This window comes from Lepisosteus oculatus, chromosome 10, assembly GCF_040954835.1.
Source record: "Lepisosteus oculatus isolate fLepOcu1 chromosome 10, fLepOcu1.hap2, whole genome shotgun sequence".
In the NCBI taxonomy this organism is placed as follows: Eukaryota; Metazoa; Chordata; class Actinopteri; order Semionotiformes; family Lepisosteidae; genus Lepisosteus; species Lepisosteus oculatus.
Window position 1 is genome coordinate 43,086,507 of NC_090705.1, and position 209,041 is coordinate 43,295,547.

The 209,041-nt window shown below is 37.4% G+C and overlaps 4 protein-coding genes across 15 annotated transcripts; 2 read left to right on the forward strand and 2 right to left on the reverse strand.

The window, feature by feature from the left end:
* Positions 1–6,515: 6,515 nt before the first annotated feature.
* grb10b (growth factor receptor-bound protein 10b) lies at positions 6,516–96,743 on the reverse strand. 2 transcript variants are annotated; one of them, XM_015356982.2, is made up of 17 exons: positions 96,667–96,743; positions 66,699–66,813; positions 56,818–56,911; positions 42,184–42,403; positions 41,184–41,325; positions 21,771–21,927; positions 16,564–16,679; positions 15,807–15,881; positions 15,162–15,299; positions 14,626–14,736; positions 13,859–13,957; positions 13,191–13,268; positions 12,139–12,255; positions 11,413–11,479; positions 11,017–11,104; positions 10,829–10,922; positions 6,516–10,296 (listed from the first exon to the last, which is right to left on the reverse strand). In XM_015356982.2, exons 2-17 carry the CDS (start codon positions 66,747–66,749, stop codon positions 10,150–10,152), a joined length of 1,794 nt encoding a protein of 597 aa, XP_015212468.1. In that variant the 5' UTR covers positions 66,750–66,813; positions 96,667–96,743; the 3' UTR covers positions 6,516–10,149. The 2 variants fall into 2 exon arrangements, with proteins under 2 accessions (XP_015212468.1, XP_006635583.1); XM_006635520.3 differs by lacking the exon at positions 96,667–96,743 and adding an exon at positions 96,069–96,298.
* Positions 96,744–103,803: 7,060 nt separating this feature from the next.
* Positions 103,804–187,448, reverse strand: cobl (cordon-bleu WH2 repeat protein). 8 transcript variants are annotated; one of them, XM_015357011.2, is made up of 18 exons: positions 187,153–187,448; positions 186,407–186,614; positions 166,706–166,906; positions 163,927–164,134; positions 159,670–159,717; positions 159,489–159,576; positions 158,336–158,380; positions 157,143–157,231; positions 156,250–156,324; positions 147,854–148,042; positions 129,573–129,834; positions 124,927–125,106; positions 116,609–116,948; positions 114,291–114,415; positions 111,987–113,848; positions 110,316–110,435; positions 108,934–109,170; positions 103,804–107,408 (listed from the first exon to the last, which is right to left on the reverse strand). In XM_015357011.2, exons 2-18 carry the CDS (start codon positions 186,445–186,447, stop codon positions 107,331–107,333), a joined length of 4,188 nt encoding a protein of 1,395 aa, XP_015212497.2. In that variant the 5' UTR covers positions 186,448–186,614; positions 187,153–187,448; the 3' UTR covers positions 103,804–107,330. The 8 variants fall into 8 exon arrangements, with proteins under 8 accessions (XP_015212497.2, XP_015212493.2, XP_015212496.2 ...); XM_069195258.1 differs by having other exon boundaries at positions 103,805–107,408; positions 159,489–159,717; positions 186,407–186,460; positions 187,153–187,446; XM_015357005.2 differs by having other exon boundaries at positions 103,805–107,408; positions 159,489–159,717; positions 187,153–187,445.
* A 5,461-nt stretch (positions 187,449–192,909) lies between these two features.
* LOC102692695 (C-C chemokine receptor type 4-like) lies at positions 192,910–197,943 on the forward strand. 2 transcript variants are annotated; one of them, XM_015357014.2, is made up of 3 exons: positions 192,910–192,983; positions 193,105–193,208; positions 194,505–197,943. In XM_015357014.2, exon 3 carries the CDS (start codon positions 194,514–194,516, stop codon positions 195,603–195,605), a length of 1,092 nt encoding a protein of 363 aa, XP_015212500.1. In that variant the 5' UTR covers positions 192,910–192,983; positions 193,105–193,208; positions 194,505–194,513; the 3' UTR covers positions 195,606–197,943. The 2 variants fall into 2 exon arrangements, with proteins under 2 accessions (XP_015212500.1, XP_015212499.1); XM_015357013.2 differs by having other exon boundaries at positions 192,948–193,208.
* A 2,479-nt stretch (positions 197,944–200,422) lies between these two features.
* Positions 200,423–206,656, forward strand: LOC102692492 (C-C chemokine receptor type 4-like). Of its 3 annotated transcripts, XM_015356839.2 has the most exons (4): positions 200,423–200,637; positions 201,001–201,031; positions 201,278–201,358; positions 203,431–206,656. In XM_015356839.2, the coding sequence occupies exon 4, from the start codon at positions 203,442–203,444 to the stop codon at positions 204,498–204,500; it is 1,059 nt and encodes a 352-aa protein (XP_015212325.2). In that variant the 5' UTR covers positions 200,423–200,637; positions 201,001–201,031; positions 201,278–201,358; positions 203,431–203,441; the 3' UTR covers positions 204,501–206,656. The 3 variants fall into 3 exon arrangements, with proteins under 3 accessions (XP_015212325.2, XP_015212326.2, XP_069051361.1); XM_015356840.2 differs by lacking the exon at positions 201,001–201,031; XM_069195260.1 differs by lacking the exons at positions 200,423–200,637; positions 201,001–201,031 and having other exon boundaries at positions 201,220–201,358.
* Positions 206,657–209,041: the final 2,385 nt, after the last annotated feature.

Consider the following 209,041-nt stretch of genomic DNA (forward strand, 5'->3'; position numbering starts at 1 on the left):
AATAATAACCTATGAACGAATTCTGGCCTTTAATCATTCTTTTACTTTAAATATTGCTCACAATTTGTCAAGAGGTAACACACAGGTCCGGACATACTGTACAAGACAAAGTATATTGAACAATTGAACATGCAGCATTCAGTATCACGACAAATGTACAAGAAACATGCTCCCCAGATCATAGGAACAGCTATGTCTTTAGTGACTTTTGAAAGAGTTTTGTCAACAGCTTTATATAAATCCCCTCTTATTTTTCTTAAGTGCAATTGTTGAATACGATCAGGTCCTGGAGACTTGTTGGTATTAATCTATATTAATCTATGTTGTCATAGTGGACACTCTGGCTTCCTTCAAGAAACTGGAGGAGATCCTCTGCTCTCCGAGCTAACAGCCAAAGGCACTAGCTGTGCTGAAAGGCCCCCTATCATTTAATATGTGAAATCAAGACTCAAGGAGCCTCAGTTGTCCATGACAACAAGGGTAAGTGCTTCCTTTCTCTTAGGCTCTTATTTGTATTGGGATCTTAAACAGAACAAGCACATGGGGGGGATCTGTCGTTCCCCCCAGTACACAGTAAGGGTCTTTACATATATATAGTACATTCCATCTAAAAATATTCATTTCAGTATGAAAAGGTAATTATATGATGCGAACCACTTAGTCTGTTGGGACTGATGTTATGAGAAGGTGAGCTGTGCCTGTAAAAAATAAAACTCAACCTTATTGCCTCCTGGGTACAAAATGATGAAAAATAAGACAACTTTTCCGATTTCCCTTTAAAATGTATACATTTTCAAGCAGAATGGCAATGTCATTGAGTTACCCGTTCTATTTCAGTATCTCATCTGGCAATGGCTGAACGTGCATATACTGGATCAACCCATAAAGAAGTCCTTGAGGTTTGGGTGAGAGAGCAACAGCTTTTCGATATCAGCAGGGAAATGGTGTGGAGTGACTGATTTCAGCTTTAGGAGTCAGTTGTCCGCTCATCTTGTATACATGTTGGACACTTTTAGAGGAGTGATCAAACCACTGTTACAGACAGGCCAGTGCAAGAATAATTTCTTAAACTTTCAGCCTGATACTAGACTAGTGCTATTTCTGAGACTTAAGCCTAGTTTAGAAGTGGTCAGCTAACGATGTTAGCTATGATCAGAAAGATGTTTCTAAAGGATTTGGACATGTAGAATCCTATTTTTGAGCATGACGCGTGAAATTCTTTGTAGTTTTCGAGTTCTGATTAAATGTTCAAAATGGCTGCCACACTGAAATACAAATGCAGATTATACCGAAAGCGAACCTTTTCTTAACGCAAGAACCAATCGTATTCTCATGTTCCATACTGAAAATTGTTCTTTGAATTAACTGTACGGTTAGGGTCTCTAAACTAAAGAACTTTTACATTTCTTATTTTTTTAAAAAAGAACACCCCCACAAGTAACTGTACATGCAAAATAAAAACGAGGCAAATTATGCAAACTGAGTAACAAGATGCACATTGTGCAATGGGTGTGTGTGTGTGTTTTGCATCGTGTACTGCTGTAGTTATACAGTTACAAAGTTGCAAACAATCTGAAGTAGCAATACAGTATGACACAGCAGTCTTACTGACGTTTTAAATGTTTCTGCACATTTCATCATCTGTGTCGCATTTGCAAGCAGATGTGCAAGGCCTCTGACTTCCTGCATTTACAGTGGGCACTTGTGCACTGCTTCTTGCAGGTCTAGCTAATTATCTCCAAACAGGTGTCAGGTAGTGATGGCAGTAACATCAACACATGAACAAGCACATTGTTCCCAGTGCCTCAGGAAATGGCAGCAAAGGATATTGCACATCAGCCCGTCGCCACACTGCTGCCTGGAAGTGTGCATGCTCGATGTGAAGTGACCGGGCGCGGCCTGTTGGAGAGAGGGATTCTGGAGTGCAAGCCTGACCAAACAGAACTGATCGAGCCTTGTCCACAGATGAGTCAGCTGCACATTGTGCACTTCGCAGATAAATGCTTCTGCATCACTGGCTGCTTGGTCACGGACGCTGCCTACACCAAGATTTACCAGGAGCTTGTGATTGCCTCTGAAGCAGGACCTCTTGGTGTGACCAGCCAAACATGAGGTTGTGTCTGACCCCGTCAGAGCGGGAAAGGCAGGCAGGCAGGCATTGCTGAAGGCTCCTGATACAACGAGGACCATGCTGTGTGGCGCTTGCGCAATCAACTGCTGTGATCTTGCAAGGTCAGCCTTGTTTTCTGCTAGAGCAAGAAAATTGTCCCACTTCTTAAGAACTGGGGTATCTCTGCCCTCTATCTCCCTTCTTACAGGGACTGCACCCTCCTCTTCTTCCTGTTCCACTCTTGATCAACTGGTCATATCTGTCAAAGATGATGTCGATGCACCCGAATGCAGCAGGGACAGAAATCATTCTATATTTGCTGACAACAAATCTTCTACAGACTGGATGAGCAAGGATATCAGATCTCAGGTTTAAAGCCACATGCACCATCTCAAGAAAGCTTCCTTCTGGGTGATATGCTGGAATATGCCAAGTTTCTTGTTCTTCAGACATCAATGCAAAAAAAATGGCACATTTGCAAACTGTACTGGAATAAACATTCTTCCCTGTCTGGGAGTGTTATGCAGTGGTAGATACCAAGGCCATGAGACTGAAGCTCCTCCTTGAATGTAGTTCTCCTGCTTTTGAATGACTGGGGTATACCTCTTGTGTCTTTCTGTGTCAAATGGATACCTGCAGCACAAACTGGGTAGATACCTCTGTCAGCCACTGCCAAATAAATCACTTCACTGTAAACTGAACAAGGTGTCTGCGGTTCATACAGTATATATCGTCTCTGATCATTTCGAGTCCTGTCCATTGCACGGTTGTATTCCAATCGGCAGTGAACACATTAACTGGTAGGCTTTCTGATCTCACTGAGAAGTAATCGGGCCAAGTCTAAAACACAAATTTACCACACCATTTTCATATACAGGAAACCAGTAATATACGTAATTATCTTGTTTATCTGTATGGTTTCTACTTCGAACATGCAGTATATACAGTATGTGCAAAAAAACACTTCACATTAGGCACAATTTCAGACTGCAATTAGACAAAAAGTAAACAGATGGTTTTTAGATTGACATATTTTATGTGCTTGAGTCTGACTAGAAAGCAGAAAGCAAGGAAGGCAGTAAATGCTGCAATATTACAATCCTCAAGAGGGCAGATTTGTTACACTTTATAACTTCATATTGGTAGATTTGTTCCCCCCCCAGTGATTAATCAAAAACAGGCTGAACAACCTCCATACCTCCATATACTATTATGCAGACTAGCAACAATTCTTCAAGACCCCTGCTTTTATCTGTACTATAAAGTTCTTAGGTTACGGACACTGCAATTTCTCATTCACATCAACCATCCCCGTTTTGCAGTTTAAAAGAAAATGTCCCACAAATTTTAAGCATTGTAAAGAATAGGATTGGTATGCGAATAAGCACATAATATTATATATATATATGCAACTTAGAGCTCGGATCTTGAAACCTGGTATTTAAATGAACAGTCCACTAAAAAACAATGCATGAACTTCAACAAAAACAAGTTAAATAATGGTACTATATTGGACATCTACCATAAGATGCTTTATTCTGCGCATAAAAATACAGTTGATGATATATATAAACAGAGGCGGGCTGAATAAGTTAAATTGAACAGACTGAACCAGAAACCCGTCGACCTCTTTTCTGGTTTCACAGTGCCCTCTAGTGACCGAGAGTGAGCCTGGTTCTCTCCCGTCCAGTATTGCAGATACCGGTACCTAACTCTACACACAGTGTTTTGGGAAAGAGCCGTCATGTATCAATATACTCATGTCAATTTGTCTTCATGAGTCTTCACTTGTAGTAAAAAGCAGGTAGAGCATGCGGTATAGATTATTCTAAATCCGGGTACACGAGCTCCCTCGCCGAGCACAAAAACGACTTCTTTGCCTAGAGATCTTTCCAAGGCATCGAGGATTTCTTTGATTTTGCTAAATATAGCATTTGCTTTGGTACCTAGCAAATATGTTGCAACTATTTTAAAATCAAAACATTTAGGAATTTATTTTTTTCTAATTGAGGTGCTGGTCCAGAACAAATGCGTCGCTGTAAGACATTGGTTCATTAAAGTCTTAAATTCACCCAAGTACGTGAAAATATGTGAATTGAAAGTCAATGAAGCGGAAGACGTGCCCTAGAGTGAGTATTAACCGTTTGAGGTGTGTGCCGAAAGGTGTCGTTTGGCTCAGGTCAGGGGTCCCCATCCGTGGTGCTGCCCTGAAAGCCCATTCCAGCAGGGTTTGAAGGACCCAAACATCCTTGTCTCAAGACTTGTAACAACTTAACTGGTAAAACAGGTGGTTTGTTTAGTGATGCAACAGATCTGGAAAAAAAAAATCAAAGTACCATTCTATCTTCTGGGAACATGGGTCCCTAAATTCAGGACCGACTATGGCAGTGTAGCGGACCCCTCAGTTAGGGGTGCACTTCCTCACAGTTTACTTCCTCACATCCGAAACCTTCTTGTGAAATCGAGACGGCTGCGAGGAGGGGGAGCCGTGACTTCCGTCTCATTTATCATGCTTGGATACACAGCAGTATCACGAGTCCTACCTCACTTCCACAGAGCTGCTGCTTCCCGGCAATAGTGATTAGTTCAAGGACTAGATTGTCAGTGATTTGTCAGGTGAAATTCTGAGAAACTATTCAGGTCACATGAATGTGTTGCACACAAGGGATCTATATAGGCATCATGAGTCAAGGCTCTAGATATACAATGGAGTGGTACCAGGCTGACATTTTTCCATTGTTTTTCTTATGCTCCGTCATCTTGAACGATTACGATAATGGTGGAATGAGGCAATTCTGACTGCAGTGCTGTCACCCCTGCTGGTCTTATGTTTCCTCAGCTTTCGTACACACCAGTATGAAATCCTTGGCTGTTAATATAACTGTGAGACATCTTGTCAAAAAATAAATTTAGAAGGTTTTTTCCTGCTAATACAGTATGTCTTTAAGTATTTGCTCCAGCTTCAAAACAAAATGTCAAACAATAATTTATCAAATCTCTTAAGATAGTGGCAACAGTACCAGTGTTCCTCTTGCAGAGATATGAAAATGCTAACACAGAACGTTTTAAAGGAAAAGCACAAGATTGGGATCATTACAACTTACCAGTTACACTATCTAATGGTTATGTGAGGTGATAAATTCCTCTTCCTCCTTTAAGTAAGAAGGTGGATGGCCTCAGTGTTCTTTTGGAGAATGTTTAGGTGCCCAAAGTGCAGTTTCAGACCACAAACGATACTGCATTACCATAAAAACTTAAAGTACCGCCAGTGGCTTTACCATCACAGACACTCTCCTCCATGACCTGTTTTTAAGACAGCCTGTAGTTTGATACTGCAGTCGCCTCGCTCTTTAGAACCAATGTTCAAAACTACTATTTGTGCAATGTGACAGTTTTTTTATGCAACAGGTACTAAGGGAGATCAAGTTAGAGCTCAACACTGAGCTCAATGAAGAACGCAATGGAAGGCAGGAGGTGCGCAGCTGAAGAGAGCAAATCAGAGGCTACAGAGCAGTGGCCCAGTGGTTTAATACATCAGAAAGGAAGCACTGGAAACAGAGTACAATATACTGCAAGTGAAAGAAAAAAATAAACAAACCCAAGGATATCAGACAAACCCCCAAAAAAATAGACAAGCATATTGCAAAGGAGGCAAAAGTGAAACTATCTTAGCATCACAACAGCAAAAGATGACAAGATGTTCCCATAATGATAATGGGAAGCCTCTAGATGGGAAATGGCTAAGATCTGAATATTTCGCTCAGATGCTTACCAAGCTGAGAAAATGAAACATGGAGCTCAGTAAAGTCAGCCCCATATTAAGCAGTATTATAGAACAGACTTCCATGACTGTTACATACAAGATCAAACAAAGATTTAAAACTGCACTTCTTTGGGAAGTTATGGGATCTAGAAGACAAACATGCCTGCCAAACAAGGTCCAATATCAAAATGAAATAAACTGCATTGACTCTACCCATCCAATTACATTCTATTGCTTATTTCTGATGCACAATATAATGTAAGCTGGGGCCCTGGTTCAGGTTCAGGGGTGTTTGGAGCTGAAATCAGCATGGGGCTTGGATGTTCACTCTGTGTTTGTGTGGGTTTCCACCCACAGCCCAAAGACATACAGGTAGGTTTGTGTGTCTGTCTGCCTGGGATGGACTGGCGTCCCCTCCAAGACATACCCTGCTTTGTGCCCATCGCAGGCCGGGTGAGGCTCTGGTTCCTTGTGACCCTGCACTGGATAAAGTGGTTAGAAAATCGAAAGACAGATTTAAATTATACAATAAAAAAGATTCTGATATAAATCTAAAGTGGCAAATTAGAGGAGAAAGCAATTTAGAGTACTGGTATCCTTTAAGAAATAAATGGTCACTCCAAAAAGTCATACCAGAACAGATTTAAATGTATATCAATGTATTAATGTTTTATTCTAATTACAATAAACAGAATATATCAGTCCCTTATTTGTACAAAAATACCTGAAAAGGTTACAATTAAGATTCATAAGCCATTCAACTATTTACAGAATGAAGCAAAGCACATTATGAATACAGGATTCTCTTAAAAAAAGATAAAAACTTAAATCTTTTTTGCATTCCCTGAAATATTTTACTTTACTCCTTTTTACAGTTACTAAATCTTGCATTGTGACAATATATGCAAAGCACAAGAGTCATCACTGAAAAAGGCTCAATGATTGGTCAATTGCTCAGGTATGTGTTAGTGCAGAGAGAAAGGATTTCTAAACTGAGGCACCTGCTGCTTATTTAAAAAGAAAATGAAAAAAGTACTGTTGCATTTGACAACTAATATAATACAACCTTAAAGCAAACTATTAACCAAAAACTGTTTGGTGTCTCCTCCTCAACTCATTCAACATTACTACATTAATTATTGGTAAAAAATAAAATCTCACTGGTCTGAAAGACCAGTTATCAACAGGCTCCAATTCAACCCTGAGCAACCCAGATACATTCATGTCACTTAAATAGAAAAAGTACATTTCCTTCAGTCACTTATTTTTCAATGTGTTACCAGCTCAGAATTAGGTGATGATGCACTGTTAACTATAGAAAGACAACATTAAGTGAGAACATGTCATTCCCTACTATTATGTTAGACAGAAGATAGTTAGTATTTCACTATAGTTAAGCCAAACAAAAATAACTTTTAACCAGTGAGTTTATGAATTGCATTTTACTTAGCTTAAAATGTTCTTAACTTGTAAAGATGCATGCCAAGAGTCAAGTTTAAGATCTTAAAATTAGCTTAATTTAAACATAAAACATATAATCTTAAAGGGTCATTTTATGTGACAACAATGAAAAACAAATATGATAAACAATATATACACTTGTCAAATAAAAAACACACTAAAATCAAGTTTCTTCATTTTATATGCAGTTATGATAAAAACAAATGCAGTAAATAGTGATCTGTAACCTAAAATACAGTGTTGCATCTACATGTGTTCTGTAGTTCCATATACTTATTAGATACATATATATAGTACATGATTCTAATGAATTTTTCCTCAAATATAATTAAGCCATGGAAGCAACCCAAGCAGAAAAACACCACTGCTTCTCCTTGAAGGATGTCAGATCGCAGGGGTGAGGAGGGAATCGTGCCCTCTAACAGCAAACAGCGGGAAGACTAACAACTAAAATGAAAAACAACAAAACATGCTCAAGATGTAACACCTGTTTCATGCCGACGACACTTGACAGTGTTTTGCAGAGATTTGCTTAAAACAGTTTTCAAATTCTTGCTCTCACATCTGCACTCTCTAAATCAAATCAAAGTTATGCGCTTGGGTTTTTTCCCCCACTTAGAACACGAATACCCCAAATGTGAAAGGTTATTGTTCTTAGTGTTGCGTAACAGTCTAATCAATTTTGCATCTTCAGGAAGATCTATGAATAAGTCCTATGCTACACCTGACTGTGAGCAGTCCAATAGAAGCCACCTTTGGAAAGTCTTGCTGCAACTAATTCAGGCAGATGAAAAATAAGTCGAAGAAACGTCAGAGTGGCACCACGCTGTTCAAGCGAGTATTCTGGGAGGAGTTTATTTCCTACTTCTAGAAAACCGAAAAACAGCAGGATAACACAAGAAAAAACGGTTATACTATTTTCTATATTGGATGTTTACTAAATGAGATTGACGAAGAGAAGAAAATAACTTTTGAAAAACCTGTATTGTAACCTTTTGAAAGTGTTTAAGAGCTGTAGAATATATAATAGCTGTTCAAGGGATGTGGATAACAAAAATGGACAATTTCCATGGTTTCCTTACACACAGAAAATACTTAAACCTGCATAACTGTTACTTAACTACAACATTAATCAGCATGTCATTTCAAACAGAAAAATGCTTCCTAATTTCCAAACATTCAAGTCAACTTTAAACACAAGCTTCAACATATTTTTGGAAAACCAGTGATGCTATGGTGGTATCGACAGCCCTGATACTGAAAGAGCAAATTCAAGTCTTTTTAATTCTTAAAAAATAAATATAATGTGTATTGAGCTTAAATGAAATATTTGGAGTTGTTTTGTGTGGCTATTTCCCAAGTCTTCTATTGTATATCATGCTTAGACCTATAAAAAGTCTAAATGTTTTCCTTTATGTAAAAAGGATAATATAAAGCTTTGAAGATTCCTACTCGTTCAATAGGTAAGGCTGAAAAAACAAACTGGGGCTTCACAGTGCACTCTTAATTCAAAATATAGTAAGGGAATAATACACTCACAATTCAATCAAGTCAAGACTGAATTTTGCAGCAGAAAGACTAAGATTTCCAGTTACACCATACTGACAGGCAGATGACTGCAATACAATGACAGTTTGCAAATCCAATTAATGCAGCTTTGTTAAAGAAGCTGCCATTAATCAGTGGTTATAAAATTAAGCTGCAAAACAGATAAGTCAAAATGCATATCTATTGAAAACTTCTCCATCCTAAAATACATTTTCTATGTCATGTGAAAAAAACTACAAAATGTCCTGTCTTGTACCGCAGTGTCAGCAGGTTTTAGAACGTGCTGACCACTGTCCTGCATTTGCGTTGGGAAAATCAAGGAATGATGCTGAAATTGATCGATGATCCTTACTTTGCTCAAAGGAAACAGCATATAGGATATAAAATGTCAAGCAAACTGCGGTGATAAATATTCCATACGAAAAACACAAAAGGTTATGAAATGACCTGCAAAACAGCCTACAAACTGATGCCAAGCAATCCTCCCAAATGCATAAATGTTGTACTCCTTGAGTTGCATGAGAAAAGAAAATCCTGCAAACTGTTTTATATGGCATTTATAGATTCCTTGTTTTTCTCGAGCTCCGTCTTGTGACTCCAGTTGCTTTAGGGAACAATTCTTAAGATGGCTACATGGTAATAGGTGTTTGGAAAAAAATGTCCCAGAGATTAGTCTCAGCTGTGACTTTTTCCATGGTCAGCTCTTTTATAATCCAATTATCTCAGAAGGATTTCTCACGGAAGATTTCGGTTTAGAGAAAATAATAATGTTGCATTTGCAATGCCATGTCAGTTCATGGTAAAGGTTGTTTTCAGTTCAGGAGTGCAAAAATAAAATAAAATACTAAAAAAAGTCACTTAGTAAACAATCAGCTTTATCTAGGTTGTCAAGAATATTCCAGGGAAAAGAGTTCTCTCCAAACCAATTACCTTCATTTTTTTTTTTAAAGTGGCCAAGCCTGATAATCGTTTCCAGTTGATTGTACACAAAAATGTAGCCTTAAAAAAAGCATGTGAAAGACACTCAGGCTCTCGTGTCTTTAGATATACTTTCAAATTGCGATCATTCAACTGTGCTGTTTGCCAGTAAATCAGGGATTGTTGGCAAATAATGAAGAATTGTTCTTAAAACCGTCTTTTTCTTAATCACATCCGTCTCGGCTTTTCAATCACAGAATGCCGAAGAGCTCAGATTAGCTGCTGAGCCAAAGCCATCAGCGACATATTACACAAAAAATCCAGTTTTTAGGCAAAATTGAGTTCAAGGTCATAAGGCCACTATTGTGCAGGGGTGCTTCAGCTTGCAGGGCAGGACTCCTCTGTTCAGCTGGTAAAACTCCACGAGCTGGATTAAGTCAGTGAATTTGGTATTTCCGTCATCAAGGGTAAAGAACGTCTGTCCATCTTCTTCACACTGGAGACAGATGGGTTATAAGAGAGAATAAAGTTTAAATTAAAACACGAAGGTCAGACAACAAGGCTGCACTGTATATACAAATCTTTCCTCTTGTTAACAGTGCACAAAGCCTAACTGCAAACGTTAAACCAAACTTTGCAATTGATTTAATGATTTTAGGATTACAGATTTCTTCTAGCTTCTCTAAAATGGGACTGTGTAATAGTTTACATAATGCAGCTCTGAGGAGAACACTTCATGACATCTCTTGAAGATCAGATTCAGGAAATTAAAGAAAAGGGGAAAAAGTACATGGTCTTAAATCTAAAATGTCTTTTTTCTCCATCTTCACATTTAGAGAGACTAAAACTGCATATAGTACATTTACTTATGTGCTTAACAGAAATTGCAAAAAAGGGGAAAATTGTTTTCATTGTGACCTAAAATGTTGTTTGACAAATATTTATTAAATCGGTTAAGCTACTCTTGAAAGAGGGTACAGAGGTCTTTGACATCATCACAGATGAAGAGATGATGAAGCAATACTCACAGGCAAGATCTGGAAATGCTTTATTTTCTGATGATGGCACAATGTGAGAACAAATGCCTTTGGATTGCTCTGACTATCTCTCAGAAGGAATAACCTGGAACAGAGATACAAAGTGATGAGTAAACATTAAAAGTGACGAAAGTCCTTTCTTCTTTAGGCTGGGTGGTTTGCTGTTTGTGAAGTCTTACCCATCAACTTGCCCTTGTTGAATTATCATTTTATGGGACTCTTCCCGGGTGATTCGCCCATGAAACCACAGCTGTGTTTTGTGAATGACTGAAAGGAAGCAAAAACATTTCATTAAAACAAATCCTGCTATTTAAAGGTTCGTTGATATGCGTTTACCTGTTCTGAATTTTTTTCTCTGCAGCTACAGTGTGTCTCAGTGTCCCTTAAATGACAAGTGTGTACTTTGATAAAACACAGAGCTGAGACCCATTACAATGTCTGAATCTCCATGTTCACAGGCGTGTGTTCTGCAAGCCATACTCACAATAGCTATCCTCCTTACACAGTTTACAAGTGAATCACATTTGTGAAAGCACAGAACAAGCAAACCATTGAAACGTCCTGGTTAAAATCACCTGTGCTGAGGGAAGAAGAATGGAGAGGACTAGGACTCCCCAGGATGTTCATTCGCTGGCTTCGTTTCTGCAAAAGCAAACAAAGCTTGTTCACCTGGGTTTGTGCACAACATGTTATCAGCAGTTTTGTCATAGTGAGTGAGTGTCAACCTTGTGAGTGTCTCACCTACAAAACATTCTTTAGTTAGAGAAAAAAAACAAAACTTTAGTCCATTCTTGCTGAAAGTTGTTTTTGCAGAGATAAGGTGCTGGGAATTGCTTTTCTCTTTTTGAAATCAGTAAAGTAATATCAACAGTGAAATCCACTAAGGTGAGATTGACAACTATACATTAACAGTGAACAGGCTTTCAGACAACTTCATACACAGCATTGAAAATAATTTTTTTAAAATGTGAAACCAGTATTTATTGAGTGATTAAAAAGTAAGCTTCTCCGCACAAACTGAGAAACACCAGTGTTCTACAGCACCTTCCTACAATGTACAAAGAAATCCAAAGCAAATAATAGGCTCAACATAACTCATCACCACTGTAATCCTGAGACAATGCTCTTGTCACACATTACTAGACACCTTGGCACTGGAAGATGAAGAAGGATGGGTGGCATAAGCACCTCCTGACCTGTAACAGGCACACAACTCAGACGTGTGCACCTTTCCTGCCCGAGCGATCAAACGCAGACCCGGGTGCACAAAGCAGAGATCCAGCCCGGTTGGCAGCTCTTACCCTCCAGGCGTGGCCCTCCTCCATAGCCGCACTCTGGGCTTCAACGGGGTTGTCTATCACCCTTCCTATTCTTCCTGAGAAATCCATGGCTACCAGAGAGTTTTCCGAGACGCTCCTCTACAAAAGAAAAGAGCGAACGCGCATATACAGGCTTGGGTTTTCAAACAAAGCTTAAGCATGATTCTTATTCCTAACCATGCATTGCATGTGACATGGAACATTGTTCGGGTTCGCTTGCAACAATTGCAAAGATATTCAGCTTTAAAGAGGTACAGTTTTAAACTTTCCTCTGTCAGGTTTCACGGTGAATAATGGCACATCAGTGAAAAGAATCCCATTTTAAATACACAACTAGCATTTCCCAAATCTGCTTTCATTCTTGACTAGTGACAGGCATTTTGCACAACCAGTACAGAAAGGTGCTCTGTCATCAGGTATAACCGCTCTTTATTTACTCAGCTGCTCCCACCACACAGTACTGAAGGTAAAAAAAAAGAAGAGCCATTCACTCAGCAGCTCTGTACCAGCACTACAGACGTGACTTATTGTAACTCGGCAGTACAGCGATACAACAAGGAATGTGTACTAGAAAAACCAGAAGCAAACTGACTTTTACACCAAAGTTTTGTTTTCAATGAAGCCTTCCGTACAGTTAATGTACTGTATGTACTATTTAATTGCATGTTTACTATCCAATGTCAAACACCAATAACGCATTTTTAGTAACATGGTTTTGAAGCACTGTACATAGACTATATAATATATCCATTGAACAATGTATAGTCATTTAAAAATGAACAAGTAATAGGTTTATTCCATGCTAAAAAAGAAGAAAGAAAACATTTCGGCCAGGGAGCCTTCTTCAGGTGTGGTCATTTAATACACTGAATGCACTATACTTTAACAGCTACCAATTCTTGCTGAGAGTCATATAAAGTGAAACCATTTCTGCTGCCTTTAACACAATGGCTGGGCTATACTTATGTAAGTAAACAGTTACCAAAACTTTGCTTCATAATACACAAACATAGGACTGAAGTACAAAAACTTACCACTGGTGTTGAAAAGTGTGAAAGTAAAGTTTTCCTCTGTTGGGGTATCTTATAGTTCTGATAAAGCAAAATTCCATACTGTGAAGGAAATCAAAAGCAATATCTCAAAAAACTAATTCTGGAAATTCTTAATTTACATCAGACAAATGTTTTCACTGAAGAGGGATTTTCTGTGACCTATTAAAATGTAACTACCAGTATCCAAGAAATCTATTTATCAAGGGCAAAGAGCTTTTTGTCTCACATTCATATTTTAGTAGTTACAAAAATAAACTTCACCACCATATACTCGGGACACAGTATGCAAGTAAACCCTCTGTACAAAGGTAACGATTCAACATACCAATTAAGTTTACAGGAGGGTAGCCAGCAAAACGGAGTATAACATGATCACTGATATTACAAAAACTCAGAGCAGCTTCTCTCATCATGACAGCAGAACGCCTTAGCAATCATTAACTTTATTATAGCCTTTAGTTGTGAATGCTCAGCTTCATCATGAGGAAAACTGCAGCGACCTTCTATACTGAAAGGACTGCGTAAGGACATTAAAGGATGTTACTCAAGTATGCCTTTACCTTTTCTTTTCTCAATACTTCAGAACTAAATCCCTACAACTGCAGAACCGTGAATAGCTCATTTTGTTGAAGATGCCATTAGTGCTGTACCTTAAAGAGTCGGAAGGCAGTCAGCCAGCAGCTCCTGCTGTGCTCATCTTCAGCACACAACATTCTTAGCTCCTTCGATTCATTTCTCACCTTATTGGGCTGACCAGACAACACATTACATAATTAAATTAATAGAACAGGAAAGTATTCCAAACATCACTAAATGGTTGCATTAGATGTTCAAAACTTTAATATTGTATATGAAGGTGCTCATGGGAGCTACAGTGGCTGATATGTTCTTCACTGAGGATGGGAGTCAGATGATGAGTCTGGTTTACAATGAGCACCGAGAGTGCAGGTCTCTGAACTACAGCAGCCAAAACCTTTCAGCTCATTTGGGATGATGACTTTGGCAAGAAGGGAAAATAAATTTCTATACATTTATTCTATACAATTCTATACATTTTGACTTCCACATTTCCAGAACAGAGCAGCTACTAAAAAACATGTAATCCATCAGACATCCCAAGTACAATGTTACTAATCCAATTACTGCCATTAGCCAAAGACCATCTAGAGGAGAATACATATTAACACTTGCATCTCTAATTCAAATCTCTTGATATGAAAAGTCATTGACTTCCTTCTACCTATAAGACCCAGAAAATAATGACAAGCTACTGAAAAATAAGATAAAAAAGTGGACTATTTTCTTTAACATGGCACATAGACCATACAAAAAGGCTGAAGTAATGGAATCATCTAATACAACTGAAGAAAAGTGCCAGACGCATTCGTTTAACTCTAGTAGTAAAACATGACCATACCTTTATACAGAATTCATAGTCTGTTGGTGCATTATACAGCTTCTTGCCTGCTATAACTGAGAATATATTGCTGTCCTCAAGGTCTGCTAGGAACTGTAAATGCCTTGGCTCCTACAAGAAATCAATTAATAGTTCATGTAATTTTATTGCAAGAACAGAAAAAGATAACCCTGAGTGATGGGCCATAATACCATGAACAATGACAATCCATCAGTGACGGATTAAGCAGACTTCACAGAATAAGCAATTTGCTGATGTATAGTGTAAGTGAATACTGGCAAGAATGCCACCGTAATAATTTCAGGAACAGAATTAGGTTATTTTTATTGCAAATCAAATCACACCACCCCAGCATGGGACTGCTCCACACACATTTCATATTACTGTACTTCTCTAAGTAAAGTAAAGCTCTTGTACTTTGTGGGCATTTTGTGGGAGATTTTGGAAAAGAAAAAATGCAATAGAATGATCAAAAATACTTTGCTCAGTAACAATTTTAAACAGAAAGGTCAAAAGATGCCTTTTTAATTCCTTACCTTGGATGTTCCTTTTGTTGAGCAGTAAAGGCCCGATCGTCTCAAAAACACATACAGCTTCTTCCAAGACTTCCTTCCCATCTCCTTCACATACAAAAACCCCTGAATCTCGGGACAGCTGCTAGGACTTAAAAAGTTCTGAAGAGAGAAAAAAGGACACTATTTGTGAATTAAAATATTTGTGGCATCTCAGTTTAATTCTAAGTTCCAGTTAAATGTGAAGGCTCTAGCAAACTAACTCACAAGCTGCAGGCATTATTTTATAAAGGCCATCATAGAAATAACGGGTGCACTGTTAATAAATCACTGTTAATAAATAGTCGGATAAATCAGACTAATGCGCTACGAGATAGACACCTTTCCTGCTACATACAGTAAATGCAAGTTCTGTCACAACAGGCTTTCACATTTTGAGTTGGACCAACCAAAACCTCAGAGTAATAAAGCCCCTGTATAAAAAACATTGTAAAAGACTTTCTGAATCTGGAATCTCTGCTGATCCTGCACAGTGCCGTGTTCAATGAAGCTTGTGAAATTGAGTACTTTCGTCGCATATGCATCGGTCATTAAATTTCCGGTTCCTAAACAAGACAAACAACAGGAAGCTGTCCAAACAGCCTGTCACAGTGCTATCACGGATCTTACCTGCAAGAGCTGTGACTGAGGAATGGTACCATTGGTTTCCTGGCACCACGCGACCATCTGCTCTGGGAAGAAATTCTGTTGCAGAAAAGACACAAAAGGATTAAGAATAAGAGGCTGCCATTGGACCAATTTAGCTAGTCTGGTAGTTCGCAGCATCTCACTTAACTCTTCCAGCAGTTTGCTGAAATAAGTCAGCATATCGGCTTCAGTGAAATGACTGGGCAGTTTCATTCATCAACTTAAGACATTCACATCGCAAACTCTGATTAAGCATTTATCAAGAAAATTATATAATACTTTATAAACAGATCTTGCATGACCTTTATTCAAAGAAGGAACACAAATGAGCCTTTAGAAGGCTTTCAGCATGCTGGCGTTGTATATTCTATATGTAATACTGCCCTTTAAAAAGATTTGTTACTACTGAAACATTATCTTCTCAAGTCACCGCTGAATTTAAAATATTCCTGTCCTTCTTTAGGGCCTTTTGATCCACCTGTTCTAACAGCGAGCATAATGCAGTATCCTCACTGTCTGAGGCAGAAGTAAGTCAACCTGAGATGAGGTCTGTTCCAGGCAGACAGTGGAGTAATGAAGACTCAACAAGAAGGAAAGCATTTCTCACGCTGCTCAGGAAGTTCACCTCACCCAAACAATAGCACCCGTCTCACACAATGTAGGTGAGCTGTAACAAAGGCTGCATAAAAACTCAATATAAATTTCTTCAATATGTAGAAAATTGAATGTAGAAACTCACCAGAGGATTTTTAAAAAATTCATATTTGGCATAGTTCTTCCTGAAGAGAAATTTACTCTCACTTGTCATTGATGTTTGAACTTGAGCCACAAGTTCATGGTCCTCCAAGCACCTCTCTATTGGAAAGGAAACGCACTGTTAGAACTAACAGAATGCCAAACAATAAATGCTACTTTTTTATTTATGAAATTATATTTCAAAACAATTTAAAAATATGATCAGATATGATATGAATATGATAAAAATATGATAAGAAAGTCAAACAACATCTTTTTTGAATGAAGGAAATCAAAATAAAAGTTAATATTGCATATATAAATCAATTGAATACAGAAAATTACAATTTCCATTCATTGCATCATACTGAACAAAATAGCAAAGAACGATCAGTATTACAAGCGACTAGGAGGTGTTCTTAATCACTCAATAATGAACACTGAACTTAAACAGGAATTGAAGAAAAAGTAAAGTGCAATTAAAAGCTCAAGAAAATTACTAGACTCAAACAAGCAGAAATCAGTAACATGCAAACAATCTAAAGAACTACTCCACATTTCCACTGCTAATTGCTCAAATATATACATTCTCTCTATATTTCCCTTCTTCTAAACACAGAAACCAAATGTCTCAGTTAAGTGACCCTGTACTACAGCAACATGTTTGACCTCCCACCACGAAGTTAAACTTGTAAATAAATGTTGGAAAGAGGGAAGGAAGCGAAAGACTGGCCTGTGGGACAGAAAACCTATGCTGTGTAAAAAAGGGTTCACACAGTAACTGCAAGGAGAACCCACACGTATACAGAGCCTTGTAAAAGTATTCAGACTCTTCCTACAATCTTTGGTACTTCCACATGCTGTCCCATGTCAGCAAAAAGTAATGAAAAAAAGAAAACTGATTACATAAGTATTCCAAAAGCTCTGTGATTCCAATATTTGAAGAAACAACTTTGGTAGCAATTACAGTTGCATTACGTTTTGAGTACCAACTTTGTACACTGGCTGGGTTCAATTTCTGCTCATTCTTCTGCCCGATTTACACAAGCTCTATCAAGTTGCTTGGAGATCACTTATGGACAGCAGTTTTCAAGACAGTCCAAAGACTCACAATAGGATGCAAGTCAGGACTTCCACTTTTATATTCTTAAGACACTCTGCTGTAGTTGTGAATTTGTGTCCAGGTTTTAGTTTTTGGTCTGAAGCAGCCTTTCCTCACACTTAACTGTACATTGCTCTATACATGTTCCCATTAGTCTTGACAAGCTGAACAGTCCCTGCTGATAAAAAGCAGACCTACAACGTAATGCAGACACCATCGTGTTCAACAGCAGGGGTCGTGCTGACTTTGCACTGAGACTAAAATGTTCCCATCGTCTCTGACCACAACGATTGTTCTTACATTTCTGCAGGATCACCCAAGTGCCCTGAAGCATGCTCAAGGCAAGACTTGGGATGGGTTTCCCCTCCACTGACAGCTTTGCGGAGGGTTATTGTCGATTTCTCCTTCCTCTGCCATCTCGAGCTCATCAGAACTCTGTGGCCTCATGGTGGTGTCCCTAACCCGTTTCCTCTTACCCAGCTGCTCATTGTGGAGTGAGTACTGAATGCAAGGCATTGTATATGCCTGCACTATAAAACCCCTTATGGTAAACTAATTCTAGAGGTTAATCTTTCTAGAATTATTACCCTATGGCTGTACAAGACTCAAGTCCTGTCATTCACTGAGCAGTTACTCACTCCCTTACGTATACATATTCTCCCATTAAGTCCGTACGCATCTTGTCCCAACTAGACTGCCTCTACTGTTGCGAGTAAAATGATGTTTGCAATTGACAAGTCAGTTCTGTTTGACAGCTCTTAACCCTGCTGATGTTTTTATGAATCACTGATTTGACATCAACTATGTAATTACAATATGATAACCACAAAGGTACTTGGTCTGTACTTTGCAAAATGGAACGGTAGGATCCATATCCTAAGGAGTGGACAAGAGCCGACTGTCCTGAGATTTGACTGTCTGCTCATATTTCACAAGCCTCTGTGATGACACTGCCTCTGAGAAAACAGCAACAGTTGAAGATCTAATCAATACCAATACAAATTGAGATAACATACACTGTAATCTTCTAAACAATGCTGAAATGGGACTCCACCTTAGCCCTGTGGGATGAGAGAGTGCTTTTTGAAGATGTAATCAACATTTCTCAAACTAATAGCTTTAGCCTACCCTGTAGAACCTTAGTCTCAAAACTCTTCAGGGGGCTGACACAAATGCAGGCAACCCACACGCTGGTTTATCTGACAAAAATAAATGTTGCAAGACTAAATGTCCTGAAGATTGGTTGTGTAATAGATAATAGATATATACCTTCAATGCCATTTTAATTACGCCAATTTAGACCCAATTTGGAATATTACAATATTTACTTACATAGTCACACGGTACCCAACCTTTATATTTAAAAGCAAAGAGTGGAGAAACTGTCTCAAACATTATAAACGTTTCAAGTTCTTCAAAAATGTTAAACTGCAATACTTTTTATTAATCTTCAAAACACTTTTCCATAGGTTGACTTCTTATGGAGTTTTATGTTTATTCTTTTATGATTAATTTAAAAACCCCAACAAGATCATGCGTTATTCATGAACAAAATGTTTTGAAAATTACATTGTTCATTTGCACAAGTAACAAAAATTATGTATGCATGACTGCGCCCAGTTAAGTTTTCTCATCTTTAAACAAGGGCATTGCAAAAGATTTGGTCAAGGCTACCTCAGAAGATAAGAGCATCTTACATGTCATTAACTGCATTTTAAAAATTCCTCTCTGTGTCTGAGACTGGTCTGAAAATGTCACTGTTTACCACATGCACAAATCCTAGGCCTCTGACATTTTCCAAGACTGCACTGTGGCAATCCATTCAAATTATTTTGGCCACAAACCAACAAAACATGGAATTGCAATTATTCTATAAAAGGTGTTACGATAACATTTTCCAATTACTTCAACAATTTCTAATACAACTGTAGTCTTCAAGGTTTAATTATCCTAATGGAAAAGAGTGTCATGTCTTGTTCTAGCACATAGGTACTTTGTGTGAACAGAATTAAGAAAACTACCGGCGGGACAAAAATAGGACCTAGAAATTTTTTAAAGATGATGTCATTTCTTAGCTTGACTGCATTATGCAAGAGTCTGCAACAGGCTGATTAAATAAAAATAAGGTCACTTTAGGGCAACCATTTAACTATATATTTAACAATCAGACTAAGCAACCAAATCTTTAAAAATGTATACTATGTTTAACAAAAAGAGAAAATATGACATCAGATTAATTATTTTTATCTACCTTACCTCAGAACTGAAATACTTATTTTAATTTCAGGCTTGCAAAGAGCTTGTAAAACAGCAGGTCAGGCAGCTCGCATATCAGGTAGCTAACACCATAAGACACACCTTTGCTTTAGGTGGGTGCACCTTTAATTGCCTTTATTTAATTTGTATGATTATACATATATGGTGTATCTTTACCTTTTTGTGCTCATTAACTTTTTTTTTGTGCTGACATTTTCCTGGAAATGCCAGCGGCTAAAGAAATATTCAACCTACAGAAAGTGAAGCTGTTACTATAGTTACAGCATGGAATCTTCAAAAAAATCCACGTCGTCTATATTATTTGCTATGCAACACGAGCCCTAGATCTGCACTCCTGTCTATTTCATTTCTGTGACGGTGCCTAGCTACTGCTGAAAAGCATTCATAAAGAATCCCAGACAATTACAGAAAGCTTACATAGACTTAGCCTTAACTAGTTGAGTCACTTAGTTCATTTCTTTATGAGCATGAAAATGCATGCCTTGAAACAGCTGAGTGCACCGAACCGATCACTCACCCTCCCCCACAAGAAAATACAGGCCTTACTCTACCAGCTTTCCAATAAGCTCATCTGCAGTGCTGTATTCCTCCTCCATTACAAAATGTTATTTTGCCATCCAAAAGTCACCGGTGACAAATGGCGATCATACTAGTGCTCTCCGATACTAGTATGAAAAATCCAGAGCTCCGTTTTGTACTGCTGGATGACATATTGAAATACAGTCGAAATCAACACGCCTTTCCGCTGTTGTTTGGGTCTTATTAAAATGTATACTGCGCAGGGGCCCACTGTGATAATATCTGAGTGCTACAGGGGAGGCAGAACTTTCAGGTTTTCTGGCCGCATGAGTGTGAAGCAGGCTGGACACTGTGCTCCAGGCACGTTTACACCACCCTGCTCTGCACCTCGCAGCTCAACCCCTGCGTGACCAGTGGCTCATTTCTACAAGGCCAGAAATCTACAACATTTTTACTGCCTTGTTTGTTTTCTGTCCCACGAGCTGCAACACTAAAATGAGGTCCTTTGCCAAGCTGCACCAGTGGCAACACAAGCGGATTCCTGCCGGTGCTGGGAAGCCCGTACGCTCCCCAGCGCAACTTCTCACTCAGTTCATCACGGAGCAGAGTGTGTGACTCGCTGATGCTTGCCATAAGCCGAACGAAACTAGGAGATCCACATGTCTTAATTGATTGCTGGGGGGGATTAACTGTTAATTCCAGAGATGAAGCGCCGCCAACAAGTCAGAGTTCCTGGAATGTACAGGACTGCAGTGCATCCAAGTAAATCTCCAGCATTAATACTCAACCAGCAGATTAATAATAAAATGCAAAACTACACTGCCCTATACGCTGTACGATGAAATGAGCCATCTCCCATTTTACTGAGACCACCAGGCAGACCTCACAGCTCCAAGACGGTCTTGCCAGCTCCCACCTTGTTCAGTTCGTTGGCTTAGACTTCTGTCCATGCTTGGAAGGATCTTAAAAGGTATAACATCCACTTTCAATCATCCATAAGCTTTTTTGCCAGATGCAGGAATTCCACACCATCCCTTGGCTTGATACCTAGTGCTCTTGTAACTCTCAATAACCACAGGTAACACCACAAAACAAGTCACCCACAAGGCTTTGCATCCAATCTCTTGTGGAGAAAGCCAGTGCAGAGCAGTTTTTACTTTCCTCATAAAAGTCTTTCAGCACTGCATGATTTGAAAAAAAATTCACCCAAGTGCAGAGGAATTGAAGTATGCATCAACACATTCCCAAAGGAACAGAAATTTCTAGCTTCTATATTCTTGAAAAAACGGTTGCTGTATCCTGCTGCCACTTACCTAGTCCGAGATGAGGGTGGTGCTCGACAAGGGACCAACTGTTGTCATCCAAACAATGGCTCTTGTACACCAACAGCTGGCAGAGGTCTCTAGCCGTCATGTCTGCTGGTATCTCCACTACTTTGCCTGTCCCATCCTCACTAAAAATTTTAACGATCTGTAACAGACAAAGCCATTTGATGACATAACATAAGGAACAGTAGAAAGACAGAAAAAAAATCAGAAAACAGCTACGCATAAAAATGTGGACATCCAAGACAAAAATTCACTAAAAGTGATGGATTATTGCTGCTCTTACTTTAGCTATAGGAAGACTTAACATATGCAAAGGGACTCAATGTGGCTTTTAAAACTTCCTCTGATTTGCCAAATAAAATCCTGGTTTTAAGTATAGAGCTCTCAGTCGCGTTTCAAGTTCAAACAGTACAGGTCAGATTCCAAAGTCCTCTTAAGACCACCTGTTCCCCTCCCCCACACCGAAACCCAGTCCATAGAAACCGAAGCTTAAAAATTTTAATTTAAAAAAAAAATCTCTTCCACCTCGACGTCCTCTTGGCAGAGACTTCAACTTCCTTTAGAATCCCCCAAAAATCATTTCTCATGACTCACTCATGTGCTCAGTTTCCACATAAATTCCCCAAAAGACACTAAACATTTCCAAAGCTATCTTCCTCTACCTCACTCCTTTTCGTACCGGATACAACATTTCTTTTAAAGATCAGAGAGACGACAAATTAAAATGAGGAAAACCTTACCTCTGTAGCCCGTAATAGGCAGCAGTCAGGGGAACACGAAGGCATTTTAAAATTAATCTTTTCTCTACAGAGAGCTGTTTCTCTGCTGCCTTCAAACTCTTGCTAGCAAAGACGCTGCACAACCGTACAGTATCAATGGATTACTATACTCTACCTGTCACGTAGTCTATACCCTGCCTAGCATAGCTGCAGAATAGAGCAAGCAGATGGCACTGTTTCTATCAAGGCAGACAACTTCCACTGATCTACTCACAAAGGGTTACAAGCACAGGCTTTTAGGTAGTGAATCAAACCACACTCCCCTAACCAATCACAGGCCTTGCTCAAGCTGATGTAATCATTTCCCACACAGACACACACACACCGACACGCAGTCATACGCACACGTTTCCAACTTCTCCTGGCTTCAACAGAGCTGCAGTTGAATGTCACGATCTAGTCCAAACCAAGCCTTTTCGTATATTACAAAAAAAAAGTTTTATAGTTCTCTGTGCTCTCAACTTTCCTGATGTCTGAATCCAGTTGTGAATCAGAGCTCTTTGGTGGGGAGGGAGAGGAATCAGCTTTGACTCTATGCCAAAAATGTCTCAACAGGGCAAGTTTCATTGCAGCTGAAACAAAATGGACAAGAAACAGGACTCGAACTTTTGATTTGCCTCCTTGTGAGCCCTATTTTAAAGTAACTTGTGTTCCTGAGAAAACAGATTGCTGACCAAGTATGTTAGTTCATTCTTTTTTTTTGTCTATCAAGAATGTACTCCTGGATTCACTAGGGTTTTAATGACAGCCTTTTAAAACAGTACACTTCTAGTATACAAAAACTGACCAAATGTGGTCTCACCTGCCTTCAGGTAGTTTCATGAAAGTGCCTTCAAAAGGCACTCCTCCTTTTCCTTCATTTAACAACTCAAAAAATAATATACAAAGATGCACGTTTCTGCCTTAGCAGAGAACAGTTCAAGCTTAGCCTAACAAACACAGGACTGCGTGCAGATCGTAAACAGCTTTATTCAGCACAGGGGATGGCTCGAGTCTTTCAGCTCTTCTGAGAGAAAGGAAGCCCTGTTACTATAGATGAGTAAGAGGTATGCATTCAATATAATGTTACAGCTGTGACCCAGTGGCTCTCTGAGCTAGGGAAAGCCCAGCAAGAGGAACCATGGACACTGTACAGCCACACAAAACAGATTCACTGCCTGACTGGGCACAGTTTGACAAATCAATAGTGTGTGTCTGGCAGAGCATGCTGTGTGAGTGTACACACGTGTGTGTGTGTGTGTGTGCGGGGTCTAGAAAGAGATGAACAAAAAGACTTGGCAAACAGCACAGCTCTGCATTCCTAAATGCTGTTAAAAACTTCAGAAAAGTAATCTGATTCGAACGAGATTGTTATTAAATGACTGCAAACACACATTTCAAGAATACTTTGGAGATGCCTCTGAGCATTTTTGAGCTTCTGATCTTTCTAAAAAAAACTAATTTCTCAAAAATATACTCTGCTACCAATTCCATACATATAAATTAACATTTCATGTGTACAACTGGGTCTCGTTGTAAATATGACACACACACACACTTTCAGCACCTTAAAATTAAATATTAACCTTCCATAAGATGCACATCACACAAAGTCCAAAACAAAAACACATGGCATAGTCCCTCAAGCCCTTTCCTCTACAGAGTCCTCACCTCGTTCCTTTACAAGAGTGGTCATTTACAGGTTCATAAGATTAAAGAGCTGTTCAGTTTGTATCATGGAACTCAGAACGTAACAAATGGTTTTACTGTATCAATACTGTATTAATGCTATTTAATTCCAGTCTAAAACATTTCTCTGAATGAAGGATTACTCGAGAGAAGGTGTAATCTCAACATTAAGCTCATTCATAATGAACTGCATTTAAAATGGTTAGTAAGACCTGTTAATGTACATGTTTCAGATATTTGTTTATAAGTCTTACAAACTCATTGTTCTTGTAGGAATTTATAATAAACATTCATAAAAATCAAGAAAATTCAAGAAAATAATCTGCCACAGTCCAATATGAATCACTTCAGCTGTTGTGTAAACAATTCTTAATGGAAAAAAAATTGGTAAACACTTGTGAATTGTATATAAAACATCTGTCAAGAACTGCAAACGGCACAATTCCACAGTGACCAAGAATAAAATTAGCTATAAGTGAACATATGTAAAGTTTAAAGTAAAATGTACATTTCAAAGAGTTTTTTTTTGCATAAAAATAAAGTCTGGGTGGGAAGTACAACTATGATACTTCATTCTTTCAGAAAGAGGGGTTTAGGTAGTACTTTTCCACAGGTTTATTTTATTATGAGGTATGACTCTTACTCCCTTGAATGTTTCTGGAACTGACAGAGGCATGAGCGGATTAAACGTGCCCCTCACCGTACTGCTGTCAGCTTCCTGCCACCGATTTTCTTCTGAACCATCTTAAAAGGACCACCAGAGTGGCACATCTTAATTAGTACCTTAACTGTAACAACTGATCAGAAAAACGGACAGAAGCTGGGATACCAGGCATAAGTTCACAAAGGGAAATGCCAAAACAAAGCGATTCCACTTGACCCCGGGCCTTGTCAGACTGAAATGGGAAGGAAGGTTCACAGAAGGCTGGCCTGTTTTATCACAGTGAACGCTAGCCTCTCCCCCACTTCCCGCTCCACATTCCAGTACAAGTCCCACACCAGTGACTCAGGAGATTTATGCAAACGCTCTGTTTTACGATGCAATCCAGAGAACAGATTAAAGGTGCTACAGGAGTTCATCCGCTACTGTGAATACTCTAAAAAAATAAAGGAACAACTTTGCAGACAGTTCGCACAAGACAGGCTTTTGTTATGCCCTGGCAAAGATTTAATTAAGCCCAATACATGCTTATATCTCAATTGTTTATAGACCTACTGGCTTTTAACATAATGGTGCGAGTTGAGTAAATCCACAGGTACGCTTTCAGTTTATTGAACACAATAAATCATGAACATTTTTCACATTTCTGGCAGGAGTAGAATTAGAAAACCCCAACAATGTATTTTAAAAGTTTTCCAAACAGGCTCAACAGAACAGAATTGCTGTCAATGTTACAATTCACAAAAAAAAGAGGAAAAAAACAGATTCATTAAAAATCACACTACAGCAGCAGTGTAGAAACCTGCGACTGAGGTCTGGATCTTCCTTTCCTGGGCATCTGCTCCCCGTAGGCAAACACTCCTCTCTTACTCAAAGAAAAGCCTCTTTAAAGATTAATAACTGCAAACACACGTGTAAAGTGCTCATCACGAGCAGAGTTTAAATCAATAGGCCTGATGTTATTTTTAAACAATCCCTGTAATTAAAAGGAGGGAAACAAGTTGTGTCACTGACAGTGGTTTTGAAGATAAGAAAGATCAAAGAGATCTTGAACCCAAAGATACCCTCACATGAGGTTTGACAACAGAAGATTGTGTTTTATACATTAAGATTACTATGGTAAGTAATTTACTTTATTCTTAAGCTATCTAACACTAGGCTACCCTGCCACAGAATAAAGAAACAAAATGAGAAATGAAATTACAATGATCAATGCATTTTAAACTACTAACACAAAATACACCGCTCCATATCAATGATCACTTTTAGGCCGAGTGATCATTTCCTCTTATCTTGTGATTAGTTTTTGGCTAGTTTTGGCAACTTATATTGTATATTTAATCAATTAAGTAATTGTATTCAACAACCAACGTGGATCAAAAGTTTAAGAAAACCTTTTCTGTTGGGTTAACTCTTAATTAAGTTTAATTTAATTTTTAAAGTGCAACTAGAAGTATAACTGCAGTCAACATTTAATCATTATTGTAACCCTAACCATACCCTGGCCTAAAATGAATGCTCATTTAAATACCATTTTAACAGCGGTTTTCAGCTGATTGAAGACAATTTCCAAGAGCTTTTATCAATGGTTTTGATTGCTTTAGACTCATTTTACGGTTTGAGGAACACTTCAATTCTGATGACTGGAGGGCTTAAGACAGATTGCAGAGCTGCTCATTTGAAACCCCAGCTAGGGTTAGGTTTTTTTACACTCAGTGCTGTATTTCGGGGACCAAGTGAATTTCGGAGACTTTTGGCTGCTTATATTGCATTTTGCACTGTTCAGTAATTGTATTCCCAAACCGAGTCAGATCAAACATTGTAAGAAATCCTGTTCTGTTGGGTAAAATCTCTTCATTTTGGTTTCAGGAAACTCATAAAAAAGAGTAACAAAATATTTGCTGTTTAGTCAGCTGACAATACTCATGCTAGAGGCGCAAGACGCAGACATGCCCGTAGGTGTAATACCTGGTGGGGGAGTCAATCTCCACTCCCCTGACTCCTCAGCCAAGCACAGATACCAACTGCCTGAACCTCCGTCAGTCTGAAGCTTCATACACACCGATTTTGCTTTTGCTAGGACCTGCTTTTAGACTCCGAGTTGTTTTTTCTCACGGCAGCCTTACGTTAAAATATTTCAATACATTTTAAACTGGAGACACTCATCCCAAAGAAACCAATCTTTTAGGACTGGAACCACATTCTGAGAAAATTAAATTATCTATTGATAAATCCTGTTTCTAAGCAATTCTAATATATTTTTGTTTTTACAATTCTAATACACCCCCCCTACCCACCCAAGAGACTTATTTTGAAATAAAACCGTAAAAAGAAGAGCAGTTATTAAAAATCGCATACATGTCATGTGCTTTTGTTTTTCTTCTCTTAAAGATTTTGAAAGCAAAAGTTACAAAACTTTGTTGGCTTGTGTTCACCTGGTCCACAGGGGTCATGTGAAATGCTGTTTAGTCTGAATCATCTAAATAGCCAAGCAAAACCTTTTCACAAAAAATATCCAAATTAATATGTTGTGAACTTCTAAGCATAGGAAATGTGGTTTAAGAATAAAGCAGATGGTCAGTGCTTACATGTGATCCTTTGACAGCTAATATTCTCAGCTTTATCCAGAGTTACGTAGAGGCTGCAGAACCAGTGGCTTAAACTGCATGTGTCATAGCCCTCTTCAGACACTACTGGATTTTTAAAATGCTTTCTTACTTTTTTTGCTTACCAGTTTCCCTGATTTAAAAGTTTCATTCCTTCTCCTGCAACTTTGGGAAAAAAACTCCTTTCTTTTCATGAAATTGTTTTGTCAACATCTTCCACACCCAAGAGGACGTTAAGTCAACCTTGTCATTTCCGTTAGAAGAGCTAGTTTGAATTAGTAATGCAATACCAGTTATTACAGATAATGTACTTGAAGAAAACAGGGCACATCATTCTCACACGAAAAGGTTAGGGATCACTGGCTGAACACATCAAGTTCCCAGACCACAGAATTACCTCATGGATGTGTTCCTTGCAAATTAAACAAATGTCATTTCCTGAATAAAAAGCCATTGATTAACAGGAATGCATTTCTCCCTACCACTTATAAGTACTTCTTTAATTAATTTAACTAACCCCTTGTACTGCTTTCAATCTATTAAGCTTTCACATTGACTAATGAGATTGTGAACCAAAACCCCAATGTGGACAAATGAGTTTCAAAACGACATTCAAAGTTCCACTGAATGCAGACACTTCTATTCAAATTTTAATTGTTTTAAAGACAGCATTGTAGGATCTTTGCTGACTCATTAATTGCAAATCCTAACCGTTCCATGTTGTCCAACTGTCTTGTCAAATTAAGTTTTCCAGTAAGCTTACAGAGTGACAATTGAAAAATGAATAATTAGGAGAACCCGGAACAGATTCGTAACTCAAAGGTCACCAAAGGTCAAGCCCAATCAATGACTGCATTTTTAAAATATATTCTGCAAGTTTAAGACTTCCTAGTGCTTTTGTTAATGCTTCATGCTCTATTAATCAAGATATTTTTATCCTTACGTATAGACCAAAATATAAATCATCTCTAGTAAAACGACCCTCCTATTTCAGTTAAAAGGGGGATGCACAAGGAATTCATAACAGAGTAATTTTATCGGCTTTCAGGAACTAAACCTTATATCACACAGCAGGAAGAATCCAGCAGTTAGGCAAAGCTAAATGCCAAAAGACGCCAAATGCTACATGAGACCTGTACACATCTGGATGGGTCATGAGCAAATGAAATAGTGCTTGTGGACATGCAGAGGGCAGAGAGCCCCCTAGAGGAGAAATCACAGAGATGTGCCTGATGGTGAGAACAGAACATGGTGTTAAAGGCTTTTGGATGAGATTTTACTCCTGAACCTTAACATTCCCATGACAGTTTTAGAGAGAAATTTGTTTAAATTTCAGACGTTTTAACCCAATTCCTTAAATCCTTCCATGTATTGTATTCCATATATACATTTTCATCATAGCCAGTTATGGATCAGTTTGTTTACTATTCTCATATGACGGTTACAGTTTGGGGAAAAATAATTCCAGTTTAGGCATGACAAACTACCAACATTTTTTATATAACCATGCCAAGATCATTTATTCCAACAACTTTCACTGATATCAGGAATTTGGCAAAAAAAGCAAAATCCCCCTCATTATGAGCCCACTGTAACAGCACGTAACCAAAGTAAAAAACTAGGAGGAGAATTTGAAAAGAGGAAATGACTTCTGGAGGCACAATTTAGTCATATTAATTACACCTTGAGACTAGGAAAAAACTTGTCTTTTTCTCTAAAACTTTCATTCAATCCCCAAAGAGGATAGCTGACTTTGATACCTCTGGAGATACAGCCACCTAAAATTCAAAGTAGACGCTTACATTCCTGGTTATCCTTAATAAGGAAAAAGAAAAACTTACCAAAACATTCACCTCCTGCACTTCAAGATTATTCCCAATCCATTGTCTAAATCACTTAGTCATCCCATATCCAGAACCATACAATATACTACCAGCATGACCATACATAAGGCTGCACTGAAAAACCTTGGTACTGTACCAAAGGAACAATGGCTGAGCACTTGAAAAGAGGTTACGAGGAAAATACTAGTTTTTCAGCAATTTGTCTTCAGTACTGCTTGTTAAAAGTGATAAGTAAAATATAACTTTTTATGAAGCACATTCATAATCACAAATTTGAAAACAAAAACACTACACTGAAGATGGCTGGGTTTAGGCAGGAAAATGTTTTAAATAGGTTATGTAAAGCACACACTAGGATGAAACTGCAACTCTTTATACATGCCATTTTTAAGCTTGCAACTACATGACAGGTATCTTACTTTTCATTAGCAGATGGTCCATCAATAAATAAAGCTCATTTGTCTTCCATGAAATACAGTACGCTTCATATTTGGGAAAGAGTCTATCCTTTTTCAACACAGCCTCCTTGAACATTTGCCTGATACCTCGCAAGGCTATCCATAAAATCGTAAGAAAATTATGTTGATTGGTCCTTGAGCCATTACTGCTCTGCCAACTGAACCCAGGGGTTTCTGACAAGTGAGAGCAGCGGATGCCACAAAAGCTCATTGCTTAAGAGACATTAGGGAACAAGAAAGATAATGAGGATGCAACATATTCATTTTAAAATTATCAGCTACTCTTAAAGCATTCTGAAAATCAAAGTTAAAATGTCAGATCTGCTCAACAAAATGTCATTGCAGTTGCTACAAAAGGATGTTGCTGATAATCAGTTTAGGATTAGGAAAGAGTAATTCAGAGCTATTGAATTAATATGAAAATGATCTACATGCTTGGTTGGAAGTAAATGTGAAATGTTGACAGCATTATCTATTTGTTAATTCCAAACTAAGTCAAAGAACAGATAAATCTTTTTTACTTAATATGAAACAAATGTACTGTAGTAAAATTAAACCTTAAGAAAAGCCCTTAGGAAGAAGTGCAACATCACAGATCAAGTCACTTTATCAAAGTGCAAGTAAAGCTGCAATTTATCAACGCTAACACTGCATCTTCAAACTTATTTTTGATGCCAAAAAAGTCAATTACTGCAATTTTAAGGCAGCCATTTAAGTCTAAGCATGTCCTTGCCAATACATCTCACTGTATTTTTTACAAGTATCATATTTCATGTCATGACTTCTGCCCTTCTGTGTATGGAATAATACAATTATAATGTTCCAGGCCTTCTGTGCTCTCACATGGATAATTACCATTTTCACAGTCCTAAACCTGTTTTTCAAGCACAGTCAGTTTGGTTATGTCTTGACTGAATGAAAAATAAAAAGGTGGCACACACAAAAAAATACTAACCTTAAAATTGTATGCTCTGCCAATGAAACTGTTCTGGGAACATCTTAAGTATTTTATAATTACATACTGTCACAAACTTAAGACGTTAAAAATACAGAGCTGTCACTGCAGGTGCATTCTCTGTGTGCTCTCACTCCATAGGTAGTACTTTCTTCAACGTTGTGTAAACAAGATTAAGACAATGTGCAGCATCTCCATCATTTTACTGATAAATATTGTCCTAAATCAAGGAGGGAAAACTGACAAAGGGAAAGGCAATAATTCCTAAAAATACTGAAAATGACTTACACTGCTTTGCAGTTGTGTTTTTAGAATATATTAAAATATATAAGATTGCATATTTAAGTGATTACTGAAGCTTACTGCATATGATCATAACGTATTAAACATTTCCTTATGCTATCAATAGCAATTTGCACAACACTAAAAGGACTGCACTTTTTCAGTACCACAGACATACAGTATCTGATGGTAAGAATACGATTTACAAAAATATATTAAAAATTCAAACAGATGACGCATTGAATTCCGTGCGAATACTTCAATAGAAAAAACAAACAGCTTTCTATATGCAGATCAATCTGACCCATCTTCAGAGGTCTCCAGGTGTTTGGGGCCAGAGCCATTGCAGAGAGACTCTAAAAGACATTAAGACTCTACAAACCACAACCCTGATTCATCAGGAGTAAACTCCCACACACTACAAAGCAGTTCCTTCAAATTTTCATGACTTGACTTGGCATTGATTCCTGGGAATTTTCATCTTAGAGGATCAGAATTACAATATCATTATAGGAGCTCTGTGAGGCTTTACTGTGCAGAAAACTTGGTTTAACTCGTTGGCAGTCTCTGCTTCTTTACTTAAATGTCCGCATTACAGGACACCGGAATACACAAAAAAAAAACCCACAAACCTACTTCAAACATGGAATTATCATTTGCAAATTAACTTCCTGTTGCTAGTCACTTATGAAAGATGAATACTGATTTCTACATCTGTACAAAAATCTGCTTTTAATCATTTCTTAACTTATATAAAATACAAGCAAGGTCATATTGCCTTTCTAGGTTTCTCGCTACAATTTCCAATAAACTGTTTCACAGTTCAAGTTGTCTTTATTATTTGAATTATAGCTAAGAAATTTGTAAAGATCGGATAACCTAATTTCTGACCTAAAAACCCATCAAGGCTTCACACCTGAAGGTGGCACAACCATTCGACTAGTCTTTGTTTCAAGTTTTCCTATCCATAAATGGACTGACTACTTCACAAGCACATGCAAAAAAGAACCCTGAATGACTGCAATCGAAAGAAAACCAATGATTTAGTGCAGCTGTTGAGTCAAGATACAGAAGGTGCCTTCTGCCAAGTATGCATTTGAAAAATGAATGCTGATATTGTCTGCATTTGTACATTTTATGGAAAATGAAATTTGCTTTGCAAATTTTTGTACATGGCTCATCTGAGCAAATGTGCCAAAAAACAACAACGAGCTTTTACTCTCTACAGTAGCTAAAAAGTGACCCATGCCTTACTAATGTGAAATAAGACACTGGTAGACTAAAAGGACATATTCCTCAATGTAACCGTTTTTTGTTCAGCCAGAACAAAAATCCTGATTAAACAACTGTGTATGCATTTTTTGTACCATGTCTTTGGACGTATCTGAAATACCTATCAAACTAAGTGTTCTGATTTTATTTTTCCATTTTTTAATCTCTGAACATTTCACATTTCTGCCAGATAAAGACATAATACTGAATTAGGCATGTTAACAGGAAAAACATTGTGAAAATAGGAACTTCTGGAACACTCAATTTTAACAAAAGCCCATTCTAAATGCGATTCCTAGGTGCTGTCAATATTAATTCTATTAATAATACCTTAAATTTGAGAAATCTTTACTTACATTTTCCAGAAAAATAAAAAACAAGGTGCAACCTTTTTTGCAAGGGATCTCCAAAATTAAGGGGGACAACTAAAGATACATGGCAAAAAACTTACTGTCAGCACAGCACAATCTCTGACCTGCTTATGATGACCGTGTTCATCTGCTCCTGGAAATCCATTTGGCTAAAAGACATACTGGCATACACTGAAACCAAAACCGTTTTTCTATCCAAAATGTTATTTTCAAATATACCTGTGTCTGTACTAGTTTGAGGTAGATCACAACCCCCATCTAGAAATTGCAACCCCTTTAAACTACAAAGTTTAATTCACTACAGAAGACAATACCACTAATAATAATAATAATAATGTTTCTTTATTAGCCCTATACAATTTCTTGCATTAGGAATTCGTCTTTTCACATACCTTTTGCAAAACATTTCGTATGCTCCGCTACCCAGTAACGCTACAAAATCTATATCTTGTTGCAGAGAAGACTCCAGTATTCAAACTAGATCTATTACTACACAGCAAATCTAAACAAACAGTACAGTGCAAAGGAACAAGTAATAGGTTTATTCCATGCTGAAAAAAAGAAGAAAGAGAACACAACGTTTCGGCCGCGGAGCCTTCTTCAGGTGTGAGAGAGACAGGGCAGTAGGCAAAGGTAAAGTAGCGGGAGAACAAAGGTTGGGAGGGAGGAACAGTACAGTGTACACTTTGCTATAGATGATTGCCCATGTGAAGTCTGTCCACCTACAAACTCGTTGTACAAGTGATCAGTCAACTCACATTAAGAAGCAAAAAAAAAGAACAAATGTATTAGGTGAATAAATGGCAAAGGGAAAGCATTTGATTGTACTAGATTGGAAGAGCCAACTAAATACAGATGTGAATGAGTTCTCGGAAAAATTATTTATAGATAGACAAATAAGAATTCTCCCTGTACCACACATTATATACTTCTACACCAAATATATCTGTTTTCTACCACATGATCCCACGAAGAGCTAAAAACTACACTATACATCCTACAAAGTTCTGTAGAAGCTTCACAGTACCCATTGAAAAAAGTGCAGATAATCGTCTATTTTGAGAAGGGAAGTGGACGGTAACAAAGAATTACATCATCATGTTGTGACTAGACAATTAACAGAGCACAAGCTTTACTGTACTCGCACTGTACTCAAATGACTAGCATCCCATTTCTTTTGGGGCTCAATTTGGCTAGCAGGTGCTGTAATGAGCACATGGAGACTACACATGCATTAAGGTTATTCCTCAAAGAAACCCCCCAGCTGTTTTAGAAATGTTACTTCACCCAGACATGGTGAATGCTAAGAAATTGAATGTCTGACAGTGAAGCATTTTTATAAACATTGTCCTTTGACCACTTCCTATCACAGTGACTAATAGGCATGAGCGGAGAACTGAAGAAAGCTGTAAAAATTAAGGAGTTGAAAAGAATAAAAAGCAGACGTCCCAATATGCCGGCTGTTTCTAAAGTTAGTTACTAAGCAGTTTCAATGCACATCAGGAGGTACAGTAAGGTTTTACATTGTGCTTTGTGCTTCAATAATGAGGTTCTGTTGGGGAGCAGCCAGGAAATCTTTTCATGCCTCAGCTTTTCTCTTCTGATTCTACTCTTTAATTATTTTCAGACAAATTAGGTCAGCTGCCCTTCTTAATTTTCCTTGTTTCACAGGTTCTACTACTTTAAGTGGAGAACTAAAAAACAACTAGGTTTTCCGTCTGGAAGACAGCCCGATCTCCAGGCAGTCTGATATGAGAAAACCAGCGGTGGCCACAGTGCTGTCACAGATGGAAGGATAGTTTACTTCCTCCAGAAAGCTATGGATTGAAATGTCTTGTCGTCTCGATGACCTACATGCAGCCCAATTCTGTACTAAAATGACCTGTTCAGCTGTAGATCTTATTGCTACAAGCTCTGCAGCTATCAATAGTCCTCTGAAAAGCAAAAAGATTTAAGGATTTCTAGGATGCCAGTGAGTTCTTCCCGACTAAAGCAAATTCAAGAAGAAAATGTAGTGGAAAAAGTTGCAAGCAAGAACATTAAGGTATCTGCAAGCTGCTGTAGTGCTCTGTAACAAGGAAGTGCATTTAAAACTGAGGAACAGAAGTCAAGTTCTTTACACAAATGTTTGTGGAGTGCGGAGCAAGCTAACCAGGAATGTTTAACAATTATCAGTTACTAACTACCAAACAGCATGTTCTCATCTGTGAAACTTGCGTTTTCTGCAAAACAATGTAGAACAATGATCAGTAAAACCTACCATTTTCCCCGGTGGTGGAACAAGCTGGCATCACACACCAGGGCTGGACAGGAGCATTGTAGGCCAAGTTCTTGCACCTCCTCACCCTATGACTTTTGACTGGCTAATGCTTTTATCCATAGAGACTTGTGTACCCACTTGTACAGCTGGACATTCCCGAAGCAAGCCGCGTCAAGCACCTGGCTTGAGTGCACAACAGCTGTGACTTTCAGGATATTAAGCCACCTCTTCCAGTGATGAGTCCATTGTTTTATCCAAAAGCATTCCACGCTGTGCTGTTTAAATTATTTCACATTATATTAGTTAAGCCACTTCTTATATTTCTAGTTAAATAGGAACAGTAAAATAAAAAGGGGACAATTTGCCCCTTTTAGCCCAGCTGATAGCAGCTAATTGGTCCAGGTATCTCAACTACAGTAGCTATTCCTTTAAAAAAAGTCAAGGTGTCTGTACTGTAAACCAATCTGGTAGCTTGTTCCATCCGCCAAAACCCTTTGGGTAAAGGGTTTCCTGTCCCGGGCGCATTGATGTCAGAGCTTACAGAGCTGGAGCAAAACCTACAGAATTAAGAACAGCTTTAACTGCATTGGAATATTCTTCTGCTAGAGAAAAAATCTTTAGTTTAAAACTAATGCATCAATTGCATTAAGAGACCAATTGATAAGAATCTGAATGCAGTTGCTTTGATACAGCTGAATTGGTATATTTAACACTGAAAGAAATCTAACCTCTAACGCATTAACAAAAAACATGGCTAATATGTGAAATACTACTTTATATAAATTAACAAAAGGTTATGAACGCATTCTTTTCAGTACAGTGTAATTGTGATTTCAATACATGGGGATGCTGGTGCATTGCTAATGGGTAACATGGTTGTTACCATTGATGCCCCAAAAGCTCAGGGTGCTGGGTTTAACTGCAGAGTTGACTATCGCCCTGTGTTGTTGTGAGTCATGGGCAGGTGCTTTGCTTTTCTTCTGTCGCCCATTTCACCAAAGACAGGGGCTAGACTGACTGCTTGCATGACAGTACATCACTGTTTTGGTAGAATCTAGATTTTTTAATACACTGGGAAAACTTGTCATTCTATTTACAAACAACAGCAGCTGCTATGATACGGGTTGTCACAAAATAAATACTCCCACAGCAGGTCCAAACCTACAAAGATGACATGAATGTTCACTAATGTTTAGTCACTCAGCTTAAAGAAAGAGAATGGGGACCGTAGCCCAGAGACGAGCATACAGTGTCTGTGCATTTCAGTAAAAATTAGTTTCCTTGCCGTACAGAATAAGCCATTTTTAGAAAAACAAGTGTTTCATGTTTATAAATTTTTCTAAAATAACACATTAATCTTGACTGTTAACGTGGTTAATAAACAGGGTGGACCGATGACAGACAAATTTGAAGGACAACATTTAATGATACTGATCATAAAACATTTAAGCGCAATCTCTTATGGAACAGAGTAATATATGAAAATGCAGTTCAGTAATTCAGTGAACTTGCAGAAAGCCAAGAATAACACGCATGGAAAATATGGAGCACTTGAGCAATAAAATGTTATCACAACCTCGCAGTTCATGTCCCTTTCCAGGCTGGGTGTTTGGAGGCGCAGTGGACGGAGTGAGCTGGCGCTGGTGGAAGGGCAGGCCAGCGGACTGGAACTGATGCTATCGGGTTTGTGGGCGATGAGGAAAAACACTATGTGCTGTAGCCGCTGTAGAGAGGAATTTTATCTTTCAGCACAGACGGGATACTGCCTAAGAGGAGGACACGCTGCTTTCATAACATTCATTTCTCACCCATTAGAAAGATTCATTATTAAACAAAGAACCAGGAGAAGCAGAGCTTATGGGCTCCTAAGCCTCACCAGAGAGTCTTTCTTCCTCACTGGAAAGCTGGCTTTACGGGTGTGAGCGGGACAAGAGGCTTCTCTCAAATCTTTTCTTTAGGCAGCAATAAAAATAAGCTGTGTATTTTCTGAAGACAGCATTTCTTTAGAGATTTAATAGGGGAATTACATTTCCTTTTAAATTAACCAGCAAGCTTTTGTTAAAGATCCGGCATAGTAGTTTTATATGATATGATATTAGTTCAGTTGTACGTGTGGAAAAATCTAGTAATTAGACGACGAGACTTTTCGTCAGTTGTAATTTGTTTTAAGCTGAACTGTGGATTTATCAACAACCAAGCAATACCTTAAATTCAAAGGCATTTACAAAGCCCCGATACATTTGTAGGTTAACATGCAAATACTGCAGTAAGTTACAAACAAGAGGCCACTGGACCCAAACAGATTTAGAGTTTAAAATGACAGAATTTATTGAAGTTTTGTCATTTGCATATATTATGCCAGTCCTAGGTTGATACACTACAGACCAGAAATCTGTTTTAGTAAGGAATGGTAAGAAATTAGGAAATTGCTTGCTGCAAAATGATTCTGAGCAGATTAGATAATAAAACACACCCTCTGACTTTCTCATTATTGTTTATGTTTTGAACAATTAAAACCACTTCTTAATAGCTTATGGTGGTAATGATGCACAGGTAGGGGAGCTCTGAAGTGACTAGCTGTTCACATCCCTTAAGATTCAGCATTAAATTGATACTTTACATCAGTATGACTCCTATTACTGATCTACTGTAAATATGAAGACAAAAAGGTACCAGTTTAAACCAGATTCCTCTCATGATAGAATCAAGTGTGAAGTGACAGATTCACCCTTTTCAGCAACAGCAGCACCACACAGCAGGACAGTCAGCCACAGAAACTGCCATTCTGCAGTTAACATGTTCATGGGGTGCTTAACACATCTTTACTCGCTTAAAAACCCTTGAAGACTGAAATGGAAATCATGCCCAAAAATCTGTTTGATTAGGAAACTATCGTTGGGCACTTGCTAACACTGCTTAATTTGGTACTTTCATAATGTAAGTCAAACTGCACTGCACTCTCTACAAGAAAAATTATTTTTAATGTTTTTCTCTGCACAAGTTCTTTCCCCCATGTCTGGAACACAAATCAACCAACAACCTATGCTCCTGGAGTTTGGTGCATAAACAAAATCTTGCAAAATGTTTAAGGTTTAGTTCCTCAATTTATTCAATTCGACGTACTACAAGTGCAAAATAACAGATGAAACAACCTGTACAAAGGTAAAATGAAAATACTTCATGTATTTGAAATCTGAAAACTTATTAGATCCTTACAAAAGTCAAAAACAAGTCTTGTCAGAAAGAAACCACCATCAAGGTAACTGCTGTTTTGGAGTTAAAAAAACAAAAGACAACAGATTCGGAAAAGCTAATTTTTTATTACTTTGCGATTTGATAACATTAGGTAATTGCTCTTCCACTGGTAACTGTTTTAAATAAAAATATCTGAAAAAACAATTGTAACTTATTGTTTAATAAATTGTACCCTTGTTCTTGAGGGAATTAATTTTAATTAGCATTTAAGTAAAAAAGTTAAGTAAGAACAATTAAGCTTCTAATGTACTATAATTGCAATGTACTGTATCTAATGTAATGTATGCATGGCCTGTGATTTACATTTCCAAACACTATGCAAGATTCCCTATAGTTTCCTTTTTTTACTCTTCTGTACTAGTACCCAATATTTAAAGTAAAAGATCAAAGACAGGATCACACTGATAAAGAACAGACATGCAACCACAGTCTGAATGTTGTAAGGCGCTAAAAAGCTGTCAAAACCAGAGTTTTGAAGAACATGACCGTGTCCCTGCAATGCTGTGGGTTCAATGACAGAAACCCAAAAGCAGTCATGCACAGACAAATGCTACATCTGTTTTGCATTTGACTCCCAGGATGGGGGAAGAAGCACTGCAAAACAATATAAGGAGACACAGCAAATCTTGCTACAGCAATTAAGTGTCAATTGTGCATAATCATTCTTCTTGGCTTTATGCAGCATTCTGTATTGTGTTCATCAAACTATATTTGCTTCTGATCACTTTTTAGATATTTCTGTCCATCCAACAGGGAAAAAAGAAAATCATCCAATAACAGCTGCTATGTTTGTCACGTGTGCTAAAAAGAGCAGGATTTCTCACAGAAGGCAGAGTTATAGGAAAGTGACTGTCCTCTATCATTTATTTGGCACATTACAGTGAATTTAATGATTTATCATAGCACAATATGGAAAAAAGATCAGTGAGATAAGTGTAAACAGGTTAAAGATCTGTATACAGACTATGTTCTGCTGAAGAAGCATCTGTTCACTACACAAAGCCATTTGTTACATATTGTAGCCAAGTTATCTGAACAGCTAAGAGAATAAAACTGTCAGTCACTTACAGCTGCAACTAAAACAGTTATCAGGAAAAAGGAGGGTTTACTGCAGCAGTTGCATTGAGATTGAACATACGTGATATAGGTACACTGATGACGCAGATTCACACTTGTCAGTTACAGGCATGAATTCATTTTTGTCCCTACTGTGTGAAAATACAGTGAGGTTAATATGATTTTCCTGGGGTGGGAAAAAAACACAAGATACGATCAGGTGCAGGAAGGAAGGGCTTGGTTTTGTATGTTTTGTTCTTGCAGAAATCTTGCGAAAGGGAAGCAGTTGTCTTCTTTGGGTGTTTGTGGGAAAGCTGTGTCCAGTGTGATGACTTGAGTTTAGCAGGATGCTGAAGGTTAATGAGGTTCCAGGCAAGCAAAGAGTGGTGAAGGGTTTCGGTACAAACAGGGAGAAAAGGGTGGGGAAACCAAGTTTCCTGAAGAGGAAACATTTTGAGAAATGACTCTTTCCAAAGAATTAACTGTGTGAAAGGAGATGGATCTTAACCGTGGTTACATTCTGTATTCCCTTGTCTAGTATGTTGCAGTCCCAGTACCAGGCACCTCAGCAGTGGCCTGATTTTGAGACATGCTGTCTGTCACATTGCACAGCATGTGGGAAATTAAGGGAGCAACTGCATTTGATATCCACTTAAGAAATTCAACCCAAGATTTTATCCAAACAAAACTGATTTTGAAATTGTTCATTATCATATGATCATTAGTATGACTGAAGAATAAACCTGAAATACCTATATTTAACCTAAAAACCCTTTAGAAAAGGACACATACCTGGTTTTTAGAGTGTGAGGTATTGCTGAAATTCAAAATACCAATATCATTCACATTTTTGAATGCTTAAATCAACTGAGGAAACCAAGTGAGCCAAATCTTACAGACATGCAGCGAAAATATATCTGGTACATAACAGGAACTAGATATTCATTCCACGTATCTACAAGGAAAACAAGACAGAACAGTCCTCTGAAGCCAAAAAGTGACTCATGTGAAAAAACGGTGCCTCAAACAGAAAGCAGAACAGTTGAGGATATTGCTGATTTATTATTCTAGATGACATGATTACCATGAACCATTTAACAAAGCTGCAGACAGCTCAACTCGGTTAATAAGTCACTTTAGGTTTCACTTGGACCAAAAGGAAAAGGAAATGCCAGCTCTGTCAAAGTGACTACTTCAATTTTACAATCTTAAGCCAGTTTTGATCCCCTTGAATGCTGCCAATTGTCATCCTTAAGTTACTGAAAGGAACTAGTATAAATTCTGAATATCACCCACCAGCAGTACTGATAGGATGGTACTGTGCAAGTAAGCAAGTAACTTATTTACAGCTGTTGTTATGCATCAGTATAACACTAGTCTGACAGTGTTTACTAGTGAAAAAACAGTCAGCCCTGCAATGAATGGACAGCTATCCTAACTGTTCTAGTCTTTCGCACCATCCAGTGAATGAGAAGAATCACCCCGAAGGACGTTTCTGATGCGTCCCAGAACAGAACATCACGAAAATGCACTGAAATGCAGAGTAAGTCAACTTAATACAGTCCACAGTATTGTACCGAGTTCATGATAACGTGTTCTAAAAAACATCACTGTGGGAAGCTGGATTTTCTGTGCATTTCAAGACAAACTGCAGCTGTGGGAAATTACCTGCTCGCTGTTGTAAGAGTGGGACCCAAAAGCCCCTACTAGTATTCTGTGCTCTAGTGCCCTTCCTGTTCCTACTGCCTGCTAGTCTTAACATTTAACTGAATGCTAAACGTCCTAAAAATATTACTGTAAGTAAGCGAATGTAATCTCTTTATCTAGCAATAACTATATGTTAATAACTAAAGGAACTATATACCCAAGTGAGTGACTGATTGCTCTCTGCCTTCCTACCCACTACCTAAACAGAGAAGGACAGGACTTACATATTGGCCAGAAGGCTGACACTGAGGTAAGGAGCCAGGACTGAGGACAGGAGAGCTGGCTGGGCTGCACAGTTCAGGAAAGGGATTTGGGATGGCTGGCAGAGATGATGTCCGAAGCTGCTGCTCCTCTTCTTGAAGTCTCCTGTGCAAATGGGAAGAGAAGTCATGTCCAGAATTCCAGAAGCTTTTTCCCCCCCCATGTTCAAACTCGGATAAAAACTTACTCGGCAGGACTGTGGCATTCAAAATCTTGAACTTTGAAAGAAGGTACAAAAACGACAGTTACAGAGAAGAATTCTGACATTACTAAAATGTTAAAAGCACCTGGATCTGAACACAGGTTCACAGGCAATAATTAAAAGAAATAGCAGAAAAGTCCCAAAATACCTCAAGTGCCTAATGTCCCAGAAGCTGATATAGCCTACTAATCTACTAATTTACTTATTCTCACATGCACAGCAGCAGCTCTTTCAAACTGACATGTTATTTCAATTTCTAACACATTTGTAGTTGAAAGTGTTTGCAGAACTGAAGTGTTGCACGTGGGTGGATCACCTAACAGGACAAAAATGCTTTCCTCAACCTCTTCACAGATAACTGACTGAAATTCAACAGACCACTTAGGCTTACGTAATACTTAACTGCTAAAAAAAAGTATTTCCAGGTGGTTCATTGTATATGAAGGGTAAACCCTAAAGAATTAAGGCTACTTGTCCACATTCAGGTTATACCACAAACTGTGACCATGAGCTCGTAGCTGGCTGGTGGTCACTGGGAGTTCGGCATCAGCCCATGACTGCTCTGTGCGAGCAACACCAGACCTGTCCATGACAGAAGGGAATAATTCTGACCTTTGAAAATGCAATTAGGAACAAATGTAGGCCAACTTCACAATGTTCCGTGGAGGGAGAAAGATTTAAATTTTGACATTTCGGTAGTAGCTTTCAACTGGTTAAATGTCTGCAAAGAAGGGCTGAGAAATTGAAAATTTGTATTATACCTTACAGCATGAATATGCATTGGCTGAGACCTCCTCACTTTCTGCTGTGGGGATGTGGGCTGTGCAGGGGGATTTATTCCTGAGGTCTGGAGGGGTGCACGGTGGAACTGGCCATTTTGAAGCAGAGGGGCTGACTCGGACTGCACACTGCATGTAGAATAGAGGCTCTCGAAAGAAGAGTTCATATCATTTACCAAAGCTTCCAGGTCAACGTCATCATCTGCAGAAAACAAAATCACATTTAAAAGCAAAGAAATAACTATACATTATAGAAACAAGTAATGGGGTTATTCCATGCTGAAAAGAGAAAAGACAACGCTTCAGCTGTGAAGCCTTCTTCAGGTGTTTGGTGGAAGCACCTCTGGCATCAATTGCAGCCACTGTTCTGCACTACAGCATGTTGCATTTAGACTGAAATACTCAAGATTTTGTCTCATCTAAGCACAAAAACCTTGCCTCATTTGCAGTATTACTTGTATGCTTTGATGCAAGTCCAGTTCCAGGACGTGGATGGTTTTTCAGTCATGACTGTACAGCCAATCTCCCATACAGACCAGCTCTGTCATTGAACCCTGGAGCTTTTCCAAAGTCACTGTTAGCCTCACTAGTCAGACTGGTCAGGGATGTCCGTTCTTAACACACGTGGACCTATGAAATACACTTCACTGCAAGACTTTCCAAAAGTCCAAAAGAGAGGCTTAGACAAGTCTCAATTTTAATGACTAACTCTAAGAAAATATTTGTAAACTGAAAAATTGTCTATATGAAAGACTTGGTATCAAATAGATGTAGATTTGTTTAGTTTTACTGATTACCAGCACCACTACTTGTATACTGGTTTTCAGAAATAAAATTAATATCATATCTAATCAAGAGAAGTTTATCGCAACCGCAACTTAAGGGGAATGGCACAGGGTCAGATTAGATACTTGGATTGATTATTTTCAGGAAATATATTTAATAACCTTCTTTCTGCTGTTTTCTATAACTCATAAACAAAGTGAAAGCTCTATCTGAAGTGATCAATAATTCAGACAGTGTACTATCAGTCAACAATTGATATTTTCTATGCTCTTCTAATGCTTTGATGGGGTACTCGTTGGCATTCTTTAGTGTTTGAAGAGAGTTCAGAAACCAACAACTACACTTGCCATCATTGTCCACCCCTTTTGTCTCCGGCCTGTTTCACCCCCTTAATGATTTGGATTTATAAAAGAAGACGGGACGCCAAGCATTTCTTCTCTATACTCTGTCACTGCCAGATTCAAGGCAAAGTTCAAAGAGATTCTTTGGTGTGAAACAAATGAAAGCAGCTGTAAACAATTTGCCTTAGACAAACTTTTGCAATCACAGCACTTGAGGCAGAATATCTATAATTAACATAAGCAAAGCTATAATAAGTTAACTCCCTTCTAGAAAATAAGTAACACAAATTGCCATCTATGCATCATGGATGAGCTTAAGAGTTCGTATAAAACTTGCATTTGCAAGTTTATAGGGAAAGCACCACAAACTTATGAACCTTACATGAATACGGTAAAATAAGTTGGGTAGTGGAAAAAAACCTTCACTAGACCCATAGAAGGACCCAGATTATATCAAAACGGATCCACTTGGCACTCGCAAATTATAATTTGTTCTTGATGGTAAATTTCCACTCTGAAGACACAAGAGACCTCTTGGAATCAAAGAGCCATCAACCAAGACGCAAGTTTCAAATCTGAGATGAACATGTTCCGATTAACAATGTAATGATTAAACATTTCTCAGAACCCTACATTGCAAATGGTGCCAAGATAAACAATGTCTATTGTAAACCAATATCTTCTGAATCAGTTTAGCTAAAGCATTAATCACAATCTGGCTGCAGCATCCTGACCGATTTCCTGGATCATCGGTTTTAGAGTCTAATCATCACTGATTAAGATAAAACAAAAATCACAGAGCAGGAATTCGAATGTACTGTGGAAGTCTGTACAAGGTTTCTGCACCTGGCAAACTGTTAGGGTTGGTTCACAAGAACTCTGAATGTAACCCGAAGAAGGCTCTATGCTTGAAATGCAGAAAAAAGAAGAAACATTGTCTCAACCAAGAATAAACTTCTTAATTATTTATGTATTATGTATTGTTAACAGGATGATGTCTTTGAGCATGTAATGGTGAGTTACAGCTTTGCTAATATCACTAGCTGGAAAAGGGTAAGCAAAGTTTTCATATGATGAGAACACACTTTTCTTCTGCCCCATGGTCTTTGTCTTCTCTGTTTAATAGGCAAATACCATGATAAACAGTCTAGGGAATTGAGTAAAATGCTCTACCATGACCCAAGTGTATAATTGACCCTTAATGGTTTTTAACAATCCCTGAAACAGCTGCTTTATACACCCTGACAAAAAAGTACACCGCTGTAAACAGTCTAATTAAAACAATAAGGTTAGATGAATTTATCAATGTATTAGGTGTTCAAGAAGTTTTAACAGCAGTAGCAATGCAGAACAAATATCAACGCTGAACAGTGGTTTTTCGGAAAGACAGAAGTTAAACCTAATTCCCAATAGAGGTACACAAAGACTGGACTCGAACCCTGGTGGAGTGGAAAGAGAAGGCCTGAAACCTCCTGGCGATGGGCCCAGTCAGCAGAAACCAAAAACTTACATGTCGATTGTCGAAGTATTCTCTTTGATATGCTCAGACATTCTTTTGAACTTGTTTTCAGTTCATGGCTCAATTTATTCTGCTTAACTTTAATCTTCAAACAGTACAATACATTTTCTTGCTGACGTTATAATCTTAAGGGTCTTGCCGACATCAACAAAACACAGAAGCTGTATTAAAAAGATAATAAAATATACTCCTAGGTTAGAAACTATCACAATTCAACGGAGGTGTATGGACAAGTTCAGCACTCAGGTGCAATGACAAACACAAACTGACCCCATGAGAATGTCCTGTCTTGCATGTCCTGTCTCTATGCACAATTTCTATATAGCTTTCCATGTCTACCCTACAGACATTTGGACACAATGTCACAAGACGTATCAATCAGAAATACGGGAGGCTGGATACTTTCTTTACTCATGGAAGTCAATTATGAAACATTAACATGGAATATCAATGCCTTAAAACAAAAACATCTTATAAAATATTGTTTAGGCCACTTATACAGTTTTAGGAATTTGGATGACAAGAAAAGGCAGAGCAACTTTTCAGTGAAGAAAAACACTGCGAAACCCATCCTTTAAGAGTGGTGCTGTTATCTCACTTAAACATCTGCAGTCTAAACTGTGTGGGCTCTTTGTTCATGAGAAAAACAAAGATACAGTATCTTTAATCCTGTTTACGGTTTATTCTGCAATATTCAAGGTTCAGCAAGTTCATCATCTTGTTTAATAAAAGCAGAGTAATGCACACAACAAAAAGTGACAAACAGCTCCCTCTAGTGAGTGCAAGAAAATCTAATAACTGTAACAAGTGAGCAGTCACCATGGAAATTTCAGGTCCCATGTCATCAATAAATTGTATGCTGCAATCAAACCTGAATCAAGTGTAACCATGGTTTTCACTAAGATGTTGTCCAAGGTTTTAAGTAGATTTATACAAACAGTGATCAACTTATTCATCCTTTTCATCTTTGCCATTTCATCATACAATGAAATTATTTCAAATCAGACTGGAGTATTTAATAACATGATTACACTGCTGTAAAATGAAAACTATATACAACAGCAATGTGTTCTACAGCGTCAAAGTCCTTAAATAAACTACAAACCCTTATGATTTAAATATGGCAATGATTTTCACCATAGGGTGTTTCTGGACTTCATTAAAAATGCTGTTTGTTATCCCTAGTCTTTGAACTTCAGATAAGACAACAGATTTCCTAAGATATTCAAACACAATAGAAATTGCAAGTGGGATAAATTTGTTGGCACTTTTAAAACAAACTTTTTTTAGGAAAGGAAAATTCAGAGTGAAACAAGCTTTTACACATTTGACTGTGTTAAAGGAAATAAAAACAAATAAATGAATATTAACAGATACATTCACAGATTTTGTGAAGAGACTATTGATCATCAGATTATCGATCAAGGAATTCAAGTAGAAGCAGTATCTCCAATAAGACATGTGTGATTACTCAGCTCATAAAGCAAACATTTTGGCAGTTAGAACTTTGTATGCCAAAAAAATTACTACAGCCAATAAAACGTGTTATGTGTGTGTATTAGAATATCATTTTTAGAATGCATCTAGTATGTATAATGTCATGTATTAAAGGGTTTATACCCCCCTTTTATTTCATTTCCAAGACAAATCTTCATGGAAGAAATATTGACACCGCAATAACATATTACGCCACAAGATGCTACCAGAAACCTTTTTCTGTAAGCCGCCCTCCTACCATTTGTGTAAACTTTGATACAATCCTATGCCAAAATTTAATGTAACTGCTCATTATAATACAATTCATGAATTCAGATGTGATGAAAACTGATGGAATCTTTATTCTTTAGCTCTTAAAACACATGCCTAATACCGGTCTTCACCACATCTTCAGTAAATTCATCTACCTAATCTAATTCCAAGATTTTCTGCAGTCTAAAGCAACTGTAGACTCACAATGGATTCCTGGATGCATTGCACATTGTTTTGAAAGGGTGAACATGCACGTCACCAGCATGACAGAAGTTATGAATGTAAAAAACGACATTTAAGCCCCTGGAAGCAAGAAAACACAGCAGCACCGATTCCAAGTGAGTCTACCCATCCCATCTGCTAGACAACATACAAAAACAGCTTTTTTGTCATGTTTTCATCTGACTGAACTCCTCCTAAGAAACCTGACCCTCTGCTGCTCTGCAGTCATACTGTATCTCCTTGACTTACATCGCAGCTCATTTCTGGAATTGATGATTTCTTGACAAACGCGTCCAATTTTACCCAGACTCAAATGCCAGTCTCCGATACTCAGTCATAGTTAGAATTATCGTGTAAACAGGCCTGTTAAATAACGTGTAACCCACACGCTGGAGAGAGCTTAGCAGTCTGATCAATAAAACTTGCCCCCAAAAGGGAGCAAAGAAAACTAAAAATCAATATCCCAAATGGTTTTCTAAAATATCAGGAATAAAATGGGGGGAAAAGAAAGAACTTCAGAAAATGATTAAACAGGTCGTAGTTAAAAGGAGAATGAAATGAAAAATTAGAAAGCCCAGGAGACTGAAATGTTGGGATGCAGAATATTTTTTTAGTATTACAACAGCAAACAATGTAAAGGATGAAGCAAATGTCCAGACAAAGTCTAAAAAAAAACAGAAAATGTCTAGATGAAATGTCTCAAAGAAGTGGTATTTCACTCAGGTGTTCACTACGGAAGAATAATTCTGCATGAACACAGAAGAGGCAGGATGGACTTGAGTACCAGAAGCCCTCGGGTTCAATAACTGCCCAGGGCCTGACTGGACCTTACCAAGTGTCGTTAAGGAAACAATGTTATTCGCAAGTCACTGCTGCAACTCCTCCCACAGTCGTTCAATAGAGGGGTAGTAACTGCAACGTTCAATCAAGAGTGACACAACTGACCCAAGTCACTCTAGTAGACCAATAGGTCTGACCTACAGCATGTCACAAGGTTAAAACAAGAGTATTACCACGTCCAGTGCCTTGCAAATCTACTCACCCCCTTCCAGTGTAGTTTCACAAGTTAAATGTCAGCAAAAAACGCAAATAAAAATCAAAATTTAGATTGCTTAAGTTTTTGCCCCCATGGTCCATACTTGCTTGAAAGCACACTTGGCAGCAATTATAGCTGCAAATCGATCTAGATAAGTCTCTATCTTTGAACACTTGGAAGGTGGAATTTTCTATCCTTCTTTACACACCTGTTCAAGCTCTATCAAGCTGCTTTAGGATCACCGACTATTTTTCGATGTTACACACAAATTCGTTCTTCAGGTCGGGAATTTGACTGGGCCGCTCAAAGGCATTCATGTTGCTCTTGACATTCAGAGCGCGCTGTCTGGGTAATGTGCACTTACGACTTGAGCCTGACAACTGCAAAAATGTCAAGAAGCTGAAAGAACAATAAGAAAAGGGCAGTGTGGCACGATCGGCACTGCTGTCTTGCAGCTCACCGGCTTCAGGGTTTGATTCTGGACGAGGACACATTCTGTGTGGAGTCCTGATGTCCTCTCTGCTTGCCTGGGATTTCTTCTGTACATTCCAGTCACAACCAAGCTGTGTTATCTGGCTTTGCTAAACTGTTCCTGTGTGCACCCTGCGAGGGGCTGGTCACCCATCTAGGGTGACAAGCTGCACCTTGTACTTCTGGGAAAGGCTCTGGGATGCCATGATCCTTACCAGGAATAAGGATCTGACACTATAAAGAAGCAGAGAAAACTCTGAATGCTGGAAATGTTATTCTAATTTGAAGGCTGTATCAATACACATCCCAATGGTGCGCCATAACCCTAAGCAAAGCCGGACAATTACAAAGCCGGGATCTTATATCATTCACAGATAAGTGTTGTATTATCACACACTGACGACTGTGAGCTAATCCTTCTTTAGCCTGTCAAATATGACTAGAGAAGACAGGCAAGATTTAACCTCCATTAAATCTTAGGGAGGTTACCAACCGACGGGTGTAACCACCTAGCAAAGAATATCTGGTTTTAAGCCAGGCATGTTTGGAATATAAATATATCCCTACCTGTGTGATTCTTATCAAATGTCCAGCTTCTTCACTGTAACCCTTAATAATCTCTTCTCCACACGGTTGTATGGATTGGCATTATTGACAATGTACGTAGTAGTCTGAACTGCAGAACCTCTTCTCCACCGACTAGAGAGGGTGGACCTTAAAAGACCATTCCAGCAGGCAAGTCAGTTTTCTGCGGCTTGCATTTGCACAACAGGGAAAAAGAGTTCAAATGTGAGCTGACTGATTTAGCAGGTCTTTGCTTCCAAAGAAAAGGTAAATGGCTTAACTTGAAAGACAAGCTTGAGAGGTGAAATGTCTGTGCCAGGAACAGAATATGAACTTTTTTAAAAAGTGGCTGATTCCCAAAGGCTGAAAATGTATTTAAAAGTTATATGTACTCATCAGCAATAAAAAAAAAATCAAAATCCACAACAGAAAAACATAAGCAGGGTTGTGCATTCTAAACGATAAAGTACAATGTTGGTATGGCCTATAAAAAAGTTTTACAATACAAATTTGTTTTCACCTATTTATCCATTTCCCCCAAAACTTCAGTATTATTGAGCATTTATATTGGTTAAAATGTTGCATCTAGACCTTTGCTGAAGTGTTTACCTAAAGCCAACAACAAAAAAAGAGAACCTGTTTCCTTGGATTTATTTTATCAGTACATCAATGTTTCAGTATGGCTGAACTGTAGCAGATAAGCAATACTAACAAATGTCCCCATGAAATAATACTGCCTCCAACAGTAATGGTCTCATGTCCAATTCAGCAGAAAACAAATCAGAACATGTGAGGCGAAGTACTGACAGTCATTTTACCTTTAAGAGTAAGTAGTGTTTTCAAAAGTCCTATTGAAAAAAAAAAAGCTTTTTTAAATGGTCTAATTTACCATGAAAAAATTTCCAGAGTTCCTGTCCAACTTGCTAAACTTAAGACAATGCTAGGCTGTTGTTATTCATAGTGGATTTTTTTATATCAGTTTCCACAAAATACAGTAACAAACTGCAGTATTAAGATGCATCTAAATAGACAATTAAAGTTAAACAATACAAAGGATAACAAAAGCACAATTGGCCTTCAAAAACGGAGTTGTAAAAATTTGTAGCAGTTAAGAAAGACACGGTGGCATCCAAATATCAAAGTGGATATTTGCCCCCCTGCGTTCTTTCTGAAAAATTCAGCACATTTCGAAAGCACAAACTGACTATTCTAAAAAGTACCGGGGAGGAAGGGGGAGGGGATTCTCACATAAATAAATGTAGGTCAAAACAAGCTGAGGACCCATGTTGATGCCATGGTGGATTGTCTGCCCTGCAGAATGGATTTCACTTTGACCAGACAGTGGCAGTCCAGGTGCAGTGGAGACAGGAGCACATACTGTACACCTTGCAGGAAAAATACAAATAAAGAATGTTACAAAGCCTGTTTTAATATACAGTAAAACTAAAATGAAAAAAATAGGAGTGAAGCTTTCCATCTTAACTGCCATGTTTAAATGTTAATTGTCTTAAAGGCATGGGAATAGAGTCCTTCACTAAAGGGATATCTACCGATTTGTGCCTTGGGTAGATCTCTTCCGCAAACAAGTTGCTCAGTTCACTAAACAGTTGGTTTTTCACCAGGACCATGGATTCTCTGATGCAAAAACAGGAGGAAGGCATCTCAGCAAAGGTCTCTCTTTAGACAGTTAGGTGAGTTGGCTTTTCTGTTTTCTTGTTGCTTATGTACACTTGTACTTTAATCTGGATCTAGAAATCTTAGGCTGGAAATGGTCCATTCAGGTTTAAAGAATCTTTTAGAAAATGTATAAAGGGAACAGTAGGAGATGAATATCAAAGGTTACAGTTCACTGAACATTTGTAGAATCAAAATACAACATTTTGCTTAGAGAAAGTTAGACATTCAACCACTACTGTTTAGCCTCACAATCTTAACCTCAGGCTTTAGAAAAGATAGTATGACTTGGGTTTTCAAATTATATTCTCTGTGAAAATGTTGGAACGTTGCCTAATGAGGCAGTGCACTTAAATCTCCTCCACACAAACTGCTCTTTGTGTGACATTTGTATCAAGTGCTGTTCTGCTCCTAATGCAATGAAAACTAAAAAAAAATAGACATGCAGAAAGGCAGAAAAAGCTACAAAAAACTTGGAGACTGCTTGCTTTCTGAAAGTGAAATGTTCCATGCTAATTGGCATATTTTTGTTAAAAGTGTCACATGTAGCACAAAAACGTCAGAGAGCCTATCCAAAAGCAGACATTAAGTAGCTTAGAGGCAACAAAAGCACTGCAAGGTCTCAAGAAATGTTGGGTTTCTGTCGAAGTGTCTAAACGCCATCTATAAACATTCCCGACTATCTGATCCCCTCTCGGAGACATGCCCTCCAGCCTGCCAAGCACAATTCTGTGGTTTGGGCAACACCAGGAATGATGACCACAATTCTGTAGACATCTTGAGTACTTAATCTTCATAATTTTATCCCTCAACCCTACCGAGAATGAAGGTGAACACTGCAGCAGTCCCAACAGGGTATTTTAAATTGTGTATTTCAAATAAACCTGTTTCACGCTGACTTTCACACTTGTTACTTGTTTGAGACACCTACTTGCTTCATTTAGTTAAATCGTGACATCTACTGTATCAAAGCCGTAACAGTCACAGATAAGTGGGGTTTTTAGCTTTCCAGCAGTTTGAACCTTCAAACTTCAAATACTTCCATCTTGATGTACTGGACAGAAAACCAGGTTGGATGAATGATCAGATCTACTCATGAATTTCAGTTGTTACATTAAAACATCTCATGATCATGTTGAAATAAAGTATGAGCAATAGTGCAATAGGTTAAATTTATCGCACAACCATATTAATATTGATCACTAGAACACTTTAAAAGCTTTGCTGTATAATTAAACCACAAAAGAAAAATGTTTTGCCTTAGACACTTACCTACAAATCTTCTGGTACATCGCTTACCATGCAGAGCAGTTGAGAAGTTAAATTCTAGCTATGCCTATCAGTTTTAGATTCTAACTTCCAATCTTTAAGACTTATTCTATGCGCTTAAATAATTAAATTCTCTGCAGTAAGTGAATGAAGAGGCCGATTTAGGACCTCTGTACCTCCCAAAGGGTTCACAGACGTGTGTATCTGGTTTTACAAACCAAAAAGAATTAGATCATCCTTGTGTGCTGCCTATAGCCCACTGTCTGCCTTTCAATCATTACATCTTGTTAGTACCTAACCCAAGATATGTTCCATATGTTTACAGTAATTGACTTCAAGGCTGCAGAGCACAATACTTTAACACTGTCGGCCCTCCTTGGATATCATGTAATTTTCCCATCAGTTGATCGCAGGGGTTTATCAGAGTCAGCATGGAGGATATGCACAGGATCAAAGCCTTTCTTCACAATAAAAGCCACACTTTAGCTGTTCTTGATAAGAGTTCTAGAATCAGGGATCAACAAGAGGGTCACAAATCTATATCTTATATACCTTAATTATTCCAATAGTGCTTTTAAAACAGGTTGTTTCTGACGGACAGAACTACACAAATAAAAAAGTCTAAACCAGTAAGCGGATCAAGTCAGTCATCTATCAGCACTGAATATTTAGAGCTCAGCTGCAATGAAAACAGCAGTCTTCTTCCAGACCCATGGCTGGAAACCACTTATCTAACCTGCCAGGCTGCACAGCGGGAGAGCCTATCCCACTTACAGTACAGGACAAAGCAGGAATATTAACCATGCACATCAGCACATCAGAACCTAGTCCATCAATGTTGTGGAAGAACTAAATCTTCAATTGGAGATAATATAGCGGATGACAAAAGGAAAGACGGAATGATAAAGGTGAAGTTCTTAATCTTGCTTTTTAACAAAAGTAGCGCTGCCCCTACTCGTGTTTAGTTCAACACCCTGGGGCGCAGCAAGCAACAAGCATCTTGGTGGAGTGTGCCCACCTTGTTGCTTAGGCAGGAGACAAGGCAGAGGGGAAATCGTGGTCTCTGTGTTCTTTGAGCTACTTTGCCAGGAGCCATGTCACCCTGCAACACACATCTGGCAACCCACTGGACCTCAGCAGGTGTGAGCCTGATTAGTACCTGGCTGGGAGAACTAAGGTTGCTGCTGGAAGAGGTGTTAGTGGGGTCAGCAGGGGGCGCTCACCCTGTGGTCTGTGTGGGTCCTAATGCCCCAGTATAGTGACGGGGACACTATACTGTAAAAGGGCATCGTCCTTCGGATGAGACATAAAACTGAGGTCCTGACTCTGTGGTCATTATAAATCCCAGGATGTTTCTCAAAAGGAGTAAGGGTGTAACCCCGGCATCCTGGCCAAATTTCCCATTGGCCTTTACCCATCATGGCCTCCTAATAATCCCCATCTCTGAACTGTCTTCATTACTCTGCTCTCCTCCCCACTGATAGCTGGTGTGTGGGGAGAGTTCTGGCGCACTATGCCTGCCGTTGCATCATCCAGGTGGGGCTGCAGATTGGTGGTGGTGGTGGAGGGGAGTCCCCATGACCTGGAAAGCGCGTTGAGTGGAGTGTCCAGAAAAGCGCTATACAAGTGTATGGAATTACTGTTCATCTCATTCTTAAAAAAAAAACGACATAAAATTGTTGACTACGAATCAGCTCCAAATCTAAATAAGGAAACAATGATTACAATGATTTGTAATTTTACTTTTAAGTTTTTAAAATGGCATTTAAAAGGATCAGAGTACAAGACCGCATGCAGCCATGGGTACATCACGCATGCATTTTCCACACTGCTCACCACCCACTTCTAACAGTCTTTCCTTCATATTTTACATGAAATTCAAACATTTAGATTCAAAATGACTTGGTACAAATGCTATTTGTATGTTATTCATGAACTAAGAACTAAATTCTTCATATATTTTTATTTGTGGGGCATTATTCAGGAACACCCGTAAATTGAGACCACAGACCTGCTACAGACCACAAAAAACATCAACACTTTAAGCAATTAAGTGCATTCCACATTACCTTTAAGAGACATTGTGAAGCCTCTCTGCAAAGTATACTTCCAGTCTTCACATTATGATAGTCATTTCATAGTCACGGAAATTTTAACAAAAGAAATGAATGTAGCAGAGTTAAAAATATCCGAGACAAAGCAAAAAAAAAAAACGAACTATGTGCTATTTTCCTTGATTTATTTCTCTTGAACACGAGTTGCTAAGTAATACATTTCCAACAGTGGAGTTTAAAAAAGTGAGGTCAGCCACAATCAAAACAAAGCACTCTGCACTTTCAATGATCCCATTCCTTCCTGTACTCCTTGTTGATGTAAAGGGCCTATAAAGTTGTCCTTCCCCATACACAATCACAGCCCAGAGTGATTTGCCAAAGAAAGTTTAAATCATCAGTAACGAAGCTGCTTGGGAACTTTGCTAAAAGTTTCAAGCAGTATTCAGATTGTTTGCTACAAGACAAGAGATACTACTGGAATTTCTACTAAACAAAGCACAACCTATACCATACATTTTCTGCAGCAGTGCAATACACTGAACTGAAAGGGTTCTGCGTGGCTTGCTTCAGGAAACAAAAGGGGATAAAGAATTAATTAAAAAACGATACTGAAACACTCACATTAAACATCCTAGACTGCAATGAATGCTGGCCCTCAAAGTGAACACACCTACTGACTAGAACACCAAGCAGGGTCACTCATACTCAGGAAGTGATTCACTGGGCTGTACTTGGGTTTTCCAAACATTTGTGTTCAATATGCAAACTGTTATTCTAGCGGCAAAGACTTCAGAGGGAAAAAATAGTTTCTGCTTTATTTTATTTGATTAGAAACACTTTCTATTGTCTAAAGTCTGACTCAGGAACACAAGAAAACTTTCCACTTACTCAATGGAGCACATCAAATGCATTATAACAAAAGAAAAGAGCACTAGAGCACTTCATATGGAAAGTTCTGATTTAAACCAAAGATATATTAAATGACTGGAAGCATAGAAGGTCATGCAGTGTGTCCCCATGTGAGGACTACAGATACCACAAAAAACCTATAGGTAAGCATACACAGTGGCTGGACAAAACAGTTAGAAAATGAATGGAACAACAATTCCTGGAATTAATGTACTGAACTCAAAGTAACAGCAAAGACAAGGCATGGCTACTAATCTCCATTATTCTTAATGTGAAGATGTAACAACACTAGTTTCCCACAAATAAGATTCACTGTCGCTACTAGAACTATTGGATGTCATTATACAAGTGTTTCAATTGTTTTCACTTAAAGCAGTCAACCTACAGTATAATTAAAACTATGGACATAAGATAAAAACTAAGTAACAAATGTCCATGAATGCACTGGGAATTATTCTGAAAGCACTGAGATGATTCCTTTTAAAAACTCTATATTACGATTCAGTATATGAAATTGAAAGTGAAAAAGGTTTAATCACAGTATTTAACAAGTGGATGGGATTTTGTTAAAAGGGAAATCAAATGAGAAATTATCTTTAGACAGATTGTTTATTTAGTAAAGTATCCTTAAAAGGTCTCTAACAAAATTAAATAATAATAGTACAAAGCTAGTATCTCAAACCACTGTGTTTCCCATCTGGTAACCAGAAAGGCACATGACGGCAATATGGCACCCAGATTTACACCTCTGTGTCGGCAGCTCCATAAACACATGTTGTACATCACAAACCACAGCATGCCTGCAAGCCCTCAAGACAGTGGGCACATGTTATCTTCTACAACAGGAGGACACTTTTTAATTGACATTAAGGATCGCACAGAGACGAGTACAGAATATTTATTAATACATGCATTCTGCAGAGTGTGGCATTTTAGCTATACTATTTATCACAAATGCACCTAACAATGACTAACTCTCTGTGGAACTTCTAGTTAATATCTGATAACTAGGACTTTCGCTGCTCCCGTAATTTAAATAGTAGGCACCGCCGTGAAGCGTTTCATATTGCTCCTTCAAAAAATTGAAAAATTAAAATGTAATTTCTGCTCCATTAATTTCCATGACAGCCCCAAGCTTTCTCATACATTTCCAGACATCTCAGAAAACTTTAAGCCTTACCTCCCATGCTGGGGCAATATTGTATTAAAATCTCATGCTCCGATTATTATGGATGGATGCTTTATGGTACAATTAGATTGAAAGCTTAATTATAATGGCACCCTGTGTCTTTACAAAATCAATCCTTTGAACTGCAGAAATGTTTACTGTGGAAGAGCACTGTATATTCCAGTTGGCACTTAATGAGCAAGTCTACCGCTTTAAAACCCTCCCCATACCCATTCATTTCCTCTACCCTTCTTGATCAGCACAGAACAAACAAATTAGTTATCTCGGACTTGCATACACACTGCACATTTCACACAGCAGGAAGGTAATCCATAACTTAATTCGTTAAAAAAAAATGTTACCATAGTTACGACACAGGCGACAATTTATACAGTTCAGTACTGCTTCTGAACACCAATGTAAGATGAAAATTGAATCAATATAACCGAGATCAATTCTGCTTAAGTTGCTGACAACTACAAAATGCATTATACAGACATTTTGGGAGTTATTTTTGGGAGAAACTGCAGAAGTCATGTTCCTCACTAAATTACATCATGTGATGTTACAGAATTTGGCCGGCAATTATAAGCCTATTTTTCTCCGTTGTGGCTATAGTAAAAGCTGTAAAAAAACTTTCATTCCCTCTATTCTGTACCAAAGATATCTCCCTACACCCTGAAAATTGAATAAAAATGTGTATTCTTGTGGTATGAGAATAGATTTTACACTAAAAGAGTTGGACCTTTAAGAGAAAAAACACATTGTTAAAGTAAACAACAAGTTGAATCTATTTAAAACACTAAACAAAATTAAGGTAACAAAACCTAGAGTGCAGTGTTCGAGATTCTCACCTTGATTGTTAGGAGAGTTCCGATTAGGCGATTGCTGGAAACTTGGTCCAATCAGTTCTGCTGGCCTGTGAGTAGCAGCCCGATCTACATTATCCTACAAGAACAAAAGACAACAGAACAAGAACGTAAATAATCACAAAAACCCAAAGATCTGTTAAGTAGCCTTCAGGTATTTTATAAAGTTTTAATGGATCATGAGTTCCTAAGAGCAAGAACCAGCTGGAAACTAGTTATGTACGGTAAGCTGAGCAGTTCACTCCTCTCTGCTTAAACATCTGCCACTTGTCAAGTACATGCAAGTACCTTTTGAATCAGGACTGTCAATATCCTCCGCCTGACAAGAAGGCACAGCTATGTCCTTTGTAACAGCCAAAATGAGATGACCCAAAGATGTGGATCTTTGAGGGTAGATATTACTTAGTAGCTTCACTCTTTCAAATCACTGTCTGGGTAAAAAGAAAAATGTTGATTCCATAGTTTAAACCAGTTTTAATGGAAAAAAATTGTTAATATACTAATGTAAAGAGTGTATTAAGTATAGACTTATAGGAAGCCTTTAAAAACTGCATTTTTCACTTTAAGTATTTAATTTTTTTGTTGAACTTCAATTTAAAATGTTGTCCTCAATATCTGGTATAAGGACAATAGCGTAAGCTCTTTTTAGTTCTTTACAGGGGCTTATAGCACTAAATTTGATATCTTGTCTTTGTTTTAGTTTTCCTTTGTCATATGTATTTAAATTTGAATTAATTGTATAAAATTAAGAATTCCAAAATATTAAAAGTCTGAAATGTATATCAAGGACTTTATTCGCTGCAAGTGTACATATTTAAGAGCATTACAGTTAACCTTCCATAACTAAGCTCTGCTCACCTGACCAGAGGTATTACTAGATTTCAAGCAGAAAAAGGTTTTTGGGTTATACTTGTCTGATCATTTATGCATATAAAACGATCAATGAGGGTAAAATTACAACTTCTCTAAATTACTTTTCTAAAAAAAAAAAAGGATACTGTTTCAGGTTCTGATGTAGTGTTTCCAAAATCTATAAAGTTTTAATACCATAATTAAACCAGGTCATTCCAATTAAGAAATGACAATGAAGAGCTCTAGCAACAGTCCAGGATCAAACCTCTCTCAGATGCAGAAGGGAGATAAAATCTGAAAACAAGAACGGACATCCAGAGTGTTGGGAGGGGACATGCAGTGAAGAAATAAGGACTGGCTGGCGGCTTTCCTACAGATTGATAGTGCTTGATCAGCTGACTCGCTTTCAGAAGAAATGGAGCCTCACGCATGTAAATCCATGAGCGCATCATTAAATAGTTCTCTCGTCCTCATTTGCCCCTCCGGTTATGGGGAGGGAGGGAGTGGGGGGTCAAGTGTTTTTCAGACAAACGCGAAGCTGCTCATAAAAGCGCAGACAAATTAAATCATATCTGAAATGCTTATCTTTGTTTGGGGACAAAGTACAAAGTAAAATCAACATAATTGTGTCACACCGCGATGCACGCACTCTCCAGACATGATTGACGAGAGCTTAATTGAACAACTACAAATGAACGTTTGAAGGAATTTTCAGCAGCATTCCTCGAAAGCTTTTCCATGTCGCTGCTATTTTCATATTCGAAGGCTCTTTACAAACGGTTCACCCAAAACAAATGAGCACCATCAAGCCTAAGCCAAAAAAAGTGCACCTCAGTTTTAAAGAATTGATTTTAAAGACTGAATGGACAAAAGGGAGAGGGGAAATCTAAAGCACTACATTTTTCATGCAGTTCTGCATGTTATTTAAAATATTTATTCCAAAGCATAGGATTAGGGTTCTCCCATTTCTAGAAAGCAAAATGTGATTTAGGAAAATACAGCATCATGAATTTATTTTAGATTTTTCTTTGTATGATGACTGCTAGCATCAGTACGTAAAAACAAGGAGACGGCAGTGAAGTAAAGGGAGATGCGCTCTGGAGAAGGGTAAACATAACAAGTATAGGCAAATCTACACCTTTCTCCAATCTGAAGACAAATCAGGTGATCTAAAAAAAAACATTGCACTGTACTTCATCCTGAGTCAGTGAAAGACTGACAGAATCCCAGCAGAGCTCTTCACCACAAACTGCACCACCTCCCAGCTTCAGCAATCTCCCCCGCGCCAGTCGTTTGCCCCTCTAGGTTTCGGGGAGGTGAAGTGAAATCTGCTGCGGGCCCTGTACCCCAACATTGCTCTCGTATTCTTTAGATTCCAACCCACCGACCAGCACTCGCACTCCTCAACCTAGAATCTCAATGATTCAAAGATGACCACCACCAGAGAAGGCATAGACACTAAAGAGCAGATCTGTAGCATTAATGCAGAGATGAACACAAACACAACATGGAAACACGAGACAATACAACCCATTGTACCTGCCATTAAGCACAGACAATCTTTTGAAATGGCAAATCTGCCTTATAACCAATACGTGCGTTTGAGCTAATACAGTGGTTTGAGAGACGTTATTGTCCACAAAGCATGAAAAACAGGAATGAAAAGGCCCACGCAAAGCATTGCATCTTTGAAATGTTGTTTCAGATCATTTGTAGATGCGTCATTTTCAAAGTCATGATGCACCATAATGTGCATCTATATGCATATTTGCGATTTACATTCTCATATAAACTAAACCAGAGAGCACATTTACAGACAAATTAGATTGGTGGGAATGAGAAGTTCCAGGAATACCATCTGCTCATCTCTTTCTATTATTTTATCAAATATAGATGTATAGCAGACAAAAATAGAAATGATTCACATTACCAGAAAAGAATTACATAGCACTTTGTCTAGGAAAAATGCCCATCAAAGTGATGGTTCATATTGTAGTTATAACCTTGACAGATAAAAGGTACTGTATGTTATCAACTTGTATTGAAGCACTTTATAGCAACAATCTACAAATATAAATTAATTTATTAATTTTGATATCCATCTAAATATGTAAAAAATTAGCAAATAAAATGTATTTTTCTTATGGATGGCTTTGGTGCCACCAGCACATGATGGAGAATCCCAGTCCTCCAGAAAAGGAACCAACACAATCCAATCCACTCCAGCAGAGCTCAAGTGTATTGCTCATGAATTTCCAGACAAATTAAAAGTTCCCCCATTTTAGCTCCGAGATGACTTTGTTTATGGCCCTCTTTGTGCTTGAATACTGTTTTTCTGCAATCTTCCTTTCCACCTCTTTCTAAAGCACTTCTGCCCCAAGCTACTAGTTAATTATGCTTAACCCTATTCTTTAACACTTTATATAGTGCTTCCTTTCTCCTTATATTCTTAATTTATTGAATCATTTAAGTCACTGTCTACTGATCTACTTACATGTGGGCTTCAATCAGAATTTTCTTATCCCGGCACCGTTCATCTTTGAATTTAGAACACGAGTGGGGAGCTCTCCCTACCCTGGGGAGCTGGAGTGTCTAAAAGCTTCCTAGGTATTGTTAAAGCAACTGCAGTTATAGAGGTGAGAGAAGCTGTTCAATGGGTTCAGTTAAGTCAGTAACCAGCTAATTCAGCTCGTTCTCAGAATGGGAATGTGCAGACACCAGACCTTCGAGACCAGAACTTGACACAGGAAATCTCGCTTACACATACTCATGAAAAGAATCATCACATCAATTAAAGTCAATACATATTGCTTCTGACACAGAATGTATATTGCAGAGAAAAACAAACGTTATTTTAATCATCACAAACATTTTCACAATTTCTTCTGTTCCAAACGTAAGTGAAACTCTGGGACCGATTTCCACTAATGCCTCAAAGCTGTCATTCAATTACTACTCCCTGAGCACTGAGGAAAATCACCTAATTGCATAAATCAGGATGACTTCCCCAACAATGAAAAAGAAAGCTCTGTTGTATATTAACCTGACCATCATCTCTGGCCCCAACTACAACTGTAATTTAATCCAAACCAAAGTCGCCATAAGACGATAACTTCTTGTGCAAACCGAAAATGTAAGTAACAGTTTTTCATGAGGACTCCTTAATTATACTGAGCTTATGCTCATCATATTTTAAAATTCCACAAAACAAAAAGCGAAACATTGCTATTTAAGAAAATTAAATTAACTACCTTGGCCAAACCATTCCCACAGCTAATGCAATGAATTATCTAAAAGTCAAACAGTGCACAGCATACTGCATAGTTTTACATAATATTATACTGCCCCTATAGAAAATTAATAAATGTAAAACTGATTAAAGAGCAAATATGCACTATGAAGTATCAGATTCCCCCACTTAATCACTTATTTTTTTTAATCAACAGACTATTTGAATCAACGGCTTTGAGGAGAAATATGCCGTGCATTCATCAAAAATGAATGCCTCAAAGAAATCTGCACACATTGTTCTGATTTCGTCCCCTACACTCACTTCATTATTAAAAATATGGGATGAACATTATAAGGGCTGTGCTTACCTGTTTTAAGGTTTAAAAAGCTGAAAGGAAGAACACAATGCACAATAAGAAAGAAATTGGCAACACTTTTATACCCAAAATTTCTTCCCTGCTGTTGTACATTTAAAATCAGACAGGCACTGTCCTTTTATACACAACACATTTGACTCAGCACTCGAAATGCTTCTAATTTAAAGCACTTATTCCAAACTTGTCACATGGCTGCAAAAGAATCAAACCACATTTTCAATTTCTCATTTCTCAGAAATCCTAGAACACAGACCTGAACTTCCAGGAACAGGAACCACATGCTGCCAGAACTCACCACTTGATTCACTCCGAAAACATCTATAAAACCGAACACTAAAATTTACAACCTTGGGAATACTGATCTGTTTCATAGCACATGAAGTAATGGTTATCACAGCGCAGAATCAACACAAGTGTTTCTAATGATAAACCCACATTTCTACAAGTGTTGCATTAATGAACAGTATATAAGTAGTCCAAAATGCAACGAACAGGAAATGTAATAAGCACTTTAGCTCTATTAAATAGTGAAATGCTGTATTTACAATGTTTAAAACTACGGCAATCTAGACTAAAAATACAATAGAATGGGAAGAAAATTAGCAAGAATTCTGTTAATCACCCCCCTGAATTCCCAGTTCTTGTGTTTGGCTGAGTGAGCAGAACCGGAACCAGGAAAGAAACCCTGGGGGAACACGACAGAGTATCCCATCGATCCCACCCTTCATGTCAGTGCACCCTGGGAGGAAGCCGGAGCACCCAGAGAAAACCCACATGAACACAGGAAGGGGGGGCATGACAAGACCATGCTTATTCGCTTGACAACAGCTCACTGATATAGGGACTACAGCTAGCCACTTATTGAAGGATCAATAAGTATGAACAACACAGGGTCAAATTGAGAAACACAGGAAACTGAAATAGGGCCATGCAGTAATGCACTCGTATTAAAGAAACTTCGTTCCTTAGCTGGAGGTCATGTGACCAACAGTGGTCCATGATTAAAATGCCTGTTACTGGCCCCCCTATTCATTAAAATATTTAAATATTATTGCCCAGCATCATTTATATTTTGATAATCTAATAATACTCAGTCTGTGGCTTAAGAAAAGCTGGAAGAACCAGATCCCACTGTTGCTCATCTAAGAAGCAGCAAACAATCCGATTCTCCTGAACAGGGTAAGGAGACTGATCTGAGAGAGCAAATCCAGCATGTAAAAAAAATGCTGACCTTTCAACTTGCAGCAATGCTCAATATCTTTAATGTTTAGATGCTAAAAATTGAGGAAATAGCTTCTAAACCGTACTTTTTCAAGGTAAGAAAATGGACACAAAGATCTGTATAGTTACACAAACCTCGACAACTTTAGGCACAAAGTAATTGAGCCAGAAGAGAGCTCAAAACTAAAATTAGAAGACCTTCCTAATCTCCATAACCACAAACGTCTAACAGGCAGCTTGCTTTTATCTTTTCCAATGTTGCAATGACAACCTGATTCACAACCTATTAGATACGTCATTAACATAGGGGTCACTTGTTCTGCCAATTTGCAAATGGTTTCTTGTTTTGACTTGCAAGATTTCCCTACAGACATGGAGATTTCTTTCCAGTTGCTATTACATGCAATAAAATGCAGTGGAGAATGGTAATGCTACACAACCAGTCTGTATGTTGTGAATGAATAGCCTTGGGAAGATGATCCACAGGGGTTGCCAGTCTGAGGCAGCACAGGCGCACCGACTGGGACACTAGAAGAATTGACTGAGTGTTTCGCTATTCCATGACCGTTTATTCATGCACTGCATGAAAGCCCGGGGCTGTGGATTTTAAAACAAAGCATCTTTATTCTTAGATCTCTCTCTCTCTCATCTCATCACATACTTGAGAACAAGCTACAACTGGAAAGATGGAACATAAATGAGTAATTCAGGCATCAATCACTCGCTTGGTCAACGGTGTTAAGGTTTCAGTTTTACTGCAGTGTAATTCATTTACATACTGCAATATAAATTTCTGACAAGTCCATAAATCTAGGGAACTCAAGTTTTTATAAAAGGCAGCACGTCCAGCAGCCCAGTGAAGACGGTCAGGAGCTGGTGAGCTTCCCTTGGTGTGCCATGGCAACGGTCCATGGCACACACTCCAAGGCTACTCTGGACACAGGCCCAGAGTCCCCATAACATTTGCTAAAGTTATATAACTCAACAAAGGGGGTGGTTTTTATTGAAATTCCAAAAAAGAAAAACTTCAGAATCTTTAATTCCTGGTTTAGGATTCACAAGAACTTGGTGGGTTTCTACTGCAGGAAATGGAAGCAAGACCTCTCGCCAAATCGACCACACTGCTCCCTGGGACAGGCAGGACGACCAGTCCTAACCCACAGGGCATTCCTCGGCACAGCGAGACACTGAGGTCTGAAGCATGACAGGAGTGATTGATATTTCTCTTTTTGCACGATTACATGTGGAAACAAACTTGGAAAAAAAAAATGAATCCTTTAGTTTAGTCCAGCATTTTCCCAATCCTAGTCCTGCAGCACCACTCTTCTGGTTTTCATTTCTACATTTCAACTTCAGCTCTCAAAATAAATGTATTGAGCCTGAATCAACCGACTGATTTTAAAGCATTTTCTGCACTAAGTTTCAACCCGTTTTAAAAGTTGCTGTCCGATAGCTTTCACAGCAACTCGCAGTTTACCAATTAATGTACATATACAGACAGGAACGGCATGCTCACATGCGCTCATAAGGATTCTGGTGCTGAATGCACTCAATTGGTTGAATTAAACCAAGCCATGGGAAGTCTGAACCCCAGCATCTGGCACCTTGATCTACCACAAGCAACAGTGGTAGAGGTTACCGAGTTAAATTAAGACAAGAGCACCACGTAGACAGGCTTGAGATTGGGGGACTGCAGAACCAGGAATACAATGTATTTTATTGGTGTAGGCTTTGGCTTAAGAGCTTATAGGTCAGGCCACAACCTACACTCATGAGGTATACAACTCACTTGACATTCAAATAAAATAAAAAAATAAAATTCATGTCACTTACAGTTCCATTGATGCTGAATTTTAAAATGTTTTGATCAACAATCTACAGCCCAAGAAGGAAATAAGTGTACACTGGGTGTGCATCCTTTCTAAACCTTCTATGAATTGTGTATTGCCTGATTAAATTTTTCCATAGATACATTTTGACTGCAAATGTCTTTATAACCAGTTTTGTGGCATTGTGTACGACCTGAAGAAGGTAATTTTACGACATAAATATACAACAGTACAGTAAGTTAAATTCTCATATAGTTCTCCACTTCTCCAAAACTTCAGCCTTTTAAAAAGTACTGCAAATCTTTAAGATATTTCTTCATGATATAAAATGGTAACAATCTATAAATTTACACACATTCAGAGTCACAAATCTTGAATACCATGTCAAATCAGAAGCAGTCTTACCCATAAGTTACTAGACATTATAGACATGAAGGAAACAATTCTATCAAATCTGCACTGCCTTATCTATAATCTTTCAAGCATGTTTTTGGTGCACCAAGAAGTATGCGTATAAGATGCAAAAGTTGACTAAAGTGTCAGAAACAAAACAGAAAAGTCCAATTAAAAGCCTTGCAAGACTCAGTGCACACAGACATAAACCTCAGTGCTCTAACTGGCAGTGCTGTCTCAGCTGGCGCATTCATAACAAAAAGCCTCTATTAGTGAAATGTTTAGACTGCACAAGATGTAATTTCAAAAACCGTGAACAACTCTTATATGTAAATTCCACAGAAATCAGATTTCTTGTTCGTAAACTATAATCAAGTATGCTGAATTTACAGTCATCTGACATTTTGAACTCTAAACTGAAAATGTTTTCATAGAGCTTTTCAAACCATCTCTCCACAGACTTACAATTACAACCCAATTTTGCAAAAAAAATTGAGCATACAGAAATAAAAGTTACATTTTAACAAGGCATCATTCAATTTCCATCTAAGTTACAATTAAATGTGCATAGTTTACAAAAGCTAAAACTCTTAACCAGGATGACCAATATCAAAGCTCTCAGACTATATTCCACAAAACAGAAGTGTAAAATGTAAAAGGTGAGGTAGTTTGTGTCATGCTGCCTTAATTATGAGAAGAAAGAAAAACTCCAAAGCTTTATAAACTCACATGGTACACACTCAAATGAGCAATAGCCAATTTTCCAGCTACATTCCAGGCTCTGACACAGAAGCAACTGACAAGTAAGATAGGAAAAACTGCTATAAAAAAGATTAAAAAACTGTTGCATTCCATTTCATCACTGAAAGCCACTATAAATAAATATTATATAGGACTACCATCTACTATATGGTTACTATATCCCACACCGTTTGGGATAACCAACAGTCGTTCTAAAGCTCCCAAGTGGTTCAGAAAGTAAAGGCATTGCTTAAGACCTCAGGCCAAGCCCTGCAAAGTCCATTCATCACAAGCCTGATTTACAGCTATTTCTTTGGCCAAAGGTGTTCGGTAACCCCCAAGCAGAGGTGCACAAATAGTGGGGTGCTGCCAGGGCTGAGTGGCCCCTGGTTAGTCAGGGGACCTTTGACTTCCCACACAGCACCAAACCCCAGTTCACTAGAGGACAGAGGCTGGACCTGGAAATGTGCTGCCAGGCTCCCAGCGTAAGAGACAGAGGCTCTCTGCAGAAAACCGGAGCCCATAGCAGAGAGGTGTACCGATCAGCAACTATCTCCTGCAAAGCTAGGGGAACATTAAACTTTAATGGAGAAGCATTTCTAACATCAGCATTTTTGTTATCTATTAATCTCTAAAGAGCATAGCAGTTGATCCACTCTTGATCTAAAATTTGGATTGTTGACCATGTGGTTAACAATAGTTACTCTTCATAATGTAATAATAATATATATAATGATGTTTCTTTATTAGCCCTATACAATTTCTTGCATTAGGAATTCGTCTTTTCACATACCCCAGCTTTTCTCCATGGAGACACAGACGCATAGAAAGGAAGAGAAGCTTGGGGTCAGAGCGCAGGGTCTGCCATTGTACGGCGCCCCTGGAGCAGCTGGGGTTAAGGGCCTTGCTCGGGGACCCGACAGAGTAGGATTCCTCTGCCGGCCGCAGGATTTGAACCGGCAACCTTCCAGTCACAGGTGCAGATCCTGAGCCACAGAGCCACCGCTCCGCCCTAAGTGTAATTGTCAGTGTAATTCAGTGTAATTGTTCAATGCATTAAAATACTAAAAGTCTACACATTAAGGACAAAAGCTTTTTAAACATGTTGGAAGATTTAGTTAGGATAGTGGCAATAGAGTTCCTTTAAGAAAATCGCTGCAAAAAAGATTGTTTTACACATTTTAAAAATCAGCCAAACTACTGACGAAGAGGTGGGAATTACCTGATAATTTGGATGGTGCAGGAAATAGTCCGGGCAGCCAGCCAAAGCCATGTTATCTTCCTGTTGATCCTGTTGTCTGGTTATCACATCCACTTCTGAGAGAGGTAACAAGAAGCTGCAAAGAAAAGAACTCATTTAATAAGCATTGCGATTCCTTGTGTAACTGCCACGTTTCAGTACCACAGCTGTTTCATGAGCAAGTCAGAAATTAAAATAAGACCACCATTCATTCACAACAGCATTCTGCAAGCAGTTTTATATCTATGCGACCTCCTTAAGAAAAATTACAAAAAGCTTAGCTGTAAAGCTGGAATAAAATGTAACTGAATATTCTAAAATAATGATGCATTGGCCAGTTAAGTTCAAGACCAATTATGAAATGTTCTTTTCATCTGAAGAATTAGTGTAATGCGCATTTTTAACTAGACAATTTATCTCAATATCTGTGTGAGGGGCAGGGAACACTCATCACATCATACTAAGTACTTGGATACAACACAAAATGTATATTATATGGCTGGAGAAAAAAAAAAGGATTTTGTTTTGCATTAAATATTTCAGGAATAATCCTGAAATGAAAGTACCTAATAACCCAGTCTTCCAGCACCTATTAGAATAAGCACAACAATATCCCACTGCTGCCAATTCTTTTTTGTAAAAAGTGCCCCCTGTTTCGAGTCTTAAATGCACTTCCCTGTAGCAAGGACTTTAAGATCTTGAATACTTGAATTAGGTACTCTGTCCAGTACTAAAAAGGTTTGGCTCTCTTAGCCTGGTCAGTGTAGGAAATTCCTTTAAGCTCAGCTGAACTCTGGACTGATTTCAAGGCAACACCTTGTGACATGAAGACCAGAACCGTAAACAATGAATGAGATCATATTAGCGCGCTCTACAGTTTCGACACAGCATTCCCAGATTTAAACTGTGTTGGGTGATTTTATTGCCTCCCACATCCTAAGACACATAGAACTTGCATTAACCGCTTCAAGCTCAGTATATCCCCATCTCATACGCATTTCTGCATGTCGTGTCACACTTAACATGCCGCATTACACTTCCAGAGGTTCCGCCCTCTTGAATTCAATCTACACCTTTTGAACACAGACTGTAACAAACATGGGAATACTCTGCATTGCATGCCGTTGAACTACAGTTGTACTCTACCCTTCTCTTCATATCTTCTACACTACAAGTCCTGGCCTCCCCACCCAACACACACTTGAGGTAACAGACCCACATCTCCATTGTGTCTACTTGTGGCAGCCCCTGTGCTGCAGTAGCTCACTAAACAGAAGATAAGGGAGAAAAGGGAGGACATTTACTGTGACTACAGAAAAACTCATTATGAAGAACTCAGGCTCCCAAGGTTCACCTCTTTCCTTTTCAAATAGTCCTTTTAAAGACTCTTCCTTTAGCAGTGTCCCTTCCTGCAATCCTGTATTGTCTTTCCCTGGTACATGGACTGGCAGCAGTGGGACCACCACCTGCAGGAACCACAGATCTCCCATAACAGCAGGACAACCCCCTGCCTCTCACTAGAGCACATCTGACTTAACGGTGGCGTAACAGTTACCCAGGCAACTGGCAGCTCTGAACGATCTGCGGCTGGGATTAAATAAAAATCCAAACCCAATTAACCATGCACATCACAAACAGAACTTGAACATTTCCATTGTTAAGAAGCACTGCTGCACATCTCCCTTAAAAATACATTTACTTACAATTTTTACATTAAAGATACAAGTGTTAAACTCGATATCACAATAACTTTGATATAATGTACAATTTTCCCTTTTAGGTGTGAGGCAATGCTACAAAATCATTAAAGCAATCTCACTCTTCCCCTCAAATAAATGCAAAAATGCACAGTAGTTTCCTTTTGAAAGCTAGAGGCCTCTTTATACTTATCTGGGCCATTTGCAAAACCTCTCAGGCTTTTCCAAGCTCTGTCGTTTTTATAGATTCTTATTCTAGTCAAGATTACATAACTAAGAAAGATCTACAAGTTTCACGGCAACAATCTTTCCTGTTCACTCCCCGACGCTGGAGCAACAAAAGAGAAGGCAGCCATGGAGATGATGTCACTGCCATCAATTATGTGACCATCTTCAGTGACACACTGGAGACAGCACTCCTTTTGTTAGCAGGTATTGCCTGTTAATTTATCAAAAAATACAGTAGCGCTTCATTTTCATTCAGCCCACACATTTCCCCCTGAGCAAGCCAAGCCTGCTTTATTGAATGAACCCAAATGGGTTTTCTTACAATAAAGTTAAGAACAGTCAGTCATGGGGTGACTTATTACCTCAAAGGTGACACTGCTAGGTTGGTCTTACTTTCACACCAAAGTAACAGAGGGGTAACCAATAAAGAAATCCAGCATCAAACTCGCATGCTTCCACACGTGCTAAACAGAATATAAAAAAACATTGCACATCAAGCAGTAACAGTGCTAATACTGAAGAGAAAATACTATGAATTGTCGAAAATAAAACCTGAAAAACACTTATGCAAAGTTTCTTGCGCATGCCATTTTAAACATTCTTATCCTATAATATTTTGAGGCTAAAAGAGAAGGGTTTTTAAAATTATGTTAGTGCCTTAATCCGGCATGTCAAATGATAATGTAGGGGCATTCTGACTCTTGTCTTCTTTCCAAACCACGCAAAGGCACCACACCTAAAAAGATACTATTTACATAAAAGTAGATAAAAACAGGAAAAAAACTACCAAACATAAGCAGTTTTCAAAAAAGTGGTATAACATTTTACAATTAACCCCCTCTACCAAATTCCTAGCTGCAATTAAAAACAAAATGTTTCTTTATCAAAATAAACTGAAGGAAAACTGGCAACAAAGCCACCAATGAAGTTTTAACAGTCTCATTCTGGGACCTGCCTTTACTAGTTTTAAAACTTTGAGATTTTGTCATTCAAATGCGGCACAGAGTGTGTCTGTTCAATTCTGCAATTTCCCTCACGGGATCAATAAAGTATCTATCTAGGCTGGAAAATAATGGTAACATCAAGATTGTAGCCAAAACAAGAAGCCTCTCTCAGTGATTAACAGACTGAAAAGGTTTTCTGGTAACAAGCTCTGCATGAGATACAGACCAGTGCTTTCAAAGTGGGTGATCTGGAGTCCTATAAATAATCCTTTGTTTACATAGAGCCCTGTTGCATTTTATGCCATAATACTGTACTAAATACAGTGTGATCTTAACAGCATCACATATTCTTGCACAATTGTAGAGAACTTTCTTCTTAGAAATCAAGTTAAAATACCTCACTTGCAAATAAAGTTCCATAATGCCTTTCGGTGTCTCTTTTCTAATTCTTGATTTAGTTGTTTCAAACATTAAGACTAAGTGAAAATTGTTCAAATCTTGCACTTGACCAGAACATCAAAACAATGTTACAAAGGAAACGGATAATTTATTCTGTCTTCACAAGAGGCCTGCTGGTAATAAAAAGGATTCATAGTTTTAAAAAAGATTAAATATATAACCCTGTCAAAAGAATTCAGGTAATAACGCTGACTCAGGTGTCCTCTACTCAATATGGCCAACACAAACTTGGACACAACGAAGTGAAAAGAGTTAAAGTCATGGGAGAGTAGGATACAATTACACCAAGCATCTGTCAGATCATTTTTGCATTATTGGTCACCATGTTTTAAAAAAAGATGTGGTTGCCAGGACAGAACTTCAAAGAAGAGTAACTAAATTAATTCCTAGTCTGAAAGGCATGGGATAGCCAGTCAGGCTAACGGAATTTAAACCCCTGCACTCTCACACCAAAGAGATTACACACGCATGTTGGACAAACATGCAAAATCCCAAAATTAATACTCGTGGATCGACGATGACAAGGGCCCAAGGACACGGATGGGGAGCCTCAATGAGAGGCAGTAGAGTGTAGCTCAGGAGTGAGAACAGGTGTCAGTTTTTCCTCACAAAGGGATGGAGATTATATGTAGTCAGCGGCCCCGACCGTGTTGAAACTGAGTCCATAACATTATGTTGGCTATCAAGTATTACCAGCACATCCTTACCAAGAAACCAAACATTAGCACCTAAAGTGTCACCAACGTTCCAGGATTTAAAAGCACATAGAGCACTACAGCAAAAGGGTCTACTTCTGTGAGGTTGATCGCTCATTTAAAAAAAAAAAACCTGTGAAAGATGCAGCTTTCCAAGGATCCAGAAAAAGACTGTGAAAGAAAACATTCTGTCAAGGTCACCAAGTCTTGAAATTATCAATATTTCGATTTAAATAAAACGCACACATACGGATACCGCAGCTCATCACCATGTGCTTGTTTTCTCCAAGCAATATCAACTTATACTGGCAAGTGACACTCCTGCATCCTCCCCAGTGAATTAAAACGGGGGGTATCCCTCCACAATATCATCATCATCATCATCATCATCCAGATGTGGCTGCACACCGGCGGTACTGCAGACGAGTCAGTCCCCTCCAAAGCACGTTGAGTGGAGTGCCCAGAGAGCGCTATACAAGTGTAAACATAGTTATTATTAATATACATCAATGTCCTCTGCAGTACAGGCTGTCCAAGACCCCAGTGATGTTGGCAAAACACACACAACATCTCATATGCTGACTGGCATCACTTTATATAGCACCGCCCTGTGAATTGTTTTCTTGGAACACTCCTTATACAAAGTCTGCAAGCACCTGATAAATATAACATTTGGCACATTTGCAAACCTATAAAACCACAGTGGCCAAACATGGAAAAAAAAAAGAGAAACATGCCATCAAGGATTTGCCTAATCTTAGAAACACATTCGTTTTGAATTGATCAGCAGCAAAGAATGGCTTTTAACCACTGCAAACTAAAATACACTGCAAAAAGAAAAATTCTAAAACAGTACCAGCTGAAGCACTTCTCCACTGTTCTGTAGGTGCTTGATTCAAATGAAAGTCAAACAAGTTTACACAAGAACGGAGTTCCCTGTAAAATAGGGCATGAAAGTCAAACAATAAGCAATTTAGATTTAGTGAGGTATTGCAGGAAACAATACAGATTATTGGGAATGTAAAAAAAAAAGTGGGGTTTGGTTTTTATCCATCTACCTGACTAATATTCTTTGGAGGTTTTAGGAGGAAAGAAAGGAAGCATTAACTTAATGTTCATGAAGTCTGGATATTCAGCTTCTTACCTCAAATCTGAAAAAACAAACAAAATGAACCAGAAGTCAGAGGATAAATGATAGATAGAAAAATAATTACACCACAGTACATATGCAAAATGAATATACGCTTTAAAACTATTATTGGTCATATCTCAGTGAACACCTAATTTGTTTCTAGGAAATATTAAGTACATTTTTTAATGAAATCCAAAACAATCCAGTCTGCCGTGTTGATTGTTAAATCTACAAATACTGAAAGGGGACATTGACCTCTCACTTGTGACGAAGGCCAAAAATCCTCCAATTCTTTTAGATACTAGGTAATTACTTCTATACATGACAATCAAAAATAAGCATTGTAAGCAGTCTTGTGGTTATTTGGTTAGTCTTGTGAAAGGTTGCAAATCAGTCAATGCTAAGAAGCAGTCATTTATCTTGGGGAGGAAGCTGCTTGTCACATAAAATGCTCATTTTCGTTTAAATACAAAAAAGGTGAGCAGCACTATGCCTGCTTTAAACCAAAATATTTCAGCAACTTCTTCCATAAGCATTTCAAAACATTCAGATTAGAAGCTGAAATTTACCAAAGCAAACATTTAACTCGTATCTCAGCTCTATCCTGCACTAAAACTCAAAAGGAATCCCTGGTAATGCAGCAAAAGATTACATCAATACAAGCAGACAGTGTCTGTAGTCCCTGTCAGCAATCTCGGCTTTGTTTTGCAAACTAACAAGTACTTAAGTGAAAAAAGTACACATTCCCACAAGAGAACCTGTTGTGTAAAAAAGGTAGAGTACAAACTAGAGCTTAAATGTTTTTATTTATTCACTGAGATAAGGATCTTTAATACAAATGAAAAAAATGCAAACAAATGCATTCTTCTTGGCATAAGTGTCCTTTTATCTGGAGGTATTCAGACTGAAGCAGTGCACAGGCAGGAATCATGGCAGGCTGCCTATTATAAAGACTCAAGTGCCAACATTTGCAGGATTCTCTAAAAGCTCTTCGTGTACTAGATCAGGGTCTCTTCCTGGCTTGCAAGTCCCTACCTTACTACCCATTATGATGAGATCCGATACGTCACCCTGTCATTTGCAAATCAAAAACCTTTATACAAGTTTAACTTAAAAACAAGAAGTTACAGCACTGAGCAAAAACAGTTTCCAAAGTACAATAATTCTAGCTGAAGAGAGTTTCCCACCACAGAAAAGATTAATCATCCAATTTGATCCCCAGTAATGTTTTAACCCGACATCCCTGTTCTGCCTCTGACCTTAGTCTAGCAATTAGCCCTGCCAGCAGGTACATCTAGAAAGGGAACTGAAGAACATGATTTGATGCTGCTGAACTAATTACAGAGAAAGTTTTGGCTAAAGCTTGAACCAGCACGTTTGTAACTGAAGATTCTGAACAATGAAGCATTTCTAAACACTTAATCACAGCCTCAGTAAAAATTACCTGACGAACATACAGTCGCTTATGGTACATTTTCAGATCTAAAGGAGATCTTCCCCATACATGGGATAGCTGTAAAAACAAGGTTTAGAGACCCACAAAAGCATAATGATACAACTAAAAAAAAAAAAATTGGCTATTCCACTGTCCGGTTTCCATTGTCTGAACTATGATGGAACACATATTGGAATAAGTAGAGTTTAACACCACACTGAAAAAGAGAGAGGAAAAAAAACTTTCAGCTGTGGTTCCTTCATCTGACAAGTACCAGCCTGCAATGTAGAGGATGATTTTGACTAAGCCTAATACAGTTATTTTATGTAAATTACCGTTAAATAGTGGATTCATATGGCATTGCAAATAGTTGGAAGTAGTCCTCCTCTATGCTTTATCCAACTCTGAGTGACTAAAAATCTCAAATACAAAGTGTCAGATAAAACGGAACAAATCAGTTTATCAATCACTGCCTTTAAATATTTCCTACAGGTCAAAAAACATTTTCAGCTCAGGAAACGTGGAGTCAAAACAGTCCTCTGAATGAAATGCACTGCATCAAGAAAGTGTTTCAAAGACCTTGTGAATCATTGTGCACAGCAAGCTGTTAATCCATCACTAATTCAGCCTTTCTGTAAAGGTTTCTTCACAGATTCATGACAGAACCCACAGCTCAAATATTTTCCCCCCATAACACTGTATTCACAATGTACAGTTTAATCCCAAGTAAAAGTACATTGGGTTTTCAAATGCCAGTTTTGGAAGATTTCCTATTTTATCTGCATGAAACAATTCATTTTTCTAACATCGTAAATATAGTTTTAAATGCTTGTCATGATTGGATAAATGAAAAGTTAACATAAAACAGAACCATAACTACTGTACCAACACTACAGATCAGAAGTACACGGGCATTTTATTTTTATAAGTCTTTATTTTGCTCGGATTCTGCTCAGATTGCTTCATTTTGCACAGATTCAAATTCTAGTATATATGAAGAGATGGAAAAGGTTAACAACAGAATTATTTTTAAAATAACTCCTAAGTAAAATCAATGTAAAGGTGATTTTATGATCTGTAAAATACCAGTTTACCAACAGAGGCCCTTTCAAATTTAATCAAGACAGCTGTGTGGTGGATACAACACCAAACGTAGCCACAGACTGCTTAGCTGAAGTTCTGCAAAACCATCGAATGCCTCAGAAACCTACATTTCTTCAGACTGATATGAACAATTCTGTCTTTGCATTCCTTGAGGTCTTCTGAGGTTTCTTTTTCATCTCCTCATGATTAGAAACAAGAGTCAAAGGGATGAACAGGGATGGAAGTAAGCACAAGAAGTTTCAAGCAGGCGACTTTTTATCCGGTTTTCCCTTGAAATCCATCCATATTAAAACTGGACACTTTCAGACTGATTTTTCCCCCCCAAATGCTTGTAAAAGATTAAATGATTTCATGTGGTTAGGGATTCAGCTTGCGTTGGGTCGGACTGTAAGCAGACCCATCCACATTCAAAGTACTAAGTAAACTAGAACTAATGCCTCAACCTTTTCTCCCTAAATTTGCATACAGACCTGCAACATTTGTAAATGTGTGATACAAGGTTACGTTTGCGAAAGAGTGGGCTATGGTTTGTAAAGGAATGATAATTAATTGAAATCAGTAAAAGACTTATGAAAAACTTAAGCTAACAACATGCGCTGCTCAACAGGTCAAGAACATGTCATATGCATTATGTCAAATGGCTTGTTGCAGGAGAGAAATGTAAGTCATTTAACCAGATAAACCAATTAAGAACACATACAATCATGACCTGCAAGGTTACCCATATATACAGCAGGGCAAATCCTACAGCTATCTGAGCAAAGTACCTGGTATAAGTTCACAACTGCTGATTGCCACCTGGATCTGAACCTACAGCTCGAGGGTCCACAGCCCTAACCACAACTCCACACAGCTGCAAGCCTATCAGCCACAAGCAAACTCTTACAGTGGTATCTTCACCCAAAATGACCTGGATAACCGATTTTTCCTAGCACCACAACCGATATAAAGCCACGATGGACTGTGGAAAGCTCTGCTGGGCCTGAAACAAGACCATCTATCTGTTGCTTCATTCTGCTGGGTGGAATTTCTGCTCAGCATTCCAGTGCCTCTGGAGGGAAGCGATTGGCATGTCATGACATTTCCTGACGTATCAGGTGGCGAGCCGTTAGTGCCACATGTACAGTGCAGCAATGTAAACAATATGCTCCACACATAGCTCAGCGTATCACTGACAGCATGTGACTTGCTGGCCCTCACAGCCTGTCAATCACCGCAAGATGTTTGCAAAGGATAGCTTTACCTTTGACAGTCAGCACTGGCTACTTTATACAACAAACTCCTGACTGGCCAGCTAAAGCATTTTTCCTTCATGCTCCACTTTACTGGCCAAAGGCAATGAACACACCGCATGCTTCCTTCTCTCTTATGTCCTCCCAGAGCACAACCATTAACCCAATGAGACCTCGGTCAATTTCCACCTGGAATGATGTCCCCTCATCCTTTTGGAATACCTTTGGAAGTTTATAAAGTCGAAGCCTGGTTTATGGCTTAAATTAAAGGTTCCATTGGAAATTCAGCCAAAGGATCAATGACGTTTCATTTCAGCCATAGGGAGTGGCATGACTTTAATTCCAATTCAATAGAAGGTTCTCCTACACTTATGCAGGAAACCCACATGCATAACGTACTTCCAAGATTGTTTCTCAAGTATTAGCAGTAATATTTAGTGGCCCCACTGAATAAAGAATTTATTCAAGAAAGGTGCACAATAGATGTTCCTACATCAGTTACTCAGCTGCCTTACAGGAAGTGGTAATAACCATCTTTTATTCATTCCAGATCTTAACAAATCCCACGATGCAGTTATCTTCAGGTTATAACTTTTCCATACATGTTTTCATTCACTTCTATAAAAAAAGAGTCTCGAGGTTTCATTCAAAAACAACAAAGAGGTTCTTTCCAATTAAGAGGCTAATTTGCCACAGGACAAATTAAAGGAATTATTTTACCATTTCTGCCAGTGAATGTAGCTACTAACTCAGCCTTTTCCTTTTTTAAAAAAAATGCCCGATTATTCCGTTAATTTGAGAGAGATGCAACGAGCGAGATCTAACGGGTCTTTGATTTCTCCAACATGCTGAACTCCCTGTGCTATGGGACTGGTCTTTTAAAGAAGTGGAGTCACAGTTTGAATTGAAAGTTTTGGATGCATGTATCAGACACACAGATGCATATGATACAAAAATCTGAATTTTAGGAACCAACCATCAAGATCATTAAACAAGTGAAAAGATCTTGCTAAAGAGAATCCTGATAAGACAACTGGACCTACTGGAGACAGGTATTCTAGGGTTACCTCCTTAAACACATCCATCAATTTTAAATTGATTTCATTTGGATTTTCAAAAGTTTAATCCCCAAAGTTCATGGTGAGCAAGTGCCTAACCTGGCAGGTACAGTGCAGGACTATACTCTATGTTACGACCCCAGGTGTCTAGGGGTAAAGGGGTGTAACATTTAGGATGGTTTTGGATGCAGGTGGGTTTCTGGTGAGTGACTTGGGAAGCGTGACAAGTTTTGGTGCAAAAGTGATTTTAAAATGAATGAGTGACTGGTGCGTAAATAGGACACGATAACACACAGGGAAAGGGAAGTAGAGCGGTGCCAAAGAAAAAACAAAAAACAAAATGGGGCTGGCTAATAAAGTGAGGGAAAAACTGACCTAAGTACCGAAACACTCGGTTTTCTGCGCCTAACGTCATAGCTTACCTTCACTAACTACCCAAAACCATACAAGAAAAGGCACGCACCCGTCCTAAACTAGTGTTACTAATACAGAGATCAACTACGTGTGCAGAATGTACCGACAACCTAAACTAAACCTATACACAAAAGTTCACAAAAATACACAAGTGAACTATGCATACAAATAAGGGAAAACGAGAGTAGACGCAAGGAATGGGTTACAAAAGAGCACAGAGATTGATATGACGCATTTGGGCAAGGTAATGGCAAAAATACGGGATAATACAAACAAACGGAAGTACAAGGAGACTTACACAAACCAAAGCCGAAGCTATATGGAAACAAAGCAAAACGGAATGAAAACGAAAAGAAACTAAGCCGTAGCAAAACGAAAGCAAAACTAAGCCAAGCAGAACCGAAGTCAAGCGAAAGGCACCTTCATTCTGAAAACCTCCAAGTTAAATAATAAATAAGCTGAGTTCTGATTGGTTAAGAGTTGATTGAAGTTGATGTCACAATGGCAAAGATGGATGTATTAATGAACCAATGGGTAGGGAGAACAACCAAAGTCAGGAAGTGTTTTGGTGTTACACAAACACACATGGACCACACTGGGACATAACACCCTAGATCAAACAAAAGTGCATCAGAAAGCACAAGTCCATATGGTGTTACCAGACTAATTCAGCTGGCACGTCCTTGGACTGTGAAAGGAAGCAGCCATCCAAGAAAACCCGAGTAGACATACTGCAGGCAGAACCTGGAAACTCCACACAAAGCGCACCCAAAGGTCATGGAGGCTCCTTCCATTATGGAATTAAGGAACCTTAAACAGATCACAACAGTTCACACAGTGTCATATGCAAATTTTTCAAATGAAATGCAAATATCCCCGCAACCAACCCAAAACATGCAAATACTTAAATGAAAATTCCCAGTACATTTCAAAACACTTTTCATACAGTAATTTCAGACAAATGCTATGCTTTATTTAAAATATCCAAACATGCTAACTTTTCTCTACATATGCATGCAGTCCTCTTCATGACAAAGTTTCTCTCAACTCGGTCAGCTGTTCTCCAGGTTTCCATCTTTTACTAGAAAATCATAAAGTGGACTTGCCCAGACTGGTCAAATTCAATTCCTGCATTAAATTCAAAATCAGAGATCCACTTGTGTTTATGCCTCACTGTCCCCCCCCCAACCCCATCTATTTCAAGACAATCACTTTGATTTCTCAATATGACCAAAGAACTTCTCCTCACTTAATATGAACTTGAACTTTATTGCCATATGTCACCAGTACATGTACTGGTACAATGGTATTCTTACTTACGGAAAGTCTCTCGATTGTTAAAACAAGTGTAAAAACACAAAGTGCAGACAGTGCATCAAAACAATATACAAACAAACAGTAGACAATGTACAAGTAAACAGTTTGAATGTAAACAATACAGACGTGTAAAAAATGACTGGAGATGTGCAATACATAAGAAATCATAATGAGGGAGAGGGTGTAGGTGTGGTCCGAGGGGCATGGCTAAATGTGTTCGCCAATCGCACTGCTTGTGGATAGAAACTATTGAAGAATCTAGTGGTCAGTGTCCACATGCTCTTGTATCTCTTGCCTGAGGGCAGTGGGGTGAAGAGCTCATGCCCGGGGTGGTAACTGTCCTCTGTGATGGTCAGAATTCTACCACGACAGCGGTCCACATAGAGCTGTTTAATCTTGGTGAGACTATAGCCTATGATCTTCTGGACCATATTGGCCATTCTCTGCAGTGCCTTTCTTTCTCGAGAAGAGGTGTTGCCATACCACACGGATATCCCGTTGGTGAGGGTGCTCTCGATGGTGCTATGAATCAGAATCACTATTCATATCAGATATGATCAACCACTGACCTCTGCCCACGTGCTACAGCATTCTCATCACTTTGCTGTTCATGGAACATATTTCTAACTTCTGAAGCATTCATCAGCAGTTTACGATCTACTTTTTCTTACGATTAAGCATTAAGCATCTAATAAATCTCAAGAGTACAAGTGAAATGACTACCCTTGGATTGCTGAACTGTCACTCCTTTATACTTCATCAGAGGTATGTTGTAGAAATCCTACAACCTGATCAATCAACAAGGCTAACTAGGCCCTTCAGTTTCACACTGCTAGCCTGGCTTCATCATTGTATTGAAAGCATTAGAGAATAATATGTTCTAGGTCAAGGAGCCTCACTGTGCATAAATTGATTCTGCTGAAAGTGAAGTGTTTGAGAACTCTGTTTAAATTTCAATTTATTGGGTTTACAGAATTTAAGAACTCAAAGCTTACTCAACTGCTCTATTGTCTAGAGACACAGAGTAACAGGTGAAAAAATGTCCACTGACAATGAAGGAGTTTCATCTTGATAAATATGGATTTGGCACAAAATTAAATACAAACGCAGACATTCATAGTTCACATTTAAAGACAAGTGCATCTCCTACAGAGTCAGCCTTATACACTTCTTAGAAAAAAACTCAAAAGCAAAACTCAAAACTTCTGAAAGAGGAGAAGGCTATAAAAAGCAACTGCTGAGATCAAGTTTGTTGAGGGGTTTTTTTTCTGGTTCCCTAAAATAAGAAACAGTAATTTGGCTGTTAACACTGCAAGGATGGCTGAATATTGACAGCTGTAAAAATGGTGACTATATAATAGCCTGGCTCCAGTGGAGGAGTTTGTGTCAGTAAAGAGCTGAAGTTAATATCATAATTTAAGTGTTGTGAGAAATCTGATCGAGCGACAAGGGAAACTAGGCTCTTCAGTTTCAGCTTATGAAATGCTGCACATAGCTAGTCTGGCTACAGCTGTCTATAGAAACCATTCCGAGTATTTTATGTTCCAGGTCAAAAATTAAACATGCTGAAATTGAAGTGGTGAAGAACACTAAACATCAGCTTGATTTTACAGAGCTTAAGATGACTCAATGCTTTTTCAACTGCTTTCTAATGAAGCCCGGAGTCCATTTAACAGTTAAAGACAAGGAGGAATCCCAGATGTCTGGGGGGGGGGAAGTCAGGTTAGGAAGAAAAATGGTGCACACTGGATGACTTTAGACGTGACAAACCAGAATTCTTTGTCAGTATTCTTTTGCCCATGTTATTCACAAGAATATTTTAGTCTTCCTGGACAACGGTGAAACGTCAAAAGCTTTTTCTTCTGGCCTTAAATAACGGCAAAAGCTGTGACATTTTATCCACAGTAATTTTTACTGCTTAGCACCTTCACACTGCTAGTACAATCCCAAAGCAGAATATAATTGCAAATATCCTTCATGATAGTCATTTACCTGCAGCAGTGCCCTTGAGGCACCCAAAGGGCTTCTTCTCTAACACGAAGGTGTACAATCCACTGAACATTGCTCACTTGAGGATGGTCTCAAGGTAACATTGGATTGATACTCATTTCTTTCCAATGAATTAAAACTCCACTCACAATGAAGTTCAGACCAAGGTGTTACCACGCACATTTCACGATTTCATAGTAGCTATACAATACAGCCCATCACCAATTCCCACTGGTACAGCAGGTCCGAAGACGACGGTAGCTTGAAATTTAACATAATGGGGAGGTTATGTTAAATTTCTTTTACCGAGTGCTCCCTGAGTGATCTTTTACCGAGTGCTCCCTGAAAAGGTGCCCACTCCCGGGTGCCAGCAACAGGCATCACAAAAGGTCTAAGAAGTCACACACCAACTGGTGCTCTGGTGTTCAAAAGGCCACATCAATCATACTATAGATAGAATTCACACACTTGATGTCAATGAGGAAAACGGAGATCAGGCCACCTAGAAAAAACAAGGGGATGACGACCAGACAGATTTATCATTCGGCTGTTTTCATAAAGCTTCATCGTTATAATTTTAGTATTCTTCCATCAAGCACCCTATTTTGACCAGATATGAACTACTCAAACCCTAGTTTAAATTGAGCACAATAGAAGAGAAAACCAGTAGTACAGTTGTCATTTTTTATGGTTACGGGGTGCAATATGAATTAAAAAAACAGTTCCAAGCACAGTAAAGATTACCCACCTTTTCACAGTGCAATTTACAGGATTTGTCACACAGTCACCTCCAAAAAGGTATTAATGCTCAAGTTATTACATGGGAGGGATAAAAGGATGGAAAAGAACTGGAAAAAGGGACATTTTCATTTGCATTCTAAACATGCACTTGGTACAACTTACTAGAGAAATCAATTTAAGCACCAATGTCCGTAAATAACATTTACTAAGAACACAATTGCCAAAGGATTTCTAGATAAAGTTCTCACTTACTGAAACACAGACATAAGATATTTGCAATACCTGCTGAACTTGGACATCACAAACAGTGACCATTAACCACCTCATCTTGACATTGAGAGGTCACTGACCTGTTTTTTTAGATCAGTGATAGATTGTGTCCATGAAATACTCTTTTGATAGAATTCCACCGACAGATGGCAAACTTCCACTTATGTTAGTACCACGTGTGTAGTGTGTTAATTGCAAAAATTTATGGCTTCTCCATCCTCAGCACTACAGTGAATGCACACATGCAAACACATCCAAGTTAGCAGCTAGACCAGTCCTAAGACACAGCAGGACTGCAACAACATCCAAGCTCCCCAGTTTTACAATACTGTTTTTCATTAAAAGACATTTGAGGTGGAGCAATTAATTCATCATCATCTAGTATTGCTATTATTCATTAATCTTAAATGGACTGTTATACCTTTTTATAATCACCTATTTAATCAATCTTGGAAAAAGAGGACTACTTGGAGCATCTTAGTGTAACCCAGATGATAATTACAAAAAGCATTCAACAGCTGAGCTATCCCTTGTTCTCCCTGTAGATTCTTGTGCATCATACCAGATTGCAGTGCAGCCTCCAGAGGGCTATAAATTTTCTTCTCTTCCTAATTGGACCGTTCTCTGAAATAGCACAGTTATTTATAGCTTTGAACATCAAGTATCAAAACAGCAACCTGTACAGAGAAAGCCAGCACGTCACATGACACTGAAAGTTCATTTTACGCAAGGCTTCAAAGCATTATGTCAAACGCACAAGGGCAACTAAGTCGAGGTTAACCAGAAACTGACTTCACACACATTTCTCCATCAGTGAGGGATCCCTTGCAAACACAGAACAGCACAAAGTAACAGAACAACACTGTATGCGTTTACAGGTTTGACCGGTGGAGGCTGGCAATGAGTGGACTCTTTGCAGCTGTGAAGGTGCAAAACCGAAATATCAAAGTGTCTCCGAAATACATTTCTTTCTTCACTTCCATTAAGAAAATCATTGTATTGGTTTGCAATTCTATAATCTGAACATTCACCAACTGTCAGTGGCACCTCCTCCAGCTGAACTTCCATTCTTCAGACTAGCAAGACATCAAATATTACTACAGTTCTGACAGCTTATCTAGTTAGCATCTTCCTTTACACCTGGCACCTGACGGCTTCATAAACACAGCCAGGGGTCCGTCTTCATCACCACATTTAACACCGACAGCACTGCCAGTGCCCAGTTGCATAAAGCTGCAATAACACCACTCAGTTTCCAAGGCAACTTCTCAGGGGATCTTTCTTTTAATACTTGCTCTAGATAAATTTAGGGAGCACTAAATGCTCAAATGCTATACCTCACCTGTAACTCTTGTAAAACACAAGGGAATTGAATATGAAGCATCTTTGTTACGTAAAAGCTTGGCAACAATAAAACACTTTCATATAGTCAGTAACAACTGCATCAGTGAAAAACAGCTATGTACCTCATCCAAGTCAGAAGAAGGCCAAGGGTCAATATGTTTACAACCGTAATGAATGCAAAACAAACACAACATATTAACAATCCCCATACAACTGACGTCAATGTCATTTAACTGCAGAAAGCTTCTTTGCATTGTTTTGTCAACTGTAAGAGAGTGGCAAATCCCAAAAACCCAAGACCCTTAATCTGTAAGAAAAGAACACGAGCTTATCAAGAGGAAATCAGTTTTCTATTCTAGAGCAGAATCTAGGTGGCACAGCAGACTACTATATTCAAGTACGAAGACCTTTTGTACTAATGTCATGGTTTCTTTACTATCAGTATTTTGACTTGTGGTTCTCAATTTTGGCTACTTGTCACATACCACTGTCAGTCACTCAAGATGGGGTTGATACTCCTTGAGCATAAAATTGCTAATTTAGCTCCCAACCATAAAAGGGTAAGAAAATCATACCATTATTGACAAGTCTTACTTGCTGGCAGTCAAGCAAACTAGACACCCCTTCTAGTTTTCAACCTCTAATATATTGGTAGAGAAACACTCAAGACACTGGAGTCACACCAAGTTGTAAGCATAAAGAAAGGAATCAAGGGAACGTAACAGGAGATTTATGGAAAAGAGGGAAAACAAGAAGAAACAGCTGGCTAAAAATAACAGTGATGGATACTGGCAACCTGTACAGAAGGCCACTATCCTACATGCATAAATTAACCACACGTTTGGTAAAGAAAACACAATTGAGCTGAATTCAAGATGTCGTGCTGAAAGCACAGTTTGGACACAGGGGGACTGATGGTGGTTAAGGAAGTACCATGAAGTCAGTATCCTCGCTTAACAGAAATAAACATTTCCCTCATAAGGACAATTATTCAAGGCACTTCTTTGCCATGGGAACAGGAAATAATTTGTAAAATCCCACCTTTCACCTCATCCTTGGAACAAATGGATTGTTCAAGGAAAGTCCCCAACACTCCTGTCTCCTTTTTTCCCCCCCAAACCACCCCTTTGACCTCTACAATCCAATTTTCCATTATTTTGATTGCCAATGAACGATTGATTAGTAAACTTGCAGCAGCATTAGTAAACTTTTGTCTGGTCAGGGTTTAACTTACTTTGTCCTCAGGTACAGTTTGCGAGCACCGACAACTACACCAGCTCGAAGGCTCTTATATACATCCGAGAATAAAAAAATAAATCCATAAGAATTAATTTCAAAATGTTTCAACCATGTTACCCAGGTAACAATTTTCAAGTCTTTCAACATTTTTTAACTGACCATTGTTCTGTTTTTATCCTAATAACAGCCAGGCAGTCGAAACACTCAAGTGTTGTCTAATTCATCAGTGGATTATGGGCAAAATGCAACAGTTTCTTCAGGAATGCTGTCAGTGAATACTTTCCACATGGGGCACCAACTGAAAAATGAATGCAGCTCATTTACTTGCAGCAGAAGTGCTGATCAGAAAAGGCTTTTTGGCAGGAACTGTCGGTACTGGAATGTGTGATCTCTCCAGCTGTGGAGCACTAAAAGGACTGCCAAAGAGCTAGTTTGGAGCACAGAGAAGAAAATACATGAGAAATGTTTGTGTACATCTTTTTCAAAGCCTTTACTTTGTGATAATTCAGATTATACGGTGCTTTGCCAAGTTCTTTCGGGTGCTTTAAAGAGATAATGTAATCTACACTGTTTGGTACCTAAATGTCTAAATAACATCCATTTAATTCACATCACGAGAGTGAACAGGTCTTGTGTAAAGTGTCTGGGGTGATTTTTCCTCATTCCACCTATAACACCACTATCTATCGATGTGCTCCACTTCGAGACATGATGTGAACGTGCTTCACGCGCCCTCACAGATGCTCAACTAAGCAGAGGTCAGAGAACTATACAGCCCATGATAGAAACAACACTTGACAGCTTACAGATGTCTGTGCAGTGAGAGGCAATGTTGCTCTGTTGAAAGTGCATCAGGTTATGCTAAAAAAAAAAAAGACTCCAAATTTATGGAAAAAGTGCACAGCTCAAAGCTGCAAGTAAGGGTGCAAAAATGTCACTGATATTCCAAAAAGGGGTTTTCATCTTCATCCCAACAGCAATGAGTTAAGGTGTGACCATTGTTCATTATTGTATGGATTAATTCCAGGTGTTTTCACTTATGTGACATCTAAACTGTTCCACCCATTGCTTCCCAGAGACCTACACGTGAGCGGACAAGGACAGTGGGAAACATACCAGCTGCACATCATTAAGAACTTAGCACACTATACCTGTAGGTTAAGCATATAGGAATGATAATCCACTTCCCCTGTATATTTGCTTAGAGTTCTTAGCAGTTAATTTAGAGTTTTAACAGAATGCTGACAGGATAGGAAATTGCAAACATAATAAAGTCAGCAGACCTCCATCCAGGATTTTAATTTAAGCACTATTGCTTAATATAATTATAGTGATTAAAAGCTCAATTTACATGCATTTTGAAAGAGTTACCTCAATATATAATGCTATGGTCCCTGCCAAAATCTTTTCCTGAGGCTAGTAGTTACCTATATGAAGAGTAACTTCTTGGATATCAAACTTAATTTTTCAGAAGAAATGCCACTGGTACCATTCCTGAAAGAAGGCATATGTCACGCCCTCGGCAGCCAGAGGGCGCTCCTTCTCCGTCCTGTCTCTCATTTCCGGTACTTTGCTGTCCTTCCGGTGTTACTCTCTCTCTGGGGCTATATATTTCCGGGTCTTTCATTCTGCCTTCGCTCAGCATTGACGTTCGGATGTCCTGAGACCCGCCTAGCACCAGGTCGCCCCACGTCCATTACCCGAGGGCACAGGTGTCTATACGGCATTCCCTGAACAGCTGAGCCCGGGCTAACCCCCGTCTCGCAGCTACGCATAGGGTCTTTACGCTCTCCTGCTATTCTTCGGTTCGTCCTTTCCGACATCCGTGACCGCATACTGCAGTAATACAAGATTACCCCAAAAAGATTGTAAAACAGATTAAACAGTCAGAGACCATTTGCAATGAAAAGCCTCTCGTTTTCCCTTTCATTCAAAAACACACAAACCCACCACTCCTTCACTCCTCAGAGGCTCTGCACCACTCAAAAGCAAGCAAAGCATAACTTTTCAATCACCAAGAGTATTTTATGGCTCCTGAAGCCGAGTCTTGAGCACAAAACTGACACAAACCCCCCCTTCCCCCCCAACTCGCCTTTTCTAAGTATTCACAACGCAAAACAACAAAGTTGAAGTGTTGCCACATGAGCTCTGCTGAGAACTCAGTCCTTTCATTGACCAGCTAGAACACTTCAACTCCATTAGTGCATTATGCAGACTAAATGAATCATGGGGGACATGAAAAAAAGCAAGCACATTTTAAGAACTTCACTCTAGTCCAAGAGCAGAATGGAATGTAAATGGTGGGGTCACAAGGTGCAGTAGAAAGCAACACAGATTTATAAATAAAAGAGTCTATCAGAAAATCCGCACACACGTCCAAAAATACAAAAGGTGAGACACACTGTAATGTATAGAATTTGAAGTGGAGGGGCTTGTTTGACCTACACAGAACATATACACTTCTTCACCGCACTGTCTCACTGGAATGTTTTTTGAGCATGGATCTGCTGCACAAAAGTAAGGTAAACTTCAAGCCTAAACATTACTCCTTATGGGCCCAGACAGTTGTAAGGTTAATCTTGCCAAAGCTGAGTGAGCTCAGTGTATTTAGCATATTTAGTGTAATGGACAAAGAAAGTGGACACATGCAGCTTCGTCATGTAATCAAAGCATCGAGAAACACTTCAGTAATCACCTGAAAGAATATGTAAAGAGGATGTGGTCAGTAGATGGAATATTCTGAACAAAAACTGGCCACACTAGAGCAGAACTGGCTCATGAAACAGGTGTGGTCAAAGGTCCTTTTACACCAAAGGAATTTCAAATCTATCAACATGCTCAACAGGAGCTAGAGGGAATTAAGGTGCACCAAAGGCTTGCACACACCTTTAGTACTCATACTGGTAATTCACCACCATTTCATGCCTATAAGTACTGGTACAGGACCAAATCACCATAACAGATGACCTCCAAGTTAAGTACACACTAGGTTTTGTTCACGACACCCGTCTTAAAGGTAGCAGAGGCTCATCAGATGGATTCCTACAGCTTTCACCAGCAATAGGCAAGTTGCCAATAATGAAAAATTAAAACATGTTAAAATAAATTCACTGATGTGCTGCAGTTGTGCTATAGCTTCAACAGAGACTATGCAATAAGGAATCTCTAATACAGCAGGAGGAAAGATGGAATTCTCAAAACACCGTGGTTCTTAATATTTTTATATAAGGAAACAACCCAAGTTTGATACTTATGGTGCCCATTCTCGTTCAGTGTGACAGAAAAAAACCCCCTACAACAGGTTTTAGTGACTACTTCATCTCCTTGCTGAAGGCTCAGTACTTATTAAAACCTGAGGTAGGGGTTTTTAAAGCTAAACATAAAAAAAGGCTTATAAAATAATTTAAAGAGCACCAGTAAAGATCAGTTTCTCAGCAAATGAAGAGTTACCTAATCTGTGTATGATGCCTACAGGATTCACAGTAATATTTGTCTTCAAGGAGCATGTCTTAACAAGACACTTGACCTGTGCTCTCATCCAGTTCAACCTGGAGTTCCAAGTGGTGCAACCGAAGGGTTAACAGGTTATTTTAGGAAATCAATCGTCTCCCTGGACAAATTGACAAGACACTGGCAGATTCTCTGCAGGGAGGCTAATTATGTGAATCATACTTAAAAGGACTCCAAAAAGAAAGAGATGGGACTAAATGAGACCAAATAAGCACATGAGAACTTCTCATTTATTAAAACAAATACTCTAAAGAAATAAGCTAATTACAGCATTTCTCCTGGAGTCCAAAGTTAAAGATGGCAGAGCATTTTCTTGCAAATTCAAATACTGAAGATCTCACCAGACAATTCATAACTGTTCTGAAACACCCAGGTTGCATTACAATTTATGCTTGAGAGCACTTTAGGCTACAAAATATAGTACCTTTGTTGACACTTTTCATAGTTGATGTCATTCTCAGGATAAATCACTGCCGTCTTCTTTAAGGAAAAGGATTAAGAAAACCATCTTCATAAAATAATGCTTTCTCAAAAATCGCTTAAGAAACATAACTGATTCTAAGTGTAAAACACTGCCAACACACAAATAAAGAATAGTGTGAAATGGATAAGACAAAACACATAAAACGTATATTTTCCCCAAACTAAAGAGGAGAGTTCTGCTGACAGTGACCACCTTTACTGGAAAGTTTTATTATGGCATCGTCAAGCGCAGGAGACCCTTACAGACTCAGTACTGTACGCAGCTTCCTGCTGCTCCGTTCTTCCCAGGTTTTTTTTTTACTGGGCAAGGGTTAATCCTGTGTGGAAGGAAAACAAAACTTTTCCCGAAGATCTAGCTTTTCAAACCGCAGACCCACCCCCAATCCTAGAAATTAAAGCTTCACTGTCCAAGTGGCTCATGTGCCAGACAATGGGTTAAAAACACAGTGCAAGATTCGGTCTTGCACTGTGAAAGTTACAGCAGCATAGAACTTTCAATGACCTTTCCAGAAAACGTTTCCAAAAATATGCTTTCTAGTCAACTAAAACCACAAAATGTGTTTAAGAGTTTCTTGGTTTTAATTATGTTATTTGGTTTTCACCTGCAGACCATAGCTAATATTTTAAGAGGCCCCTACCTCTTCAAAACTGAAAGGCCTTAAATATCACCGTACACTGAACAGATAAAACAAAGTAACAATTTTAGATTTCTAAAATGGCACAACTCACAGAAACACCCTAATCGCTTAAACATACTCTAGAGCTTCATTGTAATCTGCTGACAAAAACTATATAGCACTAATGCCCAATATATTTTTATATATGGAACTGCATACAGTATTAGATTTATTAAAAATGTAAATAAGTGTAAATGCATTTGTACTTAACTGGTTCTATTAAAATGCTACTACCACTAATTTGTCTATTTTTCAATTTAAAATGTCACCTACGATTTGCCATAAAGTATTGACCAAAATGGACAACATGCTCATATCAGCAGTACTACACTACCAGCTTCCCAATTTCAATTTCTACCTTGAAGCCTTTAATTTCTAGTTTGCAACTAAGACTTGAATTAGTTGGAGCATAAACCATTCCATGACAGTGATACTTAGAGTTTCAACAGTCATATATATCCTAAAAATAATTTAGCTCAAAACTTGCAATTTAATACTGTACTATTAAATGAAGTTCGATGACCAACGTCTAAAGGAGTAACTCCACCAGAGGCTTTGGGAAAATCAAGTCATTACATTACTTCTTGTCTGTTTTACTATCTTGGGCCTATTCTTCAGAACTTGCACAGTATTTGTAAAAAACAATCCATGGAAATCTTGTCCAAAGCACCAATTACATTAAACCCTCCAAAATAAAGTTCTATATTTTCAGGAAAGCAGAATTTGAACGTGCAATACAGAGATTACAAGAAGCAGAACAGGTTAAGATATGGGACCAGTAGAAAATGGATGGTAAACAGTTTATAGATATTCTGCCTGAAACAGAACAAATTCTACCATCAAGTAAACCAACAGTAAGTTAGGAACCAGCTTTATAGATGAGGATTATTAGGATTGGTAAGGGCCAATGGGAAATTTAGCCAGGACGCCAGGGTTACACCCCTACTCTTTTTGAGAAACGCCCTGGGATTTTTAATGACCACAGAGAGTCAGGACCTCGGTTTTACGTCTCATCCGAAGGACGGCGCCTGTTCACAGTTTAGTGTCCCCATCACTATACTGGGGCATTAGGACCCACATGAACCATGGGGTGAGCGCCCCCTGCTGGTCCCACTAACACCTCTTCCAGCAGCAACCTGGAAGAGTTTTTCCCAGGAGGTCTCTCATCCAGGTACTGACCAGGCTCACACCTGCTTAGCTTCAGTGGGTTGCCAGTTGTGAATGCTTCGCATTGAAGTGTGTACTCAATTTGAGTACACAAATCCCTTTGATAAAGTGTAAGTGACCCATTTAACTTGAACCACACACTATTATAGACACAGTAATATAAAAATTAACATAATCTTCTAAAATTACCCACAAGAGGGTAATTTAATAATTTAGCTCACCACTGGCATCTGAAGCAGCGGAACAGCAGAGCCCAACTAAACTGAATACACAGGCCATGTGCAAACTTACACACATCGCTCTATAGCTACCAAGCTCACAGTAAAAAAACTAGCTCCTGTACTCCACTACCAGGAACATATTGCTTCATCTTTGTATTCATGATAACATGACTATTTCAAGTGGTGCTTTCCAAGAAATACTGATTGTAGAGCTATGCATTTGCCAAACTGAACTTTCAATGACTCTCCCCCACAAGAGATTTAACAATACTGCATCACAGTGTTAAAAATCAGTTATCTTAAAAAAAAGATTTCTGAAAATACTGTAGCTTACATCTGCTAAAAAACTGCAGAAGAAAAAGAAATATCCTTAAGTATCATTAAGTATTTTTAAACTTTAAATCACTAGGACTCCACTGAAGATGGCTCATCTGTTTCTCAGAGGTTAAATAAAAAGGTAAGAAAGGATTCACACTCAGCTATGAACAGGCTGACAGAAAACAAAATGGAAAGAATTTGGAAAAAACTAATTGTCACCAATTATACGTGTGATTTTGGTAAATTCAAGAATTTGGGACCAGAATAAACAGAACTTCAGTGCTTAAGGACCAGAGGTCTCTTAACTGATCAGTACAAAAACTCTCAAGTCATAGCAGGTACATATTATACACCACCTAATGCAGGCATTGGCACTAGTAGCTTACTGTATGTTGAGATCAGAAAAGTGCATAGCAAAGCAAATGTTATACTGCTGGGGATTTTACTTGCACCACAAATTGTGTGGAATATAAAAGCTTATAATGATATGGCTGAAATAGTTAATGATTTGTTCTTAATGCAGTCTGTAAAAGCACAAACTATGAAAGTCTTATTGACCAAATCTTTTTAAACAACCAGAAAATAAATTTAGAGAATAGTCACGACAGAACCGCCAGGGAACTTCAAACATAACGTGCTATCTGTTAATGTATACATTCAATCTCTAAAACAGGAAGAATATTCTGCTAATACAGAAAAGCAGGCTGAAGGAATGAGGCAGAGCTTACAAGTGGGTAACTGGGAACAGATGGACAGCATCAAAACAATCCAATGTCTACCAAGTCCAGCGAAACGCGGTTTAAATGTTTTAATGAAAATACAATGGAATAAGAACTCCAAATGACCAAGGAGGTTCAAGATTCAGACTACAGCTTCTGGTGCAACAGACAAACATTATAAGTGAACTATTATGAATGTAAAGAAAACTGCATTTTGATTTTGAAATGTAAAGTGAAATTATTTTTCACTTTACAACAGTATAAGAGGGAGCAAACAGTTGGAGAAAAGAAGGAATTACTAAGGATAGAGTAAAAAAGATAAACAAATACATCATAGGTTTTTCCAAGACAAGACAATAATGCTACATTATACAACAGGTTTTATCGGTACTGGATATTTTAACAACAAACTCTGAGGTTATACTGAAGCTAAGCTGCCAAAAAATTAGTAGACGGTCAAATTTTCCCCAATCATTCTGAAGGGAGTGAGGGATGTTATGCATAGACTCCTAGCTATCTCTCACTATAAAACTGGAGCAGTTACTACTGTTTGGAAAAATGCAGATATAATGAAAATTTATATAAAGGGAGAATTGAGCCAGGAAAAAAAAATACCACTTACTCTCACTTCTGTGATGCATAATGACTGTGTTAAATAGGATGAATACTCAGGGAGAAAAAGTGCAGTTTAACAGTCAACAGATTTAGAAAAGGAGCATCCTATCAAACCTGCAAGAATTCTTGAAACAAGCTGCAAGGGACACACTTCCCATATTCGGCATATTATTGAATTTTACATACGCTCATGCATACTCAAAAGGAATGTAAAGTAATGCACACTGATCTAGAGCTGGTTAACTAACAGGAAACCGAGTGTCATCTTAAGGGGCACAAGTTCTAACCAGGCAGACCTTAAGCAGGGATGAGCAGCAGAGAGCCTGCATCAGCCCAGTGCTCTTCGCAATTTGTTGGACAGAGAAATAGAAACATCTGGGTAAAATGATGGGCAATAAGTAGATTGGAAGGAAGAACATCTGCACAGATGTGGCTCAGGCATTAATAACATCTCAGCATGTTTAGGGTCTCACAAAAATGGTGGACAGGCCTGGGGTGCCTAAATTATGGCTCGTATGACTGCACGATGCAAGATGCAGGGGGCTGAAGCTTCTGTCACAAACGCAGCTTGGCTTGCTGACGTTTCATGAGCAACAGTATCCAAAGGAAAGACCTCAGCAAAGGACAACAGCGAATAAAAGCACACACACCATGACTGCGATAATCATGCAACGCAGGACTGCAAGTCCACTGGAGCAAAGATCTACTGAGCAGTGTAAAGGTGCGATATGGTCAGGCAAATCATCCTTCACTAGGTTCTTAACTAATAAATGTGTGCACATGGTGCCTAAAGAACTTCACAGATCCGAGCGCTTGGTTCCATCATGTTGTGGAGTGCATGTTCACTCATTCCCTTTGAAGACAAGGTTAATCCTAACAGCAACTGAATGGCACTAAGCCTCAGCGGTTAGCCAACAGTTTGACGAACATGGCACTACTGTTATCCGTACATCATGGCCTTTCCAGTCAGCACAACTGACCCCAGTGAAATATTTATGGGATATTCTGGTGCAGAGGCTTTGTCTGTTCCTCAGCCAGGCTCTTGGAAGAATGGTATTCTTTCGGATGCAGGGGGACTCTTCATACAGGGTTTATGTGGTGGTTACTTTTTAATTCTTCAATGTTAAGAGAGCATAAGTGGCAAACAAAGTGGGTGAAGGTAATTGCAGAGAGATAATCGTTTTGGGAAGACATGACAATCAAATTTAACATCAGTAAGTGCAAAGTGACCAACACAAAGTGAACATACACTATACATGTCTCATGTCTGATTCAGAGCTGCTGAAAGCTACACACAAAAGGGATCTGGGCATTTATGTAGATTCTTCTATGCCATGATCAACAATGTGAAGAAACATGTCAAAAGCAGGCCAACAGAACTGAATATACTATATATAGTAGACAGCAAAAGGTTAAAACTCAGACAAGTTACACTTAAGCATTACCAACAACAAACTTAGAAAACCATGTTCAATTTGGTAACCGTACCACAAAGAAAAATAACCTTAGAAGGAGCTCAAAGAAGAACAAGAAGAACGAGTCCTGGTCTCAGGAGACTGTCACGTCTAGACAGGTTGAGGAAAGTAAATCTCTTCAGTCTAGAACGGATGTTTCCATCCCTACTCTTTGAGAACCCTAATGGTGTTAGTCGTGGTGTCACTTGTTTTTAAAGATTGGCGACGCCTGTAAAATAGATTAATAAAGCATGTAATATTTGAAAAGAAGAGACCTCTGGCCCTTAAGTGCTAAAGAATACTTAAGATTTCAGAAGTAAATGCTTTGTACTTAAATCATGTTTAATTTATTACAATGGAACTGTTCAATTTCTTCAACAACTGGTGATTTAACAGCAACCCATAAAACCTGCTAGTTTGGGGTCTCCACGATCCATGGTCTAGGACAAAAAAGACTGTCCTGAGATTGTATTCAAGTACATAAGATGCCAGGAGTTACACCTAGGATTCACACCAGTAGAGAAAGAGGACACAGGGTCAAACAGGGGAAAACAAAACTAAAAGGCATTTCATTCTGGATGGAGGAGAGGAAATGTTTCTTTACTTTGCGAGTCTTTGGAACAGGCTTCCCAGCCAGGTGGTTGAAGGCCAAACTCTGGGCACTCTTAATAAAAACAGCTGGAGGAAATTTTATTTTCACTTAGCAACTAGAACTACCCAACGAGCACAGTGGAACAAACAGCCTCCCCCAGCCTTAATGCTCTAATTGCTCGTAGGTGCTGCCAATCCGTGGAATGGGGAGACAAAAGGTGACCTACACGAGAGACTGGAATGGGGTTCTCCAGATCCCTGTTGGAGGGACCCTGCAGTACATCAACCCACCATCTACAGAAGGCACTAAAAACAAAACTATATTGTGCACATTTTTTCCTGAATCTACTAAAAGGAAAGAACATTCAGATTCTACAAATAGGCTTCTGTGCAGATTCCCGAGACGTAGGTAAGGCTTCATGCCTGGAGTGACAGACCTGGTATGTAAAGGGAACTCTTGTAACAACCAGAACCCATTTGTCCGTCTTTGTCCACACATCACCCTATACTGACTCTTTCGATACAGATGCCATAACGCAATTCCTAAAAAGGACCAATCCAAAACAGAAGGGCCATCCAAAGGATCAGGATACAAAAATTAGCTAGATCACCACTTCACAAAGCCTATAAAAGCACAAAATATCCTCTTCATGGGAAACACACATTTAAAGCCTTATTATCTGCTGCTCAAGTGTGAAATGATGACATTTGAAGTATAGCACCCTTAGCAAACCCCTTTATCTTTCAGGACTGCGTCTGAAGGGTTTAGGTATTAGCCCCAAGTTACCTCATACACTGTACAGTAGTTTCACATTTGTGGTTCTAACTGCAACTTCTTTCAAACAAACACCACTAGATAAACAATTAGGACCATTCCCAACCCCAAAACACAATCGCTAATATTTCAATGTTTAAACCTGTTTATTTTAACTTTGTTCTAGCACTGCCCAAAATAACATCGATTGCACCTTAAGAAGTGCTGGAATATAATGCATAGTTAAATTGAAATCGTGTGAACCTTTACCAATTGAGCATTTAGTAAAACCAATATTTTACTAAATACGGAAATCAATATAATTATAAAGTCTAAAAGGAACAAAATGGCAGCATTAAAGTGAATGCAGTCTGTGTAGCCTGCATTATGCGCGCTTTAACTTCAGAATCCAGTTATTATCCAAGACCTCGTTGGTATTTACACAGGAGTGTAATACAGTCTTGTGTAAACTGAAACCGACAGTCTCTATGCCTTTGTCCACTTCTGCAGTGCCAGCTGCGAGATGTGTCAGAACACGCTTTGCTTTAAAAAATCTTAACGGTGGATGTTTTTCACTACATTAACATAATGCCCTCGGTGGGGATGAGGTCGATGTTGCAACTACAGTCGTGATTACCGCTGTACTACTGCAGAGTGCACGTAGAATTCTGCTGATTCAGCAACGCCAAAGTAAACATCACTTTTCGCCAAATAATACAAGTGCCTTATAGGAAATGTAAAAGCGGAATTATTTACTCCTTCGACGATACAAATTAAGTTTATTTTGTAAATGTTTCAAATACGCCTTTGAATGCGCAAAGCTATAGAACGTAGCGCAGTAACAAAACGCAATCCATGTGTTAAAAGACTTTGGCTTGCCCGTTTCAATAATGCAAAGCTCTGAAAAGCGTCTTACCCCACCCCCAAACTCAACGCTAAACGAAGATCTGCTTAAAAGTTACCGAACCACTCCAAAAATATTGTATTTAAAGTCTTGAACCAAACTTGGTATTAAACTCGACTGGGGATTCGTTTAAACGCCACACTTACTACGTGCTATATATTGTCGCACGCCGATTTTTCTTTCCGCAAAGGGATTTGAAATGTGTATATAAACCCGCTTGACGCGACCATGGCTTCCAAGTCTCCAAAACAGCGCGGACAAATCTTGGATTCTTTAGCTTTCTCAATTCGACGTTAACATTTGCAACCCAACTCATCCAGAAGCTCGATTTAACAACTCAGACCACTTGGTGCAAATCCTGATTTTCTGTGCCACACCGCAAAAGCGAGGACACTCCTGCTTTAAACTTAGGCTGGAAACTGTCGCGACTGACATTAATACAGTGTTGGGGGGGACAGCTGACTTCTCCCTTTACCGAGTAGCGACCGGAGCAGCTCGCACCCCAGCGCACCCACCCACCCAGCCTCGCATCTCCGGGCACTCAGCTCTTCACAAACTTTGTTCGCTACACAGCGGGGGAGTCGCTGCAGCGCACCGGAGCAACAAAAATACCACAAGCTGCTTAATCTCAAGAGACCTACCTTCAAGCCAGAGCCCTCCCAAAGAAAATAACGGCTGCGAGCCAGGGAAGGGTCGACTTTTAACGCAACTTCAGCCGCAGAGCTCACCAACGCGAAGTCGCTGCTCAGCGGAGCTCTCCTCTCTCGGTCTCCCCAGCGCACAACATCCCCCGTCCAAAACGGGCAGTTTTTCACGGGCTGCAGGCTCAGCTGACTCCCCCAGCACACGCGAGAAAACCCCACCCACCTGCCCCGCAGACACCTCCCCCTCCTCCACGCACAGCCGCCGGCGAAGCGCAGGCACCACCTTCGGGGGGGACTCGGGCTGCTTAACCCGTTAACCGTGCGCAACCGATCTGCGCACCGGGCGCCCCAAACCGTGTACCCCCACCCTCCCCGCTGCTTCTCGCCTTCCTGTTGGTCTTCCCGGCCCTTCACTGCGATGACTCGGGATACAGAAATCTTCCTCCTCCCCAGAGTGTGGAAAATAAAGTGCGTCTTTTGTGTTTTCTATTCTGTAGAAGACCTACACTTTTTTTGAAAAAAAAAAATACTTCTGCCCCGGCATCTTTGCGCAGACAAGTTAAATCTATACCCCGCCTACTAAAGGGGTACACACCCGTGCTTTTAACTGCCTAGGTACCCTCCCGGCTCCTGACGAATCCATACAGCAACATGGGAAAGGATCGTGAAAGACAGGAGCTCTTTAAATGTGTACTGTTTTTTTTTTCAGTCAGGTATTGCAACACCATCCCGGACTCCTTGCGTTGACGTAATTTATGAGCCGCTCACTCCCACACTTTCAGGGGTAGAGGCATCCACGTGATATTTATCCCTTGTATCGTCCATTTGTTGAAAAGCTAAGGAAGGTGCTTTAGAAATCATAAAACTGTTTTGTTATATTCTACTACATCGAATTGCATGGAAAAAAACATGCTGTTTCTGATTGCAATAATTTGCCCCGTTACACCAAATATTTCCTCCAAAGTTAATTCACACACATATACAGTACATATACTTTGCATTTGACTCTAGAGAAGCCCTTTCGTCTAAGGCGGTTTTAAAACCTTACTTTAAACGGTTGCACCTGAAATAAGCCACTCATACAAAAATAATAAAAAGATACGGCACTGTTTATGTGTTTGCCTTAGCTGCACCCAAATGTACTCAAATATACCTCTGTTATGTACAGTAACAGCTAGAACAAGCAGCAGATTTAAAGTGCAGGTGTAAACGACTAAATAATCAAAATGTGCTAAAATTTATGAAAACCTACTGAATACTGCATATCAGTAGCATAAATGTAAAAATAATACCTTTCTACATATACAATGTTCAAATCTATTCATATCATAGCCAGGGAATATGTTGAACTGCTGTAAATGCAGTCCTCTGTTATTGTAGTCTTCTGTCAGGTTCACAAAGCCTTGCAAAGTTTACACAAGTTCCTGGAAGACTTCTTGATTGCCTCTGTTTATTAGTGAGAGTTACAAAACTTCAGTTACAAAAAAACATCTGGAAGACATCTCAGTTTCAGCTGTGGTGTCTATCTCCAAGATGTTCAAGCCTAATGGCAGCTTCCTCACAAGGAACAGGACATGAGAAAGTGCTGCCCAAATGTACAGTACCTTCAGAGATGGTATTTGGAAATATAACTCCCTCCAAAGGCCAGCAAATGGGAATCTTCAAAATACTCTGGAAACTCTTCAAGACTTCCATTCGGGGCTGACCTCATGAATTCGTTGTCTGCGGTTGAGTTCCATGGTAACATGGTTCCATGGAACAAAAAGGAAAGAAATGAATTTGCCAAGCAGCAAACGTGTGAATTGGAAATGAAGTGACTGCACAGAACAGTTTTTGGACAGTCCCACCAGGAGTATGATTAGCAGAGAAAAGTGAAACCCATGTTGAGAAAGAATCATTCCCCTGTGGTGAACCAAATTGATTTTTCTTCTTAGCTTTAGGGTTGTTTGAGTCCTGGAGTTCTAGCTGACAAAGATGAATAGACAGACAGTAAACTCTACCAGCATATATTGTATGAGCCAAATACTAGTGCCTACTATTAGCTCATGCTTGGTCATCAAATAGGGTTCCATCAGAAAAATAAATAAATAAGGGGAGATTTTAGGACTGAGGAGGCCATTTTGCATTCTACAGTAGGTGTAGGAAAGTACCGGAAATTCAGTCTTTAATAAATCCATCCATCTATTTACCAGAATGAACACCTTTCTAGGAGTCAAGAGCAGTTAGCTTTACGTACAGGAAAAAGAATTAGAAGTCACTGAACAATTCCAATTCTGCTGCAGTGTTGTTATTGGACAAACAGTTACTTCATACACATACCTGCAATTCACTGCATTTATTTCTCACGTTAACAGGTGCTCAAGACCAAAAAGGATGTATACAGAAATAGTGTTGCAACTATGTGATAACAACAAAAAAAACAAACAATTACCTGCAGGAATGTAAAACCCTAACAAAGCACAATTCCTCTCAATCAGCCTGGAGAAATCAGACATATTTATAAACGTAAGAAAATGTAAGCAGGTTAATTGAATGCAGATCATAAGAGGTACTGTTTAAACTGAGATTTATAGCCAGTTATGCATTTCATCTTTGTAAACCAACAGCAAGAGCAGGTACTTTTTTTCCTAAAGTGGTAATCTGTAATTTTCTTCTTTTCCAATAGAGAGATTTCATTATTAAGAATTATTAACTCTACAAACTGTCATGCTTTGATCATTCATTTTCTTTGTTTGGTCGTAGTTTTCCATGGTTTATCTTTATGTTTCACCGTGGTTTTACTGCGGTTTTAACACACTTTAGTTTGGTTTTACCACGGTATACAGTAAAATCTGATTGGTTGAATGTGACCAATGGAATTATTTCTATAGATGTGTTTACATTTACCTTTTTGATATAGTTTTTTTTCAATTACAGTATATATGAAATTGTTTTTCACATCTGGTCGCCTTTCATCCCTGCATGTGAGAAATTAGAAACTAGTCGGAGGAATAATGCAAAAACAACCAGAGATCTGTGTATCTGGCCAACATGGGAAGAACCAATCATGGCTCATGATTCTTCAGTGTAGAAGGTTAATTGCCTGAAACTTTTCCCAGCTGAGCAGAAAGTGGCACTGCCATATGGGCTCATATTTATAGGAAATCTTCTGCACATGGTTATAGGGTATTATACATTTTTTCGTACATACTTTATACGAGTATGATGATTTACCAGATTAGTTATAATCTCTGTACAGTATATAAACAGTACCTAAGTGTGCATTTGGCATATACATAGATAGATAACACATGCTGTTTACTTTCTGAAAATGAAAGTTATAGATAATATCCTGACTGACCCAAAAGACCCCTTGCATGTCATAAAAAGAAAGTCAACCTTCAGCATAATCAAAATACATTCTAAGAATATATATAATTTCATATTTCTTTTTGATCATTAGAATGAGATGCAGAGAGAGGTGGCCTTGTGAGAACGCCACCATCTTGGTTCAGATCTCAGGCCCTGTGTTGTGGCCTTGAGCCAAGATGGCCACCTGTTACTTCTGGAGAAACTGCAGAACAAGGCATACCATTTGATATGTTAATGTGTTAATTTCCTCTTTGTATACTCCCTCCTCTGATTAATTTGAGTAAAATTGTGCCTGGTGTGAGATGAATACAGTATGTGAGCTTTTTGCAACCTAACCACAAGAAAAAAGGGCTAACCTTCATCAGTCCTCTCATTAGAATACAGCATCCATCCTAATACAGACTGTAGACTGTAAATTCACGCACAGCCTGATGTGTGCCAGACAGGGCTAATTTATGTTAGTCCGTATTCATCTGAGCATGTCCAGAGATTACAGCTCACAGGAGCAAGCCTTCATAATGATTTTTCAGCACTGCAGGTGCTCCACGGGCCCTCAGTGAGCACATTCAATGGTGGAGCTGATTGGGGTCCATCTGTAAGAAAGTTTAAAGCATGAGAAAAACCTGTTGATGACCCGGGACATCAATGGCAGTTTTAATTCTTGATTTTTAATTGTTTTATTGACTTTCATAGAGAGATTTTGCTTTGTTGCATCCTTTTTTTATATTCACTACTTTGCACGTTGTTAAAATTCATGTGTGCTGTACTGTCCCTTGTAATAAAGATATGATTTTATGCATTATCTCTTTCAGCAGCATTCCCTTCACTTCACTCACCATCATTGTCAGTGAGCAATAAAATATATAGAGCTCTGAAACATACAGATATATGCATAAATGTTTGGCAGTGAGGGTGGTAATTCAGTCTATAGTCTATTTTCTACAAAATATTGAGTTCATTTTAAGCGTTTTATATGTCAAAGGATATATTGAAAATTTGCTATGTTTTATGTGTTAACTAAACTCACAGTGGCATGTCTTTAGTCCTACATGGAGGATTATTTTTTAGTTTTGAAATTGTGAAATGTCTAGCCCCTGATATTACAAATGAAGTATGTATGGTACAAGTATGTAGACAATGCTAAACGAAAAAAGTAAAATGAAAATTATAAAGGGACATTATGTGCTTGTGTGCAGTGGTGTGTGCCAACTCTTTGTCATTCACATTGTGGTGCTGCTCACCGGTATTTAAAAGGCTGAGTGCAATATCAAAGCTGGGATCAATTACTGAATTTCTCCATCAATGTCCCACTCCACCCTGTAGGCCTGAGACTGAAAAATGACAGGCTAGAGATGGCCTTTCCTGAGGAGATACTGTACAGTATGTGAGCAGAGAAGGAGGGACACAGCTAATCACAATATTGAAAGTGATCATTGTGGTGGAGATCCAGAGCAATTAAAACACCCTAATGCTTTAGTGAAAAAGATTTCTATTATTTTCATACTGACATGAACAAAGCGTTTTTTCTTATTTTGTTATCATGACTGTGACAGGTACTGTATATATAATAGTCTAATGCAGAGAGCCTTCAGGCCTCAAAGAAAAATATTTATTTTTCTAAAACCTTTCTTTCAATTACAAGTTACTTGGCCAGTACTGGGGAAGAGTCCATTTTAATGGCTGTAGCCAGTTTTCAGCAGTTTGACCAGTGATGATTCATCAGTGACAGTCAAGCCTCAATCTGTAATCAGGAAGCTACCAGGAAGTGGCCTATAACTAATGATAATGATAGCAGCACTGTCGGGAAATGTCTGTGTCACTATTTGTATCAACAGTGATGATCAATATTTTTTTTTAAAAAGCTGGTTTAAAGCATAAGCAAAAAATGACTTTTGAAATGTAACAGCAAAACAACATTTTAGTGCACATCCACTTGGCAGCAGGCTATGATAGCAATGAATTGCATTACAAATTTGATACTGCAATGTATCCAATTAACTCAAGATGGATCCACAAAGACACAATTGGACATAGGTGCCTGCATTAACCCCTTAAACCTGGTTTAAAAACTTGCACAAAAATGAATCTCTTGACAAAAAAACAGAAAAGGGGTTAAATAAGTGTTGACTGTGCCAGGAAACTTTAAATAAATGAATACTGCATTGGCTAATGAGAAATATAAATAATACTGATCAAGAAAATGACTGTGTGTATATATAGCCAATTTCACCTCCTTCATGTGGTATAACTCAAACCTACGTTCAGCGATAAAATGTCTGCATTCAGTTTACTGCTCTCTGTAACAGATGTAATGCCATAAGAAACCTTCACCTAGCAAGAATGTGCTGGCAGTCCACAGAAAGAATTCCAAGTGTGGTAGACCATCTAATTTTGAAAAGGTGCAGTAGGATCCAAAGTAATCTTGAAGTGATGGCATGCCTCCAGCCTGACAAGCTTTGGAAAATAAAAGTTGTATTTGTGGCTGTCCGAAACATATGTCGGAAACTTCTTATTGAAGAATACTGCAATGTGAATGAGAAAATTTCTTCTTCAAAAATCTTCTTGGTTTTGTGCAGGTTGGCCAGGCTGTTAAAAGGAAGCCAGACCCTGAAGTCTGAAGACATTGCAGAACATTTAGCATATTAAATATCTTGAGGGCTTTAAGGAGTTGCAAGACAGATATCCTATGCACACAGCATTAAGAGTTTCTTTGATCAAAAGGATTGAGATGTTTACTCAAAAGAAAAAAAAAAGCACTTTACAAAAATAATAAAAAGTTTCTGAACAAAAATAGTACTGCTTGAATTAAACATTAAATTCAAATGATTTTTAGAATATACTGTAAATACCATCAAATAGAATCTCATAAATAACCTCAGTTAATTGTGCATTTTACCATTTATTTAGGAACAAGAAAATGAGTCTGTTTTCCCTTTGCAGTCATGTTTTCCCAAAAATGGATGGTTTCAGTTGGCTCTCTACCAAACACCTACTGTAATTCCATAATTAAGATCGGAAAGCCCTTGGAGAAGCAGAATTTCCAACAAGCAGAAGGCTTGTGGGTCAACCGCAGAGGACAATGACACCAGATGAAGAATGGCTCCTTTGGTACAGTAAAAACAGCAACTGCAGCTCACCAAACCAATGGCAGATGTACCAGTACCAAGTACTGGATGTAACCACTGGCAAAACCACATTAAACACCCAGATCAACTCAACTAACTTGAAAAGAGTGACAAACACTTCAAAAATGCTCAGCTTAATGTCATACTAATATAACAACCAAAAGACAACAAGAAATGCATAGCACACATCACTTTCGGCAACTTTAGTAAAACCATTTTCCAAACATAATTAGCATTTGCACCTTAAAAGTAATCAAATTAAAACAGTTGACAAAAGTCTTGCACTTTTGACCTGCAACCAATTTGTAAATCAGCTTCCATACAGCTTTAAGTTTCCACTGTTTGAACAATCAACACAGAACCCAAGAAGATATTGCCAGATTAATGCCTGAATCATGTGACATTGTAGTACATATAGTATACAGTAGTATAAGAAATTTGTAGTACTGCAAATATCTCTCTCTGCGTAAAACATCTTGCTAGAGTGCCGGTCTATCTATACATAATGAAAGGGCCCTCACTATACAAGAATTCATAACAATATGAACAGATTAAACATTTTAAAGCAGTCTGGTATTTCAGGGAATCCTCTACAATTTCTACTGAGCTTTATATTGGTGTGTTACAGTATATTTATTTATAGTGGCTGTATATTGATTTATTATTTATTTTTATAGTTGCATTTTACTGTAATGGACAGAATGCAAACATGTTGCTGCTTAATTTTAAAAGCTAAACTTTTAAAATTTAAAAAGCTAAACTGACAGCAGTTCTAGAAACATCATACTCATTTCATACAAAATAATACAGTAATAATCAGCAACTTGAATGAAAAATCAGAAAGAAGGAGGTAAAATCTAGGACAATTTATAGTGAAGTTCGGTAAATACATGCTATCTGGATACTTTTTCACAAAAACAAAATTACATATCTTTATAAAAACTTGTGAAGAATTTTGATATTGTTTATTATGTTCTGTATTGAGGATCATGTACTGTACTCTAACTGTTGAGCTGAACTAGTCCAGTTGAGCTTTGGTGCTTGAACTTAAGCCACTCACCACCTCCTGCTACCCAAGGAAACAGCTGTGTACTATGCAAACAGAAACCAACCATCTGGAATGCCAAGACTAATTGGCTTTCTACATTCATTCTGCTAAGAACGTGCAAACAACAGGCAGCACGATGCAGTGCACTCTGGACCAGAATGAAACACCCCAGGGCTCAGTAAACATTGCCTGTCACCACACTGGAAGGGAGAGCTTGACGTATTTTTCCCAAGAGAAATGTCTTAAGAGAGTTGACCTGTAGGCAGCAGGACTAAATCAATCTCACTTGACACAATCCGATGCTTTCCTGTAGGGCTCAGCTCCAGAACGATGTTAAAAGACCTGTTGTTACACCCTCTACAGCTAGAGGGCGATCCTACTCTGTCCTGTTCCTAGTTTCCCTGTGCTTTTCTTGTCCTTCCGGTGTGTCTTTGTGTGGGGCTATATATTTCCAGGTCAACCTTTCCTCCCGGCTCAGCATTGAGGGTTCGGATGTCTGGAGACCTGCCATGCACCAGTTCGTCTCCTCCACGGCCCAAGGGCATACCTGTAGGTTTCTACCTGACATCGTCCGACCTCCTGAGCCCGGGCTAACCTCCGCGTTGCCCATTTTGCCACTACGCATTGGGTCTTCATTGCTCTCCTGGCCATTTCACGGCATGCCTTTCCGACATCTGTGACACCTGTTGCTTACAGGGGTAGATATAAAAGGATTTGCTAGATCCCAGTTGGTCCATTAGTTATGTCCAAGTCATGAACATACATTCAGGATGTGAAGAAAAACCTGACCAAGACATAAAGGTGTTCTTCGTTGTTGTACCAGTATTGGGCTTAACAGTTTTCAATTGGTTGATTTTTAGCCACACATACAATTGATTGTAAAGAAACTCTTTCAGTTTATTCTTAGTTTTGCATGTACAGTAATGACACTTGAAATTATATATTGAAACCAATACAAACGCAGCAGAAGACATTTGATTTATATAATAAAGAAAGCTGATATTTTAATTCAATAAACTTTTAATCTGTGGCACTTATAACATTTAAAGTATATGTAGCTACACAGCAACTCTTGGCTTAATGTTCAAATATACATAAATAATGATCCTTTTGAAGCTACTGTAGCTTGTAGGAAAAACTAAATTAAAAGCATTTGTATGATATAAAAGACAAGCAAGATTATTACATTATCATATAATTTAACACAAGTAGAGTGGTTTACAAAGCATATTGCTCCATAGCAAAATTTGCTCTCTATTCTGTGGAAGTCATGTGAAATGTTTAAAGATAACAAGAGGCAACAAAGGCAGGGACAAGAGAATTATTGTAAAGATTTTGATCAGCTAAATTTTCTTTCAGAATTTTCACTGTTTTTATTTAAATATGTAATAAATAGAGCATATTTTGCACTAAGCAACATCCTTAAAATTGTTTCTACTATCAGTTACATTTTGTAATACCTACTGAACATGTTCTGTACAGTACATCAATGCAAGCATAATTTCAACTAACTTACACAACACACTTCTTTCTTTCCTAACATGGGTAATTGCACATGAACAAATACTGAACTCTAACTGTTATTACAAATTTCTATACAACATTTACCTGCATATTAAAGGAAAATTAAGAACAAACAATCCAAAGACACATTCCTAACCAAAGGGTTTTTCATTTAGCCTTTAGTTTTTACCAATAAACAGTTAATATTCTTACTGTAAAGTAATAGACGTCAACTGAAAACACAATTCTTTCATTTCAAGAATGACTGTTAAATGTATTGTATTATACAAACTATCATTATAAAGGCCAATACATGTTATTAACACATATAAAATCATCTAACACTGTAATAGTGAATTTAAGTCATCTCAGTCAAGATATTGTTTGGGGAGTCACTTTTACAGAAAAAAAACAACAAATGTTAAAGAGCAAAACTAATGAAAAGGTTTCACTAGGCTAACATGTACAGATATGTTGAAATGACAACATCATCTGATCAATACATTTTGTTAAAAGTGTGTATCACAATTTCAATCAATATAGAGTGTGATCTGTAATTCTATTTCTTACAAAATCACCCAGATTAATTGCATGTGTAAAATACACTGTAGACAGTTTTAGAATCTAAACGGTTTTTCTAAACTGCAATTTACTGTATGTTATTTTCAACACCTGTTATGCCAAGGGACATTTATTTGTCTTTTATGTAAAAATACATCATGTACTATGAAAAGGCAGCAGCATTTTATAATATTTAAATAGAGAAATATGGTGCATTGGAAGTAAATTTATGTTTATATATGATGTTACATTTATAAATTATCGTATAATGTTAAGACACTTTGCTTATCATACTTTTTCCTGACTTAATTGATTAGTTTATAACACGTAAATTTCACATGAACAGAAAGGGCCATTATAGCAGTATTTCACTGAATATATTCAAGACATCTAAGCTTCAAAGCATGGAACTACATGCTTTATCAAGATAAATTGCTGACATAGTTTAGATAGACATTTTTAGATTTTATCATAAATTGTCTTACGGAAAATACAATCCCACTATGCTTGCTATATACTCAAATTTGTAACAAATTAGAAAAAAGTATTGTTTCAGTTAAGGCTCCAAACATCAAACTATACATTCTCGCTTTACATAACAATGAATGCAAGATACGCATGCCTTTAAAAGAAACACAATTGTTTTTTTAAGAATGTCAAATCGAAATCAAATTTAAATGAAAATCAAAATTCAGATCAACAAAAAGGATTTCAGTCATTTCTTATTACTCTATACAAAGAATGGGGTTGATACATGATGTCAGTTCAATTTTGACTCCGGTTTTGTGGGTTGTTTTACTTCAAGACGATACAAACAATGGAAACTCATACAGAGGCTAATAATGATCAAACGTGAAACTTGAAGTCTTCTATAAAATGCGATAAATTAAAACATATAACCTTCATAGCTAAAAATGTAGGCAACCAATTCTGTAGCATCAGAATTCTAAGAAACTCTATAGTCAGATTTTCTAAAAACAGGTTTACATGTTTATCCAACATCAAATGTCATATTATACATTGGTAAGAGTTTAGTTCAATGCAGGGGGTTTGTCACCTCCACAGATGTCCACATCATGAGTAATGGCAGCACTTGGTCTGATCAGTACAAAACTTAACAGGATTTAAAAAGTCTCTTGTGTTCTATAGACATGTCGTGAACCATATCAGGCACTACAGAAAATACATTACAGTTCTGATGAGCTTTTAGCCTACTTTAAATGCATGAAGAAGTCCTATACTTCATATTATTAGAAGATTCTTTATCCCATTGTCAAAACATGGTACTAAATACATGAAAACTCATCTTCACATTTTAAACAATTTTGTCTCATTTTCATATGTTTTGTGGGGGGAAGGGCATATTGCGAATTCCCTTTAAAGTAGTATGTAAAATCTCTAAACAGAAGCTACAGAAATAAAGTGGTATATCTGAGGACTGAACAGAATCTTCACATTAATTTTCGATTCATCTGTTTTTAGGGATAAGTAGCAGCAACAATTGTTGGCACACGATCTAAACAAGACTCATCTGACCAACTAACATCAGTTACCGGTAAATAAAATCAAAACATGAATGTAAGTGGAAAATCACATTTGGCATGCAGTGTTATCAAAGATGGCTGCTGACAGACTCTAGACACTGAAATGAAGATGGCTCAAGAAAAACCTCTAGTCCTTGTGAACCAATTGAGCCTGTACTTTTCCTAGTCTTGCATTCACAAGTACAGTTTTTGAAAGAACAGGGACCTGAAACATAAAATAAAGAAAAGCAACATTAATAACAACTATCTCTGTAAGTCAGTAAATACTATACTATATTAACAGATAAAGGCTTCGATCTGTGCAGAAAACAAAATTTTACAGTGTGTATTAGTGCAGCATTTTTACTTTACCAAACATGATGATATGACACTGTATGTTTGCTGTGCTATTTAAGTGGTATTCATTTAAAATTATAAAAAGATATTTGGGTCAAATTAGCACCGCAAATTTAATCAGGGCGTGTGGGCGTTTATTAATTAGGAGCTATACTATGAAACTACTGTATGTTCACCAGTTTCACTTGACAGTGATTCAGCATAGTTTCTTTCTGTAAAGTATACAGTTTTAAGTTGAAATATTTCTTGAATGATGTAGTATATTTCATAAAGATTTTACTGCCCAGCTACTACAGACAGATAGCAGATAACAGATGGATTTCTGGAATCAGGATGAAAGTCAATCAAAATGGAAAACAACACTAAAACATATTGAACTATGAATTTTGTCTGTTTCTTGGTACAAACTATTCTTATTGTGCCATTGTAGCTCGTATACTGCAATTGATCAAATAAAACCTAATGTTAATTGAGAGAAAGCATATAAAACTAACAAGCTGCTAAGCGCACAAGTACAGGGTGTCCCAAGTATAGGAAAAGGTGCACTTATTATAGCCACCCTGAAACAGTCACGTCTGGATTGCATCAGGCAGTCAATGAGAAACAAGCAGCTGTGTTATGAGGGATAAAATAATAATCTTCCATTACTGAGCCAAGTCCTTACATGCCTTCAAAAGCTGTACCACTGAATTATATATAAAATGGATGATCTTTCTGAGATACAGCTAAAAAGAACCATAGCACATAGTAGTAATTCCCTCAAATGCATTATACTTTATATCAAGTGAAAACACAGTGTTTGCCGATTTTTATCATGAAAAATACTGTATCTATGACACATAATACACATAAAATCCAGGCCTTCTATCACACAATTATCACACAATGCTAGTAGAGTATTGCTATTACCAACTAAGTTCTCATTATTAGTGTTGCTTGCCCTTTATTTTTTAAAAATTATTCAATTTTCAATTGCCCATATCCTATAATTGCCCATAACCCTAAACGGGTTAGAGATCAGTGGATTTGCCAAACCAGCACATGAATATCAAATCCAACTGTTTTTCTACCTCTAGCAATGTCTGCCCCACTCACCTGTGTCGTCAGGGCCATTATCATTCTGAAAAACAGCTTTATTACAATTCGCCTTCCTGACCCTGTGATATACCTCTGTAGAATAGACTCTATTTGGATACAGTATAAGATTTAATAAGTTTAATTATCTCTGCAGCGTACATGGTCTTAACTCTGAAGCTCCAGCTGTATTCACGCCCACTACGTGTGTTTTCATGTGGCCTATCATCTTCATCTTAAACCATATTTGGTATTTGTTGCCATTTTCACCCCGTGAACCCCGAGTCGAGAGGATGTGAGGCGGCACAAATGTCTCGCACCTTTTTCAGGTGTGCGGCTCCAGAGCCGCTGCGGATGGCCTCCAGCAAGGCAGCCCGCGCCTGCTCTGGGCTCCCACGAGATCTCAGAACGGAGCCGGAGGGCCTCGCTTTTAACATGCCAGCTGGAGGAGGAGGAGGAGCGTGCGGTGGACGAAGAACGGCTTCAGTGCTGGGGCCACCATTTCCCTCCTCGGCCTTTCGGATATTCCCGAGCTCCTCTGCAGCTGTAGATTTAGTCTGCAGATCAAGGAAATATCAATGGTGAGTCTCTGTCAAACAAACTGGAGTCTTTTCTATTTTTATTTTTTGACAATTTCTTCAGGTGAAGAAGGATCCACGGCCAAAACGTTGTGTTCTCTTTCTTCTTTTTTTCAGCATGGAATAAACCTATTACTTGTTCCTTTGCAGCCTACGCATGCTGACGCAGCTACCCACCTGAAATAAAATAAAATACTGTTTTTGTATGAGACTTGAATGACAATTATGGGAAAATTAGAGATCTGATTACCTCATTACAAAAGTATTAAAATCTGAAGCCTTTACATTCACAATTTTTTGTAAAGGAAATAAACTAGGAAATTAAAAGCCCTTGAGAATTATTTAGATTTTCCTTTTCCAAATCTGATATTTCTAAGCTTTAAATCTGTGGTGCTGCTCCCTCAAGAAGCCAATTGAAGCCAATTACAAGATCAAGATTCTGGAATTCAATTAATCCTGGAAACACGATCCTTATTTACTGAAAGCCACAAATTCCATTCATTCTTTATGGTAAGTTGGGCAGAGAACATAGCCCTTAAAATCAACATTGTTTTGGTGTACACCACATCATCTCACTAAAAAAATATACATTTTATACAAACATTTGTTTTGGCTCCAGAGCAAAAAATGCTCCACCTTCAGACTTGGCATTGAGAAGCTTTGGAAATAACATTTGGAGTAATATAATCATCTTGAAAAACTTTTAAATTTAAAGGGCTTTTTAAAGCCTTATTTCTTATTATTCACCTGCAAGCAATTTCCTTTTGCTTTTTCTAAAAGTTATTTTCTAAGGCAGAATCAAATTATTTCAAGTGAAAAAAATGGGAAAGTATCTTGTGAAAGGAAGCCCATTTTCCAGTTAGATGAACCTGGTAAAGATGACACATCATACCGAAGTTCACTGATCAGGGAAAGACAGGAGATACACTAAATGAGCTTTTACTTTTACAGCTGCTGCAAAAAATGTACTTAATCAGATTTGAAGGATGATAGTCCTGAACATTTTTATCAGTGCGCTTCCATACATACATATTAGGAATATCAAAGTAGTATTGGTCTTGTCGAACAAAAATGGTACTAATAGATACCTCTATTTCCATATGGGTTCCTGTGAATGGTCTCACCTTTCTAAGTCTTGAAGAGTTACTTTGAGCTCTAATTGCTGCCAAAAGTGCAGCCCGTTCATTTTCTGCCTCAACAAAGGAAGGCTTCTTCTGAGTGGTTTCCCCTGTTGTAGCCGTTATCTGGGACAAAAAGGAATTAGAAAGCTATAACTAGCGAGCCACCTCTTTCACCTCATAACACACAAGAGAATTCATTGGGATCCATTAATGGGGAGTGCAGCAGAATTATTTAAAATTCTATAGGCTCCAGACTATGATGGCAGCCTACAACATACAGTAGTGCCTGGTCCAAAATGCAAGTAGCAGATCTCACTTTCGCTATCAGATCACACAGAAGTAACAACGGAGACAAACTAAAATGTATGAAAATACAGGAGTGGGCATAATGACAGCAGGATGTGCTGACATTGGTGGTAACTAGGTGTCATACATGTTATTGATGGTATAAAAATGACTGAACCTATTTCAACAATACTAGAATAGAAGGAGCTTCTGGCCTACATAAGGCCACCTTTGGAAATGGTCAACTGCCTTCATTAAATGCAAAACAAACTGAATTTACATTAAATGGGGGTTTCATCATCTTCTCCATTAAACCTTTACTTTACACTTTACAGGTCATAGGTAGGAAATAACCACACGTTAGGTCTCATACTGTATATGAAAATACTCATGTCCTGGGAAAATGTAAAGCATCCAAGAAGTTAGAATAATTCACATGCAAATTAATTATACTGCATAACGTAGAGATGCTCAATGGAATTTTACAGCTTGATTCTTGTTGTAAAATATAACAGCCCTTTCATTAAATTTTAAAGTTAAGCTTAGTCATGAGAGTGGTCACTGAAAAGATTTATGAGCATAGATGTAGACGTCTGATTAATTCTGTGATGTTCAGGGATTGCTCCTGCAGTTCACTAAGCACTTTGGAAGCCATTGTGGAGACAGCCATTTCCAATTAAATAGGCCAGGTAGATATCATAACTTTTAAATGCACATTTTATAACAAATTAAATGTGGACACAATCTTCTAAGTCCATTAACAGCAGCTCTATGCATATTAAAATGTCTTGTGATATGTAAAAATTGGGAATTCTTACTGCAGTTAGTCTAATCTTTGATTGCACCTCTTTTTTTCCAACAACTATTACAGTATACCAGTGTTGTAACTAATTGTGTTAAAGCAAAGAACGAAAGTTAACTTCAAAGTTATTAAGCAACCTCAACTAACTGAACAGTACATAAAAGTGTGCACTGCAAATAAAGCTCAACAAAGTGATTATGTGGTCTCTGGAAGTTCTCTATCCCAGTTATGTGCATTTTGCTTTGACTGTAATCAGCAAATGCGTGTTTCAACAATATTGAATGAAGACCATGTATAATCATTCTCACCTGTACGGTTTCTTATGCTGGAAACCATATGTGATATTGCAGACATTTACTGTTAATTCAATCTTATTTTGTTGATTTACAAAACATGGAGCGTTAGCGGACAATAACACTGACAATATGAAACAAGGTATAAAATCTATTACAACTTTAAAGAGAGTAGAAACAGCCTACAAGCCCTTTACTATGTTATTGATTAAATGTTATCACATAAAAATAAAACAGTCACCTGACACTAAAATTGATAGTTTGCTCAATTATTACGATGTTATGAAGATTTACCTTTCTGAGTCTTTCCTTTCCATCACCAGACTGGATAGCCTCCATTAGTGTGCTGTGTAATGAGGTTTCAATCTGTATTGACTTCAAGGTAACAGGCTTGAACTTTCTGACTGGCCCAAATATATTGACGTTAGTTAGATTATTGAATTCTGCTGGTGGAGGCTGGGAATCTCCTTCTGTTAGTTCTGAAATATCTTCCTTAACAGTTTGCTTGATTAAGGGGTTGTGAATGGGCCTAATAAAAGATGATTCTAATCTTGAAGCATCATTTTGTAACTGCAGAGTTCTATATGATTTTTGAAGAACACAAGAATTGCATGCCTGAGACTCTGTGAGCCTGGTTTTTGCAATTTCCTCATCTGAGACAGCGCTTTTTTCATTATAAAGATTACTGTTCCCACTAGCATTGTTTTTCTCCTCCACAGAAACACTTTGTTCAAAAGCAGTCTTATTCAATTGGTACTGTGATACCTTATGATTTGAAAAACTCTGTGATTGTATTGGAGTTAAAGCCAGTATGTCTGACTTAGTCTCTTTAGTTTTAGATATCTCTGCAGAAATGTGAGTGTGCTTAGTGTAGTTTGTTTCAGGGTAAGTGTATCTGTTTTCATTTGGAAAAACGAGTTTGACTGGAGATGATGATTTACAGGCTTTAGAATCTGGAATAGTGATGCGACCTTGTGTGAGTTCAAGTTCATCGTTACAAGAGCCGCCTTTGGCTGTAGGCATTCTAATGGCAGATTTCACAATTGCGGAAGCTACATACTGACTGGATGTCCTCCTGGAAGGCTTCAGAAAAGAGAGGTCATTCTTAACCTCTGTCTTCAACATTGGTTTCAAGGACTGTTGCATGAGCTCTGGAGTCAGAAGCTTGTTTTTGCCTCCTGGTTTACTGTGAGGAATACCGGTTGAAACTTCCTCTTTTACAGCATTATTTACTGATTTTGCTTCTGTGGCAAGTTTTTGTCTTTGGACAGGCTCTGCGAGGGGAGAGTCATAGTCACCCAGGTCTCTGGTTTTTGTGAGAGCTCGTCTGCTAGTGTTGTCCGACTCATGCTGCTCTGCTGAGCTCCAGAAGGCCTTGGCTCTCCGAAGAAGAGATTCTTCTGAGTCATTGCTAGAACACAATGAACCATTATTCCTGTTTTCAGAATCATCTGGCTTGATGAGATTACCCTGAGCATCGATCTTTATGGCTCCGATGACTAATGATCCACCTGGCTTCTGGTTCTGACTCAGGGCAGGTTTCAGTGGAACAACAGTGAAAGTTTTCATGCCAACCCGTGAAGCACAGCTCTGTGGTATTTTACTCTGGGTTATCTGCCGCCTAGTGGATGCAAGAGACTCACTGTTTCCATGGGATTCCCTTGGTTCATACTGGTTTACAGATTGGAGTTTGGGAGTCTCTTCGTTATCAGTTTTAATTTTCTGTATTTGGGAATTAATCCGATCTGTAGGAAAGTCATTATCTCTCTGTGTGCCAAATTGGATTTCTGTCACTGGAACAGTACAGCACTTTTCTTCTGTATAATAACTAGAACTGGACTGTTTAATTGACTTTAAATTATCATGATCTCTAGGAGACTGAACTGCAGCTGTGACAGCATTGTTGTTTTTGTTTTCTAGTTCACTGCTTATTTTAAAACTACTGGCATATTTTCCATTGATTGTTTCTTCTGTCTGTGATGAGACTATCTCATAATTTGTTACACTGCATCTGTAATCCTCATAGACTTCATCTATTGTTGTTACTGGCACTGCCATGTCTACATCAGAAACAGGTATTTCACAAGGGTAGGTGAAACCCACTTTGTCCATGGAATATGTTGATGATTTGGAGGTTAGATCTGTATGTTCAACATCTGTTTTTAAATTTGAAAAAAGCAAAGAGAAAATAAACATGCAATTAGAGATTCTGCAAATTGACGTTTCTCTGTTTTAAATATGGTGCTTTATGTTTTCACTTGTATCTTTTAAAAGCCACATATGTATATTATATTTAATACAGTTAAAGTCCTGTAACATGAGATTTTACAAATACACTGTAAAAGTATTACTGCTTTAGCAGGATACCTGTGCCCTCGTTATAAAGCTTCGTATTATGAAAGAGTTCCTAAAATGAAAACATGCAACAAACAATCTGTGTTTAATATAATTCACCAGACACAAAGTGGCATGAACAGATGTGTGTCAGCAGGTGATGCATACTTCTGACACAATTAGAAAAAAGATATATATATGAATAAATAGATCATTGACTCTGATAACTACTAAGTGCTTTATATAGACAAAAAAAAATTCTACCTGCTAAATCAGCATCCAGGTCTGCTAGGGTCTGATGTAACTGAGCTGTGAGGTCCAGGTCTTCATCATACTGATCACACTTTATGCCTGCTGTGGTCTGATTGGGGTCAAAATCACTGCTGTGTCTGTGAGTTGGGAAAATGAAAACATATAACCATTACATCCCCCATGTCTGTGAAGCAACATTTGTGACTTGAGCTTTTCATTGTTGCAGTGTGGGGTCTGTGGACACAGCGACTCACTTTTTAACATGTATCAAAACTATGAAGGCCTTTTAAACAAATTTAAAAATTATGAATAGACTGTGCTTGATTAAAAAATAAAACAGACTACTTGCAAGGAAAATCTGGCTTTGCCAAATTCCAGAAATTGTATTCTGGACAAAAGCCCGGTAAAGAGATTAGAGGCCAAGCTGGAAAAAGCCCCACAAATCAAACAGAAACAAAACAAATCACAGCATTAAATAAAATGAAGGATGCTAGTAGTTTCATTTTAAATTTAATAAGTATGGCAAACTTTTCAGTTTTGTTTATACATTTCTTTCAAATTTGCCTCACCGTAGCATGTTAGCATAGCGTAGACTACTTTCCTGTTAAAACTAGCCACAATTTCCCAAAACCTGTTTGCAAATTCTCAATCATGGAGTCTTCTACGGATACTGTGTAAAGTCCTGGGGCAGCTGTAAACATAGACGTTTAAAGTGTAGCTTTTAACCCTTGCAAGACTTCAGCACACACTACCGCTTACTGTACAGTTAATTTCCAGTTCTTGTAAGAAATTCAAGCCTGTAGTGTATAAGAATATAACAGAGTGCTACAATAAAAATGGATCCATGCACACACTCAGTCTGTAACACGGAGGTTCTGAAGTTTGCAAACAGTGTGCATACATTTAGCTGACAAGGCCACCCAGATTCTTTATCTCTTACTGATGGTTAGGACTTTGGTTATTATCCAGCAAAAACACAGCTTGTCAAATTTGCAAGCAAGTCAAATATCCTGTATGTTCTCAGGTTCAATGTTTTAGGCAACATAAATCAGTTTAATCATAATAAAACACATTACATTTTTGTGACCTCTGAAAGGACTACAAAAGCTTTGTTTGTACGTACACCCACGCACACAGAGTAGGTCTGATTGAATGATTGAGGTAATTTATAATCAGCACAAGGGAACAGAAAAAAATATTAAATAAACCTGTTTTCCTTACTAAATAACTTTAACTCCACATTCAGACCTTTAGTATAGACTCCAATAACTGGACTGGATCTCCCTTATGACCTTTATTTTGATTAATTGGAATTCAAAGTACTTATTGGATTAGACTTCCTTTTGACAACAGGTTTGAATGATAAAATGCATAACACTACAGCATTTAAACAAAATAAATATAAGAATAACAACATACAAACTATGACTATTCCAGAAATTCTAATGATATAACTGGGCAGCAACAATATGTCCAAAAGGCATCTTTATGTACACCCAACTTTATAAAAAATTAAGAGGCTGAGAAACTATGGTTCTCATGGTTGTAATTTAGACATTTTAGTCCTGGCTATTTAGTTTCTTAACTGAAAGATTTTTTTGATCAGTTTTGCACCAGTCATTATCTATATGTGAAGAGCAGCATTACACAAAGATATTAACATGTATAGAAATTTGGTAGCAATTGGTTTATACACAGACAAGAACAATTTATCATGTTATTGCATTCTTGAATTGGTCTTAATTTCATGACTGTGTATACAACATTGTATACAGTATATTGTATCTATTGCATATACTTATATAAGCCATTATGTTGATTTTCTTCCCCACAAGAATGCAGAATATAACAATTCATTTTGCAGTAGGATTGTTTTGTTTTTGGTTCAACTTAATTTCTTAACAGCTACATCATTTCACTTGTCTGTGGAATAACAGGCCATATAGGAAGTGCTTGATACTAAACAGACATGGCATATCAGTATGTTAAGGCTCATGAAAATTATATTGGTGTAAGTCATCATTCATAATTCATAAGATAACAGGACAGGAATTTTTCAGTTTTCAGAGTAAAAGAAAATGCACATATGCATAAAAGCTGTTGTGTTGGCAGTCCTATGAAACCTGAGTTGCCAAACGAGAGTGCATACTTTTGCATTATGAGATACAGTATCTGATATGGACTGTATTATGAGTGGCTAAACGCCAGATGCCAATGAATCAGACTGCACATTAAAATGTGCCTTGCTACAACATGTATTTAAACACTTCCGAGTTCATTCAGAAGGACGTCAAGCTTGGGATTCTGGGGGGAAGCGGGACTTTCAGTACCTGCTGTGAGATCTCCACGCAGGGACGCCTTCTTCACTGTCGCTGGCAGAGTACTCAGGAGCGGCACAGCAGGAGGCCTCGGTGCTGCCGGAGCACTGACCCTGGGACAGCTGCCACCCCATTCTCAGGCTTCCCTCGGGTGAGGCGGGGTGCACGACATCGGACGGCGAGCTGACTATCCCCGAGTCCTCTGCGGTGCCTTCTGAAGCAGTGCAGGCATCATCAGGGAAGCTGCTGCTGCTGCCCATGGAGACGGTCTCTTCCTCTAGCCCAGCCAGGCCCCGTGGCTGTGTCCCCATCTTCTGGAGCAAACAGCTCTCCTGCATAGACCTCAGCCAGGCTGCACAAGGAGAGGAGGAAAGCCCCCTTAAAATCCACCCCACTTCACTCCACTGTGAACAACAGTGCCGGATGGAAAATGCTTTTTTTGCTTTGCATTTTAAAATGATTCTCAGATCTACAGACCAAAACTAACTTCACCCACATCAGACAGAAATAAATCAGGCTGAAATGTGAGGCACGTTGTTGCAAATGCACACCTTTTCTGTTTAGTTTGTAAAATTACTAAAATAAAATGATGAACTTAGAAGATAAATTTGGGAGAACAGTTATTTTAAGGAATGGAAATCTGTTATAACTTTAACTGGGTCAAGAAGAGCTTCAAAAACATATACGTGAAAAATTAGTGTTCAATATAGTCTACGTTTACAGTTAAAGATTATTACTTTAGGATTCAGGCTGTGATGCCGGCATCATTCTTAAGTGTAAAGTGTATGCTTGGTATGTAGGTCAATTAACCAGATCATACCTGATTGTGAATCCTAAGCCTGGATCAAATCGCCAAACACACATTACAATCCCAATGCTAGATGGCACTTTTCCTTTGGGTAGAAGAAAAAAGTCTCTTGCAAAACAAAAAGCCACCTCCAAGTACTGGGTTTACTGTTTGTGACTGGTGGATCACAGTTTTGATTTGGTCCAGGCCCTAGTTTACATTACACTGGATTTAGTGCATTTTCCAGCACAGCTGAAAGCTTTTAATGGAACATTATGAAGACAGTAAACATAAAGAAGTCAAGATGAAAACAGTATGGAAAGATTGTGAAACCAGTAAAAGATAGGAATGGGTGACACGCGCAATTATGCTATGGACATTTTAATATCTGTGCTTCTTATTTATGCAGACATTATATTATGTAATACCTTATCCCCTAGTAAATTAAAACTATACAACATTGTTAACTAAACTGAAGCATATAGTTAAGTGGCCTATGTTAACTGCTAGGATCTTAAATGAGAGTGTTCAAAGACTAGAACAGACTCCTCATACGTCAGAAATAATGGACCACATCATTGAGCAACCACCAACTAAAATGTTCCAGGACCATAAAGAAGATACATTATCTTTTGTTTATTTATAAGTCTAAAGATGTATTACTAATGACTATAGTCCACTGGCTAAATGCCTGCTGGACACTTTAATGATTCTGATCTGTTTAGTTGTCATTTAATGAAATATTATATATTTATATTAATAAAACATAAATCAGCTTATGAGTTGTTGTCATTGTAAGAACTTTGTTGCTACAAATTAATTTTACTCTTGGTTTAATCAAACAGAAGACAACCTAATCCCTTCAGCTGTGGTCACAAGGAATTGCCCTTTTAAAGCCAGTGTTACTAAAAGTTACCCATATATGTTATTAACGTAATGTTACAGGAGTACACAATTAAGCCCAGTGTCTCCTATTAAGCTGTAATATTTTAAGCCAATTGAAAGATGCTTGTATCACCTGAAGACTTCAACATTGTTCACTTAAAAAAATAGCAATACACTGTTAGTAAGACATAATTTGGATTGCAAATTTAATGTTTTCCATTATGTGGGGGGAATACAAATTAATCTCCTCCTAAAATATGTATTCTTCTCATAGTGCAATGCAGTTTGAACTTTGTACATTTCTCCACTAGACAGTTATGGTCAAGCTGGCATGATTAAATTAAATTAACTTAATATCATACTGGGGGCATTAACAACTACTACATTTCTCACAACGTGGGTATTTTTGAGTGAAAAGGGAGCAAGTTTATGAATAGGAATGGCAACCCCACCCTTTTTCAACCCAATTTCTACAGATGTGACGCACATCTTCAGTTTTCAAATGAGTTTCTTGCAGGAATGCTACTTGAGTTTGTAACCTCTTCAAACTAATCATACTATGAAACAATTTTTTATCAATATATATATAATAAAAAAAAACAAAACAATGTGGGTATTTCAGACTTAACGGGGGGTCATATCAATAGATTCACCTAAAAGGTTGTAACAAAGTCAAAAAGATGGACAGCAGATCTTAAATACTGTTCAAAGCAGCAGAAAACTGATTAAAGCACGAGGCCTAGTCACTGAATCAAGAGTCAACGTGTGCTGGAATGGAGCCCAGCGCCACTCTACATTATGGTACAAACTGTAATATAGCAACAGAGTAGATGTGTTCAAGAAAATAATGAATAATGGTTTTGAGTTATCTTTTAAAATCAAAAGAAAGGCTACAAATGACAAGAGGTCATTGGGCCCATCTGGCCTGTTTAGCCGTTAGCATCTAATTCATCCAAGGATCTCATCCAGGTCGTCCTCGAAAGAAGCCAGAGTATCACCTGCAACAGCTAGAATGTTCCGTATTCTCACAATCATTTTGGAAAGGGACACATTTCAGATACATGTGAGCTGAGGACCTTCCAATGCAATTCAGTTTAGAAACAGATACTGACAACATTTTTTAAATATACAGTTCGGTCAATGAATAGCTGAACAAGGTCCTTTCCCAGAACAAAGCAGGCTTTTTTACATTTTTATTTGTAATTACCAGTTATTTTTCATTGTATACCCTCTGGGATTGGAATCACAATGCTAACCAACTTCATTCACCCTCATGAGCCCCGCAAGGCAGGACCTTCGGGACAGACATCCGCTCGGAAACGCACTCTGCCAGAGTCACCCGCTTCCTCCCCACAGCTGGCACGAGCTGGAGGAGTCAGTCTCAGGCCCAGCACGGCAGACTTGCAGGCGCCCACCGGCCGGGCAGCTGACTGCTACACAGGAAGCTGCTCAGAGTATCCAGGCTGACCAGCTGTGGGGGCGCCGTTCGCACTCAGACCTGTCATGTCTTCAACACCGAGCCCCTGCCACTGCATTTTTACTGGATATTTCCTCTACTTTCACCTGATACATGGATTATAAAACAAACATTTCTGGAGAGTCTAAATTAATATTTTGTATTGAAAGCAAAAGTAAGTCTTTATTTATGCACCATGTGGGCTGATTTTAAACACCAGTTTCTGGTTTTCTGAATCCCGTGCTGCCATCACAAAAAGCAGATTTATCTACCATATGTAAGAGCAAACACATAGTGAAGCTTACACCTGTAGATGTCTTTCCTTCATATAAATAAGGGAAAAAATTGGAACTGTATGCATTTCACACTGGAACTGTGTAGTAGTTTATACTATAGTATGAAATCAACCTCACTACTGCATAAAAGTCAACACTGACAGAGCTTATTTCATTCATTATGTGCTTTGATATTTATAAGTTTAGGAGATGTAGTACAGAATTTATAGATATCAGCATGAGGGTATATTTTAGTTAATTTTGTGTAGTGAAGCATTTACAGCACATGATAAATATGAAAAAGTCAACATTAAAGGGTTTTCAGCTACAGTGCTAAAGAGATTGCTTGTCCCCATCTGTAAATAAAGACCTCTGGCAAATCTTTTCTCTTAAAGCAAATAAATGAATGTGTTATATAAATATGAATTATGTTCTGATAGCTGTTCTGCCCCTATTCCCAGCATCACCTTCACCTCTCTTAAAAAGGAGTGAATTCACACTAGAGTCCATCAATGCAGAAGTTTGGCCGACAGGATTACATAGAATGGAGATGGTCACGTTACTTTGAAAAAATGAAAATGCAAAAGTGTTTTTGTTTATGCCTTGGTGTGGAGCTTACTGTAAATGCAATAATTCATACAGTGTTTTCCAGAAACTTGTGATGAGCTAAATATAACCACTAATGCTAACTGCTGATGCCCCCACAGTTGCAGAAGTATTGCCATGAAATGTCTTCAGAAAAATGCTGACTGCTTTTATATTACAAATTCACTACATTTACAGTATGCTTGTAGGTAGGTGTATATAGTCATTAAGTTTTTTCATAATTTTAATTAACACAAAAGTGTTTAATAGAAGGTATCCTTTTATTATTAATGTGAGTTTAGTTAACAATAAACCGATTTTGTTTGATATAAATGTATTTTTATCCACTTTGGATAAGTACACCATCCATTTTGACAACTTTTGCCAATTTGCCTTTGTGGGCTCTGAACTGTTGACAGCAGCAGGTCTTCACATCCCATTATGGGTATTTTACTTTTCAGATGTGCAGTTAGCCAGTGGTTTCTGTGCACTTTTGGTAGATTTTTGACTTTCAGGTAATTTCTGAAAGCCTTAAAAACTCAGATCTATCCATGACCAAAGAGTCCAATGTAGTCATTTGAAAGTACTGGGTTCCCAAAGGTTGGGCAAAGAGTAAAAAAAACTTTTAGCATTTATGTTTGCAGTGGTGCAGCTCTGTAAGTGTGAAAAATCAAGCAAAACATTTTTTCCTTTTTTGAAATCCCTCTACGTTTTGTTCAAAATGGTTGGTAGATTCTTGCTGGTTCATATTAATCATCAACCTTTTCTCTTTTCTTGGGTTGAAGGCCTTTGAAATACAATCTACATTAACTTTATATTTACACTGATTTCCAATAAATTAAAATGAGTTTTTTAAAAAGCTGTCAAAACAATATGTGTTTTGATAAAGGGTATTCATAAAAGGACTGATATTAATCACCATCATCTCATTAAATGAGCCAGTATTTCTTTAATTTCAGACTAATTTAATGAGAGTAAGAAAGCAGGTGACATTTTCTAAATACTTATCCATGTCTACATGGTTCTTTCTAAATTGAAAAATGTCATCACTGCCTGGGTAGCAGCAGCCAAGAAAAATGCTGCCTGTGCTTTTGTAAGATTTACTGGATTCTGAGCTTTTTAAGACATTGTTTAATCCCCCCTGCCCCCCTCCAAACTGGCTTCATTTGGTTAATGGTAAAAAAAAGTAAAGTAAAAAAAAAATTATGGGCCCTCAGAGGATTATCTACAATCTCTTCAAAGACATTCAATTAGTGAAGCATGCCAAACTTAAACCACGGCAAGATCCATTTGATCCATTTGAGCTACGCTTCTGAATAAAATATTGTGCTGTTTAAGCGGGGCTATAAATTCAGTGTCTTACTGGTTTGTTGTACCAGAGGAACATTTGGAGGGATCAGTGAAGCCGGTGTTTATGTATGGAGCACTAAGAGCTTTCAAACTGAACCCAGGGCGCAGAGGTCCCTGCGGAGGGTCCACAGACTGGGCAGACAGGGAGCTGGTGTAGAAGGGGGTAGGTGTCGTTAGTGTGGTATGACTGGGCAGAGTGAACAGAGGCACTGGGAGTTCTGGGCCATGGCTGACTGTCGCAGAGAGCACTGCGGGGACGCCTGCCTCTAGAGAGGGACAAAGAGCTGCTGGCGGCGGTGATCTGGAAGAGACATCTCTTGGTTTAACCCCACAGAATTTGTCCCGGAGTACGAATTACAATATACAGTTCTGTCTTTGTCGATTCAAACATCATTCAGGTACAACAGTAAAAAATTATTCTACAGGGATAAGATATGGAATTTGTTCACCCAAGAAACAAATGTTTCATTTCATCATCTGCCAAAAAATACATTATACAATACAATGCAACCCATCTTCAATACTTAGCCAGTATAGAGTAACCCATGACAAATCTATGAAAATTAACATTAGAATTGCAACAGTTGTGATTTTGTATTCTTCATTACTTTAGAGGTTATCCCTATTTTTTATATTAAGGACACAATATCAGGGGTTCTATTGTAAACTACTCCTGTCAGTATCAGAAATGTTTTGAAATGGTCATAACATTTCTTTATTTTGCCCTGAAAGATCCAGTTATAATAATTTTTGTCCACAGTAGTATATGTACTGTACTTTACTGTATACTCAAATGTTAAAATAAGCAAAGAAGAGACCTTGGGTTCTTAATTCAAAAATGAAGGCGCTTGTGGCAAAAACTAATATTGCTACATATAAACAATAATCACGAGTAGTTATTAGAAAATACAAATACTATGTAGAGTATTTGCTTTATATCTAAATTTGTGAAAGACAAAGATAACAAGATAAAACAAATTAATATTAGAAGCTCTTAATCGTACAATAGAATTATTATTAATATCTGCAGGCTTTTGGACACTATTATTAAGTCAACAAACTTTTGTTTAATGCGGTATTGTACTACAAAAGAAAATATATAGAATGCAATGATATGTGAACAATCCAGCATGCAACACTTAATGGCACAAGGTACGCCTTTAATTCAACCAATAACCCATTTAATTAAACCTTTTCATTTTTTTAACTATAAAACCATCAGATATTTACTGACTATATTTAAACTCTTGCAGAAAACTTGCAATTTTCCACTGCTTAAAAAATGAAAGCAATTCAAAAAGTATAGCTAATTTTAGTAACTGAGAGCTCAGCTGGAATAAAGACCAGAGGACTCAGTGATGGCTGAGTCCATGAAACACTAACAAATGGAAAGATCATAGCATCTGATCCGACTATCATTCATCATTTGGGTCCAGAGAACAATGATATCACTATCTTGATGGTTTCTCAGCATTTTTATCAATTACACTGCATTGAATACCTCCGCAATGCCACATGACAGACATCCAACTTCAGTCTCTTATCACAATGTCCAAATTCCACCAACACTTACTGTACTTTTCAACATAATGCCAAACTTTGCCAAAAAGACAAGCATCGAAATGGCTTCATGGGTGCCAGAAATAGAAAAAAAATCTTATTTACAAAACAAATGAAAAATACATCTAAAAAGCTAAAAGTAGCATACATTCCTTGACAAACACATTCAAAGTTGTGGCTGAGGGAAAAATCAATTCTGATAAATGAATCTGAAGTAGAGAAAAAGCTGGATTTCAGGAGGAAAGCAAAGGTCCATCAAAAGGAGGGGCACAGAAGAGGCAGAAGAGGAGGAGTTGATAGGAGATAGCGAGAAGGTTGCAGGTCAAGGTGAAGGTGAGGTCTTTCAGAGACGACTGACACGCAGGGAAACTGGGGCACAACAGTAAACTGTTGGAAAGAAGTAAAGAGGAGAAGAACTTTTACCGAAGGACCAAACAAGGAAAGGAGTATCTGATTGACATCTCAGGCAGGATTTTGACGCACATTACAAGTCAATATTGTTGATTTCAAGACTTGTCCTGAGAAACAACAACAAAGCTTTCCTTTTATTATTGCAATTACTGTAAAGGATGCAGACATTGATGACTAACTGCACAAAAGCTTCTTTCAAAACATTCAACAAGACCAAATAATCAAACCAAAGTGGGTAACTGGCACAGCACTCATTTTTCTGCAGAAACCCCAAGTACATGGAAAGCATCTGTTATCACTTAGTATACTGTATGTACTCTACACAACATCTTTCTAAGTGAAAACCTTAATTTCTTGAGCACAACCATTGCTAATAATGGAAATGTGTACTTAAACAACAACACATAATGCTTTATAGGAAAATAAAAATTGTGAAATAAAATATTTTACTCATAACATGCACAAACTCCGTAATGCTGTCATACAATGAGCACAGTTACCTACACATAATAAAATATACAGGATCTGATCAAATAATGGCAAGCTTCTATGCACTGTCTTTTCAAAGAGTATTTGTCATCCAAATATTCCTGCAAACAGATGTCAAAGAATGAAATTCAAGAGAATGAATTCATGATGTAGCAGTGCGAAATACCACGACAATTTATTACCCATTACCACCACTGTTTTAAACAACACGGTTGAAAAGAAAGGAAGGAGCAAAAAAAATGATAAGCTGCAATGTTGCAACCTCACGATCATGCTTCATTAGCTCCAAGGCAAACTGAAGTGTAAAAATGGCTCTCACCCTATGAGGAGACACAAAGTAAAAATACAGCAGTAACCCATATTGCAGAACACCTTGTAAGGCCTTTAGTCAAAACAGAGAGGAACACAGACAGACAAAACTGAAAGAAGAAAAAGTTGAGAAAGATGAATGGGAAAGGCGGTCAGTGTACAGAACAGGCCAGAGCAGGAAGGGCAGAGCAGATGATGGAGTTCAAACTTGACCAGGACCTACATTCAGGTGCCAGTTCCATGCAGTGTTCCAGTGCGACATCAGAGGGCTGTGGAGTGTCTGAGTCCGCACAGCCCTTGTCTAGACAAGGAGGAGGGTATGGTGGGGGAGGGGGAATCTCTAACTGAGGTGGGTCACGCACGTTGCCTCTCCGAGGCTTAAGAGGAACCTGCCGTCGAGCACCTAAACAGAGGATGAATGGGCTGGTAATTAGTTCAGGAAAAAGTAACGTAGTTATGAGACCTCACATTGCCATATAGAGTACAATGATACTTAAGAAATAGATATATTCAGGAATGTATTTTTTGGACAGCTTGATCTTAAGTGCAATACAGTAGAATTGAACTGAACAGCTGCTTCCCTTTGTATGCAAAGCCTGAAACAGTTTGCAGACACTGTATCTAGAAATACGTCATCTTTTGGACATGTGACACATGGGTATCACGCATATAGTTTACGTAGGGAGCTGCGTCAGCACGTCTAGGCAAAGGAACAAGTAAAGGTTTATTACAAGAAAACAAGAAACTTTCTTCTCTTTTCAGCATTTTATAAACTTCACTTGTTCCTATGATATATCTATATACAGTATAGACACAATATATATCAAATTTCTTGGAATGGCTGTCCAGGAAAATAAAATGAACACATCTGCGCAAAAAAATGCTAAAAATACAATGTAGTATTTTAGGATAATAATTAATAATTAATAATAATAATTGCTTACACTTATATACTGTAGCACTTTTCTGGACACTCCACTCAAAGCTCTTTACAGGTAATGGGGATCCCCTCCACCACCACCAATGTGCAGCCCCACCTGGATAATGCGGCGGCAGCCATAGTGCGCCAGAACACTCACCACACATCAGCTATCAGTGGGGAGGAGAGCAGAGTAATGAAGCCAGTTCATAGATGGGGATTATTAGGAGGCCATGATTGGTAAGGGCCAATGGGGAATTTGGCCAGGACACCGAGGTTACACCCCTACACTTTTCGAGAAACGCCCTGGGATTTTTAATGACCGCAGAGAGTCAGGACCTCGGTTTTATGTCTCATCCGAAGAACGGTGCCTGTTTACAGTATAGTGTCCCCGTTGCCATACTGGGGCATTAGGACCCACATAGACTGCAGGGTGAGCACTCCCTGCTGGCCCCACTAACACCTCTTCCAGCAGCAACCTTAGTTTTCCCCAGGAGGTCTCCCATCCAGGTACTGACCAGGCTCACACCTGCTGGGCTTCAGTGGGTTGCCAGTTGTGAGTTGCAGGGTGATATGGCTGCTGGCATAACAAAATATTTCTCTGGAACACCTGTAATTTGAGATGGAGTTTTGCCAACCAGCATTCTAATCAGACTGATAAAGAAAAGCAAATGGCATTTCCATCAATTTGCTTTGGTTGATCTGACAATCTGTTTTGGAGCAACAGGCAGAAAGTGGGCAGAGCCTAAAGGGAAGGAGAAAAGCCATTATCCTGGAAGAAGAAACAGCTCCTCACAGCTACAAGAGTGAGTGATGCTATCAAACCTCATTTCATGCAAGACAAAGGTTGACTATAAGGGTTTCATAAAAACTGAGGGATGCGTGACCAGATTTGTATCAACTATGTGGTAATAGAGATGTCATCTTGATTCCATGAATGTACACAAGGAAAACACAGGAAAAACAAAAGCCTATTGTATTTTTTTTCATAGTTTCTCTCATTGCATACAGTACATGCAGTAGAGCTAATATGGCAATTTTTAGAAGGGACTGAAATACATCTCTAAGAGGAATGATTATAACCTAAAATGCATGACTCTTCTGCACTGCATTCTGCAGTGTGACCATCCTGTAGCCTCATCTTGTCAAATCTCAGAGGCTCAGCAATACCGTACTTGGTCCGCTCTGTGGTGGGAGACCCCTGAGTTGACCAGATTGCATATGGGAACAGTGCTGGTGGACTTGTAGGTAACTCTCTTCTCTCTGTACTAGAATTCCCAAATCAGTACCCCACTATAGTAACTGGGGATATTGTGTTATAGGAGCTGCCAATGTTTCAGGATGAGATGAGGGATGAGATATGAACTGAGGTCCTGACTGCCTGGGCATTATAGATGCCAAGGTACTGTTTAGAGGAATAGGGGTATTAACCCTGGTGTCCTGGCTACATTCATTCTGGGCTTGCACTGTCTGGCCTTTGTAAAGTTCAATGGGAAACCCGTTTCTCTGCTCCCCACCTGACCTGCTGTGTTGACAGCAGCTGGAGTTTAACTTCTCCTGTTTGTCACTGAGGTCACACTAAGAAGTGTGAACCCTCTTATCAGTAAGGAACCTTGGAATTCTTTGTCAAGAAATAGGCTTTATAAATGCTAGTAATTAAGATAATGATTTTTTTCTGCTGCTTAATCATAAAGGTTTTGGTCAAGTTTTTAAAAAAAATATATGTATACAGTATATTTTAAGCCACCCATGAATGAGCTGCCTGAACCAGAGTTTCTAGTTTTGCAGTATTTCCCAACTGTATTTTCATAATGTTAGCAAATACAAGGTACTTAAGGCAGCCTAGGAGTCCAAATGACTAGACTGCAGGAGCACAGGTCCAATGGAGCCAGAGAGGATTACTGTTGTGATATCAGTATAAAAAGAGGTCTATGGTCAAGTCATTAACTGCACAATACACAGCAGTAGACTGTGCAGAAGAACAGATCCTCAGTTTTAAGTAGTGGGAAATGCACTGCGATGGGGAAAGTATCCACACTCCTGGACACAAACACTGCTGTTCTTGAAAAAGTTAACTTAAGGTAATAATTCAAAACCAAAAGTAGGTGGTCAGGATGCACCTTTTTTAGTGCATCTGTTACAGTTATTAAGAATGCTGAGTTGGTCACTTACTTTTCTGCAGTTTTTATTTATCAATCAAAATCAAAATAAATTCATTATTATACAGTATAATGGCACGGGACAAGGCTTATGACACCTTGCACTATTTTAAGCTTCTTCCAAAAATATAAACTAGTTTTATGTAAAAAAAAACCGTGATTTACATGGATGGGGTTAAGATCAGATTGCCATGCCTGCAGCAGGCTAAAGAGCAGTAAAAGGAACATCAGGACTATCCTGTTTTTTGAGCACCAGCAGATGTCTGATCAGATATGAAAAGCAGATCAAGCTTGTTCTGCTGCTACTCAAAATATCAAGTTAAAAAGTAAACTTGTAAATTCCAAGTCGTTTATAAACAGGTAAGATTTAGTTATTCTGATAAGCTGATGGTTGAGCAGGGCATGTAGGAACACATACTCAAGTCTGGAAGGTAAGTGTCAGACTGAAATATATTTATAACATAATATAAATATTATATACATAATTTGTAACCTGGAGAGTAATTAGTAAAAATTTTCAGCTCAGAAATGTTAATTGTGAATTCTATAGTTAAAAGTAATTAACATTTCTACCATTAGAACTGAAAATCTAATAAGAAATAATATGCTTTACTACAGTACATTCTTTGCATTCACCCTATGGCATAAAACAATTTTTACTGTTATTTAACATTGTGCTTTTCTGTTTTGTCACAGTAAAATTATATTTTCTTTTGATTTTGCTTGATATTTGAAAAATAATCCTTTGCCCCATTAAGCCACAAAGTAAATAAATCAGGGAGAGGTCTGAAGTTATTATTTGCCTTTTTATTTTGCATGAAAAAATGTGCTGCAGCAGCTGAGTTTGACAGGCAATCAATTCAAATTTTGAGGCCAATGAGAAGTTTCACAATGCATATTCTTTATAGAAGGTCTGTTTAAATAGCAATGCATACTTTTTTTGACATGTTCAATCTGCTTGGAAAGGGGTTTGCTATTTCACCTGGCTTTCAGGGGACTGACTGTTCAAAATGTAAGGCATAATGTAAACATAAAGCAAGCAATTGGACCTGAGCTACCGTACCGCCCACATGTGGTTATCACAGACAGTGCAGAATAGGAAGAATTTGTGTTTTTTATGTCTATACTACACTCAAATTAAATGCTTCAGACCACCTGTTAAAAAATGGTACTTGTCTATAAGGGACCTACCCAAGTGGAAATCTAAATAACAGTATGGCTACTCATTAGAATAGCTACACTTATCGCTGTGTTGATCATACATGACAATCCCTTCAGGTCCTTCAGGAGTTCATCCTCTTGCACTTTCACTGCAATAACTTCATGCCTTAGCCTGACTCTAGAGCAAGTGTGATTTCAGAAATCAGCTGTTTATTATTTCACATCGATGTACCTTGTGTAACAAATATAATATATATACACTGTAAGGCATATAATGCATTATACATTTTCAAAACTTTCTCACAAGAACAATGCATGTCAAAGAATCTTTCAGAAAAAAAGTTCAACTGTCCCAATATCCAGTGAGCCCTGAACGTGTCACAAAAGCAAGATTCAGAAAAAGAAAACCTTCAAAAGCATATGGTCATACGCCACATATACAGTCCATGCAAGGACCAGTGTGTCTAATGACGCTGTTACATTCTAATTCCACGTGACAGAATATGACTTTCATACAAATGTATTCGTTGGGGAATACAACAAAATTTCCAAACGTGTCAAGCGTTATTTGTCGCATTGTAAAACACAATCTTTTGAAAGAAGTGAACCTGATAGATCTCCAATACCTACCCATGGTGCTTTGTCTGTTGTCGTCCACCTCTTCTGCCTTGTGGTTCGGAACAGATGCCGACTCCTCTGCCGTGCTGTTCTCCACTGGCTGCGGCTCATTGGTCCTGCTGCAGCTGGCAGGGTCCGCACCCTCTGGCTCCCCTCTGCTGCTGCTGACCACAGGGGCCGAGTCCCCGGTCTTGGTGCTCAGCGCCGGAGTTGCTGGTGGGGCCGGAGCTTTTCTTTTCTTCTGCTGGTTAGAGCTCGGTGAGCCGGGCGCCACCTCGATGGGAAACGAGCAAAGAAAAAACGAATGACGGCCTCAGACCGCTTCGTGTGGTGTTTTACAGAATGTGGCATTTTTAATTGCAGTTAAAAGAACACAGACATAACATGCAGGAAAAGACTCTTTTAAAGGTAAATTATTATAAATAATATAAAAAAATATTATGAATTATCTTTCATTCTTAGAAGGGGTGGTTTCAATTACAGTATAATAAATATAACAGGCATTAGGTTGTGTATGCCATGCTTAAGCTCTGAACAGGAAACTTGTGGTTTCATGAAAGCCGTTTTCATGCTCTCATGAACCTTCTTCTTTCATAAACCTTTAGTGCTTCTTCCTCATAAGGAAGGAAAATGCATCTCTATTTTAGTGTGAAACTATGTGAACTTTACATAGCACTTAGTTTATGTGCAGTATACCTGAAAGAAACAGCAAAAAATCTATTAAGATCATTTTTTATTTTATTGAGTATTCAATAATAAGGTTGATTAAAACAACTGTAAACACTGGCAAGCTAACTACAATACAGATATGGCTGGTGCTCCATTATGTTCTGTTACCTGAGGATGATATTAAACGTTTTATACTTGCAAAACACAGCATTTCCAGGATGTCATTATAAAAAAAAGCACGTGGAATCCAGCTCACTTACATATAGCTATTGAAAACCTATCGGATCTGTATAGGACGGTAATACAGACAAAAAGAAATGGATACATAGATAAACATGTCTCAGACCATGCTAGATTAACTGGTGTCTTGAAATTGCCCATGTGTGTGTCAGTGTGTGTGTGTGTGAGATTCAGGATTTTCTCCTGCTTTGTGGTCTGTGCTTCCTGGATAGATGGATATTCTGACAAAGGTTGGATGAGTGAATAAATATAGAACAAAGCTGTGAGGGAGTCTGTGAAGAACTGCTTGCCAGTTTCCTGCTGAGACATGGTCAAGATGCTGTTGCAGTGCAATCGGCTTTGAGAATATCGAGTGGGAAAAGGGACTCAGATGTAAGAGAAGTAAGGGAAATTACAGTGACAGTGGAATAATAACAATGGAGCTCAAGACAGTGACCACAACAAAGGCTTCACTGTTAGTGACTAAAAAAGATAAAAACTCTTTGATTCAGACCTTTGTTTTTCAGATGTGCAAGAACAATTTCATTTATTTTTTCCTCAAACTTTTTTAACATTGAAACATGAAAACTGAACATGTATCAAACTGCAAAAAAATTGTGAATGGTGCTGACTACTATGGCCATAGACTTTTTTCAACTGATGCAAGAAAATCACTCACAATTTATCCTGGGAGCATAAGATGGGCTTTTGAAATCCAAATGTGAATGTCTGTCCCTGGAAGCAATAAGTAAAACAGCCCAGATGACAACTAATGAGCTTCACGTGTTGGGTTTTGTTGCATTACTCATAGAACATTTTCAAAACTAGCAGCATTCTGCATGGATTTTCAATAACCACAAAGTCAGAAGTTAATGGATTCACAGATTACAAAGGAAAACCAGGTTCTCTAAAACACATTTTTCCTGTTTTCTGGTAACGTGCAGGCACTATGACATTTTACAGCTTATTACTGTCTTTCCTCTTCCAGTTTTTAAAACTGTGTTTGTAGACCTACATGTACCTTTATCAGTTTGATAATCATCTAATTCTACATCTGAAAACATCTGAACAGAAACTAAAATTAGAATGATCTTTTATTCATGTTGAAAAATGCCTTAAGCACTTCAAACTGACAAGAATTTTATAAAAAATGTAAGTAAAAGATCAAACTTTTGACAAAAAAGTAAAACTTCACTGACAACTACCTTAAAATCATCAGCAACATTAATAAAAAAAGAGCAACAGGAAGCCTAGGTAACAGATCCTGTATGCAACACTACATTATGTACGTAAAGACTTCAGCGTATTTTTAATGATCATATTGAACCTTCTAAAAGACACATATAGACAACTAGATGTCTATATTCCTCCAGAACCAGGCTGAAATTACAGCATGTCTCTATTTTAAACCAAACACTATAGAATTGCTTTCTATAAAAATAATATACTTACATTAATTCAATTTCTAACAGATCTGGAATTTCAGTTTAGGCTACCTGTGTAGGTTTTAGGTTATGTAGGTTTTAGAAAACCTATATTGTTAAGTATCAGTTAACTAACAACTTGTAATGTTTGCATAAACATGAAAATGTACACATACTTAATAATATTATATACACATATTATATTTATTATTCTGAATAACATATTGTATTTCATCCTTCCTTTCGGCCATATGCTTTATAAACAGGAAATGTATAATTGAATACTGTACTTCAGATTCTCTAAAACACATCAAATATCTGCCCTACTGTTCAAGAAACATTTAAGATATTTTTAAAAAATTAGTTTGGGTTAATAACCTCCTGCTGAGTTTGGAGTGTTAATGATGCCTGGCTTATACATATTTCATTTTATCAAGTAGTCGACACGATCTTTTGATTAAAACCCTTGAAAATCAAATGAAGGCAATAACAATTGGTTGTACGAAAGTGAACCTAACGTGTATTTATAAAGGATACCTTTTCATTTTAAGCGAAAAAGAAATATAATAAAATTCAAGACCTGGTAGGGAAACAGCCTGCTTATGGCACTCACAGGTGTAAGTGGGGAGCAGCATTTTCTTACAAGCTGCTAATGAACAAGTAGAGGTTGGTTCCACACAGAAAAGAAAGAAAGAAAACTATGTTTCAGATCTGGATCCTTGGATTATAACCTTGTAACCTTAGATTAATACAGAAGGGATACCATGTGTCCAGGGGGCTTCTGGCATGATTGAAATCATTTTAGTTTAAAATGCTTCTCAGTATCACCTCCTTACTCTCTAAATGTAAGAAGGCTATCACTGTTCAAAGGGCTCTTACCTCTCTAAACGTTAGAAGGCTATCACTGTTTAAAGGGAAAAAAAACTATTTTAAGCCAGTCAGTAATTATCTACCACTTTAGCCTTCGTGTCTCTTGCATAACTGCAAGAATATACTTGTCTGAGTATGTTCAGACATTTTGACAGGTACTCACAGAACATACTGTACAATACCAGTGTTTGGTGCACACGTAGGCAAATATTCTTAAGAGGAAGAACTATAAATTGAAAAAAAAACATATACAAAAGCTACAAATGAAAGGACAGTGTATAAACAGTGTGAATCCACCTTGATGTTAAATTTTTATTCTATTACAGTATATAATATATAATATATATGAAACCCCTCAACTGCAGCTCTATGTCTTTCCTTCTCTTGGCAAACATCTTTAAAATTGTTGTGACAAAATTAAACATTTCAGCATAGGCAGCAACCATTTTTACTGTCTGCCTGAAGTCACTTTTGACATAAATTATCCATATTGCACCTTCATAAGCATTAATTACTCTGTTGCTCGTTGTTCACTTTTGCAATATGTTCTCTGGACCAGAGACAGACATGGGTTTAGCACCATTTCTCAGTCATCAAAGTACATGACTGACATGGAGTTAAATGATTTTTATGGAAATAAATGATTGCATTGTTGTAAATTTGAATTCCGAGATGATGGCTGAGCTTGTGCCACTAATACACTAAGATCTTAACTGATGGAACTACAGTACGTAACTAACAATCTGGACCCAGAAAATGATGTTTCCTAATTCTGATGACGGGAGGGCTGCTTATATACTATATTGCACCACTCAGTAACTGTGTCCAAAAACCAACCTAGATCAAAAGTTCTAGGAAAACCTGTTCTGATGGGTAAACTATCTAAGTCGGGTAAAAGTGCAACTAGAAACAGTCAACATTTAATGCTTCTTGTAACCCTAACCTTACCGGGGCCAAAAATGCATATTCATTTAAATACCATATTAAGAACGTTGATCACCTGATTGAAACTCTGCACAAAGAAGATAGTTTAGTGAACAAGATACATTTCCAATATTTTATCAATGGTTTTGATTGCTTTAGACATACTTTTTTTTAAGAGAAAATATGTTTGAGAAACATTTCAATTCTAGTGACTGGAGGGCTTCAGTTGAAACCTGAATTGAAACTCCAGCTAGGGTTGGGGTTAGCATTCCCACACTACGTAGACATTTCTTAGGCTCAGTGCTGGATTTTGGGGCCCAAGTGAACTTTAGGATGAGTTATAAATTCATCCTATCTTTGATTTAGTTTTTCGGATTGTTTTTGCTTTATCTATTGTATATTACACCGTTAAGCAATTGTATCCCTATACCAACAGATCAAAAGTTGTAAGAAAACCTATTTTGTTGGGTGAAATATCTTAATTTTGTCATTTAAAGTTCAACTAGAAGTATAACTGCAGTCAACATTTAATGGTTCTTGTAACCCTAAGCCTTTTCTGGCCAAAAATGCACGCTTGTTTAAATACAGTACCATTTTAACATTGGTATTCAGCCGATTGAAAATTTGGATAGATAAAGAGGATAGATATGGAAGAACATACAGTACATATCAAAGAGATTTTATCAATGATTTTGATTGCTTTAGTCTCATATTTTGTGGTTTAAGGAACATTTAAATTCTGGCTGGAGGGCTTCAGACACAGATTGAGGAACTGCTCAATTGAAACCCCACTTAGGGTTAGGGTTAGCATTCCCACACTACTTAAACTTTTTTTACACTCTTTGCTGTTTTTAGGGGACCAAGTGAACTTCAGGACAAGTGTTAGTTTGCTCCTACAGCACTTTTGTTAGCCTTAACAAGACCTTAAGGCTTAGTACAGATTTCCAAAAAAAAGAAAGAGAAAATTATTGTGCAAGAAACCTCCATGAGCTCACAGCCTCTGGACATTAAAAAAAACTTTCATGAAACTTTGCTGCCTGATTGTCCCATTTTAAAAAGTGTGCTGTACAGTACATTTCATTTTAATCTTTAATCTGCTAAGTACCTTATTTAATTATATGTCATAATACTAGCACAGTGCAGTGATCAGAGAGTGACTTTTCTGTTTATGGTACAAATAATCCTTTACAATAAGTACCATTCCTTGCAGGCATAATTGTTGTATTTCCTTTGAGGCATTAACCCTAAGAGCAATAGAATGGACTGATTTTTCAGGAATTATTTCTGAAGTTATGGATAACACAGCGTAGTTTTAAATAGCAGTTTCTCTAAGTAAATGTTCTCTTGCATTATTTGAATAAATCCCAGAGCATACCACACACTTAACCCCATGACCCATAATCCAAAGGAAAGTATTTCATTCACTTGGCATGTTAAAACTATAATACACTTGAACAGATCAACGTAATTATCATCAAAGTAGCCAAGGCTAGATAATCATGTGTTACATGCATTATATTAAAGTCCAGCACTGCAAGAAATCCATCTATATACAGTATTTTCACTTGTTCTGATGACTCTTCCACCTTTTCACTGAATTAACCATTCCTTTGCAATCACATTGAAAATCCGATATTAAGTTGGACCTTGCATAACTTATTACAGCCTTTTTACTTAATAGATTCTCTTGAGTTATATGAGTCTGGCACAAGCAGCCCAGCTAAACTGGTGAAACAAATAATCTGTCTTTTTTGAAGAAATGACTGAATGATTTCCTTAAATCAATTATTTGCTAGACCCCCTCTCATTTGTAGCCTTTTCTTATAAAAATACAATTATATACAGATCTTATACTACACTTTTTGTATCCCACAGTATATATCAAATTTCACGATTTTATAAAAGAACCATGGGGCACAAGGAAATGTACAGTACAGCAATCAACAACAAAGGCATGAAGGAGTATAAAGATGTTATCCAGACTTACTGTTGTAGCTGATATCTTGTCTTCCTTAAGTTCACTGCTAACTAATAAAAGGCTAAATGGGATGAATGATCTCCTCTTATTTGTAACCTTCCTTATTTTCTTAAACAATTTTACTGAAAACAGATAATTTAAATCTTACATTCATACAGTTAGATATAAGATACATTTATATTTAATATACTGTATATAGTGGCGGTTAGACTCCCTTAGACCCTCTGAGAGTCACAACAAAGGAAACAGCATATTTCACTTCATATTATCCATGGAAAACCAAATTTGGGATTCTGCTGGGGATTTGAACTCAGGACAGATCTCTGGGGGCAGCGTATAAACACTCCAAATTAAATTAGTGTGCCTTCTGCTCAGGATTGTTAGAGAAATCAGTGTTTCTCTGTGAGTAAGCAGGTTTCTATCTATAAAAGTGAAGATGACAGAGGTTTTTTGCTCTTTTGGGGATATCAGTGATCAGTAACGTCTCAGGTGAAACAAACATAGAAGTTATTCAACAAGGCTGAAAATTGTTAGGGAAAGATACAATGGCTGCTGTGTCAGGCTATCATAAAATCACCGGTTTGACATTATCGATTTTGATATTCGTTCTCTGGCCCGACAGGATCTGTTGGTAAAAGAGTCAAAAGATCTAGAATAGAACAGTGGAACAGCTAAGGTCAATCACCAAACTAGTGAGGGAAGGTTTGAGACACTGGGGTTGGTCCATTCCTCAGATGATTAACTACCTCTTCATATATTTGAGAAAATATGGTTATGTGTACATAGTTTGACAAGGCACCTTGTTCATTCTGCCAAGACGCACAAGCTTGGAATGGAAACCCCAGTATGATAATGGTCCAAAGTACACATCCAAAATGACAAGGTAATGTCTAACTGCACACAGATGTTCTTGACTTGCCATCTCAATCTGTACGCTTCAATCCAACTGAATACGTAATTCCAACTCTAGACAACTGTTCAGCAAAAAAAAGCCAAAAGATCTAAATGACCTTGACATGAAAAAATGTTAAACAATTTCCCCTTTGAAGTGCAGGAACCTCATAGAACATTTCTCTACGCAGGAGGTGTTTAATCAGTGTAATCCCTGCTACAGGAGAATTTACAAAATACGGACGACCTGGATATAAATAAACAAGACACACGACTTTTCTGAATTAATTATGAGAAATAATCATTGATCTATGCAGTACTATTAAGACTGCTGTACAACATTTTTAGCATTTTTAACCAGGAAACATAATCCACACATTTTTCTGTTATTTTATGTATTTTGTCAGGGGTATGAGTATGAATCTCTTCAAAAGGGCACTGTTTCTCTGTTTTCCCACCAAATGAAAACATTGAGTTATTGTAAAACCCTTAGCTCCCAGGACAGGAATACAGCTGTTTCCCATTCAGGTCTTAGCCAGCCAGTCTTGCCAAACTCCAGCAAAAACCTGCACTGTCCTGTAGCACCACCTTCACCCTGATCGGGAGGAGAACGTCTGAGCTTGGTTTCCAGGGACTCAAAGCTCAGGCAACAAGACTGTGTGTTCTATGAAACTATTCTGTATTTCCATAGAGTTATGGGGGTGTGCAGGTTTACAGATAACTTAATTTGAGCTCTTTTTTCATAAATACAGGCACTTGTTTGCCATTTGAAGGTTAATATTTTTTTAAAAGAACACTGAGACACTGTGGGAAAACAGAGGGTAAGAGGAGGGCTGTTCATTTCAATATGGCAGGTGTGTGAGTTTGTCATTAAATAGCAGAAGGTTTATGTTATGCATCCTGATTATGCATAATTATGCAATTACGATGGTCCTGTAAATAAATACTTTAACAGAATTAGGTTCCCATTTGTAACTAGACCTACCTTAACAACTGACGATGCATGAATGGTAAGTATTCATATTTAGAGTGGGAAAAATCCAAGTGGTGGTGACAACTGATACTGTACGTCCTGGCTGCTTGCAGATCTGCAGTCAGTAATCACATTTTGTGACTCTACTGCAACTATTTGCTTTTAATTCAATTATTTTTAAAGGATATGCATTTGATCAGTTTGATAAATGAAATAACTGATTTAGGCATTTTCAACAACACTAGTCCAATTTGCCTGATTTAAATTCATATTTATAAGGTGATATCAAACCAAGTCTGCAGAAATCTCAGAACTGCTCAATATATAAAAGTTCCATAAAGTTTCTGAACTTCTAGTCCGATGAAATTGAGTTTTGGACTGTACATAGCCTGAAAAGTTTTAGAAAAGTTTTAAGAAGCCTAAAAGTTCTTAGAAATCGTTTTCAAAATGTGTTTAAGGTGTCCTCTTTTTTCAGGATAGGATTCATTTAAGATATTTGTACTATTTTCTAGGTGACAGTAAATAATGGATATACATGTACAGTACTTGAGGTCCAATGCAAATCTGAACTCATCATTCTGTTTCATGGATATTAACTTTTTAAAGATGCTAAAAAAGGCTAGCAAATGCTGTGCACAAAGGGCTTTGTGCTTCTCTTCCAACTTTTATGTACCAAAACAATAGTATTTGAAAACTATTTGTTCTGGCTTGTTACTTCTTTTCTTGAGAACTCAAGCCTTAACAATATTTCCTGAAGTGATTTTCCACAGTCTTTGCCCAAACTGTAACTCCTGTTGAGTTGGTTTACATTATGTACTGTTAGTCAACATTTTTTTCTCTGAACTTTCTCTTGTGTAAGTCCTTGGTAAAATTAGAAGGTGTGTTTCCAGCACTGCTATCATTAATTAAGGCTTTTTTTAATCTTGCAGGAATCCTGGCTTTCAAATGGATTTTAATCAGCCTCCAAACAAGGTTCAAGCTATTTAATTACTAAATGCTGCACCCTGACCCAGATCTGGCAAGTTCTATTTGCTAGCTCTTTATGGTTGGACCACACACACAACACAAAATTTTCAATGCAAAATTACTCAAGTGGTTGTGGCATAAGTCCACTTCAAATAAAAGAACCAAAAGCAGTATAGCCCCTTATTGTCAGTGATAAAAACCCTATGAATAATTTGTACTTAGCCTGTGTGAAAATGCCCACAACATTGCCTTTAAATAACGAAAAAGTACATTTTAATTCTAATCCTTCACTGCAATCTCACTGAAATAAAATTAATCCTTAGCAAAGTGCTCAAAAAAGAACATTTGGACAATTTATGTATTTCTAGTTTTATTGTGAACATAACAAATAGTGACCAAAACAATACTTTTAAAAAGTGCAAACTTTAAACAGATTTTAGGCCAAAAAGCAGTGAAAGGAATCTTTGTGGCACACTTTGCTCTCATTTCTTGCATTGCAAAACACTGGAACTTGTAATCAAAATTATATTTCTGTGTACAGGTTTCTGATACAATTTGTGCTATTAGTCCCTTCAAATTCAGAAAGCTACACTGGAGCAATTAAAACTTACAGATAACTCACCGGATGTTTACATTTTCTATATGGAAGTTTACCAAAAGCTAGACGCTATTATAAATCTATAATAGTTATTGTGCTGGTGTGTGATTTTAAATGTTACTACAGTATATACAGGATGCAACACAAGGGTTTGGCTGTAAGAGGGTTTGGATGAAATTAGAATAATAAATGATATTCCTAAACTTACTTAAACCTAAAATTTCATCTTGAGTATTGAAATCTGTGCAGTTTCCAGTATTTTGAAGTTAATTATAACATCTATTCTTGTACTTTAGTAGCTTTAAAGTGAATGGAAAAAGTGTCGAGATGAGTCCAAGAGCACAGACTCCCACATGTATCACTGAAACACTGAATTCTCAGGCTGCATCTGTATCACAAACTCATACACACACACCCAGCACGAACTGTACCAAGCAGTTGCGGTGCAGCACAATCCTTGGTTCGAGGGCTAGAACTAGCTAGCACTGCCAGAGGGGACCCATGTATCTCACGCAGAGGCACTAGGTCACATTTGAGGGTTAAGCCCCATCACTCATTTTCCCAGCTGTGTCCTTTGGGCAGCCAACAAGTACAGTATCTCTTGCTGGGGAGGAACATGTAGATTTTTTTAGGAAATATGAAACTTAAACCGGTTAGGAGGGACACAGAAGTGCTCGGTACTGAAAATTAAAAAAAAAAAAACACTTTTAAGATAATACAGAAGGTAAGAAAGATTAAAGCCTGAGTTTAAATGCCCCCAAACTGAACAACTGTTGGGATGATGTGGAGACATCACATGCAGAACTACAGTACAATGAGGCTAAAGCACATTTTTCTTTGTCTTTTTTGTCCTCAAAGCAAAATAAGGATCATTGATGAATTTTCCAGTTTTCTACACGGACTCAAGATTCTCAGCTGAATTTTAGCATGGCAAGGAAAGTTCACCACAAAAAAAATGATGCTGAGACACCAAAATAGCTGAGATTTCCTTTTATTCCAAACTCTCATTAGAATCCTTCCTTTGCGTTTTTCACCTTGGGAAGCTGGTCACTAACATTTAATATTTTTAAAAGTTAGACTACACAGGTCCGCAGGATGTTGGTTTTGGCAAGAATCTCAACTTCCTTTGTTCCAAAGAACACAATGTATTCGTCTTCACAACAGTCTACATCACAAAGTTAAATATTCTCCCAAGAAAACACACTTTTTGCTTAGCTGAGCATATGACTTGTATTACCTGTTTCTTACTGTTTTTGTTTAAGTTCTTATTTTTTCCTAAGTTTTAAACTGCTGGTTAATAAGCATTTTTCATAAATCTAGTCAGAGAAAAGCAGGAAGAAGTAATCATGAAAACAAGTCATATAAAATGTTGCTAAAAACACAATGAGAAAAACAACCAGATAACTAATAGAAATATATTGGATATTAAACTAATACTGTACATTTTCAAATGTGTTCAAATAGAAAAAATGGAAGGAATAGTATTAAATTATTAACTACATTTCTGTTTTTAAAATGTCAATTCCATTTAAAACATTTTTGTGAAATTATTTTCTGATAGTAAAGTAATCAATTGATTGTCAAATATTTTCTAGATTACTCTATTCATGATTTGTAATGAGGAATTCAGCTGGGGTTATTTAGCAAAACAGGTATAATCATTAAACTGTGTTTTTGATTTTACTTGAACAGGATTCCTCGGGCTCTTTACTAAGATGAATCTGGGGATCATTAACATAATAGTTAAGACACATAAATTATAACAAAAAACCAACACGCTACAACTATTCAGCAGTGACTCCAAGGCAAAACAACAAAATAACTATGCACTCCTGAACCAGTGCAAAAGAAAAAAGGCAGAGATAACAGACTCAGAGCTCAATTTAAATATTCCCAAATGTGAATACAAAGGATTAAAAAAACAGGCTATAAGAATGACTCCAAAGACAAAAACGTTTTGGAAACTTTGTCAAATGAAACATAAGAATCAGATTTTTGCTCCGCAGTGTATTATAGTTTGTTCAGGTGTTGCTAGTTCAATCAATAAAACAGAGTCAGGTGATTCTCTTTAAGGTGATTCTGACAGATGGTTTGCAGGGCTGTAATTCCCGAGGCAGGCAGGAGTACAGAATGTTTAGACTGGCAGGCTGTCTCTGAATGTGCAGCCAAGTATCAATATATCACAATATAAATGTTTACAAAGTCAAGGACATTTCATTAATACCGCAGGTTTCACACAACATTTCTGCAGCATCCATAAAAGATTAATGAATTCTTGTGGAATGCGTCTCTTTATTAATAAAGAGCACTATAAACTCTTCTGAAAATAAGCAGCTAGGAAGGTTGAATTTCTAATGAAAATGGAAAAGACTGTGATAGGTTACATCTTTTTAAAAACTGTGAATCGCCCATTATTTATGTTTCAACCACCTGATTTTGGAACAGGCAAAGGTGTGTTTTTTATGTCTCAGCTGGCAGTTGTGTACTGCAGGGGGACTGAGGAAGGGCAGGCAGACTTTAAACCACTTGTCTTTCCCACGTCACAGAGAGCACAGTCCCACACCAGGGGTCGAGGTCTGGCTGGAGGAGAGACCTGTCCCTTGTGGACGATATGCCAGCCTGCTGTTTATAGAGCCCGGAAGGCCCCAGGGCCACAGTGGCACCGAGAGCCTAGAGATCTCTGGCCGACTGCCCTTGGAGACCCTGAAACGATGGTGCGCCCAGCCCAGGCGGTCAGCCAGTGACTCGAACACAGAGCCACAGAGCTCCGCCCGTGCATGGTGAGTGCCATGTCCCATAACACTTGGGCCACTCAGAGAGCCCCACATTGAAGCTCAGTGGTCCAGCGCCACAGCAGCGCGTTTGGAACAGAATTCATGATATGTCATGATAAAAGAAAAAAAAAACTCTCTGATTCATTAATAGATTTTCGATTTTCTTGACATTAATACCTCAAGACACAAAAATACAACTCCTTCCAGCTGTATTTAATTTCTTTGGTAAAACTAGATCTGATTGCTACTGTAAATTAATAATTATAATAATTTCTTACACTTACAGTATACAGTATAGCACTTTTCTGGACACTCCAAGCGCTTTACAGGTAATAGGGACTCCCTTCCACCACCACCAATGTGCAGCATCCAAATGGGTTTATTTATGTCCTTTAGTTCTTAGTCTTGCTGAGGGAAGCTGTACAAGTTGTACTATAATACGTCATGTGGATTCATTAAATCACTGTTCCTTATCCGAAGCTTTACATCCCTCAAACAGACCTCGAGAGTCCCAGAAGCAGATCACAAGTTATTTCAATTTACAGATCTTAATGTCTTAGAACTTATGTGCATGCTTTAAAACATCTAGAATTTTACTAGATGTTTGTAACTGGTTGATGCTTAATATTGCACTGCAAACTCAATGAAAACTACAGCAATAAAAAAACATTTTATCAGGGTATCTGAATCAAAAATTACAATCATGTGGTTGGAGCAGTGTCCATTCTAACGTGAATTTACTGAGAATCTAAAACATAAGATAACATATAATAAGTAAACCATTTGTCACAGTGTAAACTGTAGAAATCATTTTTTTAACTTATGTTTTTAATTATGGTGTTTCATAATTTAGTCCATTCTTTGACACAGAGGACCAGAAAGCAGCAGAACACCAGCTGCAGATCATTTTGAGGGAGACAGAAAGGTGGCAGACAAGAAACATGCAAGATGCTCTGGCGCTGCCATTAATTGATCGCAGTCGCTTGCTGGCTCAGAGCATATCACTCCCTGGACAGTGGCAAACTTCACTACACCAAAGGGCTGGGTCTTCTGCCTCTGGACTATTCTACTCTGTCATCTATTGATGTCTTTTTCCTGTAACATATTCAGTACAACCAAGCCTGGTTCCATGTGCCTCGTGTTAAATAATTAAAACATAGTGAAAAGTGGTGTACTGTAAATTACAATCAGAAAGTGATGATATTATTCTGCCTGTATAATGAACTTTATTAAAAATCAAAAACATCAAAGGTCCCGTGTGTGCACACCTGTCTCGTACAGTACACTACATGGAAAACACTGGAAGTACTAACAAGGGGCAGTTTCTGATGGACTCCTAAGGTTAGAAGTTTTATTACAAGACATTATTCTCAAAAAATCTAATACATATCTACTTAAATATACGCCTATGTCTTGCAGATGTCTGTAGCTATGTATGTCTGTAAAAGATTACTTACAGAGAGCAAAGGTAGCAGAACATCCAGCGAGAGAGAGACTGAAGAAGTGGAATGGAACATTTGTAACTACAGCTTTACAGCCACATCAACAACCTTGCGTCAAGTGATCTGTCTGTATTGCGACTGAACATAGCCATACTTTCCTAGCATAAGCCCTGTTTGTACGAATCAAATACTTTTCAATCTTATCAGCCAACAGTGTTTATTTTACACATATTAGAATAGGAATTTCAGTACAACATGTCAAAGTAAACAAAATAAATCTAAATAAAGCAAAATATTTCTGTGTTTAGTCTAGCTATAAATTATTAAGTATCAGAATTGATACGTAAGATTTTCTTGTGGCTATATAACTCTAAAATCTTCTATGTCACCAGGCATATCCTATAATATTTATATACCTATGAAAACAAAAAATATTATTATTACATGATTATAATATAAGGAAAGTAACAAAAGATTTTTGACTGGATCCACAATTTTCTAAATTATTTCAATAACAGAAGAATCTGGTGCTGCATTTGTATTTTTAGACAAGGTAGAAAAAACTGGGTTTATACCCCAACCTAATGAAGGAAATGTTTAGTACAGCTACAGGTATTGCTTTTATTGTAGAATGGATTATTTATAACTGGAGATGCTGAAACAGATGAGAGGTACCACAAATGACAAAGTTTACTTACTTTAAGTACAGTAGTACTTAGTCTTTTGGAAAAACAGATGCAAAGACATATACTCATATACAGATATACAGTACTCATGTCTCAAACCATTCACCTGTGTTTTGGATGAATTTATGTAAATCCAATGATTTAATAATGAACACTGTAAATCATGCAGTGCTGTTGTTTTATTTCACTTTGCATACGGATGAAACAAACACTCAAAGAGCCACTATAAAAAATCTCAAGTTTGCCAGAAGACAAATGTGCTGATTTAACAGGATTTTCCTGTTAGTAACAGTCGCTCATAAATACAGGACTCTAAACAAACATGTTATCTTTCAGCGGAAGGAAGTTCCTTATTGTTGTTCTGACGTTCTTCCATGAGAAAAAAAAACCATGCAGGACAATTTCCCAAGCAATAAAAACTAAAACAATAAACTGACATTTCATTCCTTGTCTTTGTGAACTACATTTTAAAAGGTTGCATGCTTGTGTTCTCTGTGGCTGATCACATATAGCTGCTGTCACCTTTTCTAATGCCAAGTGTTCTATTTGAAATAAAACAACCAGCCATTGTTTCACTCTGGTTTCCTCTGCCCTCTTTTAAACATTTACTCAACTGTTTTGATTCATTGGCTTTGGAAAGCAATGATTAATTCTGCAACCTAATATTAAAAATAAAGAGGGGATATTATTTCCATTGCCTAATTAATATATCGAAGTTCATATAAGAAAGTATCTAGACACTCATTACAAGTCTTTGGTTTTAAGCTGTGTATAAGCAGTATAAGTACTGTAGTATAAGTAATTTATGAGTAACAATGAATTTAAGCTATGAGTAACTTGAGTAACAATGAATAATGTATGATATTCTGTCACGGCAAAAATGGAAAATGACTGCTTCCCATCACAACAACTTTTTTCATCTTTGATTCTTAGAATTATCTATGTAGTATTGTGCAAAGCCAGTCATGGTGGAGTGTTTCTTTTAAGTACATAGAAGCCACAGGGCACCAAAATTAACACCCCTTCTTTTATGTAGGGCTCGTATCTTCCAGTATTGAAACATGTTGCACAATGCTACCCTTCGGTTTAAAAATAATCTGTAATTAAAAGAAATCTCTTTCAGGGGTAATTTGTGGTTGTACTATTTTCACAAATGTCTGCACTGCAATCTCCTCATCACCTACAAACACCTACATAAAAAAAGGAAAGGAAAAACTTAGAAAAGAGCAAATCAGAATTGAAATACTGGTTTCCTGGCTATGAATAAACCCATGGCTATATGCTTTGGCAGCAAATTTATGTCTGCAGCCCTCAAGTCTTGGCACCTCAAGACTAATATCACTAATAACAAGGTTATTAGATTTGAGCTCACCAATAGTCAGAGGTCAACCCTTTTAATTTACTGTTAAAACATATACATTTTGCCCTCAACTATGATTAACTGCATTTTGTCATTAAACTGGTAGTCCATGTGTTATGATAAGGGTAGTCATAAGAAAAAATACATACTATATTTTATAGCTGTTAAAGAAGTGGATATTAATTTTCATTTTAAAGTCAATAAAGAATGTGACCCAGTTTTACATTATTTTATCTGGGGACAGAAAAGGTACAGAAAGATTGTAATACCTTGTGCTGTTTTTAATTATTTGTTTCAACTACTTGATATCATACAGTGTTCCTAATGAGGCTGAGCAGTAATAGATCAAATGAGAAACTAGTTTATTTTTACAGAAAGGACACCATCGTCAAATATATTAGAATTCACTACAGTGATATTTTAAGAAAATTGAGTTCTTTTAATCAAAAGATATGGAAAATGCCATGTCCAAAAACAAGGAAAGTCATTGTGGGTCATTTTCCAAAGCAGACAGCCAATGATTCTAATGATCTTCCTAATTAATCACAGATTACAAAGTAAACACTTTTCTAAAACTCAATTACATTTTTTTCAGATTTTCTCATAAATTACGGATTCCTTCCAATCTTCACCGTTCTGGACAACCGTTCTGCATTTGAACAGGTTCTTTTTCCAATTGGACTCTGTGCTGTAGCCCCCATTCACTAGCACTCTGTGAATAATGGGCTTTTTCAAGATATCCATGCAGTCAGACAAAAAGGTAAAAACGTTCCTGTCATAGGAAAGAAGAAAGAAGGTTCCAAATAAGGTTTACCGCTTGCTGAATACCCCCTGGTTTAACCCAGGAAACACTTTTCCACTTGTGTGCTAAGCCCTCAGAGACCTTGGCCACCACTAGCCAGCCCCCAGTGTGAATGGTCAATCTCTACCACATCACAATCTATCGCACTGCCCATTGTGTACACGAGTATAGTGATATCTCATCAATTTGTGGAAAGGAATGATCATGAACTTGGGTTTTGATGAGTGACTGAATTATCTACTTGAACAACTAAATATATGTATAAAATATAGTTTTTAGGAAAGAACTGAGAATATCATGGAATTGCACACTATGCACAGCATGGAACTGTGTTTTACTTATATATACTGTACAAACTGCATTTGTTGGTAATATTTAACCAATATTTCTAAACCACAGTATTTACAATATTAGTAGTATTATTTTTTAACATTGGCTTCAATGTTAACTACTATGGTCTTTTTAAGTGTCTGTCCATGACAGCAGTACAGTACAGTAGGAGAATTCATGGACCAAAACAAACATTCATTCAACTGTGATTAGTAGCTTTTCGAAAGTTCAGAGACAACATAATGTTTAACCTTCTGTTGGAAATTACATAGTACAGCACTGAATACATCATTTGGCACGGGTCTCTTTCACCTATTGTGTAAACAACAAGGCAGATTTTTAGTGGACAGAATTTACTGGATGTAAACTTTGGCTCCCAGCTCTTCTTGCTCAAGAGTGCACATTAAGCCTTGGGTCAAGGGCTGTTTGTGTGTCCTTCACAACCAATACCACTCGAGGTTTCGCTGGCAGACTCGAATCAATAGCCTGGTCTCAAGAACATCATTAAGCCCACTGAAGAAGATGAGAGTGTAAAAGGTGGGACTGGTTTGATATGCTTCCTTCATGTGGTAATGATCCAAGGTTTAAGGATGTCAGCAGAAAGTGCTATAAATGTGTAGTGGTTACACAGAATAAACAAGAACACTTTAGGTCTGGCTCTGACTCTGAGGTACTGACTAGCTCAATTAGCTAACCTTGTTTGCCTTTTCAAACTTTAAAACTTGTTTCAAAATTGTTGTTCTTTCCCTATAATCATGGTATAACAATCCTTCACTTGTATAATAAATCAATACAAATATACCCAAAAAGTGCATATAAAGGTAAATACATTTAGAATTCTGTTGATTTTAGTTTTTTTGAAGCCAAAAAGCAAATGCAAAAATCCAGCAGCTTTGGTACCATGATGTAAGATTACGGATCACCTCACTAATTACTGAAGCAAGCGAAACAAGTCATCTACCCTGTGAGCAACAAGACAAGACAACAGGATGTCACAGATTAAAACAAAATGAGAAACACCAACATTAGGAAATAAAACCTTTGCAAACAGACTCTTTGAAAGAAAATCAGCTCTGTTAGCACACATATTAGTCTGAACTGTCATTCTGTAATAAAACAGAATACTTATCTTTGAGGAACATGGGAAGAGAACACAATTTTTTTCCCTACAAGGGAATACACAATGTAAAAAACCTACTTTGGTATTATAGGAAAACGCAGACACTCATCTAGTCTTAATAGTGATTTCTTCTTCAGTCTTCAGAGTGCTGAGAATTCTGGTATTTGGAAGCCACTCACCTTAGATGAATCGTGATCTTTATATTATCCAAACAGGCTGCGCTGTCTGCACATACAGCATGTCAAGAATCCTCCCTCTGGCACTCACCTGCTCGGCTTCCTGTGGGCCCGGCCCAGCCTGCGGCAGCGCGGAGCCCTCCTGGGGAGGCCGTGGCGCCCTGCGCTTTTTCAGCTCTGGTCGGGGAGACATCCTGGAGATGTTGCTCACGGACTGGGACTGGCCCAATCTGCTAGGCCGTACATTCACAGAGGGGGTGTTTGGAGCCGTCGAACTAACCTGGAAGCAAACAGAAAAGGAAAAGAAAAAGGTGATCTTCGAGTGTCTTGCAGTTACAAACAGAAAAGGCAGGGCTTCATGTCATAACAAAAGGAATCTCACAGACCGAAAGAGGGTTTTCATAAAGGTCTGCACGACTTGAATATGCACCTGCAGTTAAACCCTCAAGAAGCCTTTTTTCACGGTTACAAAATTACAGTTTAGATTAGCTATATACGGACGTGATTCCTTTATGTTTTGGATTTTTGATCTCAGGACAAAGAAAGGTGAGGGTTACAGAGAGCACTGGTGAGTTAAGATAAACCACATGCAGTACAACACACCAGGTATAGGTACATCCTAGTGGTTATTTGTGTTCTTTTGGCCAGGTCTCTACACAAGGTGGTATTTAAAGGTCAGCAATTAAATGTCTGCTTCTGGTCTCCAAGAATGCCTTGGCTTCCTGTTCATTCTCCTTAGTGGTCAATAAAACTTTTGAAATGTCAAGCTCTTTTCTTGTGGAATGGTGTAGTTGTGTCCTTCTTCCGCAGATCTGCTGCCAAAACCCACAGACTGAACTACCACGTTGAGCAATTTCCTTTTCAGTAGTTTTAATCAAAGCAACTTTATTGGTTTGTTTTGTTAGTTACAGATGAGATTTGTAAATAGCAATATAAACACATATGAAACAAAGCAGCCAGATATGAAACCTGCAGAAAAATATAACCTGTATTTTTATTTTGCTGTTACATGGTGTATGTTGACAACACAGCAGATAACTCTGATTTTGAGAGTTTATGCAGAAAAAAATCAAAATATAAATGTATGTTACAGTGAAGGAACAGCTTGATCCAATAGGATGTTACTGGTGTTTTTTAATTAAATTATCATCTATCTTAACTGGCTGAAATTGACACATGAAAATCCTCTATCAAGCTGGTTGTTAACAAACGTAAAGCTAGTCAGTTATATAACATACTGAAAAGTCCATCGAACAACAGTAGCCGTGTTTACATAGCGGATAAATTTCAGATTTTCCTTCACAGTTGTAAGAAGGCAAAATATGCCTCTGACATAATTCAGTTACTATAAAGAAGTGTGTGGTAAGAAATGGATCTTCTAAAAAGAGGTGGGCAAATGATTTTCTGGCTAGAAAAGGGTTTGTGCACTTAAGATCAATCTACTTGTACTTCTATCATTTTTACTTGCCATTCCATCATTGAGAACACTCACTTACTCAACAGCAATGAGCCATTACAATCGTGGGACCACATCTATTTACACCCTTATAGCTATACACTGAACATTGGATCTTATTTGCACAGAATTCAAAAGCAATTAATAAAATACAAAATCTAGAATAAAAACATAAACGTGTGAAACGTGTGTTTCAGTAAAATACGGTGGCTTCCTGATGCTGAGAATTACATGCAAAAGTGATTTAATAATGTAAACACAAATATGAGTACAAATAATAAAAAGAGTTTTAGATTTGTATGGACACTCCTCCCTATTCATTATATTTCTCCACATATTATGTTATAATACTTTCCCTTAAAGCCAAAGCTGAAGCAAAGAATCACACTAAAAGATGGAATATTAGGAAAATGAAGACAAAATGTTTATTCCTTAACATCAGGTGAAACCTGTTTAAAGTCAGTGAACACCTTTTGACCAAAGAATGCAAATATATCTCCATTTTAGAAAATGAAGTACAGGAAGAACTGGAGAGAAGAATACAAACTAGATCTGCACACCACAGGCATTTACTGAAGCCATGCGCAGCAGAATCACAGCAAAAGAGCAATGACAAAGCGAAAGGCCCATGTATATAAAAATACTCAAAATACATATAACTTTTATGCTTGCATTAACATCCCTCCTTTTGATTTTAAAGTATTATCATTGCTTTAATGTATTTATCCTAGATTCATGATTGAAGATAAGCTTTCATTGTAAATAAATTATTTGCAAGTTGCAAAATTAATAATTCAATGGACGTTTCAATAAAGAAAACTTTTATAACTGCATTACATCCATGCACAACTGATTCCACCAGCTGTAAGAAAAGTTTGGCCCTTTAAGACAACATAGGAATTTTGAAAGGGTGAAGGATGATGAAAATGAAATGCTTAGTCATCTTCAAGGGAAGATTGTTTTAAGCTAAGGGATCATGTATAATCAGTGCATTATAACCTCATTTTGGATGCTAATCCACTTTAACAAAGAAAACATGTTTTGAAAGGTATTTAGTTTTTATCATCAATGGATTCAACTATTGCGTTTTTTTACAAAACTGAAAATTAAAATAGTAAAAAATAGTAAAATAGTAAAAGCTTGTTTCTAAAGTATGAAAAAATACAAATTTATTTTTATCTGCTTCGCATGAAACAATTTCTATTCTGTTTTCAATTACAATGTTTAATTTCCTTTGTGTATGCTGTGCTAAAGTGGTAAGTTTCTATTTCACAAAGAAGAAAACAAGTATACAATAATGGAAAAATAATACTGTAGTTTCTCAGGAATCATCTAAAGGGACTGAAAAGCATCTATTCTACAGTATATCTTGTATTTCCAAATTGAAGAGAAGGGGGTGACTTAAGAGAAAATTTAATTGGTTATGAATTAATGTAATAAAAACATGATTAATGCTCTCCATCATTTTGAAATGTTAGTGGTTGTTTCTATTGTAAGGAAAGTGATTGGATACATACACTACTCAGATATAGCATGTTATAGGACAAGACGGAAGCAAACGCAGTTTGTGAAAAGAATGTAAGTATATATTAGAAAATCTCACTCATTAAAAGAAATCGGATGATTTTTATTTATTTTTTTGCTATTTTTCAAAATGACTAACATATGGCCTTCATAAAACAAATCTGTGCCTTCTGGCAATTAAGCTTCACTCAGTCTTGTGTTTGTGGTATTCCAGAAATGTTATACATTTATACATTCCCACACTGTTTTGCATGACGTTTCATTATTTGCTTAACATTTATAAGGTTAATCAAACTACAGTTATATAATTCTTCAGAGAAATCTCTTTCGGCACAACACTTTTCAGTCTGTCATCCCGTAAGTTAGCTGTAGCAAAGCATAATCTGACTCTATTTAAACAGAAAACTATAAAAATTCTATAAAATTATTTATACAAAAATATATATTTAAGATATTGTATTGTTTCCAATCCTGTTTTTTTTAGTCTTTAGTGATCTACAGTGCACACTGTGTCCTCAGACCTCTGACCAACCACCGGCCTAGTATTTTTATTCCAGATGACTTTCCAGGAAAGTAAGGGACTCTGATTTCTTCTTGTGTCGTTCACACACCATATATTTCATTTGAGAGGTTGCTGTCAGCATGTTAAAATATAATGCTGTATAACACACAAGTTTTCTTCAGTTAACCTACTGCATAGTGTAATCTATTACACTAAAGATTCAGAGAGTTTCTTCCCACAAGCTGTCAGATTACTGAACTCTACCCCTACCACTGGCTCGCACTGATGTGTTTTGTATGTTATTAAGTTAACAACTTGTAGTTGTTGCTGCTGCTGTTCTATGTTTATGTTTTTGGTTTTTCCTTAATGTCTTGTATTGGAGCACACATGCAAATAAGCATTTCATTGCACTTATGCATATGACAATAAAGTGAATTGAACTGAATCTCTCCGCTTCGTAAGTGACACCGCAGTGCTAATGTTTTCACACTAACGCTCACAAGCCCCTCCTGGGAGCCTGAGGGGGTCAACCACTCTCTTGGAGGCAGCACCATGCTCAAAGCCACATGCTCTAATGGCAGCCTAAGCCTGGTCCATGCCACTAGTCGATTAAGACAGCGACTACACGATGAGAGGCAGGAAAACACCAGCTGAGCCTTGCTGGGATTTGGTTGGCAACTAATAGAGCCTAAATGTAATCATCCTTTTTTGTATAGAAAAGTTTATTTTTATTAGAGAAAATGTACTGTACATTTAACCTTTATTTTAAAAGAAAATATTTTATTTTCTAAATGATTAAAATGTGCTTTTTTACATGGAAAACACTGGTAAGTGTTTATTCGGCATCATCAATCCTTTTTCTATCTGGTCCAATTATTCCTCAGTTTGCCACAGGAGTCTCTCCTGCTCCCTTACGCAACAGATACATTCCTTTGGCAACAATGTTCAGCCGAGATGGCGCCTTGGTTGGATCCTCCCATTTGCACAACTTCTAAATCTCATCAGACGCTGCTCTGATCACATTAAAATATGCTTGGTTATCTTTCATGTGTTTACAAAACCGGACTCTACTCTAATTTCTCTTCTAACTCTACAAGAAATTCACTTTAGCATTTTCTGCTGCCAGATCCAGCTCAGCTTTGTCTGTGAATTGACATTTGTCTCCCCCCTATTCCAGTTCGTCTAATATTTCACATGATTAAATGGATATACAGTATAGATGCAGAGATAGATACAAGTTTCTGTGGAGGTGTCCCTTTTCAGATAAAAAATAATTCATAATATACTGTATGTACTCACAGACTGAAACAAAATCCATCTAACCTCATGAAAGTAATTTTCAAAAAACACACCAAAAAAATGCTGCCATAGTTTGAGGATACTGTATAGTGTCGTATGAAAAATCAAATTGAATAATCATTATTCAGTTGAATTTAGCTTGAGTATGAAACCCTACAGTATATAATATACAGGTATACGCATGAGATATATATAATATTAATGTGTTTAAATTTGTATGAAATTAAATATAATATATCAATGTGTTTAAATGTGTCCTTACTAGTGAAGTGCAACTCACATAAACACAGATGTACATGAAGACACCTTCCAGCACTGTCTTACAGTACATAACTGTCTTCACATGGATCAAACTCCCTAAAGTATGAATGAACCTGAAGGTACACACCTCATATTATTAATACGTTATCACTACGTCACAGTTACATATCTCCTCACAGCACACAGCTGGCATGCATTCTTCTCTTCTGACCTTCAGGATTTTCCAGTATTTTCTGCAAGGTGTTTTATGCTCTGTTCACAGCTTTACTGGCAAAGCGCTACTCCTTTACTAAGCCCCAGTTCTCTGGTATTTAAGACATTGCTGGAGCACCAGAATGGAGGTCAAGCTGACCTGGAGAAGCGCCTAAAGCCTTCTGTAGTCTTCAAACAACGCAGACTGTTTCCTGGGTCTTTACACACAGAGGCGTTCTGTCATTTTCTTATTTGGTATATACAGTACATTTCTTGGCAGCTACCCAGCTAGCCTGACAGTAAACAGTGCCAGAAGAATAGTCACATAATAGAAAAGTCAAGAAGTGTATATCTTTCACAATTTTCATTTGACATGAATTGATAGTTATTTCTCTTACATCATAGTATACCTACTGTATGTGCGTTTATTGTTAATTCCTCATTGCAAATGAAAACATTGATTTCAAAACCAAAAATGAATATATGAAGCACAAATATTTCTTAATGAATTACTCGATTAGTAGAAGTATATAACACCAGGAAGATTCTAAATTAACTATTTGAAAAGAAGGTATTGAATATTTATTGCATAAATTACACTAGATGTGATACACTATGTAACTTTAGTTATGTACATATAACAAAATGCTTAAATGTGTATTTGGGAATTTCAGTTTTATACAATCACTTTGGAAAATACTGTGTAATTTAAAATCAATCTTCTAATTTATGTCAATACTATAAGATTAAAAAAAAAATTTCTTTTCATGTTATGTATATTTTTGGAAGTCCTAAAAAAGTGACCTTGCATGTCATGCACTTATCCCACACTCTAAAAATAACACTGCAAACACAACCTACAGTCATTTCAGACATCAGGTGACCTTTTATTTCCAAAGCCTAGTTAAAGTCCCAAGCTGTCGTGTCAAATTGAACCCTGACCATTCACAGTCTCTCTGCAATTCTCCTTTCCTCGCTTGGCAGAAGCTCCATTAGACAAGGACTAGTGGTGCCTTGTTGATCACAGTAGACTCTTCAGCTCACATGAGATCTCATTCTAGTAACACGTACTGTACAGAGGTACACATTGATCTTTGGTATCAAACGAATGTACACTCAAGCCTTTAAAAGGCCTGCATAAAAAAATGTTCTAATACAGTTTAAAGACTGTTCTTGGTCATAATTTCAGATTCCATAAAACATCATATAGCATGAGAACTGGTCCCCTGGCAACATCTCTCTTTGAACTCTTAGGTGTTTGTCTTCACAGCGGGGACTGTAGGGGGATTTCTTGTATAACACACCAGCAACATCTCCTCTTTCACCTGGTAATCTTCAGAGTTCAACAATATGTATACTAACCAAGCCCAGCTCTGCAGTTCACTCGCTAAAGTACCATAACAGATGACAGCTATTTTTTAAAAGGTTTTCCATGTTCTGGAAATCAAATTAACTTTTTTTATTCCGTCTTGTGAAAGACTGCTTTCATGTTAAAAAATGTCTTTGAGCGAGTAGGAACAAGAAAGAAAACACAGCAGTCCTGGGCCTGGAGGACCACACTACAGATGACACCACATGTCTTAAAGGAAACAAAAAGACACCTGTCTTAGGAAAATAAGTTATCTGGTGCAAAAAAAGAAACTAGATCCATTAGCAATTTGATATGGGATTGAGGGTAAAAAATGATTAAACGTTAAAAGAGTATGAAGAATTGTGTCTTAGTTCTTGGGAAGAACTGAAAAAAACTGTTCAATCAAAATAATTTGAGAAAGAAAAGATTCCCATACTATATAACACAGTTTTCACTTACATTTTATATGCATTCCTAGAAGAATCCACAAATGGTTCATATTACACATCCTATTACATATGCCAATTGCTGTTCCAATTCCTTTTCATACCATTTCGTAACTTCTATCTGCTATAGCAATAGAGCTGTTGAAGCTCGGCTGATTGGATGTTGATTTTTTTCTTTTCTGTTACCACATGACTTGGAAGCTTTCATGGTATTTATACCAAACTGACTCTTAAATCTGAGAATTATGAAAAGCTTTACTTTGCTGTTAATGTTTGGTTTTGAGATTAAGTTGTTTTAATCAAGGTTGGTATTTGCAGTGCATAAGAGATGTAGAGATGAAGGAATAAATAACACACCGAGGGAACTACTTTTCATTCATAATTTGAATTCCCAAATACATTCTCTTTCACGCTACAACATCATAATTCTGTGCCTGCAAACATCCTTTTTTATATTTAATTGTATTTTCTGCATGAAGTAAATACACTCTTGATCAAACAGCCAGAGCCTGCAAAACAATGCTGCCATCTAGAGTTAAAAACCTGTTAAACTGATGAAGCATTAACTTAAATGGCACTGGAAACTTAACAATGTACCATACGCTATATCGCAAGGGAGAAATAATGGTTGAACGGAAACGGGAACAAATGAAAAGCAGAAATCCTCACCAAAATAAGAGTTTTTGATGCATACATGAAATTATACTATCTATTAAATCTTGAAAACATTTAAATTGTGACATCCCAATGAAACCTAAAACGAACCTTGGTTGAAAATATAGCCACAGAATGTATTATAGAATTGCTGAAAGATGCTTGTACTGTACATAGATTTTCTTTTCCTTCCTTCTTCGCCTGAACCTCATGACAGCTAAGTGTATACTAAGGTCAGCACTGCAGCAGTGCTCCTGCAGATGGGACAGACCCAAATCCACACGATTCCTTGGCGTGTGTACAGGAGGTGACAGGAAACTGAAGTATTTGCAGAAAACCAACTCAAACATGCATTGTAAACTCCACCTAGGACAATGGATCTTTACTACATAAAAAAGGTTACATTTGTATGTAAAGCTCACACAGGAAACTCGTCAGCATTGCTCAAAGCTTTGAAGCCCATTTGTGCAGAAACAGATTCCTGAAAACTGTTTTTTAGTACTGAAATTCTTTCTTAGAATTAATGACAGCTTTAAATAAAAATATAATGGCAAACACATAGTTGAACAAAAATATGGTTAAAACAAAACATGGGTCATAAACTAGTTATTCTTTATGAATCTGTAATGTATTTCAATGAAGATTACTACTGTATTTTATTAAAGAGTCACCAATTGTTTTATATTTAACTGGTTTACTCATCCAGGAGATCCTAGAGGAAAATTATTTTCAATATTTTCACATGAGATCTCCTATTTAAAAATGAAAGCTTAACGTTCATTTGTTCTGAGCTAGTACTTACACCATGGTCGATTTCACAATTTTGAATATTTTTATCATCAGTTGAATCCAGGTCCGCCAATCTTTGATCTTCAGTCTGAAATGGGAATATATTACTCACATGCAGGGCAAGGCAAAGCAAAAGCATTAGTGATAATACAAGCAAAGGGCTTCTGTACAGAATATGAAATGACTAAATGCTCCATCACTGCAACTCAAACCTCCCTGAACAAGGAGTATTCTTCTGTTAGTAAGTTATTAGCTGTCAACTGAGAAGCACAGCTGCTGTGGAAACAGTACTACTGTACAGTATATACAGTCATGTCTGCTGAAATAAACCACATCAAACTAAGCTTGAAGATTTGTACCAACACAACACATTGAAAACACAGTTCGAATACAAAATACCACTTTAGACAGTTCTAGTGAGGATGAAATTTACACATTAGTCATCCTGAATAAGGAGTAGGAATGCAACTCTAGGAAATGGTTAGAATTTGCTCGGCTCAGACTCACAATCAAATGGTTTAAACAGTATAGACCCCATATATATAAATCTGAAACAAATGTGTAGATATTACATGAGCAAAACTTTGTTTACAGTATTGTTTTGGCATCGGCCAATTTCTGCATATTTTGAAAATAAATATACAGAAGAGAATCCCTCTTTATCACAAAATGCTGTCATCTTACTTCCACAAGACTGACAGTATGCTACAGTAAAGTTAATACGACACAGATACCTTTAAGCACTTTCTCACTTATTGTAATCAGAGTGAATGAAAATGGATTTAAGAGAAATATGCAGGATGTTCTACATACATATGGACATAAAAATGCAAAATGGTGGGGCACTATAAGTTACTCAACCCTTTTTCTACAAGTCTCTAGATTGGACACTGTGAAAGGCCCTACCTTGGTTTTTCTCCTGTTGAATTTGATGAATCCCAGAAGGCTTTTCCTTTCAGAGGCACTGTTGCTTAAAGAGGAAGAACGAGTGGGTTCTGCAAAAAGACCAATCACTAGTGTTCACTCTCGTACATAATCTGAATATTAAAATGTTCCTTCATCTACATTCTTAAATTCAAGCTGAGATGTTAGTATTCAGTAGTTTCATTGAAAGCCATGCACATGAAGCCATACAAAATCTGTATTTGTTTAATACATTCAATGTAAAATTAAAGAGCAATTTTCTCAACATGGTCTAAACATTGTGTTACTTAAAGACAGAAATAGACATGAAGACTTTTTAATGCAATGATGTTCATCATGGCAGTCACAAATGGTAAAGTAACTACGTATGTGCATCAGATATCACTGTACAAAGGGACAAAGCTTTACATTCTATTTCATTAACATACTGTAAGACTGACCAGAGACTACTGTACACATATCAATCAAAGTAAACTGAATTAAGATGGTTAAACTGGCTTTAGGATTAATAATCAGCCCTATCTGTGAACTGTGGCAAAACACGGCAGATTAGATGTTAGGTGAAAAATAGTTCCAGTTTGTTTTGTATTTAGCAGATTCTCAGTGTTACTGCCTGGGAAACAGCCAAAGTCAAGTTTAAATGCAAGCCTCATGGCAAAAAATAAATATTAGAAATGAGGAATATTAAGTAGTGCTGTGAAAAAATGACTAATAATCAGCCAGCCAGCTACAGTAAAGTTTACATGTAGTGGAGGTCACCAGTGCACAGATGATGCTTATGGTCTCGAAAATTCTAACTCTTTGATCATAAAATAGAAAATCTTTCTATTATTGAGATATTTTTTTAACACATGGAGCCTCAGGTTACAACTAAAAGGCTAATTTGGGAATATTATGCATTTCAACAATTTAGAAAAAGATCAAATAATGACTAAACATCAGGCTATTTTTATAAAAGAGAAAAAAAATATTTAAACATCGAATCATACATTTGGCTATGATTGGTGTCAAATCTGAATTCCAGAGAATAAAAGGTAGAATCATTACATGATACAAGCCAGAGACTAAGAGCGGAGTTAAGGAAGTGAGGTTTAACAGCACAGCATAGAGTATTGTATACATTCAAAGCTTCAGTGCAACTACAGTGCCAAAACAGACTTCATGTGAAACAGTACCTGCATAGTTAAGAACTGGAGCAGAGTGCATTTTAGAGTGTAGAACTGGAAACAAACAATGAAGATAAGGACTGAGAGCTCATCACAATATCAAATGTACAAAAGTACAAAACGATAAATCCTGATGATGAGGAACGCTAAATTAAAGATGAAAAAATATGAAGATGAAGACTTTCTTTTTGCTATGCTGAAGCAATAATACACAGACTGTATATGACCTTTCAGGAGTGATTGGATAGTTGCTACTGTACATCCGGAACTTGCACTTACAGTAGCTTCAGATCAATTAAAAATGATTATAAAGTATATACTGTAGGTGTCTCTCAAATGACCCATTTTAATGCATCCATATTGTCAATTTCTGTTTTTCTCTGTTGTACTCCTTACTCTACAATACAGAGCACTGCTAACAGCACTTCCACCCGAGCACTGTGAGTGACCACATCCTCAGCAGGTTGCGAGGAGCCCAACCCAGCCTGCACAATGCTGGTGAGACCACATGTATCTGAGCGACAATTCAGAGATGCTAATCAAGCTGGACAGGATGTCTGTGGGTAGCGGGTGGAAACCAGAGCACCTGGAGAAAACCACTGTGAACAGCGGGAGCAGCTGCAAGCTCCACACAGAGAGAGATGCGAGCCTACAGCCTCTCCAAGCCACCTCTAACACTATAGACAGGCAATGCATGAAGGTGTGAGGATCGGCCCTCCAGGGAATTTTCACCCCAGGCTGTCCTCATCCAAGCTCCTCTTGCAAAAGCTGATCCTGCCCTGTGTTTGCTCGGTATGAATGTTGTCAGCAGAGACATGAATCAACCGACGTCCAATTCCACGCGTCAAGCCAGATCGAAGAAATCAGCTACAAACCGCAAAACCAGTAATGAGCACCAATAAAAGTCCTGTGCAATGAAGCAGAGCAGCTTTAGCAGGGAGGGGGCTCTTTAATTTTGAGTTTGACATACAGTATACATACATGATATATTTATCATGTGTTGCAGTTATAATCATGCAAAGATCTCCTTTAATAATTAAGAATATACTGCATGTTTATTAATGACCACTGACATATCAATTATGCTTTATGTAACTGAGTCATTTTCACTGCATTAACTTTAACTTTGGAAACTGAATTTTTATGAAGCACTTTAACTTACCACGGCTTTGGTCCAACACATAGAGCTCACGAATTCCTAAGTCACTTATTGATTGGGAAAGATCCAGTTCTTTGCTGCTAGTATTGTCCTTCAGTAAAATGACATGCCTGGGATCAAATTCACATTTCTCACATATGACTGAAATTAAAGTCTCCAGTGGCACAAGAGGATTTACTCTCACCACAGCCTTCTGTGTCCTGTGGTAATTGACAACCAGCCTCACAGTTTTCTGTGGAATAAAAAAAGGAAAGAAACATGCAAGTCTTTAATACACTCTCATCAACTCATTTTACAGTAATTCAGAGTACAACACACACAGGAATAATAAAGAACATTTAGAAAAATGTTTAGACAATGCCTGTCATGTAAAAAGTCTCCTTTGATTGTGGCATCCTGGATTATGTACAGTATGTACAGTACATCAGTGTGACTTATCTTTGCTGAGGTTGACTGTGAGGTTATAGGTCAAAGGTTGACATCCTGGGCACTAATTGCTTTGGAATATTTACTCAGATTAACATAAAGTCTGAAATATGGTCACTTAGGTATACTCCACCAGTTACACTTGCCCTGGGTAGTATTATAAAGAAAAAAATACTTCTCACAATGTAAGCTAACTCTCAGAAGTGTCTTATTTTATTTATTAAAAGACAGATGGCAAAATAAAAATGAACATCCCACAGCTCAAAAACAAGTTTGGTTTTGCACTTATACCGTATAATAAGGAAAGAGATAAACAAGGCCTTCCCAAACTTTTTAACTGGACATTTAGATGGCAGTGGTTTCAGTTAAATACACACTGCAGTACAGCGAAGGTTCAGGGAACCAGGGAAGGTCTTCAGACAAACCCAACCTGCCACTAGAGGCCATCACCGACACATACTTCCAGATGTTCATAAAACAGTTCTGTCCTCCTTTCTGTGTAAGCAGTGTACCCACTTTCACTAAAGAAAGGTGTTTAATTGGCAGGTTTACTGTTGTATATAAGGGTGACTCTTGATGATTAGCAAAGAGCCATGCTCAAGGTAATTGAAATTTGAAGTTTAGTTTTCCGTAACAGTATTAGCTTTTGAGGGGTAGTAGCAATAGGGCCATAGGTGTCATACTTTTTAATAATTAATATTGTCTCTTAGAAGCCCTTTATTTTATAAGGTTGTGTTAAAACAACCTTAAATGTCTTTAAACATATTTTCCTCAACAGTAAAAACAGCCGTGCAGGGTGTTTTTCGTGCCCTGAGCCAGGCTATCAATCTTAATCTCAACAGTAAAAAGAAAACGAGGAGACAACTGTATTGATAATGAACATTGAAATAATGCTGAAATAATCTGATTATCTGAAATAATCAGATCATGGAAAAAAACATGTTTTGAAAAGTGGGACATAAATTGTATCTCAACACGTAATCTACAGGTAAACGGTGGCTTGGCATGTGATTTACCCCATTCAAAATCTCCACATTGTGTTGTTGTCTGAGCGTGCAATAATTACAACTTTCATATGACTTTAAATGAACCGACACAATCTACTCTAAACTGTCATATCTAAAAATATATTGTAGTGAGCAAATTAGATGTTTTTAAAAAAGTGAAAGCTTCTCAATTGGATGCCTCCAGAATTAATGGATCAGTCACTTCCCTCAGATACCTACCCAGTATCTACCCAGTTACTGTATATAAGAAATCGACCATGAAGTTCAAGGATGTTTTGAAAAAAACCAGGGAGAGTGACACAGAGGCACAAGTCAGGAGAAGGTTACTTTCCCAGTGAGTAAGATGCAGTCCATCATTAAAAATTATAACATGTATCGTACCACCCAGACACTGTCTAGATCTAGCCTCCTACCAAATCCAACGCCTGAGAAAGCAGGGAACTGGTTATGCATGCCCCTGTGAAGCTAACAGTGACTTTGAAGATGTGCAAAGGTCTTTGTCTGATGAGAATCACTGTGGACACAATATCCTGGTCCCTGCAAAAAGATGGCCTGAATGGGCAAGTAACAGGACAGAAGTCTCTACTGATGAAGATGTCTTAAACTCAGCTGAGCTGTTCTGTAGACGTGTGGTATAAGGTGTTATGGTCAGATGAGTCAAAGATTTTAGGTCTACCTACAAGGTGTTATGTTTGGCGTAATCCCAACACAAGTGTGGCAGCATCATGTTATTCAAAGACGTGAAGCACAAGGCTGATATCACTGTGAATATCCTTGAGTGGTGCAGTGAAAGTCCTGTCTTTAATCAAACAGAAAGTTTATGGCATAGCATGGTGATTGCTATCCATCCACTATCTACAACAAACTGCCAGGAAGAGTGAACTAAATTACACTATCCCACTGTGCAAAGCTGGTAGACATCCATCTAAAAATACTGACAGCAGTAATAACTGCAAATGGTGATTTCAACAAGTTCCAACAAACTTATACAGTTCTGAATAAAAAAAAAATCATTATAAAAAATGAATATTTTGTGTATTTAATAGAACAAATATAATATCAACAGGGGTAAATACTTTTGATAGTCACTGTACATACTCCTGGTTTATGAGCTTGTACTTTATTCATGCTGCTTTTCAAACTTGACTTAGATTAGTAACTTTTATGAAATCCAAAATGAATTTACATCTGACAGTAGAAATGTTATCACATGCTGTGTGATAGTCTTTCTGCATACAGAAAACTTCAGATGGAACTATTCCATGGTAATGACCCAAGGTCATGGCTTTTTAATGTCTCTTATCGCCACACCAGACACAAACGGGCCAAGAATTGTGGTTCATTTTTGTCTCAGCAAAGTGGCTACATTTTTCAATAAAATGTAAGATTGATGTACTGGATCTCTAAGATATTGAAAGTTAATAAGAGACTGTGCTATCTCTAGCTGTACATTTTCTATGTGCAATTTCAAATTGCATAGTTTTATCTTGTTTTTGTTACTGGCTTTAGGCTCGATTTCTAAGATATCTAAAAGATATCATAAGCAAAATACAGAAGATACAAAAGACCTCTTATTCCAGTTCTGTCAAGAAAATATTGAAAAGTATTGGAAGGTAATTTTTTTTATATGAAGTGCTGAAGCTTCAGAAGCATTAGGCACTCTGATGTGACTTATTTTAAAGTAGCAAGGACAAATAAGGATTTCTAATTTCTAATCACATTTATTTAAACTATTTCTTAATAAATCTTTCTAAACTCTTTATTGTCTAATTCTAGAATAGAAATAGCAACAACACACAAATGAATAAAAACCAGACACACATTTCAATAAAAGTATCCAATAAGGTTTTGTGAAGAGGACTCTACAGTAGCAAACTGTTGTGCTAAAAGACCCCTCTTCTAGACTCATGAATCACTTTTATCTTACATCGTGCAAACTGTGACTTCACAGCCCAGTTTCAAAACCAACACCACTGAAACCTTGAAAAGGGAGATTTAAAACAAACCAGAAATAAGGCTGGGAGCAGCAAGAGTGATAGAAATAATGCATGGTAACTAAAGGTAAGGAATCCATTAAATATTTACACGCTAGGAACAAACGATCAGGAGACACATGAGAAAAGTCACTCACACCGTAGTAACAAGGGATGAATAAGTCCTAGTGTTTGGAAATATAAGCCTACCTTTGCATGTGCTCTTTTGTGTATTTGTGGCGTTTCCTGAAATTATTCATAGATTAAGTAGTTAAAAGGGTATATTATTAAAACAATGAAAAGAGCAACAAGAATTAAAGCACTCCATACTCTACATATCAAAATTACATATTTTTGCACATGAAATAAAACCCCCAAATTACATGAACATTTTAACTGTACAGAAGAACTTTTGTGCAATTGTCATTTCATGCTGTTAGCAGTTATGTATTGCTGAAACAAGTATACACCAAGGAAAAAGATAAAAGTTTGCTATAATCTAGGGGAATCATCTTTGGATGTGCAAATTCTTCTCAAATATATTTTGCTACTTATTTGAATAAATGTAACTAAATAGCCTAAAAACCAATGGTAAAAAAGCATGACTTCTTTCCAGCCACTGACAGTCCAAGAGCTTGGGCGTGATGAACACCCATATGAAAATAACAAAAAATAAACAACACTGGTTATTTATAATAATTTATAAAAATAAACCATTTTATAATAATGTGCCATTTATATGAACATATAAAACATAATGTACTTACATTAACATACAGAGATTCCTTGTTTTTACTTTGAAAACAAAAATGACTAACGGAAAACACTCCATATATTAAAACAAGCACAGACCATGACCAGGATGTGATACAGATCCATTGGGAATACAGAGGAAGAATTAACAGATGAAACAAACCTTAATATACTTCTAGGACTTAGACAAAATGTCAAGTAGTATTTTTCAGATGGTGAAGTCATGCACTGATAGAGGAAGAGACGGAAAATGCCAGGAAACAGCATACTGTTGTCACTCACCTCTGGCACTTTTGGTGGGGGTCTTCTGACTTTCTCCTCTATTACTTTTTCCTTGATCAATACTTTGTCCACATCCAATGTTCCCAGCAGAGTGTTTGGCTTGAAGGGCACTGGTTGAGCGTCAGAGGACAGCAGCTCCAGGGTGTGATACACTGGGTTTAAATGGTACTGGCTGCACAGGTCCACGAGCAGATCCATGAGTGCCTTGCTGGAGAGGCCAGTAAACACCGTCATTAACAATGGATAGTTAAGGATTCAATTTCTTCTTTAGCTCCATCAGGAGAGCCTTCAGTTACACAGTGTTTTAATGGAACAAAGAAGGAGATTTAATTTAGCAAAATTACACATGTATTAATATTTTTGGGGTTATAAGGTACATAACAAAGAAGGGATGTTTTCTGTATAAAGGATAGTCATCTATGGGTTTTCTGTTTTTGTCTATATTAAAGGAAACCTTCTTATACTGCATGAACTAATGAACTGCAGTTGCAAGTACAGCCTGTGAGAGAACCATAAGAACAGTTTAATTTCCTTGGGCTGAGAAGACATCTCACATTGTAAAAAAGATACTGGTCTTTTTGGCTTCCAAACATATATACAACTAACACACCATGTGCGATTGAAACAAATGCTTACACACTCACATGGGATTAGTAAAAACAAAAAAAAAGATCAAACAATAACTGGTGTATTTACAAATAGCATGAAAAACATTGTCTATTAATAGTTGGTTTTAATAATGTCCAGAATTCCCATTGTGTTAGCAAATGCCATGGTATTTTGTGTTAAATTAAAGAAATAAGTTAACTCCTCAAATAATTTGGTTAGGTCATCATGTTTGACCAACAAAAAGGTATTGAGCAACATTTAGTGTTTTAGAATAATTAGTTTAAGCTTAAGCAAAAGGTTTTTGGTAAACACCATCACCATTAAAGTGACACACATGTACATTTTTAATATAGTGTAAGCATAGCCAAATAAAAAAAAAACATTCTATAAAACTGTTAGGAAAAATAACAACACTACATGTATATACAAACATTAGAATGAAAAGTCTGCAAAATAACAAGTTTAACCAAGTTTGAAGTGAAGTTTATTTAAAGGATTCCCTTTGATTCCTGAAGTGTTTTACACTCAGTTCTTAATGCTCTGTGTTATTAGGACATTTCTAGACACCAGCAGGCTCTGGAGAGCTGAACAGTCTGTCTTTGCTCTTGACTGTTTTCATGTCATGGTCAAATGCAATGACTAGGCATTATCTGAGCTGTGGTGTACAATTCAAAGCAACCCTTCAAAATTGTGGTTGCTAGGTCTGTCACAGACATTTCCGCTTTCCTAAATAAAACAGCATTTGCTTTTTAATATGGTCAGTCCCCTCCCTCCAGTAGGCAGGAGACACAAACTACCACGTCTGAGCTTCAGCAGTGAAACAGACAACCACACATCGAAGCACCAAGAGTCTTTCCATCATCCGCAGTTCCCCAGCAACATGTGGTCTCCGAGCTGCTGCTCATGTGGTCTCTACTCGGCCTAGTATCCAGTAAAAACAGTAACACACAAGGGGCAGCCAGCAGATAAAAATTTGAATAAAAAACAAACTGCAGACACAAAAATGTAATGGAATCCAATTTTATGTGAAGCAGAATGAAAGATATTTTTTTACAGTTTGATCTGAGAAGAATTGTCCTCATCTTCTCTCATTCTAAGCTTGTGTTCAACTGGGTTTGAACGTAATATCAATACCTTAGGTTACCCATGGCTGTCTTTGAAATATACTTTGAAACTATACAGGTTTAGCCCAGATCAGAAGTTCACAATCTCCGGAAAGCAGATGCTGAAGGAATTATAGAGTTGAAGAGAAATAAAATGGAAAATATAATAGATATACAATCGTTGGAGAACAGATGGCAACAGTTTAAACAAATTCAACTTGAAACACAAGAGTGATTTATAGGCATTACAAACGTTTGCACGGTTATGGTGACAGAATCTATGAAGGTAGCTCTGCTCCCTGACTGCCAGTTCTGATCATTAAATTGAAAATAGTTCCAAGTGTTGTACCAATCTGAACTGTATTTTGGACTGACGACTGATTTGCTCTCAGAGATGCAGGCCATTTAGAGAATCATGATTTGGATGCCTGTGTTATATTGATATTTAAATACACTTTAAAATAGAACGGACTAAGGGTTTAATCAGGATAAGCAACGCTTGCTCATGCATGAACAAAGACTCATTATAGTTGCGAATACTCTTGCACCGCTCCTACACTTCAAACATTCTACTACAGTGAAGTTTAATAAATGATGGAAAATGAAAAAAACAGATATTGCAGCTCTACGTTTTTGTAAATACTGTATATTGTAAATATTGTACTGTATTTCATGTATTTGGATCATCCTACAATGTCCGATCATCCTACAACTCACGAAAAGAGTAGCGGTGTTACCCCAGTATCCTGGCCAAATTACACATTGTCCTTTAACAATCAAGGCTAACTAATAACCCCCATCTATGAATAGACTTCATCATTTTGTTCTCCTGCCCACTAATAGCTGGTGCACTCTGGCTCCCGTCCCCAACCAAGTGGGGCTGCAGTGGAGGAGTACTTGTAAAGCAATTTGAGTGGACAGTCCAGAAAAGTGCTTTATAATTGTAAGGAAAAATAATAATAATAATGATGATAATAATAATAATAATAATTATTATTATTATTATTATTATTATTATTATTATTATATGTTGGTTGTGCTGTGTGAATCTGTAGATTTCTGCCCACCTTCCGCTCACTGTAGTCCTGGTCTGGAAGCCCTGTGGCAGAGTGACCAGGAGGTCCACTGCATAGTGCAGCACGTTCTCCTTGGCCTCTCCAGCAGGGGGCCCTGTGGTCTCTAGGCTTGTGGGTTTGGCTGTGTTGAAGATCCTGCGTGGGGCCGGCTGAGGAGCTTGAGGGGGAGGTGGGGCTCGAGCCTTCATTTTCCTGCTCAAATTAGAAAATTATGAATCAGTCAAAGAGATACTGTATATTTAGATTTATTAAGAGGCTGTGTGTATTGCTGTTTTCAGGAGCGGAGGCAGGAGGGCTATTTTCTGTCTTAGAATCTACTGAGGACTTCTTGCAACAAGTCTGAACAAAATATCCCAAACAATAAAAGAAGATAAGGAGCAATAAAGTGTGTAGATAAACACACAAGAAAAGTGAAATCGTATAGCACTCTGAACAGATTAAGATAAGAGGCATAAAATTGTACAGTCCATCAGTCATCTCTCAGCATTTGTAGAAGAATAAAAAAAACACACGAGATAAAAATACTACTAATAATATATATAAGGCTTAACATATACTGTAACATATACAGTCTCTTGCCTTAAATGAGACATTTCATTTATTAAATCCAAATGGCATTTTAAACCAAAAAAATCCAACAAACTCTGCTTCAGTCTACGAAAGACCCCAAACCGGGTTAAAAAGTTAGCAGGAGAATCACCCAAGGCACAAGGCCAGATCTACCCTGGAGTGGCTTAAGAATGACAGTGAATGCCCTTGAGTAGCCCAGTCAAGGTTCTGAGTTGAATTCTGTTGAGCATCTATGGAAAGAATTGAGAACTCCTGTCCAAAGGTCAAGAGACCTTGAGCCAATAGGAATGGGTAAACATTGCACCACCATAGTATGCAAAGATGGTAGAAACATTCCCAATAAAAAAATTATTGGTGTAATTTCTGCAAATGGTGCTTCCACCAAATATTTTTGTGGTTCACAGATTTAAATACTTATGCAATCAACATATTTTTTTCATTTCAGTTTTTGCTGACGTACTGTAACTCATCTTAGCTTTTGAATTCTTCAGTTTGAGCATTCACATTTTGAATATTTTGAAAGTTTCAACAATGTATCGTTTTGCAATTTCACAAAATGGGACCATAGGAGCTGCCTTAGTTTTGCAGGTTTTGCAGGGTGAGTTCCTATTTACAGTTACAAATGCTGGTGTAATATGAGCGAAAGAGCACTATTTTACCTGAGACTATGATTCCAGTGCACAATCAAGAATTCAGTATAGTTTTAGTACAAAACTTCCAAACCAAAAATATAGCAAAAATATAATTAAAAGATACACTGAACAGCTACAAACAGCATTGTCCAGAGAAAAAATGACAATACAAATTCTTGAACTGGAACAGTTAATGAAGCATGTATGGATGATTAAACATGTATCCAATTTTTTGCCCATTAAGTAAGAATGAGTGGAAATGCAAAAGTAATCTAAATACATTTGTAACGTTTAGTTGTATATAAAAAATAGGAATGTATCATTTTGACAGTACAGTATTTTTCTTGTTTTTTTTTCAATTCACATAATCAGATTAATATACAAAACTAGAAAAGTACTGTATAATTCTTACATAAACATTATTTGGTGAGCTACTTGTATCAACAAGACATTGGACTAAGTTGATCATGTTAGCTTTGTTTAGAAACTTTCACAAAAGGCTTTTTTATCACATCTAGTAAAACCTGAAAGTTAATAACAAAGATGATAACATTGCTCCCTTAAAGAATACTGAATATTATGGTGTTAACCGTGTTTTTATTACCTTTTTGCCAAAGGACTTTGTGAAAAGTGCTAAAACTATTCTGAATGTAATCCTGTATCCTGGAACTTCAATGTACAGGATCGCAAGAACATAGTGGAGTCCACTCTGGAGCACAGAGCTTTTCTGCTCTGATACAGAGGAGTTTTTCTACTGGCGACAACACATGGACTTCACGCTGTGGAAGTGCCCTGAATTGTTACACTCGCACTACAGGTACGTCCCTAGCAAGCAAAATTTGGAAAGCATCATCTGGGACTCAGCCTGGTTCTACTGACCCTTTACTCACAAGATTACAGCTCCTGGAAATATTACCCTGACTTGCTCACTCTTCTTGTCTAAAGCCATCTGGGAAAGCTGGCGTAGAATACTAGCATGTGGTGTCCCCCTCCTGGATACCAGTACACCAGCTCATAAGACCAGGGATGTGGAGGGCACTATCTCCAAATACAGTGTAAGTGGAACAGCAGCTCTGCAGTTCAGACTGTTGAGCACTACACACTTTCAGGAAGATGACTCCTTGAAACCATTGATAAGCAGTTAGGGGAGTGTTCAGAAGTACTGTATCATGAGGTCATTCCTTGTCTTAAGGACAAATGAGTTGCAAAATGTCTTGAATTCCCCTTGAAAACACATCGCTAATCCTTACCAATCTTGTACCATTTAATTTTTATCACATCATGATACTCATTTCTGTTACGGCAATATGCTTGGAAAGATATTAAATCTTTCCAAGCAGTCCCTAAGCAAGAATATTTAATCTCAAAAGAACAATGTCTGCTTTATTTCAGACTTCTGTTACTGATATGAATTAAAGCAATTTCTAAATGTTTAGGTGAGATTGTACAATACGCTCAGTAAACATTTCACAAAGATTGGTTTTACAGAAGCACACCAAATGATTATATCATAACTTCTACTGGTAATGAGAAGGTTTTAAACAGACCTTTTCTCTATATTTAATTTAAAGTCTTTTGGAAAAATATGTATTGGAAATTGCAGCACATCAAACTGTAACACACAGTGACAGTAAATACAAAGGAAAGAAAAGAAACAGTATTTAAAATTATTTTCCTTCAGATAAACTACTGTATATCTAAAACTATTATACGGACAGGATATAAAGAGCATAGACATTTCAAAACACTTAAATTTAGAATGGTGAAAAGTCTAAACAGAACATAATGCAAATAAAACAATGACGTTATTTAAAATAATGACTATGTTCTTAAAAGGAATGAATATCGTCTTCCACTGTAATTAAATTTATTTTGGTAAATAATGGAGAAAAAGCTTGGGAATACTGCCTTCTCCTTAGAGATCTCTTCAAAACAACAACAACAACAACAACCATAAAAAACTAATCCAGCAGCCCTCCTGAATTTCAGTTTGTCCTTCAGAGGTCCAATCTTCCATCACTGTGCCTGGTTATATTTGAGAAAGCTGGTCCAAAACACATCTGAATATTTTTAGGAACATTTAAAATTAAATAACTTTGTTTTTTTTTGTCTCTCCTTGACTCCAAGCCTATTGCTGATTACATTTGTTCCCATTTTTTTAAATGGCTGGGCCTTGAATGATGAGTAACAAGGAAACCAAAACTGCAGAATTTCTTTCATTAATCAGTGTACTGCATTCACCTAGCACAGCTCTAGCATGTCTCAGAAACTACATTGATAATTAATAACTTACCCTAAAAGATAATAGAGAATTAAACAAAGCTTTACCCTGGTACTTATTTATACAAAAGGTCTGAATATGGAATATTTATAATACTGAAACAATATTACATTTACAAGCAACAATCTTAAAATGTGCTACTACATGATTAATGATGTGTATTTACAGATACCTGTAGGTATTGATAAACTCTTTTTTGAGTTCTTCTAAAGCCTTAAAATGTAATTTCTATGTGTTTGAGTATTATGGTGAAAGACAAAAACCAAGCATTAAAGATAATCAAAGTAAAATGATTAAATGAAAAGTAATTAAGACATGCTAACAATATTGTCCAAGACTGTTTTTCTTATGTGCAGAGTTTAGGCTTTCAAAGCTTAAATTGAAAGGATTACTATATCTTTTTTTCACCGCAAAGTCAAATGTTTATCCAAAACGTGCATGTTTTTGGGGATCTCAGCATTTTCAAGAATCATAGTTTCACATAATGTACAGTGTTCACAGTGAAAATGTCCAGACTTGAAAAATAATCAGATTATCTGACACTTCACGAAATAACAAAAATATTTTTTATGAACTACATAAGACAAGGTATTATATTGACCTGAACTCATCATTAATCCTCACAGAGCTTTTTGACACCCATTTTTGCTATCCATTAAGCATATTTTTGTAGAAATACAATCAAGGTTAAAACCCTTTCCAATGCCCACCTACATCTACTGTATATCATATCTTAATCACAGTGTTATCAGAAACATGACAGTATGGTCGTTCTTCACCTACCTCGGAACACTTGCCTTCTGAGGATACATCTTAGGATTCTTTGGCTATCACAGTTAAAAAGATGACATTTTAGTCCATATACTATATACCACATTACTTATATTTTGTCCATATTTGAATTATATACTGTACAGATTAATTTGTATGATATAAAGATTAAACACCTCCAGCTTGACAGAAGAAAATGTATTTTAGAACCTAGCATTAAAGCAATTCTCAGATAGTCATGGACATCTGCTGTCTTTCTGTAAAACTTTCAAAGTGTCTAATAAACTGAGTAAGTCTAATGTGTAATGAAACGGGCCCTGCTGGAATGCAGTATGGAGTATAATGACATTCCAAAGGCCTTTGGACCTAAACTACTCTTGGTTACTTATTAATCACAAAAGGCCGATGCCCTAATCTTAGTACAGTATAAAAGGAAAAAGCTGCGATACATAATCATCTCTCATGAGTGTTGCTAGATAGATAGCAGTAACAAACTGTTAGCACAGCCACAGACTGCATTTCAACTTGATTTAATCATCAAAATAAAAGATCAGCTCTGGTCTTAGGAAACATTACATTCCTATAATTTCAATAATCAGTGAGATTTTGGACATCTACCATAAAGATTCTGTATTATTCTGAATAATATTTTAAATGATATAACATACAAACCTGACATTTTTTGGTAGGTTTGGGAATCTACAAAGTTTTTTTCAACTTGTAATGACTTTTCACAATTCTAAGCCCAGGAAAATTTATATAGATTAACTTTTTTACTTTTTCAGTGAAGATTAAGTCACTTTTACAACTAAAAGGAAAAATATATTTTTACAGAAAATGCCACAGTTGATTTATTTTCCATTAGCTCTTTCTAGAATATTTAATGTTAAGCAGATTTCCACTTGACACAATGTAGAATGTTCTGTGCAGATGAAAATAATTATTTTAATACACCCATTCTGAATTGAAATATTTATTAGATTTCCAAGTTAAATTTAAAATCAATGCACAAAAGTAAAACAACAATATACATTTTATGTCTCAAATAGGAAATGGTCCCTTCCTCACTACAGGAGAGTAAGAGAGCCTTATCTCTCAAAGTTGTACATCAGCCACAGACATACTTCAGTGTTGTATCACACTCATTCATTTACTATACAGGGAATAATGTCTAAGTATTGGTACTGTAAATCAACATTTAAAAAAAACTCCTGTACCTAGGAACTACAATTGTTCTTTACAATATTTCGATCATAAATGCAACTTTAAAATTTGTACTTTTGTTACAGCAGACTGCTACTAGATCGATGTGAAGCATTTAGTACATTCAGAAATCCAGGTTGTGGTTTAAACCTGTTGTTGTGTGAATGAGATTAAGAGATTAGACCTCATATGGGTTTCCCGCATTCTCTGACCTAAATACAGTACATCAATGCACCACAGCCATTCAGTTATAATTAATTAACATATGCACAGGACAATTCTCAGAGTTAGCACAAAAACTGCATTATTTGTTTTTATTCAGACAATGTTTCATACATATGTAATAATGTGATCTTCATAATACACATGATGATGATAGCATTACATGGGGACTAGCACTGATACTGCAGGCTCAGAGCCCCCTGAAGGCTGTAATTGGGTTTATGTGTCTCACAATGTGACACCTGACAAAGACGTGACAGCCAAAATGCAAAATTACAGTGAAATTGTAAATAATTAACTGGAATAAAAGAGATAAAATTGATCAAATCCATCCATCCCTTATGAAAAAACGGTGTCAAATCATATAAAATTATAGACTGCCAAATTGACTTTCTCAAAACCGACACCTTAATTTTAAAGTACGTTAGGAGAAAATATTTCCAGAAGGTCCCAGTGAACAAGCACTGATACCTGTTATTTCAAGTGAAACAGGTGCACTAAAGGATAACCTTTCGTAACTGCAGAGGCGTGAATGAAAGGGCCAAAAGGAATTCCTGACAAACGGCTGAGACAAGTGTATTGTGGATCAGTTATCAGGAAACAAACTTAGGCCTTAAAATGCCCATTACAGTTACAAGTGTTTTAAGAATTTAGCATGTTATGGAAACAAGTAAAACATTCTACATTTACATTTTGCAGTTTTGTGGATTCTAAAACTGATACAAAGGAAAAAAAAGTGTGAACTCATAAATGCACAGTACTAGCACAACCAAAATAATGCCAAATGGTAACTTATATTCTAAACAAATATGTTTAAATTTAGAAAACATTTTCAAATTAAATACAAACTGCATACATTTGACATAAATTGATCTTACAACAGAGCATTTGTTTTAAATACAACCATGATAATAAATTTTGCACCTGATTTGGTGTGTCTGATATGCCAGCATAAATTATCCAGCACAGTCTTACAGAGTGATTTGATAAGTCCACTCAAGTTCCTCCTTCAAGCAAACAAGGAGCCCTTTCTTTCATTTTAAAGTTCAGACTCAAGATCTGTTTTCAGCATTTCTTTTCTTGTATTTAAAAACAACAGGATTAAAAAGCAAATGTGATCAGGTTTGGGCAGTAAAAAAAAAAACATAATATTTTTTTTCATTTGAAATATCTCCCAAAGTTAGATTATGAATTTAATTAAAAATGAACATACACATCTCTTGCTTAACACAATTCAAAGTGGGATTCAAATTTTATTTGATCAGATTAACTTTAATAAATGGTAACAAGGATGAAAAGCAGCATTTTTCTTTTAATCACATAAAGCAGTAGTTTGCCAGACAGTGAGGAAATACTGAAAGGGCACAAAAGAAACAGCACAAAATAAAATATATATGAAGATACTGTTCCCCCCGTATGAGATGTGTGCAAAAAAGCATTTGGCTGTAATTTCAGTAGATCCCAATACCTTTCCATTTGTTCTTTTTAACTAGGGAGGTAGAATTGTAGCATTTACCTTTTCTAAGTATGTAATATAGTGACTATTTGGCTTTGCTCACATGCCTTTTCTGCTTAGCAACAGTATAAAAGGATAATTCAAGCATATCATTTGACTTTTTGATATTAATGCTGCAATCACAGAATGTCAAAGTTCATTTCACACCTTTTGTTTAGATACTTCCTTTTGTCTATATACTGTACAAGGTAAAATTGCTTCTTAAGAATAAAGTGGTCAATTACAAAGTAATGTTTGTAGAGAGAAAAACAGCTCCTAATGTGGAAATTTAGAATGAGCTTTCCTGAGTGGGCTTGTTGTATAAAACCCATCACAGTTGCCATCTCAGGGAGAAGCTGCTCTCGGATCTGTATGATTGTATCCTCCCAATCCGCATGAATAAAGGACTCTGCTGAACCACACCTAACCTGAGTGTTTTCTTCGACACCAGAAAAAAGAACTAAAGTTACAATGAGAGATGGACATCGAGTTCAACTGGGTTGGTAGGTAATTGATCCACCACGTTTCTTATAAAAAGTCAAGAGGGCACTGGCTTCTAACCCTTCTCTAAAAAGGTTGCTCCAAACTCACTGAAGAGCTGGCTGTAACCACATTGATATGAAGTTCTTTGTGTGATCCAAATTTAAACAAAACACAATGAATGAAATATACTGTAGTATTAATTAATACTGTAAACAGCAAGTATATTTCTGAGGATGATATTACAATCAGATTTAAATACAATTCGATAAAGCAGTCAGTAGGTAACTGATAAGCCAATTATTGATGATCAAAATAAATCAATAATGATCAATAACTAACATTAGCATGTAGAAAAAGTGGAAATGCATCAAGTGACAGAAAATATCGGTGACAGAAAGCAAAGTAATCTTACACAGGAAGGAATATACAGAAGTGAAACTAAGTTACTTATATTATTTTTAGAGGTATTATTTTTTAGTCAACATTAGAAATGAGACAGGACATGCATTTTAAAGGTAATGTAATCCGACAAAGAATCCAGGGCACCACAGAAATCTATCAAACTACTTAACAGCAATAAATACAGGAGTCACACTGGATTATGTACCATGTTCTAATTTATTCTGATTCAAAATGGCTTAAAGATATTCAAATATACATTTATTTTTATTGACTTGTTTAAAATAAAATAAAAAGCACAGATAAAAATATCTAAGAATAGACTACTTGAACTACATTAACTGAAGTGGTATGAAAACATAAATGTGCACCGACTCTGAGTCGGTCTCCTGTCTATATTTTCCACGCCTTTCAGTGAATGCTATCCCATCACAACATCATTGTGTTTCTACAGACTGATCAGAGTGCAGGGCTGTGCGGCCAAGAACAAGCATGTCTTTATATAGCTGTTGTGAGAGGGTTTTCTTTATCAGTTAAACAGGGATCCACTGATTTAACACTCTCATTTCAAAACTGCAGAGGGGCATAGAATTTTAAACTAAAAATAAATCATTGGACGCAATTTAATTGAGCAGAACTAGTCATAATGAAATAGAAACATATTCGTAAGGTAAATACAGCATACTGTATATAGACCTATGTTCAACAAACAACATGGGTAGGAAAACCATGATAATAAAGTTTTTATAATTCTATGTAGATACAGTTGAATTTTAGAAGTACTTGTTTATATCATTAAACACTGTGCAAAGTTTATATTTCAGTACAGGTAGCTCTGTATCTATGTGCTTTTAAGTTGTATGTTTTTGATTGACCTCACCTACAGTATAAGAATATACTGTATACTAAAGCTTATTTAAACCAATAAACTTATTAAACCAATTCTCACTTTATCACACTTTGGTACATCCTGCAACAGGCAGCTTGATGGATTGTTTAAGACAATACACTGTATGTTACACATTGCACATACGAATAAATAAAATCACTTCAGTGACACACAGGCAGTTAGGCAATCTTTTTCTCATCGTTCATCTCCCACAGTCTCAAACTCACTAAATTTGTTGTTATTGTCTTAGTCTGTTCCTAAAGTTTACATGTCATAAAACCATAAAAGAAAGCTACTGTGAGAAAAAAATCAATGCAAAGAATTTGTAAACATTATTAAACTTATTTTAAAAAGAAAAACAACATCTTGATACATACACTCAATAACACAGGACATTCACAACAAATGTGGAGCGTTTTGACCAGACAAAACTGTAAGATCATCTTCAAATGTCATTGATTCCTGATAATGCAGCTGCCATTTCAGGTCAAACTATAAAAACAGTGCACACTGCAACCCTACAGGCATCTTCTTATTGGAAAATGGATACTCTAATGCCAGTTAAGGCATTCTTTCTGCTTATATGTTCAACAAGGAAAAAAGTTCCTTACTACTTTGTTTTATGATGTAAGACACACCCAAATGCATTACACATTAAAAACATGTTGCTCTGTTCCAGAAGTACTTGTATTTAACATATACTGTACAGTACTGTCCAATGCTTGAAAACTGAGCTGGGCTGTTATTTTATATATCTCATTTTATGCTTACTTAATCCCAGCTGGAATGTTGTACTGTATGTTGGAAGATTTCAAACACAAAGCACTGCAGAAAATGAAACAATGCAAACAACTTTTTAGAGCAAGAGAAGTCTGAAATTGGATTTAATTCTGCCCTCAAATACTGTATTTTAAGATCCCCAAAGTGCACCTGAAATGGACCTGATGCTGTGGGCTTCTCAATCCCAAAACTAATGGGTAAAACGTTTCCTTTAACAGTTTCTCTGCATGCTGAACAAGACAGCAAGTGAAACTCTTTATCCATAGTTGGCACAGATCTGTGAGGACAACTAATGTGTCAGAGCCACTGGGAGAGTTATGGTGTTCACATAGCAACCTATATTTACACTGAAGAGCTTTTTCTTTCTATTTTGAAACAGCTGCAAATTTATGATTGAAGTTGCTTACAAAACCTGAATGACCCAGACGTATCCAGGGTTATTTGACTCCATGCAGGCATTTGTTTGCAGTTACTAGGCATGTGGCTTCCTAATTCAGCATCTGCCTGTGCTCTCGGGTTTCAAACCACTTGAGTGGAGAGCCCCACCCTTTCAAATATCCGAGAACATAATCAAATACCTACACTCTAACACGGCAATGTTAGGCTGGCCTGTCGCAGCCGAATGAAAATCAGGAGTTTAAAAAGTTAAGGCAGTAACCACCCAGGAGCACTACCATTCCGTCCGCCAGGGCAGAAGCTCAGAAGTGTGGGAGCGGAGTACCCTGTGGAGAGCTGGTCATGGGGGAGAGAGGTACTACAGCATCGCTGTTTATGGCTAAGTAATGAGGCAGAGAGCCCAGCTGTCTCCTTCATAGAGATAATCCCCAGTGGGAAAAGGTACCATAGCCAATCAAACCTCACCTGGGTGTCTCTGGGAGGCAGGGGGAACCAAGGGTCCAGTGAAATATCCTGCAAACTCATCACACACACACTGCCGCTTTAACCCAGAATCAAACCATCAAACCCAGGAACCTGGACTGGGGAGGCGGCAGTGCTAGATGCCATGCCACGGCCCAGAAGTGTGGGTAAGGCAGGAAAAACAGATACTCCTATTTACAACTAGAGCAAAAAAAAAATATATGTGTCAAAACAAAATGTACTGGCATTAAACCTGTTTCACATATGAACTGATGCAAAGCTTAGCAACTCTGAGATCTTTGTAAGAAGAGACGGATGTTGATGGACTGCTCTTGTATATCTTAGAACCATTTTTAATCTAATTCAGGGTCGCAGGAGAGCCAAAGCCCATCCTGTAAGCAGTGGGTCCAAGGCTGGGGACAGGCTGGACATCGCAGGGCACAGACAGAGGAACTTCATACAGGCGAGAGGAACTTCATATACTGTACAATTCAATTATTTAAGGTAACTTTTGTATTTGAAGTGATTTATCAGTGTGCACACTTTTTGCCCTGTCTCTGAAGAGGCTTTCTTCATCTCCAGCTATCTTGATGTAAGAAGAACCTTGTACTGTAGAAGACACTGTTGAAACTGCAAAGTCGAAGTGACTGTGATGACCACACCCATGACACATCACGCCGTAATACACAGAGATCTGCTTATCTTATTATTTTATTGATCCAGTCCAAAGGTGAGCATCTCTCCTCTCTCTGCTTAAGCCACTGTGTCAGAGGTTTACTTTCTACACATTTGTACAAATATTTTATAATAAATGTGTAAGGTACCACAGCCAAGGAGATTTAAACTGTTTATAATTTCTGTTTACTATGTCATAAAAAACAAAATAATAAACAAAAATGTATTATTTTTTAATACATATCTGCACAAAAGGTCATCTATCGTCTAATCTGAATATCGAACAAAGCTTATGACATAATAGTACAAACATTCTGGTATCAGAAGGCAGTCCAAAAGTAGGAAACAAAGAATACAAAGACTTCCCAAATAAGCTACATGGAAGTGTCCATTTTTAAACTATCTAAAACACAGTATATCTGGGAGACAAATTTCAAAGTTTCACAAGAAATCACATTTAGAAAAAATACACAAATACAGTAAGTAAATAAAACTGTTGCACCAACATATACTTTTTTTTAAGTCTTACTTTAAAGTCAATGCAGAAGCAAAATAACATACTGTATATGTGTCTCAGTCAAATATTAGAAAAATATAATTTTAATACATATTGTATAAGTGGGTGACTTACAAAACAACACTGAATCATGTAGAATAACCTGGCCCTGCGGTAATTTCTCTGGGGACTGATGAAATGGAAAACCAAGCAGAGTGAAATAACAATTAGCCTCAAGTGTAATCCCACAGTGAACACAGAAATTAAATACAGGTTCACAGGCAAAGAAAGCACATGGCTTTATTTGTTTCTGCAAGGGACATGATGCCTTATTTCCCAGGTGACCCGTTAAAATATTAAAACACATGACTCAAAAACATAGCGAACTGGTGAAGTAAGAAGAAGTGAGCAAGTTTCACCCTCAATAGCAATTATACAAAGAATTCAAACTTTAAAGACTCTGAAAATAAGTTTAAATTTGTAATCTATATTAACACCCTTGTACAGGTCAGAACTTAACACTGAGATGGAAAATGAATAAATAAATGTACAAAGACTTCTTGGAAAGCTATTTTGCCTTATTTCAATTTTTTTCAAATATCTCATTTTATTTAATGACCTTTAAGAGGGATTCAAATGTTACTAATTTAACACATTTGCACATTTTCCCACACAGCTGTAAACCACATAAACAAACAGAAAATGCAATAATTTACAGTACAGAAACAATGAGCTTCTGCAATCCTTATGAAAAGATGGTAAAACAAAGCAATAATGCAAACCTTTCTTTTCATAAAGATCTACTACATTGTAAAAAACAAACAAATTACAATCACAATGTGATTATATAGAAAGCATTTCATATTATGCATTTTTGTTTTGGTCTTGACTGAAACAATAAAGATCAGAGCACCTTTCTTCACGTAGGATTTGTTTCTTTACTTCAAGGTCCTGTTCAGTTATCTACAGGTAATACTGTAAAAACAAGCTTGAAATTACAAAGCCAAACCTAAAGTAAAACGATACTCACTTGCACAAGAAGAGTAATAATTTCTATGGTTTAATCACGCATCAACCCTACTATATACTTGATATCACATTGGCATCTCTACCGTTATCCTTCTCAAAATAAATCGAAAAAAGACCAGTGGTTTCAGGTAACAAATGCTTGCCAGTCTCAGCTTAAACTCTGTCCCTGAGGCTGTCTCTTTTCATCTACCCACTTCATACCGTAACAAGGCTACAGTCAACATCACCTGACAGCTGCAATCCAGGCTGAATAATCATGCTCACCCATTTCCAAGCGCAGAACTGGGAGATAAGGACTGTGCTTTCAATCCGCTATAAGTAAGAACCTTGTTTTAAGTGGGATGGTCAGTTGTTAAACACCAAAAACAGTTGTAATTACAAAATTATTAGTAAACTATTAGTTTCGTTTAAAAATTGAACCCATAACAAGGGTCCATATATCTAACAATAAAAGTATTGAACATGGTAAATTGACAATGATGGTTTTTAGATCCTTGCAAAACAACTAGTTATAAATCCTTGACAGACTCACTCCAGGTATAGAATAGCAAAACCTACAAGAATGTCGTTGCTAGTATCCCCAAATGTTAATCTAAGGGTTGGTATGAATAACAGTCAAGGCATCTTTATGTTATACTTTACTGACAAAGTTTAGAATTTCTGACAAACGCTTTAACTCAGGCTTCATTTAAATAATAATTAGAGAATATTTCACCCCTTGTACAATTAGTCTGATAGCTACATTCTAACCCAATAAGGCTCTTTTATTGCTGTTAAGACCAAAGACTAATGTACAAACTCTAACCACTGCAATTCCAAAGAATGGAGGCAGAACCACAGACACGAACATTTCTAAATTCTGTTACTTGTAAACCACAAAGTACAAGCATGTGCTCTTTCAAAGTGCAGTACCATAGTATGACTTACAGTATACCTTGCCTTTTCATTGTTATGACCAAGCATATTTGGTTCTCTTAAAATAACTTCCTTGAGAGGCATAAGCATAATTAATCACTAATTAGAAATTGAGTCAGTAGCAAAATCTGTGAAATTCATGTTGAATTACAGTTTATTTGATGGTACTGTATCAGTTCAGTTTTTTTAGATTGACAGTGTAGATCAGTCCTTCAAGCCCAGGAACTGGTACCTAGCTGCTCTTCTCTGGTACGAATCCAGAACGCAATGAGTATAGAAACCAAAAGTATATGCAGTATCTTAAATTCTTCTAGAGTTCTTACTAGCACACTGTACAATATTCTTATAGCTATTATGTGTTATTTGTTCCCCTGTACCATCAGTGTTTATTTTTTGTTGTGTGTGATCGTTTTTACGTGTTTGGTCTGTTTTTTTTGTCACCAGTACGCCCCCCCGACATTCAATAATGCGGGTACTGTCACGCCCTGTACACCTAGAGGGCGCTCTACTTCTGTCCTGTTCCTAGTTCCCTGTGATTATTCATGTCTTTCTGGTGTGTCTTGCTGTGTAGCCTATTTACTTCCTGTGTCTACTCTGCTCCTGCCTCAGCACTGAGGGTACGGATGTCCTGAGACCCACCTAGCACCAGGTCGCTCCTGTCTGTGGCCTGAGGGCATAGGTTTCTTATCGACATCGTCTGACCCCCGGAGCCTGGGCTAACCCCAGTGTTGCCACTTTTACCGCTATGCATTGGGTCTTTATTGCTCCCCTGGCCATTCCACAGCATGCCTTTCGGACATTCGTGACACTGCCTTGCACTCAATACTTCTAGGGTAGGTGAAAGATTGATGCAGCTCTTACAAAGAATAAGCACTGCCCTGAAACTGGATAGATGGACAATTCAGGCACACTAACATATTTTAAAAAATTGTGATATGGTATTAAGTTCTCTGAAACAAAAACACAGATATTTTTAATTCATCCATTGATGTGATAGACTGACTGTCCAACACTGCAATCTGCAATACATACAATATTTGCTTTAATTTTTATTTCATTTATATTTATTATTGCAGTTCTTCTCACAGAGAAATTTCAGTACAAATTTGAGAGTCTGAAATACTAATTGAAAAAACTACAAATACAAGTTGCATTTCACAGCATCCTGTCCAAGGTCTAACCTGCCTTGCACCCACTGCTTGCTGGGATAGACTCCAGCTAACCTACTGTATGACCCTGAATTGGAAGAAGCAGTTTGAAAATGGATGGGTGTAGTGAAAGTTGTTTCAATTTTCGGGTGACTGACAAAATATGCCCTGCTCAATACAATCCTATCCATTTTGAAATCTTATTTTTACTTTGTACTTGTTTTTTTATATGAATAAGTATAGGATTTGAAATCCTTTTTTCATTGTTTATAACCCATATTTAAGTATATTCATCTAGGTTACCGAACGCTCCGCTACTACTAATAACGAACTTCTAATTATACTGCAGCACATTCTGCACCACCCAACCTCCAGAGGAGGTCATCCAGAACAGCCACACCAGACACCACATCAGAGAGCAGGAAATTCAAGGCTCTTAGCCAGGACTCCAATCACTGCCCCAAACACACCCAGTAATGGCATTTTATGTATACTCATGGGCAGAACTGACATACTGTACTACGCTGATAATGTGAAAAGATGTAAGCAAATATAAATGCAAACTATTTTCAGTTTTGGGTTTCAGTAGTTTTCACCTTACAAAATAATCCACAGCACAGTGCACAGCATTTAACTACAGCAGCAGATTACAGTAAGAATATTTTACCGTAATAGAGAGGTACTGCATTAGAATTCATAAGAAAATCGAGGATGCCTCAGCGTCTGCAGCTTTAACTTCCTATCCTTTGATTTTCATATCATTGCAGCTTTGTAATCTAGTAACCTTACACTGCTTTATGTGCTTTGCCCTAAACTCAAAGTCTCAGATTTCACAAGCTGGTCACTGAGCTAGAAACAGAACTATTTCATTTCCTGCAAAGTAGCTGAGTTGTTGTGCCTCTTCAGAGATCAGTGCATTACAGTACATCTAGCTGAAAAACATTTTGAATAAGAGACTGCAAAAATATTTTTATTGCTAAAAATTAAAATAAATTATGGCTTTATGGTTAAATGTTTTAATAATGGCAATACATGGACAAAATATTGTTTGAATGAAACTTAATTCAAAACCTGTGTTCCAATGCTGTCCAATAACAAGAACATTCTAGATGCCCTTGATATAGATTCTGCTGAAATCAGGCATTAGATGTACTTATTGAAGCCTTTCACAGCATAAATGATAAAATACAGGAGAAAGCCATTTAAAGCCCTTTAGAATAGCAAGCAAAGCTTGTGTTTTACAATGCTGTTCAAAAGAGGCTTAGTTTGAATCTTTAAGAGGTACAGTGTACACACCCTCTGCAAGAGGACTGTTGTTACAGTTAAAGAGACTACAAAACTTCTGCCAAAAAAATAATTAAGTATGTTATTGAAATATGGACTGAAAGGTCAAATGACTACCCTATGGAAAAATGATAAATAATGCTTACAGTACATCGTATGAAAGTTACCAACTTTGCAATTTATCCTGCGACATATTTGCAAAAATAATGATCTAAGATGCAAAGTTAAAAAACTAAAAACTGGATCCATCTCTAGCACAGTAAAGCCATTAAAACTCTCCACAAACTTCTGCTCTCGCCTCCTTTGTTTCAGTGCCCTTCATGGCAAAAGGAAACATCAGAAGTGATGCAAAGATTTCTACTTGTGTCCCCATACAGTATAACAAACTACTAGCAATTGTCTGCTACTCTCAAGTCAATAAAGCACTGGCAACACCTTAATCTTAGCACCAAGAGCCAAATGATAACTGTGAAGTGTTCAAGATACTTTAATTTTTTTATATAAATGAGCATAAGGTATACAACAAACATCCCTTCATGAATAAAATGAAATAAATGTATGGTATCTACTGTACACTCATTAAAAACTAAAAGTGAAATATATGAAAGTGTTATCCAGATTTACACTAATACGTCAGTATCAGACCTCTAATTCAGTGTGGCTAACGTATCAAGACCAGATACAAGCATGTGCATTATGTCTGATCAGCAGCAGAGCCATATGCAGTTACACTGCAGTCATGATAAGACACTTGCCAAGATTAGCCAGGCATACTGTCCTCTGCAACAGTCACTTGAGATGCACTGGCTAAACTTGTATCAGTTTGTATAACTGCTCCGGCCTCAGCTTATGTAATCACTGTAAGAACCAAAACATGATACCAGAAACACTACAAGTGACTCCATATATTAGTTGGATGATAGTTCTGCAGAAGAAACTGTTTATTCAATGTATTTAACATTGCTAATTACTTTAACGAATGCCACTGTTGCAGAATAGCACAGGCGTATGGTTTAAGGAATGAAAAGCAACTGCTGGCTTAAAATAACTACCATAAATCAGAAGCTTAAGTAGTTACCATTCAGCTTCATTATGTAAAAGCCATCTCAGATATTCCTCAAGCATTCATCAAGTGGATTTAGGTTAGAAACAAATTTCTCACACACCAGGGGTGATTTTCCCAGAAGCCAGTTAACCCACCAGCATGTCTTTGGACAGTGGGAGGTAACCAGAGCACCTGGTGGAATCCCACATGAACACTGGGGACATAGAAACCCCACCCACCCCAGGATCTGAACCCAGGGCCCCCACGCTAAGAGGCAGTGATGTTAACCACTGCACCACTGTGCAGCACAAGTCTATTCAACACACCTATCAGATTTAGAGAGAAATGCCTGAATAGTTTTTCAGCAGCAATATTTGGAGGTTTCTCAGACAGGTTTCAATGAAGGCACTTGTTACAGAGCAAGTTTACGGATCTGAATCATTGCATATGGATGATGCCTGAAAAATCTGTTGCAAGACCATTTTTCAGGGCATGCTGTTTGACATTTTGAAGATGGCACTGGTAGTGAAGTGTCCATCTTAGTTTGCACAAGAATATCATTTTATAATATTCGAATTGTATTTATTCCAGGATGATAAATAAATATACATGAATAAATTAGTTTTGAATTGTTTAAAAAATGTTTTGAACATAAACACTTTAAAACAGTTTAGATTTGTGGCTGCTTTCCAATATTTTAAACGGTACCATTGTGATAAAATGTTATGGCTGCTGTTTATGCTGAGCTGCATTGAAGCAAATTTTTCAAACTAATCTATTGGTCTGGAAGAATCTGAACTTTTTTTTTCCAAATGCAGCTTAGACACCCATCCTGGTTGATGCAGAAGTCTTATTATTGTCCTGCAATATATCAGCAAGTGCCCAGGATGTCTGCCAGTTTTGAAGCTGATCTATCATGCATTGTTTAACCAAACACAGTCTGAATGTTTGGAAGATAATGGCACAAAAGACCAGTGGCAGTCTGGCGGACATCTTGGTTTGCTGTACCATACTTGAATTGCATTTTCCGCAGTCTGGACTTTGTTATTAACAGTAGTACTGTATGTGTACACCACTTCTTGATCGGAGCTGATGCTATGATTTTGTTATACTATGATGTTTCCCATACAGTATTTCACAAAGTATTTGATAGATACTAGTGTCGCTATCAAAGTTATTGGAGCAAATATTCAGGTGAAAAATGAGGCAGCTTTGGTTGTAGTCAAAATCAGCCTGATTTCAATTATATCACCCAAAGGAAGATTGCAGATGGGCAGGTCAGGCCTCGAATTTGGCTGACCGCTATCACAGCTTAATGTCTCAGGTGTCTCCACATGCCCACATACTGCATGTTGTTGTTGATTGGCTACCTGGTCTTAGAAGGCAATCAGTTTCAAAAGTGGGAAGAATAAAATAAATTGCAAATCATGACAATGGTTTCTATATCTTGGAGGTGTTACAGTCTAGAGAAAGCCTGATCACTGCTCTGCACACTATGCTGAATAAATTGAACATTGTTATTTAACAATTGTTTTGTTTAAACTATAAACTATGGACTAAGGCAATATTATAAAGCAACCGCTACAAACAGAATTTCAAAAATATCACAGAAAAGGCTTCACTACTACCCAATAATTCAATTCAGTAAAAGGCCACTATTTCAATCAACCCCACTGCCCCTTTAATCTATTTGCTTCATAAAAGACTTTGGTAATACAGCCTAGTACATGAAAACCAACTCACGTACTATTAGAAAAGGACTTATTAAAAAAAATATTCATTAAAAATGATCATCGCGTTAACAACAACAGCAACAACAACCACCCGAAACAAAGTACACCTGATTCTAGCCTTTTAGTGAGATGGACTTCCAACATTTGTTAATGCCATCAGCGCTTGCCAGATGGCAGATGCCATTTATCCGCGGTTCAAAATACACTTAAACTGATCTCCGTTTACAAGCCCAGCCCTTCAGCACAACAACAAAAGGCATCTTTGTTAGAGAAATGTGCGCGCTTGCGATTCCCAAGTCTGTGAAGTGTCCGTCTATTCTCGGCAAGTACACGCAGTCTATGAATGTAGTTATCGGAGCCCTGCTGTTTCTGTTGAAGTAATTCCTAGCCCAGTTATGTCTTTAGAAATTAAGTGCAACTATTAATATCCATACTGGCTCAGTGCAACCTTAAAAAACATATTTCTTTTTAAAGACTTGAAGGGTTCACAGCTGCTTTTTAGACTGTAGTTTACCATTAAGTTAACCCACCTGAGAAAAAAGAGTCAAAACGAGAAATGGCAGTCAAGTACACCGTCTTGTCTATAAATCTGTCACTTTTCAAGGATCAAAGCAAAAAAAAAATCTCCTTCCCCTCTAAATCAAAACAGATGGTATAGTATCAATGGCTTAAAAACACTAGGTACAGTATTTCTGTTATTTTTAATGCTGAATATAAAAAAAGCAACCCTGCACATATTGACATCTCTGTGGCCCAAGTAAAAAAATATGCATACAGTACTTACCCTGTCGGTGGTTTTGTGGATGTATTCGCTGTACTTTCCATCCTAAAGTCTGTACTGTAACAGGTACAGTTTCTCTTAATATCGATTTGCAAATTAAACGTACAGTACCACGGTATTTGTCTTCTGAGGCACGATGGTTTTCCTTCTAAATTAACATTGTAAACCAATTCAATGCGTAGGGATCCATGAGAAAGCGCACTTCTGCAAACTGGAAAAAAAAACTTTCCTTTAGAGATTTATGTTCTCATGGAAAACGAGCCACCGATTCAATAGCTGAGGGAGAAATACCTCGGACGGAGCGAACATACAGTAGGCTCGTCATAAGCAGGTATTTTAGTTGATTTTCAAGTTGCGTTGGCAATGACCAGATCGGCTCGCTTTACTGTACTAGTAAACTAAAATCCAAAAGGTGGCGTAGAGGTTCAAAACAACCTCAACAACTTTAGAATTTGAAATCCACGGGGGCTTGTCAAGGGCTTTGGCCGACTGTTACTTTTATCAATTATTATCCCAATGTCAACCGCAAGAAAAATTCATTTAACAAACGATGCGCAAGTACAGTGCACCGCTGCACAGTGCATACGAAAGTGACAGCTTGCTAGCAGGACTCTCGTCATTTGCAGGCGAAGTGTAGCCGCATAGTTACAGCGGTACACAAACAGCGACTGAAGTCAGCGCTCAAACTAATCCACAAAGGCAGCAGTTACATTGTGGTTTTGGTTTTGCTTTCCTGATCCAGTACTTACTTCGATTTACATCTGACGCAAATCCCCCCTTTCCTTGCTTATGTGCGGTTTCCAAAAATCCAGTTCCCCGTTTATAAATTGGACAAGAATCGCCTCTCCCCGTCTTTCTGCCGTCGCTCCACTTTTATCCCCCACTCGGCTCCGTCAGCACTCCCTGTCAATCACACAGGGAATTCATTACAGCAGGCTGGAGGTCCCGCTCTCCGGCCAAGCCGGGGCTGGGATTTCAGCGCTGTCACACGAGGGGTCGGGTGCTTGAGAAACACCTTTTTTAGGTGCTACGAGTGTACAGTCAAGAGTAGAATAGCTTTATTTCGCTATGTTTAGCTCTGGAGAAAAAATAAAGTGACTTGTATCACAAGTACCAGTATAGTCTAGGACAGCTCTGTGCTCTAATAGAAAACGTTAAAAAAACATATTTAGAAGTGAATTAATGTTCTAAAAAGTAGTAACAGCGCATAAACAAGTTGAAACCGACGTGTGCTCTTCTATTACATGTTGGAGTAATGCTATAACATGTATACGGGATTTCATTAAAAATATAATATTCACTGTTTTTAAAAGGCCGATCTCACTAAATATAATGATTTTCTTAGTAAAGAAATCTGAGAAGAAAAGATGGTTAGTAAGCAACACGTTTGTGAATGGTTGTTTCCCACCATTAATCCAGCTGAAACAAAGTTGTAGCGCCACCCTGTGGCTCAGAGGAGACTGCTACCGCGGTATCAATTGTTGCCGCTAAGAAACAGAAATCCGATTGGCTACCAAGTTATTCATCTCAAAAAGGAAAATAAGCCTCTATCTCTCTTCACACCGAACCTTAATGCTATCCAACAGGATATTTCTGACGTTTCTTTGTCACCGTGAACATGCACCTGTGACTAACAAGGGGGCTGTGAGGGTAACACTAGAGCATTAAGCATGAATGCCACAATGTCCCACTGGTAAGAAATCAAGCCTTTGTGTTATCGTTACGCAGATGGTTTCTTGTAATATCATTGTTTCAAAGCATCTGTATAAAGGCACTGGCAAAACGTTGTTTCTTTCCTTCTCTTTTACGCATGGATTAAACCTTTACACGTTCCTGTATAAAGGCACACTGTTAAAGTGTCAAGAAATTAGTTTCTTGACCTTCACATATGTGCTTTGGTACCACAAAAATGTATAGGTGCAGAATGATGTGAACTGCTTGTTTCCCGGGTGAGGGCCAGCTGTGCATGCATACGCACCAGGAAGCCCATGTGGCAACACCTGGCAACATCTGGCCCAGGACAACGTTGTCCACTGCTGCTCTGCTAGTAGTATTGTGGGGAAATAAATCCCAATAACTGATTTCAGGCTCCAGTGGGATGAGTTTGTGCTTTCTGTATTGGTTCAGGTGTAGGTGACTATAGAAGTGTCTCCAAGAATCTAGAGATAATGGGTAACACCTGGCTGATGTTAACATCTCCAGCTCCAAAACAAGGAGTCCAGGTTCAGTGATCAAAGTAATTGAGAGGTTGACTTTGTTTTACCTTAGATAATTAAGTTCTGGGTCAATCAAGAGTCCAAAAAGACACCTTTGGAGAGGATGGAGAAGCCAAGGAGGGAGGTAGAAAAGAAGAGACAGAAGACAGAAGGTGGGAGCTCCTATTTCCTAAGTCCAGATTGAATTTCAGTTTGGACCTAGTTAAGTTGCTATTCTGTGGTATTTCGGGAACTCTGATTTCCCTGCATTAAATCTCTCTGTAAACCTAGATGTCACCAAACGAATGGGAATCTATCTCCCTATTTAACAACCACTCACCAGGAGAGCCTGTTTTTAACCAAAGGACTCTTCACACAGGAAATTTTATGTGCATCCAATTAATGCCAACCAAAGAGGAATATACTGTACTGAAGTACTGGTTGTTTGGAGATTAAGGCCTATGATTGGCAAAATCATTTAAAAACTGAAACATCTTCCTTTTCATTTAACATACAGTATGTAGAATATAATTTATATTTTCACATTTATTTTAAAGAGAAAAAATACATTTCATCTTCATGATACAAAGACAAAGAGGTCTTAAAACTATTTACTCCTGCTTCTTCCATAAAGCCTGTTTAATTGGTTATTTTCTACTTTAAATAGTGTGTGGAATTACTTAAGCACCATTGTACTTGTATCTTAATTGTTTCATTGATGATGATACCATTGTTGTCACGGGTGACCCGCTGAGGAAATGGGAGGATGAACCCTATGCGGTACCTAAGGGGGCGAGGTGAGAGTCCAAGTCGAGATCGAGGTTCATAGAAATAGGTAGCAGAGCAGGTTTCCAATCCAGAATAGAGCAAGGCTGAAATCGTAATCGAAAAGGCAGTTCTGTGATCCAAAGGTGAAGGTCAATCAAGAAGGCTCCCAAATCCGAAGGGGCAAGGCAGGAGACGTAGCAAAGGTGAGTTCTGTGGTAGGCAACAAAGAGTGAGAAGGAAACAGAAAGTAACTAACTAAAATAACAACCAATACCAGGCAAAGAGCAGAGAGTTCAGAAGGGTTTAAGTACTGTGCGAGGAAGAAGGTGCGTTGATTGATGAAGTGTCGTGGTTGGCCGATTTGCAGGGGTGGTGTCATTTGGCAGAAGTGCTCAGGGCTGAGTGTAATTAGTAGAGGGCGTGACAATTGTGTCATATTGCCATTTAACACATCACATTATGAAGGTCTGTTAAAAAATATAAACAGATCCTCATCACTTACACAAAAGTAATACATTAAGCTTTGTTACTAGTGGACTGGCAATTAGGCCAATATCCCAACTGAAAATAACTAGTATTATTTTAAGTCCTAATTTTGACATGTCATGTAAAGAGTATTCTAAGAGTTTCATTTTTGTTCTTGTGCTAATTGTCCATTTTAATCCATCCTGTCCTGTTGAGATGCTGAGAATATAGTTAATACTTTTGAGACTTCTAGTCTGGATTACTGCTGTGTTTTTTTTATCTGATGTCAACTCCATTCTAGAAAATGAGTCAGATGTGAACATAGTTTTCCAGTGTAGCTGCCTGGCATTGAGCACCTGTGACGTTTTGATCTAAAAATTATTTTATTGACCCACGTCGTCATGAGTAATATGGCCCTTTGCACACTTAAAGGTCTATTTAGCTTCTGTATTTCATCATGTAGAGAATTTGCTTAAAATAATGTCATACTGAGGATCTGAAAACCTTTTACAGTTATGTCCTAAGATGCGGAATGTCCTTTTCCCCACATATAAATTGTGGACATGTGTCTACTTTACAAAACTGAAAAGCCATTTCTAAACATTTTTCATCTCAATTTTAAGATTAGATTGCGCATTATTTTATTTTATCTAATTTATTTGTTTTACTGTTCCCTCTTGTCTTTTCTTTTAATCATAATTTTAGGGTAAGGCACTTGGCAGTGTGTTTACCATACAGGGTGCGATTGAAAATTAAATTATCCCTGTTTCTACTGAAATTAGATCTGCTGTGGAACTTCATGAGGGTGAAGATATGAGTAATTTTGAGTTAATAAACTTTCAAGGGGAAAAATTGTTATACAGAAAGAAAAGGAAAACTATAATCGAAAGACTTAATTCAGAAGAGTAATTTTAGAACTCAGATCAATGACAGTCTTCAGCACTAAAACTTTTTTATCATAAACAGTTTTACAGGCATGCATAGGCTGCAAAGGAACAGGTAATGGGTTTATTCCATCCTGAAAAGAGAAGAAAGGAAACACAGCGTTTTGGCCGTGGAGCCTTCTTCAAGTGTGAGAAAGACAGGTTAGATGGCAAAATAGCACAAAAATTAAATAGCACAGGAGAACAAAAACAGGAAAAGTGGAGGAGGAGGGAGAGGGGACAGGCAGAGAGGCCACTCAGGAAGTGCAAAGTGGAGAGGGGTGGAGAAAGATGTGAAGTCAAACCTGGTTGAGAACAGAGAAGATTACACGAAAATAAGTCGGTCATTGAGAGAAGGGGGAAGGTGTGAACCCACTTTCAGGATGAGTTTAGTTTCTGTAGTATTTCTGCTGTACGAGTTGAGAAACCCATCTTTGAGAACAGAGACAGAGAGATCAGTGTGATCATGGCCATCTGAGATGAAATAAGAAATCTTTAATCTTCACAGCCCTGACATGTTCTCTGAAGCGGTCTCCTAGTCTCCTTCTGGTTTCCCCAACGTAGATAGCTGGGCATTTCTTGCCAGAGATACAGTAAATGAGGTTGCTGGAGATACAGGATGTCATCAGGGTGATCCGGAATTGACCTGAGGGGCCCTGAATGAGCATGTTGTTAGATATGTATTTGCAGGTGATGCAGCGAGTTCTGTTGCAGGGGAAGGTGCCAGGTGGGGATGATTGCCGAATGTGGTCAAGAGAGCTGTGAACAAGAACACGTTTTATAAATGTGTTGATAATACCTCCATTCAGAAAACCTACACAGTATACAGATTTCTTCAAGCATGGCGAAGTGTATTTCTATAGTTTGATCACTAGAGGGTAGTGTGGTTCTTTCAGTACAGCAAAGTTTGCTGTATATTATTGTACTGTACAGTATATTACCACACTACTGTATATTTATAAGTTTTAGGAAAATTATGTAAACAAACATTTAACATGCTATTCTTTTACTAATACCTTTAATACAGCAATGATGTTTGTTGTCACAAAGCAATATAGCTACACTGTCAGGATAAACAAATTAAAATGATAACAAGAATTAGTTTTATTTTGCATTCACGTGTTTTATGTTATGTGTATGTTTACATAGAACAACCTGGTAGTGTAGTCATACAGTATAACTGTAACTGCCGGCAATATACTGGTAGCAGCACAAATAGCAATAGAATCAATGTTTACTTTACAGATGTCAGGCTTGGGTTTCTGTAGTTCAATACTGTACCTCACTTTTAAGCAGTTGCTGGAAATATGATATACAGTATAGTTCAAGTAGGTAGCTGTTTCAGCATGCGTGGGCTGTAAAGTAACAAGTAAAGGTTTATTCCTGCTGAAAAGAGAAGAAAGGAAACAACGTTTTGGCTGTGGAGCCTTTTTCATGTACTGAACCCTTCTTCACCCGAAGATATTCAGGTGTTTTTCCTGTGGCATTCAGTCAGCATTTGATAGGTTTATTAATTTCATGTAGTCATTAATTTGATTAGGAGTGTAACATATGTTTATCTACAGAAAATATGACAGTTGTGAAAATTGCAGATGCAAAAACCAGTGGAATTAATTTGAAAAAACTGGGAGAATGCTCTGTAGCCTTCCTCTTCAGTGTTGTCTCTGAGTACAAGAGGAGTAAATTCCCTCTCTGTTACAATGTTTTTAACTCACTGATGTACTTGAAGCGGATATTCACAATGTATTATTTTCAAAACTGCTTTGCAACTCTGAGTGCTTGACTAATAGCTTAAATGCAAGATTATTTAGAGAAAAAAAAGAAATATATTCCTGAATGTTTCCTTTTTAAAAAAAATGAATCTCCACCAAAATCCCAACAAAAGTAAAGTTTCCAGGGATGGTCTCCCTGCGAAGATTTGTAGCAGCATGTCTTTATCAACTCATGACATAATGTGGACTTGCTGAACTCTCTGAGTGACTGAGTGAGAGGGAGAGGAATCTGGAAATGAGTGAGCAATAGACATTCAAGCTCATTCTCCAGGCTCAGACACAGACCCTTCTATCCTCCCCCAGCTCCACCCACACATTGTACATTCATATAGATCATAGGTATATAGATCAATATAGATCAAGGTTTCTGTCTGATAAGTGTTTTGGGGCATTATGGCAAAAGCTAGTTAGTGCAGTGGAAGCAGAGGATACTAGAGGAAAAAATCTGGATACATTTGTAACTATCTTTAAATATTTTAACTATACTTTCTTAAACAAACAAAGTGTTAAAATATGCATATTATCTAGCCTAAAAATACCACCGTGCTAAAGTTTGACACACCTCTTTTTTTAATCAGGAAATTGCTGAACTCGTGCTTTATGATATTTGAGTAAAAGCTGACATCTTCCTGCTTCAGATGAAGCCAAACAAAAAGGTGAACTGGACCAGGAAAAAAATCAGGTGAGTGGAGGCTTTTATCAGCATGTATAGGTGGGCATTATATCAGCATGTATAAGTATTGCATTAAGTAGAGTTTTTGTACCTGTATGGTTCTTTCTCCACTAATTTGTAATTATCATGCAATGTGATGCCCTTTCTATATAATAATGAAGAAATTGTAATGTTGTACAATTTCTTGTTAATTTACAATTACACTTGTAATTCTAATATTACTGTAATTGTTTGCTGCTATTAAATGTTAGGAAAAGGTTTATTGTAAATAATGTTGATATGCAAATATTTCTCGAAGTTACTGTATAAATCTACAGTTTATAAACTGCAATTTATAGTTTTTTTGAATGATATGTCACACATATGTAGTAACAAGCGGTTGTTGTACAAAACAGCACAGATACTCCTTTCTGATTTGCTGGTCAAAGGAACTTTTAACAAATGACCGTAGGGAAACTATCAGGGCTGTCAGCTTTAAAAAACATATATTTTAGGTTATTTTCTAAAATAATAATTTTACTGAGAATGTCTGCATCATTATAAGGAAAAATGTTAGGATGATAAGACTTCATTTATTAAGTCGATTGTAAATCCTAGTGCTAGTTTTGGATTCATAAGTACAACTGACCTGTAGGGGGCAGGTCATACCTGTAGAACAGTATTACTGCTTAGACCTGTTTTGATTGTCGTACTGTTTTAGTGAAATCTTTTAAGTATTTAAGCCCTGTTAATTTTTGCTTGAAATTAGGTATTTGTCCCATTTTCCAGAAAGTGAAAAGAGGTAAATGATAAAATGATAACTAAATGGAGTGACTAAACAAAATTACCTTAACTCAAAATATAAAAGTTTTGAAAAAATAATAATGCTTTAACTATTAATGGTAACTACTGATGTTTGTTTCAAGTAATATAAATATTCAAATTTTAAAAATATATTTTAGGGATTTCTATTAGAAAAATCAGGCATTCAATAATTTAGTGACTTTTTTTTTAAAGGTCTTAAATGCAACACTGCTCATCGAAATACTAAATTCAGTTTTACTTAGAAGGTCAGAGATATGTCTCGGGATTTACTGGAGTTTGTGTTTCAAGTTAAATAAATTCTTAAATAAGTGTAAGAAGCTACTAACTTTGGTTACTCCAGGCTGGGGTCTAAATCAATCAGATCGTGAATGAACTAAGATTTAAGGTTACTATTAGGCTTCTCCCAAAGCATGAACATCAATTATATAGAAATCTGATAACTTCAGGTACAGCAGCTTTGGTGAAAGTCATCAAGTATTGTATGTTTTCTTGTTGTTACAGAACCCCAAAATGAGTTACTCTACACCACCTTCTACAACTACAGAAAATGATTATTCTTATTATTACGACTCAACAGAAAACTATTCCCCTTGCAACGCCAAAAACGTCAGGGAATTTGGCACTCAGTTTCTTCCCACGCTTTACAGCATCGTCTTCATTGCTGGATTGATTGGAAACGGGCTGGTGGTCTGTGTCTTGATCCAATTCAAGAAGCTGAGAACAATGACCGATGTTTACCTCCTGAATTTGGCCATGTCCGACTTACTGTTTGTCTTTTCTCTGCCTTTCTGGTCTCACTATGCTGCCAGCAACAACTGGGTTTTTGAAAAATTCATGTGCAAAACAATCATGGGGTTTTATCTGATTGGCTTCTACAGTGGCATCTTCTTCATCATGATTATGAGCATAGATCGCTATATGGCAATAGTTCTTGCCACTTCTACCATGAGGTTCAGGTCTGTCTCTCACGGAGCTTCTGTGAGTCTGGCAATATGGTTGGTCAGTTTCTGTGCCTCCGTTCCTACAATTGTATTCACCCAAGTGCAAAATGAATCAACTGGAATAACCTGTAAAACTGAATTTCCTGAAGAACACAAGACCTTTTGGCATCTTATAATGAACTTTGAAATAAATATTTTGGGTCTACTTGTTCCTCTACCTGTTATGATCTTTTGTTATTCAGGCATCCTTCAGATTTTAAAAAGGTGCAGGAATTTCAAAAAGGTGAAAGCTGTCAAACTAATTTTTATTGTTGTTGTTGTGTTTTTCCTTTTCTGGATGCCATACAACATTGTTATTTTTTTACGTTCTCTGGAAATCTTGCGGTTACTTCCAAAAGACTACTGTGATACCAGAAATCATCTGGATGTTGCCATACAAGTAACAGAAACTTTAGCATTTGTCCACTGCTGTTTGAATCCCGTCATTTATGCTTTTGCTGGGCAAGAGTTTAAAAAGTGCGTCAGAAGATTACTTCAGAAATGGACATCATATTGTTTTATCTGTAAAAACTGTAAGATGTTAACCATAGAGATCTCAGAATCAGGAACCTCAGTCTATTCTCGGTCTAGTACTGACCTTCGTACAACAAGGGTTCTGTAGCTGTAACCCCAAGCAATTGTCAACTGTTTGGATCTTGCAGTCAGTAAATTTTGGAAAATGTTTGCTAATAAATAATAAATAGTACATTTACATGTTTTAATAATTAAATAAGGGGCTGACCATAGTATTACGGAAGCACAGAAAATTGAATGAACAGAAAGTCAAACAGTCAAGTACAGTATTTATAATTATAAATGCATCTAAACGGATTCATGTTCAAGATAGATAATTTCAGATACCTTATTATAGAAGGACAAGGAAATCTTTAAATGTTTTAACAGTCAAACTTACAGTCCCCCACAAACAAGGAGATAGTATTAGAAAACAAGGGCTAATGGATTAATTCATGCAAAAGCAATCATCTTGTGAGAGTCTGGAATAAGCTATCCCACCATGTCATCAAAAGCCGGTACTCTTTTTTCAAGAAGTGGATGGATCAACTAACTCCAATTAGCAACCAAAAAAGGACCTCTTATCTTCTGACATTTTTGCTCTTACCAGGACATTGTAGAGGGTTTATGAAAACATAGTAACTGACAGGAATTAGAAATTAAATAGTGGATTGTACAAAACAAAAAAAAAATTGTAAACTTGTTTCATAGTGAGCATGGTCAGGCTAGAAACCCATGTAATATCCTTTATTTTTAATACTTTCTTTATAATTTATTTTGTTTAAGCTTTGCTTTGGAACTGGCCTGTATATATTTGTTTTACTGTTACCAAGTGTTAAAATGCAGAGAAATATAATTTCTTTGTCATGAAGACATTCACACTTTTCTCCCAACATCCATTTTAGAGGTCATTGTAATCGCTGTTATTATGACTTATAATAACAATATTTTCAGTGATATAAATTATATACATATTTTTTTTGGTGGCTAAAAAAGACAAATATATTGAGTCATTAAGATGTTTACTTTGGTCTTATGCTTATTAAAAAGCAAACACAAAGCAGATGCATCACAGCCTCTGAAATTGTGGTCATGAGATACAGAACTTCAAAAACATGTAGGCAAATTACTCAGATTTTAACTTTCTTAGAATTTAACAGTACTACTCTTTCATGCTTTTCTTATCATGATACGCTTATACAATTTTACCAGATTATAGTGTAAAAAACCACAAGGAAGGAGATCCACTGTGCTTTTTAATAAGTGATCTGTTTAAAAGGAGCATTTCTCCTTTTAGTTAACAGTGCCAGTTTCAACAATAAGTTCCACAGTTACAGTACCACAGTCCTGTAAAATGTACAATTAAATAAATAATTCTGAGCATATACAGCCATGCCAGCACCCATCCTATATGAGATTTTAAACACAACAACCCAACTGGAAACAATTGTATCACATTTATTGTGTTAAGGGACTTGAAGTCCAGCTGTTTATACAGTATACAGTAGGCAATATACAATATGTAAAACTGTAACCTCAATCAGTAAGAAAATGTCTGTGTGAACACATTGTGGACTGGTAAAACTGAAATCCCGCTGTAAATGTAAAGATGTTATTACAAAAGAAAAGTAAAAAAGTGACTTTGCAAAATTATCCCAAACATAACCAAATAGAAATAAAACATATACAGAGAGATATTAACATGACTGAAACAAAACCCCAATTGAAAAGTTGAGTTTCATAAAATTTGTTTACATTTGCTTGGTTAAAAAAAATATATTTACATTTAAGGAGCTTCTCATGACCCAGGCATTCTGTTGTCTTTAAAAGGCTAATTATATACAAAAATGGTTCATGTCGGCTTTTTCCACATAATAATCTCACATAATAAACTCATCTCAGCAGAATATTCACTTTAATAAATTTTCATCCACCAAAATCTCATCTGCACAGACACCAGACCCATGCAGCTTTTTTAATGCACAGGTTATTTCTTACTCATGATGGAGATTAGCACCTGCTTTTCAAAATAACAAAATAACACTCTCCATATAGAACATTAATCAGTGGTTTACATATTCACTTTTTTGTAATTGTTTTATTCTAAAAATATTACACCAACTGTATATGTATATCTTTGTAAATATTTGATCTATTAAGCACATCATTTAAAGTAACAAGAAACTCATGAATATTATTGCCATCAGTGCTATGCTATAAACAGCAACAGCTTAATGGTGTTAACCATTGTATGTGGGTTTCTCAAGAACATATGGGATTCTCACATTTTTCTTATTTACAGTCACAAGATAAACTGTGCCTGAAGTTAAACTGAGTGCACACTGAGGTGCACATTTTATAGATCATTCATATCTTGCTTATTTTACTAAATATTTTCAATCTGAATGTATCTTCAATAAAATTTGTGTTTTTAAGATCATGAGAAATTGTCACCTTTTTTCTCCACTACAGCACATATTTATTTCTGTTGCTTTTCATGTAGAGAAAAATAGAACTTTATCTGCAATCATTTCAAAAGATGCTTGTTGCAAAAGATCTGCCATCTTTGAACACTGGAGTTTTCATTCATATTTGTTGCTTTATTACTGAAATGTGAAATATTTAAAATTACTTAACTTGATCCAATTAAAACATACAGTAGATCCATCTCTTTCAATAAAGAGGCAGACAACTGGAGCAATGCAAAGGTATTTGTCCTGAATTCAGTTAGTGTCTCATCAAAAAAGAAGGAATACTGTATTTCTGACATCCTTCTATATTATAACAGTGCTGGTGTGGGAAGAACATTTCTGCTGCATTACTTGGGAGCGTTGCTAGTTGGTATTTGTGAGGAAGACTAAAGGAAATATGAAAACTTCGTTGTCCCAATGAATGTATCGCTGTGGCAGGTTTATAATAATAATTAATAATTGCTTACACTTATATAGCGCTTTTTTGGACACTCCACTCAAAGCGCTTTACAGGTAATGGGGACTCCCCTCCACCACCACCAATGTGCAGCCCCACCTGGATGATGCGACGGCAGCCATAGTGCGCCAGAACACTCCCCACAGTGGGGAGGAGAGCAGAGTGATGTAGCCAATTCATAGATGGGGATTATTAGGAGGCCATGATTGGTAAGGGCCAATGGGAACTTTTGGCCAGGACGCCGGGATTACACCCCTACTCTTTTCGAGAAACACCCTGGGATTTTTAATGACCACAGAGAGTCAGGACCTCAGTTTAACATCTCATCAGAAGGATGGGTTTGTGAGTTTATACAGTGCCTATAGAAAGTAGAAAGAAGAATGCTTTGTGTTGATGAGTGGCAAAAACTCTCAGTTAAATACATCATGGTTCCATGCTGTAACTGAATAAAATGTGAAAAAGTCCAAGGGGGGTGTAGACTGAATGCAGATGGACGTGGTTTACAGGTGGCATCTCTGATTAGAGCAGGGAAGGTCCTGTGTGTTTCCTGTTTGCTGTCTCTGTCTATTATAAATATCCTACTCTTTAACTTTGAGTGTTGATTCAGACATCATTTTACAAAAACACTCATCTTGCTTAACAAACTCAGCACCCTCAAAACATTGTGTAACATTAACTTGGGACATGGCAAGATGGTCTGCATAGTCAGTTTTAGTCTTTGTGACATTCCACACAATCTCACATTTTACTGAACCATTGCATAATAAAGGAAAAATATTGCATCAATCAAATCTAACAGATTATGCAACTTTTAAGGATTAACATGTTACTGTAATTTAAGTTGATTTCATTCTATAAAACAAATATTTTTACCGTATAACTACAGTCTGTGCATGCTGTATTTTAGGTGTAGTTACTAAATGTGATTTTCAGCTCAGCGCATCAAAAGGTGGTAAAGCATAAAAAGAAAAAAACACAGCAAAACTGAAGACTATATCCTGTCTGAAAATATCAAGGGAAATGAGTGGTTTTAGTTTTAGTCATGAATGTACAGTACCTCTTTCCGTAATAATACTTTAAAAGATGGCCACTTTCTTGCTTCTGATCAGTTGAATGTCTGCAATGAGATGAATGAGATTCCAGTGAATTGTGGCGAGCAGGCAGTGCAATAGTGGGAAATTGCACTGGAGCCTCCGTAAATAAACTTCATGGAGAAGAAATCTGAGCCCTCCAAAGTTAGTGGTGGAGGACTCCTCCATGTGAGGGCATGAGGGCCCCCTGATTTTATTTAATGAAACTAATAAAGAAGGTCAATGAGGAATCAGACCAGCTGTTTATCAGTCTCAATCAGCCGATAGTTGACAATATTTACAAGGACTTCATTACTCTAGTCCTAACATCACCAGCCAAGGGATGCCTTAATGTCTCGTACAGATGAAGCAAAAGAATCATAATGAAGTGAAAATATTCCCCCTTGCTGAGCAGGCAAAACAAAGCAAAGCAGGAATGACTGCAAGGGCACATTAGGCGTCACGCTGAATGCTTAGCATCTGCAAACAGATGCATGAAAAAATGAACCAACAATCAGCTGAACTCTCTAAGATGTAGATTGTTTTTTTGTATTTCTGCATCTGTCGGAAATGCCTTTCCTCAAGGTCTGTGGTCTTTTCTCGACCTCTTATTTCTCTGTAAACCTTTTTCTTTTGGTACTAATACCTCTGTAAATATTTCCATTAGTCAAAAACATCTGCCTTAACTACTGCCTCACAAAGTATTATAAATATTTATGATTTTATTTTATATTAAACTAACTAAAAACATAAAGCAAGAATGGACAGAAACAAAGACATTTAGTGTTATCTGGAGATATTCTAGATAACAGTGTCTTTGATATGCATAAGGTATTTCAGTTTCCTTTGCATCACCATTTCCTCCAGTTTATGGGGTGTCTAAATATTCATATCAGTCATATGAAGCTCTGTGTAGAATGATCTTATGTGCTGTTCAACCAGATTTTTACCATTTCACTTCAATAAAAATCAGACACCATATAACATATAGTGATAATAAAATAACATATGTAGTATGAAAATAACTTCATTTTCTTCTAACAAGTCATAGTCAGTAATCTATATTTGTCTACACAGGGTTTTCTTTTAATTTCATAATCTGTGAAGAACCACAGGTTTACTTGCAATACTGTTTGAGACTGGGTGAGTACAAGGTCATATTTTCTAGCACCTTTAACAGTTTTTTTCATGCTTTAACAGAAAAAATTGAGGTTTAGATAGTAGATGATTTGAACTATTAAACTATTAAAGATAATAATTATGAGAATGACAAATGTTGCTGCTGGAGATTATTGTGGGTGCATTAAGAGAAAATTTAGAGTTCAACTTGCAATCTTAATTTTCTTGTCCTTGTAAACTGAGTTGAAAACATGGATTGCCCAGGATAAAATGCTTTTCTAGGCTTTTTCAGTATGCTGCTGTTTGAAACCTGCAGACTGATACTTTTTCATCATTTAAGTATTTTCATCATGCTTTAATACTGTACAATGCTCATTAATTTAATAGGAGATAACCACCTTCAGGATAGTGCTCTGAGGTAGGTTAATGTTACCTTATACAGTATATTGTTATCCACTGAATATACAGCATATATTGAAATGCACTAAAACACAACTAATGCGCTTGGTTCCAATATATAATATTCATATGTAATTCACATATCTCTTATATTTTATGTTATTTTATTTATATGTACAAAAATCATTACTTTAATTAAATGTGAAAATGGATTAAATATTGTGTGAAATGGTTCATTTTACTTGTTACTTCTCGCTGCTCTAAGACAGAATTATGGATGACCACTAAAGCATGAATCAGGAAGCCCTTCATCAGTTCGATTAAAGTCAAGGAAAAACATCTGTAGGTAAGCAGTTATAGCAATTTTCTACACTTTAACTTCACTTCATCTGAGCTAAAAAATGGTGACATTAGCTGTGTTAGTTACTCTTACCCTCTAGCCATTGAATACCTCAAGGATGTACTGCATGACTATAGCCCAGAAATTAGATTTGCTAATTCAGGCTTCCTTACTTTTTGCCGAAGACCAGGCTCCACAGAATCCGTTGCCCGAATCCATTAGAGTTCCCTTTTCACTAAAACTTCGGATGTGAAAACACCGAGCTTTCCTCTTGATGTCAGCAAATCAGTTGTGCCAGCCTTGCTCCTGCGGGAGCACTGCAGAGCGAGATGGTGCTGCCACGGTGGCCAGCCTCATCTCCTCTCACCTGTCCCTCAGTGCCGGTTGCTATGGGAACCCCTATCAACTGTGGGCAGTTTTCATCCACGCCCACGTCAGGTGGTGCTGAGTATTTAAGGTCTGCTCAGACGATGCTCGGGGCTGTGGTATAGAGTCTTCCCTAGACTGTTTGCTTGATAGACGTTTGCTCTGATCCTGGCTTTGCTCCTCCGCTTTCTTCCCAAGTTCCTGACCTATCCTTGTTCCCATGCTCCCATGTGTCACTTATTTTTCTCCCTGGATTCCTGACCCATCCTTTGCCCTGTCTTTCGTTTCTCTCTGTGCTTTGCTACCATGTCTTCCTGGCTTTCACCCCTACTTTGCTGCACCATGACCCTGCACTAAGTTTCCTCCTGATTCCCCAGCCTGCTGCTGCTCCAGGCTTGACCACAAGCTCCTCACCACAGTACTGGTGTTCCCAGCCTGCTGCTGCTCCAGGCTTGACCACAAGCTCCTCACCACAGTACTGGTGTTCCCAGCCTGCTGCTGCTCCAGGCTTGACCACAAGCTCCTCACCACAGTACTGGTGTTCCCAGCCTGCTACTGCTCCAGGCTTGCCTGTAAGATCAGCACTGCTCTTCCTGTGTCCCAGGTATTGCCACCCATCACTGCACTGCCTACAGCTCCCCTGTTTTCTCTCTTCCAGGACATGCTCACCTTAAGCCATTGATATGCTTTTTCTAGTATTCTTTTTCCATCATCTGTCTATCATTTGTGCAGCTTTGAACATCATTTTTAGATTATCGTAAAGCAAACAAATAAATTATTAATATAAGCTACATTTTCCCTGTCTGGTGAGCTGATAATTCAGTTGGTATACAGTATGTCACTCACACTTCTCACAGGGAACAGGCAGGTTCACAGGGTACAGCAGGTCTCCAGTGTAGTGCACTGGTTAGGCTCTGAACTTGTTACTGGAAAGCTGCAGGTTCAGATCCTGGGTGGAGCACTGCTGGTGAGCAAGGTATTGCACTCAAACTCTGTAAAACACCCAGCTGTATCAATAGTTAAAGTATCAGCTAAATACTACTAACAATTGGAATGTTAAATATTTTTGCACATTTGCATGTTCACCTTGAGTCCTTGTGGTATTTCTGACTTCTCTACTTTCTTGACATCTTCCAAAGACTGATGCTGATGAAGCCAGCTGGTAGTTTACGTGTGTGTGTCCTGAGAGGGACTGTTGTCCTGTCCAGGGTGTAGTTCCATGTTGTATACGGAACTTCCAAGAAGGCTCTAAGTTGGCAAAGCGTGGAGTAGGATTTGATTTGGCATTCTGATATTGAAAAAAATACTAAATTATGGTAATATACCCCCAGACTTTTCTGGGTCAATGCTTGTGATAATCCTAAAATATACAGTAGTTTACCATTTGCCCACTTCAGAATGTAGATCCATGTGCAGAAATAAGAATATAAACATGCAATGTCTCCATTAGTAAGTAAAAAAAAAAACAGAGCTCATTAGTGCAGCATTAAGAGGACCATCAATGTTTAAAGAAAATTAAAAGTCTTTATTTTTCTCTTGATTTCACAATATTTCATACATTTCAAAATACGCAGGGCACTTGCTGAAACATTTCTTCCTGTCAGAATGAAAATTTATACTGTCAAACTAATAACATACTGAACGGGTTAGAGTAAAGCAAACTACATCCAGTGTTTATTTTTTATCTTTCATCTTTAACTTTATTTTGACAGGACATTTCAGGATGACAGAAACTGAATCGTACGAAGATTATTATGATCTTGATAATTCCACCAGTCCGTGCACCAACGACAATATTAAATCTTTTTCACCATGGTTTATTCCAACACTTTACACCTTGGTTTTCATAACTGGATTGATTGGAAATGGCCTGGTTGTCTGTGTCCTGATCAAATTCAAAAAGTTAAAAAGCATGACTGATGTTTACCTCCTGAACTTGGCCATATCGGACTTAATCTTTGTCTTTTCTCTGCCTTTCTGGTCTCACTATGCAGCCAACAACAACTGGGCTTTTGGAGAATTCATGTGCAAAACAATCACAGGGTTTTATCTGATTGGCTTCTACAGTGGCATCTTCTTCATCATGATTCTGAGTATAGATCGCTATCTGGCAATAGTATGTGCTATTTCTGCTACAAAGCTCAGATCTGTTACCTACGGTTTACTTATGAGTGTGGTAACATGGGCTATCAGTGTTTTTGCTTCAGTTCCTACACTAGTATTCAGCCAAGTGAAAAATGAGTCGACTGGATTCACTTGTAAAACTGAGTTTTCTGAAAATGAGAAGACAAAGTGGCAGCTGGTCATAAATTTTGAAATAAATATTTTAGGTCTTCTTATTCCTCTCTGTGTCATATTTTTTTGTTATTTAAGAATCCTTCAAATTTTAAAAAAGTGCAGGAATTGCAAAAAGGAAAAAGCAATCAGGCTCATTTTTACTGTCGTTACTGTATTTGTCTTGTTTTGGACACCATACAATATTGTAATTTTCTTAAAATCTTTGGAGGTAGGTGGATATATCAATGACTACATAGATAAATGTTTACTCTCCATTCACATAGACTTTGCACTGCACTGTACAGAAACTTTAGCATTTGTCCATTGCTGTCTGAATCCAGTGATCTATGCGTTTGCTGGACAAGAGTTCAGGAAGTTAGTTAAAAAACGTATGTTTCCATGGTGGAATTGTATTATTTGCAAAGAATGCAAAACACATCGGTTTGAATGGTCAGAGACTGGCAATACAACCTATAAGAAGTCAAGTGGAGAGTCTTATATCTAGACAGTTTTGTGTGTTTGTCCACACTGCGTCTACAATCAAGATCATTTTCATAATGAACCACCACAGGAGTTGGACAATATTATCTATTAGAGTGCAGGAATTTGCACACCTGTTTGAATGCTTTCATTTCTATGAATGGCTTAGTCATCACCAGTGAAATGATGGACTGCTGTCACTCAGAAGTGGGCAAGCAAACAGTAATTCTAACAGTAATTAAGTAAAGCTTAATTTTAAAACCAAATTACTATAATGTTAAAGTGAGGTTTAGAGATTTAATAAATTATGATCCATCCTAGTGTATAAATGTTACCTTACCTTTTCTTTTTCCCTGGCCTGTATTGATTGTGTGAGATCATCTGTGTGTTTTTCTGGTTTTGTACTTTCTCTTAAACTGTGTTCATAGTGCCTTTATTCCAGTAACAGATACAGTATTCATTAAGCTTTACACACCATGTGTAAAAGGAAAATCTGTAATATGAAACTTGTAGAATACATTAAGATAACTATGACTTGAATATAATGGTTGTTAAAACAATATCTTTACTCTGTTAATATGTCTTACACTGGTTATCTTCTTACACATATTGCTTTAACAATAATGAAATTAGAATGTAAATACATGTTAAAGTTTGCTTTCTTCTGTTACTGCTTGTTACTGTACATCTGGAACTGGTTCATTTTAAAAGGAACCTCTTAGTGGTTGCCTTTGAGTTTAAATTAGGACTGGAATGAAATGTCTCCTTTTAGCACTGTAGCAGAAAGAATAAACAATTGCCAGAAGCATTCTGTCACAGCCCCCTCACTGTCTGCCAGTCATGGCTCAGATATGCATGTTTAAACAGTACAGTGTGCATCCAGCTTGGATAGTCTACCTACATGTAGTTTTCACTAGGCAGCTGAGGTCCTCGATGTCTTTCAAGGAAGAGTCTGATCTAATGAAAACAATCCCAAGATTGACCGCATTGCATAATTATACACTGCTGTGTGTAGAGACTGGTTTTCCAACATGTTTAAAAGCAGGATACCTGTCACATGCCTCAGTAGGAGAGAAGCCTGTTCAAACAGACTGTGACTATGAGAGATACAGTATATGAGAAATGGACATTGCAAATATAGCATTTCAGGATGTCAAAAATATACTTTCCGTGCTGGTTTTTAAGGATATATGCTTTCCATGTATGTCTCTTTTCCTAACACCACTTTTATGGCAACACAGGTGAATATGCATGCTGTATCTCTGTATAAAACACATCTAGAAACCTGATTTCTAAGGTGAAGGAATGAGATAACGTGGATGTGTTTCAGGACTACACTGAACTGCTCTCCACCTGTTCATTCCTACATGAGCATAAGTTTTAGACTTTTTAAGGTTATATAATTTCAGAAGTTGATTACATGTTTGTATTGTTGTGACTAAGGCTGGGCATGGAAGTTCAGGTTCAGATAGTTAGAACATCTGTACTTTCCAACTTGATTGCCTTACTCAGATGGTTTGGAGAGATATCTGTTTGAATAGATATTGTGTTGCTATACGTTGCTATAGGTTTGAAATCATGGAGAAAGACACAGATGATTAAATGATCCAAAAGTGTCCAGGCCATTCCTAGTGAAGTCATTAAGTCTCCATGGGAATGTACAGTAGCATACTGTAAATACTGAAACATACTGTAAATGCAGAAACAGAAGATAGGGGAAGTAAGAAAAGAAGCAAAGAAGAAACATCATCCATTGTATTGCTATACAAGCCAAAGCTTGTATCATAAGTGAAGACCTCCTTGAAACCAGGCAATGTCTAGGTACAGTACAGTAATGTGAGTTGCTGAAAGGACTCTGAGCTTTATTATTATAGAAGAGAGCTTCCTGTCTAATTTACTTAAGGAATAACTAAATTGATTTCCATTCATTGGCGAGTATGCATTTAGAAAGGGAGATTTAGACCTAGGTAAGATTTATTTTCTCAGGTCTCATGTACTCTCTGTGACCAAATAAGGTGTTTTATGTCTTTAGATTAGAAGGGTAGTTTATCTATCTATAGACGGTAGAGCTCTGAAACTCATTGAACTGTCAATATCTGTACATAGTGTAACAATTGTTTATATTGTAACTGTTGGTTGTTGTGCAGTGTTGTGTGTTTATATATCATAATAAATATTTTTTTCTCGACAATGTTTGGACTATTTCATTACGCTATTATCAAACTGTGCTGGTGCATAAAGGATGCATGTACACTAAGTCAGGAAGTGTAAATACACAACAGTGAAAATCACTCATGTAATTATGATAATACTAATAATGAAACTATTTATAAAGCACCTTTACAAACCCAAGGATGCTGTAAACATAACATAACAATAAGATATCATACTGTATGTTGTGTGAAAATGGTATGTGGTGAAACAAATACAATTAAAAGCTAGATGTAGACAAATTATGAGTAATTTGAGCTCCTTGCTGACACAGACACACCAGAGAAGTATTTATCCATTAAATGTAAACTCTGCTGACAAAAGCATAAAGTTTTGTCAACCTCAAAGTCAAGCACATCAAATTTGAAAAAGAACCTTCAGGGAAGAAGTGTTATTTTTTCAATCAATTAACTTGCTGAATTTAGCCCATACCAGAACCACAGCAGCTCATTGTGCCAGATCTCATAATTCATAACAATGATCTGGATTCTGGTATAGTAGCAGATGATACCGACATAAGAGAATTACTGTAGCAAACACTGCAGAAGTAATACAGCAATAAAAATAACATAAAAAGTAAAATTCGAGACTGAGAATTCTGACTGAATAATACATGCATAAACATAAATTATACTGTATATACTGTATAAGATGGGAACCATTGAGTTTGAAGAATATTCCAATGAAACTGACTGTTCTAGACAATGTTGTGAAACAATACAATACGCAAACAATGTTTGGATATGTAGGGAATGTGTAGAGCTTAAATCATAAGATGTTATCTGAACATTTACATTATGAGCAAATTAAACACTAGTAGGAAGTGTGCACTATTTTGGTTGCTGTTTTTATTGATTACACCTTTACAAACACAGTGTGTAAAAAGTAATGAACAAAACAATCTAATGTGCAAATCTCCAGTACAAACATATAGTTTTAAAGCATATAACTCTGCACAAATGTATTGTTACCTAAATAACTGAAGTATTGTTTTTTAGTTTTATATTTGAAATCAACTTCAGCTCTTAAGTGCATAAGAATGAATGAAATTGTACTTTGCTTTTACCTTCTCTTGCTTAAACTGTCAATATAATAAATCAAGATTTTACCAAGTTTTTCATGTTATGATGATTGTTCGCATTTGTTCATTATTGTATATGGTACCATGTAATATTCTTTCTTTTCCCTAAAAAGCAATAAAAAAATTAAACATAATAAGCTGAGATTTAAGCTGTGCTCATGTGCCTGGGAATCAGGAAAATGAAAAAAATTGTGTTGCACTTGAATAATTTTTATGTCATTCTTTTCTTTTGTTGGTACAAATTTTTTCTTCACTTTTTAAATAACAAAAGAGAACAATACGAGATCTTTACAGTTATCTCTCTCAGCTTTGTAATTTCTGCCCATTGAAAACCATGCGTTTGTGGTTTCTTGCCTCTTAAAACGTGAAGGAAGACCATAGCTGAACAGTTTAACAACAAAACAGTATAAGGGAGAAAAAAAACACCAGACGTGACACAGTCCATGAACGTCTTCCTTCTGACTAGCTATTATTGAAAGTGATACGATGTGAATTTAAATTTAGGTTTTTCTTACAGAATACCCACACAAACAAAAAAAACCCTGGTATGTTTATGTTGGTTTGTTGGTTTGTGATGTTTCCATGGAGAGTGTCACATTGATCAACAGAGTTTTCCGTTGGTAAGCTCTCTTTATATGCTGTTTGATGCAAAAAAATGAAGTGAAAAGAGGAAGTACAACGATGAATGAAGAAGCAGTTCGAGGAAAGGAAAGAAAACCTTTACAAACCACAAGATGTGTAAAGAAAAAAATATATTTGCACCATCAGCAGCAACTCATTCTTGAGTCATTTTTTCTTGCTGTCAGAAGTAGGAGAGCATTTCAATGCCAGCTTCCTAAAACAATAATAGCAATAACTTTAAGAAAAATCTGTATAAGAGCACAACAAAATATTTTATTCTGTTTTTCCTGAAGTTGATTCTCCCTGTCAGAGACAGTTTTCTCCACTTCAGTACATTATTTCATTCACAATACCAATGTGACACAGAATACATTTTTTCCAACTTCACACATTTTGCTCTAAGTGGTTTGAATTCATCATTTGTAATGCCTGTAGTTTATTTGAATGCTTCCTACACATGCAAAAAATGCACAGGCATGGCTCTTCTCTTCTGCATGCTCAAATGAGGAGAGGGAGCTCCTCTCCTTTCAGCAAGAGTTCAGGACCTTGGACAGGGTTAGGACCCACACCACAAGGAGAAAACCGATCAGCTGTAGATAATGAAAACAGGCTACAAGAAATGGAGCATAACATTTAGTTGCAGTTTTCCTTAA

What these genes read in the sequence shown, in the direction of transcription:
- LOC102692695 (XM_015357014.2), top strand. Translation starts at nt 194,514, where the DNA reads ATGAGTTACTCTACACCACCTTCTACAACTACAGAAAATGATTATTCT.
- cobl (XM_069195258.1), bottom strand. Translation starts at nt 186,447, where the DNA reads ATGGAAAGTACAGCGAATACATCCACAAAACCACCGACAGG. An exon ending in TGTGTTGGACCAAAGCCGTG is followed by an intron (nt 158,381 to 159,488) that starts GTAAGTTAAAGT and finishes GTTTGTTTCCAG; the next exon opens with TTCTACACTCTAAAATGCAC. An exon ending in TCAACAGGAGAAAAACCAAG is followed by an intron (nt 156,325 to 157,142) that starts GTAGGGCCTTTC and finishes TTCCCATTTCAG; the next exon opens with ACTGAAGATCAAAGATTGGC.
- LOC102692492 (XM_015356839.2), top strand. Translation starts at nt 203,442, where the DNA reads ATGACAGAAACTGAATCGTACGAAGATTATTATGATCTTGATAATTCC.
- grb10b (XM_015356982.2), bottom strand. Translation starts at nt 66,749, where the DNA reads ATGGCTTTGGCTGGCTGCCCGGACTATTTCCTGCACCATCCAAATTAT. An exon ending in CACACTTTTCAACACCAGTG is followed by an intron (nt 12,256 to 13,190) that starts GTAAGTTTTTGT and finishes TTTCTTTTGTAG; the next exon opens with AGGAGCGTCTCGGAAAACTC. An exon ending in AGCATTTCCAGATCTTGCCT is followed by an intron (nt 10,297 to 10,828) that starts GTGAGTATTGCT and finishes ATCTGTCTCCAG; the next exon opens with TGTGAAGAAGATGGACAGAC.